Below are 281,345 nucleotides of genomic sequence, written 5' to 3' on the forward strand. Positions count from 1 at the left end.
AATAGGCACCTCTGTTGCCAAAATGCCACCCAGGGCATGGAGACCCCAGCCCATCTTGTCAGGGCCCAAAGCAGCAGCATGGCAGAGCCTCACGGAGTCCGAGGGCACCAACCCAGCCCCACCCCAGCAGAATATTTACTCCCATCCCTGCATTTGCACAACTTCCAGAATATATAAGACATAGGACATCCAGGTAATGTTGGGTCCTCCCCCTCCTGGACATCTCCCTCCCCTGTGATGGGACAGCAGAGGAGCCAAGGTCTACCTGAGGCCCCTGAGCTCGGGCCAGGCACTTCCCGCGTTCTTCCCGGCAGCATACGGCAGTACCCGACCCCCAAGGCCCCGCCCAGATCCCCATACTGGGCTGGTCACTCCCACACCCCGAGCCCCCAGGTTCCCACCCAGACCTGCTCAGGGGCAATGCAGCTGCCAGGCAGTGACCCATGACCACCGCCAAGACCCCCAAGGGGCCCCACTCACAACCGTCAGTAGTCCACCCCCGAGGCAACCCAAGCACCTCCAGAGGGGGGCAACAGCCCCCCAGTCCCAGACACCCCCCAGTGAACCCACCTCCAGGGAACGTACGTCCAGATACTCCAAACTCAGACCCTCCACCCCATCACCCACATCATCCCGCAGGACAATATCAATGGTCCCCCATCATCGCTATGTGATGGAACCGGTTAAAGGAGCCCAGAGAGATTGATTTGAAGTGGAAGCAGAGGCTGTATCAAGTGTAATATGATCTAACAATATATATATATATATATATATATATATATATATATATATATATATATATATATATATATATATATATAGATATATAGATATATAGATATAGATAGATATATTCTATATAGATATATACTATATAGATTGAATCAACCTGTGTTTGTGCGTCTCTTCCTCTCGTTTTATGCGTCTCTTCCTCTCGTCCAGCAGGGGACGGAATAACACAAACAAACACACTGGTAGCCAGCTGCTAGCTAACAGCTAAAGGTCATAACTTCACATATAAACACACATTAAATTTGAAATTCGGATCGTTCCGACCCAGTTGGAGATTGTGGGCCGGGTCGGTGTTCATATGTTGAGACTATTTGTGCTCCACTAAGAAGAGACGAACCGCGGAGCTTCCATCGAGACAGTAAGGAGCTGCAGTTTGGTTCTTCTCAGGTTTTTTCAGAACCGGACTGGGTTCTTGTTTATAATCCGGATCAGATTGGACTCCGGTCTGTTCAGGAGACGTAGCCAGAATCTGAATGGATATTTTGCTCTTTATTGTGGATTTTTTTTTAGCTCAAACAGGTCGGGAATGATGATTGGGGTCAGACTGCAATCCTGCTAAAATCCGACAGGGGGCGGCAAAGTTCTCAACTGTGTGTGTCTCCATCAGGGGTGACCAGTTTTTAAGACATGGGCCAAAACATCAGGGTAAACGGCCTTCTATGTCAGATTAAAAAAAAAAAAAAAAAAAAAAACTAAATAACCTATTTAAAAAAATGGCTCCTCAAAAATAGGTGTCAAATAAGTAAGAATGAAGCTGCTGGAAAGACCAAATCCTACCATTCTAGGAATGCAGTTAGGGCTGGAAATGGCCCCAGACTCAATGACTGAATACGTTTGTTTGAGTTTGAATAAGTTACTACTGCATATAATTTTCCTGTGGGATTAATAAAGTGTTGTAATAAAAATGAACTGAGGTGAATCTCAGCTGACTAAAAATGATAAAAAGCTGCTTTTGCTATCTGGTGATGGAGCAGATTGATGAAGCTGCTGCTCGTGTCTGTGACAGGTGCTGAACATGGAGCTGACCTCAGGATACTACTCTGGTTACCATCAGTGATGTCTATCCACACCCTCCTGAGATGCTCCATCAGGTAACACACCTGATGCATAGAAGTACAGTAGAACCCTGCAATGGGTTTGGGAGCGTTTTAGTTGGTGTATGTGTTGGGAGGTGAGAGCTAGATAAAAACAATAGCCACATGCATGCAGAGTTAGAGTGATGATAGCTTTGTTCTTTCAACTCAGTCTTAGATTCAATGCTATCATCATCATGGTATCTGAGGACCTCCTGCTATCATCCTTCATCTTGCATGATAAACATTAAGGTGGATGTGTGTTTCCTCTACAGGGCTCGGAGGAGACCGCTGGTCACATCTTTGTCCAATCACAGGGCTTTATCTGGGGCTGAGGCTGTTAACGCTCTACGACCTTTTTACTTTGCTGTCCATCCAGACTTCTTTGGTCAGCATCCCAGAGAGCGGGTGAGTCCTGAACATTAAACCATTTAGTGGTTACACAATAAAGACGTTTGCCTTTAGTAGAGTGTGCATAAAAAAACCCTTCTCCTGCTCTGATGCCATCTGTACTTTACTCAGTGGGACTCAAGTGGATTAGGTCTTGATGGATGGCGTTTCCATCCATAACGGGTCGGTGTTTGCTGCCACTTTTTTAAAGAGGCAGTGGGTAGTTTTTACCGTTAAACTCTGAAAACATCCATTGAAATGTTAGGAAAACAAATAAATGATGCCCGGTTGTTGAAAAAAAAATTGTCAGCTTCGTAACACATAACCATAAAAATCTGGTTTAAAATACACAAGAGCAGGTCTTAGTCTCTGGGTGGCGCCATGTTTCCTTCTACGGGAGCCCGTGAGGACAAACCACATTTACTGATTTGTAACAAACGGTCACAAAATTTTCGCCATTTATAAACGTTGTCTTACACGTTTACCTCTTCACTTGTTGCCGGTGATGAAAGGGAGTCTGACGTGCTCGTCATGTTGCTGAAAGTCGTGCTCTTAGGGAGTTTTGATTTAATACCTTCTTCTATGTGGTTCCAAGTTGGCTGAAGCTTGGCTGAAAATGCAACATCAGCAATTGTCGGTAACTGGTTGGCTAATGGGAGGAGTCACTGGTTGCTCCAGAGCTTTTTGGCCGCTGCCGTTTCCTGGTTCAGAGCCTGACAAAAGCCACAGACTGAACAGAGTTCAACATCACCGTGTGTTTCAGTGCAGCACACTGATCACCTCACAAGCGCAGACGGCACAGGAAGAAGGATGCAATAAAAAGACTCCTTTACCTTGTCTTTACCGGTGAACCTGGTTTATTTGGCAGGAAGTGAATGAGAACTCCTTGAAGAGGCTGAACAGTTATCTGGAGAAGCTGCAGAAGCCGGGCTCCGATGGCGTCCGGCCAACAAAACTCACCTTTTATGTCCGTGACACAAAGACCATGAGTGATGATCAAGCAGACCTTCTGTCTTCAGGTAGAGTTTTACTGATTTGACTTGAGAGGGGCTCTGATCTGATAGGTGGTATACCATCTACCTGATTCTCAGGTTTCAGACCAGTGAGCTTCACCCTGCACACCAAGGATGTGCTGAGCACGGTGATAAACGTGCTGGCGTCCTGCAGCCTGCCCATAGAGCACATGAAGAGGCTGCTGGAACGATCTGAGGCATCTAAAGGTCCAGCTGAGGTTCTGTTCTACAGACCCATCAGGTGGGATAAAAGCTACTACACCTTCACTGGCTTCAGAGACCCTGAGCAGGAGCTGGAGCAGGCCCGCAGAGTGGAGCCCACACTGGGGTCAGTACCAGCACAACTTATCTACTACATCTGTAGGTCTAGTTCTGATAAAAGCAGCAATAATAATTCTAGAGCTCAACACGGGTCTGGTTTACATTTTGATAAAGTGAAATCCTGCGTATGATTGTTCTACCTGCCATGTTGTTTTTTTATTTCCAGTCTTTGGCTGAGGAACAACGAGCCAGATGCAGCGAAGAAGCACAGCGCCAGCCTTCCACGAAGAGAAGAGCTGAGCAGACTGAGGAGGGAACTCTGCCAGAGCTTTAACTTGGCAGACATCAGGTAGGAGAAATTAGCCATCACAACCTTTTTTCTGGATCATCCCTCCTGTCTGTGAAAGCTAGTGGGTTAGCCAGACCTCTTCACACAGGAGGACAACTATGGCTGCATTTGCACTCAGGCAGGCTCAGACTGGCCCTGGTGGGGTCATTGCATCTACATTAGCATTATCCGTACGGAGCCGACCATTTTATCAGCCCTGCTTCCCTGCGGTTCGTTTCATGCGGACCTGACCGTACACACCCACCTATGGACTGATTGGCCAGCTGAAGTGATGTTACTCTCACACCTACCTACTAGTGGCAGTGTCTGATTGGTGCACAACACATGAACGATTCAATCTAGATGCAGTGGAGTAAACATCTTCTCTGACTGCTGCTCAGACCGAAGATGCAGCACGACGACTGACCATCTGCTGTGAGTGCTAGTGGACGGGAGGAGATCATGGTAGCACCACTGCTCAGTGTTAGAGTAGGAAGCTGTGTGCTTCATGTCAGAGTCTCCAAAAGCACCACTGCTCACTCCCGCTTTTGTTTACTAACTTGCGTCACTTAGGAAGGACACCACAGACGTCTCTGTGCCACTTTAGTGGAGTCTGCCCATGTACTTGCTCACAGCTGCATTCCTGAGGAAGCTATGTAAACATAAGCGAGCTGAGCTGACCAGTGTGGAAATGTGCCACATGACCCCATCACACTGTAGCATCTGCTAGCTCCTAGCTGTGTCCTCACTCAGGGGCAGGGAGGTGGTCTGTGGAGCAGGCTGCTGATGGATACATGCTAGACAGTGATCCGACCGGTGGTGATGTCATTTGTGTGGTGCAGGTGGCAGCGTAGCTGGGGAGTGGCTCATAAATGCTGCCAACTTCAGAGTCTCAGCCGACTGTCCTACCAGAACCCAGAAGCTCTCATCAACCTGCAAGGTACTGGTGCTGTGTATGTGTGTGTGTCTCCGTCTCCATCCTGGTGCAGCAGGTAGAGATAGTGTGGATGTCTGAGTGTATCAAACAAAACTTACTAAACAAACTTCCCACCAGGACACACTGTTGTGTTCGCTGACCAGTCAGGAATGAACGCCTCGGGACACGTCATGCTGGGAAGCATGGACGTTCATCACCAGTGGGCAGAAGTAAGCAGCTGCAGTCATCTATGGTTGCACCGGCCGTCTAGATTCTGGTTTCTGACCTCGTCTCCATGTGTCTGCAGCTGTTTCAGCAGCTTCCTGGCTATCATAGCCTTCAGCAGCAGACCGACTGGCTAAAGGAGAGGATCAGTGACCTTCTGGGAGGAACTCAGGTGGTCCACATGGATAAGCTGGGACTGGTCCAGAACATGGCTGAACACTACATCACAGTCAGCACATTTCACAAACGCCTGATGTCCCACCGCCTGCACCTACACCCCAGGAGCCTGGATGGCCTGACCATGGTGCTGGAGAAGTAAGCCATCAGTTTACCTTAGGAACACACACACACACACTGGTACGGGTCAGACGGGTGGACCCAGCAGCTACTTTGTACTGGGACTGAATCAGTGGGCAATTGTGTGTGGTGGTGGTAGAGAAGCTGAACCTCTTGACCATAACCTCTGGAACACCAGCACTGATTGCCACGGCAACAAGCCAATGCCCAGCAGTGACCTAAAGCTGCACCTGGATCAGAAGAGGGTCCATCAGCAGCCCATCTGGACCAGTGCTCTGGCCTCCAGGCTCTTTCCTGTATGCTGACTGGTTTGTTTGTGTCTACCAGCGACCGTGCCACTCCACGTCTTCATGAAATGGGGCACTTCATTATTCCCACCACCTGTGACCCCCCCAAGCTGCAGGTGTTCCTCCAGAGCCACGCGGCTGAGGCCAGACGGAGGACCCTGCTACGAAACCAGTGAGTGGAGCGTAGCTGGTCGGAGGACGGTCCAGCCGCTTCTACAAAAATCACATTTCATGTCACTAACCAGCCTTTTATAATCTAATCAGATTAGATCACACCTAGATTGAACTATTTATGTGCCTCTGTGTGTGTAGGTTGCAGGTGGAGGAGGAGGCTGTGCTGAGGTCTTGTCTCCAGACTCTGTCTCTGAGGAGCCTGTCCAAGGAGCCCAGTGTGAGCCCCACCCAGATGATCCAGTGCTGCACCCGGCTGGTGCAGCTGCACCCCCCCCTCCTCCAAGGCCTCCACATCTGCGTATCTCACTTCTACTCAGTCCTGCAGGATGGAGACCTGTGTGTCCCCTGGGACTGGAAGAACTGAACCAAAGCACTTTATTTTAATACATCTAATTTTTTTTCTCTAAGACAATTTTTATGATTAAAAATTAAAGTTCTGAAGCCAAATGGAACCAGAACCATTGATTGCACTAGAGCTTTTTTTCCCACAGAGAATAACTCACAAAGCATCATTTATACTAGAGACATGTTTAAAAAAAAACGAGTGAACTTGGTCTTTCATACTGGAGGGAAAAAGCACACAAAAGGCTGCATTCCATACAGTAAATATTTATTTCACTCGTATTGATCAAACTGAAATGAAAAGCCAGCTGCTGTCCGTCTTTAGGTGGAGTGAAGATGCAGAAACATGGAGGCTCATTTACGCTGCACCTGTGTGAACGACGAGGGCATCTGGATGGGCTGGATGGGGTGGAAGGACGGGGGGGCTGTCTTACGAGAGTCTGGGGAGATCATGTGGATAGTTGAGGGCAGTAGTTGGTTCCGTTTGATGATCTGCAGAGCCAGCTGAGTGTTTCCTGAAAACAGGACAATGAATCGTGGATGAGTTGGACTGAATGACCAGACCTTTTGTGTGTTTGTACCAAACATGTCTCCATAATGTTTATCTTTGTTTAATATCAGATCGCTATGGGAACAGCCCCATGTCTCTTGTTTCCTCATTAGCCAGGCTCTGACAGCACTGAGGTGTTACAGGACCAGAGCTGGAGGCAGGCTCAAGGAGACCAACAACCAATCAAAATGTTGTTGAAAGCTACAACAGCACCACCTAGAGGGTAAAAATGTACCACAAATCAAGGCGTTCCCACATCTCTATTTAGGGCCGAAAGCAACGCCTCTCGTTCATGAATGTGCACCCCTAGTGTGTGGGTTCAACAAGGAGCTAACCGTTCTGAAGCTCCAGATAGACTCCCAGCAGGATGGCCTCAGGTGGGATTTCCTTGGTGTTCATCATAGATGCAGCCTGATGAGAGACAAAGAAAATCAGATGCTGTCTTTTTAACGTGTCCACCAGAACCAGAGTGCTGTCTCTTTAAGCTCTCTAGGGCTGCACTTGAGTCAGAGCTTATGACTGCCCTCATGGTCAGGTTCCTCTACCCACCATTTTCCCTGTGTACATTCCCAGAGTTACACACTTCGCATCTGCGGCATCATCACTTATCTCCAGCAGGCACTCCCACATTTCCGCCTGCATGCCTCCGTGCTTGACACTCAGCATTAAAAGGGTTAGATTGGGGGGTTAAGCCACCAAATGGTTTCCGAGCGCGGCTGTGTCTGCAGCTCACCGCTCCCCCAGGGGATGGGTCAAATGCGGGGACAGTGTGTGTGACAGCTAATTGAACTTTAACTTTAGCATAGCTGCTACTGAGATCGTTCACAGAGCCCCAGTGCAGAGTCCCAAAGCGTGACTCTGGACCACTGAGCTTTTGTAGTTCAGTCTTGGCCACCACGTCAGACTCAATGCACCCATAATCAAGCACCGCCCAACATCTTCATTCCGATCTACCCCCCCCCCATCCATCCTCACCAGGCACCTCTTAACATTCAACACCATACCTTTACCACCTTCTAAATGTGCACCCCCACCTCCCCTTCACTTCAACCACACCCCTAGGAACTTGAATCGTTTAACCTATTCCAGTTCTTGTCCAAATAATTTCAATTAACCCCTCCCCCACCCTCTTTCTAGTTACATCACCATTTTTTTCTCTACTGAAAATTGGACTCCCCACCTAACCGCCCACTTTTCCATTCGCCCTATGGCTTCCTGCACCCTCACTGTGACAAACTTCAAATTCCTGCCCTTCAGCCACAATTCATAGATGTCACTGAATACCGCTTTGATACCATGGCAACAGCCCTTTACTTTCAACAACAACAAAAAAACTCTGTCATTTATCATGTTTTCCATCAGTTTACACAATGTAATGTCAGCCCTACTGGCCTGTAACGCCCCAGGTCAGTCTTCCTTCCCTACTTTGCGGCTAACCTTCCAGCTCTTTGGGAATTTTCTACTCTCCCATACCTGATTATACAACTCTAGCACCACCTCTTTAGCCCCATGACTGAGCCTCACCATTGTCAGTGCGCCCTAGAGCAGCTGTAGCTACATCGTAGCTCATCCCCACCAGCGTGTGAATGGGTGAATGATTGTGTTGTGAAGCGCCTTGGGGGGTTGTAGAACCCTAAGAAGGCGCTATACAATTACAGACCATTAACCATTTATGACCCAGCATAACACAACAGATCTGATCCAATCCTGGTGCCGTCATCTTTATGGGTCCCATTCAGTTCTACCATTAAAAAGTTCACAATCAAAACCTCATTCTCATCACTCTCTTCTCTCTACCAAGCTACATCCTCTTCCAAAGTCATCTCTTTCCCCCTCCTCCCATTCAGTCTCTAAGCTGTGTACCCCAGCTAATGTAGACACTAACAGTCTAGCCTTCCTCTAATCATCCAACGCAGTCATCACCCCATCACTCAGGACCGGACAAGCATACTCCCTCTTCACTACATTCATCTTATTGACGATATCCCACACTCGAGCAACATCCATCCGTCTCCTCACCGACTCACAGAACCCCTTCCACTTTTCCCTCTTAGCCACTCTAATCGTCCTCCTCACTTCCTCTTGCCCCTCTTGTATTTCCTTTTCAATTTTCAAGAAACTCCTGAAGACCCTGCTCTTCAGAGAGCATCTTCTTAACTAGCACCTTGCCTGCACCCGTCCCCCCTCTCTACTGTCCACTCCTTGTTCCCTACTCTCCATGACTGATGTCAATGTTGTTGTTATTGTTGTTGTTAGCCTCAAGGGAAATATGCCGATTATCACTTGTAAGTCGCTTTGGACAAAAGCGTCTGCTAAATACATAAACATAAACATAATCAATCATATTTTACATGGTGCGGTTACTCCTCAACCTCCTGAACGCCCTGTCATGCTCCCTGATTGCCTCATTGCACTCTTGATGTCCACCAGTTGCCCAGCTGTTTCTGCAACTGTGATTGATCAAATGACACCCTGTGACAAGCTATAACGAAGAGTTTGTGAACAAAACGACCCCCCCTCATTTCTCTGACAAGTGATTGTCATAAAACGTGACTGAAACCCGACCAAAGACACCTCTTCAGATCTATATGATTTACAAGAACGCCGTATGTGGCTTCAAAAACAGGTTTTTGCAGAAAACCGACAATTGCAGGTATGATGGATGCTTTGCGTTGGACCAATAGTGAGGCTGAGACAGAGCCCTTCAGACACACATGCTACTGCAGCTCTAGCCTTTTACTGCAGGTACAGGTTGGGTTTTCTGCATCACTGTTTTTGGATGAAGAACAAATATTTCAGTTTAAAACATAATTTAACGCAGGTGTTAAAAATCCTAATTCAGATAGAACCTGCCTGAAGTGCTTCTTAGTGTGTTGCTCCTCTGCACAACGTTAGATACCAGAACAGGAAGGTTACCTGATGCAGACACTTGCGAGCTTTGTCGTACTCGCTCCTTAAGCAGTAGGCACTGCCAAGGTTGAAGAGCATCATGGCCCGAGCTGAGGTCACACTGCTGGGGTAACACAACGGCGTCTTCTTCCCTGCTGCAAAGGCAACCACAACTTCAGAGTTTAACCTGTGCGTTTACAGCTTTAAGCATTTCGAACGTAGCCTGAGTAGACTCACATGGTTCCACAGGGTCCTCTCCCTTGTCAGGTCCTGGTAACAAACACAAGAGTATTCAGGAAACCAGACTCAAGCTTTAGTTTGGTTTACTGATGTAAAAGCCACCAACCCTGGTCCTGCTCACTGGGCACAACGCCCACGGACACATCATTCACATTCTCTGGGTTGAGATGAGCGATGGCATCAGATATCTTGTCCAATGAAATAAGAGCTTCAGCAGCGTAAAGATGGCCCAGGAACCTGAATGCAAAAGGCAGCAGGATGAAAACGCTGCTAAAATGAACATTATGAACTTAGCAAGACCCGTAGCCCTTAACCTGTCTGGTCAACTAACTGGTAGAGCATATCGTAAATCCCTCCATCTCACTGAACATTAAAATTACTAAGAATTAAGAAAAAACAAAACTAATAGAAAAAATGTGTACATTATTACATTGCATTATCATTACCATAATATTACAATTATTGTTTTATTACTATTATTAATTTACATTATACCAATTATCGCCTCAACAAAAAAATTAAAAACAGGAGATTTTCCATTGCTTTTTTCTTGGTAAGGAAGTTAAAGGGTTAAATGGATCCAATTATGACATCATGCCGTATCTGTCTGTAATACTCTAGTATACTCAAGTATATTTAGATTTCATGGGAAAAGAAGTTAACCAACTTGACCACAAAGTGAAAGTAAAGACCAGCTTAACGGTGACATCATCAGGATGTCTACCAGGTGCATTTAGAGAAAACAACAGCAACACTTTTGGACTTTTCCTCTCACAGCCTGATCTTCTACTCATCACAGAGCCATGGCTAAGGCCTAGGCTATCAGAGCTAACACCTTACACAAACAGAAGCTCAAACTTGTTCATCTGGTTTCATGAAGAACTCAAAGAGTTTTATGAATCAACAATGTTAGCATCTTTGGTATGTTCTTGCTGTGTTGAGTTTCAAATTCCTATTACATGTATTTTACTTGTCAGCTTGATGATGTTTGCAGCCGCAAACGAAACGTTGAAGGTAAATAAACCTTTTCTGTGTTTTAAAAAGAACTGAAAGAAGAATTTTAGCATTTGAAAGACTTCATACCGCAGCCAACAAGTCAAAGGCCTTGCTCATGGGCATGGTGATACTTTAATATGGCGTTTAAAGCGTGCCACAACCCGTGCACGCGCATTGGGTCCACAGCGCGCGTGTGAACGGGACTCGCGAGCGCAAATATACATGGCAAGAGGTCATTTGTGCACTGAGAGGGAGCAAACTGTGTCTGTGAGCGCACAAGGATGTGCACAAGTGACAAACCTGCGTGCGCTCGTTGTCAACGAGCACACGGCAGAGGAAAACGTGCGCGCGCGGCAGCCTCTGTGCGCGCTCGGCAGCCTCTCTGCGCGCTCGGTTTCTGACTCCTGCTCGCTCGGCTGTAAGGGCTTTTGGCACTCTGGAGGCGTGGCCTGTGGCAGATCTTGTCTGTTTAGTTCACCCCGCACTTTACCCTCTATATATATAAAAAAGTCTGATGTTCAGTAGTGGCTGGCATAGCTCAGCTGGGAGAGCGGGTGACTCTCGCCCCGGAGGATCCAGGTTCGAGTCCGGGCAAGGAAAATGTAGTAGACGTCATGTTAATTTTTCTTAATTTCAGGTATTTTACAGTTGTGACCGTTCAACTGTCATTAAACGTCCGAATGTTTGCTGGGCAGTGTTTTAAAAAGTGCACATAAGCTAGATGGTTTTAACCATATAAAATTACATTTTTTGTGATACTGGAAAAATACATACTGAAATAAAACTACTGATTGAAAACTTTATGACTGTGGTTGTACAATATATGACTCACTAATACACTGCAAACTCCCTGAGAGAGAGAGAGAGAGCGAGAGCGAGAGCGAGAGAGAGAGAGAGAGAAGTTCTTGCCTCATTAATGAATTGTTTATTTTTTTCAGTATTTAATTGACAAATTATCCTTTCAAATAATTAATTGATGAGTTACATAATTGTCCATTTAGAATTGTTGAATGGACTGAGTCAAGTTTGGTGCACTTTATATATTTCAAAACATGTTTTTTTTTATTTTAATGATGCATATAAATAATTTAAATGTTAATTTAATGAAATATTTCTATTTTTTCATTACCTCACCCTTGTTTTGACAAAAACGGGACCTTGCTGGATAATATCATGGAGAAACTATTTGTTCACAGTACATGGCTCAGTGAGGATCTGTGTAAAGGAGGAGATACTCAGAAATCTGTCTGCAGATTGTTACAACCCAGACTGGAAGTGGTGGGCTGTAATAAGAAAGGAGACCAAACAGAGGAGTGGGGGTTCAACAACTGATTTATTTAACAAAAGTAAGGATTTACTAAAGCAAGTTAGTGAACAGAAAATGGCCATCTCAAGGTTTTACTCGGATGTTCCTCAGCAGGGTGCAGCACTGTTGAAGGTCATCTGAATGAAAGCTTGATATGCAGTTTCTTTATGAAATGGACAATTATGTAACTCATCAATTAATTATTTGAAAGGATAATTTGTCAATTAAATACTGAAAAAAATAAACAATTCATTAATGAGGCAAGAACTTCTCTCTCTCTCTCTCTCTCTCTGGAAGCCCCACTCTAAGGGAGTTTGCAGTGTATTAGTGAGTCATATATTGTACAACCACAGTCATAAAGTTTTCAATCAGTAGTTTTATTTCAGTATGTATTTTTCCAGTATCACAAAAAATGTAATTTTATATGGTTAAAACCATCTAGCTTATGTGCACTTTTTAAAACACTGCCCAGCAAACATTCGGACGTTTAATGACAGTTGAACGGTCACAACTGTAAAATACCTGAAATTAAGAAAAATTAACATGACATCTACTACATTTTCCTTGCCCGGACTCAAACCTGGATCCTCCGGGGCGAGAGTCACCCGCTCTCCCAGCTGAGCTATGCCAGCAACTACTGAACATCAGACTTTTTTATATATATAGAGGGTAAAGTGCGGGGTGAACTAACCAATCAGAGGACAGACAAGATCTGCCACAGGCCACGCCTCCAGAGTGCCAAAAGCCCTTACAGCCGAGCGAGCAGGAGTCAGAAACCGAGCGCGCAGAGAGGCTGCCGAGCGCGCACAGAGGCTGCCGCGCGCGCACGTTTTCCTCTGCCGTGTGCTCGTTGACAACGCGCGCACGCAGGTTTGTCACTTGTGCACATCCTTGTGCGCTCACAGACACAGTTTGCTCCCTCTCTGTGCACAAATGACCTCTCGCCATGTATATTTTCGCTCGCGAGTCCCGTTCACACGCGCGCTGTGGACCCAATGCGCGTGCACGGGTTGTGACACGGGTATGACGCGATACTTTAACTTCGGTTTTGGCTGATGGCCTGATAATATGATCTTATCCTGATTACATGACTATAGGTCCTTCTCAAAAAATTAGCATTTTGTGATAAAGTTCATTATTGTCTGTAATGTACTGATAAACATTAGACTTTCATATATATTAGATTCATTACACACAACTGAAGTAGTTCAAGCCTTTTATTGTTTCTAATATTGATTATTTTGGCTATACTATATGTTATAGTTGTACTATGTTAGAATGTTGGTAAATGACGTGTTTGACATAGTGTCTTTAAGGATTCTACAACCCCCCGAGGCGCTTTACAACACAATCATCCACTCATTCACACACACTGATGGTGATGAGCTACAATGTAGCCACAGCTGTCCTGGGGCGCGCTGACAGAAGTGAGGCTGCCGACCAGTGGCGCCACCAGTTCCTCCAACCACCACCAGCAGGCAAGAAGCATGAAGTGTCTTGCCCAAGGACACAACGACTGCAAAAGATGGGGCTCAAGCTTGCAACCCTCTGGTTATGGGTCGAGCATGTAAAGTGTTTTAAGCTAGCTTGTTTAGCAGATTTGCCATTGTAGCTTTAACAGACAGGGCCTTTGCCAAGCTCAAATGCAGAAACGATCTGAAATAATCTGTAAAAGAGCTCAAGGTGTTAAAAGAAATGCTGTCCATCAAACAGATGCTGCACTTACTTGAAGGATCCTGAAGCCTTGGTCTGATGGAGGAGTTTCTCTGCGTGGTTCAGAGCCATCAGGTTGTCTCCCAGAGCCAGAGCCACATAGGCACTACAGGCCAGGATGGAGCACCTACACACACACACACACACACACACACACGCACGCACGCACGCACGCACACACACACACACACGCCACCCTTCATCACACTGATGTTGCACAAATACATGAAGCACATGAAGAGATCTCTTTTACCTGAGGTTTTCAACCTCCTGTTTCCTGAGAGGAGACGATGGAGCAGCAGAAAAAAATTTATCGGCTTCCAGACTTTTTCCACTGCAACACACCAACATAGACCAGAGCCCACGTAAACCTTCTCTGGGCTACAGTCAGACCGTACATATATACATACACATGTTGAATCAAACAGTAACGGCCACCCGTAACATTCTGCTACCAGGAGACATATTTTTAACAGCTGACTGTTTTTCACAGAGAGAAAGGTTAGAGCATTCCTCTGGCTCTCCTACATGACCACGGAACATCAGCGGCGTTTCATTAACATGATTTAAACCAAAGAATGATGGTAATGACTGGCACACCCAAACCCAGCCCACCCCTCATCCCTCCATCTGGGCCAGTAGGAAGTGAGACTCACCTGCAGACATCACTGTTCTCACTGCCGCTCTCTGTGCTTCCTGACTGACTGGAGCTTTTGGAGCCATTCTCTGGTTTGGGTTCCTGCTGCTGGTGTTCAGGCAGCAGGAGCAGGGCGTTCCTCAGGCAGATGGCTGCAAACTCCAAACTGGCTACAGGAATGGCTGCTGACTGGCCGTCACTGTGCAAAGATGAGTCAGAACCACCTCCATCAGTCAGCGTGCAGCACAACAGGTTCACAAACAATAAATACAAAATGTACAGACGTAGCTGCAAGACAAAAATACACACATGCTATATTAGCATAGCTGATTAGCCACTGACATGTTCATACAGACACATTAAGTACATCTAGAGCACCGCTGGGCTAATCCGTGTTATTGCTTCATAACCTGGAATTTACATGGCTCTTCTATTAATAATGAAGCTAATAGGTCACATTACTAATAAATCTTAAACTTGGGCATGCATGTGCGTTCAGCCACTTAAAACTGAAAGCCCTCCAGTTGGCTGAGAATGAAATTAGTTCCAATGTAATCTTCCTTTCAACAAGATTGAGACATCGGACGGTTTGGTGATCATTTCACTGTAAAGTTTATTTATTGTACCTTTAAATAAAACAGGATTAGAGCTCCATGCCGACCTGCAGCATTCTCGTCTTTTGCCGGTTCAGAAAAGCTAATAATCTAAATGTTTAGGCTCTGATTTCAGGCTGAGCGCTGGAGAATCAGCCTAACCTACCTGTAGGCGGTGTTCTGTGAAGACTGTGATGCCAGAACAATCTTGCGATGGTAGCCCTGTCCGATGACACTCTGGACTATTCCTTTTTTACAGGGTAAACCTTTACTTTCCTGCTCTGACCCCTGGAGATAGACACAAAGTACAAATGCATCAGTCAGAACCTTATGGCTCCTTTATCCAGGCTGTTTATGAGCCAATGATGATGATGATAGAAGACCTCCACATGTATGGTGCCTTTTTAAGTCAGAGGACTCCAAAGTGCTTTACACTACAGTCGTTCACCCAATCACACCACAGGAGGGGAAGTGTCTTGCCCAAGGACACAATGTCTTTCATGGGAGCAGAGTGGCTTTAAACTGGCAATCCTCCGGTTACACTGCAAACTCCTAACCCCTGAACCACCATCGCCCCAAACTTGAGGTTTTGTAGAAAGTGACTTTTCTAACAAAACAACATTTAAACCAACTATTGCAGAACGAGGTGGATAAAGAGCATCATACCCCTTTGTTAGCTGAGATGCAGCATTCAGCTAGCCGAAGCCACAGGCGAGGGTTGGAGTGATAAACCTGCACAGCCTCCATCAGACACTCAAACGCCGCCAGAGGCCTGCCGATGTGCAGCAGCTGAATACCACAGTTATACAACAGCTCATAGCGTTTGTTGGCTAGTAAAGCACACATGGGGACACCAGTGAACCTCTTAGCTACAGAAAGCAGAGGAAACATCACAGCTTTAGTGGTTGGACTCAAAACTCATCTGATCATGACGGAAAACAAACATTCCGTCTCAAATGCATCCACCTGATACTCACATTGCTCACTGCTGCCATCTCCCAGCTGTGCACAGGTGTGGTCGTTCTCCTGTAGGGCTTTCTTGAAGTAGAAAATGCCCAAGTTGTGTTTTCCCATCGCAAAGTGGATGCATCCCAGATTGTTCCAGAACATACAGCGGACACATTCACCTGAACAACACGAGTATGGTTAGAGACCAGCTCGGTGAAGGACACGTCCAGCAGCTGCTGAAAGCACTAGCAGGACAAACTACAGCTGTTTGACAGCAGGACACCAGAGACAACATCTGATAGAACATCAGAGGACATTAGAGAGGTCATTAGAGACAACACCAGGGGACACTGGAGATAACATTAGAAGAAAAAAAAATAGAGGACATCCGAAGACACTGAGAGAACACCAGAGAGCATCAGAGACAACATCAGAGGGGTCAATAGAGACAACATCAGAGGACAGTGAGAGAACATCAGAGACAACATCAGGACATCAGAGCAGTCACCTGTCTTGATGGGTCCAGGGTGTTCTGCTATATTAGAGCTGTTTAGCAGCTTGACTGCTTTCCGGTAGTTTCCTCTCAGATATTCAAAATTACTCTTTAGGAAGAGCGACGGTGCAGACTGAAAGACAGGACAGACGGGTCAGACAACCAAGAGAGGAGTGGACAGGGCTGATGCCACACGGACCACCAGACAGACCATGGTCTGGGTGGTTTGATGCGTGTAGCTTCAGCATCTGGATCGTCTAACACAGAAACATCAGCAGCTTTAAAAGATCCAGTACGACTTCCTCAGTCCAGATGTTTCCAGACACTTACATTCCCAGCTGTGTTCATCACTGATTTGATCTCTCGTTTACAGGCCTTGGAGGACTTCATCTGAATGTAGGCTCTGACTTTGTACTGGAACAGGAACGGTTCAGACCATCAGACACAGAGACAGCACCAGCTGATGTCCAACCACACAAAGAGTTCCTACCTGGTGGATTTTAGATTTAGCCGCTTCAAGCATAGCTGTGAACTCTAGTCTCTGGTTTGCTGCTTCTTTGTTAGAACTGTTGTTCTGGAAGGAAACAGAACCAGGTCAACTGCAATCTGCCTCTTTTTCCTTTCACCATTTCATCAGGATGTTGTTGGTTTGTGGCGTTACTCGGATAGTGTACCAAGGCCCGTGATGAAATTAGGTATGAAAACATCTGTGGTAGAGACTTTAATCTAGTTCACATAAACAAAGTGGAACCATAAGAAGTGTCTGCCGTCACCTGACGCTGACGCCCTGATCCATGGTGGTGTGGAAGTGAACCAGCCTACCTCTCCCTTTCCATTCTTGTTGTTCCCTTGAGCAGAGATTTTGTCCAGCAAGGCTAGCAGGTGAAGAGCCTTCTCTGGCTGGAAGGTGAGCAGGTAGAGATCCACCAACAGAAAGCACACCGCCTGGGCAAATTTCTCTTCTAGGGCAAATAATCACTTCAGATTACACTCGAAACAAACTCGTGCACATATGAACAACTGGAGTAAACACTAGAAAACCCAGGTAGACTGGGTAAGATGCTAACCAGGTTCCTGGGGTCATACCAGACATGAGGTGGCCCAGCAAGAGTGACCATTGTTACTAAATGGGTGTTTCAAAGCAAATAAATCATAAATCGTCTTTTCTCCACATTCATTCCTCAAGGTGTTAACAACAACAACAACAACAACAAAACGTAAACTGTAAAAAAAACCTACAAGTGAACTTCTTTAATTTTCACCAGAGAACAAAGTGGCTAAGGCTCGTTCTAAACTAAACAAGATTTATAATATAGTAAAAATCACTATCACAGATCACTATCAGATGTCGGAGTCACAGCTGCCTTCGTTTACAAACTTAAGGAGGACACCACAGACTTCTCCGCGCATCTTTTGCTATCCACGTGCTTTGAGATTTTGGTAATCCTGAGAAGTGTGTGTGTGAACAAAACGGTGTGTGATCCAGACTGACGCCACCCAGCCTGGACAGGGCCTGATGTGAAAGCAGCATTGGCAACCAACCTTCACACAACAGGAAAACTTACCAAATGGTTCAAGGAACTGGTAGAGCTTCTCTCCTATGGAGATGGCCTCCGAGTACTGTCGCATATGATAGAGGATGATGGCTTGGTTATAATACAACAAACAGTTCTCTACATCATCCAACCCATCACTATCATCAGCTGATGTGTGGAGCTGAAAGATAAAGAGTCCAGGAAAACGTCAAGGCAAACATGAAAGTGTTCAAAGCAAAAATCTAAAACCAGATCTGCACCTACCCGGTTTTTCATCGCCATCAGGGTTTGCTTGAGTGTCCCTGAAGTGGTCTGACCACTTCTGAAGAACTCTACCACAGCTTTATTCATGGCGATCTTGTAGTCCTCTTTATTTACATCCTGCAGAGCTTCAAGGTGTTTGAGAGACTCATCATATTTCCCAGCCTGAGGAGCACAGAAGTTCATTTCACAAATCTGTAGCACACACAAAGTATTTCAAGCAACACTTGAGGGTTTATAACAGCTTAAAGCTATTGTTTTCAAACTGGTTTCAATGCTTCTTGAGCCAGAAACTTGAGGAACTTCACATTGGACAGCACTCTGTAGACCTCTGCTAACCAAAAACAGTTTTGTGGCTAAAGCTAGTGGTCTCCACATGCACTATGGCAGCAGCTGTTTGCTGAGTCGGTAGCTAATATTAAAGCTAGCTGTTAGCTTTGAAGACCAATATAGAGACCAAAAATTATTTTTCTTCGTTTGTTGGCATCATGATGGAGCCTGGGAGTTAAGGAAGAGCTTTGGAGGTGAAGCAAAGAGCTACACTCATTTGAAGGAGCTATAGGGCCTTACGAAACCACAAACCAATGATGACCTGGCTTTGTTGCTACTGGACTGGTATGTAATAAAATTTTATGGTCCAACAGTGTGAACCTTTTTACTTTGTTGCTTATTTTAGTATCAGTTGGCTCATGTTAGCATTAGCTAGTTGTTAGCAGGTTGCAGCAGGGTTGTTTACGACAGTTGTAATTCTTATGTCAACCAGTAGGGGAATGCAGGAAACTTATTAAGTGTTGTTTTAAGTTTCCTTTTATTCCTCTTAAAATTATTCTTTAAAATACACAAATCAAAAATGTAAAGTATTAAAAAAATCGACCCAGCTACAAGAGAAGCACAAACCAGCTGGTGACTGCAACCTGCAGATACTCAGTGTGATCAGTTATCCATAGCTCTTTGGGAAAATCAGTATTGGCAGATGTCTGTGGATCACAGCAGCACATGAATCAGAAATCATTATCAGCCCTAAAAACCAGAACGGGTGCATCTCTAGTGGTAACTTCTAAGCTATACCTGCACTTGCACTGCACCTGTACTTTGAACAGCCTCAATGTGGAGAAACAGGAATTGGTTCTGATCAGATTCACAAGCTAACACCTGGTCTCTAGATTACAGCTACAAAGTCATTTCAAACCTTTCGGATCCAACATTTCAGAGCAGTGTAAGAGAAAGTTATTTATAACCTTTATAGTCAAAAAGTTCAGTAAGCCATCAGGTGAGATCATTGCTCACAGAGAGAGAGAGTGTGTGTGTATGTAAACAGTTACCACAAAAGCTTCATATGCACTTGCTGCGATTTCCTTCTCTCGGTTTGTCATCCCGCTGGAAGGCGAGCTCTCATACTCCGTTTGTTCTGATCAGAATGAGAAGACGAGGATTAAGTCAAACTGTGCAGTCTGCAGGCTCCTGCATCCCTGCTACTGTTCATCAGCTGGACTCCCCGTTACTCTGGTAGTTATGATGTTTACATGTCCTTTACTGGTCAAAACAAGAGCGCCTACAAACAGCCGCGGCTGACTTGGCGAGGATACAGAACCCAAAAACCTAAAACAGTTTTTTTTTATTCTGGAATAATTCTGATGACGTTTTAAACTCGGAGGCTGTGAGTAGTGACAGCCTGGCATCAGGCTGACAAGGTTATGTGGTCACCTGGCATTTTCAGAGGACTACGTGTTCAAAATCAGAAACTTTATTTAAGTTTTAATAAGAAAACGGGCCTATCGTCTCTGCAGCTCAGTCACAACATAAAGATCACTTCAATCTGCCTCCAACAAACCCGTCTCAACGAGTCAAAAATGCTACATTTAGCCTCACGTCGCTATTTAGCTAGCAAAATCTCTAAAACTTACCAGTATTTTCTGACATTTGTGATGATTTTAGGAACGAGAACTTTCGTTTCTCCTAAAGCAGATTCCGATTAAACTGCGCTGGGTAGAGAAGCGAGAATTAAATAATGAGAAAATACTCGATAACTGACATTAAACATACAAAATGGCTAGCCGATATGTCTGTTACGCTCCAGTAAATTCTTCGCTGGCTATATTTAAGCAGCTGATGGGAGCTCAGTAGCGCCCCCTTTTACCCGGGAGGACTCATGGGTTTTGAACCCAGACTGACATTTCAAATACCATAATTAAATGACATGTATTTCAACTCTTTCTCGGATTTTACTCGGTCAAATATTTCCTCGAAAAGTAAAAATAAATAAATGTTAACGTAAACTGCATCTTTTGCTCTGTAGGTCTTGAAACTGCCCCTTATCTCTTCAGCCATTCTGTTGGAGCATTAAGCATTGGAAGGGTGTTTCCTAATTCATTGTTATTATTTCATTGTTTTTTTGAGCATATTCTAGGTTATAACATATTAGATTAAAGTATAACCGATGGCTAAAATATTTGCACACAGTTGTAACAGCTATTGACAAAGTACTGTCTTTTATAAAGATCTAAAGCTGGTGTACGTACTTTAAAAATGTTAAATAAACTTAAAAATGCTTAAAGGGATACTTTATAATTATTTCATATTTCCTTGAGCCACTGTGTGCTAAAATGACCATTTACAAAGTTAATTAAAAGTCACTTAGACCCCTACCGCCCTCTGTGGCCAGAATACAGCATTTGCAACTTCAGAGTGCCTGTTGGAAAAGAAAATTGAGCTGACATACCTGGTGCTGCAGTCTAGTTTCAGCAAGTTTCCTGCATGTTTACGTCATGAACACAGCTGATTTGTTTAATTTAGTGATGAATCACCCCTTTAGACACTAAGGAAGACTGGAGAGGCATTTCAGCTGTTAGATTAAGGTGTTAAAAAGATGAACACACAGTGAGGAGATAGATTTTGCTTTCAGTTCTACAAATGGACACTAGGCAGTGCTAAAAGCATGTCAAAACTGCCTATTATTAACGGTCTGACCCTATTCTATGTAATACAGTTGGTCATGTTTCAGAATTTATATTTCCACTAAGTCCCTCCCCTGGCTTCTACAGCTAAGTAAATACTTTATACAAACTTAGAGCTTTGACTTATAGAGCTCCAGGAGTTGACGTCACTTCTCCCGGCATGCAACGGTTCAAATCGAACGGCGCCATCTTGGCAGGCAGAAGCCCGCAGCTAGGCTATTTGTTATTGTCAGGAAACTCAATGAAACTGGAAATATGGTAGATTCCTGTTGTGCCCCAGGATGCCAGAACAGACGTGGACAAGATAAGGGATGAGCCTTCTACAGGATTCCCCAAGATCCAGAACGCCACAAACGTTGGATCATCGCAATGAAATGCGCTAGTGACCGGGCTAAAATGAAATTGTGAGATCCTGAGAGTAAAGGTTTTTGCGTATGCAGCGACCACTTCATATCAGGTACTTAAACCAATGTTTCCTCAACTGTATATGGTGTTTATTTTAAATGCTTTTATTACGATTCTTAGTGGGCTTCTTAAACTTATTTTGGCGTGGCTTTTTCTGTCTTATCACTCATAGCAACAAGTAAACATCATGTAAAACGTTGCCTTCTGATTTCTGCGCGCTGCCGTTTACGTGTTTTATGATCACAGCAATTAACCGGCTAACAAGGAACAAAAAAGCACCTCAGTCCTTGCATGCACTACAAGGTGATGTAAGAAGAAAGTTTGCAATGTAGCAAGCAAGTTATTAGTAAAGTTTGGGAGGCCGGTGGCTACATGGAGTGGTAGAGCAGAAGAATGTTTGACTGATGACTTTGTCTTTTGCTTCTCTAAAAAGCGGTCTGAGTATGTTACCACTTCTATAAGCTAGCTATGCTTTCAATACCCCAGAGCTTCAGAGAGGAAGTGTGGGTGGAGACTATGGTGGTGGTGGTGGTGGTGGTGGGGGGGGGGGGGTGACTTGCTTTTTAACTGCTTAGTTCTTTGACATCGGTGCCTCACTCCTCCTGGCAGTCACCGGATAAGAGGTGGGGCACACCCTGGACAGGTTTCCAGTCCTTTACAGGAACACAAAGAAACGATGAACCTAGCAGATGTGCACACCTAAAGATGATTCATAGACAGCAATGGTTCTCGATTTCCTTCTGTCATCTCCCCCTTAAGAGCGCAAGATTGTTCATGTGTGACGCCCCCTCCCCCCAAAAAATAAATAAATAAAACTACAGTTGAGAACCTTATTGTATTTAATTACGCATCTGTACAAACCACTTTATGAGTTTATGGCAGTGGCATTCTCTATACTGTCAGCTGGTTAAGTAAACAGATGAAAGAAAATGATCTTCAATAACTTAAAACAATTTTCTAGCTCAGTTTATTAACTCACTTTGTAACATTAAATGAACACTGCTCAGTCTGTGTGATTTTCAAGGAAGAAAAAGTACACTGGAATTGCCATTTTTTTTACACAGTAACGTTAAAACATTTGTGAAACAAAAACATTCCCACATGGTAAAATTGATGAAGCGAAGTGCTGCCCACACAGTACACTTACATGCAGCTGACATATTGACACATATGACCTTTGGTTGGCCCAATTCTGGTTTGCCAAAGGTGGTCCACTCCTGGGCCAGCATGGCCATGCTGGGCTGGTTCAGAACAGATGTCAGCCAGGTGTGAACCTAAAAAGATGTGGCTTGCTTGTATAATCTATACATTTGCAGTGGTCTCTAGTAGAAATGAATGTCCTGTAAGTGGTACTCTGGGGAAAAAGCACCGGTGCACCTGTTCCAGGAACTAGAAGTAAGCCCCATCAGAGCTGAGCTTCAGATGGCAGGATTTGGGATCTTATGTCCTGATATTTGGACATCTCTCGTCCTACTGGATAACAGTAACATGACTCTACTCCTGACTCAGTTTGCTCTGCAACATTGATGTTTTATCTCCACAAATAACTCAAGCCTGAAGAAGTTCTGCTGTGTGGTGCAGTTGCTAATGCTAACAGTTAGCGTCTACTAGCGGAAATGTTCTCTGCTGTTTCCCAGATGCTAAACCAACAACAGTCATGTCAGAAAAAGTGTTTGCATTAAGGTTGGACAAATTCATTGATAAAAATTTAATTTTAAATCATGAACAGTATGGCTTTAGGGCCAAACATTCAGCAGCAATGGCAGTTATGTATTTAGTAGATAAAATTTCATCAGCAATTGACAATAAAAACTATTTCATTAGTTGTTTTATTGACTTAAAGAAGGCATTTGATGTCATTGATCATAAAAGGTTACTTCTTAAATTACACCGGTATGGAATAAGAGGGGTGGCTCATCAGTGGGTTAATAGTTATTTACGCAATAGAAAACAGTTTGTTCAAATAAATAATGCTAAATCTGAATTAAAAGATATTTATTATGGTGTGCCACAAGGGTCAGTCCTCGGACCTAAACTGTTCATATTGTTTATTAATGACCTGGTAAATGTATCTAATTTACTTGGCACAGTTTTATTTGCAGATGATACCACATTGTTTTATTCAGAATTAAATATACAAATAACTCAAGTGATAAACAGTGAATTGATTGAAGTTAAAAAATGGTTTGATATAAATAGACTGTCACTGAACCTGAACAAAACAAACTTTATACTGTTTAATAACAGAAGAAACTGTGATGCATCTTTAATGATAGATAGAATCGAAATTCAAAGAGTAAAAGAAACCAAATTTCTTGGAGTCATGTTCGATGAGAGCCTCACGTGGAAATCACATGTAGGTTATATAAAGGGGAAAATCGCCAAAGCCATAGGTGTATTATATAGAGTCAAGTTTCTACTAAATTTGTCGGGGTTATTAACATTGTATCACTCACTGATTGAACCCTATTTATTTTATTGTTTAGAAATTTGGGGAGCCACTTGCAAAACCTTTACACAACCATTGTTCATTTTGCAAAAGAGCATTGAGAATCATTAATAACAGTAGAGTTATCAGTGGGTTAATAGAAAAGGATATAAACTATAGAGATCACACTAATCAATTATTCATTAGATACAAAATACTGAAATTTCCTGACTTGGTAGAGTGGAAAATATTGCAAATAATGTACAGAGCGAACATGAGTAATCTACCAACTAATATTCAGAAAATGTTTCATAAGAGAGTAAGTGGGTACATGTTAAAAGGAACTGATGTCTTTAAGAAACCTAGATTCAGAACCAAAGTTAGGGAATGTAACATTTCTGTAAATGGTGTAAGATTGTGGAATGCCACTAACAAGGAATTTAAAGAATCAACTTCACTTGCTATATTTAAAACATGTATAAAATCTAATGTATTTAGTAATTATGAAAAGGTGAATTATAATGTCAAAGATCAGACATGAAAATATTAGAAAGTGACTGAGGTCATATTGTGTTTGTTTGACGGATAATTTTATTTTGTAAAAAAGGGCAGAAATTATAAGATTTTTTTCTTCTATCTGCTCCCTTTCATTCAAATGTTTTTTTTCAATATGTTAATGTATGTTGTATTTGTTTGTGTTTATTTTATACATTTTGAATGAAATAAAAGATTATTAAAAAAAAAACAAACAAAAAAACAGCCTTCCCCGTTGTGGGTAAAGGTGTGAGTCCATTATGTCCAAAGTCCTGCTCTTTTTCAAAAATTAAAAATAAAGATCGGAAGAGTCAAACCAAAGTTGTCTAAATACCTTTGACAAAAACTAAACTGAAATAAATGCATAAAACAGAACAAAAATTTCACACCATTGGCTTCAATGATGCTTGTAGACATTAACTCCTATTTAACTCTTAAAACTTCAATACAATTGCTCACACCTTAAAAGAAGTAAAATATTTTTCTCCACAATTTACAGTTTAGAAATGCAAATGTCCAACCTCTTTCTTCAGGCTTCCCCCTAGAGTCACAGAAGCTGATGGCTGCAGAACGTGGTTCAACACTACCTGGAAACAAGGCCATCATCAAAGCTCTGTCTCTGATGTTCACATTGATGCCTCCTTATCCTCTCCAGCAGGTCGGACAGACAGGGGTTACAGTAGTATTTATTCAGAGAAAAGTCTCTAATGAGGATAACTACAGTGACAGACCAGCAGGGGGATTATAATTTCATTTAATATAAATCAAAGATTGCCAAACTGTCAGGCAAAAAGGATAAAATAATTGCTAAATACAATTAGACTACACAAGAAACCCACATGTTAAAGTAACCTATGACAAGTCTGAGACCGTAAAATAACGGCACGGATCTCTCCTGGTTTTCATTTAATGAAAAAGAATGCTGTTTAGTTTAATCCGGATCCTCGTTGGACCTCAGTCTCAGGAAGCTTGTATGGTGGCAGTCATGCACTGTTGATAACATTTTGAGATTGCGAGTTAAAAATAAAAATAAGAACAATTTTGAATCTGTTTGAGAGGACCCCTCAATACTTGTGTTTTTATTAACTTTCTGTCAGTCTTTAGGACAAATACACACCTAACTAAACGGCTTGTTTCATTTCTGGAACGTGAGTGAGGAAGTGACATTTGACTCTAATGTGAAACTAGAGAACCACGAGGAGAAAACAGGTAAAAACAAGCCCGCTGTTTACCGTCCACAGACCACAGAAAGAAGTTTCAGCAACCTTGGCCGTCACTACTTAAGGGAAGTGAGAGCGTGAACTCAGCAGGCAGATATAGAGGGTAGAAGTGAAACCGTGGCCTTCGGTTCAGCAGCTACTGTGTCAGTCAGCCGTTAGAAATGGAAAAGTTTAAGACGGTGCTGAACATTGCTAGCAAACAGACCAATTTCGGCTTTGGTTTGGTTGCCCTGACAACTGCTGGGGGGGAGCAGATCTTTTCCTCTGTGGCGTTCAAGTGTCCGTGTAATAAGCTGAATTTCTTCTATGGCATGGTGTTCCTGCTGGTGCCAGCCTTGGCTCTGCTGCTGCTGGGTTACATTCTGAGCAAGAAGACATGGAAGCTGTTTACAGGTCTGTGGAACCACAAGGAAAGGCTGTGCAAATGGAGACACCTGGTTGCCACCAGCTTGGCCTTCTTCCAGATCAGTGTCACTGCAATGGTGGCACCATCCAGTTGGATTGCTGTGGCTCTGCTCAACGGAAAGTACTACGAGTGTGCAATGACCGGGACCAACTTAAGCGCTTTCAACCTGCATGTGTGCAAAGACGTTGATGCTGAGATGGACTGTTTAAAGATGTTCCACAGGATTCCATGTGATGGAGGCAATGAAGAGGTTCTGCAAACACTGAGAGCGCAGTCGCAGGTAAGGGATCTGCTAAGGTGCATCTTCTTCACTCCTAAAAAAAGTGTTGAATTAACTTAACCAAGTGATGTCAAATGGTTCCAGTAAGCCTAGTTGCCTAAATGTAAAGAGTAATATACATAACATAACAATATATATTACTCTTAAGCAGTTGGGTTTAGGGATGGGTACCTTTGACATTTGAATCGATCCGGTACTAATTACCGGTACCTACGAATCGATACCGGTACTTAACGGTACCAATTTTCGATACTTTTGAGTGTTTTTTATTTTAATTCTCTTTTAAAATTAAATATATATTTTTCTCAATATATAACAATATTTGATAAATATCACGATAAATAACATACAACTGTTTGTATTTTAACATTGCCCTTGTAGTTTTATAAGCTGATAATTAAACTGAAGCAAACATCTTTACTGTGAACTAAATTTACTGTGTATCTTCATTCCTTTTGCCATCTTTTTTCATTTGATTTTTCCTACTGGGAAGTTAGAATTTCCGAGGAGAAAGCGAACGCACCATTAGCTTATAACAATGGTAGCAATGGAAGCTAACATATCAAGCTAACGATATCTTAAACAGTTTATTTAGCTGCTGGAGCAGATTAAAACGATGCCTCACACTTAGATCGTCACTGGTTTCGTCTTCACCCGTCACATTTAGTAAAGTGAGGCCAAACTTTAGAGCGCGTTCATGTTGTTCTAGTCGGAATTTCGGAGTTCCGAGGAGAACGCGAACGCACCATTAGCGAAACGGAAGCTAACATATCAAGCGAATTATATTTACCTACCGGAGCAGATTAAGATGAGGATGTCTCACTTAGATAGTTGTCGCTGGTTTCATCATCCAGTTACCCATCACATTTAGTGAAGTGGACCCAAGCTTTAGCCTGCGTTCTCTCTACCATGCTGCTCTGTTTACAACTGGCTCGCAGGGAGCGACGACAAAACGCTCTTGCGCATGCGCAGCTTCTTGGCAAGCTCTCGTTATGATGGACGGGTACCGAAACGAGGCACCGTTTGAAATGACGTGAATCGGTGCTCGGTCGGTACTGTGGAATTCGGTCGGTACCTTAAAAAGTACCGAATTCGGTACCCATCCCTAGTTGGGTTTAATGTAACCTGTTGACATAACTTGGTTAAGTTAATTTAACATTTTATTTTTTACAGTGAAAGCAAGGGGTCTTCTTGTTAACAAAGTTCTTTACTATGTAAACAATTTCATGAACAAAATAAAAAATGAAGATGGACCACTGGAATAGCTGTAGAAACAGAATTAGTCAAACATAATTCCATCGTTTTCAAAATAGTGTCCAAGAACGGAGGTCCCAGCGGTGATACAACCACTGATGGTCTCATGTAAGTCTTCAGGGCCATGCGTAGCAGTGAAATGTTAAAAGTCAGCTAATTTGGCACAGATCAGTCTTTAACTTCTCATTAGGTCTTCGACAAACTTTAAAATTCACAAACCAATTTTTCAGCACAAGTGAGTCTGGTGTGATAAAAGGCTTTACAGCATGTGACAATCATCTAACAAAATTTAAGTTCTGTATCTTGATAAACGACACCGTTTCCTCTCTGGGCAACCATTTCATCCAATGGATTTTTATTTGTTTTGTAAACTTTTGTTGTAGAAACTCAAAATGTTGTCAGCAGGAGGTTTTTGTTCTCGAACTTGTGAGGTTGCTGCTCTCAGCGCGTTAGCGACCCCATTTCCTCTGAAGAAACTTTTCCTTTCAGTTTCTGCATTTTCTGCTGTTAGCTTCTAGTCCCAGTTAATTTATTTTTTGGTTTTCGACATTTCCAATGTAACTTATGATTTCCAGTGATCCAACACTCAAAATGAAACGTCAACGTTTTCTATCTTTGTAACCCCTTCATACCTGACATATAAAGCAATAAAATGCTTCTAACGAAATGATTAACTTTCTAATATTAATATATCAGAACTAACAGCAGCGGTAGAATAGTGCTGCACACGGTTTACCATAAATCAGAGAGCAACAGGGACTTCTCCAGGCTCAGTAGCTTTTATCTAAGAGCCTGGTGTGTGGGGATTAACCCCAGTTAGAAATGAGGTGGAGGAAGGGAGAAAAGAACAAAGACTCAGTACATTGACTATTCAGAGACAGTGGTTCATCTCCCCAAAACATATACAGATATGTGATGAGCTCTGTTTCCTGTGATGATTCAGAGATATGGAACTGGACAGCATCACTGCATCATGCTCAAACCTATTTAGGAACCATAAGAATGACCTCACTGGCTCATTCATAAACCAAACGTGGCACTTAAAGAAAATCAAAGGTTTGCATGAAACATTCAGACATCTAGAATGAATCTGCAACAAAAAAAGTCTGTTGTTCCATTTTTGGAGATCAAATGGACTCAGAAGTGGGTAGTAATCTGTTACATTTTCAGGTATGAATTGTAATTATTTTCACAACATAGAGAAATGACCAGCAGCATGCCCACCAAATGTCACCCACAACAGTAGAAACATGCAAATGTCAGCCATTATGTTGCATGGCAGAGAACATTTCCAGCATACTGTCACGTTACGTGGTTTGTAGGACCCAAAATGCAGTACCCAGGATGACACGAGGCAGGAGATGATGTAAAGTAAAATCCTTTATTTTTGAAGGATGAAACAAAGAATAAATCCAGGGCAGGGAGCCAAAGTCCAAAAATGTCCAAAATCCAAAATAAACTAGAGATCCAACTGAGAAACACTAGAGACTAGGAACGGGAGACTGACAGAATTACCACAATGGACCGACACCAGACAGAGACAAGACAGGGCTTAAATAACAGGGAGGATTCATTAGGGAAATTGGCAGCAGGAGTGTGGAGTGAGGGCTGGAGGGAAGGCAGGTGAATATAATTATCAAAATGGGAAAACAGAATCTGAGGCCCTGTCCACACGTAGCTGGGGATCTGCCAAAACGTAGATATTTTTCTACGTTTTGGCCTGTCATCCACACGAAAACGGAGTTTTTTTCACACAAAATGGATCTTTTTAAAAACTCCGGCCAAAGTGAAGATCTGCGTTTTCTCCGTTTTGGGTGTCTGCGTGTGGACAGACAAAACCGGAGTTTTAAGGTCTGCAACGTCACTTTCCGCGACAAAAAATGCTGACATCACGTGTGCGACCTGTGTTTACACTAGCCGACAGCATGGATGCCCTCAGAGCTGCGCTTGCATTATCAATTGTCCAAGCGCTTTTTGCTTGTTTGTTTTTGCAAGCGGAATTACTGCTCCTTGCGTAAGACCACAGATGAAGGATGAGTTTAAGGACGGGGGAAGTACTGCCGCCTACAGGTCTGGCATGTCCTTAACGACGTATTTATCTGGGTACGTGTGGACAGAGTTTCTTTTTAAAACGAGGTGGTGTGGATGCAAGTTTTTGGAGGGGCGGATATTTGTTTTTAAAAAACCCCGGCTACGTGTGGACTAGGCCTGAGGAGGGCCGAATAACCTAAAAACTCTAAAACACAAAACTAAACCTAAAGACTGCGGGAAGGACTAACACACACACACACCATCACACACAAATGCACGAATCTAAACAGAACTGAGGAATGGACAAGCACACACACACACACACACTCTGACCCATATAAACAGAACTGGGGAATGGACAAGCACACACACACACACACACACACACACTCTGACCCATATAAACAGAACTGGGGAATGGACAAGCACACACACACACACACACACACACACACACACACACACACACACACACACACACACACACACACACACACACACACACACACACACACACAGAACTGGAGAAGGACACTTACACACGCACTTCGAGCTCTCTCCAAGTGGTGCTCGCTGCAGAACCACAAAGGCGGAGCTGCACCAGAGGGTGGAGCTGCACCAGAGTCTTCCCCGCCCGTTCATGTAATGTTAAGGTGGAGCTGCTATTTCACTCTAGTGCAGCTCCACCCTCTGGTGCAGCTCCGCCTTTGTGGTTCCGCAGCGAGCGCCCTCTCTTCGAGCTGAGGACAAAGAGGCTGGGGCTACAAGGACACAGAATGTGAATGAAGACCTGGAGGGGCTGGGGATTAACAATATGACACGGGACAAGGGAGGAATGATTTTAAAGCCTACAACATAAGACACCTGAGATGCAGACAAAGGACACATGAGGGCGCTAAGAGACACAAAAGGGAATCTAGAGAGGGATGGAGAACACCAGGAGGCACATGAAGGAAGGGGCTGACGCAGACCATGACACATACTCATCTGGAGTTTTGCATTAAAAAGTGTGATACCAAGATTTTGTGTTTTTGCATCACAAATGCTGATCTGAGTGAATGTCATCTTTCAGTAGAAAATCCACACAGATCTTTGTACCTGAGCCCCTGAGTCATGGAACCAGGATTGGGACAATATTACATTTAACTTGTACCACGTTTTGTAACTGTGACTTGTTTTGTAACACATAACTTTCGTTTTGTAGCATGTAAGTCTCATTTTATGACATGTAACTTCGGTACATAACATGAAACTTTTATTTTGTAACTTGCAGAAAAATTAGTGTACAAGTTTCAAATCACAACTCTCAAAACACAAATCTCAGTCTACAGTTACAAAAGTTTACAGATACAAAACATTTTGTCCCAATTCTAGCTTTTCAAAGATATTCAAAGATTTGCTGGTTCACATGTTAAACAATCAAGATCATCCAACCACCTCCCACCTCAGCACCACACTCTCCCTCACTCCCCACTCTCAGTTATATTGGACCAGGTGAGGAGAAAACTGGGCAGAAAAGCAGCAGGTCCTGACAGGATCAGCCCCAGACTGCTCCAAGACTGTGCTGACCAGCTTTGTGAAGCGGTCACACATGTTCAACCTGAGCCTTCAATTGCAGCAGGACCCCATCCTGTGAAAGACCTCCTGTGTGGTTCCAGTTCCCAAAACATCACATCCCAGGTGTAGCGGTGAGGATTAGCTACATTTATTAAATGATCAAACAGATGTGATATTCCATATAAATTTGAATTATCAATCTGATTCAAAATGAGTCAAGTATATAGTTTTATCAAAATGAATTTAATTCTGTTTTTCTAAACTAATGATTATACATGTAAAAGTATGGTTGTACAGGATGACAGATAATGAATGAAATGGTGGAATGTAAGCTAGATGTTTATAGCAAAACCTGGTTAAGGATCTGGGAGGTCTTGTGATGTCTAGGTTGCGAAATCAGTTTGGCTGTAGGGTTTGATAAGCTAGAGATTATTCATAAAACCATCCGACATAATCGTGAGGAGTCTACGATACCCTTGTGTGACGGTCGCTCTCGGCAGTCCGGAGGAAAGGCAGCACAAGTGGTGAGTTCACCGGATGCTGTAGCTACAGGAATCTCAAAGAGTCATAGTTCCATTTGAATTCAGATATCACCTGCCATGAGATGCCACCGGGGTCTGATAGTTAGACGTTCCACGTCGGAGGTGCTGTAGTGTCTGTTATCACTCGCAAGCGTTACAGAGAGGCTTTGACCTTGGGGTCAAAAGACAGGATGGTTCAGAATGCTTGCTTACCGGTCGGCCGAACCAGGAGGCAGCTAGAGAACTTACTAGATCAGGAAGTGATCCTTGTATTTATTAAAGGTTGTTGACAAATTTTAGACAAATCAGAATTTGACAAGGTTAAAGGCGTTACCAAAGACCTCAGAGAATCAGTTCCTCACTCAGATACTTAGAGGTTAACTCTTAGTGTGGAGCAAAAATGTTAAACATTAACAATAATATTATAATATGTGAATATACTGATAGGTTAAATTACTAGAATCAACAATTACTAATCTGCTATAATTTCTGATCTGAAATGACTCATTACAGGAGAAATATTCATTTTATAAGACACATTATTCAAACACACTGGATTTAAACAAATTGTTCATTCAACAAGAGATGATTACATGACACTTATGAAATTATAAAGCTTTAAAGTCATTTGTGACAAGAAAGATAGACTTAATTCAGAGAGTAAAAGTCTTGTCGTCTGCATGAGACCTTGGCTTTCCAGCTAAGATAAAGAGAGTCAAAAGAAGGACTTATTATGGCTCCCTTATTTGGTAACATGGTCAACGAGCAGTGATTTTCTAGTTTGAAGACCAGACAGATAGGATGTGTCACACAAGTTCATCTCATCCTATCTGCACCATGCCAGATTGACCTGTATGGAGAATTAGTTCGGGCCTGCAAGTTAACCCTCTCAGGATCAAAATAAGTTTTGATAAAAGGACGAACAACTAAGTCCTTCAGGGGTAGAAGAAGAAGAAGAAGAAGAAGAAGAAGAAGAAGAAGAAGAAGAAGAAGAAAATATCATTTCTATAGTGCTTCTCAAGATAAAAATCATGAGGTGCTTCACAAAAACAAAAAAATGTAAAAATATAAAAAAGCATTTAGAAAATATTTAAAAATATATTTAAAATGTGCAAAAATAGACAATTGTGATTAAAAAAAATGTTAAGAAAGAGAGAGATAATTGGAAATAGGGAAATTAGTGGATCCTGAGGAAGGTGGAATAGGTGGGGAGAGCAGAATAAAGAGAGAGTGGTGGAGAAGGTCATACAAAAGCCAGCTTGAATAAGTGAGTCTTCAGCTGCTTTTTAAAGGAGTTCACTGAGTCCACTGATCTCAGGCTCAGGGGGAGAGAGGTCCAGAGTCTGGGGGCCACAACAGCAAATGATCTGTCACCTTTGGTCTTTAGCCTGGTGTGCTGCACAACCAGTAGGCTTTGATCACTGGACCTCAGGGACCTGCTGGGGGTGTAGGGACTAAGAAGATCACCAATGTAAGATGGTGCTTGTCCATGTAAGGCCCTATAGACCAGAACCAGGATCTTGAAATGAACCTTGAAGTTGACTGGCAGCCAGTGAAGCTGGAGGAGAAGCGGGGTGATGTGGGTGTGTTTGGAGGACTTGGTCAGAAGCCGAGCACAGGCATTCTGAACCACCTGTAGACGGTTCAGGGAGGTTCTGCTCAGACACGTGAAAAGAGAGTTACAGTAGTCTAAGCGTGAGGAGATGAAGGAGTGGATAACTGTCTCAAGTTCAGAGCGAGACAGAATGGGACTCAGCTTAGCAATGTTCCTGAGATGGAAGAAGGAAGAGCGAACAAGAGAACTGACATGAGAATCCAGGGTGAGAGCTGGGTCAACGGTCACGCCAAGATTCCTGATGGAAGGTTTGGTGTGATAAGCAAGCTGACCAAGAGAGTCTCTGACTTTGGGAACCAGCCTGTCTGGGTCACAGATGAGGATCTCAGTCTTATCTTAATTCAGCTGAAGAAAGCTCCCAGCCATCCAGGTTTTGATAGAGTCTAAGCAGGTGTGTAACAGCTGCAGCTTAGACTTCTCATGGGGCTTAAAGGAGATGTACAGTTGGATGTCATCTGCATAAAGATGTACTTCTGAGTTAAAAAATGCTCATGAAATATGTATGTGGAGTAACCAGGTAGGTAGGTTTTAACGTTGCAAATCTGCAACGCCTGCTTCCAGAAGGTTAAAGGTTAACTTCTGGTCATTTTTGATTAAATACTTGGCCTTTTGGTACGCTACACAGGGAACCAGACCACTACATACCTGTCGTCATGACGTCCCATCTGATGAAGACTATGGAGAGACATCCTCTCCCATCTACGTTCAGTGATGACCCCTGAAATAGACCCACTTCAATTTGAATATAAACCAAACGTAGGAGTGGAGGACGCGCTCATCTACTTGCAGCACCAGGCGTTGACTCACCTCGAAATGCAAAACAGCCTTGTGAGAATCATGTTCTTCAACTTCTCTAGTGCGTTAAACAGCATACAGCCATGTTTACTGCCGCAGAAGATGAGGGGTGCAGGTTTGGACAAACATCTGACTACATGGACCATCAACTAACTCACCAACAGGCCACAGTATGTGAGGCTACACAACTGTACATCTGAAGTGGTTGTGTGCAGTACTGGAGCTCCACAGGGTACAGTGCTATCACCCTTTCAATTCACCTTCTGCACCTCAGACTTCAGCTACAACACCAGCAGCTGTCATCTCCAGAAATTCTCTGATGACTCGGTCGTTGTCGGCTGTATGTCTGAGGGATATGACCTGGAGTACAGGTCAGTCATCATGGACATTGTTGACTGGTGTGAGCATAACCACCTTCGCTTGAACACGAGTAAGACAAAGGAAATGGTGACTGACTTCCAGAGAAACACTCCTCCTCCCTCATCAGCAAACATTCAGGCTGCAGTCATTGAGGTGAAGAATACCAAGTACCTCGGTGTTCACCTAAACAGTAAACTGAACTGGTCCAACAACACAGATGTTCTGTATAAGAAGGGCCAAAGCCACCTCCACCTCCTGAGGAGGCTGAGGTCCTTCAGAGTTAATTCCCAGCTAATATCCTTTTATCACTCTGTTGTTGGATCTGTTGGGGTGCAAGCAGCTCTGACCGAGACAGGAAGAGACTGAACAAGCTAGTTCACAAAGCTAGCTTGGTTCTGAGCTGCCCACTGGATTCAGTTGAGGAGACCTGTGAAAGGAGGATGCTGGGGAAGATGACCACCATCTTAAAAAACCCTCCATGACAGCTCCTTCGGAGGCCGACTGATACATCCCAGATATAAAACAGAACGCTATCGTAGATCTTTCATTCCCCCTGCAGTAAGAGTGTAGAACTCCTTAGTTTAAGCTGCACTGGCATTATCCTGTTACACAATAACATCAATGCAATATTCAGAATGTGCTCAATACTAGTGCAATACCGGATTTACCTTGCATGTCTGTGTCTCTTGCAGTATGCTGCATAGTGTTGCAACCCAAGTTTTTTCATTTTTTATTCGTGGTTTTTAGTGATCGAAGACTACAATACTAGATTACCACCTATACATGTACCTTTGTTATTATTTATCTTTAAATTATTCTCTTAAGTGTTGGTGCTGCTGTAACAAGTGAATTTCCCCACTGCGGGATCAATAAAGTCACCAAGTAACATTAATAAAGGGACCCTTATTGTGGAGTGTTACCACACATTCATAACATAGTATAATTTTTTATGTAAATTAAAATATTTTCTAATTGTTTTGGAGAGTTTTCTAAAGCAGGTGTATTTGCAAAACTTTCAATCCCTTTTAAGGGTAGAAGTCATTTTCCAAATTCGGTTGACAAAAGCATCAGCATTAACTCTGGGATTCTGACCTCGTATCTCGTTTCTAATCTTATCCAGGTGTGGGTAGTGGGGGCAACAACATCTTTACCAGCTTCTCTGGTGGGATCACATGGTGTTCCCAGGCCTCCCTGGAGACAAAATCCCTGCAGCATGTCCTAGGTCTGCCCTGGGGTCTCAGTCAGAAAAGTCCAACCACCTCTGCTGACTCTTCTTGTTATGGAGGAGCTGCAGTTCTTCTTTGAATCTCCCCCAGACGTTTGAGTTCTTTGGATAGGAGAGTCTTAGGGCTGAACCCTGAAGGAGATTCATGACGGCTGCCAGTGCTCTTGTTTTTTCAGCACCTACCCAAAGCTCTCGTTCATAGGTCATTTAGCTCCATGGTGCACAGTTAAATTTTTAAGACACAAATTTAATTGTTGATTACAAAAACATGTAAAATGGCCAAAACACCTTAAGTTTTGACTGTTTATTGATGTGTCAAACCTCTGAGTGTTGTTGCTGCCTGCAGATCCTGGGCTGGTTGGTCATCGTCTCCATCATGTTGTCAAGCCTGCAGTTCATCTGTGTGGCCCGCTGCTTCTCCCCCATCAGTTACCTGCAGCTCAAGTTCTGGAGAGCCTATGCTCAAGAGGAAAGTGATCTGATGGATTCACACATCGTCAAACACGCCACAGAGCTAGCTGAGAGGAACCTAAAGAGCTTTTTCAACCAAATGCCACCTAAAGAAATCCCCACACCCTCCAACAACGACTGGGAGAAGATCTCTTCTCTTTATAAGTTCAGCACCAGAGACCACTACTACAGCACGTTGCATCGGTACGTGGAGACAAAATCTGATACTGAGTCTGGGATGATGAGGATGATGTCTATTAGGTCTAATGAGACAGGAGACAACCCGGCTGTCCTTGACTTTGTGGATGGTGGAATAGTGCCAATCTGTTGAGGATTTTTCATCACTGAAGAGCATCTCAGGGTAAGACCCAAGTCAGTGTTAAACTTGGTTATTAAATGTGTTTCTAAACCTTTCAGAATGTATAATGTTTGATCAGGATTGTGGTCCTCATGAGTCTCTAGACATTTAAATGTGCCTCTGTTTATCACCGTTCAGTTGTCTCATGATTACATTATAAAGCCACCAGGCCGAGTGCGGTTCCACTACTGATGCATCACCTCCCCACCCCCCACTGGCCAGGCTCCCATGTGAAAGTTAATGTGTCTGTTCATCCTACAGGAAATGTGCAGCCTTCCATTAGCAGGAATAAGCAATGACCACTTCCCGAACACTACCGACTCATCTCACTTTCATAAAGGCAACTCTGTGTGAACGCAACTGGAAGAACCAGATTGTTACGAAATGTTTGGAGCATGCAACACGGCCACAGGGGTGGCCACAAAACTGATTCTGTTTTTAAATGCATGATGATCATGATGATGTATTTTTCACTTTATTCCTTGCAACTGGCGTATCAGTAAAATCAGGTCAGCTGGCGTGACAAAATTCATCATTCTAAAAATTCCGTTGGGCGCTGCACCACATTCATCTGGTTTAGAAGCATGCGTCTCACAAAGAGGACGTGAAATGTGGAATGGAGCAGGTGAGGGGGTCATTCCTGTGGGACTGGAACAGAAAAGCGGACGTGAACACTTCCCCAGCAGCTCTCCTGCCTGCGGCGCTTTGTTTTACATGTTTGATCATGTTCTTTTCTGTAACAGACGTCTGCAGGTCCAGTAATGTGGATTAAGTAGCGGCCTTGAGTGTTTTCCACATTACATATCTAACTAATGACAGATGATTGTGATAAGCACATAAACTAGACCAGTGAGATATTTCCTGAACAAAAACACATCTGGAGAAGGAATGTTGGAGGACAGAGAAGCGAGTTTGGACTGAAGTGAAAGGAGAATAAAGCACAGCGTGGCTCTGATTGAAGGAGGAGTCTGGAACTAAAGCAGAAAGCAGACAGCCAAAGGGAGTGGCACAAAGCAGACGAGCTTGTCTTTCGGTTGAGACGAAGAGGAAAAGCTGCAGTTGTTCCTCTTTCTTCTTGTGTTTTTCTTGTGGAACGTTTCAGAACCTCCCGGCCGACACCATGGATAACTTTCAGACCGTTCTGCGCTTTTTCATGAACCAGAAAGCCACTATTGGATACAGCTTCATGGCACTCCTGACTATTGGAGGGGAGCGACTTTTCACATTGGTATCGTTCCAGTGCCCATGCAACCACGACCAGAACTTTGCATACGGCATGACTTTCCTGCTGGGCCCGGCTGCGGTGCTTTTGGTCCTGGGTCTCTTCGTTAATAACAGGCTATGGAGGCTCTACACTGGCTGTTGCCTGAATCCCATGAAGCTCTGTCCTCGTGGAAACTGTTTGGGCTGTTCCAGGGTGTTGATGAGCATTATCTCTGGGGCTTGTGTGGCTCCTGTTATGTGGCTTTCCGTGGCTCTGCTCAATGGGACCTTTTATGAGTGTGCCATCAGTGGTTTGGATGAAAACCTGGTGGTTAATCTGTTCTGCAAAAACAAGACCATGAACTGTCCGGAGGAACTGGCTCGAGTGCCATGTGATCGGTCCAAACTCTCGAGTGACGAGCGTATGGAGTTGCTGTTGATGCTCAGGGCTCAGTCTCAAGTAAGAAACACCACACTTGACCACGGATGAGAACGCGACATCTGTACCTCCAACACAGTTTGTGGCCCAGGACCAACACTGCAACTATCCAATCACACGTTGGCAGTGATGTCATATCTACATGACTCTGGCTAAAGTTTGGAAGGGCTTCAAAATGACACCTTTCTGAAGTATTACTGATATAAATGCTGCACAATATAATGATCACTTAGACCCAATGTGGGCGGAGACTATTAAAGTTAGGACAACTACCACAGCCATCGCCCCTGTTGGTGTTCACTCTTGTTATTGGTGGGATGAAATTTCTCTCAGATACCAGTTAACAACACATATTAGTTTATATTTATGCTTTATTCATTTTTCACTGTAAAGGTAAGAGTTGGGGTTGAAAAGGCCACAACAGCTTGACTCCTCCACCTCCTGCTCGTCATCAGCTTGACTCCTCCCACGAAGCCACATATTTCTGTGGAATAACATCCTATTCCTCAACCAGAGTGGTTGGAGTTGGTCACCCCAGCACATCCAGCAGGGCAGAGCTGTCCAAGAGCTTTCAGTCAGGAGCCAGGAGCCTGAGACTGGACCACACCTGATAGCAAAGCTCAGTGTGAGGACCAACAAGAGAACATTATAGGGAATTATACTTCACAATAAAGGCTGTTGTTGGCTTACCGTCCAGGAAACAGCAGAGAATGTCTTGGCTAGTAGAAGCTAACCTTTAGCATTAGCAACTTCACCATGCAGCAGAACTCCTCCTGGTGTGTGTTATTTGTGGACATTAAACATCCAACTTGCAAGTCAGTAGAGACACTTTGCTGTTATCCAGGGCTGGACTGGGACCAAAATTCGGCCCTGGCATTTTTACGAATCGTCGGCCCTCTCCATTGGGAGGGCAGTGGGGATGAGGGGTGTTGCCACCCTCGGACTCGTCTCTAGGCCGAATGTGAGATCTAATATGGACTGGGACTGTTAAATTACAAGCAGAGCCAGACCGCTGCGACCGGGAGCCCTGGCCTTCCAGATCAGCGGGACATTAGCTACATGCTAACGCGGTAAAACAACTCCTATGTTGTCGCTCTATCACTTGGATAAGCGGCCCACCGGGACAGTGCCAGAATGCCAGATAGACCAGTCCACCCCTGCTGTTATCCAATCTGGGGCGAGGTGTCCAAATATCAGGAAATAAGACTCCATTCATTCCTACTAGAGACTACTGCAAATGTATTGATTAAACAAGTGTCCTGCACCTTTAGTAGGTAGGTAAACTGGCACGGCCTTGTGGGAAATGTGGGAAACAGTGAATCAAGCGTAACTGTGAAGAATCTAAATCTGTTTACCCTCCAGTTTGACTGTAAACAGAATAAATAATGTTGATGAACTCAGTTATCAAAACTGTAGCCTGACGGTGATAAACAGATCTATGTTCAGGAGGACAGGACATCCATCTGGGTTTCCTCAGTGTTATTTATCATTTGCTATATCAGACACTTGAGGGTCATTTAGTGTTTACTGATTCACGATTTGATGTACATGTTGGTTTCTGAAGGTGTTCTTCAGCTCATAACACCCACTAAACTGAGTTGGTTGTTCTTGCAGATTTTGGGCTGGACCATTATCATCGTTTCTGCCGTTGTCGGCCTGGTGGGAACTTGCTTTAAAAACTGTCGTTCCAGAGTCAGCTACCTCCAGCTCACATTTTGGAAGCGTTACATGGAGAAAGAGAATGAGCGCTTTGATGCCCTTTCTGTAGAATACGCAAACAAACTGGCAGAGAGAAACCTGAAAAGCTTCTTTGAGAACAATAAACCGGCACCCATGCCATTCCCCAACCACAAGGCATGGGAGGAGATCTCAGCCTACTACACGTTTTCCAGTAGAGAACAGTACTACAGTATTCTGCAGCGCTATGTGGAGACATCAGACTTCCCACCAGAGAGAAAACCCATCCTGGAGTGTGAAACAGCGACGAGCTGAAGCACGTTATACCAGATAGACTGATGTATCTGATGCCTGTTTGGCCCGTTTTTTTTTTCCTGTCTCACTCACTTTTATTAATAAAACATACAATTTTGAACATTTTTCTGTTAAATAAAACTTCAAATATTAAACTTCAACAGAGCCAGCTGGGGTTAAGTATTTGTTGTTCTCTCTCTAGAACATCTCTAGAACATTTTCATCTGGTTAGACACCAACAGGTAACCTGTCCATCACAGGGACACATGAAGAGATGAGGCAGACACCTTGGGTCACTGTGTCACAGACCATCTGTGCTGCAGCAGATCTTGAACCACAGGAGGCGTTCAGGAAACGTTTGTAACGTGTTTAAATTCCAGAGTAATCATAATGTTCCCTTCCGTACTCCAGACACTTTTCCAAAACACTTTAAAGGTGTAGTTCACTAAAAAAACTGAATTTTTAATGAGAATTTCTGATAATAATCAGTCTTTGAGATTTTCATGCAGACTGAACATGAAAATAGTCTCCTACACCTATCTCCTGCATTAGCTTCTGATAGAAAATAGGCAGTGAAAGGCTAGGACTTGAAAAAAGTCTGACAGATCTACACTGTCACTTAACATTCATGGAATCACCCACCTTGACTCATGACGGGGAAGTTGTTGGTTTAGCGTCCAGCAGAGAACATCTCAGCTTGTGGAAGCTAACTGTTAGCATAACAACTTCACCGTACAGCAGAAGCTCCTACAGGCTTGTGTAAGTTGTGGAGATAAATTATCAACTTTACAGAGCAAACAGAGTCAGTGGTAGAGTCACCCTGCTGTTATCCAATCCAGGGTGAGATGTCCAATTATCAGGAAATAAGACTCCAAAACCTGCCTTCTGAAGCTTTTTTTTAAAACAAGTTTTATTTAACCAATGAAGCTTACAGGCTTACATAAGAATCAATATTTACAGTTGAATTCTGAGCATGACATATATATATATATATTACATCAAACAACATTATTAGGAGTAAAGGAAACATTCACCAAATTGTTATAGAGCCAAATGGCTTTCTTGGAACTACATGGAATCCATAAAGGATGCAAGTTCTTTAAATAAAAACAATAAAGATCGGTTTGATATTGCCAAATTTACATTTGTGTATAAAGAATTTGGCGAAAATAATCAAATTATTGACAGTGAATTGCTGCATTTTATTCTCCAAACTAATACCATACTTGATGTCAGAAAAAGATAAGGAGCGTATAATGAAATTATTATGCGTTAACCACGAGTGAAAACTATCCCAGAAAATTTTGGTAAAGATGCATGTGAAAAATAAATGTATCTCAGTTTCTATATTAGAAGTGCAAAAGGCACAATCGTTCTCTCCAATAGCCTTCTGAAGCTCAGTTGTGATGTGAGCAACTTTAGGTCCAGGAAATGGTGCACCAGATTTAAAAAATAATGCTGTAAACAAATAGTCTTTTCAGAAACATAAATAATTATTTTTTAAATGTTTTTTTTTAATTTACAAAAGATAAAAGTAAGTGACCCAAAACATCCAGCCAAAGTCATTAAGAACTGTCTTCAGCGTGAAGAACCAGAAGTCCTGGATGGTCTGGCCCCCCACAGAGCCCTGATCTCAACATTACATGGAGACAGAATGATGTGAGGAAGCCTACATCCACAGAAGATCTGTAGTTAGTTCTCCAAGATGTTTGGAACAACCTACAAGCCCAGTTCCTGCGACAACGGTGTGCACGTGTAGGTAGAAGAAAGTGGTCACAATAATTACTGATTTTTCTTTTGTTCACTCATTCCTTTTTTAATTGGTTTTTGAATAAGCTATCTTGTTTTATCATTTTCTGCTTTCTATTCTTTATTATTACTACAATATACTACTTTATTTATAATACAATCACACTGCAGTGCTTCATTGTTAGATGCTAAATAGAAATGATACCGTTGATTCTGTTTTAAGCTCAGAGAGAACAATCTGGTTCCACTCTTGTCCAGCAGGTGGCAGTAACGCGCCTTACGTAGGCCACAGTTTGTCAGACCAAATGTTCGATCCTTGATATCATCGATTGATAGTGAGTGGGTCCCTCGCGGTAGCGTTTTTGTGCCTGTCATGGTTCTATTGAAGACCAGATAACCTTCAGATACTCAAAAATGACGGACTACCTTGAAGAGCAAAGAAATGAACTTGAAGCTATAGAATCCATCTATCCTGACTCGTTTACAGGTTCGATCTTCGTCACGTTTTAATTTCTAGCTTCCAGCTAGCAGGCGTCAGCTAACCGATTAGAACAGCATTTTCCCGGTGTGTTCCCAGATATGAAGGCTAGGCTGACATAGGGGTTGTCCAGTTCCTGGGACTACAGTCGGGTTTAACCTACTGAACCCAAGACCGATTCCGTTTTTACTTCTGGAGTGTGTTTGAACATGCTAGTAGCTAAAGAACATCTGGAAGTTCCATGGTGGAACACAGAGTTAAAGCATCTATGTAGCTGCAATGTTGGAACGTTTAATTGTGGAGTGAATTTCAAACTTTAGTGTTTATCTGAACCTGTTGGTATGAGTTCATAGAGATTATTTCCTCTGATGTGCTCTCAGTGCTGTCTGAAGACCCCACCAGTTTCACCATCAATGTGACGTCAGATGCTGGGGAACACGGCGAGAGTGAGTACACCTCATACTCTCCTCCCACGCCCCCTAGCCTTCTATACCTCCAACACCTTTTACATCTAGCACACTTTTCACCATCACATCAAAACTCAGCTTTTGGATCACCTCTGCCAGTGTGCTGTGGCTACGATGCAGCTCATCACCACCAGAGTGAATGGATGAATAACTGTAGTGTAAAGCACTTTGGACTCATCTGGCTCAGACTGGCACTGTACAAGTGCAGGTCATTCATCACGTGTGATTGGGAGGTTTTGTTTCAAACGCCAGTCATTGAGTTTCTGTGTAAGGTGTCATAACAAACAGCTTTCTGTTTGTTACAGCGGTGGAAGCAACGCTAAGGTTTACATATGTAGCCAAATACCCTGATGAGCCTCCGTTGTGGGAGATCTACTCCCAGGAGAACCTGGAGGACCAGGATGCGGAGGACATCCTCACCTTACTGCAGCAGCAGGTCTGTCAGTACATGTCGCCTTCACTCTCTGTAAACGTTGGGTGTCTTCAGGAATGAGCTCAGACTGTCTTGGGGTGAATGGTAACTCTGCATATGAAAGGCTCAAACTGTTTCAGGTCATTTTTAGGTGTTTTAACATCCGGTTGTTGGTCTGATTTCATGTGATTCGTGTCACTCTTCAGGCTGAGGAGAACTTGGGGATGGTGATGATTTTTACCCTGGTGACAGCTGTCCAGGAAAAACTAAATGAAATAGTGGATGCAATGAAAAACAGGCAAGAAGAGGAACGACGTCAGAAAGAGAAGGAAGCAGAGGAAGCAGAGAAGGTAATGGTGATTAGTCTTATTTTAGATTAAGCAACAGGCACTGAGGATTTTCCTGTTCGACTTAAGGCATGACCAGATTTTTCATCCATCTCCCTGGGCTCAGTGCTGCTTTGATTTTCTGTTAATGGTTTCTCCCTGTTTGGTAGGTGGCGTTCCAGGGCACAGTGGTGACCATTGAAAACTTCCTGGCATGGAAAGCCAAGTTTGAGCTGGAGATGACGGAACTTAGAAGAAAAAGACAGAAAGAGGAGGAGCAGGCTGGAAAACCCAAACTGACTGGTAAGCCTGTTGGTCCAGATTCCCAGGATGGGGCTGATCAGGAGTCTCATTGATCAAACATTGTGTAGAATACTTACTAAAACCGTACTTAAGCTCAGCAAAAAAATGTATTTATGCCAAGTAGGTTTGTGATCTATCAAACTTGGAGTACACACAGCTGCACGCAATCTCCGCTTAATAAATCAGAGACTAACGAGAAAGGTTCTCAGCTGTTTCTGAGTCACATCCCGCCCTCAACACACCCACTTACTGCCTTAAATGGTCAATGCAAAGTGCCTTGTGGATCTCATGCATATACATAAGCCGGCTGTTGCAGCGCTCCGCCAATGACGATGGCGACCGTAGATCAAGGAAGCGCTATTTCACAGAAGCAGAAATTGAGGTACTTGTAGGTGAGGTGGAGAAATGAAAGGAAGTGCTTTTGCAAAACAAATAAGAGAAAATCCACGGAGTGGCACAGCGTTGCTGAAGCCGTCAATGTTGTGAATTTTTCAGAGAGATCTGTGGTGGAGATTAAAAAAAAGTGGTCCGATTGGGACTCGATCCCCAGACTCCTGCGTGAAAGTCACGCGCTAACCAGTTAGCCAAAGGGACATCCCCTTGTCCAAGTAGCCAGGGCGCATGATCAATCAGGTCACAGTGACAAGACACTCACACCGTCACAGACGCATGACATTCTGTCTCAATCTGTCCCCCTGCTGATATTCAGCATTCCGTATTCTGCGCTTCAAGCTGTGTGTGTGTGCGGGGGGGGGGGGGGGGTCTTGTTCTGTGTGAAAACGAAGCAGTACAAGTGATAATGCTGCAGGATTTCATAATTGTATCCTTCTCAGCAGCAGCACTGCAGGTGCTCTCCATGTCCAAAATGTGCGTAAGCCAGGTCCTTAGTCAACTTAAAGTTGCGCACATTTTTCCGCTAAGTTTTCTTTTATAAATCCTAGTTTGCGTGGAAAGTTGCTTACGCAGTTTTCCGACCCCGTTTTGTGCGTAAGCAAGCTTGATAAATGAGACCCCTGCTCCTCAGAGAAGTTTTCTCACTTCAGACCTGACATGTGAGCAGTTTCACGGCTGTAGTGAGTTCTCCATTTAAAAAGGTAACACATGTAGAGTGCTTGAAACTGTAACTGAAATTGATTGTAGCACAATGGTGTTTCCACACTTGCAGCATTTAGTCAATTTAAATTTACCTCCATGGTTCAGTTCTTCTGAACAAAGTTGTTTTACCAGGATGCAGAACAAAAGAACCAAACCAAGACCTGCTGGAGGATGTGGGCTGGGCTTGTGGGATCGTGATGTGACCTTGATGTGAAACAATGACGAGGTTTAAGCTGTCGTTTGAGCCAAATGAACTCCCGTAGCCAGGTTTGTGTTGCGTTCTAGGATGCAGGAAGCCACTTGCGCATCAGCAGCTATGAGTAGCTCCTAGCTAACTGGAGAAGAAATGGGGGCTAGCATGGACAAGCAACAAAATCCATCATCCTGACTGATATTTGAGCTGATTTATCAGTTCTGACTCAGAAAACACTGAAGAGTTAAAATATGGAGGAGGGGTGAGAGTGCGTCGTCCGTTAGTTCAGGATCTGAACACTCAACCTTCTTCCGGTATTTATTCATAGTAGCCCCGCCCCTAGAATCTAATCTGACCAATCAGCAGATTCTCATATTTCCAGTTCTGATAATGCAGCATTGAAACTGGTTTGACACCTTCATGTGTCGCCTTTCTTCACGCCCTAAACATCTCAGATGTGGACCAGGTTGACCTTCAGAGGGTGATGTGAGCTGGCACTCCAGCTCATCACAGTGAAAGCTCGGTTCTCTGCACTTCCCACTGTGACAACTCTAATCGAACGTCTTCTAAAAACAACAATCCAGTTGTCTTTTCCACAAACCAGTGAAAACACACCAGAGCTGACTACAGAAACACCGACACCAGAATCTGTTTGTCTTCAGGTAAACAGCTCTTTGAGAGGGATCACAACCTCGACACGTCGGATATTCAGTTTCTTGAAGATGGTAAGTTCTTCTTTAATTATTCACGTGCTGCAGCTGTTCAGCCCTTTTAAACAAGAAGGAACGGTTTTTAAATCCATTAAAATGATCTTTGCACAAACTCCAGCTCTCCACTTTAACCAGAATAAATATGTAATCTGCTAATAAAGTGCTGAGGGAATCAGCTTAGATCTGTTCCTGCACAAAGACCGGAGCTTGTCTTGTATCTTAATCTGAATTTGGCATAAAACTGTACGTTTAGGTTTGAGATAAGAAGGTGAAATAAATCATTTGGGTGGTGACTCTTCAGTATGAATGGAAGCTGTGTGGCGCTGGACTGAGACGGCAGCTGTTCTTTCAACACTTTTGTCTCCTGAACACATCACCTGTTCTTTTGCAGGAGGAAACAACGTAGAAGTAGATGAGTCCCTTTTCCAGGACATCGAGGACTTGGATTTGGACGAGGACGACCCAGACTTTGACCCGTTAGAGATGGGCAGCGATGAAGACTGAAGTAGCACAACAACGGACCTTTGAACGTTTCTTTAACACATCCTTTATTACTCCGCATGTTTCTAAGGACTCTTATAATAAACGAGGGAGATCACCTTTAACTCACTCAGACACAACTGTTCATTTCAATTCCTGAAACATGAAAATAGTCCAACCTTCTTTTGACGCGTGCTGTACGACATGCAGGTTGTCATTAAAGATGCAGCAAGACATCGAACACCGTGACGGGAGGAGGCTGCTTCCCTTCATCATCGGTGACAGGAGGCTGCAGCCTTACACTAAAAGCTTTCTCAGTTATCGAATATTGTAGGTGACAAATTCCTTCATTAGAACAAATTAGTCAAATTTAACCCTTAAATTACGTTCAGATCCTTTAAGAGCAGCTTCCTCAATCACCGGTTTCTCTCCTCCCACTTGCTGACACAGCTCTGCAGCAGATGGTGACAATGTGGGTCTAAATATTTATATTTGACCTCCTCCATTAGTGGTGTCACCTCACTTCCAGGGGAATTTTCATCTTAAATGTTTGCCTTTTTAAGTCTGTCATTTGTCCAACTCTGAGAAGATGGGTCATTTGTTGTTGACACAAGCAGGACCACCACTGATGCACCGTTTCTTCTACTCTATTTACAGTTTGTCTTGATTTGTGTTCGTCTTCACACTCTACAGCTTTGGAAATAACAAAAACATGTAAATTGTGTGTCAATACTTGCAGCTCAGTCAGGAATGACTGATGACTACAGATTTCCGCATAAACAGCAAAGCTTCATTTGGAGCTCAGTTGTTTAAACAGATCACAGGAAGTTGGACTTCACATGTTTTTTATATCACCACAGTGAACATCAGATGATGCTGATCCCATTATTCTGGTCCTCTGGGACAGAAATTGTCTCTAAAAGCCTTTTGGCTGTAGAGATCCTGAGGATCCAACTTAAAATCCGTATCATTTACACTTTGCACAGTTCCCGCTGCTCATATCTTCCACATCTACAACATATTTGCATCGGTTGGATCTACATTTAACTGGATCAGAGGTGAAAAGCTTCTGGATTCTGGAACTTCAGCATTTTATGAACTTAGTGGTTTTAAAAATGTGTTTACTGCTCAGAAGAAGTTTTACAGGGTTCATCTCCTCCAGGTTAGATGACTAACAACCTACTGGTTGTACAGCGCACCAGGCTAAAGTTTCTTCTTCTAACTAGTCTGTTGACCCGCCTTCAGCTGGACTCCAAACTGGTTCCAGAAAGAGAGACAATAAAGCTGGAAAAGCCTTTTCTGATATCTGAGCATCTCTTGTAGTGTTCCAAGATAGTCTGTAGGGGACAGAGTTGGGCCGGTCTGTAGAGGAAGATACGTTCAGGTTTGTAGGGGACAGAGGTCTGGTCAGTCAGTAGGAGAGGAGACTGTCGGGCCGGTGTGTAGGGGACCTTGTTTTATTTCCACGTATGAAACCAAGACTCAGACACGGATTGAACATAAGAACTAGTGAGTGAGTCTAAACATTTATTAAACAACTCGACTAAAAACAGACAAAAACTCAGACTGAATAAAAACAGAAGTTTGTGTTCATGGGATCCGTTCAGCTCTTAAAATCTTCGAGTTAAAGATCTGAGCCTGTAAAAAGACAGAGGGGCTTTACTTACACGCTGCACACTTAGAGAAACTTCATCGTTGGAACAACAAAGCACTTCTGTAGAAATCAACTAGAGAGCTTCTGGTATCTGAAGAGCAGAATAAGGTGAAGCTGCTCACCTGCTTCTCTTCAGCAGACAGCACACCCTGTGCTGCTACCAGCTGGTACTGATGGTGCTTCAGGTTTCTGGGGAACCTTCTGATGAGACGCACCGCTGTGGAGATGAAATCCCTGCTCAGCAGCTTCCTGATGCCTTCTGCTGAAGATCCAGGATCCAGCAACAGGAGACACACTTCTCCGTTCTTCCTCTGCTCCAAACCCACTATAGAGCGGCTGTGACCTGAAGAACCACAACAAACATCTCTAAACACAAGATTAGGAGAGTTTTGGTTTGCTTTGGGATTGACGCAGTGTGTTATGGCCTGGAATGAAGAGCTGTTGCTATCAAACATGACAAAATCACGACCAAGCATTTAGGAACTGAGCAAAGTCATATTTTTCACATTTTCTGGTTCAGTATTTGTAATGTTTCCATGGTTACTGAAGAAGAGTTTCATAGACTAAAAATGACATGAAGTTCTCTGTAGTTCACTCTAACCTGCTACCAACCAGCTCCTGGTCCTGACTGATGGGAGATCATTCTTCATCATCTATGTTTAGAGTTTGTCACAACTAGAGGGGTTTTGTTTAGCGTCCTGCCTCTCATGGACTCCAGGATTTGGACTCAACATGTTGATGTTCTGTTCCTGATCCATAACCTTCTGGTCCGGTGCTGGAGAAGACCTTGTTCATCAGCAAGCTGTTGTTGGATGGTAGCAGGAGTTCCTCTGGGAAGATGTTTATTCTTCATTCATGGCTGTTCTGAGTCTAAATTTGGTGATCTCACACTGGATCAGCTACAGGAGACTGACCTGCTGCTGCTCTATGATGGTCGTAAGTAAATTTTTTTCATGTCAAAGAAGGACTTTGTGTCTAACTGGGGTCCATCTGATGCTCCTGAGAACATTCTGGCATTGCTGCAAACTTACATCATAAAACCTGAGGCAGAAAAAGTTCTAATTTTTAACATTTGTCTTTTTCTAGATGTTTAGTAACTGCTGTAGCTTTTTATGACATTTTAAAAAGGTTTTTAAATGTAGCACATTTCCACAAACAACTTCATATCTGGGCTATTTTTAGTAATTGTTTGGTAATAAGTGATGTGTGATTAAGAGCAACTGAATGTCTCTGATAGAAGAGACTAGTTTAAAAGGGTGAAGAGGTTGGACAGGTTGGACGTACAGAACTAAGACTCTGACTCTGGGACGGGAGTACCTTGGTGTTGTAGGTAAAGCGGAGGCAGGTTGGTCTGGATGAGTCGGGGGAGCAGTCTGCCGCTCTGGCTGGACTGACAGAAGTATTGCTTGACCCAGTCAAACAGCTTAGGATGGGTTCCATCAGCACCAGTGGACTGGTGGAAGTCAATGATGTGTCCACTGAAGACAAACAGATATTACCCGTTACAGGTTTGATCACTTAGCTCACACGCTTATGTCCACTTTTGTATGTAACAATAATGTATAATCTTGTTTCCAAAAAACTGGGATTCTTTGGCAAAAAAGGATTTCTATTGATTATATATATAGATCTATATATATATATATATATATATACACTCAACAAAAATATAAACGCAACACCTTTGTTTCTGCTCCGATTTTTCATGAGATGGACTTAAAGATCTAAAATTCATTCCAGATACACAATATTACCATTTCTCTCAAACATTGTTCACAAATCAGTCTAAATGTGTGATAGTATGCATTGTTGATGTGTTGCAGTTCTCATCATACGAAGAGTTAAACGTTACTCATAGCAGATAATCTTCTAGCAGATTGCAGCAGCGGCAGAAAAGTTAAGTGCCCGATCCCGTAACCGGAGGGTTGCAGGGTTGAGTCTGTTGCAGTTGTGTCTTTGGGCAACACAGTTGCCTGCTGGTGGTGGTCGGACAGTTCCGTGGTGCCAGCGTTCGACAGCCTTGCTTCTGTCAGTGCGCCCCAGGGGAGCTGTGGCTACAGTGTAGTTCATCAACACCAGTGTGTGAATGTGTGTTGGTGAATGACAGAATGTGTTGTAAAGTACCTTGGGTAGTTGTAAAAGCCTTCAAGGTGCTATAAAAATACAAGTTATTTATACCAACAGAGAGCCTACCTGACTCCCAGAGAGGTGAGGAGGACATAAATCTCTGTGGCTCCAATCCATGCCCGTGTTCCCTTCAGACGCTGGTTAAAATGGGACGCACCCTGAGGGTCAAGACCTTCCCTCCAAGCCTCCTCAATCATACCCTGAATCCGGGGGATACAAGGCACAGTCCTATCTGGTAAACAAAAAAAGCACATAGGAATTAAAAGAATGGATGGATGAATGAGTGAATAGACGGATGGATGGATAGATCTTGGTGTGACAACCTTGTAGAATGGAAGCATAGGTGTCTATCCTTTGTAGGGAGGAGAGGAGCATCTGGAAATTTCTGTATCCACAGCCCCAACCTTTGTCACCCACAGAGGAGCTGTAGTGGTCTGTGTCGGCACTCAGCCACACGTGGGCACAGTCCTTGCCTCCAGTCTGGTAGTAGTCACACAAGGCTCTGGTGATACCTGGACACAGGGGAACCCAAAGGAATGATCAGAACAGACGGACAGCTCAGAAATCCAAAATGACCACTAACATGTCTTATAGGAAGAGAAAAACAAAGAGGAATTCTGTACAGATTCAGAAGATGGACATCTAAAACATTTGAAACCTCAATGTCCACAAACAGCACATGTACTTCCGAATCAAAGCCGGGTTCCCCTGCTCTTTCTGCTTTTAGTTTTCTCTTCTGACAGAATCCTTCAAACAGATTAAAAGCAAAAAAAGCAGAAAATAAGTAAAATAGAAATACCCGAAAAGTAGCCGACTAGTTGCACTTTCTCATGCTGACCAAGGTGTTCACATAACAAAATATTATTTTTCAGCTAAATCTGATCTCAATGGTGAGACAAAGTCTACTCAGTGTTACAAAAATCCTAAATTTGCCAGATTCTAATCTGACTAAGAACGCCTACATTCCCATCATACACAATATCACGCATCACTTCAACCCACTCTACCCCGTAAGGATCCCTGTCTTTAGCCAGATTTCAGTAATGATTGTAATGAGCTACAAGATCCTTAACATTGTGTGCTAGGCCCCCTGCTGTTCACCATCTACACCCATGACTGCATTCCTATTCATCGCTCTAATAAGATCATTAAGTTTGCAGATGACACCACTCTTGTAGGTCTTATCCATAACAATGATGACGCAGCATACAGAGATGAGGTTTGCCATTTATCAGAATGGTGTGAAGATCATAACCTCTCTCTTAACAACAAGAAGACCAAGGAGATGGTTATTGACTTCCGAAGGAGTAAGGATGCCCCCCGCCCTCTCTGCATTAAAGGAGCTGAGGTGGAGAGAGTTCCCTCCTTTAAGTTTCTCGGGATTTACATCTCTGAGGATATGTCATGGACAATCAATACAACTGCCTTGGTCAAAAAAGCACAACAGTGGCTGCACTTCCTGAGGGTCCTGAAGTGGAACAGGCTGCAGACCAACCTCTTGGTGTCTTTTTATCGAGCAGTTGTAACCGGATTACAGGATACAATAAGATAATTAAAAGAAAAAATAAACAAATGGGCCAATAATTAGGTTCGGGGAGAATTGGAGGTTGTTTAAGAATGACTGGAGTCACGGGTATAGCATGAAACGGTTTATATACTAAATTTTAATAATAATGGGAAATATAACACATAAAGATAACACACAAAAACAGATGAAAACAATCGACAATAGTAAAATGGTCGGTATGAGATTTGATCATATGAGTCACAAGTCAGCCGGCGTCAAGTCAAATCCCCACGCTTGGGGTGAAAGTCAGAGTCCGGTGGTGCGATTTTTTCCTACCACACCGTTGAGATTGTTCACTGAAGAGAGCAGTCTGCTCTTCAGTTACTTGAGATGTCCTGGTTCGTTCAGTGGTTAAGGCTCGCCATCTCCCTCGTCAGGAAGAAATCCAGTTCTCGTTCCAAGTGAGTGATCATAGGAGTCGGGATCAAACCCAAGGAAAAAAAAAAAACCAGCCTGTAAACAACAGGACTGTTAGCGAGTTGGCATCGACCCTTCTCGTCACATCACAGCATAAAGTCTTACAGACTTAAACAAATGCTTCACTCTATTGGCATAGCCAATCATGTTTGGGTTCACAGTTCAACTAACATAACATCAATTTGATTGTCTATTAAAATAATTCTCAGTAGCTCTGGAAATATAATTACATATGACAACAATTGTTCAGCTCAATAGGCTCAGTTAGATTCTATTACTCTACACTATTCAACAAGAAATACATTCATGACAACAAGGATACATTTAATTGTGTTTCTATACAGCATTGTGACACCTTGTATATCTGTAACACAATAAATAAATAAATAAATAAATAAATAAATAAATAAATAAAATGTTCTATAACAAAATTCAACAAAATATAAATTCTGGTCCTTTGGTCCACCTTTGTAAAATAATTCCTCCCTAATCAGTTAGCTTTTATTTATTTTTATTTATCTATTTTTTTTATTATTAAATGTTTGGTTAAGGGACGCATTGCTAATTCTATGGCGTTAGCTATAACGCCCCTGAGGACCTTGTACATCTAGGCCGTACCACCATTAACTGGCGGTTTGAGCCGTTAACTCCTGGGAATCCCATATGCCCTACCGCCGTTAACTGGCGGTTTGAGCCGTTAACTCCTATATGCCCTACCACCGTTAACTGGTAGTTTGAGATGTTAACTCCTGGGATCTAACGTCTAGCAGCCCACTGCTGTCACCTCGGTTGCTGTAATTAGCTTTTTGAATTTAATAATTTACTGAATTTAATCTCATTCACTCACCAACGCGCTCCAACGGTTCCCTCCTACAGAGGATTGGTTCACTCTGTCGTCTCCACACAAATCTATAAGAATGGAATTAATTTGATAAGCTATTTAAGTTTCCTTTTTTTTTTAAGTTGCATCGTTAGCTTTTTCTCTTCTTTTTTCTTTACTCACCGCGTTGGTTCCAAGTTCCTAGCTCTTATTAGAAGGAGTCAAGTCCGCCTCTCCCTCTATCTATGCGGCACCCAAATCAGGGTTCTTCACGGCCTCGACCGTTGTTTTTTTCTCTCTCTCTCTCTCTCTAACCGCTCAGTCTTTGCTTTCTGTATCTGCGTGCTGCACAGCCGTTTGTCTCTCCTCTCGCTCAGCTGCGTCGCACGGTTTTATTTCGCGGAGGCGGGACTTATTTCTCTCAGCCAATGAAATTTCAGATTCCCACCTGGACCAATAGTATACAGCTTTCCTCTTCTGTTTCTGTTAGGGATGTTCAAGATTCTTGTTTTAACCGATGTTTAATATTAAACTCGTTATTTTAGTTATTCACCCTTCCAATAATTCATTATGAAATTATCTATTAGTTAATTAGATATCTATTAATTAGTATTGTTAATTTCCTTAATTTATATTTTATATTTTATCTAAATTGAGGATGGATCATATTAGTAAGCCAATTAGTTAATACCTCATTAAGGTTCTAGCTTCTGGGTTACATCCTCCCCCATTAAATATCATGCACGTCCCTGTGCATTGTTTCTACGGGGTACACAACTTCTTGAGTAAGAGAGTCAATAAAAGCTTTATTAAGTCCTTGGAAAAGGGACCTAACTACGGTCACTAGTGGATTGCCCAATTGAGAGTAAGTTAGTCTTTGAGGAGGCTGACTACTTCGTTCAGATCTCCTGACATACATCTCTGGTTGCACAGTATCATGCTCATCCGTTTCGGTTTGATTCTCAACTGAGACAGGACGAAGTGAGCTCTCTGTTTCCGACAGAGCTGATGAGCTATTCTCTAAGACTTTGGTCTTTTCAGATGTATGTGTCTGATCGTGTATGATGGGTTCAAAACTTACATCACGTTGCTGCGACTTTAGGACACCATCCAATTGAGGTAGGTTTGTGTTAGTTTCATCCCCCGTTTCTACGTCAGGTAAGTATACTTCGTTTTTTTTCGTTTTTTCAGGTAAGTATGTTGCTGCTTCTTTCACTCTTTCAGGTAAGAATGTCGCAGTTTCACTCATTCTGTCAGGTAAGAATGTTTCGGTGTTGATGCCTTTGTCAAGTAAGGACAATTCAGCATTTTCATTACCAGCTAAGGTTGGTTCCTTGCGATCCCCTGTGTGTAAGGATAGTGTGTTTTGTTGTTGAATATTATTTACCGGTCCTGAATCTGCTATGAGTTCCCTATTTGGCAAGGTGACCGCTATTTGATAGGATGGTCGGTTTAGCACTTGTGGAAGATCAGAGTAATAAAACTCATCTACCTCTTCGTCAAGTGGCTCATCTGGGTCAGGTTCTAAGGCTGAACTCTGTCTTGTATGAGGTCTGCTAGGTTTCGTAACGCGTTCTGTTTCATTTTCTAATGAAGAGAGAAAACCACAAGGCAGTAAAAGATCTCTGTGGAGTGTTCTGTTGGGTCCTTCTCTGTTCTCTGGTTTTACAGTGTATACTGGCAAGTTTTCCATCTGTTTGAGAACTATATACACTGTTTGCTCCCATTTGTCTGCTAATTTATACTTTTCTCTTAAGCGAAGATTTCGGACTAAAACACGATCTCCCACACCTAGTGTGGACTCACGAATGTTTCTGTCGAACCGTTCTTTGTTCTTCCTCGCTGTTTTTTGAGAGTTTTTTATGACAATGTCATAACTCTGTTCCAGATGACTCTTCAGTTCTTTAACATACTGAGAATGAGTTATAGAGGGCTTGTTCAAATGCGGTAACCCAAAGGCAATATCTATAGGCAACCGAGGCTGCCTACCGAACATTAGCTCGTAGGGAGAGTATCCCGTCACGTCATTTTTTGTACAATTGTACGAGTGAGTAAGTGGTTTTACAAAATCGCGCCAGTGATGTTTCTCAGTGGCTTGTAAAGTTCCCAACATGCTGAGTAATGTACGATTGTACCGTTCAACGGGGTTGCCACGAGGGTGATAAGGGCTCGTTCTGACTTTACGGATACCAAGTAAAGAACAAAGTTCCTTGATTGTACGTGATTCGAAATCCCGTCCCTGATCACTATGAAGACGCTCAGGAAACCCGTAGTGGACTAAAAAATGTTCCCACAGGTTCTTCGCGACGGTGGTGGCTTTCTGATCTTTTGTTGGGATGGACACTGCATACTTTGTAAAATGGTCTGTAATCACTAAGACATCTTTAGTGTTCTTACTGTCTGGTTCTATGGAGAGAAAATCCATGCAAACTAACTCCATAGGTCTGGTGGTGGTAATACTCACCATTGGAGCAGCTTTGTCAGGGAGGGCCTTCCGACGGATACATCTTTCGCAAGTTTTAACTTTGATTTCGATATCACTAGCCATTCTTGGCCAGTAAAAACGGGACCGAATGAGATCTGTCGTACGTTCAACCCCAAGATGCCCCATATCATCATGTAGGCTTTGCATGACTGTTGAACGTAATGAATCAGGCAAGACTAACTGCAATGATGTCTCTGGTCCTAATTGGCGTCTCCGGTACAGTAAATCATTTTGAAACTCAAACCGTTTCCACTCTCTCAAAAGGTTAAGAACCACCGGGGGTTCTGCAATAGTATCAGTTGGCGGTTTATTGTCAGTCATAAGCAGCTGAATGACTCGGCCAATGGTTGGATCTTTCCTCTGCAAAGAGACAAGGTCAGCATGGTTATACTTGGGCACAGCAAAGAAACTGTCACTATTGTCTTCCAACTGGAATAGGTCTGGAATGGCCGCTGCAGACATGGCAAGTGACTGAACTAAACCACAAGGAGAATCAGTCTCATCCAAGACCATGTGCTTTTGGCATGTTGCCTTCACTGCTTCGGCTTGAAGTTGAAGCTCGACTTCTTTGACAGAGGATAAAAGATGAGATCGGAACTCATCTAGTCGTTGGCATTCCTCAGTGAATTTTGAGTTGTCTTCAGGTTTATCATGCAGCCTCCTAGACAGGCCATCCGCGTCAACGTTCTGTGTACCTGCACGGTATCTGATGTCAAAATTATAGGTGGACAACGCAGCTAGCCAACGATAGCTCGTTGCATCGAGTTTTGCCGTTGTTAAGAGGTAAGTTAACGGATTATTATCAGTAATGACAGTGAATGTGTTCCCATACAAATAGTCATGAAACTTATCTGTTATGGCCCACTTTAAGGCTAGAAACTCCAACTTGTGCGCAGGGTACCTAGTTTCACTAGAGCTTAAACCGCGACTTGCATAAGCGATTACCTGTGTGACACCGTTTTGCACTTGGTATAGCGCTGCACCGAGTCCGGTCGTACTAGCATCTGTGTGTACTAGATATGGGAGTTTTGCGTCAGCGTAGCCAAGAACTGGCGAAGTGGTAAGTTTTTCAATAATAGTTTGAAAGGACTTCTCACAGTCTTGGCTCCAACGATTCCCAAAGGGTTCTTTGGGGTTCAAGTACTTTGATCTACATGGTGGTGTTTTAAAGTTTTTCCGTTTGGGTGGATAACCAGCCGTGAGAGATGTTAGTGGCTTGACAATATTTGAGTAATCTTTAACGAAGCGTCGGTAATAACCGGTAAATCCTAAGAAAGATTGGAGTTCCTTCAAAGTCTGAGGCTTCGGCCATGTTTTGAGTGCTTCCACCTTATCTGGATCGGTTTTTATGCCATCTCGAGATACTATATGTCCAAGATAACGCACAGATGTCTGGAAAAAACGACACTTATCTGGTGATAGCTTGAGTCCGTATTCTCTAAGCCGTTCAAGAACGTGAGAAAGTCTGGTTTCGTGTTCTTCCAAGGAGTTGGAAAAGACGATCAAGTCGTCTAGGAAAACTAACACTTCCTTCAGATTAATGTCCTTCATACACTTTTCCATAACCCGTTGGAAAGTGCTTGGAGCATTTGTTATTCCTTGTGGCATACGGTTAAATTCATAAAACCCAAACGGGCAAACAAAAGCAGTTTTAGGTTTATCCTTTTCACACATCTCTATTTGATAGTAACCTGACTTGAGGTCCATCACAGAAAACCACTGTGATCCAGCGAGAGCAGAAAAGGACTCCTCCAAGTTAGGCAGGGCATATGCGTCGCGAATGGTTTGCAGATTAAGCTTTCTATAGTCTATACATAGACGTACCTCACCATTCTTTTTCCGAACTACCACTATTGGTGAGGCAAATGGAGACTCCGACTCTCTTATTATACCGGTTTCCAAGAGGGCTTCCAAATGTTTTCTCACGGCTTCATAATCATGTGGATGGATCGGCCGAGATTTCTGTTTGAATGGGGTCTCGTCTTTTAAGTTGATGTGATGTCTTATCTGTTGTGTATGACCAAAATCAAGATCGTGGTGCGAAAACACATCGGAGTAAGTGTTAAGTTTGTTGGTGATCCTCCCTTTCCATTCTTCGGACAAGGGCGAAGTACCGAAGTCAAAACTGAGAGGAGGGTTTGAAGGTGAAGTCTGTTGCTGCGAACTACACGCCGCAAGTACTTTCTGATCACTTTTGTCAGGTTCTGGATATGGCATAACACGATCGGCTTTAACTAACTCAGCGATCACACAGTTTGTGGGTAATGTGATGTCATGGTTAGTTTCGTTTCTTAGTACAACAGGTACTTTGTATGGACCATGTGAAGGTAAGGAAATGAGGCAACAGTCTACAATTATACCCCCTGGTAGAGAACCATTGGTGGGTTGTTCAATGAGTGCATAAGGCTCATGCTTGTTTTGGCTGGGTTGCATAAACCCTTCTAGTAACAGTTTTTTATTTGCAGGGAGAACTTCTTGGGTTCTCCCTCGAAGCTTCACCACACCAACTCGTCCATCTTTGCTTTGTTTTTTTCTGACTGCTAAGGCTTTTAGCACGTGTTGGTACCCATAAGAGAGTGCCTTGGAATCAGGTAAGTTATTGGCAGACAATTGCTCATACAAAGGATCGAGTGTGTTTGTGCCAATGAGTAGTGGTGTATCAGAGTTTGAGCTTATATCCGGAACCACTAACGCAAGGGTAGGTAACTCAAGTCCAGACTGATCGAGCTCTTTTGGAAATGTGACACTTATCTCTATGTATCCTAAATAAGGAACTGCTTGACCGTTTGCGCCCTCGACTTCTAACAGATTACTGATGGGTTTAATTGAGAGGTCAGGTAAGTGTTCTTGGTAAAAAGAATTGGCAATGGTGGTTACCTGGGACCCTGAATCCAGTAAACAATTACATTCAACACTGTTAACTGAGACTGTAGCTGTGCATCGCCCACCCACTAATCTTTTGGGAAGTTTTGGCACTGAATGAGCATGAACTGGCTTGCAAAAAAGTCTCTCTGTCCTTTCCTTAGAGGGACTTGGTTCTACTTTAGCACCTATCTGTCCCACGATAGGAGCTTCTACCGGTTTAAAGGAGGAGACTGAGCAATTGGCTTTGACATCTCCCACTCGCGCTGCTTCTGTCTAAGAGCAAGTCTTTTAGTTGCAACTAGTGCTGGATTTGGCTCGTTGCTACAGCTAGAAGCTATGTGCCCATCTTCTCCGCACTTAAAACAGTATCCAGGCTTTGGTCTGGGCACCACTGCTGTTATCTGCTGAATCTGTTTGGGCTCATCTGGAATTTTAGTCCCCACACGGGGTTTTGACTCTTTTTGAGTTTTCTTTGCCTTTTTATCTGTGTTGTTAACCTTAAGCTGTGCAATTTGGCTCCTGAGCTCAGCGATTTGTTTGCGTAAGTCATCACAGTTATCATCTATTTCCAGTTCACAAGTGTTTTTACTCTGAGAGCATGTTGTTTGCACATTTGAATACACTCTAGTTCGTTGTGCCCCTAAGTGTTGTTTCATGCGTGCTGCTTTAGTAGCCTGTTTGTCTTCTTCAGTGCGCAGTTTGAGGAGAAGTGCTGTAAAATGAGGCGGGTTGTCTTTCTTTTGTTCGAGTTGCAGGTTTGAAATCAGCGAGCTGTCCCAACAGCCTCTGCAAAACTGCTTGAGCAGCTGCTGGTCGGCGTCACTGGAGGAAATTCCATTCCTCTGAATAACTAGGTTTAACAAGGTGTATAACCTCTGAAAGTAATCGGAAGGTTTTTCACCACTGTCCTGGTTTGTGTTTAAGAAGCGAGCAAAGAGCTCGTCGCCGTCTTCGACAGCTGCGTAAGCTGAATCGAGATGTTCAAGGTACGTTTCCGGGTCGGATTTTGGACTAAGAGCTTTAACGATGCTCGCTGCTGGGGCTGACAGACTCTCCACGATTCTTCGTACAATTTGGGACTTGGTGAGTGAAGGATCATTTATGCATAACACTACACTACTACGCCAAGTATCATAGTCAGTTTCAAAAGAAGGGTGTGGAACTCGCCCTGAGAACGGTTTTAGTCTGTATTGTGAAGTAGGCGGAGGGATAACCTCACTGCTTTTAACAATGTGTTCCACAATAACTCGCTGAACCTCAGGTGTGTTTAAAAGATTTGGTGGAATGCAAGGGTTTTGTTTTCCAGTCTCTGTAGGTGGACAATTGTCCTTTGAGTTGTTCATATAGTTAACTTCTGGTGTTAAAGGCAGGGAATATGTAACTTGGTCACTATGGAGCATTGGCTCTGGTTCAGTGACTGGTTCAGATGCATGGGTATCCCTTCCTATAGATTCCCCAATTTTTGCCAGTTCCTCCATTAGAAGGTCTTTAAATGATTGATTGCTACGCGCAGCTATGTCCCTGAGCTCTGACAGATAGGCATCAGTGGCAGATGTGCTAGTTTCTAGACTGTACGCGCTGGCTAGGTCTTGAATATGGAAGAAAACATCTGGGTTCCTAGTACAAGGTTTGTCATAGGGTAAACATTGTTTCTTTAATTCCTTAACAGTGGCTTCATGTTGAAACTCCACAATAATCTGATCACAGTTTGGTAACTTAATGCGCCTGTTAACTGGTCCGAATCCTTCCATAAACCCAAAGACTTCGTTATCAAGGTCTGTATCAGTTAACCCACTGATTAAAACAGCATTTGAAACTTTGACCTTTTCTGTTTTCACAACTTCCATTTTAAAACACTCAAAAGTACCAATAATGCCAAAATGGCAAACCACTGTGACCTCCAGGCACTCTTATGATGTCAGTCAATGGTTAGCTAAGGTAACAACTCTACAATTCTCCTGGCTGGCTCGCCAAGTTTTATGTAACCGGATTACAGGATACAATAAGATAATTAAAAGAAAAAATAAACAAATGGGCCAATAATTAGGTTCGGGGAGAATTGGAGGTTGTTTAAGAATGACTGGAGTCACGGGTATAGCATGAAACGGTTTATATACTAAATTTTAATAATAATGGGAAATATAACACATAAAGATAACACACAAAAACAGATGAAAACAATCGACAATAGTAAAATGGTCGGTATGAGATTTGATCATATGAGTCACAAGTCAGCCGGCGTCAAGTCAAATCCCCACGCTTGGGGTGAAAGTCAGAGTCCGGTGGTGCGATTTTTTCCTACCACACCGTTGAGATTGTTCACTGAAGAGAGCAGTCTGCTCTTCAGTTACTTGAGATGTCCTGGTTCGTTCAGTGGTTAAGGCTCGCCATCTCCCTCGTCAGGAAGAAATCCAGTTCTCGTTCCAAGTGAGTGATCATAGGAGTCGGGATCAAACCCAAGGAAAAAAAAAAAACCAGCCTGTAAACAACAGGACTGTTAGCGAGTTGGCATCGACCCTTCTCGTCACATCACAGCATAAAGTCTTACAGACTTAAACAAATGCTTCACTCTATTGGCATAGCCAATCATGTTTGGGTTCACAGTTCAACTAACATAACATCAATTTGATTGTCTATTAAAATAATTCTCAGTAGCTCTGGAAATATAATTACATATGACAACAATTGTTCAGCTCAATAGGCTCAGTTAGATTCTATTACTCTACACTATTCAACAAGAAATACATTCATGACAACAAGGATACATTTAATTGTGTTTCTATACAGCATTGTGACACCTTGTATATCTGTAACACAATAAATAAATAAATAAATAAATAAATAAATAAATAAATAAAATGTTCTATAACAAAATTCAACAAAATATAAATTCTGGTCCTTTGGTCCACCTTTGTAAAATAATTCCTCCCTAATCAGTTAGCTTTTATTTATTTTTATTTATCTATTTTTTTTATTATTAAATGTTTGGTTAAGGGACGCATTGCTAATTCTATGGCGTTAGCTATAACGCCCCTGAGGACCTTGTACATCTAGGCCGTACCACCATTAACTGGCGGTTTGAGCCGTTAACTCCTGGGAATCCCATATGCCCTACCGCCGTTAACTGGCGGTTTGAGCCGTTAACTCCTATATGCCCTACCACCGTTAACTGGTAGTTTGAGATGTTAACTCCTGGGATCTAACGTCTAGCAGCCCACTGCTGTCACCTCGGTTGCTGTAATTAGCTTTTTGAATTTAATAATTTACTGAATTTAATCTCATTCACTCACCAACGCGCTCCAACGGTTCCCTCCTACAGAGGATTGGTTCACTCTGTCGTCTCCACACAAATCTATAAGAATGGAATTAATTTGATAAGCTATTTAAGTTTCCTTTTTTTTTTAAGTTGCATCGTTAGCTTTTTCTCTTCTTTTTTCTTTACTCACCGCGTTGGTTCCAAGTTCCTAGCTCTTATTAGAAGGAGTCAAGTCCGCCTCTCCCTCTATCTATGCGGCACCCAAATCAGGGTTCTTCACGGCCTCGACCGTTGTTTTTTTCTCTCTCTCTCTCTCTCTAACCGCTCAGTCTTTGCTTTCTGTATCTGCGTGCTGCACAGCCGTTTGTCTCTCCTCTCGCTCAGCTGCGTCGCACGGTTTTATTTCGCGGAGGCGGGACTTATTTCTCTCAGCCAATGAAATTTCAGATTCCCACCTGGACCAATAGTATACAGCTTTCCTCTTCTGTTTCTGTTAGGGATGTTCAAGATTCTTGTTTTAACCGATGTTTAATATTAAACTCGTTATTTTAGTTATTCACCCTTCCAATAATTCATTATGAAATTATCTATTAGTTAATTAGATATCTATTAATTAGTATTGTTAATTTCCTTAATTTATATTTTATATTTTATCTAAATTGAGGATGGATCATATTAGTAAGCCAATTAGTTAATACCTCATTAAGGTTCTAGCTTCTGGGTTACACAGTCATTGAGAGCGTGATGACTTTCGCTATTCCTGTGTGGTACGCGGGGTGCACAGTAGCTGATAAAAACAGAAACCAGAGGGTCATCAGAGAGGCGGAAAAGGTGATTGGATGCACCCTTCCCTCCTTGGACACTATCGCCCTGCAGAGGTGTCTCACTAGAGCAAGGACCATCTCCAGGGACATTTACCACCCAAACCACTACCTTTTTGCCATGCTGCCCTCTGGGAAAAGGTTCAGATCCCTCAGCTGCAGGACCGACAGACTGAGGAAGAGTTTCTTTCCCTGGGCTGTTAGAACCCTGAATGGACAGAAAAATCAACTCTATTGATATTATTTATTGTATTTTGTAATGTTTTTGTTTTTATTGCATGGTGCATATTGTACTTGTTTTAGCTATTTTTCTTAGTATTTTTAGCGGATGCCTAATGTGGAGCTCTAGGAAATTTCGTTGAATGGACAATCAATTAATGACAATAAAGGATATCTATCTATCTATCTAAACACATATTCGTCTCCTGAACACTTTAGTCTTTTGTTCCCTGTACCCATGGATCCTTCCAATACAAGTCCTCTATCGTATTGATATTTCTGTTGTGTTGGTGTAATGAAATATCTTACAATGCTATTACTGCCAAACTACACCCATGTGGTTTTATCACTGTTGCCCATGGACCTACCCACTTCTCTTCTGATGCCCTCCAGCAGCCTAGAAATCTAGACGGACCGTAGCAGAAGCAAAATGATTTTGCTTTGCAGGTTGTATATATTCACATATATACCAGGCTAGCCCTCCTGCCTTTAGCACCCAGATAGATGTATTAGCAGAAGGATAAGTGGCTTCCTTAGTAGTTTATAATATTCAGAAGTGTATCCATCTATGTTTCGCTTCAACTTTGAGAATCATGAATTTCTCCAACTGTAACTTCATGTCAGAATCCCATGTTGATCCATTCCTCAGCTGCCCTTGGCAAACTGTAAATTTAGAGGCTCTACTAACGTTTTTATCTGATCCTTATTGATTGTTTATAGGGAATATAAACCTCTCATGTGACCTGTTCTATAGGAATAAAATATTTGTTTCTGTTCCCGTTCTGAGACAAAGCCGCTCCCTTCTCAACTTTAGACCCTTCCATTGGGTTTAGTATTCAAATCCTTCCATCTTTCATCCTTTTTCCGTGTTCTATCAGTTGTGCTTTTTTCTTCCTATTTTTCATGTTTACTACTCCCCACCTACAAATGCACAACAATACAAACACAGACCCATCACAGTGAAGCAGTGATGAACAGAAGATCTTTTTGTGGGGTCAGCTACTCGCGTGTTTTCAACAGTTCCTTTCCAAAAAGCCAAACTGAGGTGCCCCTTGCTTATTTAATACACCCACCTTACTCTGTCGGCAGAGGGAATTCCTCCAGTGTGAAGTGATGCAGAGGGGAACCCTGCTTCTCACCTTGATCCTTTGGAAACACCATCCAAATAACCAAGTTTTGGGTTTTTTAGGACATCCTGCCATATTTTTCCTCTCATCATAGTCAATGCCCTTCTCCTTTTGGTATATTTTTTAGTTCTTAGCAGCTTATTGCCAGCATGATCAGGTTTAGCATTCTCATTCATCCATTACAAAAGCCTAGACTGTACCCTAAGAGGCCAAAATGTGCTTCTTCTGCACCTTTTTTCTGATTGTGTTGCACTCAGAAGCATGAACAACCATACCCTGGGTTCTGGTTGAGCCATCATCCATGCCTGAGGCCAAGGACTCCATCATGTCAGCCTTCTTACTGTGAAACTCTGCAGAGGTCAAACGGCCAGAAGCCACAGCCTTCTCCATAGACCTCTCCATCTGCTGGCGATAGCCTCCTCCTCCTCCCCCAACACCGAACCGTCTCTGAACATCAGCAAACACACAAACGGAAACTTACAGTGTCACATGCCACGTTGGATTATTAGGATAAAAACCAGACAGAAGATCTGGTTCATATAGCATGTTGGAGAGATTAACAGGCACTTATTGTTGTACACCTTTAAGTTGCTCCTTCTTTTATTCTGTTACCTGCTCCTAATAATGTCAGCATGAACACATCCATGATTTGCAGCAGGCTAGTGCAATTAGCCCTTAATAACGTCTGATTACTGATGAACACACACACACACACACACACACACACACACACACACAGGATGGGGACAGAAATCCAATGCAATGGGCCTTTTTTGTTGTGTCTGAGTGTTCTGTTCTCTGTGTTAACACCTGGCTCTAACATCTGTCTTGAGCAAAGGACCACCCACTTACCAGAAGAACCAATCACTGGAGGAGCGTAAAAGATCTCAGCAGGTAGTTCCCGTTTAATGTTGGCACGTTATCACATGAACAATTTTGAAAACCTTTTTAAAAAAATGTATCCTTATCATGTGAACGCTGACCTGCAGCTTTTTAAAGTTCTCTTTCTCCTGCCACGCCTCTTCCTGCCTCCTTTTCTGCTCCTCTTCATGTTGAAGCTGTATGGCCAGTTTCAGGTCACAATCGGTGTTTTCTGCAACAACATAGACAAAAAACTCAGGTGCTTCATTTATAAAGCTTGCTTATGCACACACAAAAGTGGTCTAAGTAGCTTTCTACGCAAACTGTCTAATCTACAGAAAAACATGACAAGAAAATGTGCGCTACTTTAAGCAAACTCTGACCCTGGCGTAAGCACATTTTGGGGATGGGGAAAGTGGCGGTGCAGCTGGTGAGATGGTAACATGGTGAATTTAAATCACGCTGTCAGACAGATAGACCCCCGTACACACACACATCCACAAAACCAACAGCTAACACCGCCCCACAGTCATCTCTGAGCACCATCATGCAGCCGTTTTGATGGCATCATTTAAATGACTGTTGCCATCTTCCTCTTTGCCTCCATCTGACTACTTCTCTTTCATGTTTTTCTTTTATGTGCACGACAGATGTCGTTGCTGTTCGTTGCTCTCAAAGCATTCACTGCTGTTACAACACTGTGCCAAACGATGGCGATAGAAAGTCACTTACTCTGGTCCGAGTGCTGATCCTGAAGATGCAGCTCCACATGCTCCTGCAGGATGAATGGGCTGCTACACACCATGGAACACATGGGACAAAAGAACTGCTCTTCTAGAAATAATACAGAAAGTTCAACTTATGTTGCTTCAAAATCCTAAATATGAAAAACATAGGTACAGTGGGGCAAGGAAGTATTTGGAAGACACTGATTGTGCAAGTTTTCCCCATTAATTTTCATCCAAGTACATACGTAGACTGAGAGAGGCAGAATGTTAAAAATTCAGGAATTCATATTGTAGGCTTTTAAAGAATTTATTTGTATATTAGTGCAGAAAATTCATTTTTAGCTCCTACAAACAAGCAACTCCTCCTTGAACCGCCACCGTATCGAGGTGGAGGAGTTCGATTGCCCTAAGGATCCTAGGAGCTATGTTGTCTGGGGCAAATTGGTCCTAGGTGAAGGGTGAGACAAAGTGCAGTTCAGAAAACTCTTCATGGAAGTGAAATCAAAGAGCCCGAGTTCGTGGCGCAGAGGATTACCGGGGTCCCACCCTGGAGCCGGGCCTGGGGTTGGGGCCCGTGAGCGAGCGCCTGGTGGCCAGGCTTTCACCCAAGGGGCCCGGCCAGACCCAGCCCGAACCAGATACATGGGCTCATCCACCTGTGGATCCACAACCTGCAGGAGGAACATGAAGAGTCCGGTGCAATGTGGATCGGGTAGCAGACCAAGGTGGGAGTTTTGGCGGTCCAATCCCCGGACACAAAAACTGGCTATTGGGACATGGAACATTACCTCTCTGGTGGGGAAGAAGCAGAAGCTTGCGGAAGAGGTTGAGCGATACTGGCTAGATATAGTCTGGCTCACCTCAACTTATAGCAATGGCTCTGGAATCCAAGTCCTTGAGAGGGGTTGGACTCTTTTTTTATGCTGGAGTTGCTCCAGGTGAGAAGCGGAGGGCTGGCATGGGCTTTCTGTTAGCCCCAAGACACTCTGCCTGTACGTTGGGGTTTTCTCCGGGGGACGAAAGGGTAGCTTCTCTGTGCCTTCAGGTCGGGAAACGAGTCCTGACTGTAGTTTGTGCTTATCCACCAAATATCAGTTCAGAGTACCCACCGTTTTTGGAGTCCCTGGGACAAGTACTAAATGGTGCTCTGACTGGGGACTCCATAGTCCTGCTGGGGGACTTCATTACTCACGCTGGCAATGACAGCGTGACCTGGAGTGGTGTGATTGGGAGGAACAGCCCGCCCAATCTGAACTTGAGTGGTGTTCTGTTATTGGACTTCTGCACAAGTCGCAGCTTGGCCATAACAAACACCATGTTCAAACAAAAGGATGCTCATCAGTAAACCTGGTACCAGGGCAGCCTATGTTACAGGTCAATGACTAACTTTGTAGTTGCATCATCTGACCTGAGACCGTATGTTTTGGACACTCGAGTAAAGAGAGGAGTGGATCTGTCAACTGTAAATGTTGAGGTGGCTATTGCTAGCAGTGGTCGCAAGGTGGCCGGTACCAGTCAAGACAGTAACCCTCGTACCCGCTGGTGGACACCAGAGGTTAGGGGAGCAGTCAAGCTGAAGAAGGAGGCCTATAGGGCGTGGCTGGTCTGTGGGTCTCTAGAGGCAGCAGACAAGTACCGGAAGGCCAAGCAGGGTGCAGCAGTAGCAGTTTCTGAGGCAAAATCTCAGGCGTGGGAAGAGTTTGGCGAGACCATGGAGAAAGACTATCGATCTGCTCCAAAATTGTTCTGGCAAACCATCCGGTGCCTCAGAGGAGGAAGGCAGCAACTTGCTCACACTGTTAACAGTGGGGATGGGGAGCTGTTGACGTCAACTGGGGCTATAGTCGGGCGGTGGAAGGAATATTTTGAGGAGCTCCTCAATCCCACTGACACATATTTTGAGGAGAAACCAGAGCTGGGAGACCTGGGGATGGACTGTACAATCTCTGGGGCGGAAGTCACTGAGGTAGTCAAACAACTATGCAGCATCAGAGCCCCTGGAGTGGATGAGATCCGACCTGGGTATCAAGGTTTTGGATGTTGTGGGACTGTCTTGGTTGACACGTCTCTGCAACATTGGGTGGTCATCGGGGGCAGTTCCTGTGGAGTGGCAAACTGGGAAGGTGATCCCAATTTAAAAAAAATGTTTAAAAGGGGGACCAGAGGGTGTGTTCCAACTATAGGGGATCACACTCAGCCTTCCGGGAAAGGTCTACTCCAGAGTACTTGAAAGGAGAGTCCGGTCGGTAGTTGAATCAGATAGAGGAGGAGCAATGTGGTTTTCATCCTGGCTGTGGAACTGTGGACCAACTCTTGCTACCCTTTACCCTTGCTAGGGTGATGGAGGGGTCATGGGAGTTTGCCCAACCAATCCACATGACCGTGTCCCCAGAGACACCCAGTGGAGGGCACTCCAGGTGTATGGGGTAGATGGTCTTTTGCTAAGGGCCTTTCAGTCCCTGTACCAGAAGAGTGCGAGTTTGGTCCACATAGCCGGCAGTAAGTTGGACCTGTTCCCAGTGAGGGCTGGACTCCGCCAGGGTTGACCTTTGTCACCGGTCCTGTTCATAAAGTTTATGGACAGGATTTTTAGGCGCAGCCGTGGTGTTGAGGGTGTGGAGTTTGGTGGAAGAAGAATCTCTTCTCTGCTTTATGAGGATGATGTGGTCCTGCTAGCTTCATCAGACTCTGACCTACAGCTCTTGCTGGGGAGGTTTGCAGCCAAGTGTGAAGCAGCTGGGATGAGGATCAGCACCTCCAAGTCTGACACCATGGTTCTCAACCAGAAAAGGGCGACTTGCCAACTCCGGGTCGGGCGATAGGTCCTGCCTCAAGTAGAGGAGTTCAAGTATCTTGGGGTCTTGTTCACGAGTGACGGAAGGAGGAAGCAGGAGATCGACAGGCGGATTGGGGCAGTGTCTGCAGTGATGCGGATGCTGAATCGGTCTGTTGTAGTGAAGAAGGAGCTGAGCCGAAAAGCAAGGCTCTCGATTTACCGGTTGATCTACTGCCCAGTCCTCACCTATCAGGGTTTCCCCCAGTGCTTTATAAGCCTGGCAGCCCGCCAGGCTTTGCTTGCCCACCCGCCAGGCTAAGCGTCATGCCCCGCACCCCTCCCCGACCCTACCGTGTCCGCTGACACGAATGGCGCAAGGAAACTAGATCCCTCCATCAGCTGATACTGGTGAGAAACAGCAGTGGAACGTGTGCAAGCACCCCACCCCCGCTCTCACGGAGGAGCGCTGTGGGACGGAGTAGAGTAGAGTAGAGCCGCTGCAGGGGTCAGTTGAGGTGGTTTGGGCATCTTGTTAGGATGCCTCCTGGATGCCTCCCCAGGGAGGTGTTTCAGGCATGTCCTGCCAGCAGGAGGTCCCCTGGTCAACCCAGGACACGCTGGAGAAAGTAAATCTTCAAGGTCCAGGAATGCCTTGGGGTCCTTCTGGAGGAGCTGGAGGAGGTGGCCGGGAAGAGGACGGTCTGGAACTCCCTAGTTGGGATGCTGCCCCCACGACCCGGATCCAGATAGACGATAGAAGACGAGACGAGACAAACAAGCAAGAGTTGTGGCCCTCAAAGACATGTTTTTATATATATATATATATATACATATAAACATATAGGACAGCTCAGAAATCCAAAGTCTAAAAAATGTGATTTCAAGGTTTCTTTTTACATTCTGTCTCTGACAGCTGAAGTGAAACATTAATGTAGATTACAGACCTCTCATCTTTTGTAAGTGGGACATTTTGCATAACAATGGCTGAAAAATACTTTTTTGCCCAACTGTAGCTCTTCCTGATACGGACGGCTGCAGCAGCTCACCTTTGGTGTGATCAGATTTGTTTCCAGTGACGGTCTCCTTACAGCAGCTGGTGGAGGGTTTAGGACACGATTCTTTTAAACGTGCCTTTAACCAAAAACTCTCAGCATGTGGTGAGTTATTCTTTCCTGTTTGTCCTGAGTCTGCATGGACTCTGCTGGTTATTGCTTCACCAGATGAATCACAGCTGTTTCCAGATGCAAAGGACTTTGATGTTTGGGCCATCCTTCTGTCACTTATAGCAACGTTTTTTGTTTTGGAGGAACCTGAAAAGCATGTGGCATTTGTGTGCTCTTCAGGATGTGCAGTTGATATGTGGAAACTGAGTTCGTTAAAGGAAACTCCAGCCAGGGAACATAGTGGACAGTGCATGTCATTTTCTAGGTGACTGAGAAGGAGATGCGTCTTCATGTCCTCCTCCAACATCAGTTCTTCTCCGCAGATTTCACAGGTCAGCATGGCCGCCACCTGCAGACAAAGGTTAGTATTAAGCTCTAATACAGCAGAAGCCTTGCAAATGCCAGATTAAAAGATTGATTTACAGTCTCTGAACGTGGTAAGCCTTGCACACAAACTGAACAGTCATTCAGGAATGGGATCTGAACATATACATGTAAATATCAGGTAAATATCTAAACTTCGGATTTAATAACTACTCTTATCCACCTATGTAACCAGAATACTTCTGGAACACCATCAGAATGCTAGTCTGCTGTTCGTCACCTGATCTCAATCTGAGATATGAGAGAAGCTGTCAACACGTGACCAGGTCAGGTTCATGAAATGAATGAAAGAGTTCAACAACACATGAAGCTTTTATGACGGTTTGAATTTGAATTTTGCAAGTTCCAGTTTGAAGTCAGATAACAAGTCAGTTGAAAGCAGGTCCAATTTCCGCTGAATGTTCTAGTAACGCTGTTTTTCTGACACACACACACACACACACGCACGCACACACACACACACACACACACACACACACACACACACACACACACACACACACACACACACACACACACACACACACACACACACACACACACACACACACACACACACACACACACCGGGTAGGATCCAGCAGCGAATGTTAGTCTCGAATAAAAACAGAAAATTTACTTACTAATAACAATACATCAACCCAAAGGAGACTGACTCCAACACAGCTTTGCTTTACGTCATTGCGCTTTAAAGGCCTTGACACTATGAACTGGTTCCGTACAAATTTTCAAAATAAATCTAAAACAATTCATGCGTCCCGATGTTAAGTCCTATAATGAAGGCACAAATCTATAGCAAGTGAGTTAAAACCATTTTTCCTATGCGCATGCGTGCAGACAGGTTTCAGATGGAAAGGCTTCACTTACTAACGGATGGTGGTTTGGTTTTATTTTTTACCCTATACAGAGAAACATTATTAGTCTAGCTTGACGCAGAACTGTTTGGCGGGCGGTTTTACAGCTGGCGGAAACGACGTCATTGTTGTTGTCGTGAGAGGGTTTCTGGGAAACTGTTTACCAGAACGCCATTTTGGTTTAAGAAGAGTGAGAACAGCTGTCCTGGTTTTTGTCTTTATGCGCTGGTGAGACCGGGACTGAGGGAGGGTGGTGGCGAGTTTTGGTCTCAGAGTTCAGCTTTCTCACGGGACGTAGCGCAAGCTGTTAACTTGCTATGAAGCTAGCGGAGCTTGTTAGTTAGGCTAAACCACCACACACGGTGGAGCGGTGTTTATAGTCTGGTGGTGTCACTAGTTCAGACTGGTTTTTCTGTTTAAATAGTTTAATTTCCGGTCTTGTTCAGTGTAATGTTTACTTTAACCATCGGGACACGTTTAGCTAGTCTGGCGCTGATCTGTAAGTTAAATGAAACGGTCACGTCTAAACAATAAAGATGTTTAGCTTCCTGTTGTGTTTCTGATATTAAACCGTTTATATTAGGTCCGTCTGATGGTCAGGACAGATTGAACGAATCCATCATGAAACAGCAGATTTGAACTGGATTCACTGGTTAGCTCTGAAACCCAGCTGATCGGACACCAGTTTCAGGGTGGGTTCATTAACTGACAGCTGGGGTTTTCTCTGAACCAGGATCAGCCATTAGAGTGGCGTTTACAGTTAACACACCAGGTGAACTGGAGGAGGGTTTTGGGTTCGTGTTTTGCAGTCAGACAACAGATTTGTGTTTCCACTTTGAGGAGGCAGCAGACTTGTCACCCAAGTTATTTATGGTTATAGTGAGGTTAGGTTGCCCCTAAAAAGTCAGCTCAAGTTGGTTCAATTTCTTTATCTCAGTAATTCTAGATGTTTGGATTTGGACAATGGCGTCCTGTTTCCTCCACTTGCTGTCAGGTTCCTCACACTGGTCCCAGATCCATTTAAAACTGATGAGTTTTACATTTACTGTTTTTAAGGCTGAATTTAGTTAGAAAACTCAGGTCAGGCGCTCCAAGACCCATCCAGTGTTTGGTGAGATCTTGTTTGGTCAGAATGAAGAAAGTAGAAACTGCTGTCACCTAGCAGTCAGAGTTTGAATTGCACCAAATCAAAGAAATGCAGCAAATCTTTCTGTAAATTCTGAAAGAATGAATACACTGCTTTTAAGTATGAATCCAGTGTTGTATCATGAAAATTATAATCTTACATCCTCAGTTTGTTCTTGTGTTGAACTCTTCAGACATGATGGCGAGCCCAAAGAAAGACAACTATAGGATGAAGAGCTACAAGAACAAAGCGTTGAATTCTCAGGAAATGCGTCGAAGGAGAGAGGAGGAAGGAATTCAGCTGCGTAAACAAAAAAGAGAAGAGCAGGTAAACACTCTGGCTCACTTACGCTTTCATGTTTAAAACTAGCTTTGGCCAATGGTACCTTGGAGCTGTGCATCATTCAGGATTATGTTAGAGAGGCTGATGAGGGTGTTTTGTGGTTTGTTGATATGCTAGAAGCTTGGTAACAAAGTTATGTGATTCATCTGAAACAGCTCTTCAAAAGGAGGAACGTGTCTGTACCTTCAGCTGATGAGTCGATGCTGGACTGTCCGATCCAGGATCCCGACATCAGCTCCACAGTACCTGTCACAGGCGTAAGTGTTGGTCAAATAAAAACATCCCACAACCACATGTCAGGTTGGTTCAGGACTCACATTTTTGTAATTTTGCCCCAAATGAAGATTTCCAGAGTGAAGTCTGGAAAATAAAATCCACCTAATTCTGTAACGGAATGAATTTATCCCATCGATCTAACGTGGCTCACATCAAACAACGGAGACACAACATGAGCGTTAATGCTGCATACATCCATGCTGGGTCTGTATCTAACATTGTGTTTGTTCAGGATGTGGTCATAACACCAGACATGATTCAGATGATCTTCTCTGAAGACCCGGATCAGCAGCTAATCGCTACGCAGAAGTTCAGGAAATTACTCTCAAAAGGTTGGTATCCCACATTTCCACCATTCCTCTCTGTGCTCCATAGATGATGCTGCTGAGGTCTGCAGCATAAGTGTGGAGACTGCTTAAAAACGCACAAACTGGGCCCATATCTACTGGAATAAAACCAGTAGATAGATTTAACATGTTATGTTGTTGTAGAATAAAGGTCCACTCTTATGCCATTAGTGCACAATTTACCTCACTGTTTCTGTTTCTTTGGCACAGAGCCCAACCCACCCATCGACGAGGTCATTTCCTCTCCTGATGTTGTTCCTCGCTTTGTTGAGTTTCTGAAGAAAAATGAGAACTCGACTCTGCAGGTGAGAACTTTACGCTCTTCTCCTGACTCGCTGTCATTCTGAAGGTCAGCATCACCCGACAAGCTCTGACGCAACAAGATAAAGATGAATTGTTTTGTTTTTAATGCTCCAGGATTGTTTCAGTTTGCAGCATTTGTTCATTTCCAAAGAGCGAGCGGAGGTCATTAAGTCCTGACCCTGAAGGGCTCTGGTCAGGTCTATTGGGTTGTTCTGAAGGGTGTTTCTGGGTTAAAGTCAGACATAATTCCCACGGCAGCACCGCTGCTCAGTGAGAGTGTAGGAAACATACAATGCCAGTGATATAGCCGTCAGGATCCGATCATTAAGAACGGGACATCCTCAATGATTGGGTGAGGTTTTTCCAGGATTGTACATTTCAGAGGTGTTTAAATTTTTGACAAAATGTTTAATTATTTGGTTGCCATCAATATTTTAAGATAATTTCAAGCAAAATAGCAAAAATGCTTTAAAAAAGCATCTCCGACTGCACCCTCGGTGAGTTGCAGATAAACATAGAGGCCTACTTCCTCTTTTTAAACGTTCTCCTGATGATGTGTCTCACAGTTTGAAGCAGCCTGGGCACTAACCAACATCGCCTCTGGAACCTTCCTGCACACCAAGGTTGTGATTGAAACAGGAGCTGTTCCCATTTTTATTCAGCTGTTGAATTCTGAGTATGAAGACGTCCAGGAGCAGGTGAGTTTTCCCAAGTCTAACAACAAAAACTGACGAGTTTGCACTGTAGGATGTTTCCAATCTTGATGATGTTGCACAACAGAGATGTGCAACGATTTGTGCAAAGATCTTCATGAACATGTTTTGTATCAACTTTAAAACTATTAAAATGTTACAAAGAGTCACAATGTATTCTTTAAACAGTGGTTGATCATCCCTGTTGAGGGAATCCTGTAGAGGATCACAGTGCTGGGAGACAGTTATCAACCACCATCGCAGGGTTTGTCTCGTTAATCTTGCAAACAAATGTCCCAACATCACTAGTCTGTTAAAAAAATGCTGTTCTGGTAAACTCGTTTCTAAAGTCTATAACCAGATGTTCTCCATGTCTTTGATGGTCTCCCTGAGCCGCCTCCAGCTCCTGATGTGGTTCTTTGCTCCGACCATAAGAGAGCCAGAACGTTCAGTGGTGAAATCAAAGATCTCGTTGTGGTTTAGTTGTTGAACTAGTTTGGTGAAGAATAGAACCAAACCAAACTCCTTCACACAAACACTCACACCAACGCTGCAGGAGATGTTCGGATCAGCAGCTTCTTTATTTTAGAGCATTTAGTTTTAATTGTTACTAAACGTGTGTGTGTGTGTGTGTGTGTGTGTGTGTGTGTGTGTGTGTGTGTGTGTGTGTGTGTGTGTGTGTGTGTGTGTGTGTGTGTGTGTGTGTGCACGCGCCAGGCTGTGTGGGCTTTAGGGAACATAGCAGGGGATAATGCTGAGTGCAGAGACTACGTGCTCAGCTGTGGCATCCTCCCGTCTCTACAGCAGTAAGTCTCCTCTCCTCTTCTCGAGTTTCTCTGGTCTTCAGAAATGGGAAGTTTTTTTTTCTTCCAGGCTTCTTGTTAAATCGAACCGACTCACAACCACCCGTAATGCGGTGTGGGCTCTCTCTAACCTGTGCAGAGGGAAGAACCCTCCACCAGATTTTGCCAAGGTGAGCCTGTTCCGGTGACATGACCTTTGTGTTTCTCCATCCAGCTGCAATTCTAAATTGTGTGTTTGTGTTGTTATTGTGTCAGGTGTGTCCTTGTCTCAGCGTTCTGTCCAGACTGCTGTTCAGCAGTGATCCAGATGTGCTGGCTGATGCGTGCTGGGCCCTCTCTTATCTCTCTGATGGGCCCAATGAAAAGATCCAGGCGGTGATTGACTCTGGAGTCTGCCGCAGGCTGGTAGAGCTGCTGATGTGAGACGCTCCTGTTTTATCGTTCGGGTCAAGGTCATTAAGATATGCAATCAGCTGATAGAAACTGTGTGAGGGTCCAGATGAAAGGGGGCATAACAGAGACCACTGGGTGGTTGTGATGTGGGTGTGGCTGCAGCAGGCTAAGGGGTCTGGAGCTTCACTGGGACAGGTGTTACACATAAGACGAGGAGAAAAGGACCCAGAATACAAAAGTATAAACACTTCAGTAAAACCAACATTTCTGCCCTCTGAAGCAGCATCTCTCTGGACGTCTTGTACTGATCCACACACCTGTTGGAGACTTTATCACTATATCTATAAAAACAATGAGTCAGTAAATCTTTCACAGAAATCCATCTTGAGCAGGATTGGGATTGAGCCAGCTGACTGATAGCATTTCTATAACTATAAGTTTCATATGAGCTAATAAATAGATATGTGCTGGCTTTTGTGAGTAACTGGTTCAAGCTGGAACACCAGGATTATTGAAACCTGGGATACAGTGCTGCTGTAGCTGCATGCCAGAACCACAGAGTGGTGCTGATGGGGTTGTTCTACAACAGCCAGCCTGACTGTAGCGTTCATCCCTCTGCTTCCTGTAGGCATGGCGACTACAAAGTGGTTTCTCCGGCTTTACGAGCTGTAGGCAACATCGTAACGGGAGATGACATCCAGACTCAGGTAAAGGCTGCTTCTCACAACGTTCTGTTTGTAAAGAGATTCTCTTCTTATTGGTGTGGGTGTCACAATCTGACGTTAAACCCAGATTAGCTAGGAAATCGCTGTCTCTCTCTGCTGTGAAAACGAAAACCAACGTGTGTTCAGGCACGCGTTAATGTTTGAAATTTTATTAAAAGTTGATGTGGGAGTCATTGTTGAGTTCTAGAACTTTTGTAGGTCATACACAGCACTGATGAAAATGGACTTGGGCAGGCGCTGTGGAGCGACACGCAGCCTTGGTCTGAGCTCCCTCGTGTCAACTCAGGAAAACTATGCTGGGTAACCTACAAATGTCTGATTCAAGCTGAGCTAAGATCAGTAAAGGAAGACATTACATCCAGATCGAGAGACGTGGATTGGCTTAGCTAAAGGAGGACAAATAGAAAATAGGTGCAGAGATGGGAGAGCAGAAGGAGAAGGTGGACACGGCTCTAATGTGAGTAGAGGAGCTCTGATGCTGACTGTGTGCTGCAGGATTTACTGAAGGAACCTAAGGATTTGTTGAAGCTGGGTGACCTGGAGGCCAGATCCAGGTGTAAAGGAAGGAAGACGCTGAATCACAGGACAACAAGGTGGCAAAGTTGATGGAGGAGTGGCTCTGTGAGGAGTTTAAGATAAACTAGGATCTGCTGATTCAGCACTCTAGCACTGAAGACAGGTCAGCTGCTTTGTTGAATCAGTCATTAACTTCCAACAATACACCATAAAAAAAGCTTGGGAGAAGAAAACGGTGATGTTTGGAACCGACAGAATTTACATTTCGATCTAAGTTCCTACCCTCACCTATAGTCGCGAGCTTTGGGCAGTGAGATGTAGATGAGATTGTGGATACAAGCGGCCGGAATTATTTTTTTCTGCAGGGTGGTTGGCTCTCCCTCAGAGATGGGGTGAGAAACTCAGTTATCCGGAGTAGACCCACTGGTCCTCCACATCGAGAGGAGCCAGTTGAGGTGGCTCGGGCATGTGGTTAGGATGCCTCCTGGACCCTGGTGAGGTTTTCTGGGCACGTCCCGAGAGAAGACCTAAAGGAAGACCCAGGACATGCTCTCGGCTGGCCAAGGAACGCCTAGGGAGAGGAAGTCTGGCCTCTCTCCTTAGACTGCTTCCCCGGCGACTCAACCCCAGATAAGCAGATGAAAATGGATAAATGGCAAAGACACTAAAGGAGCAAAATGCTTATACACATGTCCAGAAAATACTGAAGAAGAGAAGATTCTGTTTCAAACTCCCCTTCACGGGCTGATGGTGCACTGGGAAACAGAACTAGGACCCACAGCACCATGCAGGAGGCAGTCAGTGGCTTGAGGAAGCAGGCATAAAAGGTATAGGACATCCAGGGAGACGCTGTGGAGCTCCCCACCACCGAGGGAACGCGAATGACCGGGACGGTGGCATGGAAACACAATGGGCGTGTTTAATGGTAGGAGAGTCCGAAACAGACCTCGGGAGGTCCTGCACAAAGATGGCTGAAAGGACTACTACGGCCTCTGTGCAAACTAATAAAGAATGGAGAAATTAACGCTTTTCAAGAAATGAAAGACAAATGCCATTTCCGGATGTATTCATATCTACAGATCTGAGACCGTTGTAGTAATGAAATTAAGAAGGGAGAAGGAAATTAATCCGTTATTCAAGTGGTTATGTAGGCGTATAATAGGGTTTAACCTAGAACAATGTCTGCCTTGTATTAAAGTCTCTTAGAATGAAGAAATCACTCCACTCTCTGTGAAGACCAACATGGGAGAAAATTAAGACATCCCCGAGGACAAGTGGGACCACACATGGAAAGACCATCTTAATATAACTTTCCCCACAAATAGACTTCAGTCATGCTGGAGACTGGCCCGGATCACCCATTCAGTCCTTCTGGGAGGGAATCCTTTCAGCTCTTAGGATACCATCAACATGTTGTTTAGATTACATACATGTTGGTAAAAGGGGACAAATATCTGAATAGATTCCTGCTTGCTGCTGGAAAGAAAGCTGTCGTGAGGAATAGGCGTAGGGTAGGTGGAACAAAAGGCACGAGAAGTAGGATGCTCTTTTCTCTTCCAGGCATTTTTCTCTCACAGAGAAACTACTTCAAACGGTGCTGCAGTCCCTCCAACATAACGTTGAACGTAATTCTGGAGTCTTTTGTTTTCTCAGGTAATTTTGAACTCTTCAGCGCTGCCATGTTTACTCCACCTGCTCAGCAGTCCCAAGGAGTCCATAAAGAAGGAAGCCTGTTGGACCTTATCCAACATCACTGCAGGAAACCGAGCTCAGATTCAGGTACAGCTGGTGTGTGTGTGTGTGTGTGTGTGTGTGTGTGTGTGTGGGGGGGGGGTTCTGAAGAAGAGTAGCTCTTCCATCTGACTAAACTGTTCTTCTTTCACCAGAATGTTATTGATGCCAACATCTTCCCTGTCCTCATCGAGATCCTTCAAAAAGCAGAGTTCCGCACTAGAAAGGAAGCCGCGTGGGCGATTACGAACGCCACTTCTGGGGGTAACTCTGCACAGATTAGGTATGTTGGCTGCTACGGTTAAATCAAAGTCTTTTGGAAGACGTTAAAGTTCATAAACAGTTTTGGTGTTTGTGTCTCTTGTGGAGCTTCTGGCAGCAGGATGGAGCTACTGGGGCTTTGTTCTCTTCCTCTGATTAAAGAATATTTGATTATTTTGTTTTCTGAACAGGTACCTGGTGTCTCTGAATGTCATCAAACCCATGTGTGATCTGCTGACAGTCATGGACTCCAAGATTGTGCAGGTGTCGCTGAACGGTCTGGAGAACATTCTCAGACTGGGAGAACAGGAGTCCAAACAGAACCAGACGGGCATCAACCCGTACTGTGCGCTGATCGAGGAGGCTTATGGTACCACGTTCCTTTGTGCCCCCATGCCTACAACCATCCAATAACTACTCCCAATAACAAACGGGGACTTTCCGTTTATAGAGGCAGAAAAGACCCACAGGGCAGCACTAATGGATGCAATAGTTGAGATTTGCATAACATTTCCCCTTTAAGTGTTTTAGATTAGAACATGCCAGTAAAAAGGGAATCCAGTGTGGTTTTATTAGGTGTTTAGTTACATTTAAGGCTTTGTGATTATTTCCAAAGGATTTAGTGTAAGGCAACGACTGAGAGCCTGGATATCCCTTCCTGATTTTGTTTTCTTCTGGCCCTGCAGGCTTAGACAAGATTGAATTCCTGCAGAGCCACGAGAACCAGGAGATCTACCAAAAGGCCTTTGATCTGATCGAACGATACTTCGGAGTGGAGGAGGAGGATGCCAGCCTGGCTCCACAGGTGGACCAGGATCAGGGCCAGTTTGTTTTCCAGCAGCAGGAAGGACCCATGGAAGGTTTTCAGCTCTGACCCGGCCCTGCCTTCACTACCCGGTCTACTTTCTAGTCTGCAGGCAGCCAGCTGGCCTGTGGAGGGCTGCAGCTTCATCCAGAATGTCACATCTACTACTGCTCAGAAGACTGGTGAAAAGTGTGCTGCTAGCCTCCATAATCCAAACAGAGACTGTGAAAGTCTTAAGATCCTCAGGCTATGGACGGCTACCATTTGCCAAAATATAGTCGCTTTGTTTTGCCCCCGACTTCCTGCCTGATGACATTTGGTGTTGCAGATGAAGAGTTGACTTCAAATCAGCGTCCATGTCCCTTTAATGAATGTGAAACTACCTCTTAAATTTTCAGAAATGCAGAGAGAGGAGGCAAAGAAAAGCTCTGAATTAAAACACAATACCTCTTTTTTTCTTTGTAAGTGTTGGTTTCATCCAGTCTGGAGTTGGAGTTCAAGTCTGTCACAACCAGAGACTGGCTCTTCTGTTCATATTGGACCTGAATCTGGTGTGGATCTGTTTGTCTTCTCCATCCTGACCTGTGACACAACCTGATCATGGGTTAGCAGCGCTGCTGTGGTCTGCTCTTTAGGCTAATTCCAACACCACCAGTGGCCGTGGCATGTCGCTGATGGATTATGTGCAATAGACTGGATTGAAGTCATAATCCTGTTCTGATCGTGTTCTGCCTGCAGTCGTTTCCTTGATGAGACTCAGATGTTTGTGTTTAAAGCATGGCAAACGTGTGGAGCAGAAATCAGGAGTTTATCGTTCATGACGGAGCGTCTTCATGCACATAGCGCTGTGACCTCTGACCTTTTCACCTGGTGTTTCTCTGTCATCACTCGTGGTTGAAACTATACCGCTTTTAGAACTTCATGGATTAGACATCCGCAAGTGCAGAGAAGACGTCTACGCCTGTAAATAAACATCTGTGTAAATTAGACGTCTACGCGTGGATAAGTCACATGTGAAATTAGATGTCTACAGAGATAACGATGAATGAAACCATAAGAGATTACATCAGATTTGGGAGTGTGGTTTTTTTTCTCACCTGCTTTTCTGTGTCTTTGGCTCCGTGAACGCGGTGAAAACCTTCCAGGTTGTTCCTGATGGAGTTGACTAACATGAAAGATAAACTCCCGTCTTTAAACTCTGGTGTCATTTTTAGATTGAGAAAACAAGATTGGTGTTAATAGAATGTTATTAATGATTATCAGTTACTCCAAACACACCCACATCACCCCACATCTCCAGCTTCACTGGCTGCCAGTTAACTTCGTTCATTTGAAGATCCTGGTTCTGGTTTTTAGGGCCTTACATGGACAAGCACCATCATACATTGGTGATCATCTCAGTCCCTACACCTCCAGCAGCTCTTTGAGGTCCAGTGACCAAAGCCTACTGGTTGTGCAGCGCGCCAGGCTTAAGACCAAAGGCGACAGATCGTTTGCTGCTGTGGCCCCCAGACTCTGGAACTCTCTCCCCTGAGATCAGTGGACTCCTTTACAAAGCACATTTTTAATGTAACCCCCCCCCCCCCATTTATTATATTGATTGTATTTTTCATTTTGTTCTTGTGAAGTGCTTCCTGATATTTATCTTGAGATACTTTCTTCTACTAATCTGACATAGAAGTCACACAGACTAACTAGTTGTTCCTCCTGATGAACTAAAACAACCTGGTGAAGGTGTCTGTGTTGTTGCTTCCATATTAGAACAGATGGCTCCAGCTGTCTCAGGCTGCGTTTGTCTTCCCAGTTCCTACAGCTTTGAAGTTCCTGTTCCCAGATGCAGCAAAGTAGCTCCAGAACCTCCATGTTTCACTGTAGCTCTGATCTGTTCTCTGAAAGCTTCTGGTAACATGGGGCCGGTGGGATTGGTTACCGTTCCACTTGTGTCTCGTCTAAAGGAGCTCCTTCCAGAAACATCAGGGCTCATTGGCATGGTGGGTACCAGTCTGGTTCTGGTTTATTTCTGTCAGCGGTGGAGCCCTGCTGGATCTTCATTGTGGTTCAGAATGTGATGGGTGTTGATCACCTTGACCATGGAGTTTTGGACGGGTTCCTGGGCTCATTTCATACAATCAGAACCATGTCCCCTTGAGTCCAGGGTCTGCTGCAGCACCAGGAACCTTCGGCTGGGGTTAGTGGACCTTTAACATCTCTACTCTTTGTCCAGCTGTGCTGTTTGTTTCCTCTGGGTCAGGATCAGTTTGGTCCGCACCATGGTGCCTAGCACCTAGCAGCAGGTTGGGTCCGTTTGTCTTGGTGTTGACAAATGATTACTCGTGTAAGCCAAATCAATTGTTTATTTTGGAAAAACAAAAAGCATCCTTCCCCAACAACAAAACTGAACAGAATTCAACACTGTATAAAAATGGAGTAACTCAGGTGATGTCCAGACAGAACCAGGCTGAGCTCCCATAATGCCTTCTGTTCTACATGACATCTCATCAGTGCTAGGAGGGCATGCAAGAAGAGCACGCAATGTGATAAAAACCAGTTATGTTTCTTAACAAGTAACACAAACTGTTTACGATCAGACCTGGTGTGGATCAGGATTCTGCTGCCTGAAAACACACACACTCACACCCCAGAAGGCTGAGCAGTTAGACGTGTTTGTGTGAGAGCTAATGGACAAATTTACTTCTCTAAAAGCTCAGACGGGATGGTTAGTGTCACAATCTCAGATTTCACAACATTCTGGACACACAGACGAACCTTTAGCTGTTCTGTAGCGTGTTTCCGTGTAAAAGGTAAACCTGTTTGGAATTCTGGGGTTTTACTGTAAGCTTCATCAGCAGCAGCTAAACGTAGCTCCAGCCAAGGAGGACGTTCTAAGTAATAAAATAACTAAGTGACATGAAACTGGCGCTGGCGTGAAGGTTTATAAAATAACGTCACCTGAACCGCTGGGTAATTAAGGAGACTCAGACTAGCCATTAGCCCATCAGTCTGAATGCAGGCTGTTCAGGAAGTAATCTAACTGATAAAAATATGACTTATGACTTTTACACAGAAACAAGGTTAGGGTTGTAACCTCAGGGGTCTGGATCTGCTGGTGACAAACATACTGATCAGAAAAAATAAAGAAATTCAAAAATGAAAGTCTCACCCCAAATCAGCAGGCTCAAAGGTGCGGGTGCGATGAAAACATGAAAACCACATCATCCAGGCTGGACATGGATCTTAAGATTAAAACAAGCCAATCGCTGCTTGGTGATAAACCTATCATTTTAATTTATTTTAATACGAGAGAGAACATGGAGCTGTTGTCCTTCTGGGACCCATTTGGAGCTGCTGTTGCTTTGTGAGCTTCCTGCCTGACAGACAAATTAATTAAAACCAAAGAGGTGACATCTGGTTAAATATTAACCATGCTCCTGTGAAACTCCAGACCATAACAACACAAACACCAGGGAGCAATTCAGCGCTGTGCTCTGAGGGGTTCAAGAGGTATGGAGCCAGGTGTGATGTCAGCTGGGGTCAGATCAGGTCAGGTCAGGCTGCTGAGGGCTTCAGTCATTGATCAGAGCCAGAATCATGCTGCAGAAACACAGAGAGCTCTTAGACACAGTCTGGAACTCCCACTCACCCCACCTGAGCTACAGGTTACCTGTACAAGTAAATGAAGAAGCACAGCAGGTGGTAGCCCAGCTTAATCATGGCCTCCTTCATGTGGGACTTGAGCAGACCTCGGTTGTGGATCTCAGTCGGGTCAAACACACCCATGTTTCCCAGAGGAACTTTCGCATACCTGCAAGAACCCAACAGAACAACTTCATTCTGCCCCAGACTCAGGCCTGAAGGGTCAAACCATCACTTGGTAAGCCATCCTATACACAGTCAGTCCACGACCCATAGACAAAGCTCGGTCATGAAGCAGAACCTTTGGTTGTCTTTTAAACTGTCCCTACATGCTATTGGACAACGCTAGGACCAATCAGAGCAACAAACATGACTATTCATCGCTATGGAAACCAGTCAACGAGGCAGCCTGCCTTACATTTTCAAAGACGACACAAAAACATTCTTTTAGTAAATAAATGACCTAAGTGCCTCTACCTGCTCACGACTCACAGTAACCAGCTGATCGCACTCGGACTGACGTTCAAACCAGCATCATTCCTGATCGGGCGCCATGTTTGTAGTTTATATCCATTGCAGCTCTGGTGCTAAGCTCACCACACATCTCCCTACAAACAGAGTGCTGTGATTGGCCCGACCTTAAACAGTTTGGTCCAACGGTAGACCTACTGAGACTAGAATAGAGTGTGGCTAGACCGACCTGTAGAGCAAAGTCTTTGTGGTGGTTTGTCTAGATTTCTAGACTTACTCACACCAACGTAAACAATTAAAGGTGAAAACCAACAATCGGGTCAGAAGCTGTGGTCGCTGGACAATTGTCGCCTATGAAGACAAGGAGCTGAAGAAACCAACAGGCCTAAAGCTGCCACACCTCTGGCTGGGTGGAAGAAACAGACATTGTATTAGTGGTTACCATAGTAACAGCTGGGTGATTTGTGAACAGGTAGACACAGAGCAGCCCGCAGTGGCAGAAGACTGATTACACCTTCCTGGAGTGTTTTCTGAGCCTAGACCAGAAGGTCTCCAGGAGCCACCCCTCTCTCTCAGTGGATATGTGGACAAACAGATCACCTTTGTTAACTACACACACACTGGTGGCTTCCTGTCACGGTCTACCCACAGCAAACATTTCTGCACCTTCTCCTCTAAGCCTGGTCTGAAGACACCAGTATTCCTACTGGGAATGATGGGAAGCAGAAGCTGTGTGGAAATACTTTACCTATAAATGTTCCAGGCGGCTACAGGCAGGTTGAGCAGGAATATAAACCAGTGCATAGAGACCAGCATCAGCATTGCTGAGAGACACTGGCCCACCATCTCTGGAATCACCCACTATACGTGCACACACACACACACACACACTAAAGTCTCCCAACAACAACAAAAGACAAAGTAACACGTGATGAAAGAAGTTTATTAGCTAAAAATCAACAGAGACTCACTTTGTTCAGCTTGGAGCAGCAGGCTCTGGCATTGATGTAGTCACACTCTAGATCAGACAAGGTGATAATCTGAGATTGAGGTCAAGGGTCACCCACTAATGAAGCATCACCAGGACTAGATTCTTTCATCTGTGCAACAATCAGATCAGGACCCTCCTGACCCGTACATGAATTCATTTCTTCTAGATTCGACTTTTACAATTCTGTATTATCAGCGTTTTCTAAAGATTCTTTTAGAGGCCTCCAGCTGATCCACATGCTGCTGCAAGGAGGAGAGATCAGATTTCCCCAGTTTTAGCATCACTTCATTGGCACCAAAACCCGGACCTCGTAAATACAAACGGAGCCCAGACTAGTCCAGTGTATGCCTATAGCAGCATAACAAAAGGGATGAGCCAGGATAACCCAGCAGCACATTGTGACTTATCTTGAAAGGTGTTTTACATATAAAGCTAAATTCCTTTTGCTTATTCTGAATTTTCTTGACCAAAGGGGATTTCTCCAACACATTAAACGATTTCTAGAGGAAGATCACAGTAGATAAGACATGATCAAACTGGTCGAGTTTGATATTTAAAACGAAAGATGATTAGGAAGACTGAGCTGTATAGCTGCTAATGGAGCTAAAACTCTGTTTTCCTGCGTTTCCTCCAACATCTGACACAAACACGCTGTTGTAACCATTTCCTGGACAGACTTTAAGCCCCGGACTCCTTCGGCAGATCTAGAACACACAGCTCTAGGTGTGGGTTCAGTTCGGCCCAGATTAGCTTCCTGAAGCAGTAAAAGGGTTTGAGTCCACCGCCTACCTCAGCAGGAGAGAGCTGATGGGTTTTAGTAGGACCACAGAACCGTCTTCACTTCTGTTTCCGTGTCGGTGACCCAGCTCGCTACATACCATTACCAACGCCTAGATGCGGGTACAAGTGTGCTCGCTGAGGACTAAACCATCTAATGAATGACTGAGTCAAACGGCGCTGCCGCGCACAACATGCAGCAATTATGTAAAAGGATACAAAGTAAACTGAGAGGAAAATCAGTGCACAGCAGTCCACCAGCGACAGGATAAACACTGCCGCCTCCATTCTTCTTCTTTTACTTCTTCCAGTTCTTCGTCTTCGTTTTTTTTTCCCTTATTCTTTTTTTTCTTTGTCTTCACAGTCGCTTTAACGCCACCCAGTGGACTGGGGCGTTACAGCGAAAAATCGTTTTTTTTTTTTACAAATATCATTTTTCCATAAGCTTCCATTAAAATATATTAAGTTGTTTCAATACACGATTAATATGATTTTCTCGTCGGTTCCTAGACTTCCATCCAGTGGCACCCCCTCACTAGTTAGTTACCCCCCCAAGTCTCTGTGTGTGTGTTCATTCTTGTACTCACTACCAACAGAGAACCATAAGTTTTACCAACAGCGTGAGGTCGTTTTTCAAAATGAGGACATTTTTGTGGTCCTCACTTTTTTAAGCTTACCAGATGGTTTTAGAGGTATCATGTGAATAAAGTTTTAGTTAGGGTTAAGAGTAGATCAGCACTGGTAAGGGTTGGGGTATGGGTTAGGCATAGTAGTCACTAAAATGAACGGAAATCAATCAAGGTCCACACAAACATATAAATACGTGTGTGTGTTTCTGCTCCTCACCTTTTTCAAAAATAAGTATGACTAGTTTCCAGTTTGCGTAGTGTCTTCTTTTATGCCAATTTCGGTTGTACAGACGCAACAAAATGCAACACTGCCCCCTGGGGTCACAAAATCTGAAGGGTTGCAGAATTTGGTGTAACACAGCAGGTGTCTTGTGAGTTAACAATGTTAGCTGAAACTCATGTGCTAACATCACAATATTGTACAGAATACTATCATGTACCAGACAATTAAATTATTGGTCAGTTAAAGCTTCTTTCTAGAGTATTTCTCTTATCGAATGACACCATCTAGTGGCTGGCAAGTGTATCACACAAGAACGCTGTTCCTTTGTTTTTAAGATGGCGAATTCGTTTGTTTATAAATTTGCTTCTGTAGCTGACCGAGCTAAAACACGTTGATTTACGAGTATTGTTCTCATGTCATGTTTTCATATATTTCAGAGACTTTCTTGTCCGTGAAAAGTTCAATTCTGCATCAGCCGAGGTATTCCTTAAATTTTAAGCGTCTAACTACAAAAACCAATCATCTGTCAACTGTCTCATACGTTAATATTTGTTCAACGATGCAATAGAAGTTAGTCAGCGTTTTGGACCAGGGGCATTTAATTTCAGTCCTGGGGATCCAGTATCCAGCACATAGTTTCTGCTTTACACTTGTTTCAGTGGTTTAATCACCTGTTCAACAGGTCAGGGTCTGCAGAAGCCTGTTAACCTGCCAATTCAAATATTCTCTTCACAACCAGAAATAAAATACCCCCACTTTAGACCTGTAGATAACTCATTTGTGGATGTTGAGTTAGGGTAGATTATGTGGTAAGGCTGAGAAAGGAGAGCCCAGGCAGGATTTTATCCCCAGACCCAGGGTGAGAGTCATGCACGCCAGTCAGCCAAAGGAATATCACCTTGGCCAAGAGGCCAGGACATATCAGGACACTCAACTGGCACAATTAGGACTGATGTCATCAAGGGAGTCAGTTTGTTTTCAGAATTGCTGGGGACAATAACCATACACTTGAGTGGGGTTTAAAATTTTCTGGGGACAATATAGGCTAGCACAGGGGTCGGCGGCTCTCTGTGCTTGTAAAATAATGAATGGATATTTAAATAAAAAGCTTTATATTTTACTGCATTAATTTTACATCTGTAAGCTAATTCTAAATGTAAAGATTGTCTGCGTAAACCTAAACAGTTCCAACCCGGTCTTACTGTGAGACCGGGTTGACGCGTCACGCTTGTGCGTAATCATGCGCTTCCTGAGCTGGAGGATGTCAGATTCTGGGATTCTCCTCAGCTCCTGGATGTGTCGCCACATTGGAGACAGGAACAAGCACTATTCAGCCAAAGTTTCATAACCAGGGAACATTTTCTAAGTGACAAGTCTCTGAGAGACAAGTTTTGGAAAACACTCGCTTCAGTTGGAGGAACCTTCCCGCATGCGCTCTGGTTCTGAGAGCCTGGATTTGTATTCTGAACAGTCTAAACACGTTTTAAAAAGAAACGTATGACAAAAGTGGCACCTGCTCAGTAAAACCACCAACAGGGTGAAAAATATCAAAATATTGTCAGCAGAGACGGGCTACAACTTCTGGATCATCTTTATATAAATCGTTTTATTGATTATCTTCTTATGAAAGATAACTTTGACGTACACGAGCGACCAGGCGCATTGCAAGATTTTCAAAAGTGTGGGGGATGTTGTCTGTGCCTAAAATAATTTCATGTTATTCATCTTGTTAGTGTAATTTCCATAATAGCGGAGCAGGTACGAATTTTAGACGCGTCACGCATGTCTCCGTTTTAAACATGTTTAAACTGTTCAGAATACAAATCCAGGCTCTGTCTCGTTAGATTGGTGTAACTAAAGTTTGTACTGAATGAAACTTTACATTAAACCATGTTGAAAAGAAAAGGATCCGATTAAATCATTTCCCCTCATTTACAGTCACGACATACAGCGCAGTGCGCGTGGCTCTGGGGTTAATCAGGTTTAGTTTTTTCTCTTTGCAACAATCTTCACAAGAAGGCAAAACAGTTAAATGGCAGGTTACAGATATTTCCATTTGACTGTATTTTGATGGATAAACTCAAGGATGTTGGTTGTTTTTAAAGAATTACCCCGACGCACACTGATGCGCATGGATGAGCTGACATTTCAATACGCACATCGCAGAGGTAACTTGATTCCCATCAGAACATCAGAGCTTTATACTGGACATGTGTTCAGCACGGCTCGGAGCGCCCACGGTGGACAGTGGGCTGAAGATCTGAGGGGTTCGCAGCGCAGCGCAGAACCACGGTGCATACGATAAGATTTCCTCCCACTGAAGCGGTCTGGAAACCCGGTCTCTCTGAGGGATGTGTCACTTGGAAAAATGTTTTTATGAAATTATGAAACTTTGGCTGAACAGCGCTTGTTCCCGTCTCTAATATGGACACGCATGACGCAACCAGTCTGAGGCAGAATAGCAGCTCAGAAAGCACCTGTAGAGACATTTGATCACGCACAAAGTTTATGTGGAGCAGAAGCGGTCGGGCCACGGCAGGTGAAATGTTCCTAGCCTACATGAAGTGAAACTGTTTAATTGTAACATTAATATGTTACTGGACACGCTGGTCTGGTTGGTTAGACCAGTGTTGGAAGTGGAAAACACACACACCAATTAAAATAATGCTGATAGCGTGGACTAGAAGACAGGTGATGTTTACGTATTTAAATGATGATCAGGCTGCTGTAAAATATAATCTCCATCCACATCCAGACACAATTATCCTCTATTCTTTCTCTATTTGCTCTGCTCTTGTCTGGGATGGCGTAGCTAATGCTGCGCGCGGCGCACCTAACTAGCGGCTGATGCACATTTTACGCATTTGGAGAGGTGCTTTGCTTTTACTGGAAGATGGTCCACTTAACGCACGGGTGTAGACTAAATATTAATGACAAATGAATGAAAATTAAACTGGGAGTTTTTACTTCATATTTTATAAATAAAAATGACGGGGGAAAACATTTGTCTTTTTAAACGAAATTTTCTAGCGCGTCCTGCCTGCTTCACTAAGTCACTGCTTATTAAGGTCCGTCCAAAATTACCGTGGCCCATGAAAACCTGGCACCGCGCCTGTTATAAACCTCTGCAAATTGTTGTTCTTCACTTTATCAAACTCAGACTTTGTACAGCTAATGTCAAGATGTAAAATTATGAATTCAGTCGAGCTCTCCCGTCCCTCCCTCTCCTGGAAACCCGACATCGGCTGGGAGGTGAAGAAGGAGATTAGGCAAACAGAGTGAGAGTGCGACATAAAGAAACCAGACTGGTGTGGAGGTGAGCAAAACAGCTGGAAAAGTGTGGGTGTTGAATCCCCCACGGGTGCGACGCCCATGCGAGCGACCGGTACCTGCTGCTGTCACCTGGTTGTGAGCAGCGCTCTGCTGTCTGAGGATATAGGCCCTGCCCACAACGCTGCAGCTGCTGCGGTGTTTTCTTTACTGTGGGAAATGGGTAATAATGGCTCTTTGATGGGAACAGGTTGCCAACCCCCGGTATAAGATCTGAGCTGGTAAAACAAAAATCCTCATCAGCAGGCTTTTTTGAAAGTGGGGGGGACACAGCTGCCAATCACAAATTTTGCCGGGGACATGTCCCCGGTGTCCCTAGTTAAAATGACACCTATGGATGTCATGTTGGAACTTAGTCCAAAAATAAAATCTTTAGGGTTTCTATTTTAAAGTTTGCACTGACCAGTTTGAAGTGGCTGTTAAGCCCAAATTAAAGAACTCAATTTTACACAGCGACCCATTAAAGATTCAGGTCTCAAACTCAAAATGGAAGTGTTAGAAGATCCATACTAGTCAGACATCAGGTGACATTTTGTACCAGAGTAATCTTACAAGGCAATTCAGTGTGGGGGAAAAAAAGAGAGCTTTCTAAAAAGTCTTTATTGAAGAGCCAGACTTCCCAGAGCAACATTTTTAAATATTGGAGCCTCAAACATCTTCAGCAGCCTGTGACTTAAGCCTTGTGATGATGTCCTTTGCCGTGGTGGTGATGATGATATTGAGGCTCATCTTGGTAGAGCTGCGTTGGGGTGTAGCGGAACTGGTTGAACAGCAGGCGCTTAATGTTGTAATTGGACCGAGACTTGAAAGCGTACACCTCATCCTCGTCCTCCACAGGAGTGAAGACTGGCTCATCCTCACCACTGGTGTCAGATGAAGAGCTCCAGGTCTCCTCCGTCTGCTGGAGAGGTCCACTGCTGCCTGTAGCTCCTTGCTGACCAACCTGAGGGACGCCCTGCTGGACCAGATAAGGAGAAGAACCCTCACCCACAGCAGTACTGGTGCTGCCACCATAGTAAAGCCCTGGATTGCTGCTATAACCCACAGAACCACTGGATTGCTGAGGATAGCCACTGTAGCCCACGTAGCCACTAGCCTGTCCCACAGGTTTCTCATAAGCTGGTGGGGACTGAGCTTGTCCAGAAGGTGAAGCCAAATACATCCACATGGGTGGTTCACCTTCAGGGACTAAAAAGAAAGGTCAGTGTCATTTACAGCCTCACCTGTTCATCTCAGGTGCACTATGGTTCAGACTCAGCTTACCTGCTTGTTGAGGAGCACAGAAGATGCCTCCGATCAGCAGGAAAGAAATCCACAACACCCTGCAAAAAACATCCTAGGTTAAAATCTAGTTTCATATCAGACGATCCAACAATTAAACTCAAATCAACCTCATCCCATGAAACTTCACTGATCAAGGATCGGGACATAATGTACTTAAGGCTGAATGGACTCACCTCATTTTGCTGCTAATGCTGACAGACTGCACCAACACAGAGTTCAGAACCTTCTGATAGTGACTCCAACCTGCAGGAACTGGTTTTAAATGATCCTCAGGGTGGCTGGAGACAATTGTAGCTGATTGCTGAGTGGGAACAGCTGCTGCAGGAACAGCAGGTTTTTTTTATTGGTGATATTAATAATAACTCCCTGTGCATGCAGGGGTTCTCTCCAGGTGCTCCGGCTTCCTCCCACGGTCCAAAACCATGACTGTCAGGTTAATTGGTTTCTCTAAATTGTCCTTAGGTGTGAGTGTGTGTGCTTGATTGTTTGTCCTGTGTGTCTCTGTGTTGCCCTGTAATGGACTGGCAACCTGTCCAGGGTGTACCCCACCTGCATGCCCAGAGACTGCTGAAGATAGGCAGCCCCCCCCCCCCCCCCCCCCCCCCCCCCCCCGCAACCCTGCAAGGATAAGCAGATAAAGAAAAAAGATGGATGGATAGATATTGATGATGAGTCTGATGGTGTCACATCTCAGAGCAGCTTTTACAACTTTGGATCATGAATTTCTTCAAGAGAAACTTCAAAAGTAGGACAGGGTTTAGGAAACATTTAGGATTTTATTACTGGACTCAAACCCAGTTCTTTGTTTAAACATCAGCACAGATGGAGTAAATGAGCTCCATACTGATTTGACTCCTCAGTGAGTAAACATGACTAAAGGCATAAAAACAGCACAAACACAAAAATAGCTTTTAAAAATAATTTTTTATCTTAAATGAAATCACATCAATTGATCTATTGAACTTACAAACAAATGCTTGTTTCTATTAAAAAAAAACACAGATTTTAAGTTTTTTGTTCGAGTTGGATTCATGTAAATAAACAGGAGAAAACTTCACAAATTTTGTTTAATCTATTTGGACTTCTCTATCTTTGAACTCTCTGTCCATTCCTGTCTTCATTAATGGTTCATCACTGAGTTTTGATTCTTCACACCTTTGCTTTGGGTTCACTTGTGAATGCATCACAACAGAGACCATCATCCAAGATCAGCATGATGAGAAATAATGAAAGCATAGGTTCATATATGAGTCATATAACACTGTTTTATTTGCCATGTTTTACTTTTGTTGACCTTTAAGGTGAACAAAAACCAAATGCTTTTTCAGCTGCAGTTATATTGCTTCACTGCAAGCTAAGTTTATTTGAATGGGAAATGCAGCAGCTGGTGTTTCAGTTAAAATGATTTAAACACTTTCTGGTGAAATCACTTTTCAACGATAGTCCTTGCTTGGCAACAGATCACAAAGAGTTGTCTGTAGAAGGTGATGCATTTTAAGTCGCAAGAAATAAATATCTGAAAATCTTCAACCGGACTTCACTAAAAAGACAAATTGTGATCAAGGACAGTTCACGTTTGTCCCTTTTTACAAGTGAACTTTTGCATTTAAGTAAAATAGGACATTTTTTTAGTAGATAATGTCCTGGAACCCCTGTAGTTTGGGTTTAGAACCGAGACTGTTTTGTTAAAAGTCCTAAATGACATGTTTTTAGCTATTGATGCTGCGGACGCAGTGGCACCCTTACTTACGGACCTTATGGCAGCCTTTGACAAAGTCAATTACCAGATCTTGTCCTGCCTGGAGCAGTGGGAGGGGCACTCAGGAGCAGCTCTGCTGTGGATGAGGTCCTACCACACTGACAGAACCAAATGTAAATGCTGTGGGGATTAACCTTTTACCTTTATGCCCCAAGATTGTTTAACAGCCTCCCAAATAGCAACCCCTCCTAGGAATTTTTAAGCACCTGTAGCAGCACTTGAGGTATTTTGTGCTTTTAGACGACTAGGATGATAACTCATTTTTATGTTGGCTAGTTATGGAGTGGTGTGTAATTGGTATAAATTTAGGGTTCTTCAAATCCCCCAATGCAATATTACTTTTATCCTATGTCATTACAATTCTAAAGTTTGTAAGATTGATTGCAGGCAGGAGGCTTGGGGAAGACAGGTTTATACAGAATTATAAGTCGATCTTTTGTGTTTTATTCACTTTAGTGGTTTAATTTAACTCCCATAGTTTCAAGAGCTCATTAATTTCAAGGCATACCAGACAAGCAATGTGATACAGCTGCTGTGTTACAGAGGGGACTTTATTTTTTTAGGTTTTAGAGTAAGGAAGTAGCTTATACTAATTTACAGGAAAATCTTTATTCAAACCATTGAAGTAGAAACCCTAGAGCAGCATTTTTGAAAATTGGAGCCTCAAACATCTTCAGCATCCTGTGATTTAAAACCTTGTGATGATGTCCTTTGCCGTGGTCGTGATGATATTGAGGCTCGTCTTGGTAGAGCTGCGTTGGGGTGTAGCGGAACTGGTTGAACAGCAGGCGCATAAGGTTGTAATTGGACAGAGACTTGAAAGTGCACACCTGATCCTCGTCCTTCACAGGAGTGAAGACCGGCTCGTCCTCACTGCTTGTGTCAGATGAAGAGCTTCAGCTCTCCTCCGTCTGCTGGTAAGGTCCACTGCTGCCCACAGCGCCATGCTGACCAACCTGAGGGATGCCCTGCTGGACCAGATAAGGATGCATCTGGCACGTTGGAGAGGTGTTCTCTTCACGGATGAATCTCGGTTTACATTGTTCAGGGCAGATGGCAGACAGCGTGTGTGGCGTCGTGTGGGTGAGTGCTTTGCTGATGTCAATGTTGTGGATCGAGTGGCCCATGGTGGTGGTGGAGTTATGGTAAGGGCAGGCATCTGTTATGGACGAAGAACACGGGTGCATTTTATTGATGGCATTTTGAATGCACAGAGATACCGTGATGAGATCCTGAGGCCCATTGTTGTGCCGTACATCCATGAACATCACCTCATGTTTCAGCAAGATAATGCACGGCCCCATGTTGCAAGGATCTGTACACAATTCTTGGAAGCTTAAAATGTCTCAGTTCTTGCATGGCCAGCATACTCACCGGACATGTCACCCGTTAAGCATGTTTGGGATGTGCTTGACCGGCACATATGACAGCGTGTACCCGTTCCCACTAATATCCAACAACTTCGCACAGCCATTGAAGAGAAGTGGACCAACATTCCACAAGCCACAACTGACAATCTGATAAACTCTGTGCAAAGAAGATGTGTTGCACTGCATGAGGCAAATGGTGGTCACACCAGATACTGACCGTTTCTGAGACCCCAGACCCCCAATAAAGCAAACAACTGCACATTCCAGGGTGGCCTTTTATTGTGGGCAGTCTAAGGTACACCTGTGCACAACTCATGATGTCAGATCAGCATCTTGATGTGACACACCTGTGAGGTGGGATGGATTATCTCAGCAAAGCAAAGGTGCTCACTATCACACATTTAGACTGATTTGTGAACAATGTTTGAGAGAAATGGTAATAATGTGTATCTGGAATGAATTTTAGATCTTTAAGTCCATCTCATGAAAAATGGGAGTAAAAACAAAAGTGTTGCATTTATATTTTTGTTCAGTGTAAATTACCTTATCATTAGGAAATAAGGGATTAATATATGGTGTCCTAAACTTCCACAAGTACTGATTGTGCTTTTTTTAAAATTATCATCTGTGAATGACCTGGTTTGCTCCCTCGAACTGATTCTTAACTACTATCATTAATCAGTCAATATCATTAGAGATTATCCAATATCATCAGAAACATTATCTATTGGAGATAGATAGATTTCTAGGTTATCATGGTTTTATCCATTTTGTTGTTATCATATGACATTAGACATCTTACAGGTCAAAGACTACTACTCGAACCATGGGTCAAGTCCATTTATAACTTTGAAACTTTCCTAACAAATGAGTATTATAAACAAATCTCCCTATTTATGACTGAATTTACCTAAACCTTGATTTAGTGTTCATGATTTCAGTAATGTCTAATTTATGATCAGTTACTTCTATATGAGGATGTTAAATTATCTGTATAGTTACGGAATCTAGTTCTTTAAAGTTATGAAGAGTGTTATCTATCTGCCTCTGCCCTCAATTAACTGTTTATGTAATTAATATTGAACTCCTTCCTAGTTGGTTAATGAATATTTTCTGTCGTTTTGCTAAAAGAGAAAGACTTCTCTTTTGTTGCGTAAATCAGCTCTCACTTTCTTATCTCCTTCTTTATTCAACAAAGAGAGCAGCCTTAACCTTGACTCATCATTGTTTTTGATTTTATTATTTGCTAGACGAGCATTATAAGATGACACTGGTCCTACATGACCCTTAGATGTGATCAGTAGCATGATGATCTAACAAATATTCTTTGATGGTCACGTTATTTTGAGAATGACCTGATTACATGTTCATCTAGTAGTTTCTAAGTCTGTCAGTCTTTTATTTTGTTTATTTCTTGCTGTTTTCTGAATATAAATACTTTAGCTGTTCATTATCACACTTTGGTTATATTCCTCTGCTTGACCTTTAAACTAATTATGGCTCTTCCTCAGCATGCCTTTGGTTCCTGAAGTATGACCATTTTAGACAAATTACATTTTTACAAATTGCAAATTACATCTCCTGCTTAGAACGTCTTTTCCTTTCCTGAAACAATTATCTTTTCAAATACACTTAGGGTTGTGTGACCCCAAGATCACCTTCAATTGTTTTTTTGAACGCTCACTGTCGCTATGTGACAAATGACTTTGAATTTCCTTAAATAAATCTGCTGTTCAGTTTCACTTACAGAGTTTTAATTTAGCAGTATTTATCTCCTGTTGGCAAATATCAGGCATTATTAAGATGACATTGTACATTGTTGATGTACTCTGAAACACCCTTATTTTACTAAATCTATGTGAAGTTGAAAAATTAATTTTATAATTAGGACTTGTTTTGTTGTTAGTTAACTCTAGAGTTAGAAGCAAAGAGATAAAATTTAAAAAAGTCACTTGGTCTTGGACATATTCCCTAATTTAGCTCTGATGATGTAAATAAAGGTGAACGTTTCTGGCATAAGGAGAGCAAAATGCTTAGAGTCTATGACATTATTATTTTGTGATATGAGCTTGTGGATGCTGACGAGCTCCCTTTTTTCCCCCCAGATGGGTTGATTCTTTTTTGATTTCATTAGATCACAATCTTCTGCAACAGCTGTTCTACAGCAAGCAATTTTCTTTACACTGATTATGGCTTTTTTGTTAGTTTGTTTTGTCTTGTCTTGTTTTGGTTGTTTATGCACACTGTGCTGCACGACTCTGCCCCCTGCTGTAGTAAACTGGTAATTGCAAGTTCCTTGGGATGGGTATTTTTTAGCTTTTAGAGGAAAGATGTAAAGCAGGATCCATCTTTTGCATCGATGTGACGCAATGCTTGCCGGTATCGGACCTGTTTTGTTTATATCTTTTTATGACTCTTTTGCTCTGATGAGCCATGAGTTGTTTCATGCCTCAAGAGGAGGGATGGCTGATAACGATTTCCTCACATTATCACACTGCCTGGATGAAAATACTTTAAATATTGGATGATAAGAATTTTTGCTGAAAACAAGTCAAAATCAACAGGATCTCCCAGAATTTTCTTGTGCTTTTTCGCCCATAGGTTGTAAAACCAGGAAATTGGGTCCTGATGAAGGTGCTGAAACAAGACAATTGGGGCAGCCAGAGGTAAGAAGGTCCATTCGAAGTACTCCTCACCACTTCCACTGCTGTGAAAATTGCTGAAAGGCCATCTTGGATTCATCTATCCCACTGCAAGTTTATCGACGTCAACTAACTGCTTTTAGAGCACACAGAAGTCCGGCTTCAAAGGTGTGATGGTAACAATATGTACTGATGTCTCAACTCTGGTGAAGATGGAGATTTGCATCAAGCTTGCTGGTTTCACCACATTGTTGATGTTGGTGCACGTTTATGGCCCTGCACTTGGGCCGCCTCTCAGCACCTGATGGAACGACTGGGACAGCAGCATTTGAGGGGGTACTAGAACTGGAACTGAAACGACGGATTGGGGCTCCTCCCTGACCGCACACCTACATGACAACGTGACCTGCACCCACCTCGGCTGACGACGCCCTGGATGCAACTATGACAGGACACAGCGATGAAGGGACGCTGGAAAAGGAAAACTGCTTCAATCAACTGCACCCAAACTCCAACCTGGTTTCACGGTCAAAGGATCAGAAGGACTTTTTGGGGACAAGATCAGCTCCCTGACAATTGGACAACCACCTCAACACGCCACGGAAGGACCCCAACGTCTTCCTATTGAGAAGTTGAACTGTGCACTTTCACATCCCAAACTCCATTATTGCACTCCAGACCTAGACTTCAAGGTACTCATCAATGTGAGCCTGAATCATCCTGATCAACTGAAGAGGACTCTGACCTTTCAAACTATTCTCCAACCGAGACTCTCAGTCCACGAACAAGCCCTTTGATGAAGAACGCTTGATTTGCCTCAGCTTCTGCCACAGTTAGAGCTGCATAAATTAATATTACACGTTCATTTTTCCTCATTTACAGGAAGAGTCATCTGCAACTTGAAGCGTTAAATTAAATTCATCTGATGTTTCAATAAACTCTTCTGATGTTTTCTGTATATTATCTGGTTTTGCTAACCCTTCCCAGTCTCTTTACAGGAACTGCTATAAATTGTAGAACTGTTGCATTATAATAAATTCACTTAAATGTGTATGTAATACCTCTTTATAAGTTTATGATGGTGTTGATTTAACTGATTTCTATTATCCCACTTGTATCTCTGTAAACTGCTGTTTGACGTTATTGTCAGTTGTGTTAGCCTTATCGTGTTTTATTATTTTATTCGTTCTTTATTATTTTACTTATTTGTTCTTTGTTGTTTTCTTTTTGTTTGGTTATCCGATTTGGATAAACAGGAGGGATTATGTTATAGAATTGTTATGTTTTACTATTTCTTGATCATTAATTCTATTAACTGAATGTCCTGAAAGCATTCTCTCTCTCTCTCTCTCTCACACACACACACACACACACACACACACACACACACACACACACACACACACACACACACACACACACATTCTTGTTACCTTGTAACTTCCCATACACACACACACACACTCTCTCTCTCTCTCACCTCACTCCCATTCCTTTCTTATCTTTTGTAATAAATAAACTCTGTGAGCAGAACTTTGGGGCATTTGCCTTGTGCTTTTGCCACAACTTGCAATTTGGTTGTATGTCTGCATTATTGTGTCTCTCCTTTTGTCTTCAACTGCAGGAAATGGGTTTATTGATAAATATATATTGATAAAATCCCTAACAGAGTTGAAGGCAGACACATCGATGATGCTGAAGAAAAGAATCTGTGGCCACAACTGATCTTTCTTCTGCAGCTGTAGGTGCTGACAACCTACAATAGACCAAAGTACAAATATGCCTTCTGAATACTAAAAAAAGGTACATGCAGTAATAATTGTGTAAAAGCCAAGCACATACCTTGTCCAAGTTGTCAACACCTCCTTTGCAGTGGTTGTAATCTGTGATGATCACAGGTTTCTTCTTATCATCATGGACAGCTGGCCCTCTGTGTTTGCTGCTGCCCCCCCCCCCCCCCCCCCCCCCCCGTTTAGGAATCTAGCTCACTGCTGTGGTTGTCTTTGTGAAGGCAAAAGCAGAGGACAGAACAGGTCTCCCCTTCAGCTGCAGGAGTTTGGGTGGAAGTTCTGGCTTATTCTTTCTGATGGTACCAACCAGAGCCACTTTCCTCTTCAGGAGCTCCTGCACAAGTGAATATGTTGTAAAAAAAATTAATGTGACAGTGACTCCTTGGAGCTCCCCGGTCATCTCCAAAATGACACGTTTTCCCTGGCCGACCTCTGCAGCCTCACCAGCAATTTTCCCCGTGTAAACCTGACACTTCCCGGCATAGGAAGTGGCACCATCAGCAGTGACCCAGATTTTCAAACCGTACTTTGCTGGTTTACTTGGCATATACTGGCGAAACTTGCACCTGCCTCTGAAAGGGACAAGCTGCTCATGAACACACACCTAACCCAGATGGAAGGTGTAAAATAGCATGATATGGGCCTGTTAAGATAAGATAGCCTAAATTAATCTTTTCAACTTTGACAAATGATTGCTTTATTAAAACTTAAGTAAAATTTTTTATATCAGATTTTATGGTTTTTGTAGGATTCATGTAAATAAACAGGAGAGAACCCCACTACTAATCTATTTGGACTCCTCTCGGTCCATTCCTGCCTTCATTATTGAGTTCATCACTGAGTTTTGGTTCTTCACACATTTGCTTTTGGGTTCAGTTGTGAACGCATCACAACAGAGACCATCATCCAGGATCAGCATGATGACAAATAATGAAGGCATAGGGTCATATATGAGTCATATAACACCGTTTTATTTGCCGTTTTTTTTTTTTTTACTTTTGACCTTTGAAGTGAACAAGAACCAAATGCTGTTTTTTTCCAGCTGCAGTTATATTGCAATACTGCAAGCGACATTTATTTGAAGGGGAAATGCAGCAGCTGGTGTTGTAGTTAAAATCATCTAAACACCTGGTGACATCACTTTTGAACAATAGTCCTTGCTTGGCAACAGATCACATTGAGTCGTCTGTAGAAGGTGATGCATTTAAAGCCCCAATAAATAATTTGAAAAGCTTCATCTGAACATCACTAAAAAGACAAATTGTGATCAAGGACACAATCTTGCCTGAAGCAGTGGGTGGGGCAATCTGGGGCAGCTCTGCAGTGGATGAGGTCCTATCTCTTGGACAGAACCTTCAGTGTGTGCTTATTCAGATGATGCTCCACTGAAATGAGGGGTTCCTCAGGAATCTGTTCTGGGCCCTCTTTTTTCTCCATCTGCTCTCCCTGGAAATGCTCTAAGAAATCATCAGATTCCATTTGTATGCCAATGACGGCCAAATTCAGCTGCCAGTGAAACAAGGTTAGTTGCATATGCTCAGCTTTTGGATGAGGCACAGGTTAAAATGCCCCCCCCCCCCAAATAATTGTCAGATGCATGGTCTGAACCACATATTTGCTCTATTCAAGACTAGGATCGCCATTATGGGTGTCAGGTTTAGATTTTACCCTGACACTTACTCCTAGGCAAATGTAGCAGTTAGATCTTATTTATTCCAGCTGCAATGCCTCCAACTAGCCAAAGCTTTCATAGCAGAATTTTGACAAATGCTTTTGCATTGTCAAGGCTGGACTATTGCAGTTCCCTGTATGTCACACTAAATCAGTGAGTACTGTCAAGACTCCAGCTGGTGCAAAAACAAAAATTTTATTTGTAAGGTCATTTTTAACCCTTGCATATGCTGCAGTGGCTACTTTTAAAAAAGAGTTTAAAGTGCTAGTTTTAGTTTTCCAGTCACTTGATACTTTAAGTCTGCTCATGACAATTTTCCAAGTCTGGTTTTTAACTGCTCACGTTGGGAGACAAGTCTTAGTATTAAAAAAAAAATTATGCATTTGCAGCCAGTTGAAACTCCTACAGTCTGAACATAAACAGTTATTCCCAGAGTTCCGAGCTTAGAATCAGTGAGTTACAGTTAAACTAGAACGCCGGGTGATTAACATGTGGTACCCTAGAACTTCTTTATAGAAGCATAGTGAGGAACCAGCTGGCAGTTTTAATTTATGGTAGTCTTTTATTTAAACAATCGAAACAGAAACCCCAGAACAATATTTTTAAATATTGGAGCCTTAAAACATCTTCAGCAGCCTGTGACTTAAGCCTTGTGATGATGTCCTTTGCCGTGGTGGTGATGATGATATTGAGGCTCATCTTGGTAGAGCTGCGTTGGGGTGTAGCGGAACTGGTTGAACAGCAGGCGCTTAAGGTTGTAATTGGACCGAGACTTGAAAGCGTACACCTCATCCTCGTCCTCCACAGGAGTGAAGACAGGCTCATCCTCACCACTGGTGTCAGATGAAGAGCTCCAGGTCTCCTCAGTCTGCTGGTAAGGTCCACTGCTACCTGTAGCTCCTTGCTGACCAACCTGAGGGATGCCCTGCTGGACCAGATAAGGAGAAGAACCCTCACCCACAGCAGTACTGGTGCTGCCACCATAGTAAAGCCCTGGATTGCTGCTATAACCCACAGAACCACTAGATTGCTGAGGATAGCCACTGTAGCCCACGTAGCCACTAGCCTGTCCCACAGGTTTCTCATAAGCTGGTGGGGACTGAGCTTGTCCAGAAGGTGAAGCCAAATACATCCACATGGGTGGTTCACCTTCAGGGACTAAAAAGAAATGTCAGTGTCATTTACAGCCTCACCTGTTCATCTCAGGTGCACTATGGTTCAGAGTCAGCTTACCTGCTTGTTGAGGAGCACAGAAGATGCCTCCGATCAGCAGGAAAGAAATCCACAACACCCTGCAAGAACATCCTAGGTCAAAATCTAGTTTCATATCAGACGATCCAACAATTAAACTCAAATCAACCTCATCCCATGAAACTTCACTGATCAAGGATCGGGACATAATGTACTTAAGGCTGAATGGACTCACCTCATTTTGCTGCTAATGCTGACAGACTGCACCAACACAAAGTTCAGAACCTTCTGACAGTGACTCCAACCTGCAGGAACTGGTTTTAAATGATCCTCAGGGTGGCTGGAGACAATTGTAGCTGATTGCTGAGTGGGAACAGCTGCTGCAGGAACAGCAGGTTTGTTTTTATTGGTGATATTAATAATAACTCCCTGTGCATGCAGGGGTTCTCTCCAGGTGCTCCGGCTTCCTCCCACGGTCCAAAACCATGACTGTCAGGTTAACTGGTTTCTCTAAATTGTCCTTAGGTGTGAGTGTGTGTGCTTGATTGTTTGTCCTGTGTGTCTCTGTGTTGCCCTGTAATGGACTGGCAACCTGTCCAGGGTGTACCCCACCTGCATGCCCAGAGACTGCTGAAGATAGGCAGCCCCCCCCCCCCCCCCCCCGCAACCCTGCAAGGATAAGCAGATAAAGAAAAAAGATGGATGGATAGATATTAATGATGAGTCTGATGGTGTCACATCTCAGAGCAGCTTTTACAACTTTGGATCATGAATTTCTTCTAGAGAAACTTCAAAAGTAGGACAGGGTTTAGGAAACATTTAGATTTTATTACTGGACTCAAACCCAGTTCTTTGTTTAAACATCAGCACAGATGGAGTAAATGAGCTCCATGCTGATTTGACTCCTCAGTGAGTAAACATGACTAAAGGCATAAAAACAGCACAAACACAAAAATAGCTTTTAAAAATAATTTTTTATCTTAAATGAAATCACATCAATTGATCTATTGAACTTACAAATGCTTGTTTCTATTAAAAAAACACAGATTTTAAGTTTTTTGTTCGAGTTGGATTAATGTAAATAAACAGGAGAAAACTTCACTAATTTTGTTTAATCTATTTGGACTTCTCTATCTTTGAACTCTCTGTCCATTCCTGCCTTCATTAATGGTTCATCACTGAGTTTTGATTCTTCACACGTTTGCTTTGGGTTCACTTGTGAATGCATCACAACAGAGACCATCATCCAGGATCAGCATCATGAGAAATAATGAAGGCTTAGGCTTGTAAATCAGTCATATAACACTGTTTTATTTGCCATGTTTTACTTTTGTTTTCCTTTAAAGTGAACAAAAACCAAATGCTTTTTCACCTGCAGTTATCTTGCTTCACTGCAAGCTAAGTTTATTTGAATGGGAAATGCAGCAGCTGGTGTTTCAGTTAAAATGATTTAAACACTTTCTGGTGAAATCACTTTTCAACAATAGTCCTTGCTTGGCAACAGATCACAGAGATGTCTGTAGAAGGTGATGCATTTTAAGTCGCAAAAAATATCTGAAAAGCTTCAACCTTCATCTGGACATCACTAAAAAGACAAATTATGAATAAGGACAGTTAAGGTTTGTCCCTTTTTACAAGTGAACTTTTGCATTTCTTTAAGTAAAATAGAACATCTGTCATCTTTTTAGTAGATAATGTCCTGGAACCCCTGTAGTTTAGATTTAGAACTGAGACTTTTTGTTAAAAGTCCTAAATGACATGTTTTTAGCTATTGATGCTGGGGATGCAGTGGCACCCTTACTTACGGACCTTATGGCAGCCTTTGACACAATTACCAGATTTTCTCCTGCCTGGAGCAGTGGGACGGGCAATCTGGAGCAGCTCTGCAGTGGTTGAGGTCCTACCACACTGACAGAACCTTCCGAACCAAGTGTAAATGCTGTGGGGATCGAACTTTTGCCATTATGCCCCAAGATTGATACTCCTCCTTGAACCGTCACCTTATCATGGTGGAGGAGTTTGAGTGCCCTAATGATCCTAGGAGCTATGTTGTCTGCGGCACTTTGTGCCCCTGGTAGGGTCACCCATGACAAATTGGTCTTAGGTGAAGGGTGAGAGAAAGAACAGTTCAGAGGATCTTTCATGGATGTAAATTCAAAGAGTCGGAGTACGCAGCCCGGAGGATGACCGGGGTCCCACCCTGGAGCCAGGTCTGGGGTTGGGGCCCGTGAGCGAGCGCCTGGTGGCCGGGCTTTCGCCCATGGGGCCCGGCCGAACCCAGCCCAAACCGGATACATGGGCTCATTCAACTGTGGACCCACTACCCACAGGAGGAACATGAAAGGTCCGCAGGAGGAACATGAAGGGTCCGCTGCAGTGTGGATCGGGTGGCAGACCGATGTGGGAGCCTTGGCGGTCCAATCCCCAGACAAGGAAACAGATTTTTGGGACATGGAACGTCACCTCGCTGGCGGGGAAGGAGCAGGAGCTTGTGGCAGAGGTTGAGCGGTACCGGTTAGATATAGTCGGACTCACCTCGACACATAGCATTGGTTCTGGAACCCACGTCCTTGAGAGGGGTTGGACACTCTCCTTTGCTGGAGTTGCTCCGGGTGAGAGGCGGAGGGCTGGGGTTGGCTTTTTGTTAGCTCCAAGACTCTCTGCCTGTGTGTTGGGGTTTACCCCGGGGGACGAGAGGGTAGCTTCCTTGCGCCTTTGGGTCGGGGAATGGGTCCTGACTGTTGTTTGTGTTTATGGGCCAAATATCAGTTCAGAGTACCCACCCTTTTTGGAGTCCCTGGGACGAGTGCTAGATAATGCTCCATCAGGGGACTCCATTGTCCTGCTGGGGGACTTCAATGCTCACGTGGGCAATGACAGCTTGAACTGGAGGGGTGTGATTGGGAGGAACGGCCCACCTAATCTGAACTCGAGTGGTGTTTCATTATTGGACTTCTGTGCAAGCTGCAGTTCGGCCATAATGAACACCATGTTCGAACATAAGGAGGCCCATCGGTACACTTGGTACCAGGGCAGCCTAGGTCACAGGTCGATGATAGACTTTGTAGTCGTATCATCTGACCTGCGGCCGTATGTTTTGGACACCCGAGTGAAGAGAGGGAGCGGAGCTGTCATCTGATCACCACCTGGCGGTGAGTTGGATCAGATGGCAGGGGAAGATGCCGCGTAGACCTGGCAGACCCAAACGCATAGTGAGGGTCTGCTGGGAACGCCTGGCAGAAGAACCTGTCAAGACGGTCTTCAACTCCCACCTCCGGCAGAGCTTTGACCGCGTCCCGAGAGCAGTGGGGGACATTGACTCTGAGTGGGCCTTGTTCCACTCTGCGATTGTTGAGGCGGCTTTTGCTAGCTGTGGTCGCAAGGTGGCCGGTGCCAGTCGTGGTGGCAACCCCCGAACCCGCTGGTGGACACCAGAGGTTCGGGGAGCCATCAGGCTGAAGAAGGAGGCCTACAGGGCGTAGCTGGTCTGTGGGTCTCCGGAGGCACCAGACAGGTACCGGATAGCCAAGCGGGGTGCAGCAGTGGCAGTTGCCGAGGCAAAATCTCGGGCGTGGGAGGAGTTTAGTGAAGCCATGGAGAAAGACTATCGATCGGCTCCAAAGAGGTTCTGGCAAACTGTCTGGCACCTCAGAAGAGGAAGGCAGCAACTCGCTCACACTGTTTACAGTGGGGATGGGGAGCGGCTGACGTCAACTGGGGCTATAGTCGGGCGGTGGAAGGAATACTTTGAGGAGCTTCTCAATCCTACCTACGCACATTCCGAGGAGGAACTAGAGCCGGGAGACCTGGGGGTGGACTGTCCAATCTCGAGGGCAGAAGTTGCTGAAGTAGTCAAACAACTACACAGGGGCAGAGCCCCAGGAGCGGATGAGATTCGCCCTGGGTATCTCAAGGCTATGGATGTTGTAGGGCTGTCATGGTTGACACGTCTCTGCAACATTGCATGGTCATCGGGGGCAGTTCCTGTGGAGTGGCAGACCGGGGTGGTGGTCCCCTTCTTAAAGAAGGATGACCTGAGGGTCATAAGCTGGTGGGGACTGAGCTTGTTCAGAAGGTGAAGCAGAGTACATCCACATGGGTGGTCAACCTTCACGGACTAAAAAGAAAAGTCAGTGTCATTTACAGCTTCACCTGTTTCATCTCAGGTGCACTATGGTTCAGAGTCAAGCTTACCCGCTTGGTGAGGAGCACAGAAGATGCCTCCGATCAGCAGGAAAGAAATCCACAACACCCTGCAAAAACATCCCAGGTTAAAATCTTCTATCGATGCTCCAACTGTTAACCTGCACTGAGCCTCATCCCATGAAGATGAGGCTCAGTGCAGGTTAGCTGGTACATGATGTGGCTGATCCAGGATCAGCCACATCATGTACCAAGGCTGAATGGACATACCTCATTCTGCTGCTTATGCTTATGCTTATGCATACAGGCTGCACCAACACATAGTTCAGAACCTTCTGACAGTGACTCAAACCTGCAGGAGCTGGTTTTAAATGATCCTCTGTTTTCTACATCTGAAGGTAAAAGTATATTTTGACAGCAAGTAAGAAATAAATGGAAATGATGTGCCGTAAATAAGAGGGAGATATTTTAGAGTGCAAAATACAGTTAAAGTTACAAGTAGAGGGCTTAGCAAGTCATACACCATCATACATTGGTAATTTCAAGATCCTGGTCCTGGTCTTTAGGGCCTTTTATGGACAAGCACCATCATACATTGGTGATCTTCTCAGTCCCTACACCCCCAGCAGGTCCCTGAGATCCAGTGACCAAAGTCTACTGGTTGTACAGAGCACCAGGCTAAAGATAATTTGCTTCTGTGGCCCCCAGACTCTGGAACTCTCTCCCCCTGAGCCTAAGATCAGTGGACTCGGTGGTCTCCTTTAAAAAGCAGCTCAACACCCACCTGTTCAAGCTGGCTTTTCCGTGATCTTCATCACCACCCTCTTACTCTCTGCTCTTATTTTGCCTTTCCCGGTATCCATTGATTTCCCTCTTTCTTACTAATTTTTTCTCTCCCTTTCCTTGCATTTTTTTCTTTTCTCTTATTTTTAATCCTTTTTAAAATCTTTTTATACTTGAATTTTTTTAGTTTTTGTAACACCTCTTGATTTTTTTTTATCTTGAGAGGCACTATATAAAAGCTTGTTTTTGTCTTTCTTTTCTTTCAAGTGGGAGGAGGTAATTATGAATAAAATAAGAAAGGGTTGTTGTTGTTTTCTGAACCATATCTGGTTGTGTGCTGCTGTGGAAACAGTTGAACATTTGCAATGTATGTTGATCAGAAGGATGTTGGCTGTAGACGTGTGTTGTAATGGAGACTTCGGGTTTGAAAATGGGGTTGCTCAGTGTCAGTTTTGTTCAGTTTGATGTTCAGTAAAAAAGGACACTGCACGCCACATATAGTTATCAAATAGTCTGATTTCAATTTAGTAATTGACTTTGTGAATCCACTGAGAAGGGAAATACACTACTTATCAGCTGTTTGTTTGAATGCTCATTCCAGCCACCACCTGTAATCATTTTCTACAGTCACTAGTCCGGTGTCCTGTGATAATTGGTCCCTTTCGCTCGCCGTAGCTGCTGACATGTCTCTTCCTGATGAAGGGAGGAGCTAGAGGGCTTTTCCTGAGCTCAACACCTAATGATGTTGAGTTCAACATGAAATCTTTACATTTATTTTCTAACTCTTTAGTAAAATTCAAAACAAGGTAAAACGGACGAACTGCACAGGTAAATAATCCAAATGTAATCTCTACAGTCACGCAGGCTGTTGTGGAAGGTTAGTGTTATGTCGACTACTTCCTGGGACACAATGAGAACATGTAGCTGTTTGGATCTAGACGCCATGGTGGCGCTTTTATGCTCAAGTTTGTCCTCCTGAGTCTGACACTCAACACTGTGAGAATCTGCAGTTCTCACCGCTGGCGGTAAACTGAATCAAGGGCTAAAGACTGCGCTTTATGTAACTCAAAAATTCGTTTTATGATATGACAGTTGGCTAGCGACTTTGTTACAGGTTTAGAAGTCGTCACCGACTTTAGCTTCATGGAAAAACATACATTAATGTGCAAAATCAGACTCAGTCCGATATTAGATTACAATGATAGCAAAAGCTGATTGCAGTTCAAAGTCGTATTCCTGTCAACGCGCTGGTGGGTGGTCACGTGACGCGTCACCGGCTTTGCTAGCGGGCTAGCCACAACTAGCCTAGCTTAGCAAAAAAAAAAAAAAAAAACGAGCCTAGCTTAGCTTCCTACCACCTTTGTGTATGTGGAGGTGGGTTAGGGTTAGGCTGTTTTGACTAAATCTAAGTAACATCCTTCATGATGCTAAACAAATGAGGTGTTTAAGCAGCAGGTCAGGATCGTAGAACCGCTCTGGTGATAATCTGGTTTCTTTACATTGTTTTTATTCTTAGTGGCACAACCTGTAAACAGAATAGGTGCTACACACTCACTCTAGGTATATAAGTGTTATTGTCTAAAGCATGTTAATGGCTCACAGTGATTATCAAGGACGTTAAAGCAGGAAACACATTTGTTATGAGCTGCAACACTTGTTCATAACTATATGTGCTAAACTAGCTGAGGATACAGATGACAACATTCACCAGAATGTAATCCGTGACATCTGTCAATATTTCTTCTAAATGTGAACACGATGCTCATCATAACCAGCCCTTTGTATGGATATAGTTAGTCTGTTGAAGGTGAGGTTGCCCAGCCTGTCTTCTATGTGCTGCAAATGAACCAGGTATAACACTATACTATATACAGGTATATATTATACTATAACAAACACTGTTTTTCAGGTGTGGCTGAAAACACCAATTATATGTTCAACCATGAGGAGGAGGAAGGTACCAGATCTGTACAGAGCCCCCTTTCCATTGTACAGCATTAAAGTGGACCCTGCTACCGGACTGGTGATCACAGCAGGAGGGGGTGGAGCTTCAAAGACTGGCATCAAAAATGCAGTGGTAAGGACTGGATGTTGCTAGAGTGGGCCAGTATGCCTAAATTCTGGTTTGGGTCCTCAGTTTGTCACGGTTTGTTCATTTTCAGCGAGGGAAAGAAAAATGAATGAATAACATAGCAGTTTATAAAGTATTTGGGAAACTGTAACATAAATACTTGGATTCCTCAGCTGCAACTGAAACAACAAGCTGAACTTTTGATAAATCTTCTGTCTAAATTAAGCTTTTTACTTAATGCAACATTAAGAGTTCCAGCTTGTAGTTGTTCAGGTTCATTCCTTCATGTTTTCTGATAGAAATATCAATTTATCCACATTGTCTCCTGAAGGACAGATTTGTTGGCAGTTTCAACGTCTCCAGCTGTAGAAAATATTGTCTTACATGGGACAGAGTTTGGTGCTAAGTTTTAGTTTTATAATGGAAACGGGAGATCAATCTAAAGAGTTAACTAGTCTGAATTCACAGCCTTCACTTCTGGTCTTTCAGGTCAATGAAGGACCTGGTGTCCTTTTTATAAAGTATGATTTACATATAGATTTCATACCATCTGATAAAAAACATTATAACCAAAGCAACAGACCCAGAAAACTAAGAAAAAAATGCAAAAATATTTGAGAAAAGTTACACATGAGTATTATCTAGCACATTCATCTAACATATAGTCATCAGTGAGTATCATCCATTTTCGGAGATTTAACGGGGTTTACAAGAGGTAGCCATCTCTTAAAATCAGAACCTTAATATCAGAATATTCAGTGTACCTCTGAGGGAATATTTAGTATTTTCCAGTTTCGTAAAGTAACAGACATATTTGATCCATTGAGAATGAGTAGGCTCTTCTGGCCAGTAATGCAACAAAGCTACCATTTCGGCAAAGTGGGCGGGGAAGGTACAATCCATAGGTGTGATACCAAACAGGGCAGACAAAGAGATTGTGGGATTTTCACAGATGCAATAGCTGAAATCGAGCCAAAAACAGATTTCCGAAAAGATGATAATGTAGGACAGTTCAGAAACATGTTTACGGTTAGCTGGGCCAAGAATAAACAGTTTGAGTCAATATTAGCGGAAATCGGAGCCAACCTGCCCCTGGACCAGTGTGCCCCATGCACTACCTTATCATTGAAGAATGCAATGCCTGGCACAGATTGAAGAAGAGTGGATTTGTTTCAGTATAGACTGCTATTGTCCATATCCTATAGCTAGCTACACCAAGGTCTTTAGATCAAGTTAATCAAAGGTGGTCTGATGTTGCAGTGAAGCTGTTGATAAGTAAATGATAAATGCTGGAAATGACCCTTTTCATAGTGGGCTCAATTGTCACTGTTTTTTTAAACATTGCTAACAAAAAAGGAGAAAATTTGTCAACAAAAGTTTTTATAAAATTCTGACTGAAAACCATCAGGACCAGAACTCTTTCTACTCTGCAAAGACATCACTGCACTTTCAATCTCATTAATAGTGAATGGTTTATCTAATCCAGCTGCAACTCTGGATTCGATTTTGGGAATCATGAGGTGACTAAAAAAGTTTTCATAGTTGCCATCTCCGGGTGTAATTTCAGAAGCATATAAGTTAGAATAAAACTCCACACTGATCTTGAACTGACACCAGTCTATGTGGACCAGGTGGGTTGTGTCCTTTGAAGGATGCAGCTCTTGGATTTGGACAGGATTGCTCGTGTTGGTGGCTAAAAAGCAACACAGTTTGATGGTTAAGGGGCTGCTGTCAGCACCGGTACCGGCTTAGGTCAAGGACCCTCCGGCTCAGTGCTGGTCAAATGTTTTTGGAGTCTTCCTCTTTAAAGAGGGACTGCACACCATCAGAAAACGTAACTCCACCCCTAGTCAGGATTTGAAAAATGCTATAAAAGTGGGCGTTGCCAGGAGGCACGGAGTGGTATGGCCAAGTGTGGGAAATTTCCATCCCGGGAGGGAGAGGGAGTGGGAGGAGACTGTAACAATGACATGAAATTGTACCAGCCCCATTCAATCACAAATACAGTAGCCACAGTTCAACCCACAGGGGGCAGACTTTAGACCTAGATTCTAGATGTAATCAACTTTACAAAAACTTGTCAAAAAATGCACAGAAACAGAAAGATTGCATTTGTAAAGGCTCAATTATACAGTTTATAACTCTAGTTACTCTTTAAGTTGTTACCATACCAAGTTTATTTATAAAGCACATTTAAAAACAGCATGACAGCTGACCAAAGTGCTGTACAGTAGTAGTAAAAGGAAAAGGAACCCTCAGGATCTTTTAAGAAATTAGTTACAATACATTTGAAATCATTTCCCTAATGTTGTATTTTGTTATCATTTTATATCAAAGATTAGTTACCTTTTGTTAGATACATTAAACTATTCCTACTGAAAGAAAGCGATATAGTGCCTCAAGATAAAAATCAACTTTCACTCCTGCCTACAGGGGAGTATAATGACAGTATTGTGATTGTGGGTTTAACGTATAAAACACAGCTTACATATTTAAGTTGTTCTGATGAATAGTACATGCGATCTTATAGAATGAACCAGAATCTATGATGTTTTTTGTGTGTTTAAATGGGTTGGCTGAGTATCTGACGGTTGTGTTTTTCAGCTCTTCCTGGATCTGCAGCTGGCTGGAGAACACCAGTACAGTTCCAGTCTTCTCCACTCTCATGACACAGACACACGTGCCACCATGAACATGGCTGTGGGTGATGGAGTCATAGCTGCAGGACAGGACGGGACCTGCTGCCTCATGACCTTTAAACTCCTCACACAGAAAGGAGGAAGTGTTGCTCCTAAACATGGTAAAATACACATGCAGTCTTAGGTCATGTGCACACGTAGCTGGGTTTTAGTAAAATAAAACCCTCCCTCCAAGGTAATAGGGCAGGAGTAGAGCTAGAGTGTCCAGATTTACAGCTGCTCACTTCTGGACTTTGTGGTCGACGAAGGACCTGGCCTTCGAAGATGAAATGGGCCAGGTCCATAGAAGGGTGGAGCCCCTGAATTTGGACACCACTGTACTTCTGTGTTTAAATAAGTAATCCTAAGTTTCTTGTAAAGTCAGATCTTCTCCTTTCTTGTTCCTGAGGAATAATTAATTATAAATATTTAAAGCAGACTTCGCGTTTTGCACAGTTAGTGTTTTCTCGTTGGTTTTATCAAGTGAAGATGAGTTTCTCATGTGCATTAGGTAACAGCGCACAGTTGGGCAACACCCGGAGGCGAGCTGGAAAAACGGACAGTACCAAGTCTGGAGACATGTCCGACATGAAGGACGACACGGCTCATGTCACTGTGACGGCTTTAGCTGACGTACAGTCGGACCTGAACCCGCAGGACCCACTCCAGAAGGTGGTCCGCTTCAGTCCAGATATGAAGCTCCTGCTGACTGGAGGCACAGATGGACACGTCAGAGTCTGGGAGGTAAACGCTGCTTTAAAGTTTGTTTCCGTCAACATGTGGGTTTGGTTTGGTAAAAGCAGTCAGTTTGAACCTCATGTAAAGTAGGAGCTCTAATGATGACGCAAAGCACATGTGTTGGTGTGTATTTGTAAGGATGAGTTTGTGTGAGTGTGATGACCTGGGTGTGTTCTGCAGTTTCCATCCCTCAAGAAAAAGTTTGACTTCAAAGCACACGAAGGGGAGATTGAAGACTTGGATATAAGTGCAGGAAACAAGGTGAAAACACACACACACACGCACACACACACACACACACACACACACACACACACACACACACACACACACACACACACACACACAGGATTTGATATTTAATTCAGCTAGAGTGTGTAGTGGCTCATCACTAGTTGTGTTGTTCTCCTGCAGCATCTGGTGACCATTGGCCGAGACTTTGCCTGCAGTGTGTGGAGTGGGAACCAGTTGGCTATGAAGCTCCACTGGCATCAGACTGTGCCTCATATAGCTGAGAAGTCGTATCGGTATTTGGCTTGCAGGTAAATACATAATTGTGTCTTTCTTTGCATCTTCTTTTCTTCCTGGGTTAAAACCAACCCTTTTATTTCCTAGTCACAGCTGTATACTATGTTGTATTCAAGTTGCAGAGAACAAAGCTCACCTTACATAAAAGGAGTCACCTGCTCCAAGATATAACAGCAGATGCAGAGGGGAAGACATTGTACTTACCTCGGGGGGTGGGTGGGGGTGGGGGGTATATACAATGGGAGGAAGAGGAGCCGTCAGCCACATCAGTGTGTGTTTAATCCATTTCAGATTTGGAAGGGTGGAGGACCAAAAGGGCTCTCTGAGGCTTTACACGGTGCAGATTCCTCACAAACGAGACAGAAAACCTCCTCCCTGCTACCTCACCAAGTGGGACGGAAAGAGCTTTCTTCCCATGTTGACGTGTCCCTGTGGTACTGAAGTGATCTCCACCATGACTGTCTGGTAACTCCTTCACACAATCTGGATACTGGAGAAGTCATTCCTGCCTTAAAATCCCAAAAATGTTTAGGGTTGGATGAAAACCGAGACAGAAGGCAGCTCTAGGGGGGGCATTCAAACAAATAGCTGGGAGTCGTTGTTCCTGCTGATCTGACTTATTCAGGATGAAGATGGGGATTTTGTCTAAAAGAGGAGGCCCACTGAGAAACCATATTTTACTTGTTGTTTTTGAAAATGATCAGTCACTGAGCTTAACATGCAGGCTGAACGTGAAAACAGCCTCCCTCTATCTCCTGCATTAGCTTCGGATTTAAAATAGACGAAAAAATGCCCTGGTCAGAAAATCCTTACAGAGCTGCATCACACTGTCAAGTAACATTCATGGACTCACCCATCTTGGCTCACGAGGGGGAAGGCTGTTGGTGGTTTAGCATCTAGAAAATGTTACAGAATGCCTTGGCTAGGGTAAGCTTAGCATTAGCAACTCCACCACACAGCAGAACTCCTCCAGACTTGTTATTTGTGGAGATAAAATATAAATGTTGCAAAGTAGACAGTCAGTGGTAGTCCCATTGCTGTTAGCCAATCAGAGGCGAGATGTCCAATCAGGAAATAGGAGTCCAAACCTGATGTTTTCCGTCACTAGTTGTCCTCCGACTGACTTCTGCGTCTTTAAACTGGAGCTCCAGTTTTTATCCCCAGATTACGATTTACAAGGCATTCATTCTTTCCAGAGACCACTGCAAGTGTATTAAAATATGAGTACGGCTGATCTTAATCAGAATATCGTAGATTTTAATCATGGAAATCTGGATTTTTATTGGCTGCTGATCTCCTTGTAGACCTTCCAGTCTAAAACTGATTTTTTATTTCAAACTACATCCACACATTTATCTTTAGGCTGAAGTATTGCTGCTGATGGTAGGAACACGGTGGCAGGTCGGACCCAGTCTTGTTTGGTGTTGTTTGGAGCTAGATCGGCTTTCCGAGGATGCTGGTTGACACACTTGTCTTCAACAGTGACTCTGGGATGTTTCTTGGCCTTGGGACTGTGACTGGATCAGTAGCAATATACATCGCCTTCTCCCTGCAGGTAACGATGATCAGACTAACCGGCAGGTGAGCTGAGCATCTGTGTACTCGTTCTCTCTTGATCTTTGTGTGCAGAAGCTGTATTACGTTCAGGAGTCTCACGGCATTGTCGTGACGGATCTGGCCTTCTTACCAGACTCCTTCAAAGGCAAAAACATCAAGGGAAAAAATGAAGTGGCCATGCTGAGCGTAGCTGTCGACAGTCGCTGTCAAGTACATACGGTCGCTGCTCAGAGTGAGTCCTGAGTCAGTCTCAGCTCTCTGAATGTTAACATAACCACTCACTGTTGTCCCTTTGTGCTTACCGTAGGGTATCTCCCTATCTGGCTGGTGATCCTCCTCTGTGGCCTTATGATGGTGGGAGTGGCCTTCCTCTTACAGTACTGGTTTCCAGGATTACTTTAATCAGTGTGAACTTCAGCAGAGCTCAGTCCAAACATCTACGCCCCGGCCAGCAGACCATGCGTTTTAATTTATTTACTTTAATCAACATCAGTTCTTTTCCAAATGTTCTGCATTATAACGTTGAAGGCTGTTTAAAAGGTGACTGACATTTCAGTCAAACCCCTGAATGATTTCCATCTTTTAAAACCAATCTAGGTGTTTTTTAATTTTCCCAAATCATCTTTGGAGGAAAATAAACACATTTAAACAGCAGTTGGGTTGTCTCGGTCCAGTTACCAGAAGTCACCTCACAGAAACAAAAGCGACAACTTAAATTTACTGGATATGCTCCTAAAAGCCTCGATGCAAAGGTCAGAAATGAGGAGACTCCTGAGTTTCTGTAGTTTAAGACTGAACTGCAGTTTTATATTCATGTCTGTTCCTCGTGTCACCTGCTTAGAATGCTGGTCATGAACATGTCAGACAACAACTCTATATGACTATATGATTTATGTCTGTAGTTTTCACAACCCAGCGAGGTCCTGGCTCAGATGCATCTGAAGGGGCAGCATGGTGCAAATGAACTAAAACTGGTTTAATGAAGAAACTCCTTCAGCAGCAATTCTGTAAGATAAAAAAAAATGGAAAAGGGATTAAATGCGTTTGTTGAATCCGTTTTAAGACTTTAATTGCACATACAGGTGCTGGCCAGTAAATTAGAATATCATCAAAAGGTTGAAAATATTTCAGTAATTCCATTCAAAACGTGAAACTTGTACATTATATTCATGCAATGCACACAGACCAATGTATTTCCAATGTTCATTACATTTAAATTTGATATTCATAAGTGACAACTAATGAAAACTCCAAATTTGGTATCTCAAAAAATTAGAATATTCTGAAAAGGCTGAATATAGAAGACACCTGCTGCCACTCTAATCAGCTGATTTACTCAAAACACCTGCAAAGGCCTTTAAAAGGTCCCTCAGTCTTGTTTTGAAGGCACCACAATCATGGGGAAGACTTCTGACTTAACAGCTGTCCAAAAGACAATCATTGACACCTTGCACAAGGAGGGCAAGACACAAAAGGTGATTGCTAAAGAAGCTGGCTGTTCGCAGAGCTCTGTGTCCAAGCACATTAACAGACAGGCGAAGGGACGGAAAAAATGTGGTAGAAAAAAGTGTACAAGCTCTAGGGATAACCGCACCCTGCAGAGAATTGTGACGACAAACCCATTCAAAAATGTGGGGGAGATCCACAAAGAGTGGACTGCAGCTGGAGTCAGCGCTTCAAGAACCACCACAAGGACACTCATGAAAGACATGGGATTCAGGTGTCGCATTCCGTGTGTCAAGCCACTCTTGAACAAGAAACAGCGCAAGAAGCGTCTCGCCTGGGCCAAGGACAAAAAGGACTGGACTGATGCTGAGTGGTCCAAAGTTATGTTTTCTGATGAAAGCAAGTTCTGCATTTCCTTTGGAAATCAAGGACCCAGAGTCTGGAGGAAGAGCGGAGAAGCACAGAATCCACGTTGCATGAGGTCCAGTGTAAAGTTTCCACCGTCAGTGATGGTGTGGGGTGCCATGTCATCTGCCGGTGTTGGCCCACTCTGTTTCCTGAGGTCCAGGGTCAATGCAGCCGTCTACCAGGAAGTTTTAGAGCACTTCATGCTTCCTGCTGCTGACCAACTTTATGGGGATGCAGACTTCACCTTTCAACAGGACTTGGCACCTGCACACAGTGCCAAAACCACCAGCACCTGGTTCAAGGACCATGGTATCCCTGTCCTTGATTGGCCAGCAAACTCGCCTGACCTTAACCCCATAGAAAATCTATGGGGTATTGTGAAGCGGAGGATGCAATACGCTAGACCCAACAATGCAGAGGAGCTGAAGACGACTATCAGAGCAACCTGGGCTCATAACACCTGAGCAGTGCCACAGACTGATCGAGTCCATGCCACGCCGCATTACTGCAGTTATTGAGGCAAAAGGAGCCCCGACTAAGTATTGAGTGCTATACATGCACATTCTTTTCATGTTCATTCTTTTCAGTTGGCCAACATTAGAGAAACAAACATTTTTTCATTGGCCTTTAGAATATTCTAATTTTCTGAGATACCAGATTTGATGTTTTCATTGGTTGTCACCTATAAATATCAAAATTAAACGTAATAAACATCGGAAATACATTGGTCTGTGTGCATTGCATGAATATAATGTACAAGTTTCACGTTTTGAATGGAATTACTGAAATATTTTCAACCTTTTGATGATATTCTAATTTACTGGCCAGCACCTGTATGCCTCGTGCACTCAGATCACCTCTCCTGTAAGACTCATCCCACAGCACACAACCAGGCAGACTTGGTGAAAGAATCAGGGCTGTGTTGCCGGAGTGGACCCAGTCCACCTGGCAGAGACCACAAAAGACTCAAGGACTTGACTTTGGATTAATCATCCTTTTAATTAAATGAAATTCACAAAACCCAACCAGAGTTAAGAATTTTCTCTAGGAAGATGTTAATATATGAAGTTGTTTTGATGAGAATGAACAGCTTGTTGTAGGAGATAGTGCTCATGAGTCTGAGCAACACAAAGTAAATCCACCTGCACCCTAAGAACACCAGAGTCTGGAAACGGCGTCTGAAGGAGGACAGGGAACAGAAGAAACATTGTGTGTATATTTCTCTGACTGTACATCTGTAGAATAAACCAAACATTTAACCATGGAACCTCCATAAAGTCCCACTCGCTCCTCCAGCCTCATCTGTTGGCATCTTCTCTTGTTCTGAGATGCTTGGTAGGTTAGATGATGAAACCTCACTGAAACCAGACCCATATAGGCTTTGCCAGGATGTTTTGTAACAGAGCTGCAGGGGTTAGTCAACATAATCCACTACTAAAGACCTGGACACAGATGGTCAATGCATCTTACAGAACATCAAATAAACAGCTCGTGGATCCTGAAGACTGAAGAGGTCCAGATGATAATCAGAACCGCAGCTCAAACACAAAAACAAACTTGAAACATGTCTGCAGGATAAAGTTGTTTCTTTTTACCAGACCAACACTGGCCCTGGCATCAGTTCAAGTCTTTTGACCTGAGGCTCTCATGTCTGTGTGTCAGAACCGTCTCTGTCCCAGTCTTTCATGGTGGCTTCCATCATGAAGTCCTCTCTGAGGACATTCCAGGCAGGCTTCTCCTCTGAATCAGGAACCTAAACACAGATTACACCACAGCTCACACACGGGGTCCTCCCACCCACCCATCCATGGCTCTTAATTAAATCTGCAGTAAACTCACTGCGTCCTTCTGCGTCTTTCTGGAGACCTCGCTTCCATCCTCCGTTTGTCTCAGCACAGAGATGAAGTCTCTTTTTGAGAAAGAAGACAAAATCTTGCTCTTTTTCCTTTCTGAACCACCTACGTCCCTCAAGCGGTCATCAGTTGTTTTCTTGTGTTTCCTAACCGAGTTGAACAGCTGCACCACACCTCTGACGGAAAGAAAGTGAAACAGAAACTAAAATGACTTTAAGCTCTGGCACTTATAGGACCCCTGTGTGAAAGTGAGTCATCACCTTGTCGCGATCCTTTGTAGGGCTCTTTCATTCTTGTGGTCCTTCACAATGTCGGGTTTGTCTCGACACATCATCTCCCACAGTCGCTTCTTGTCCATCTGTGGAAGGAAACAACGCCAGCATTAATTCAAGTTTATTTATTGTGATACCACATTTATATAGCGCCAAATCACGACAAGAGTCATCTCAAGGCACTTCACATAATAAACATTCCAATCCAGGTCAGTTAATTAAGCCAATCAGAAAAAATGTTTCCTATATAAGGAACCCAGCAAATTGCATCAAGTCACTGACTAGTGTCAGTGACTTTACAGCAATCCTCATACTAAGCAAGCATTTAGCGACAGTGGAGAGGAAAACTCCCTTTTAACAGGAAGAAACCTCCAGAGAATCCTGGCTCAGTATAAGCAGCCATCCACCACGACTCACTGGGGATCGAAAACACGCACGCACACACACACACACACACACACACACACACACACAGTAATGTGTCTATAGTTATATTGTGATTTCTTAGTAAATATTCTATCTGGTGAGAGATAAACTTTATTGTATTTATCCTAGTGAATCTATAATTAAACGGGTAAACTAGTAGTAGCACATTCAATGTCAAAGAAAGCAAAAAGTTATCAGGAGAGAGAGAATGTTTAAGTGATTAGCAGCAGTGTGCTAGACGATGGCCCCCTCCATGAGGCCACCACAGCTCAGCAAAACATCATTGTAACTTCTTCTGGGGAGAAAAGCACTTAGAGAATAAAGTTAACAGCTGAAATTGCAGAAAATAATACAGTTAAAGAGCAGAGTGTGAAAAGTGGTCAGTGTTAGTCTTGGGCGGTATACCGGTTCATACTAAAAACCGGTATTTTTTTTTTTTTGGTGATATGAATTTTTCACATACCGCTGAATGGCCTAGACAACGTACAGAACGTTCGTAGTAGGAAAGTGTTTCAGCGGGGACTCATTTCACTGCTACACACAAACACCACAGCGTGATGAATCCAAGAATGGCGGCTGGCAGGAGCTGTCACGGCGACATCAAAACTTCGAATGCAAAAGAATTTATTCCAGAAAGAGGACCCACGTCTGTAGTTTGGAGGTTTTTTGGGTTGAAAAGTTCGGACGTGGAGCAAACAGCTTTTATATGCTAATGCTGTCGAGCAACGGTGGTAGCCGGCGGGGGTAATACCAGCAACTTACTTCATCACCTCAGCCGAAAACACGTCTTGGATTACCAAGAATGTCTCAAGCTTCGATCTGTAGCCTCCACCTCCAAGGCTAAAACGGCTAGTAGCAGTCAGAGACAGACGTCCATTAAAGACGCGTTCGCTAAAGGGACTGTTTATTAAAAAAAGCAAGCGGTGGGTCGAGATAACCAAAGCAATAACGTTGGATGTGAAATCATAAAGATGGTTAACTGCACAGACTATATGCAAAATGTGTTCAGTAAAAATAGTTCATTTTGACTGTAATATTTTATATTTCGAGTTGTTTTTTCTTAACTGCTTTCTTTTGACAAGGATACTTTGAGGGGGTTTCTGCATTTACCTACCTGTGACTGGACATGGAAAAACTGGTATTCTGCACATGAAGGTAAAACGGGGTATTTAAGGCCAATCTAGTGCAGTAATTATTTTCTTATAAAAATAATCTGAGTAAACACAGCCTTATGAAAAATACTGTCAAACCGATATAATTTTAAAAAGTACCATGATATGACATTTTTGCCATACCGCCCAGGCCTAGGCAGTGTATCCTCCAGCAGTCTAAGCCTATAGCAGCATAACTACAGAGATAACTCTGGATAATCTATCCTATTTAGATGGAGGCATGTTGAAGGCAGGGCAAGGGAGAGCCGTCTTTACCGACTGTACACTCCACCTCCCTCTACTCCCCCACTTGTCCAGATTTAGGCTAACATCAGATTTTAACCAGGCCCTATCACATAAAAATGTTTTAAGCCTAAGCTTAAAAGTAGACAAGGTGTCTGCCTCACGGACTAAACCTGGGAGCTGGTTCCACAGAGGAGCCTGATAACTAAAAGATCTGCCTCCCATCCTAATTTTAGATATTCTGGGAACCACCAGTAAACCTGCAGCCTGAGAGCGAAGTGCTCGGTTAGGAACGTATGGAACAATCAGATCACTGATGTACGATGGAGCTTGATTATTAAGAGCTTTATATGTGAGAAGGAGGATCTTAAAATCTATTCTGAATTTAACAGGTAGCCAATGTAGGGAAGCCAAGACAGGAGAGATATGATCTCTCTTTTTAATTCTCATCAGAACTCTAGCTGCAGCATTTTGGACAAGCTGAAGAGCATCATGCTAGGCTCTGAATGCAGCATGTTTGTTGGACAGGAAGGACCCGCTGGCTGGATGACAGTATCCGAACCACATCAGTCACCTTAATGAGCGGTACACCTTCTGAACCCAAGAGCATCCTTACCCTGTTTTATAAAACCTCTGTGGGTGTAAGCCACTAGCGCTACAGATGTGCACACAGCAGGCCGCGGGGTTATACAGCTGGATCTGATCTCAGATTTGTCATTAAAGTGAATAAATGAAAACTTAACAAGTCGTAGCAATTCCTATTGTCAGTAACTAGAGTTAAGCTAGTCAACAGTAAGTCCCAGAAGTACGAATGAACAAACTCTCACTCACACGCATGCACGCACACACACTCCATACCTGTTTCTTCTTTTCCAGCTCCTCCTTTCTCCGCATTTCCTTCATCTTATCCAGTTCTTTGCTCTTAACCAGGATTGTACCACTTGTAGTTTTCTTCCCCAGAATCTTTGCCATAGTATCGGCCCATCCACATTTAGCTTCCTCCTCTCCGTCGTTAACCCCTCGGCTCTCCTCTTCACTGCAGTTATCAGCATCAATGCTGTTTTCTCCTTCATCATCTGAGTTTGCGTCGGTACTTCCTCCTCCTTCTTGTTCATGACTAACCCCATCCTCTCCTGAACCACACAAACATATTAAGATTGGAGCTGAGGAGCTGATCCTTCTCCATAACACTGTAGAATCCATCAGCATCATCAGAAAAAGCCCCAAAGAAATCTCAAACAATCTTCTATAACAGTCAGATACCAGCAGGCCACACTTCAGCTTGGTAGTTTAACCGAGGACTTTTGCAGAAACCAAGCTTACATAAGCTTTGTGTTCATGAGTAACAACTTCAGCAACCATGGGTGAGATGTTCCTACTGAGGAATTAAGATGTAGGACTAAGATTTGTGTCGCTCTACATGACCATCAGAAAATCCTCAGCTCAAAATGGGCAAGGTACTGGACCAAGTGAAAATGAATGAAGGGTTTGCGATGTTACAGAAACATGGGTGGACCAGCTGACATCCTGGCTCGTGATCAGCTGACTGTGTTTACAGGTAGAGCAGTATCTGGAGATCGATCATGACAGATGGACCACAGGACTGAAATCTGTCCTTTTGTGACCAAGTCAGACAGAAGATATGTTAATGTAGGCCTGAGCAGGACCCAAGTTACTGACACCATGGTACCAATTACCATTAGGATTAGTCTGAATCAGGTCTGGATAAGTTAACGCAAATCTTAAACAAGTAAAAGGTACTGAGAAGAGGGTCGATGGTTGAAGATCAGACTGATTTGGAGTAATGAGGTTTTCATCCTGGCCATGGGACCATGGACCAGCTCTTCACTCTTGCTAGGGGGCGGGAGTTTGTCCAACCAGTCCTTAAGTGTTTGGTGGATCTGGAGAAGGATTACGACCGAGTCCCCGGGGGTCACACTGTGGGGGCTCTCAGGAGTGAGGGGTGGGTCTCTTTCAAGGACCATTCTGTCCCTGTACATAGAGCGTGAGTCTGGTCCTCGTTGCTGGACCCGTCTCCGGTGAGGGTTGGACTGCACGGGGCTGTTCATTATGGACAGAATTTCTAGGTGCAGCCTAGTCTAGTCTAGCCTTTCTAGTGTTTGCTTTAATTAGATGATGTGGTCCTCTTAGCGGATGTAGAGACATCACATTTACTGTCTTCCGCAGGACAAACAATGTCAAATACACCTGACTCGCCAGGACAAATATGCCTTTTTCTATGACAAAACGGGCTCATTTTATCAGGAGGAAAAATCACAACACAACACCAGTATTCAGGTGAATTGTCTCTCTGTTACCCCCGCGTCGCTATTCAGTCGATTCTCTTACCCGACTGCCCACCAGAACAAAAACATGGGTTTAAAGTCAGTGGCAAATATTGTTTAAACGGTGACTTCAGCAGATTACTAAATTAAAACCACCTCACCAGTATGTTGTTCCACGTGCGTACCACCTCGCGCCATCTTGAATTTCTTCTTCAAGGTTTATTGACAGGTGTCAAATCAAAAATATGCATTACCGCCACCTGCTGGACAGAAGAAGGAAACTACTACAGAATAAATTAATTAGATTTTTTTATTTACATTTGCAGACCAAGAATTTTAAAAATGTAAACAAAAACGAACAAAAAAAGTGTAACGACCCAAGTACCAGAAAGAAAAGATAATTTAAAACAATACAAAGACAAATTTAGTCAAAGTTTCAAACATAATTTTGATTGGTGGTGCTGTTCTCCGTAAAGGTTTGTTTGCCTTGGAGTTGGTGCATGAGACTTCACCAGGAGCAGCAAATGTATCTCTTTATTATCTAAACTAATAATTATCTCTTTATTAACTACTCATTTTTGGCGTCGTGTAGGTAGTGTGGAAGACACTCGGCAGGTGGCGGTATTCACCTAAAGGTTGTTTGCATACGCAAGAAGAAGAAGAAGAAGAAGAAGGCAGCTGAAAGAACAGAAGAAGAAGCGGCTGAATACTAGCTAGCATTAATGTAAGTACTAACATCCATATTAGCTAATATCTGACATACACGCGTTCAGTATTATCATTCGCCAGCTTAATAAGGTTTAGTTTGCAAGTGTTTAGTGGTTAGTTAAGGGAAAATTTCGTTTGCTGTCTGCTCCGGAGGCGGTGTAAGTACACATTTAGGGACTGTTTACTGTTTAATACAAAAATAAATAAATAAATAAATAAAATCACACGTTACTCATCCAGGCTGCGTAGTTTTAAGTCATTAAAGATCAGCTTTGTCTTGGTGTCACTTTTTCATCTTTGTATAAATGTGACCTGTGTGAGACTGGTGTATGTTATTTTCTTCCAGCATGGCGGTCAAATCTGGAGAAGAGCGTCTGAAGGAGATGGAGGCTGAGATGGCTCTGTGAGTGTTACTTACTGAATGTTTCAGCTAGTGTTTACAGGAATGTGCCCAGCTGCTTATCTGTTGTTGAAAACGTGTTCTCACTCCAGTGTGATTTGTTGTCCAGCCTTGAGCCACAGCTTCCGTTGTCACTTTCTTCTGTCACCAAATCCAAACCACCAGGTGTTTATTATAGCTTCTGTTGTCACACTGCAGACTCTTAACTGTTCTTCTTTGATTTAATGTAAAAAATATTTAGCTGACTTAATATTTATGCAATTGCATTTAAAGCTGGGGGTTTCTTTATTTCTACAATATGAACCATAATCTGACCGTCGTCCCTCCATCTCACACTTTTATCTGAACTAGAAGAAATGAACAAATAAAGAATTCTATGCAGGAAACGCTCAGAGCTTTTAGGAGGGTTATGTTTACTATAATCTCTGTTAGATTGTTTCATATCTGTATGTGTGTCTGGTACAGGGGCTGACAAACTTGACAACCCAAAAAGCCCCCCACCCCAGTTGACCCTAATAAAATGGGTTCGGAAGCTAAAGAGCCATTTTGGAAGCTCCAAAGCTACTCGTGGCAATCAGTGGATCCTGGGAAAAGCAGAATCAGCTGAAAGAGCAGAACAAAGCTAACTCAGGTGTTTGCTAACCATTAAAATTAAGTCCCGTCTGCCTCGGGGGCGGGCATCTAACCTGAGAACCCACCCAATTGGCCAAATGGGTGAAGAGCTCAAGTTGACTTGTTAAAAAAACATCATGCTTCTGTTTGATTGACAGAATGCATTATGTGTAGCAAACTTTTGAGTTGACCATTCATTGTGATATTTATCTGTTCTTTGCGATATGCATATTGCGCATGCTGATATCACGATAACGATAAATTTGCGATACATTGTGCAGCCCTACCCACTACTGTGATAGAAAAAAATGTTCTCTTTCAAATGTAATTTCCTCTGTAGTTTTGAGCAGGAGGTTCTTGGTGGTCCAGTGCCGATATCCGGAAGTCCGCCTGTCATGGACCCAGGAGCCGTAGCTCTGGCTGTCCCAGTCATTTCTCTGGTGCGACCGATTATTGGGACAAACACCTACAGACAGGTTTGTGTTGTGAATCAATCCTTTTTCTCTACCGGTGATTAATAAACTTACAGAGAAAAAATGGTCAATTTATTGATTGAGAAAAAGCTCAGAATGCTTTTGACCCCGTTCTACCTTCTCAGGTCCAGCAGACTCTAGAGGCTAGAGCGACTAGCTTTGTTGGCCCCCCACCAACGTTTGTGGGACCAGGTAATAAAATCCATGCTGTAAGATTGCCTTCTCTAAATGCTAAAGAAAAATATTGCATCACGGTTTGTCAGTGTTTTAAATGCATCGTAACTGGATAGAGTTATTTTTGATGCTCTTTAAAACGTGAGTCAAACATGCTTCTGTTTTACAATAACAAGCTAAAGTTGTTCGTGATGGCGTTCTGATGTGATGTTCTCTTTCTGCTCACCAGTTCCCTCCATTCGTTCACCTCCACCTCCCATCATGAGACCAGCCTTTGTTCCACACATCCTGCAGAGACCCAGTAAATCCATTTTCTCTTTACTCACCTAAATATCTTCAACATGAAGATAATGACCAGTGGAGCGACAGATGTTCCCACTGGGTCATTAGTCATGATGGTAGGAGGAAGCAGCCTCTGACACGACCGTGTTTTAAACATCAGACAGAAATTTGAATTGCTGGAGTCTTTTCTCTGGGCTAATCACAGATCAGGATAACAGGTGTTTGGTTTTTGATCAGCTGTGGGGACAACTGAGCTACAAAGAACGACCGACTTTTGGACTGGCTGGTCTTTGGTTAAGCTGAATTACGTAAAATAATCTGATGATGGACAACAGAGCTACCAGATTTAAATCTAACATAAAAACAGCTTATTTTATGCTGTGATGTTCATGTTTTCAGTTGTTTGGTCTTCAGGGTTGAATGTTAAGAGATAAAATGTGACATTTAGCAGAAGTTCCTGTGGAACTCTGAAACATCTGGACTCCTGGTGGTTTGTTCCTCCTCCTGTTGAGATGGGGTGTTTATGGTAGCTCTGTGTTGATAGGTGGTCAGAGGATACCGATGATGCGCAGTCCTCCAGTAGCACCTCCCCTACCACGGCCTCCTCCCCCTCCCCCCATGATGGTTCCTCCTTCCCTGCCAGGCCCGATACCTCACGGTCCCCCACAGCCCATTCAGCACATTGCAGCCTCTCCTCAGGTAAAGAGACGATATCCATCAGCACTTGGTTGCGGAGTATGCATCATTTATTTAGTTGTTCTGGTGTTGTTCTCAGGTTGGTGACATTGTCCCGATGATGCCAGGCCCTCCAAGATCGGTGGGCCCGCCCTCCCTCAAACCAACGCCATCCATCATCCAGGCAGCACCAACGGTGTACTCTGCTCCACCTGTGACGGTTGGACATAAGAGAGTTGATCCTCAGGCCCAGAGACAAGCCAGAATGGTGTCTGCACTCTGATCAACATCTAAACATGTTTATCTGAAGTATTGCATCTAAAATAACTAAACACTGCCACATGGGAAGTGACTGTGAGTGTGTGTGTGTGTGTGTGTCCATCAGGAAGAACTGGCAGCACGGGTTGCTAAGCAGCAGGCTGCAGTATTGGCGGCAGGCCTACTTGACAAGAAGGAGAGTGATGAGAGCAACTCTGTGATTGGTCCAAACAGGCCTGAGCCGGAGCCCCCTCACATTGAGGTGATTATAACATATTGTTATCTGAATTGTGTGATGAAAACATCTATCAGTGGTGACGAGATGTATTATTCACTAAAACAAAACTCTTGAGTCTGTTTCCGCCTTCAGATTCAGGCCCAGCGCGAGCGCATGCTCCTCACAGCAGACAGAGACAGAGAAACAGCTTTAGTCAGAGTCTATGTTCACTCCTCAGAATCGGGAGTGATAATGAATTGAAGCCCCCGCTGGCAGATTCTACCCGCCAATCAGCTCCCCCAATGGTAGCCGTGAATTTGAGCCGGCCAATCAGTCGGCAGTGGGTGTGTTGGACCAGTTCAGCCTGAAGCAGACCGCCTTGGGAATTGGGCCGAAGTAAACAACCGGTTGAGCACGTAAAAAAAAAAATCCAGGCTACCCAGATGTCAACACTTTATACCACACCTGGGTGGAGTAGAGCCAGCCCTTTAGTTAGCTCCAGTGGCAATGGTCATTACATTACATCTCTAGTGATTATTTCTAATGTGAAAATTTCACAACAGGCCATCAGAACTGTAAAAATGTGAGAATATGAATTCACAAAGTTTGTGTGTGTGTTTTTATTTTTATTTTTTTTTTATTGTTTATCTGTTCCAGCCTGTGGAAAGTTCTACAGAGGACAAGAAGAAAGGCAAGAACGAAAAGGTGAAGAAGTGCATCCGTACAGCAGCAGGGTCCAGCTGGGAGGATGCCAGTCTGCTGGAGTGGGAGTCAGGTAATCCCTGCTGGCAGGAACTGAACTCTATGGAAAGCTGGAGTCAATAGAATGAGAATGATTAAAGAGCAAGTCACCCCCTACTCCACCCACGCTTCCTGTTTGAAAAATGCACCTAAAGTAGGAATCGCCTGGCAAACCAAGAGTGGTGCTGAGGCAGTGACTGACAGCGTCACCCTCAACCCCCTCACCTCAGAGAAATGGGCCGATAACAAGCGCGCACACACACACACACACGACCCCTTGGTATACGTTTTTTGAGTAGGAGCTCCAGGGTGTCTGACCCAAATGAACGGTTCTGTAAAAGCTGGTGTTATTTCTCCTGTTTTTAAAGCTGTCTGAGAACTTTGGTGATTCATGTGTTTGAACTGTTTCAGATGATTTTCGTATATTTTGTGGGGATCTTGGTAATGAGGTCAACGATGACATTCTAGCCAGAACCTTCAGCAGATACCCGTCTTTCCTCAAAGCAAAGGTAAGCCTGGCTCTGTAGGTTTCGGGGTTGGTTAGTGTTTCTCACAGGACTGGTCGGTTTGGATAATCATTGTTTAATAAATCTATACGAAGTGAACGAGTAGAGCACATAAAAGTTCAGACCTTAAAAGAGCAGAGAACGTAAACAGGAATGGATCCATCAAAGAAGCTTCAGTAGGATGGGTGTGCAGCTCTCCTTTCCAGTTACAGAAAGTGACCTGAAAATTAGAATTGGAGAGCTTTATTGCAACAAAGGCAAGTTAGAAAAGAGATAAAGGGTTTAATCCTGTTTGTGGGTAAACAAATGTGATTCCATGGATTCATGAAATGATCATTTCTAGGTGGTTCGAGACAAACGGACCGGAAAGACCAAAGGCTACGGCTTTGTCAGTTTCAAAGATCCAAACGACTACGTCAGAGCCATGAGAGAGATGAACGGTGAGTCAGGTGACACCACACTAATCCCAGGAGTCCTGGGGACGTGTTCAATCTGAGTGGGTTTTTGTTTTTCTCCAGGGAAGTATGTTGGGAGTCGCCCCATCAAGCTGAGGAAGAGCATGTGGAAGGACCGAAATATTGAAGTGGTTCGCAAGAAACAGAAAGAGAAGAAGAAACTCGGCCTCAGATAATGTTCCGTGTGTGTGTGTGTGTGTGTGTGTGTGTGTGTGTGTGCGTGTTAGGGATTACTGGCCTTTTGGCAGTCCCATCAGACATGATGCTTGAGGCGTAAGTGTGATCAGAGGTTAGTTTAGGTTTCGTGTGTCATGTTGAGTTAGTTGGGACTTCCTTGTGGGTCAGAAGATTTTGAGAAAGCTAGAAACTGTTTTGACTTATTTTACATCCTGTAATAAACTAAAGGGTTAATGACACCCCTGCCTTTGTTCTTACTTCCACCATCTGCTCTCACTCACTTCTAGATTAGCTCATTGCAAAATGCTTTTACGGATAAATAAATTGGTATGTATTCAAAGCAAAAATCTGGAGTTTGTTGTCAAATCTAGAGGCAGAAAAATATATTGCAGCATAAAGCCCTCTCTCCACTTCCATGATCACAGCTGGAAGCAATGCCTCTGGTTTGTGAACGAGAACCTGTAACAGAGTTAAAACAAATTCTGTTACTATGAATAATCCACATTATGCTGTTTACTCGTGTTTTTAAAAATGTGTCCATGAGAAATTTTGCCATCTTTGCATCTGTCTAGATACTTCTGCACATGCACCCTCTGTGACAGACATCTTTATGACGCTAATGCTGAGCAGCGCTCTACTGGAGTTGCATGGGGCTCTACGGGACAAGAGGCTAAAGCTACATATCACATTCAGTTCTGAGATCATTTTAGTTTTCTTTTAAGACGAAGTTCAAATAAACATGAGGCAAATGTATTAGTTTTAATGAGAAATGATCTAAACATTCATATTTACACTGATACATTTAGCTAAAAGCTACCATGTCAAACTCCACCGCCAAACAAGTCCTCTACAGCTGTTCGTCCACTAAAGATGACGTCATTCACAGAAACTCCATCAAACGAGGAGCCAATCAGAGACAGAGACAGATTCTTCTTCTTTATGAAGCTTCGCATCGACTCTAAAACGGATAAAGAGGTTTCAAGGCCTGTTTTCCTTACACACAATCACAGTACAGACTTTGGATGAAAGAGTCGGTTCCTACCAACTGTCCGAAAGTGTCCAAGGCGATACTGAGGTATGCAGTCCTAGAGAGATGATGTCATTGTTAGAGGACGCTACATGTTTGTGTTTAGGAGTGAGGAGTCCTGCTGTACCTTGTGAAGAGCTACGTGTGTCCAGCCGGGTGCTGAAGTCACTCCCAAATGACAGCTCACCGATTCAGTAGCTCGAGCCAACAGGTGCTCTGTGGTCACCGTCTCCGGGGCTCCAAACTCTTCCTGGAACCAGGCCCCACCCATCATCACCTAGGAGACAGCCAATCAGATCACAACATCACTGTTAATTTATGACTTGGGTTTTCACAATCCGCTGAAGAGAACAACTCACTTCCTCCCGCTGTTCGTTTCAGGTTGAAAGACCCGATGACATCAGAGGATGTATTGTACACTTGATTTATTGTCAAACTACAAAATCAGAACCACAGACAGCAGCAATTGCGTGTTGGTGCTGTCACTCGTGAACATCAAGGGCTCCAATCAACATCCTCAAGGGCCACCATCCAGCATGCTTTAGTTATTTTGTCTGCTGAATCTGGTGTCTATGAGCAGGGAAACAACTAAAATATGCTGGGTGGTAGCCTTCAAGGGCCAGGGTTGGGGACCACTTAAACCAGAAATACTTAAGATTCCCATCCAATGGTTCATTTTCAACTGTTATTTTAAAGCTTGAGAGTGAACCCAATTCTTCAGTTATGTAGCTCAACAGAAAATAGTTTTTTATCTACTTCGTGGTCTGAGTTTGACAGGAAACAGGCCCAAAGATGAAGAACCTCTCAGGTCCTGGTTCAGGTCTGTGATGGTCGTTTCAGATCCCGTACCGTCAGCCTGGTCGTCTGTCCGCTGGGTCTGTTGTGTTCAGGGAAAGGAACAGAATCGTAGACCACCCCCAGCAGGCCTTTATCTTCTGATGAAGGCACAAGGTGGCCAAAACCCTGTCAGTACACAAGAACAGAGACGGTTCCTCCTTTGTGGGGTTTTTAAAAATGAATAAAAACTACAGAATATAAGATGAAACTCAACACAGCTTCAAATGGAAATTAATTGAAATGACATGTTTGATTCTTTATTGTACTGCCTGGAAAATTTGAGAAGTTGTGTAATTAGGACTTACCTTCACTGGCAGGACGGACCCCTCGTACTCTAGATTCACCACAGCAACTGTTACCGAGGAGATGTCCTGTAGCTGCTGGATTAGGGACTGACAGGTGGGGGGGAGGACACAGGAGAGGGCTGACAAGACACAGGAGTGATGACTGAAGACGGCATTTAAAATACTTAATTAGATCATAATTGTATAATGAGGACTGTATAGTGTAAGTTGTGATTGAATGTTGGTCCAGATTGTTTCAGACGAGCTGAACTTCTTCATGTGAGCCTCTGAAGCATCACACCTACCTTTAGCAGGTAGAGCAGAGATTATATGATCAGCTGATATTACTCCATCCTCCAAATGGACCTGAATACAAATATAAACAGTAAATCATACTTTCTAGCCTTGCGTTAGTGTTAGTGGGATCTTTTCTGGGGAACGAGGAGGTTAGACAACGCAGGGAGCAGCTGGAGGTCCAAGTTCCACATTCACAGTTCCACCTGTAACTTTCCTGCCAGAAAAGGGAAGTGAACCAACAACCTTTGGGCACTAAGCTGTGTCCCTAACCCCTCATATGTTTAACCACAGAACCAGCTGCTGCTAACAAGGCAGGATTTTGTATTTCCATCCTGAACTGAAACGTGAAGAAGTTTTTTTTTTTAAGCTTTTTAGTTCCAGAAGGTCAGTAAGCATTCTATAAATGATCCCAGTGGTCATTCAGCTGTAGAAAGTACCCAGCTGGGAGGTTTGTGACTTTTTTCTGTCCCATTTCTAAGTAAACTGGGCTCTAAGTAGAACTTACATAAATGGCAGCTGTGAAACTTCCTGCGTTCCAGCAGCCGTGCGTGTGTGTGTGTGTGTATGTGTGTGTGAGAGACCTCCAGGTTAATGCTGCTGCTCACCAACCTTCCAACCAGACGCTGATGGCTGAATGTGTTTAACGGCCGCCTCCTTCTGGAGCTGCGCTCTTCCGCTGCGCTGCAGGTAATCACTGAGGGATTCTGGAAGAGCCTCCACTCCCCTCTTCAGAGACCACTGTGCCCATGACTCTTTCATAGACCTCTGAGCTAAAGGTCCAGCTGAGATCTGAGGTGTTGGGCCTGAGGTTAAAGAAAGACTGAGTCACCATCACATAAAAAGCTGCCTGGTTTCACTCTAAGAGTCCTGGGGGTCAGGACTTTGGTCATTTCCAGCTGAAAGCAGATGTGACCCCATACATGACCAGCTTCTCCCAAAGAACAGGTCCTTGTTTTTTGTTTTCATCTATTCTTTTAATCTCCTTTAATAAATTGTGTTCCAGCACAACAAAAAGAGATGAACTGAAGGTGTGTGTACCTGAGCCCAGCAGAAGCCCCAAAGTCAGAGAACCTCTCTTCTGTTCGGCGTTGAAGAGCGGAGGGAAGCAGGAGCGAACACTCAGGTTCCTGCAGTCCCCCGCAAACACACCACGACAAAGACTATCCACTGCTATGTCCGCCAGCTGGCCAGATACAGAAAACAACAAACAGCAATAATTCTTGTCACGATCCTGAATTGATATTTAAAAGTCGTAGTATGTGTAAGTGGCTGGGGAGAGGGAAGTCTGGGCCTCTCGACTTAGGCTACTGACCCCGCGACCCGACCCCGGATAAGCGGATGAAAATGGATGGATGGGTGGAAGTATGTGTATATTTTTATCGAGAATTTATTTGCAAACATTTACTGTATTATTTGCCTGTGGTGACATTCAAACTCCGACTGCTAGGTGGCAGCAGCTTTTACTGCCTTCAATTTGACGGAACAATGAGATCTGGCAATAACCAATTTCCAAAATTACAAATATCGTCTAGATTTTAGTATCGCAATATGTCGTATCGTCTCCTAGTATCGTGATAAACATTGTATCACCAGATTCTTTCCAGTACACACTCCTAGTCAGTGGTGATGAGCTACACTGTAGCCACAGCTTCCCTCGGGCGCACTGACCGAGGCGAGGATGCCGTACACCAGCACCACCTGATCCTCCGACTACCGCATACAGGTAAAGAGGGCGAAGTGTCTTGCCAAAAGACACAAAGACTAACAGAAGGAGCCTGGGATCTAACTGGCAACTCACTGGTTACAGGGTGAATTCCTAATCCCTGAGCCACCATCGCTCGAGTCAGCACTGAAAGTTCGGCTTTGTACATGTAATGGATTACAATTACATTTAATTAAGGACCATAAGACGTTAAAAATCCATATCTAGTATGAACCCCATCTTACGGACACTGGGTTATTTAAATCAGAAGATTGGATCTTTTTATTACAGGGACTTTAAAATAACACTTTGCATTAACTGAGAGACAAGAAAAGAGAGAGAGACTTTCAACGTTTAAGTAAATTTATTACTTAATAATTTTAAACAATTTAACAAGACTAATTCTCTAATGATGGATGTTCTGTTGGAATGAAGTGTGAGGTGAATGGTGTGTGTGAATGATGTTAAATTCAGAACCTTCTCATCCAGAGAAGCAAAGTTTGAGTGGGAGATGATGTTTTGCTCCTAACTGATCAGAGTTTGAGACCCGTAGTCATAAACACATGAGACGCTATTTTACACTAAGGTAAATAATCACATGACACATTGCTGTACTGATCCAATCAGAACCTTCAAGTCTGAAGCGTGGCAGAGTCTCTGTGGTGTTTATTAATTCTGTCAGCTTTGATTCGTCTGGAATAAAAAACATCCAGATTAATAAAACAGTTCCAACGCCATCTTAAGTTCAGTTCTCAAGATCCCATGAAGTTCACCGCATGTTAAGTGAAGTATGGACAGGCCATCTATACTTTTCTTTCTAAGCTGAGAACCATTTAAGCTGGGAAAATTCCGTTGTTACCAACCAAGCAACGGGTCCTTCAGAATAAAAGCTGAACTCGCTGACCCAAGGAGGGTCCCCTTTTGGACGCTGTGAAACACCTGTCGCTTTTTACCTGGAGACTATCCAAAGACTGGTTTGTCGTACTGTCGACGCTGTTTCAACGGCTCCAGTACTGGAAGGAAGGTCCGAAGACCTGGGCATTCTGGATCCATCGTGGAGGTCTCACTGAGGGTATGTGGATGCGACAAAATGGCGTCTCATGTGTTTATGACTACGGGTCTCAAACTCTGATCAGTTAGGAGCAAAACATCATCTCCATACTAGATATGGATTTTTAACGTCTTATGGTCCATAATTAAATGTAATTCTAATCCATTACATACACAACAGACTAATAACGGGGGGTTTAATAAAGAACAGGAATAACAGCAACAGTCCGCAGTAACAAGCTACTAAAAGGTCTCCCCACCTCCTTTCCAAGCCTCCTAGAAACAAAAGAATAGATGGATTCGTCATCTTCTTTTCCTCTCTTCACTAGGATCTCTGAGGCCAGGCTGAACAGGAGGGGGCGGGAAAACGGTGGGACCGTACGGAGAATCTCACTGGAGAGACAGGGAGAGGAGATGATACAGGATTGGTATCGACAATCAGGAATAACAAATATATCTGTGTGCTCTCATGCTGTACACACTTTAGAGTGTAGACGTGTGTGTAGATGTGTGATGAAGGTCCAGATGGGATCAAAACACCATCTTTACATTGACTTAAACTAGTTAGGTTTTACAGCCCTGCGCCTGCACTTGTCATGTTTGCATAGCTATCTTTCTTTAATAAGTTAAAGGTGTAGTTCACTTGTGTAATCAATACATTTGCAGTGGTCTCTAGTAGGAATGAATGCCTTCTAAGTCGTAATCAGGGGGAAAAATATATACCGGTGCACAATTTCCGGGAACTAGAAGTGAGCCACATCGCAGCTGAGCTTCAGACGGCAGGTTCTGGAGTCTTATTTCCTGATATTTTTGTACATCTTGTCCCAGATTGGATAACAGCAACGTGACTCTACCACTGGCTTGTAACAATGATGTTTTAACTCCACAAATAACACAAGCCTGGAGGAGTTCTACTGTGTGGTGATGCTGCTAATGCTAACGGTTGGCTTCTACATTCTCTGCTGTTTCCATGACGCTAAACCTTGGTACATAGGAGTTCTTTGTACAAAGCTTAGAGTCAAAACTCAAAAGTATAAAAAACAATCACCATCAAAATATGGATCAAAATCAAACAAGTGTCAGGTGCAAGTTGTAGTGGTGGGCCCTAATGGCTGGTGAGTGTACCTGACGTGAGCCAAACATCCAGCTGTACCTTATTCCTGAAGGCATCCTGTGAAGTTTTCCGTTGACATACAGATATCTGTTCTTGGAGGACACATGACTGTAGGAAACAGGTAAAACCTCTGCACTCAGACCCAGATCCTCCACCTGCACACAGGTTCCACCTGTAACTTCCTCTTACAGTAACAGCAAAAACATCACTTATCTAGTTCAGTAACTAAACTAAATCTTTTTCATTCATGTGGTAAACTTCCTGTCAATGTGTATTGTTCATATTATCTTACAGGTCTAACAGCGTCTTTTCATGCTGCTGTTTCTATCAATTCAATTACTTTTTCATTTCCATTCACATTGTTTATTCCATTAACCTTTAATTAAAAAAAAATGTTTATTCTACTTCTAACATATCTGATGAGGTCAGTCACGAAAGTGTGACGTCAAAACACAATGCTCACACACACACACGCACACGCGCGCACACACACACGTCAAACCGACCATGTTGAGAGTGTTGCGTCCCACTGCTCCAGCGGGACGGACCCCTCTGGGTCCAAGTTCAAACAAGGTCCCATCGAGCCTCCTTAAAGTCCTCAGCCAACCTCCAAAACGATCACTGGACTCCAGAACAATCACCTGTTTGGACGGTTTGAGTCATTACACATATCCTGTTGATTCTTCTTCAGTCATAATTACAAAAGAAGAATTAGAAGAACAACAGCATTTCAACGATCTTCTGAGCCACAACATGGACCCACAGTCCAGAAGGATCAAACATGAGAACACCTGAACGCATTTTTGAACGAAGTTTGTGTGAAAAACAAGGAACATTCTTGTTTAATGACATCAGTCCCTGTATGGAAGACATCATGAACCCATTTGTCCTGAGATATTTCTGGACACACGCTGAAATATTTGGTTCCAAAAGATCTGAACAAGGATTTGGGCATCAGACCTTTCTAGCCTCACTAGAGGTGAGCAATAAACCCAGAACTAATGTCTGGGGACTCATCTACTGTCTGGAACTGTATCTCAACTGGATTTAGATCAGGGGACCACACAGGATGGTCCAAAAGAATGATGTTCTTCTCCTGGAGGAAGTCCCGTGTGTCCTGTAGCCTTGTACTGTTGAAAAACCCAGTGGTACCACACAGACGAGGCCCTCAGTCATGAAGAATGCTGGCTGTGTGATGCTCCTGCACCTCTTCAAGCTCCATTGCTCCACTGTAGGAGAAAGCACTCCACACCATCATGGCCCCCCTCCACTGTGATGCACAGAAAACTGCTCAGGTGGGTTCTTCTAGTCATGCAGGTAACGTTGGAAACCACCAGGACCATCAAGGTTAAATTTCTTCTCAGAGAATAAAACGTCCATCCGTGTTTCAGTGTCCTGTGTTTGGAGCTCTCTTGCAAAGTCCTAATGGTCAGTACTGCAGCGTTCAAGGAGACAATGTCTTTGAAGAAGTTTCTGTTTCTTTGAAGCCGTTCAGCTTCAGGTTTCGTCTGACGTTTGGGGCTGCAGTCAGCACCAGTAACAGCTTCCAGTTAGGTGAAGCATCCTCCAATTTCTTGGCGGACAACCAATCAGATCTTCAGGCTCACTGCTGGACTGGTGAAATATATTTGGGGTCCACTTTAAGATGTTGTTCCAGAACTCTCAGGATCATTTAAGAAAATCCAAATGACTGATGCAGTTCAACAACCCAACCACGTTTAAAAAGGGAACATTTTGCCTTTGCCATCAGAACGTCATGACAGACTAACTGACAGAAATTACAATGAATCCACAGATTCGGCCTTTTAAAGACATGCAGTCTTTAACTTTTGATCTTGACTGTTTTAACTATAAGATTTTGTAGTGATACACATACAGAACATTCAGAGTCCACCAGCAGTGTTGGGAGTAACGCAGTACAAAAGTAATTAATTACTGTAATGCATTGCTTTTTGCTGTAATGTGGTAATGTAAGGCATTACAGGGAAAGAAAATGGTAATATTTACTCGGTACAATTGTCAGTAACGCGGCAATTACAATGCATTTTTAAACCCAGAATCAAGATGTGTTTCTTAAAAATTCAAATTGCGGGAAACCCAAAAAAAGTTCCAGTATCTGCATATATTACGTCATTCATGGACTCAGCTTTGCAGGCAGAGAGGACGCAGCAGTAACGGCTCAAATACTCCAGCTGCATCCTCCACGCGGCCGCTGTAACATTCACAAAATTGCTCCACTAAAACAAAATAATTCACCTGCGATCGTTCATGTCAGTGCATGTTCTCTGGTATTCTGTACTTTTCTGACGTGCTTTGCCTCAGCTGAGTTAATCTGGGCTCCGGTGATTTCAACTCATTGCTGCTGGAACGCCGCGCATGTGAAGATCCCTTTGGCTGATTAGTTAGAAAGTAGGAAATCTAGGAAACAGTTTTTTTCTGGAAGACGGAGAGAACATGCAGCATGCAGGACGGTTAGAGAGAGAAAGGGCAGGAAATTATTCAAATAAAATCAAGAAAACAAAACAAAGTGCTTGAAAAGAAAAAATGTAGGTAGATTTATCCCCAATACACATTTTTACCAGTGAAAAGCAATAATATATAAGCATTTAATATTTATACATGTGATAGAATCAGATCACCCCAGAAGTCAGTCCCACATCCAGGGCCGTATCAAGGCATTTGGGGACCAAGGTAAATATAGGCTTGGAGCCCCCACCACCTCACTCGCCGCTCAGTTAGTCTAAGATGGCAGCGTGTTGAGAGTACAGTTTGTTGTTGCATTTATTACATAAACAATCCTTCTAAAGAACTGTTTTTAACAGCAATCCTAGCTCAGACACCACATCACCTTCCACCGGATGTGTCATGAGTTCACCAGGCATCAGATTACCAAACTCATACTGAAGTTGTTTTGTTGAAAGTAACTTAGAGTAATGCAAAAGTAGTGTAATGCCTTACATTTTAAAATCAGTAATATTGTAATGAATTACTTTAAAATGAGGGTAACAAGTAATAAATAATGCATTACAGTTTTGAAGTAACTTGCCCAACACTGTCCACCAGCTGCTGAAAATGAACAGCAGAAGATGGTGGACCAGAGGGATGGGCACCTCCATCAGGTCAGAAATCATCTATGATCATTCAAATAAAGGTCCTATGTACACAGTATATGGTACACAGTCTGGCTCCTTTCAAGGAGTTCAACCAGTGATTGTCGAGTCCTTCAGAATAACAAAAGATGTAAATAATGACTTAAAATATTTTAGTCAAACTAAAACTGGAGTGTGTGTGTGTGTTACCTTGGCAACCTGAGGGCTCTTGCACAGGTAGTAGGCTGCAGCCAAACCACTGATCCCACCCCCAAGGACAGCAACTGTTTTCATTGGCTGAGAGCAAACACAGTAAAATCCAAGAAACATTTTGCACAAACAAACAAACCATAAAAAAATGTTAATTAATATAAATAATAATAATAAATATAAAAAATCTCTATTGCAAGAGTACATGGATGTAACCAAGTCTTAAGTAGACAGTGAAGATATATTATCATATTGCTGGGTGATGTGACGGTTGGAGAAGCAATTGTAAAGGGAAAGGGGAAATTTTATTACTACTATTTGCCTGTCTCCAGCGGTCAATGGGCAGTCAGGTGGGGTACACCCTGGACAGAGAGCCAGTCCATCACAGTTTATTACTTAACTTTAATCATTATTTTTTAATTATGTTATATATATATATAGTTTTTTTTTATTTAGCACATTAGGTCACTGTATTATGTTTTATGTATCAGAGGGGGGTAGGATTTAATAAGCATCAGCTTCCTCCTACTCCTTTTCGAACAGAGTGTGACAATTACATGTTTTGTGCAATTATCGGTGCGATTTTTATTTTTAATGTCTACAATGACTTTATTATTATTACAACTTTTATATTTGAAATAAAGATTTCATTCCTTCATTCATTAAATTCCTCATTTTAGAGATATTTCGGTTATTTTAGTAAATTTGGACATGGGCATAATTCTTCAAAATAACTTAAAATGTGACATTACTTGTGTCAGACAGGAGTTGGATGTAAAATACAGGAAACAATGGAAGACGGATATTTGGAATATACCAAAATTTAGAAATTATGTACAATTTAAAAGGGATTATAATACAGAATTATATCTCAAATGTAAATTAACAGGAAGACAAAGATCTCTGTGCTCAAATAAGAACGGGCACCCTCCCTTTGGCAGTGGAAGTGGGACGATTTAAAGGAACACCTTGGGATTCTCATCTATGAGAGTTTTGTGATTCCAATGTGGTTGAGAATGAATTCCATTTTATCTTTCATTGTTCCTTGTATTGTGATTTGAGAGAGTCCTTATTTGAATTTATCCAGTCGAATAATCCTGATTTATTTTGGAGGCAGGAAGCTGAAATTATGTATTGGTTGTTTGAAAATAATATTTTTGTTTTAGCTAAATTTGTGGAAAAGGCTTGGTATAGACGCCAAAGTATTCTATACCCCATATGAGAAATATGTGGTCATAGTTATGTTTGTTTAGCAATGTTGTGTATTACTCTGTATCACGCAGCCATGTTATGATTTATTGAATGTTGTAGTGTCCAATAAGCCCGTGTGGGCTGGGCACCCTTTGTGGTGCATGACACTTAAATAAATTAAATCAATCAAAAAAATCCTCATTCACACGCTTCTCTACAGAGTAGTGGCAACTCTGACCCTGACGTGAGCAGATTATGAAGACATGGAAACTGGCACACACACACACACACACACACACACACACACACACACACACACACACACACACACACACACACACACACACACACACACACACACACACACACACACACACACACACACACACACACACACACACACACACACACACACACACACACACACACACACACACACACACACACACACACACACACACACACACACACACACACACACACACACACACACACACACACACACGTCATTTTAGAAATCGGATGGCATCAAAATCCATTGAGATTTCTCCAGGAATAATACATTAACAAAATTAAATGATACAGTTTTTTTACAGACAGGTAAACTGAATGTGTTACCATGGAGACCAAGTGGAGCTCAGCCAGAACCTCCTGATTGGTCTTTAATCTGACTCAGCTGTGCAACTCTGCAGGGTGTGTCCCTTCCACCAGACCTGCTGATAGAGAACGGTTTGTTTTATCTGGGTCTCTTTCTAACGGTCAGCCAGTCTGACCCAAACTCTGCAGGTGGTTCTGGTTCTCTACCAGCGGACTTTACTGATGATGGCGACTGGCTGCTGAGGGTGAAGTAGGGATCTCTATAATGTGCGTTTGCCATTGAGCTGTCCAATAGACCAGTGGAAAAAATAAATATAATCATAAATAAAAAGTTAACATTAAAACACCCCACCCTCTCACACATCCAGAAGATATCTCCTCACACAGACCTTTGATCCCTGATCCAGGTTGGTACCAATGTGACAGCTGCTCAGCCAGGGTCCAGAGACCAGAACCTGGTCTGTTTTAAGAACCTATGTGACTCTCCTCAGGGTACAGAAAACCACACGCGCGCGCTAACGATATTGGCCCTAACTGTGTATAATGAGATAATGAAACACTTGCAAAATCTTATCTCTGCTCTGTTGCTCATGTCTGGTGCGGGTTGTGAACTGGTTACCAGGTTACTAGCCCTTAAAGGCAGAAGATCAGAGCAGAACTGTGTAAAACTGGGTCAGAACAAACAATTTCACTTTACTTTTTACTTGTTTTTATACCTAAACACTGAAGCAACACACACACACACACAACTTTGTGAGAACTGACTTCATACGCACTCGCACACACAGCGTCGTTATGTTCACCTCAGGCATTTACACCAACTAACAAGGACGTGTTACCTTTCTGTGGCAAAGGCGATGAGCGACAAAACACTAGTTCGGTTTGGTCTGAGTTGACAGCGCTAATGTGGATACATCTGTTCTGCGCATGTGCAGAGTTCATTGCTTCTTCCTGCTCACGCCGTTCACAATAAAAGCACGACAATTAAAAATTAAAATGATCAATTTAAAATTACTGAAAAGTCACAAAACAGATTGTACAAGATCTCATTAGGTGGTAAGACTTTACAATAAGAGTCCCATTATTAACGTTACTTAGTGTATTACTAAGCAATAATAAACTAAAAAGTATTGTATAAGTTTCAGTGGGAGCACGGGCAGAATATCTTGCCCTCCAGTCAGAACCCAAAAACACCAGTAGGCAACGACTTATAAAAAGACATCCTTTATTAACATAATCAACAATAAAACACTATGGCCAAGTTCCTTCACGATAAAACCAGCTGTCCAGCATAGATACAAACAAGCAGCGGTACTTAGCTGTCCCAGTTGATGTGACCCCCTCCCCGGGGTCTGAGCTCCCGACACTGTCCAACGCTCCAGGGTGCAGCTTGCGAGGACGGCGGGTAAATCCACAACGTAAGTCCGACTGCTAGAGTCTGTGGCGGCAGATGTCGGCGTGGTCTTGGCACCCAACTTCTCCCAGCCCTCGCTACCTAAAGAAGGTGTCAAGCCTTCCCTCCTAGCGCTGGAACACTGCCCATCTGCTCAACTATCTTCGTCGCCGGCAACCCTAAATGACTGCGAACGACCCCACCCCCCAGAATCCGGTGCCACAATGACAGGTCGACCACACACACCAACTCGGTAGTTCTGTCACCCTTTTGTCCTCCCCGGCCTCATTACCCATAACAAGGACCAGCCGGTGTCCAATCACCACGCCCTCAGAATCCGGCAACTCCCGTCTTCTGTCCTTCACAGTATTAACAACTGCTAATGTTAGTATTAAGTGATGCTTAAGCAGCCCTGCTGCGTCCTAACCTAACCTCTAGGACACTTAAAAGTTTAAGACATCAGGAACAGAACTAAAGGGAATCTTTGTTTATTAATGCTTAATAATGCATTAAATAATGTTAATAAAGGGATATTTATACAGTGTTATCAATTAGTTTAGTCAGAATAACAAAGTATACTCCTGCGCCTACTCCAGCAGCAGCTCAGGAGGAAAAGCGGGTTGTCTAATAATCGGAAGGTTGTAGGATTGATCCTTGCTCTGACCAGAGAATGCTGCTGTTGTGTCCTTAGGCAAGACACTTAACCCACTTTGCCTTGGGCGGGGGTGCCTGCTCATCATCACCCCCAGCAGAAAGGGGCGAACTCTGGGAACCGGTGATGGTTGTACCCATTGTGCAGCAGTACCGGGACCAGAGTGAATAGGGTGTGTATGGGGAGCGTGAGTGGGTGTCTAGCGTTCATTTTTGTAAGTCTTAGGTTGTATGTGTATGTGGGAGCATGAGAGAGGGAGTGTGTGACTGTGTCTGTGTATGGCTGTAACGCATGTGGATCGTTAAGACGTGCCCCGTTGACTAATGACAGTTTTGCAGCGTAGCAAGTTTTATTGTTAGAGGGCAAACTGTTAAAATACACCAACATCGCTAGCCAAATAAACGCAACCACAACAAAGAAACCAGACGAAGCCGGGTCTTGTTTCTGCTAGCAAGCTGCGCGCACATCTGCTTTGTTTACAAACAAATAAGGGATCTATATGTCAGTTGGGGTCTTGGATTCCTCCCCTCTCCTCAGACTTCTTGTGCTACTATACATGTTCGTCTATATTCCCCCTGTCACATTTGGTATGGAGTGTTGCGCCTTGGTCTGCCTGAGTGTTTGTGGCTCCCAGGTCAGGGGGTTTAAGATTTTTGGAGTCTGCCTGAACGATCCCGGTGGCTGCCTGGTGGGATCTGAGTCCCTGGGCTCTGTTGGGTCCCCCGCAGGGCTGGTCGCCCCTGGGTCCCGGGTCGCTGGGTTCCGGGCTCAGCCGGCTTGGGGGTGGGAGGCTGCGGGGCGGGCCTGTGGGCTTGCCGCTGATATCTCCCGCGACTCTGCCCGCTGCTGGTTGTGACCCTCCGGGGCAATCCTCTGCACCTCTCGAGAGGGGGCTGGGGCTTTTCTGGTAACAGTCTACCTGGGGTCCCTGCGCTCTGGGACAGCCCCTGGATCTCTGGGACTTGGAGCTCCTTCCATCTCCTACACATCTTTGGGGGGCAGATCTGGGGCCCCTCACACTCTCTATTGGACACTCCTATAGAGAAACCTTACATATACAAGCATGTGTACACACACAGGTGCTCACATGGTGCTCTCTTAAGTATGGACTTGGGCATTTTCAACAGGTCTTAAGGCTGTGGTTGGCACTAAATGCACAGTGATTTATTATTGTGTGATTGTTGCATAAAACAATGTTGATTTTATATTTTCTCATCAGGTTGACACAGTGATAGCTTGCTCTAGTTGTATTGTTGTGTGTCCCCCCCTTTTTTTTTGTTTGTTTTTCTCTTTCTGCAGGTCTAGAAGCAGACCCCCCCCCCCCCCCTTCCTTTTGTCTCTTCCTTTCTCTTTCACCTCTGTCTCAGTGTCTGGTCAAAATTATAAAGCATTCAAAAAACAATAACAATAAAGTTTTAAGTATCAGGCGTGACATTAAAGCAGAAGATTTGATGCTCCACCTGAGAGTAAATCTGTAAGGCTTGTCACCAGCATTCAGACATGGATTCTGTTTGCTTCACAGCCGGACAGGGCACGGGGACAAAATAAATAAAAAATCATAAAAAAAACAATTTGCCTGCTGGTGGTGGTCGGAAGGACTGGTGGCACCAGTGTTCGGCAGGCCTCACTTCTGTTAGTGCGCCCCAGGGCAGTTCCTTTAGCATGTTAATGTGTGTGTGAGAATGGGTATATTGTGTTGTGAAGCGCCTTAGGGGGTTGTCGAACCCAAGAAGGTGCTATACAAATACAAATTGCCATGTTACAAAACATAACATCGGTTTTCAGTGTCAGAGCATTTATGAAGTGGTCTTTTTCTACAGTCACTGGTTGAACCACATCTGGCAGGGTGGGTGTGATTTAAGTGCCCATCAAGTTGATTTAAATAAATGATAATATATTTTCATTTGTCAAAGTACATGATGCTTTAGCCTGTGATGGACTAGGAACCTCAACAAGGTGTACCCCTCCTGCTTGCCCAAAAACTGCTGGAGATAGAGCACCAGTCTCCCCGCAGTCCTGCATGGATAAAGAAAATGGATGGACGGAAGATATTTTAGCTACCAACTGTTTGTAAATGTTTTGTGCTATTTCCACAAAAAAAAATTAATTCAATTCCCATCTAACCCCAAGTTCAGGTCCTCTACTAGAGGCCTGGGAGCTTGAGGGTTCTGCACGGGATCTTATACGGGACTATATATATATATATATATATATATATATATATATATATATATATATATAAACATTTCTATTAATCAGTTTTTCAGTGCAGCTCTAATTATTGTTCATGGAGAACCATTTGCTCGTTGATAGGAAACACTTTCTTACAGTTTTATTAATCCAGAAAAGAAAGAAAAATGTAGGCACTTCTATGATCATCACCATATCTCATTAGCATTTTAAGTATCACTAGCTCTTAGCTTTGAACAGCACCCTCAGGAAGGTCAAAGAAGCAGTTCTTCAGCTCAGCCAAATAAAATCGAGCAAATTCACCTTCAATCTGGGGATGTGGGCCAAATTTTTTTTTAAATCAAGGACGATGCTTCTAATCTAACACAACAATTTTTTTTTCATGTTTTGCAGTTTTTGTTTATCTGAAGAGTGCTCATATAAGGTAGCTATTGAATGATGATCATTAATATTGTCACTTTATGATCAACAACAAGCAACAAGATTAGAAACACCACCATCACCACTGTACAGCAAGGCGAACTTGTGAAATGTTTTAAAAACTTAAAAAGGATTTATATGTTTTAAATACGTCGCTGATGGAACTTGCATGTGAGTCCCAAGAGTTTTCTGCTCAAAAAACCCATATTGTATGTTTAAACATGCGCGCGCGTGTACACACACACACACACACACACACACACACACACACACACACACACACACACACACACACACACACACACGACAGGATGCTCTGCCAGCTTCGCCCACAGATGACTGGTCCATCACCTAAATGTTTCTCAGCAAGAACAGAACAAACTCTAAACAGAACATGTAAAACAACTCCTTATACGAATAAAATGCTTATAAATTGTGACTTCATTGTTACTCTTTGTGAACCTTACCCCAACACAAATGCTACAGCTTATTCACAGTTAAAGGTTTGGTTCATTTGTTTAATCAATACAGTTGCAGTGATCTCCAGGAATAAAGGCCTTGTAAGTCATACTTTGGAGAAAAAAGCTTTGATGCACCAGTTTCAGGAACCAAAAGTGAGCCATATCAGAGCTGAGTTTCAGACGACAGTATTTGGAGTTTCATTTCCTGATATTTGGACATCTCGCCTCGAACTGGCTAACAGCAACACGCCTCTACCACTGACTCTGTTTGCTTTGCAACATGGATGTTTTATCTCCACAAATAACACAAGCCTGGAAGTGTTTTGCTGTGTGGTGGAGTTGCTAATGCTAATGGTTAGTTTCTACTGGCTGAGACATTCTCTGCTGTTTCCTGGAAAAAAAACAACAACCTTCTGTGGCAGTGTGAACGTCCTGTCACTTTATCCCGATTGATCATGCGCCCTGGCTACTTTGTAATGGGGATGTCCCTTTGGCTGACTGGTTAGCACGCATGACTCTCACCCGGGAGTCTGGGGATCGAATCCCGCCTGGGCCCTCATTTCTCCACCTTGCCACACTTCTCTGTCTTGAGTCAAGATGACATGAGTCCATGAATGTTAAGTGATGGTGAGATGTCGATCTGTCAGACTTTTCAAATCCTAGAGTTTCACCGTCTATTTTTTATCAGAAGCTAAAGCAGGAGATAGGTGTAGGAGGCTATTTTCATGTTCAGCCTGCATGAAAAACTCAGAGTGATTATAACCAGAAATAATAATTAAATGGTTTATCAGGGGCTGCGCAGTGACACAGTGGTTAGAGCTGTTGCCTTGCAGCAAGAAGGTCCTGGGTTCGCTACCCGGCCTGGGATCCTTCTGCATGGAGTTTGCATGTTCTCCCTGTGCATGCGTGGGTTCTCTCCGGGTCCTCTGGCTTCCTCCCACAGTCCAAAAACATGATTGTTAGGTTAATTGGTCTGTCTAAATTGTCCTTAGGTGTGAGTGTGTGTGCGTGCATCATTATTTGTCCTGTGTGTCTCTGTGTTGCCCTGCGATAGACTGGCTCTCTGTCCAGGGTGTACCCCGCCGCTGGAGATAGGCACTAGCCCCCCCTGCGACCCCACGTGGACAAGCGGGTTCCAAAAATGGATGGATGGTTGTATGGTTTATCAGTGAACCACACCTTTAAACAAAACTGTACCAAATTTCTCTGACACCAACAGACGATTAGCTAATTTTCAGTCACTTTACCAGCTGTGATGTTATAGGTCAGCTCTGAAAGTAACACATGAAGTGAGACAAAAATGATCAATTTAGCTTCTCTGCAACACAGTTGGCAACCACTTTTGCTGTCTTTTTTCCTAATATCTGCTTCATCTAAAAAATGATAAGTTTGGAAGTTTCTTGAGGATAGAAGTGTAACAGAGTGTGACATGTGTGTTGTGTGTGTGCATTGTATAAAGTGATGTGTGAGGTTCTTTGTCTCGAAACATGTAGTACACTAGGCATTGTTAGCATGAATAGGGTTCTGTGGCAGTATAAAGGATTAGCATGAGAATGGAGTGTGAGTGCTAAAAGGCCACTGTTTGAATTTTGTTATGCTGCAACTCACAGGCTGCTCTGTGCTGCTTACAGCTCCATCTTTGTTGATGCTGGCCCGTCTTGACAGCTCATTAATGTTGTCCCGTCCATTTCCCGAAGAAGAAACTGAAGAAAACATGGAGAACAACCACACCTTTCTGTATTTTGCCTATGGTAGTAACCTTCTGAAGGAACGCCTTCACCTGAAGAACCCTTCAGCAACAGTGAACTGTGTGGCAAGGCTCAAGGTCTGACCAGAGGAGCATCACTACTCAGGTGTACATACAGCAGCTTAAACAATATTTTGTTTTGCTCTGTTTTTTAGGACTATAAATTAGTTTTTGGGAACTACAAAGGACTCGCCAGTGACCGGTGGCATGGCGGTGTGGCCACTATAGAGCACAGCCCAGGAGATGAGGTGTGGGGTGTGGTGTGGAGACTGAACATAACTGATCTAGAGTCACTTGACAGGTAAACAGTTCGTTTATGACTGTTAGGGCTGGGCAATAAATAGAAAATTTATCGTTATCGAACTTTCTGACTCTTATTGAGATAATTTTTCCCAAGACAATAAATTTGATACTAAAAAAATTAAAAGATGTTTGTAGGTTGGCAACTTTCATGGCCCTTGTACCACCTTGAGTCACGTAAAAATGTGACTCAACGTAATACATGTGACAGCCCCATCGAGTGGACAACTTTTGTTTCTGCGCGTTCCAGTAGTTATCGCCCATTTATCGTTATTGAGGTGGAATCCTTAATATATCATGATATTGATTTTAGGCCATATTGCCCAGCCCTACTGACTGTTTTCCTGTGAATCCTACAAATGCAAGTGTGTGTGTCTGTGTGTGCACATCCAAGCCAAGAGAATGTCACATTGGGTGCCTACAGTCCTGTGGAACTATCAGTGAAAACAAGAAGTCAGGAGATCAACTGTCGCACGTACATCATGAACAGCTATGTGTACGCTCCACCTTCTCCTCAGTATCTTCAGGTATGGACTTTCAAAGTTTTTCACACAACTTTTAAACCCCATTACAGCTACAGCACTTAGGGTTTGAGATGTTACTGGAGCTAGTTATATTCTTGAAACATTTAGCCTTAGCTTCAGGCCCTGTCTGTACTCTAGACGGGTTTTAAAGGGGTAGTTGACTAAAACACGTGTAATTATTATTTCTGATTATAATCGGTCACTGGCATTTTCATGCAGGCTTAACATGAAAACACACCTGTCTCCTGCATTTGCTTCTGATAGGAAATATGGTGAAAGACTAGGATTTGAAAAGCCTGACAGATCTACGTCACATTGTTACGCAACATTCATGGACTCGCCCATCTTGGCTCGCGACGGGGAAAGCTGTTGGTTTCACAAGAAACACAAGAGAACGTCTTGACTAGTAGAAGTTAACCATTAGCATTAGCAACTTCACCACATGGCAGAACTCTTTACTTGTGTTTTTGTGCTGATAAAACATCAATGTTGCAGAGCAAACAAAGGGTAGAGTTGTGTTGCTGTTAGCCAATCTTGAGTTGTCCAAATATCAGGAAATAAGACTCCAAAAGGTGCCGTCTGAAGCTCAGCCTTGATATGAGTCAGAAAACTGGAGCACCGATATATTTTTTCTCCCCATGAGAACAACTTACAAGGCATTCATTTATACTAGAGACTGCAAATGTATTGATTAAACAAGTCAGTCACTAATATTCTTTTCTCTGTTTATGCAAACATCAATAACAGATACACTTAAACACCCCAACTGCACCACTAGATGGTTAGAGCTCACATACTATACATGTGAAAGTATACATATGAATAGCTAATCTCACCTGTATATAATTATATTGCTCCAGCGTTCACGTAATCTGTGGGTGTTGAAACGCTAGGTTTTTACTTGCATCTATTTAAACTCTCGACTTGTGCTCCAGCTCCTTCCTTTCTCACTCAGTTTGATGTCTTTCAGCTGTGCAGCACCTGCTCTCAGTCCAAATATGCAGTTTTGTGACGTAATTCCAAAAATTAATCACATCCAGGAAAGACTTTCTCAGAGGGTAATTTAAATTCTTATGGCAGTTCATGAGTTTTTCTATAGCGTAGAATCTAGACCATCGGTTGCCAAAGCAAAATATTTTTGCCCTGCATGTTGGTCTAGCCACGCCCCATCGGAACCTCTGCAGCCCAGGACAGTCTGGTGCCGGTCCAATCACAGCGCTCTTATGGTTTTGTGAGCAGGAGTTTAGTGCGACTGAGTGAAACTAAGATAGCGACAGCTCATTTGAAATGGCTTTGGCATCAACTTTGGACTATTTAGATTTGGGCTTTTCTTTAAGTCAAGAGGAGATTGAGGTGCTTTATTTAGAAAAAGGATATATTTGCACTTTCTTCAACAGTGTATGGTGGACTGCCCCATTGACTGACATCTGTAGCGATGAGTACGTCACGTTGTTCATTGTCCAATATCATGCAGAGACAGTTTGAAAGAAAACCGTAGATTCCATCCCATGACTGAGAGCTATCAATGGGTCGTGGCCAGACTATATATTCAAATATATCTGATGGTTCGCCAGGCTTGAGTTTCTCTGCTGTAAAAGTGAAAATCACATTTTGTCCGTCTTTTAATAATGATAAAGTTTAAGTAAAATATACTTAGTGAATCAGGGCTAATGTTTTTTCTATCGCTTTGGCCCTTTAAACTTTGTCTTTGTGAAATGTCAAGAAAAGAGGCTAGTCTGTACACACACTTGTCACCTGATGAACAACTACCAACAGTCAGGACACCGTCATGCTGCAGGTCACACAGCTGAGAGCTTGTTGGCCACAATACCAGATTGTTCTGACTTTGTGACCACACCTCTGTGTTTTGTAGTACATTGTGCCCTCTGTAACTACACATTAGTTAATGTCTCTTTGATTTGATGTTTTATTTACCACCATCTTTATCTATTAGAGTTTACATGAATGGTTAATTTCAAACATAGCAGGGTCTACTAGTTCAGTGATGCTTTTCTTTTACAAGCTGTAAAGAACATTGTTGACATAAATCACCATAATTATGTTATACAATTGACGGGTTTGTATTCCATAAAAGAAAATAAGTCCACCTTTACCTTTAAGAAAATAACACCATTAGTAGCATTGTTTTATTGTTTATGTTGTGGAAAAATAATTAAAGGTCAGTCAAGTTGGTGAAGGAGAGAATCAAGATCTTTTAGCGATGTATTTTTGACCGTAAGAGTTCACGGATGGTTTCTGTCAAAGGAGAGATGGGAATAAGGACACACCTCGCTGGTGTAGGACTGCAGCCTCAGCCTCAAGCAGACAAGTTTAATGTTCATGACTGAGGGGGTTTGTGTCTCTGTTGGTCCATCACGAAATGAATGGGAGGGTAGGAGCAGAGAAGGGTTTAATGTTCTCTCTTAGGGTAGATGCTCTGGGCATGTTGAGGTGGGGGAGTTGGGAAGTGAATTTATAACATAGAGAATAATTTTCTGACTGAGTGTCTGGAAGATGGTAGAGGTGTTAGGCCCTTCCAACATTTACTGCTTATTGTTGATAATAATGCAACATCTTTGAAAGAAAACAGCAAAAAGAAGACTTCTTTCAAAACAAACCAGCTGTTTTTATCAACGACTGCAGGTGATTGTGATGGGCGCTGAGCAGAATGGACTGCCGAAGGACTACCAGGACAAACTTCGCTCAATCAAGACCAACATGTATAAAGGTCTGCTGCCAATGATGGCTGAACTGGAACAAGCAAGAAGATGGGCCAGAGAGAAAGTCAACCACCATTCTGATGCCTAGAAACCCAACAATAAGTTTATTTTACCCCACGAGTCTTCATAACGAGTCAAGGATTGCAGCTGGATGGTTTCATGGCTGTTTAACTTTTAATCAGGCTGTATTTGTGAAAGTCAGTCACTGACAAAACATTAATATATTTGAAGTTTCAACTTCTATTGTTATTCTGTTATCAACAGCTGTTGTGTCTGGTCATGTATGTTGTATTAGTTTGTTACTAGAACCAGTTATTATTGGCTCTACCAAAAAACAAATCCAATCAAAACAAAAACAAAGTACAAACATTTGTTTTTTTATTATTTTTATTTATTTAATCAAAATACACAGAATAATTCAACAGAAATCATATTTTGTCTACAGATTCTAAACAGAAAATAAAGGGAAGCTTTTGTACTGGTGGCAAAATAAAAAATCCAACATTAAAAAAGTAAATGATCTTTATATAGCGCCTCTCAAGATAAAAATCACGAGGCGCTTCACAAAAACAAGAAATTCAAAATTCAAATAAAATTAGAAGAAAAAAATAAAGAATTGTGGTTAAAAAATGTAAGGCAAGGGAAAGAGAAAATGAATTGGGAAGAGGGAGATCAGTGGATCCTGGGAAAGACGGAATTGGTAGAAAGAGCAGAACAAGGAGAGGGTGGTGATGAAGGTCACACCAAAGCCAGCTAGAACAAGTGAGCTTTCAGCTGCTTTTTAAAGGAGACCACGGAGTCCACTGATCTCAGGCTCAGCGGGAGAGGGTTCCAGAGTCTGGGGCTACAGCAGCAAATGATCTGTCACCTTTGGTCTTTAGACTGGTGCACTGCACAACCATTAGGCTTTGGTCACTCAGGGACCTACTGGGGGTGTAGGGACTGAGAAGATCACCAATGTATGATGGTGCTTGTCCATAAAAGGCCCTAAAGACCAGAACCAGGATCTTGAAATTAACCCTGAAGTTGACTGGCAGCCAATGAAGCTGGAGGAGAAACGGGGTGATGTGGGTGTGTTTGGAGGACTTGGTCAGAAGCCGAGCACAGGCATTCTGAACCACCTTTGCATAGACAAATGAAAAGCGAGTTGCAGTAGTCTAAGTGTGAGGAGATGAAGGTGTGGATAACAATCTCAAGTTCAGAGCGGGACAGAATGGGAATCAACTTAGCAAAGTTCCTGAGATGGAAGAAGGAAGAGCGAACAAGAGAACTGATATGAGGATCCAGGGTGAGGGCTGGGTCGAAGTTGACAGAGGGTTTGGTGTGAGAATTAACGTGACCAAGAGGACCTCTGACTTTGGGAACCAGCTTGTAGCGGAGGCAAATCAATGATTTTTATTTGTTATGACAAGGAAGATGAAATATTCTATATGATCCAGTTTTAAGGTTTAGATGTTATGATTTGCACAGCCAATCAAAGGCTGACAGCTTGGGAGATGTTGCCTAGACAACTCAGAAGCACACCATCTTTGATACCGAATGTTTTGACTGGTTAAAAGGGCAAGCTATGTGTTGGAGTTTAACTTAACCTTACTTGTTATTGTCATTGACATAATATACGGTTTTTGTGTGAGTGCAGGTGTGAGGACCTCGTCGTCAAAACACGTTGAACACATGGCAGGTTCTAGTTGACAAACATAACATCCATTCAGTGAGCACAGATTAATGAAGCATTTCATTATACTATAATTATTATAAGTAGTAATAAACAAATGTTTATTTAATGATTATCTAGATTATAAGTCATGGAAGAAGTTCAAATTGATTTAGGAAATCATTCTTGAATTTAGCAACTGATTCGAGCTGGAGTTGTTCTTCTGTGGAGGCAGACAGATGGGACCTTGGGAAAGAAAGTTATTGTTTATCTTTCAGACTTGCAGAGTCTGTGAGCTGGTATGAAGGCTGGCTCATTTAAAGGGAACACATGCAGTGTTGTGTCTCCTTTCTGACCAGATGTTGAATAGATGTTGAAAGGTCAGACTGTACCTCAACTGACCATTGCTGGACGTTACACAGCTTGTCTGGGGCACACATGAGGATCTCAGTCTTATCTTCATTCAGCTGTAGAAAGTTCCCAGCCATCCAGGTTTTAATAGAGTCTAAGCAGGTGTGCAACAGCTGCAGCTTAGACATCTCATGGGGCTTAAAGGAGATGTCATCTGCATAAAGATAGTAAGAGATTCCTTTAAAGGAGCTCAGGATGTGCTGAAGAGGAATCAGATAAAGGAGGAAGAGTAGAGTCCCCAGCACAGAACCTTGCGGGACACCATGGGTGAGGGATGTGGTGGAGAACCGAAACTTGAGCCCTTTTCAGATTGACATTCTGGAATGTGTGTGGACAATTCAGTCCGGTTTTTAACCAGAACTGTGTTTTCAGACACACCAATTTTGTACCTGAACTTGTCCTTTCAGCTGCCTTCACACAGCAGAGAAAAGTTCCAGATGTCTGAGGGGGAGGGGATAGGAAGGCTGTACCCGGATATTGCGTAAACATAGTGCAGCGGGCGTACATGCGTCATTTACCCAAACAAAGCTATTCAGTCAAACATGGCCGACGAAGAGATAGAATTCCTCTCACTGATCGGACTTATGCTAAGCATAATTCTGCCCATACAAAGACGCATAAGAGACCTGGATGATGAAGCTCAATGGTTAATAAAGGAGTCACGGAAGCGGCGTGAAGTGCTCCGTCGTGCGTCTAGGAGACGGTACCGTAGGAGGCGAGCTGCCATGGTTCGCCGCATGCTACAGGAGCGAGCTATCTAGGTGAGCACAGCGTCCCCCGGTCCCCTCCTCCTCCCTGTCCGGAACTTGACCTCACCAGTCTGAAGCAGCCACCGTGTCCGTGACAAGTCCGGTCCTATTACTAGGGGCAAAGGTTATTCGGATGTTTGTATTCAGACACAAAGGTCTTAAAAGATTAAAGATTAAAGTCCCATTTAGTCGTCACACACACACACACACACACAGGTGTGTGGTGAAATTTATTCTCCGCATTTGACCCATCCCCTGGGGGAGCAGTGAGCTGCAGACAAGCCGCGCTCGGGAACTATTTGGTGGTTTAACCCCCCAATCCAACCCCTTAATGCTGAGTGTCAAGCAGGGAGGCATTGGGTCCCATTTTCTCAAAGTCATTGGTATGACCCGACCAGGAGTCGAACCCCTGATCTCCCGATCTCAGGGCGGACACTCTACCACTAGGCCACTGAGTCGGTTACTAGGCCACTGAGTCGGTTTACAGCATCCTTAAGTAAGCAGGGACCTGAGCAGATAACAGAGAAGCATTAATTATAGAAAATTCACTGGGACCTATGGACTGTATCTGAATCTGTAAAAGAGACTTTAGCGGTTGTATGGGTTTCCGTGTGTTCACCTTCAAAATGAGTCTTTGGCTTAGCAACAACATCATGTGAGCAACACGGATATTAGCCTCTCTTTCAGCCTGAATCAAGTGCAACTACAGGGTCACAGAACCATCCATTCTAAATCATCGCAGCAGGGGACACCTTGGACAGGTCTCCAGTCCATCACACACTCACTCCTAGCATATCCTTACAATCTAGCACGCATGTTTTTAGTTTGTGGGGGTAAAGAATAGAGCCCACATGAAGTGTCTGAAAGTTGTCAATGAATAAAACCCTGTCCTCATAAATGTGGGCTGCTTTAGTCTTTACTCTAATTCAATTCAAAAATACTTTATTAATCCCAGAGGGAAATTGATTGCTGTAGAAGCTCAGAATAAAAATGATAATCAGGTCATCAAAGAGTTGTTGTATATTACAATGGCTGTTGGCAGGAAGGATCTCCAGTAGCGGTCAGTGTTGCAGCTAAACTGAAGAAGCCTCTGACTGAAGACACTCTTCCGTTGTCGGACAGTCTTGTGAAGAGAATGCTCAGGGTTGTCCCTAATTTTCTTGATTCTCTGGAGAATCCTTCTTTGCATAATCTCCTCCAGTGGTTCCACAGTCGTCCCCAGAACAGAACCAGCCTTTTTTATTAGGCTGTTGAGCCTTTTCTGGTCCCTGCTTCTGATGCTGCTACCCCAACAGACGATGGCTGAAGAGATTACACTCTCAACAACAGACTTGTAGAAGATCTGCAGCATCTTGCTACAGACACTGAAGGACCTAAGTGTCCTCAAGAAGTGCAGTCTGCTGTGTCCCTTCGCTGTTCTTTCTCCAGTCCCGTCTGTTGTCCAGGTGAACTCCAAGGTATTTGTTTTCCTCAACCACCTCCACTTCTTCTCCCATGATGGAAACACTGTTTGACTCCACCCTGTTTCTTCTGAAGTCTAAAATCATCTCCTTTGTTTTGTTCACGTTCAAGGTCAGATGATTGTTTCCACACCATGCCACAAAGCGCTCCACCAGCTCTCTGTACTCAGCTTCCGGTCCATCTCTGATACACCCAACAACTGCAGAGTCATCCGAGTATTTCTGTAGATGACAGGTCTCTGATTTGTACTAGAAGTCTGAGGTGTACAGGGTGAAAAGGAATGGTGAGAGTACAGACCCCTGTGGTGCTCCAATGTTACTGATCGCCTGGTTTGATGTGCAGTTCTCCAGCCTCACAAACTGTGGTCTGTTTGTCAGGTAGTCTTTAATCCAGGCGATAGTTGAGGCCCCCACCTGTGTATTCTGGAGTTTCTGGCAAAGTACATCAGGCTGAATTGTGTTAAATGCACTGGAGAAATCAAAGAACATGACCCTCACAGTGTTGCCTGCTTTGTCCAGATGACAGTGGATTGGTGGAAGCAGCTGGATGATGGCATCTTCAACTCCAACTCCATGGCGATAAGCAAACTGCAGCGGGTCCTGATATGTCCTAGTTTGCTTATTCAGGTGGACCAACAGGAGTCTCTCTAGGACCTTCATGATGTGGGTTGTCAGGGCAACCGGTCTGTAGTCGTCATTGACTGATGGGCGAGTTTTCTTTGGAACTGGAACAAGGCAGGATGTCTTCAACAAGACTGGAACCTTCTCCTGGGCCAGGCTGAGGTTGAAGAGGTGCTGCAGAATCCCACAGAGCTGCTCTGCACAGGCCTTCAGTACCCTGGGGCTGACACCATCTGGACCTGCAGCCTTGTTCCTGTTCAGTCTCTCCAGCTGCCTCTTCACCTGACTTCTAGAAACAGATAGGTGGGAGGGGGAGGTAAATGGGGCAGCAGCATCTCCTGACTTGGTTGAAGACAGATTTATAGAACCAGAAGAGTCCATGACTGTGTTAGAGGACAAAAGAGCTGGCGTGTGACAGGAAAATGTTGGATCAGAAGAGGATGGGATGTCTGTCTGGGGACAGGCGAGGAGGATGCTGGGTTTGTTCCTGAACTGAACCTATTGAAGAACTTGTTCAGTTCATTGGCTGTGTCCAGGCTGCCATCTGTGCAATCCTTCCTCAGCTTGAAGCCTGTGATCTTCTTTACACGACTTACTCTTTAAACGTATAAAGCAGCTAGTTAATTAGGGGTTTCTGACATTCCAATAAAGTACTTTAAAGAAGAGGTCACATTTCTGAATATGATTACATAAAGCATTCGAAAAAAGAAATAAATAATTACAGGACTTGTTGGAAATGTTTTACCCTCATAAGGATTTTTTGAATCCCACCAGTTTGAGAAACTCTCCTCTAGAAAACATTTACACAAGCAGAACAATAACCAAGAACATGATCACAGGACCACAGCCACATATAGCCCAGCAACTATACACTTCATTCCCTCAGGGAGGTTAAACATGACCTTTGACCCTTGAGCTGACCTCTGCCCCAGCTTAATATAGTATAACTTAACATGTCTTGACAGTTATTTGCCCTGAGTAACATTTTTCATTCTCCTAAATTAACATGCGGTAATGAATCTGAAGGTCTTTTCTTTGAAGTTGGTTCCAAATGGGTTCATGAAGAGAAGTTGACCTGGTTTCAGCTGCCAACTCTGACTCTGTGTTCTGGTCTCACTATAATTCAATTCAATTCAATTCAAAAATACTTCATTAATCCCAGAGGGAAATTGATTGCTGTAGTAGCTCAGAATAATAATAATAATAATCAAGTCATCAAAGAGTTATTGTATATTACAATAAGGTGCCATCGGCTAATATTGGTGTGGTAACATGCATCAGTAAGTTTTTGATAATTATTTTAATTCTCTGCCAGATGAAACTATGCTCAATTAAATTAAATAGCAACAACATTTCCAGGGAGATTATTTACAGTGTCTACTGTTTACAGGGAGTGCAGAATTATTAGGCAAATGAGTATTTTGTCCACATCATCCTCTTCATGCATGTTGTCTTACTCCAAGCTGTATAGGCTCGAAAGCCTACTACCAATTAAGCATATTAGGTGATGTGCATCTCTGTAATGAGAAGGGGTGTGGTCTAATGATATCAACATCCCAAATTAGGTGTGCATAATTATTAGGCAACTTCCTTTCCTTTGGCAAAATGGGTCAAAAGGACTTGACAGGCTCAGAAAAGTCAAAAATAGTGAGAAATCTTGCAGAGGGATGCAGCAGTCTTAAAATTGCAAAGCTTCTGAAGCGTGATCATCGAACAATCAAGCGTTTCATTCAAAATAGTCAACAGGGTCGCAAGAAGCGTGTGGACAAACCAAGGCACAAAATAACTGCCCATGAACTGAGAAAAGTCAAGCATGCAGCTGCCAAGATGCCACTTGCCACCAGTTTGGCCATATTTCAGAGCTGCAACATCACTGGAGTGCCCAAAAAGGTGTGCAATACTCAGAGACATGGCCAAGGTAAGAAAGGCTGAAAGACGACCACCACTGAACAAGATACACAAGCTGAAACGTCAAGACTGGGCCAAGAAATATCTCAAGACTGATTTTTCTAAGGTTTTATGGACTGATGAAATGAGAGTGAGTCTTGATGGGCCAGATGGATGGGCCCGTGGCTGGATTGGTAAAGGGCAGAGAGCTCCAGTCCGACTCAGACGCCAGCAAGGTGGAGGTGGAGTACTGGTTTGGGCTGGTACCATCAAAGATGAGCTTGTGGGGCCTTTTCGGGTTGAGGATGGAGTCAAGCTCAATTCCCAGTCCTACTGCCAGTTTCTGGAAGACACCTTCTTCAACCAGTGGTACAGGAAGAAGTCTGCATCCTTCAAGAAAAACATGATTTTCATGCAGGACAACGCTCCATCACACGCGTCCAAGTACTCCACAGCATGGCTGGCAAGAAAGGATATAGAAGAAGAAAAACTAATTACATGGCCTCATTGTTCACCTGATCTGAACCTCATTGAGAACCTGTGGTCCATCATCAAATGTGAGATTCACAAGGAGGGAAAACCGTACACCTCTCTGAACAGTGTCTGGGAGGCTGTGGTTGCTGCTGCACGCAATGTTGATGGTGAACAGATCAAACACTGACAGAATCCATGGATGGCAGGCTTTTGAGTGTCCTTGCAAAGAAAGGTGGCAATATTGGTCGCTGATTTGTTTTTGTATCGTTTTTGAATGTCAGAAATGTATATTTGTGAATGTGGAGATGTTATATTGGTTTCACTGGTAAAAATAATTAAAATGGGTATATATTTGTTTTTTGCTAAGTTGCCTAATAATTATGCACAGTAATAGTCACCTGCACACACAGATATCCCCCTAAATAGCTAAATCTATAAACAAACTAAAAATTACTTCCAAAAACATTCAGCTTTGATATTAATGAGTTTTTTGGATTCATTGAGAACATGGTTGTTGTTCAATAATAAAATTATTCCTCAAAAATACAACTTGCCTAATAATTCTGCACTCCCTGTATTAACCAGCTTTAAAAAACAAACCCGTGAAATACAGACGGATTTCTCACACAACAGAGAACAAAAAATAAAAACACACAAAAAAAAAAAAAAAAAAAAAAAAAACAACTATGAAGCCAGTCTCTCCTGGAAGTTTGTTTGGTCTGTGAGTTTCGAGCTAATGTATCAGATAACATGTGAAACATGCAAACTCACTCAAAGACTCAACTTGAAAGTCTGAACAAAGAAAACCTAACATCTTAAACCCACAGAAGAACCTGCAGTTCCATCTAGAGCGTTTAGGTTTAGGACTAAGGAGAGCTGAACTGGTGTCAGAGTAAAACCTTCAGATCTGTATAAATACAGAGAACCAGACCTGAACGGCTGCTGAGTATCAGTAACTAGACTAGATTACTCACAAAAGTAAAGATACAAGGAACGATGAAATGGTCGTACCAACGTACTGGGCATGGAGGATAAAAACAAGACTTTAACAGGGAAGCAGAACATTCCTTAGAAATAAGGCACAGGTTGGGTCTCCTCTCAAACCCATGGACAGACCAATGCAGTAGGTGCTGTGTGGACAGCAGCAGGCACCAGCAGAACCCAGGTCTCCCAGTCTCTGACTTCCTCACATGGAGTTGGTTCTAGTGCTCACCTCTCTCTCTGCTCCAACCAGCTTCAGTAAAGGCTCCAGGCCTGTTGTTGTTGACGCTGGGGCTGAAGTGATGGAGAGGTGGTGAGTTGGCTAGGACCTAGCTGCTTTCCACACACAAACAATCAGTCCAGCTTCTCTTTCTGGACCAGTCTGGGGGCATCTACAAAGTCTGGTCCATTAAACAGGATTAGGCCTCCAGTCAAAACGCTGGCCGTGCCCCAGAACAGAACATATGCCAGAGTTTCAGTCCAAGTGTCACCTGCCACAAATACAGAAGAGAAACGGTAAGATGAGGACTTTAAAGCCTGAAGAGGAACTTCAGTGGAGCATCATGATGGAATCTGTCTTGGTTTATTAAATTTTTTTTTTTTAATTAAAAAAAAAAAAATAATAATAATAATCAACATTACTCTCCCTTTTTTCCAGTTTTGCCTAAAACCATTACCCAGCTTCGGCTAATTACTATAGCCATCATCAGAGTTGTGCCGGCAAAAATCTGATGATGGCTATAGTAATTAGCCAAAACGTTAGCAAAACAAGGTAAAAAAAAAAACTCCTTTTCTCTGTGTTTTAAAAGAACCAAGCAATGTACTGCAGACTTTTAACCTGAAGCGGGCGCAACAGTTGAATTATTACATTTTAAATAAGAGCCACTAAAATGTCAAAATAATGACTACAAATGTCTACAGCACTATTAAACAATCAATTATACAGTTTATCAGCAAAAAAGATGATTTGGGGTGACTTGCTCTTTAAGTGGTTGTGTTGTTAGGCTTTTATAGTTTGCATACTTACTCTTTAATTTTTTTTTCAAAAATAATAAGGAAATAACAATAATAGGTAGGGCTGCACAGTAAATCATAAATATATCATTATAGCAATATCAGCACGCACAATATGCATATCGCAAAGAACAGATAAATATCGCAATGAATGGTCAGCTCAAATGTTTGCTACACATAATGCATTCTGTCAACCAAACAAAAGCATTATGTTTTTTTAACAAATCAAATAGAGCTCTTCACCCATTTGGCCAATTGGGTGGGTTCTCATAGGTTAGATGCCCGCCCCTGAGGCGGATGACACTTAATTTTGTTGGTTAGCAAACACCTGAGTTAGCTTTGTTCTGCTCTTTCAGCTGATTCTCCTTTTCTTGTTCATTTTCTTTTTCCCTTTCCTCATATCTTTTGCTTTTCTCATTTTTAGGATATTTTTTTCTTTGTTTTTGATTATTTTTGTTCCTGAGTTAAGTTTTTATTTATCGCAAGTAATATCGTCATCGCAACATTAATCATTGTTATCGAATTTTGCAGGTTTTCCTAATATTGTGCCCTAATAATAGGTTTTAGGTTGATAGGCAAAAAGACACATGCTGATGTTCAGGCAGGAACAAATATGAAGGTTAGCGCCTCCAAATTCACCGCCATGCACTGCTGGTCTTTGTAGTCGAGGAAAGACGCGATCTACGTGGACTGGGTAGAATGAGTACTCACACGAATACGACCCCTGGCTTTGGACACAGCCACATTTGCCTTCAAATCCATAATAGCTGTGTCACACCGGAGTGTAATAAGTGTGCTTATGTCATCTAATTACAATATCAGGATTTGTTATTGCACGGGCAAGGAAAATGTTCTGTATTATTATGAATGAGTTGATATGGCCCACCCCCAGCTCCAACAACTGACTTCACAACTTAAATGAGTCCAAACATAAGAGCTAAACGTTTAACTAAATGAGTGAAAAGAAATTGTAGAATCATCAAACTGAGGGTAAAATGACGCTGTTCAAGTGTAAACTTGATGAAGGTCTGAGAATAGCATCACAGTCTTACCAGCCATCACCAGGCAGATGATGCACATGGAAAAAGCTACAACCATGATGACAGGTAACTAGGAAAAGACAAAAGAAAAGACAGACATTTAAATAATTGAATTGGAGAAAAAAATACTGTAATGTGTGTCAATGGTGTGTTTTACCGTAAAAAACTTCCAGTCTTTGATGTCGTGCAGTGGGTTGACCCAATCGGTTTCATCCACAGAGTAGTTCCCCAGAAACAAGTCAATGGAGTCCTGAGTTAGAACAGACCACATCATACACCTTCTGCAGTTACAGAGTGAATATCCTGCTGAACTTCTGGGAAGCTTAAGTCCAGGGTAACAATACATGTTCAGTTTATTTCGGGCTGACTTGCTTGTTATATATGAGACTTGGGATTTATAATCTGTTATCACCTGGTGTGTTCTCATTTTAATACAGGCTGTCTTACACAATTACCGTAAATCCTCTAATACAGGCCCGGGCCTGTATTTGACTCAAGCTCATCAAGCTCCAGGCCTTTATTGGAAGGAGGACCAGAATTAGAGGCAGGCCTCAATTTCTATTTGAGCAAAATGAACTAATGGTTCGCTGGAGTTTTTGACAATTAAAATTGTGCCACATTTTCAAAGTTAAACACATTTCTTTTAACAACGGTAGTTTCTGCTTCAAACCCCCCACCCCCCACCCCCACCCCACACCACCCCCTGCGCAGCGCCGCAAACTCACTGATGCGCTTGCAGCCTCTCGGAGTTCCTGCTGCTCTAAACATTAAAATAATTATTTAATTTTCTGTTCCTCACTTCTGATTACCTTCAGTGGTGTCTGTTTGTTGCAACCACCAGGTACAAAAACTAACTTGTTTTTATTTGACCATTTTTCTGTCCTGCCTGTTTATTATCTTCCTGCATCTCCTCTCAATCCTAAAGAAAAACTGCTACCTGGGTTCATATATATTCACCTCATGAGTTACCTTTGAACTGCAGTTCTAAAAGATCTACCGACCGCAAAAACAGCGGAGTGCTCGCCGGCCACATCAGTTAGGTACGTCGCCGAGGACAAAAGGGTAATGCGCCCCGATCCACAGCAGCGAAACGCATCAGGCACAAATAAAAGCATAAAAGACAGAAAACATAAAAGGAAATGAGCCGACATGACAGATCGCGTGTTAAATTAGTTTTTGAGGTGGCGACACCTGATTTGATAATGTTACTGTGGCCGTGCTCAGGACGCAGATGTCTGGAGCGCATCAACAATCAGAGCTTTGCATGCACAAGCTGGTTAAGGTTAGGATGGGGGTGAGGGGAAGGTTAAATTGCAAGAGGGTAAACGTCACAATTTGGTTAAATGTCCGTTTTACGGCGGGTGTCAGTACCGAAGCTCTGGCACAGCGCGTTGCCTGCTGACAGCAGGCTGCTGTCTTTTCCGAGGACTGCATCTTGCCGGTCATTATCACATGACAGCGACTAGTCGATGACAGGCACAAAAAAGTCACTACAGAGCGGTGAAGTCGACTAGTGACTAGTTCATACAACCCCTGCTATTGCTCCCCAGTGTTCTGCAGCATAATCAGCATGTTCTCTTTGAACTTGATATCAAATTTTCACCTCCTCTTCATCTCCACACGGTTAAAGTTACCCTCGCGGTCTATCACTGGCAAATCAAAAGTGAGACGGATGACACAACCGCCCCCCGTACTTGCTTGTTACCACATTCCACCAGGCCACAATAAAAAACCGGCCATTATTCACCTCCGCCGACACCGGCCAAAATATGATACCCGGTACCGGCAGTTAATTAAATACAGGCTAATATTAGAGGTTTTATGGTAGATAAATGCTGGCAAAGCAGCACAACCTGACGTCCCACTAACTGATATTTGATTTGGTCTGGTTTAAAGTGTTGTCACCAAAAAGGTCAAGAGGTCATCTACAACATATATTGAGTTGAATTATGAGTCCTTAGGTTAAAAGCTTACTGAGACTGTAGGAGCCAAAAGCTGTGTTCAGTGTTTCAGTCCAACTTGTGTAAACCAGCTCCAGTAAACCTTGAGCCCTCGGATCATGTCGGGATAACAGGGCTCGTCGACCTCTGGGCTGGAGGGTGCGTTGACCATATTGAGAAGAGTAAACATCACCCCATCCTCTCTCCACTTTTATCAAAGGACTGTGGGAGTAGCCCAGGGACAAAAAGTATAAATTTAGGACTCCACATTTGGTCGAGGTCTTCTGTAGTTGGCTGTCCTGAGATGTGAGATGAATGAATAAAGAGACCCGCGCTGTCTGGCTGAGTTGCCCGTCTCCGACTCCTTCTTTAAGAATAACAGAGAAACCCCACATATTGGCACCGCAGATGGGTGAACAGAGGGGAGTTCCAACAGCGGCCCTTGGCTCCTGTCCAGTGGCTGAGGTCCGAAGGGCCCAGGTGAGCATGTTTTTGTTCATTTTTGTGGCCTCTGTCACTGGGCAGGGGTGGGGGGGCTGTCCTCCTGTTCTGATAATACTATAAATATCAGTTGGAGAGGGGATTCATGTCTGGCAGTGGTGTAAAATATTCACACCGTGTGAACAGCTGTGTCATTTTGATGACGGACAAATTTTAAGTGTCAAATTAAAAGGTGGGACAGCAAATTGGAATAGAATTTTAACAGCTGATGGTTCTGAGAGGTCGACACTCTTTAATCCAGTCTGCTGACTAGGTTGAGCAGAGACGGGGATCTTGAAGAAAAAGCGCTGAAGTTGAGAGAGATGACCTTTGCCTCTAGTTCGGCTATCCCTGGGGATTGGTAAATTTAATAAGAGTTTGTGGCAAAGTATGTAAAAAAACAGGCGCCGTGAGCTCGGGACGACCTGTACGTTGTAGTTTGCAGCAAAAAAGGCTGTAAAAATAGTTTCCGGGAGCTCGGGATTCTGTAGTTCAGTAGTCACTTGCATATTAAAGCAGACACCATTACACTGTAAGACTCCATGAAACCATTGTAGTCAAAACTGATTAGAATTGGGTTGTCCTGATTTATTTGCCCCATCAGAGAGATCCACGACACCGATAATGACCAGATAATCAAATCGTCTAGCTTCTACACCTGCTGGACCTCAACTCCTTTGAATGCAGCAGGGTGGATTCCGTTATTTGGTTACCTTTGTTTGTTTTCATTACCAGCATATTGAATCTGTTTTTCCACAGATGATGTAGGATCAGAGTCTTTCTAAAGCCCTTCTGCTTTGTGAAACCATAGAAGGAACCCTATCTCGGATCTTTGAACGTACATCAGCAGTTATGATATTAGATGTAATTTAGAAAGATTATTGAAGAATGAAGGTGAATTAGAAATGTTCTGTTGGGTACTTCATACCCTAGGACCTCCAGTCTCTTTTCTGTATTTATATCATTAGGATGGCACTGACAAAATCGTCTGTTTTACTTTGTTTTTAACTGGTAGTGAAACACATAGAACCTAGCTTGTGTGGGTTTGGTTCACTTTGTTTAGATATAATGATGTTTTTATTTATAATGCGTTAACATGTCACCATCTTAACCAGAACTCATTGGAAGAACAGATGTCGTAATGGGATCAACGGAAAAGGATAACTCCTACTTCACATTGGAGGAATTAGCAGCATGGAATGTTCCCATTATAATCTATAGGGTTGATCCAAACCAATGGAGGTGCGGAAATTTTCAGGTACATCCCAGAAGCAGCACGCCGCGCTGCTAAACATGGGATTGGGTTCTTTTTGCTGCGAGCTTCTTCTGGGACACGTTAATTTGTGCAGTTAACATAGGGCCAGACAGGAAATCACACAGTTTCTGTGTAAAACATCAGGTATATTTCAAAATAAGACTATTGCAAAGATGAGATTTCTTATCTATGTAGATTACTTCAATACATGGGGCAAAATGGCCTTTTTACTCTGGCGCACAGCGAAACATGCAAGTAAACCAACAAAATGACTCTGACTCACCTGTTTGAAGCCATCAGAGAAGTTGTTCTTGTAATAACGAATTGTGGAGTTCCAGCCATCCATAACAACACCCAGCACAGTCCTCTTCCCTGTCCTGAAAGACCATGAAAAACCAAACACAAAATCACATGACCGTGATTTACAGAAACACTGTGGATACACACATCTGAAGGCAAACACATGTTTAAATTACAGATGATCAGAAATTACAGATGATCAGAAGAGCTGGTAAGTGGTATAAAAGCAGCAATGTCTAAAGTATATTTACTTTTATTTGATTAATTTTTGATCCAGTTCAGACTAAAAATCCTCAGATAAACGAGGCTAAATCAGTTCTACAGGTTTCTTATATTTCTACAACTCTCACACAACTCTTTGTTGTTTAAAAAGAATAAATAATTATCATCATCATCATCATCATATTTATTTCTATAGCACTTTCCATCATCCAAGAGGTGAACCATAGTGCCGCACACGTACAAAATGCTAAACAACACACGGCCAACCATAAAATATACATCAAAACAAACAAAAACATGAAACAAAAGTGTCGGTAAAATGTTGATAATAAACTACTGAATAAAAGTTAGCCAATATGTCTAAAATTGTCTAAAAACGTAGCTAACTCATGTGCTGAGGGAATGCCACAGTATAAAAGTGAGTCTTCATCTGACTCTTAAAACCCGGCAGTGAGGGTGCTTGTCTGACAATGCGTGGAAGGTCATTTCACAGCTTGGGAGCCAAAACTGAGAAAGCCCTACCTCCTCCAGTCAAGCATTTTATGCTGAACGACTAGTAAGTTTTGCTGTGATGACCTACGTGCACGTGATGGGTTGTAGCAGGTGAGTAGTTCAGACAGATTGCTAAGAGTACTGCCCTGCAGAGACTTAAAAACAAAGACAAGTATCTTGAACCTGACTTGGAAAGATACTGGAAGCCAGTGCAGATTGGCCAAAACGGGTGTGATGTGTTCCTGCTTTCTAGTGCCGGTCAGGAATCTAGCAGCAGCATTTTGAGTAAACTGGAGCAGAGCAAGTGCAGCCTTGCTAACTCCAGAGTAAAGGGAGTTGCAACAATCAAGCCGTGAAGCAAGAAAAGCATGGACTACAGTCTCTAGATGGGCTTAGGACCCTAGAGGCTTCATCCTGGATGGGCAGCTAAGATGGAAAAAGCAAGAGTGTACCATAAACACATCTTTGTATGCACAACTCCTCGTTTGTGGGGACGCAACACATTTTATTTAATTTGTATTTAGAACAGACCTGATGTAAGGATGTTTATAGTGGTCTATACTGATTCTAGTGTGATAAAAGCAATTTAGATAATTTCCTCAGTTTTTATCAGCTCTAAACAAAACAGTTCTACCAGTTGCTTTTGGTAAGTTCCAACCCTCACCTCAGGTCTTGAACTTTGGGTAATGACTGAAAGCACAAGATCCTGAATACAAGCAGCCAAAATGCTGCTTATTTATTCAAATTCATCATTTTTACATAGGAAGGAGAAATAAATATGGAGATTTTCACTGCTCTGTTTTAAATAATGGTTATATATAGACAAAATGATCAGACAGACGATTTTCTCCCCCAGTATTAAGCATTCTGACCACCAACAGCTCAGACCACTCTTGGTACCCAGCGTATCACTGACACTGATGAACATTCAAAGGGTCAGTTCTCCTCACTGATTGCTGCATGACTGAAATGAATAAGTGAACTAGCCAGCATGCACTTGGCTGAACGTTATGAAAAAACTAACCTGGTGAAGTCGGTCTTTAAGGCACCAGTGCCTGCATACTGCTTGGCACAAGCATCAGCATTGTCTGCCCAGGCTACATGGAAACAAATCAGAAAAAAAAACTAACAAAGATTCTGACATTTTACACTACATCAACAAGCCAGAACATTGATAACACATGACAAGGGACCGTTGACCGGGTTAGAAGAAGTTTATCATTGAAGTTACAATTTTACAGAAGTGATGTTTGTGTTTTGAGAACAGATGAAAAGCAAAGGTGTGGTGATTACTGTATGTCATTTGACAAATGATGGTGAGATGACTGTATTTGTGTATATGAGATTGTGTTTTATTAGATCTTAACCATTCGTTGGAGGCAGAGTAGTAGAAACAGAATTATTTCAGTGCCAAATTTGTAAGAGCCCCACTTATGAAATACATTAAATCATGGTAAAATACATTCCTCAGGTTTGCACCAGCAAACAAATGACTGACTGCCAATTAGTGTTTCCATTAACGGAACTTCAAGATAAATTCACAGGAACTTCCCGATATTACTGAACGGCCATTTTCAGGAACATTCTGAGTACCTGATCAGGGGTAGGTACTTGAAATGGCCTGGTGGAGTAGCTGACCAGGGGACCTCATTTATCAAGCTTGCTTACGCACAAAACAGGGTCAGAAAACTGCGTAAGCAACTTTCCACACAAACGTTGGGATTTATAAAAGAAAACTTAGCGGAAAAATGTGCGCAGCTTTAAGTTGACTAAGGACCTTGCTTACGCACATGTTAGACATGGAGAGCACCTGCAGTGCTGCTGCTGAGAAGGATAAAATTATGAAATCCTGCAGCATTATCACTTGTACTGCTTTGTTTTCACACAGAACTAGACCCCCCCCCCACACACACACGCGCGCGCGCACACACACACACACACACAGCCTGAAGCGCAGAATATGGAATGCAGAATATCAGCAGGGGGACAGATTGAGACAGAATGTCATGCGTCTGTGACAGTGTGTGTCCTGTCCCTGTGACCCGATTGATCATGCACCCTGGCTACTTGGGCAAGGGAGATCTCCGTTTGGCTGACTGGTTAGCATGCATGACTTTCACCTGAGAGTCTGGGGATCGAATCCCGATCGGATCATTTTTTAAAAATGCGCCACAGATCTCTCTGAAGAACTCACAACATTGACGGCTTCAGCAACGCTGTGCCACTCCGTGGATTTTCACTTAAATGTTTTGCAAAAGCACTTCCATTCATTTCTCCACCTCACCCACAAGTACCTCAATTTCTGCTTCTGTGAAATTGCGCTTCCTTGATCTGCCTTGATCTACGGTCGCAATCGTCATTGGCAGAGCGCTGCAACAGTCAGCTTATGTATATGCATGAGATCCACAAGGCACTTTGCATTGACTATTTATGGCAGTAAGTGGGCGTGGTGAGGGTGGGATGTGACTAAAAAGCAGCTGAGAATGTTTCCAGATAGTTTCTGATTAATGAAGCTGAGATTGCGTGCAGCTGTGCGTACTCCATGTTTGATAGGTCACAAACCTACTTGGTGTAAGTACTTTTTTTTTGCTGAGCTTAAGTACGGTTTTAGTAAGGATTCTACGCAATGTTTGATAAATGAGACACCAGAGCTTTTAGTTAACTCATGCTGATTGGTTGTAACTCAGTAGGAAATGACATCAGCAGATGCCGTTCAAATGACATCACGCACTGCCGAAGAAGTCGCAATATGCTTACGTTGATGCAAAGTCCTGAAAGAGCTGAATTTTTTTTTGGAGACACAATAGCTGCAAGGAATGAGACATCGTATCTCCTGTTCAATTTCCCCATCCAAGACGTTACCCTGAGGTTCCAGCAATGGAAACGTGGCTATTCAGTTTTTTTTTCGTAATGTTTAACTTTTTGATACAAGACTTTGGTTTTCAGAAACTACAAACAGTAAAAAATTGGTATGTCAGTTGATTAGTCTAGGTAAAACAATGGTTGTGTACTGAGGCACCTTTTGGCTTACCCACCATTCTTATATGTCTTTTCAAAGTCTCTCTGCTCTTCAATCTTCTGGCATGAGTGGAGAACTCCCATTCTCTATGATAGAAGAGAAAAACCTAAATAGAGCAAAGATCTTAGATGTTTTTTTAATTATTACTACTGTTTCTTGAAAAACACTTGGCTTTTTGTGCATTTTTGAGGTATTAAAGGAAAATCGACAGGCAAGATGGCGGTGAGAGCTGTCGAAGCAGATTATGACTCTCTTTTTCTGTGCACTTTTCTTTTGTTTGTCTTTCTCAGTTGCTTGTCCATGATTGGTTCTAAAAACCTTCGCTGTACCCACCAGGAACCCAAAAATCTATTTTGCAGTTCTTTCACCGAACACACAATATACCAGATAAGAGACCAGCAGCTCCTCCTTGAACCGTCACCTTATCGTGGTGGAGGAGTTTGAGTGCCCTAATGATCCTAGGAGCTATGTTGTCTGGGGCACTTAGTGCCCCTGGTAGGGTCTCCCATGACAAATTGGTCTTAGGTGAAGGGTGAGACAAAGAACGGTTCGAAGGATCTTTCATGGCGGTTAAAACGAAGAGTCGGAGTACCCGGCCCGGAGGGTTACCGGGGTCCCACCCTGGAGCCAGGCCTGGGGTTGGGGCCCGTGAGCGAGCGCCTGGTGGCCGGGCTTTCGCCCATGGGGCCCGGCCGGGCCCAGCCCGAACCGGATACATGGGCTCGTCCAACTGTGGACCCACCACCCGCAGGAGGAACATGAAGGGTCCGGTGCAATGTGAATCGGGTGGCAGACCAAGGCGGGAGCCTTGGCGGTCCAATCCCCGGACAAGAAAACTAGTTTTTGGGACATGGAACGTCACCTCGCTGGCGGGGAAGGAGCCGGAGCTTGTGGCAGAGGTTGAGCGGTACCGGCTAGATATAGTCGGACTCACCTCGACACATAGCATTGGCTCTGGAACCCGAGACCTGGAGAGGGGTTGGACACTCTACTTTGCTGGAGTTGCTCCGGGTGAGAGGCGGAGGGCTGGGGTTGGCTTTTTGTTAGCCCCGAGACTCTCTGCCTGTGTGTTGGGGTTTACCCCGGGGGACAAAAGGGTAGCTTCCTTGCGCCTTCGGGTCGGGGAACGGGTCCTGACTGTTGTTTGTGCTTATGGGCCAAATATCAGTTCAGAGTACCCACCCTTTTTGGAGTCCCTGGGACGAGTGCTAGATAGTGCTCCATCAGGGGACTCCATTGTCCTGCTGGGGGACTTCAATGCTCACGTGGGCAATGACAGCTTGACCTGGAGGGGTGTGATTGGGAGGAACGGCCCACCTGATCAGAACTCGAGCGGTGTTTTGTTATTGGACTTCTGTGCAAGTCGCAGTTTGGCCATAACGAACACCATGTTCGAACATAAGGATGCCCACCGGTACACTTGGTACCAGGGCAGCCTAGGTCACAGGTCGATGATAGATTTTGTAGTCGTATCATCTGACCTGCGGCCGTATGTTTTGGACACCCGAGTGAAGAGAGGGGCGGAGCTGTCAACTGATCACCACCTGGTGGTGAGTTGGATCAGATGGCAAGGGAACATGCCGCGTAGACCTGGCAGACCCAAACGCATAGTGAGGGTCTGCTGGGAACGCCTGGCAGAAGAACCTGTCAAGACGGTCTTCAACTCCCACCTCCGGCAGAGCTTTGACCACGTCCCGAGAGCAGTGGGGGACATTGAGTCCGAGTGGGCCTTGTTCCACTCTGCGATTGTCGAGGCGGCTGTTGTTAGCTGTGGTCGTAAGGTGGCCGGTGCCAGTCGTGGTGGCAACCCCCGTACCCGCTGGTGGACACCAGAGGTTCGGGGAGCCGTCAGGCTGAAGAAGGAGGCCTACAGGGCGTGGTTGGTCTGTGGGTCTCCGGAGGCAGCAGACAGGTACCGGATAGCCAAGCGGGGTGCAGCAGTGGCAGTTGCCGAGGCAAAATCTCGGGCGTGGGAGGAGTTTGGTGAGGCCATGGAGAAAGACTATCGATCGGCTCCAAAGAGGTTCTGGCAAACTGTCCGGCGCCTCAGGAGAGGAAGGCAGCAACTCGCTCACACTGTTTACAGTGGGGATGGGGAGCTGCTGACGTCAACTGAGGCTATAGTCGGACGGTGGAAGGAATACTTTGAGGAGCTCCTCAATCCCACCAATGCGCATTCCGAGGAGGAACCAGAGCTGGGAGGCCTGGGGATGGACTGTCCGATCTCGGGGGCAGAAGTTGCTGAGGTAGTCAAACAACTACACAGCGGCGGAGCCCCGGGGGCGGATGAGGTTCGTCCTGGGTATCTCAAGGCTATGGATGTTGTAGGGCTGTCATGGTTGACACGTCTCTACAACATTGCGTGGTCATCGGGGGCAGTTCCTAGGGAGTGGCAGACCGGGGTGGTGGTCCCCATCTTTAAGAAGGGTGACCTGAGGGTGTGTTCCAACTATAGGGGGATCACACTCCTCAGCCTCCCTGGAAAGGTTTACTCCAAGGTACTGGAGAGGAGGGTCCGATCGATAGTTGAATCTCAGATAGAGGAGGAGCAATGTGGTTTTCGTCCTGGCCGTGGAACTGTGGACCAGCTCTATACCCTTGCAAGGGTGATGGAGGGGGCATGGGAGTTTGCCCAACCAATCCACATGTGCTTTGTGGATTTGGAGAAGGCTTATGACCGTGTCCCCAGGGGCACCCTGTGGGGGACGCTCCAGGAGTATGGGGTGGGTGGCTTTCTGTTAAGGGCCATTCAGTCCCTTTACCAGAGGAGCGTGAGTTTGGTCCGCATAGCCGGTAGTAAGTCGGACCTGTTCCCAGTGAGGGTTGGACTCCGCCAGGGCTGCCCTTTGTCACCGGTTCTGTTCATCACTTTTATGGACAGAATTTCTAGACGCAGCCGTGGTGTGGAGTGTGTCGAGTTTGGTGGCAGGAGAATCTCGTCTCTGCTTTTTGCGGATGATGTGGTTCTCCTAGCTTCATCCAGCTCTGACCTTCAGCTCTTGCTGGGTAGGTTCGCGGCCGAATGTGAAGCGGCTGGGATGAGGATCAGCACCTCCAAATCTGAGACCATGGTTCTCGACCGGAAAAGGGTGGCTTGCCACCTCCGGGTCGGGGGAGAGGTCCTACCTCAAGTGGAGGAGTTTAAGTATCTCGAGGTCTTGTTCACGAGTGAGGGTAGGAGGGATCGGGAGATCGACAGGCGGATTGGTTCAGCATCTGCAGTGATGCGGACGCTGAGCCGATCTGTCGTGGCGATGAGGGAGCTGAGCCATAAAGCCAGGCTCTCGATTTACCGGTCGATCTACATCCCAATCCTCACCTATGGTCATGAGCTTTGGGTAATGACCGAAAGAACGAGATCGCGGATACAAGCGGCCGAAATGAGTTTCCTCCGTAGGGTGGCCGGGCTCAGCCTTAGAGATAGGGTGAGGAGCTCGGACATTCGGGAGGGACTCGGAGTAGAACCGCTGCTCCTCCGGATCGAAAGGAGCCAGTTGAGGTGGTTTGGGCATCTGGTCAGGATGCCTCCTGGACGCCTCCCCGGGGAGGTGTTTCGGGCATGTCCTGCCGGCAGAAGGCCCCCGGGTCGACCCAGGACACGTTGGAGAGGTTACATCTCCAATCTGGTCCGGGAACGCCTTGGGGTCCTGCCGGAGGAGCTGGTGGACAAGGCCGGGGAGAGGACGGCCTGGAGCTCCCTAATTGGGATGCTGCCCCCGCGACCCGGACCCGGATAAGCGGAGGAAGACGACGACGACGACGACGACGAGACCAGCAGGTTCTCTGTGGTCTGCTGTCGGCCCTGGGAGGAGGCGGAGACGAAGGAGAGCGATGAAAGGCTGCAGGGCCGCAGTTATGCTGAGGCTAAGAAAATGACCACACAAGTCACCTCTACCAAGTCTGGATCTCTCTAACACCAGATCACTGGTGCACAATACTATCTGGAGTTACAAATGTTGGGAAACCGCCACATTCGTGAACTCTGTGTCTCCATTATCACTGAATCTTGGCTCTACCAGAGTATACTCGAGCTAGCAGGCCACACTCTGCTGTGCTGGGATAGGACAAAGGACTCTGATAAGAACTGATTCTGAACACAAGGAAGACTAAGGAGTTCATTGTTCCCTTTAGAAGGCATAGCACTGACTATATTAAAGGTAAGCATGTGGAAAAAGTCAACACCTTCTGGTACCTTGGCATCCTTATCTCCTGTGACATCACATGGACAAGGAACATAAAAGCAGTCATGAAGAAGGCTCAGGGTGACTTCACTTTAGAGTTCTGAGGAAGCACAAACTAGCTTCTATCCTGCTGCTGCTGACTTTCTACCGTTCAGCAATCAAGAGCCTGCTGTTGATAACATGCATAACAACATGGCAGACAGGAAGAAGCTTCCGAGAGTATTCAAGATGGCAAAGAAGATCATCAGGTGCTCTCTCCCATCCCTAACAAATAGTTTATACCTCCTGCTGTCTCAGCAGAGCTAACAACAACATCACAGACTCTTCCCCTCCTGGCTTTAAGCTGTTTGACCAGTTGCCCTTGGGAAGATGGTACAGGCGCATCAGATCAAAGAGCAACAGACTTCCGAATATGTTTTCTTTTCAAAAGTCATAAACATACTGAATTTCACATGAACTCACTGACTGGACTGTACATAACATATAGATATCGTCATGTGCAATAAACAGATATTCATCTATGACATTACATGCAGTTACTCGTTGAATTGTGACATCACCTTGTACACTCACTGGCCACTTTATTGGGTACATCTTGCTAGTAATGGGTAGAACCCCCTTTTGCCTTCAGAATTGCCTTAACTCTTCGTGGCATAGATTCAACAAGGTACTGGAAACATTCCTCAGAGATTGTGGTCCATATTGACATGATAGCATCACGCAGTTTCTGCAGATTTGTCAGCTGCACATCCATGATGCGAATTTCCTGTTCCACCAGATCCCAAATGTACTCTATTGAACTGAGATCTGATGACTGTGGAGGGGACCATTTGAGTACAGTTAACTCATCGTCATGTTCAAGAAACCAGTCTGAGATGATTCGAGCTTTATGACATGGAGCATTATCCTGCTGGAAGTAGCCAGCAGAAGATGGGTACACTGTGGTCATGAAGGGATGGACATGGTCAGCAACAACACTCAGGTAGGCTGTGGCGTTGCAACGATGATCAATTAGTACTACGTGTGTACAAAGTATAAAGTATGCCAAGAAAATGTCCCCCACACTATTAAACCACCACCAGCCTGAACCATCGATACAAGGCAGGATGGATCGTAAGCTGGACAATGTTCTAGCTGCAATACTGGTATTAGTGCGCAAAATAGATGTCATCTCGGAGAGAGTCACCGGACAGTATGGACAGGTTTAAAAACCCAAAATTGGCTTCACTGAAGGACTGGAAATGATCCGTTTAAAGACTGAAGGCAGAGAGGAAAATTATCTCAGCCTGACCCAAACAAATTCTTGTTATCTGAATCTGACACCCCGGTAGCCTTGAGCTGCAAGCAACTAAAAACCCCCAACAAAGGAATGTAGACAGATGCTGTGAACCCCCCCCCCCCCCCCCCCCCCCCCGCCTTCCTATTGGAGTCTCATGTTATGTTGTGTTGTCTGAAGTCTGTTGCATATCATCGGAGGTGTTTTTTTGCAGAGCAAAGCTGCCCTCCCGGTGGAGAGTAACTCTGAAGTAGCTTTTTTTCCCTCCACCTGAACCAATCCTCATGTAACCCTCTTATCTCTATTAAGGCAGCGCGGCTCGGGTTGCGAATGACCACAGTCACCAATTCTTGTCATGTGTCTTGTCCATGTGTGTCTGATCTCTGAACTGTGTGTACTGAAACTCTAATTTCCCTCTGGTATTAATAAAGTGTTGATTGATTGATTGATTGATCCGTGCTTTCATGATGCCAAATTACGACCCTGCCATCCGAATGTTGCAGCAGAAATTGAGACTCATCAGACCAGGAAACATTTTTCCAATATTCTATTGTCCAATTTTGGTGAGCCTGTGCAAATTGTAGCCTCAGTTTTCTGTTCTTGGCTGATAGGAGTGGCACCAGGTGTGGACTTCTGCTGCTGTAGCCCATCTGCAACAAGGTTCAAGTATTGTGCGTTCAGAGATGCTCTTCTGGCCAACACATCCTGTCGGCAACAAGATGGCGCCTGTGCATGGCTTAGCCGCAGTCACCGGCCACTTTACTTTTCTCCACTAACCTCCTCTTTTCCACCTTGCTCCTGTCTGCGATCCTCTTCAGTAGTGTCCCTGCTACCATCTCCTATGATCGCCAGACTCTTTTGTCCTTCCGTTCGTTCACGATCGCCCAAGACGCACCGAGGACGTACCATCCTGTTTGTTTACCTGAGTGGCGGCGCACTGGCCTGGAACCAATCGACGGTCCCGAGCTCTCAGGCTATGTTTGTCCGGTCCCGGGAAAACATTGGAGGAAAAGAGGTAAACGAGCAGGAATCCAGGTGAGAATAAGACTTCTCTTAAAGCGTGGTTTATCTAGTAAACATCGGCGCAATCTTCTAGCTTCTTGTCCTTTGTTTGGTGACCTGAGCGCCACTTCCGCATTCCCGCCAGGCCACGTTGGGATGCGGTTCATCCGTCCAAGTTTTTTCAGGTCGGTTTATCCTCATTCCTCAGTGGTTTCTCCTCCTGTTCCCTCCATAAGTGGTTTTTATAAACACCGTGGATCTAACCCTGCTAATTTACGTCCACTAACTCCAGTGGTTTCTGTAGTTTCTGATTCCTCCACCTCACTCAGCATGGCTCTATTAAGTTCCCGCTCTGTTAACAATAAGTCTTTCCTGCTCAATGATTTAATTCGCTCTAAAAACCTGGATTTTCTGTTTCTGACTGAAGTTTGGCAGCAAACATCTGATTATTCTGGTCTGATTGAACTCTGCCCGAGTGGTTATTCTTCTCTTAGCCAGCCCTGGGGTTCTGGTCGTGGTGGAGGCCTAGCTGTTGTTTTCAGAGACCATCTTCCATGTAGCTCTACAACCTCTGGTCACTTTGATTCCTTTGAACTGCAGCTGATTAAAGTCGGGCGTAAGGACCCGTTCTACTGTGCTGTGGTCTATCGTCCACCTGGTCCAAACAGTTCTTTCCTTCAGGAGTTTAGTGACTTTCTAACCTCCACCGTGAAGCTGTCCAGACTGGTGATTGTTGGTGACTTTAACATCCACGTTGATGATCCCTCTGATCACTTTGCCATGAATTTCTCCAGCCTTATGGACACCTTTGGCTTTACCCAGCATGTTTCTGGCCCCACACACACCAGGGGGCACACTCTAGACCTTGTTTTTACCCTGAGTCTAAATGCTGACAGTGTTTGTCCTGAGGATGTTTATATTTCAGATCACCATTGCATTTTCTTTAACTTGTCAGTTTCGGCGTCCCCACCTCCTGCTCGCCGTATGGTTAGTTCTCGTTTTCTTAATGAGAGCACAGCTAGCAATTGTTCTGCTGCTTTTGATCCACCCTGTTCTTCTGATAACGACCCAGATTCCTTAACTTCTCAGTTTAACGAACACTGCCTCTCCATTCTGGACAACATCTGTCCTGTCAGAACCAGATCAGTTCCTGCAGTGAACCCTACTCCCTGGTTTAATGACAGCCTTCACAGCCTGAAGCGCCAATGCAGAACAGTTGAGCGTTTGTGGAAGAAAACCCATCTCCACGTCCATCTGCTGTACCTAAAGGATCTTCTGACATCCTTTAACTCTGCAGTCGGAGATGCAAGGGTTTCCTATTTCTCCAACCTGGTGTTCCAGAGCAAAGGGAACCCCAAGGTGCTGTTTAACACCATCAGCAGCATCGTCTCTCCTGCCACTCCTACAGCCTCCATCCACTCTGTTACAGACTGTGAGAACTTTCTGTCTTTCTTTGTGGACAAAGTCAATAAGGTTAGATCTAGGGCTGTCGCGGTAACCGCAAAAATGAAATATCGCAATATGAAGAAGCCCACCGCGCTGCATCATGGGCCACCGCGATTACTGAACTTGGTTCAACTCAATGATGCATGTTGAGAAGGATGGCTGCACTGGTATCAAAACGAAACGTTACTTCGCTCCTTTGGGAGCACTTTGGTTTTCAGTACGTCAGCTGCTGCGCAGTCAGAGTCCTTGGCCGAGACAGAGCTGCCACCAGCGGCAAAAATAAATAAATAAACAAACGCTCGGAGACCTGCTGAAGTCCCGGACAAGCACTGCTTCTGCAACCATCCCGAAGAGAGTTTGAGCCGAGCTGGAGCTCACTCGCTACCTGCAGGAGGAATGCTAAAGAAAACCCCCTGACATGGTGGAGCAACAACCGGGAGAGATTCCCTTTGCTTGCCAGTCGTATGCAAGTACGTGTGCGTTCGTGCAACGAGCGCACCATCCGAGAGGGTTTTCAGTGTTGCTGGAAATGTTGCCACCCCTCTCAGATCCTCTCTCAAACCGTATATGGTTAACATGCTGGTTTTCCTTGTAGGTAACAAGGACGCGACCGAGCTATAAATCACCGTCATTCGTGTGTGTGTGAAAGTGAAATGATAGTACGCCCGCCCCCCGGCGCGCGCGCGTCCGGTACATGTAATTTTTTATGCTTGATTTTAAACAACTAAACAAAATGGGGACTTGTTTCTTATTTGTTAGATGCTGCAGCCAAATTTGCATTTAAAAGTTTAACCTTCTCCTGAATTTTGGTGTTTTTAAGTTCAGTCGGACTCTGACTGTCGGAGAAACAAACGTTACTGCGATCTGTGTTGTTACTGCCCTTTGATCTGCATTCAGTAAAGTGTTATTAAAGAAGGCACGGCAATTTTTAACCTTTTTTAAATGTGTAAACATTATGTTTAGATAGTACTGCAATCAAAAAAGGGGCTGCAATAATATCGCACACCGCAATATTAAGCCACCCTGAATCACCGTAGGGGGAATTCCTCAACCGCGACAGCCCTAGTTAGATCTAGCATCTCTCCTTCAGCCTTATCGCTGCCTCTCCCGACTCCAACCAGGCCCATCATCCTAGATAGCTTTGTTCCTGTTTCTTTGCCTGAGTTAACCAAACTAGTTAACTCTATGAAGACCTCTGCATGCCCCCTCATCTTTGTTTAAAAGTGCTTTTCAGTCCATCAGTCCCAGCGTGCTCTCTATAATTAATGCTTCTCTGGTATCTGGTCAGGTCCCTGCTTACTTTAAAAATGCTGTAATCCACCCGCTTCTTAAAAAACCGAGTCTCGGCCCCTCTCTCCATAGCAGCTTCAGACCCATCTCTAAACTTCCGTTCATCTCCAAGATCTTGGAAAAGGTTGTGGCTAAACAACTCCCAGCTACTCTCGATGAACATAACATCTATGATAGCTTCCAGTCAGGTTTTCGTAGAGCTCATTCTACTGAAACAGCTCTTCTTAGGGTCTCTAATGACCTTCTGACTCACAGTGATGCAGGGGACTGTTCTGTTCTGGTCCTGCTGGACCTGACTGCAGCCTTTGACACTGTTGACGATCACCTGCTACTGGAGAGGCTGAGAGACTGGGTAGGCCTATCAGGAACTGCTCTGGAGTGGTTCTCCTCTTATCTTTCTGAGTGCTCCTTTTCTGTGGCCGTCTCCAAGTTTAGGTCCTCCACCACCTCTCTTACCCATGGTGTCCCACAAGGTTCTGTGCTGGGGCCTCTGCTCTTCCTCCTCTATCTGCTTCCTCTTCAGAACATCCTGAGCTCCTTCAAAGGAATCTCCTACCATCATTATGCAGATGACATCCAACTGTACATCTCCTTTAAGCCCTATGAGATGTCTAAGCTGCAGCTGTTACACACCTGCTTAGACTCTATCAAAACCTGGATGGCTGGGAGCTTTCTTCAGCTGAATGAAGATAAGACTGAGATCCTCATCTGTGCCCCAGACAAGCTGGTTCCCAAAGTCAGAGACTCTCTTGGTCAGCTTGCTTCTCACACCAAACCTTCCGTCAGGAATATTGGCGTGACCTTTGACCCAGCTCTCACCCTGGATTCTCATGTCAGTTCTCTTGTTCGCTCTTCCTTCTTCCATCTCAGGAACATTGCTGAGTCCCATTGTGTCCCGCTCAGAACTTGAGACAGTTATCCACACCTTCATCTCTTCATGCTTATACTGTAACTCTCTTTTCACGTGTCTGAGCAGAACCTCCCTGAACCGTCTACAGGTGGTTCAGAAGGCCTGTGCTTGGCTTCTGACCAAGTCCTCCAAACACACCCACATCACCCCGCTTCTCCTCCAGCTTCACTGGCTGCCAGTCAACTTCAGGGTTCATTTCAAGATACTGGTTCTGGTCTATAGGGCCTTACATGGACAAGCACCATCTTACATTGGTGATCTTCTTAGTCCCTACACCCCCAGCAGGTCCCTGAGATCCAGTGATCAAAGCCTAATGGTTGTGCAACGTACCAGGCTAAAGACCAAAGGTGACAGGTCATTTGCTGCAGTTGCCCCCAGACTCTGGAACTCTCTCCCCCTGAGCCTGAGATCAGTGGACTCAGTGAACTCCTTTAAAAAGCAGCTGAAGACTCGTTCATGCTGGCTTTTGTATGACCTTCTTCACCACTCTGTCTTTATTCTGCTCTCCCCACCTATTCCACCTTCCTCAGGATCCACTGATTTCCCTCTTTCTTGTTCACTTTCTCTCTTTCTTAACATTTTTTAATCACAATTGTCTATTTTTGCTCATTTAAAATATATTTTTAAACATTTTCTAAATGCTTTTTTATATTTTTACATTTTTTGTTTTTGTGAAGCGCCTCGTGATTTTTTTTATCTTGAGAGGCGCTATAGAATGATACTTTCTTCTTCTTCTTCTGCATACCTTGGTTGTAATGAGTGGTTATTTGATTTACTGCTGCCTTTTTATCAGCTCAAACTAGTCTGTCCATTCTCCTCTGAACCTCTAGCATCAACAAGGCATTTTCGACCACAGAACTGCCACTAACTGGATGTTTTCCTTTTTTGGACCATTCTCTGTAAACCATAAAGATGGTTGTGTGTGACAATCCCAGAAGATCAGCAGTTTCTGAATAACTCAGACCAGCTCATCTGGCACCAACAACCATGCCACATTCAAAGTCAATTAAATTGCCTTTCTTCCCCATTCTGAAGCTCAGTTTTAACTGCAGCGGATCTTCTTGACCATGTCAACATGGCTAAATGCATTGAGTTGCCACCATGTGATTGGCTGATTAGAAATTTGTGTTAACGAGCAGTTGGACAGGTGTACTCAATAAAGTGGCCAGTGAGTGAATATAAACATAAAGGGAAAACAAAAATGTAAATAATATATTGTATAATTCTACTTGTTTTCTTTATCTTTCTATCTTTATTTTAAAGTAACAGTGTGTATTTTTCCTGGTGACAGGGGGCAGTAGATACCTAAATTGTTGCAAGCAAGCAGTATTTCTGTGCTGGAGTGAGACCTTACCAATGGATGCCCATTAGGGTCAAAAAGCCCAGGGGAGGGCAACCTTTAGCAAAATAAGCCCATCAGACTCCTTTTTTTCAACGGCAACGTGTGAAGAGCTAAATGTGTAAAACAACAACATTTATGAATGATGAAATTTTTGTAACTGTTTGCTGCAAATCAGTAAATTTATTTTGTCCTCACGGGCTTCCGTAGAAGGAAACATGGCATCTAATTTGGCATTGCCCAGAGACGTAGACCCGTTGCTATGTATTTTAGACCTCACTTTTATGGCTATATGTTATGAAGCCTCCTTTGTTTTTCAACAACTGGGCATCATTTAATTCATTTTCAACAACATTTTGATGGATGCTTCCAGAAATTGATGGTAAAAAATACACAGGGTCTCTTTAAGTCTATGTAATGACGCATAACCCACATAAACCATTTGGGCAAAGAAAAATGTTCCTGTAATATTCCTGACAAGTGTAAAGTCAGCATGCCTACCATTAAGGAGCCAGATGCTAAGGATTTTAGGGTAGTTGGGACCACATTAGAGGGTGCCAAGCTAGTTTAAAAGCTTCCTGCAGTAGAAATCTTGCAGTAAATGTGGTTCATTCTGAGATACTGATGGCTCTAAGCTGTGACGTTGTCATGGTTGGAGCCCCTCTTCAAAAGTGAGTTTACATGAGGGACATGGTCAAACACCTTCTCCAAATTCACAAAACACATGTAGATTAGTTGGGTGAATTCCCATGCACCCTCCAGGCTCCTGCTAAAGGTATAAAGCTGGTCCAGTGTTCCAAGGACCCAGGATAAAAACCACATTGTTCCTCCTGAATTCGAGATTTGACTATCCAGTGTACTCTCCTCTCCAGAACCCTTGAATAAACCTTAAAGCAGGGAGGCATAGGAAATTGATCCCCTTGTAATTGGAACAGGCTGCAGTGTCCCCTTTAGGGGACCACCACCTGGTCGCCAATCCGGCAGAACTGCCCATGTTCATGCAGAGCCGTGTCAACCAACACAACCCCACAACATACAGAGCCTTAAGAAACAAAATCATTTCAAAGTAACTTGCTCAGCTATATTATTTACTATCTAACCTTGCTGTCACTGATCTTACATTACAGCTTTGTTCACCATCAATGTGAGAGTGGTACATTACCTGCAGCTGTGACTGAAGTGAGCGTCGTGCCAGTAGACTTTGGATAACATTAGTCCGGTCTAGACAGTCCATGCAGTTGCTCCGAAATATTCCCTCTTGGCTCAATAGCACATTCCCATCAGGATCCACCAAGAAATATCTAATTCCACATGCCCATAGTTGGTTTGAAGAGTACGATGTATACGTCTACCTGATGAACTTACTGGCTCAAACTAAAGGTTTACTGACCCAAACTCATCTTGCATTTCTGTCACCATGTCCAGTAAGATTTGAAGGCGATGCCACCTCATCCGACTGCATTCCTTATGGAAGTCAAAAGCTATGTACCTGAAAAAAGAAATACTTTACCAACTCTTCTACAGCCTTAATTATATAACCAGAAACTGCAAAATGTAGCAAATGTGGAAGCAGCATCCAGTCAAGGCTAAGCGGTAGAATGATGGTTCTCTTACTTGATCATGCCATTTCCCAAGCTGGTGACCATCTTATCAAATATTACCTCCAGTGGCTTTTCTGAGCCTTTTTGGTTGATCTGTAAATTAAAGATGACATTATGTTACAACAGTGACATAATTTAGTCTAAATGTGTATAAAGTAGCATGCTGGAAATTGGTTTCTGGCCAGATTTTATAAGAACTATCAATTACAGATGTGCTCCAACTGGGACATTGCAGTGTACTGATCAGGTATATTAATCATTTTCTTACCAAATTCAATACGACTTGTCTCCCATAGAGAACAGCCTGTGAGTCAAAATGCCTCTGGAATCCATCTAACTGGAAAAGGATGTATATAAACTGAACAAGTACTCCACATAAAACAAACAAAATTAAACTGAATAAGAATGTAGAAAACTGACATGGTTGGCCATTTTGCTGATCTGTGGTTTTGGTTTGTACTTCAGATTGGGCCTTTGGGACCAGAAGACAGGGATGGAGCCTCTCGTCTAAAAGGAATGGAGAAAGTTCACATGTATACTTATGCTAACCTGTTCATTCCTCCATTATAAAACAGAGAACTGAGTTAAAATCTAAAAGCAGATTACAGTGAGTTCACATCCTGTTTCCTAATATTAGTCACACAAAAAAGCACTTCAAAGTTCTGTTTGTCATTGTGCATCAGGTGAAATGAACAGAAATGTGGACGATTAACACTTCTGTAGTTGATTTAAAAAAGTTGAACAAACAAAACAGAAACAAATAAGATCAGGGAAAAAATTGTGTCCTACCTGCAACAAATAAGTTTGGCAAATCTAATTTTAATATTTTGAAACAAGATACAGCCGTAATGATGGCATGAGAGAAAAGTCACTGTATTCTGAATTTTTATGTCAAAGCTAATATTAAGCTAGTGTTAGACTTTAAAGAGCAAGTCACCATCAAATTTTATTTATTCATTTATTTATTCGGGACAGTGCACATTAATAAACAATCACATGCTTTGTATCGACTGTAAATTGGCCAGATTATTGCACAATTGCTAATTTACATCTGTAGCCCCTCAAAACAAATCAACTTTTATTGCTGATGAAACTATATAAATGAGTGTCTAAACATGCTGTAGACACATGCAGTCAACAATTTGGCACTTTGGTGCATCTTCGTTAAAATTTAAATATTCTGCCTAAAACTGTCAGCGTTGCGTCTTTTTCAGGTAAAAACTACACTACATTTGAATTTAAATCTGCCATCGCTACTGGCTAAGAGGTACCCTATTCATTAGCTGGTACCATATGATGTCACAATGCCGCTGTGAGCCTGTGTGTGTATTTGTTAGAGGCTCCCCCCTCTCTGTATCCCAAGCAACACCTCCTTGGGGCGCATTTTTTCAAACAGGAAATGGGAGTGGCGTTAGTCTGATAGTGGGTGACTTGCTCTTTAACGATTCTTTATAGTTTGGCTTACCTGAACAAAGGAAGCCTTCAAGCCGCCGTACTGAACTATTTGTTCAGTTTCCACAAAATTAGCAGCATATCCTTCGGAATCAATGCCTGCAAATGGTCGGAAATGTTCAGGACGTTAAATTTCCCACTTTATAAAATTCCTAGACATTTACAATTTAGACGAGTGTATATTTTACTTATTACACTTACAAACAAAACACTCAGAAATGTGTTTTTAAGTTGTCTGAGTATTATTAGATAGTGTTGTTAATCTTTTTTCAGTGAGGAGCTACCAGATACTTCTACAGAACATGAAAATGTATCCTATTTCCAAGTTCTTTAAAGATATCCAACTAAAAAAAAGTTTATTTTGAGCCAAATGTTTCTTTCATGACCTCAGACACTTCTCACTAAATAAGGTTAATGTTTGAGTTTCTTTAATCACATTAATGCTTATTAGTTGTAAAAAATAAAACAGTTTTGTGAATAGCAGCAGTTTGATCTTGTTAGGGTTTTTTATATTTCATTTCTCTTAAATGTTCTTTTTAAGCAATCATATGTTAATCATATGTTATGATGTGAAGTAAGCCACAGGGCTTTCTCCTTTCCTCTTGGCTGCAGTATGCAGCCTGATAAGCATGGGGGTTGGGGAATACTCTGCCTGACTACAGGAAAGTTAGCAGGCTGAATGAGTCAGCGGTTTGTGGCTGCTAGCAGTCACCCCTGTAGCTTGAGACTTCCTTTTTAGAAGGTCCCGCCTTAGATAGAAGCAACAGTGTTATTGGTTAAGTCCCAAGTCCATCCATTGATGGATTGTTCTTTGTCCTTGTTTCTCTGTTTCAATAAAGCCAGCTGGAGAGAGAATGTGCCAGAGTTGATTAAAGAGGTTCTGAGCCAGTCTCTCTCTCCACTGTATCCAGCGTAAAAATAACTTTACTGACTTCTCTCCTGTGTGGTTCATTTCAGGATCTAAAAATACACAACAGAACCTACTGCCACCAAGATTTTGAAAACTTTTACTGTTTATGGTAAAAGTTCAAAACATAGTGACAACTTGTGGGTCATTAAAGTCTTGTGCAGCTCCACTCGTCACCAGGAGAACTGCCCCTTCCCTCCTAAAGGAACATAAAAGGCTCCTCCAGAGTAACAGAAGAAAAGTTTACCTCGAACATAATAGCGAGCACCTGCCCTGAAACAACTCCTCCTGGAAATGATGGTCCACTCAAACACCTTCCCGTTGACAGAGCTGGCCTCAATGGTTATGACTGGTCAACAGATGTGTTAAGAAACAACAGTACTACATGAAATAGTAACAATGATGCTATTTTTAAACAGTTTACTGCTTTTGCTTTCTTTGTGCTACAGTATAAGGACACTATTGATTTTAATATTACATGTAACCTGTACCAAGCTTTGTAACTTGTAACATGTTTTGTAACTTGAGTTTTGTAACTGTAGACTGAGGTTTGTGTTTTGAAAGTTGTAATTTGAAATTTTTTTCTGCAAGTTACAAAATAAAAGTTTCAAGTTATGTACTGAAGTTACATGATACAAAATGAGAATTACATGCTACAAAACTAAAGTTATGTGTTACAAAACATGTTTCACGTGCTACAAAACAAGTCACAGCTACAAAACATGGTACAAGTTAAATGTAATATTGTCTCAATCCTAGTTTCATACATACTTTTGGTAAAATATTTTATTTGCACTTTAATTCCAAAACATGTAAAAATCATACTTTAATAAAAATAATTGTCCTCTTTCTAACTTAACTCATTTTATATTTTGATACGACACTCTTGACTACTGAACTCCTCTTTGAGGCTGGATTGAAGGCACTAATGTTTTATTGTAGATTTTTTTTACAGATTAAAACCAAAATAGTAGTTTGTCCAAAATACAACACAGAATAATTTATGTGCAACTCACTTCAAGTCTGTTGCCAGGTGTCTGAGTTCACCAAAAAGGGGGCGGGCTGTTTGAAGAAGTAGGAAGTGATGTGGCATTGCTCTAATCTTATCTGATGGTGAAACCATAGACATCAATTTATATGTCTGTGGGTGAAACTCTTCCAAAGTGAACAGAGGCGTCGTATGAATAAACACCATTTCCTCTCTGCTCTTTCCACTTATTCCGCCTTTCCCGCGATCCACTGATTTCCCTCTTTCCTATTCATTTTCTCTCTCCCTTTCCTTACATTATTATTTTTTTAATCACAATTTTTAGTTTTCTCATTTTAAACATTCTTTTTTGCTTGTGAAGCACTTTGTGATTTTTATCTTGAGAGGCGCTATAAAAAAGGCTGTTTTCTTTCCCGCTGTCCTTCCGTCACTCTCTGAGTAACTGCAGATAATATATCCTTCTGTGTGTTTACATGTTGTTGCTGCCTGTTTTCTTACTGACATGCTAAAAGGTGAATAATCAGTGAAATACACAGAAATCAAACAAACTAAGATTTTCCAAGGGTTGTTTCATTTAAGCTTAAACCTTTGGTTTATATTAGAACATAATGGTGGCTTTTCTTACAGCTCATGGGACCGCTGAAAGGATACAGCCATGGATGACAGGAAACACAAACTGGTGTAACTGTAAATAATGAGACATTGTTATTGAGCATTTGACAGAATCTTAGCTGGCCTCAGGTCCCGATGGTAACGTTAGAAAACTAAACATTTTGTTTGTGATGTTTTAGAAAAATATTTAAATCACTGACTTTAATAACTGATAACTCCAGCTCACTTTAAAAACCTATACCTGACCTATAAATGACCTTTGCTACATATTTGGCGTCATTCTGATTCTATGGGTCAAACAATTGATATCTTTGTCCCATAGGGAGTTAGTTATAAATGGTAAAATAGTGCCTTCTAGGGTCCAACAACCCCCCAAAGTACTTTACAACACACCAGTCATTCACACACACACATTAACATTTATTATAACTGTTGGTCAGGAAAAAAAGGAACACACAAACAGTTGAATGAATCAGTGACTTGTCAGTGACCGTTGATTCAGGCATGAATACCAACCCGCTGGAACTGAGGGAACCTTTCTGAGGTGAAACAACTTTAATTACAGAGAATGAGAGTCCTGATGTTTTGAATTAATAATCTCTGTAAAGTAAAAAAATATGGCACAAAGACAAATGCATGTCTAAAATGTTTTCCTCACCTCTGGTTGTGTGATAAAATCTCTTAACAGATGGCCGTTCCAAACAAAACGTGGATCTGCCTGGAGCAAGAAGAGCAGTACAGAGTCAGACTGGCCTAGAGGCAGGTCAGATTAGCACCAAGAACAGACACTTAAACAATTTCTGTGATCCTTACAGAATTAAAAACGTCCTGTGTTTATATAGCACCTTCTAGAGGCATACAACCCCCCAACCCCCTAAAGCACATTACAACACTACAGTTACAAAACAGGCTGCTACAGATCTATGTTTTTTTTTTGGTGTATTCTGGTTAACTGTAGCCTGAACAGGAGACAGACATCCACACACCCTCTCCTGACGATGTGTTTAGTCAGGATGATGTGGCTGCCATGGTGATGAACTGCTGCCATCATTTGCTTTACTTTGCCACAGGCTGCTCAACATATGAAGCAATGTTTGGCTCTGTGTTGTCCTTCTAGTGGCATGGTGGTTTGGTAAAAACAGAAAGTATTGCCAAGGTTTGCTTAAAGGAATAAAGGCTTCTATCAGCCGACTCCTCTGTGACGTTAAGCAGCACTGTGGATGCTTTCTGTTGCTGCTAATACTTCAGGACACATAACTGAAACTATGTTAAATTATTAGGTGGTCAGTGGCGGCGGCTGGGGTGCTCCTTGGGTAGTGCCCAGGTAGTGGTGGGGGTTGCCACCCTCCCTCTCAGGGCGCCCTGGATTGGTGTCTTGGCTGGCTGCTGCCGTGGATCTACTGCTGTCGAGGCAGATGCCTAGTGTTTACTGTGGTCTTTTAATGTGTGTGTGTGTGTGTGTGTGTGTGTGTGTGCGCGCGCGCCTGGGAATGGTTTGTGGATTGGGGGGGGTGAAACTGTCATAATTGTTTTAAGTGTGGGAAAGGGAGGGAATGTGGGTTATATGGGTCATTTTAATCTGTTAAGCACTTTGTGTTGCTTACTGTGCATGAAAAGTGCTATATAAATAAAGTTTGATTTGATTTGATTCACTTAATTGTCTGTTTAAATCGACTCAGCTGCAAGAGGTACCAACAAATTCTAACAGGGGTTGTTTACCTTGGGCTTGTGGTTCTTACCCTCTCTAGAAGGTTCAGGTCCTGAAACTCTGGGCTGGTGTTCGCTAGTCGCTGCAGAGTGTGAGTAAGGTCGTAACTAGTAGCAAAGTAGAAGGCGTCAGTGTGAAGCACGTTGTTGATCATGGAGAATAATGTCTTGTTGTCTTGCATCTGCAACAAACAATTCCACAGACATGTTGTTTTTCTACTTTATGTCTCAGAGCTTGCTGGGCTTCTTCTGACCTTAAAGATGTGGATGACTGAAAACATGTTTTTTAGGCCCGAGCAGCGAAAGCGCTGCGAAGGCCTCTTGTTTTTGCTCTGTTTATTAGGCCCGAGCAGCGAAAGCGCTGCGAAGGCCTCTTGTTTTTGCTCTGATTAGGCCCGAGCAGCGAAAGCGCTGCGAAGGCCTCTTGTTTTTGCTCTGATTATTATTATTTTTTGTTATTCCGTGCCCCCTTTGAACAGCTTTTTGGGGACCTTAACATACCCCAAAACTCACAATATTTTGCACACTTGTCAGGCCTGGTGAAAAATTTGATATTTTAAAGGTCCCAAAAAAATCGCAAAGAAAATGGCTGAACAGCGCCCCCTACAAAGTGAAAAAAAACCCTCTCCATAAAGCTTAGTTTATCGTACAGTTATGAAATTTGGTACACTTGTAGTACTCAACAGTCCGCACAGAAAAGTCTCTTGCAACCATGGTCAATATCAAACAGGAAGTCGGCCATTTTGGGTTGAAATGGCGATTTTTTGCCGTTTTTGCCGTTTTTAGGGTCCGTCTCTGATTGGATTGCTCGATCATTTTTCGCACGATCGTCTCAAAAATTGTGTAAAATTGCTCAGAAGGGATGGGCGAACAAAATGAGATAAGGATTCTGAGTTTTCGTATATGTTGAAGGGGCGGAGCCAGGCCTCAAAGTTTGACTACTCGCCAAAAAAATTTAAATTGCTATAACTTCATAATTGAATGGAATAGCGTTACCAAACTTTCTGTGGTCATTTGTCATCGACCCACAAAGTAAATTGAATGGTCGGTTGATGACATCACACAAGCCCCGCCCCCTCAGGACCAAAAAGGTCAAGTTTTACTGTGAAAGGTCCCAAATTGCCCCATTTCAATTAATCACCACAAATTTGGAGCTGGTAACTCAAGACAAGTGGGGGTTGCTTGGCGTCACTTTATGGGAGTTTTCGGCAGAGGGCGGGGCTGTGGCGGCGCGGCGAAGTAAGGCGTACCGCCGTGGCCTTACGTTTGCCTCCCATTTCTTTATTTCTAAAGATGTCGTCACGAAACTTCTTGTGAGTGATCCTAGTCTGGCCCCCCAAAAAATCTGACGTGAAAATCCGGTGGGCGTGGCCAATTTTCTGAAATAGCGCCCCCTAGGACCATTAAAACTGTCAGCCCCAAGCCATGCTTTGACTGAGGATTACGAAATTTGGTACACTAATGTGGTGTCTCAGGACCTACAAAAAAGTCTCTTGGAGCCAAGTGCAAAGTCGCACAGGAAGTCGGCCATTTTGGTCCAAGTGCGCGATTTAGTTGTTTTCGCACACGTTGTTTGGAGAGTGATGCTCCGTCGCCCTTTTCACCAATCTCCTTCAAACTTCTGCTATATACTCTTAAGACATAGAGGAAAAAATTCAACCGTCGGATTTTTCAAAAGTTGAAAGGTGTGGGCGTGGCTAAGCCTCAAACTTTGAACTGTCGCCACGCCACTCTTTTTTTCACAGCTCCCTACTGGACTCCTTTTACCCAAACACCAGGATTCTGTGGCAAACAGCAGTAGACAACTTGAGGTTACTTGGTCTCCAGTACTGGCAGGTTTTGAAAAAAGGCGGGGCTTTGGGAGCATGGCGAAAATCACCATCACGCCATGGAAATACGTTTGCCTCTCATTCCTTAAGTTATCGAGATATCACCTCGAAATTTGTTGTGAGTGATCCTAGTCTGACCCCCAATAGAAATGGACAGCTAAAATTTGTGGGCGTGGCCAATTTTCTGAAATAGCGCCCTCTAGGACCATTAAAACTGCCAGCCCCTAGCCATGCTTTGACTGAGGATTACGAAATTTGGTAAACTAATGTGGAGTCTCAGGACCTACAAAAAAGTCTCTTGGAGCCAAGTCCAAAGTCGCACAGGAAGTCGGCCATTTTGGTACAAGTACGCGATTTAGTTGTTTTGGTACACGTTGTTTGGAGAGTGATGCTCCGTTGCTTTTTTCACCAATCGCTTTCACACTTCTGCTATATACTCTTAAGACGTAGGGGAAAAAATTCAACCGTCGGATTTTTCAAAAGTTGAAAGGTGTGGGCGTGGCTAAGCCTCAAACTTTGACCTGTCGCCACGCCACTCTTTTTTCACAGCTCCCTACTGGACTCCTTTTACCCAATCAGCAGGAATCTCTGGCAAATAGCAGTAGACAACGTGAGGTCACTTGGTCTCCAGTACTGGCAGGTTTCAAAAAAAGGCGGGGCTTTGGGAGCATGGCGAAAATCGCCATCACGCCATGGAAATACGTTTGCCTCTCATTTCTTCAGTTATCGTGATATCACTACGAAACTTCTGGTGAGTGATCCTAGTCTGACCCCAAGAGAAATAGACAGCTGAAGTTTGTGGGCGTGGCCTATTTCCTTAAATAGCGCCCCCTAGGACCTTTTAAACTAATAGCCCCAAGCCATGCTTTGACTGAGGATTACGAAATTTGGTACACTAATGTGTTGTCTCAGGAAAAAAAGTCTCTTGGAGCCAAGTGCAAAATCGTACAGGAAGTCGGCCATTTTGGTCCAAGTACTCAATTTAGTGGTTTTCGCAGACATTGTTTGGAGTATTATGCCCCATCGTCCTTTTCACCAATTGCCTTCAAACTCCTGCTATATCCTCTTAAGACATAGGGGAAAAAATTCAACCGTCGGATTTTTCAAAAGTTGAAAGGTGTGGGCGTGGCTAACCCTCAAACTTTGACCTTTCGCCATTACATTTCTTGGCTTAATAACTCCCATGTGCATGATCTAATCTATATCAAACTTTGTCTGTGTGATCACTGACCACATCTGAAGACAATGCCAATGTGGACAGCTGACATCCCCTAAGTCCCGCCCTCTACTACAGGAAGTCTATTGTTTTATGGTGAAATGCCCATATTTGTCATGATCTGAAAGCTTTCCAGCGGCCCTAGATAAGTTTAACCTACAATAACTTCAAACAACGTGGTCAGAAAAGCATTACAGTTGGTCTGTGTCATCAGATCCACGAGAGTCGTAAAGGTAGAGTATGCCCTAGTTGTGAGACGTGTAATATAATGGTGTCCTCAGAGGGGATGCTGAGTCAGGGTGAGGTGCGGACGAGGTGATCGTTTGCGGTTTCTGGTGTCGGGGTGGTCGACGTTTCTGTTCCGTGGACGTGCCCTATTGCCCCGGGCTGCCGGCCAGGCCGGAGCGGCGCGGAGCTGCGAGGGCCGAACGACGCTGCTTGCAGCTTTAATTAGGCCCGAGCAGCGAAAGCGCTGCGAAGGCCTCTTGTTTTTGCTCTGATTATTATTAGGCCCGAGCAGCGAAAGCGCTGCGAAGGCCTCTTGTTTTTGCTCTGATTATTATTATTTTTTGTTATTCCGTGCCCCCTTTGAACAGCTTTTTGGGGACCTTAACATACCCCAAAACTCACAATATTTTGCACACTTGTCAGGCCTGGTGAAAAATTTGATATTTTAAAGGTCCCAAAAAAATCGCAAAGAAAATGGCTGAACAGCGCCCCCTACAAAGTGAAAAAAACCCCTCTCCATAAAGCTTAGTTTATCGTACAGTTATGAAATTTGGTACACTTGTAGTACTCAACAGTCCGCACAGAAAAGTCTCTTGCAACCATGGTCAATATCAAACAGGAAGTCGGCCATTTTGGGTTGAAATGGCGATTTTTTGCCGTTTTTGCCGTTTTTAGGGTCCGTTTCTGATTGGATTGCTCGATCATTTTTCGCACGATCGTCTCAAAAATTGTGTAAAATTGCTCAGAAGGGATGGGCGAACAAAATGAGATAAGGATTCTGAGTTTTCGTATATGTTGAAGGGGCGGAGCCAGGCCTCGAAGTTTGACTACTCGCCAAAAATATTTAAATTGCTATAACTTCATAACTGAATGGAATAGAGTTACCAAACTTTCTGTGGTCATTCGTCATCCACCCACAAAGTAAATTGAAAGGTCGGATGATGACATCACACAAGCCCCGCCCCCTCAGGACCAAAAAGATCAAGTTTTACTGTGAAAGGTCCCAAATTGCCCCATTTCACTTAATCACCACAAATTTGTAGCTGGTAACTCAAGACAAGTGGGGGTTGCTTGGCGTCACTTTATGGGAGTTTTCGGCAGAGGGCGGGGCTGTGGTGGCGCGGCGAATTCAGGCGTACCGCCTTGGCCTTACGTTTGCCTCCCATTTCGTCATTTCCAAAGATATCGTCACGAAACTTCTTGTGAGTGATCCTAGTCCGGCCCCCCAAAAGATCTGATGTGAACATCTGGTGGGCGTGGCCTATTTTCTGAAATAGCGCCCCCTAGGACCATTAAAACTATTAGCCCCAAGCCATGCTTTGACTGAGGATTACGAAATTTGGTACACTAATGTGGTGTCTCAGGACCTACAAAAAAGTCTCTTGGAGTCAAGTTCAAAGTCGCACAGGAAGTCGGCCATTTTGGATCAAGTACGCGATTTAGTGGTTTTCGCACACGTTGTTTGGAGAGTGATGCTCCGTCGCCCTTTTCACCAATCTCCTTCAAACTTCTGCTATATACCCTTAAGACATAGGGGAAAAAATTCAACCGTCGGATTTTTCAAAAGTTGAAAGGTGTGGGCGTGGCTAAGCCTCAAACTTTGACCTGTCGCCACGCTACTCTTTTTTTCACAGCTCCCTACTGGACTCCTTTTACCCAATCACCAGGATTCTGTGGCAAACAGCAGTAGACAAGTTGAGGTTACTTGGTCTCCAGTACTGGCAGGTTTTGAAAAAAGGCGGGGCTTTGGGACCATGGCGAAAATCGCCATCACGCCATGGAAATACGTTTGTCTCTCATTTCTTCAGTTATCGTGATATTGCTACGAAACTTCTGGTGAGTGATCCTAGTCTGAGCTCCAAGAGAAATAGACAGCTGAATTTTGTGGGCGTGGCCTATGTTTTGAAATAGCGCCCCCTAGGACCATTTAAACTATTAGCCCCAAGCCATGCTTTGACTGAGGATTACGAAATTTGGTACACTAATGTGGTGTCTCAGGACCTACAAAAAAGTCTCTTGGAGTCAAGTTCAAAGTCGCACAGGAAGTCGGCCATTTTGGATCAAGTACGCGATTTAGTGGTTTTCGCACACGTTGTTTGGAGAGTGATGCTCCGTCGCCCTTTTCACCAATCTCCTTCAAACTTCTGCTATATACCCTTAAGACATAGGGGAAAAAATTTAACCGTCGGATTTTTCAAAAGTTGAAAGGTGTGGGCGTGGCTAAGCCTCAAACTTTGACCTGTCGCCACGCTACTCTTTTTTTCACAGCTCCCTACTGGACTCCTTTTACCCAATCACCAGGATTCTGTGGCAAACAGCAGTAGACAAGTTGAGGTTACTTGGTCTCCAGTACTGGCAGGTTTTGAAAAAAGGCGGGGCTTTGGGACCATGGCGAAAATCGCCATCACGCCATGGAAATACGTTTGTCTCATTTCTTCAGTTATCGTGATATTGCTACGAAACTTCTGGTGAGTGATCCTAGTCTGAGCTCCAAGAGAAATAGACAGCTGAAGTTTGTGGGCGTGGCCTATATTCTTAAATAGCGCCCCCTAGAGCCATTAAAACTTTCAGCCCCAAGCCATGCTTTGACTGAGGATTACGAAATTTGGTACACTAATGTGGGGTCTCAGGACCTACAAAAAAGTCTCTTGGAGCCAAGCGTAAAGTCGCACAGGAAGTCGGCCATTTTGGTGCAAGTACGTGATTTAGTGGTTTTCGCACACATTGTTTGGAGAGTGATGCTCCGTCGCCCTTTTCACCAATCACCTTCAAACTTCTGCAATACACTCTTAAGACATAGGGGAAAAAATTCAACCGTCGGATTTTTCAAAAGTTGAAAGGTGTGGGCGTGGCTAAGCCTCAAACGTTGACCTTTCGCCATTACTTTACTTGACTTAATAACTCCCATGTGCATGATCAGATCTTTTTCGAACTTTGTCTGTGTGATCATTGACCATATCTGTAAACAATGACAATGTGGACAGCTGACATCACCTAAGCCCCGCCCCCTGACTACAGGAATTTATTTTTTATGCTGAAATGCCCATATTTGTCCCCTCTAATTTAGTCAACATGACCCTAAGGTCATGCACTGTCTTCATGATGCTGTAATGACCATTCAGATCTGATAGCTTTCCAGAAAGGGAGGGGCTTTGATGCCATGGCGAATTCTGGCGTAACGCCGTAATCTTAATATTCAATTTAATGGTGAGCTCAGAGGGGATGCTGAGTCAGGGTGAGGTGCAGACTAGGAGGCCATTCGCGGTTTCTGGTGTCGGGGTGGTTGACGTTTCTGTTCTGTCAGACGTGCACTGGTGCCCCGGGCTGCCGTCCAGACCGAAGCGGCGCGGAGCTGCGAGGGCCGAACGACGCTGCTTGCAGCTTTAATTAGGCCCGAGCAGCGAAAGCGCTGCGAAGGCCTCTTGTTTTTGCTCTGATTATTATTATTTTTTGTTATTCCGTGCCCCCTTTGAACAGCTTTTTGGGGACCTTAACATACCCCAAAACTCACAATATTTTGCACACTTGTCAGGCCTGGTGAAAAATTTGATATTTTAAAGGTCCCAAAAAAATCGCAAAGAAAATGGCTGAACAGCGCCCCCTACAAAGTGAAAAAAACCCCTCTCCATAAAGCTTAGTTTATCGTACAGTTATGAAATTTGGTACACTTGTAGTACTCAACAGTCCGCACAGAAAAGTCTCTTGCAACCATGGTCAATATCAAACAGGAAGTCGGCCATTTTGGGTTGAAATGGCGATTTTTTGCCGTTTTTGCCGTTTTTAGGGTCCGTTTCTGATTGGATTGCTCGATCATTTTTCGCACGATCGTCTCAAAAATTGTGTAAAATTGCTCAGAAGGGATGGGCGAACAAAATGAGATAAGGATTCTGAGTTTTCGTATATGTTGAAGGGGCGGAGCCAGGCCTCGAAGTTTGACTACTCGCCAAAAATATTTAAATTGCTATAACTTCATAACTGAATGGAATAGAGTTACCAAACTTTCTGTGGTCATTCGTCATCCACCCACAAAGTAAATTGAAAGGTCGGATGATGACATCACACAAGCCCCGCCCCCTCAGGACCAAAAAGATCAAGTTTTACTGTGAAAGGTCCCAAATTGCCCCATTTCACTTAATCACCACAAATTTGTAGCTGGTAACTCAAGACAAGTGGGGGTTGCTTGGCGTCACTTTATGGGAGTTTTCGGCAGAGGGCGGGGCTGTGGTGGCGCGGCGAATTCAGGCGTACCGCCTTGGCCTTACGTTTGCCTCCCATTTCGTCATTTCCAAAGATATCGTCACGAAACTTCTTGTGAGTGATCCTAGTCCGGCCCCCCAAAAGATCTGATGTGAACATCTGGTGGGCGTGGCCTATTTTCTGAAATAGCGCCCCCTAGGACCATTAAAACTATTAGCCCCAAGCCATGCTTTGACTGAGGATTACGAAATTTGGTACACTAATGTGGTGTCTCAGGACCTACAAAAAAGTCTCTTGGAGTCAAGTTCAAAGTCGCACAGGAAGTCGGCCATTTTGGATCAAGTACGCGATTTAGTGGTTTTCGCACACGTTGTTTGGAGAGTGATGCTCCGTCGCCCTTTTCACCAATCTCCTTCAAACTTCTGCTATATACCCTTAAGACATAGGGGAAAAAATTCAACCGTCGGATTTTTCAAAAGTTGAAAGGTGTGGGCGTGGCTAAGCCTCAAACTTTGACCTGTCGCCACGCTACTCTTTTTTTCACAGCTCCCTACTGGACTCCTTTTACCCAATCACCAGGATTCTGTGGCAAACAGCAGTAGACAAGTTGAGGTTACTTGGTCTCCAGTACTGGCAGGTTTTGAAAAAAGGCGGGGCTTTGGGACCATGGCGAAAATCGCCATCACGCCATGGAAATACGTTTGTCTCTCATTTCTTCAGTTATCGTGATATTGCTACGAAACTTCTGGTGAGTGATCCTAGTCTGAGCTCCAAGAGAAATAGACAGCTGAATTTTGTGGGCGTGGCCTATGTTTTGAAATAGCGCCCCCTAGGACCATTTAAACTATTAGCCCCAAGCCATGCTTTGACTGAGGATTACGAAATTTGGTACACTAATGTGGTGTCTCAGGACCTACAAAAAAGTCTCTTGGAGTCAAGTTCAAAGTCGCACAGGAAGTCGGCCATTTTGGATCAAGTACGCGATTTAGTGGTTTTCGCACACGTTGTTTGGAGAGTGATGCTCCGTCGCCCTTTTCACCAATCTCCTTCAAACTTCTGCTATATACCCTTAAGACATAGGGGAAAAAATTTAACCGTCGGATTTTTCAAAAGTTGAAAGGTGTGGGCGTGGCTAAGCCTCAAACTTTGACCTGTCGCCACGCTACTCTTTTTTTCACAGCTCCCTACTGGACTCCTTTTACCCAATCACCAGGATTCTGTGGCAAACAGCAGTAGACAAGTTGAGGTTACTTGGTCTCCAGTACTGGCAGGTTTTGAAAAAAGGCGGGGCTTTGGGACCATGGCGAAAATCGCCATCACGCCAAGGAAATACGTTTGTCTCATTTCTTCAGTTATCGTGATATTGCTACGAAACTTCTGGTGAGTGATCCTAGTCTGAGCTCCAAGAGAAATAGACAGCTGAAGTTTGTGGGCGTGGCCTATATTCTTAAATAGCGCCCCCTAGAGCCATTAAAACTTTCAGCCCCAAGCCATGCTTTGACTGAGGATTACGAAATTTGGTACACTAATGTGGGGTCTCAGGACCTACAAAAAAGTCTCTTGGAGCCAAGCGTAAAGTCGCACAGGAAGTCGGCCATTTTGGTGCAAGTACGTGATTTAGTGGTTTTCGCACACATTGTTTGGAGAGTGATGCTCCGTCGCCCTTTTCACCAATCACCTTCAAACTTCTGCAATACACTCTTAAGACATAGGGGAAAAAATTCAACCGTCGGATTTTTCAAAAGTTGAAAGGTGTGGGCGTGGCTAAGCCTCAAACGTTGACCTTTCGCCATTACTTTACTTGACTTAATAACTCCCATGTGCATGATCAGATCTTTTTCGAACTTTGTCTGTGTGATCATTGACCATATCTGTAAACAATGACAATGTGGACAGCTGACATCACCTAAGCCCCGCCCCCTGACTACAGGAATTTATTTTTTATGCTGAAATGCCCATATTTGTCCCCTCTAATTTAGTCAACATGACCCTAAGGTCATGCACTGTCTTCATGATGCTGTAATGACCATTCAGATCTGATAGCTTTCCAGAAAGGGAGGGGCTTTGATGCCATGGCGAATTCTGGCGTAACGCCGTAATCTTAATATTCAATTTAATGGTGAGCTCAGAGGGGATGCTGAGTCAGGGTGAGGTGCAGACTAGGAGGCCATTCGCGGTTTCTGGTGTCGGGGTGGTTGACGTTTCTGTTCTGTCAGACGTGCACTGGTGCGACGGCAGACCGGAGCGGCGCGGAGCTGCGAGGGCCGAACGACGCTGCTTGCAGCTTTAATTATTATTATTTTTTGTTATTCCGTGCCCCCTTTGAACAGCTTTTTGGGGACCTTAACATACCCCAAAACTCACAATATTTTGCACACTTGTCAGGCCTGGTGAAAAATTTGATATTTTAAAGGTCCCAAAAAAATCGCAAAGAAAATGGCTGAACAGCGCCCCCTACAAAGTGAAAAAAAACCCTCTCCATAAAGCTTAGTTTATCGTACAGTTATGAAATTTGGTACACTTGTAGTACTCAACAGTCCGCACAGAAAAGTCTCTTGCAACCATGGTCAATATCAAACAGGAAGTCGGCCATTTTGGGTTGAAATGGCGATTTTTTGCCGTTTTTGCTGTTTTTAGGGTCCGTTTCTGATTGGATTGCTCGATCATTTTTCGCACGATCGTCTCAAAAATTGTGTAAAATTGCTCAGAAGGGATGGGCGAACAAAATGAGATAAGGATTCTGAGTTTTCGTATATGTTGAAGGGGCGGAGCCAGGCCTCGAAGTTTGACTACTCGCCAAAAATATTTAAATTGCTATAACTTCATAACTGAATGGAATAGAGTTACCAAACTTTCTGTGGTCATTCGTCATCCACCCACAAAGTAAATTGAAAGGTCGGATGATGACATCACACAAGCCCCGCCCCCTCAGGACCAAAAAGATCAAGTTTTACTGTGAAAGGTCCCAAATTGCCCCATTTCACTTAATCACCACAAATTTGTAGCTGGTAACTCAAGACAAGTGGGGGTTGCTTGGCGTCACTTTATGGGAGTTTTCGGCAGAGGGCGGGGCTGTGGCGGCGCGGCGAATTCAGGCGTACCGCCTTGGCCTTACGTTTGCCTCCCATTTCGTCATTTCCAAAGATATCGTCACGAAACTTCTTGTGAGATATCCTAGTCCGGCCCCCCAAAAGATCTGATGTGAACATCTGGTGGGCGTGGCCTATTTTCTGAAATAGCGCCCCCTAGGACCATTAAAACTGTCAGCCCCAAGCCATGCTTTGACTGAGGATTACGAAATTTGGTACACTAATGTGGTGTCTCAGGACCTACAAAAAAGTCTCTTGAAGCCAAGTGCAAAGTCGCACAGGAAGTCGGCCATTTTGGTCCAAGTGCGCGATTTAGTGGTTTTCACACACGTTGTTTGGAGAGTGATACTCCGTCGCCCTTTTCACCAATCACTTTCAAACTTCTGCTATATAGTCTTAAGACATAGAGGAAAAAATTCAACCGTCGGATTTTAAATAAGTATAAAGGTGTGGGCGTGGCTAAGCCTCAAACTTTGACCTTTCGCCACGCCACTCTTTTTTTCACAGCTCCTTATTGGACTCCTTTTACCCAATCACCAGGAATCTCTGGTAAATAGCAGCAGGCAAGTTGAGGTCACTTGGTCTCCAGTACTGGAAGGTTTTGCAAAAAGGCGGGGCTTTGGGAGCATGGCGAAATTCGCCATCACGCCATGGAAATACGTTTGCCTCTCATTTCTTCATTTATCGTGATATCACCTCGACCATTGTTGTGAGTGATCCTAGTCTGACCCCCAATAGAAAAGGTCAGCTTAAGTTTGTGGGCGTGGCCTATTTTCTGTATTAGCGCCCCCTAGGACCATTAAAACTGTCAGCCCCAAGCCATGCTTTGACTGAGGATTACGAAATTTGGTACACTAATGTGGTGTCTCAGGACCTACAAAAAAGTCTCTTGGAGCCAAGTGCAAAGTCGCACAGGAAGTCGGCCATTTTGGTCCAAGTGCGCGATTTAGTGGTTTTCACACACGTTGTTTGGAGAGTGATGCTCCGTCGCCCTTTTCACCAATCGCCTTCGAGCTTCTGCTATATACTCTTAAGACATAGAGGAAAAAATTCAACCGTCGGATTTTAAATAAGTATAAAGGTGTGGGCGTGGCTAAGCCTCAAACTTTGACCTTTCGCCACGCCACTCTTTTTTTCACAGCTCCCTATTGGACTCCTTTTACCCAATCACCTGGAATCTCTGGTAAATAGCAGCTGACAAGTTGAGGTCACTTGGTCTACAGTACTGGCAGGTTTTGAAAAAAGGCGGGGCTTTGGGAGCATGGCGAAATTCGCCATCACGCCATGGCAATACGTTTGCCTCTCATTTCTTCAATTATCGTGACATCGCCACAAAATGTCTGGTGAGTGATCCTAGTCTGACCCCCAATAGAAATGGGCATCTGAGATTTGTGGGCGTGGCCTATATTCTGAAATAGCGCCCCCTAGGACCATTAAAACTGTCAGCCCCAAGACAAGGTTTGACTGAGGATTACGAAAATTGGTACACTCATGTAGGGTCTCTGGCCCTACAAAAAAGTCTCTTGGAGCCAGGCGCAATTTCGCACAGGAGGTCGGCCATTTTGGTCCAAGTACTCGATTTAGTGGTTTTCGCACACGTTGTTTGGACATTGATGGCCCGTTGCCCTTTACACCGATCACCTTCAAACTTATGCTATGTACTTTTAAGTCAAAGGGGAAAAAATTCAACCGTCGGATTTTAAATAAGTATAAAGGTGTGGGCGTGGCTAAGCCTCAAACTTTGACCTTTCGCCATGACATTACTTGACTTAATAACGCCCATGTGCATGATCAGATCTAATTCAAACTTTGTCTGTGTGATCACTGACCACATCTCAAGACAACGACAATGTGGACAGCTGACATCACCTAAGCCCCGCCCCCTGACAACAGGAAGTCTATTGTTTTATGGTGAAATGCCCATATTTGTCCCCTCTAATTTAATGAAAATGACACTCAGGTCATACAGTGTCTTCATGATGTTTTAAAGACGATTCAGATCTGATAGCTTTCCAGAAAGGGAGGGGCTTTGATGCCATGGTGAATGCTGGCGTGACGCCATGACCTTACATTTGACTGTAACTTCCACAAACGGCCTCCGATTTGCCCGAAACTGAATATGGCAATGAACAATCATGCCCTTTAGCCAATGAGGCACAAACGGTTGGTGAATGTTATATAATGTCACCAAAGCTGACCTCAATGGGACTTTTCTGTAGTTGGTCACAGCGCCACCTAGATAACGTTATCCTTCGATAACTTTAAAAAACATGGTCAGAATAGCATTAAAGTTGGTCACTGTCATCACACCACCAGTGTGGTAAAGATAGAGGATTCCCTAGTGGTGAGACATAAAATATAATGGTGGGCTCAAAGGGGATGCTGAGTCAGGGTGAGTTGCGGACAAGGTGGCCGTTAGCAGTTTCTGGTGTTGGGGTGGTCGACGTTTGTGTTCTGCGGACGTGCCCTGGTGCCCCGGGCTGCCGGCCAGGCCGGAGCGGCGCGGAGCTGCGAGGGCCGAACGACGCTGCTTGCAGCTTTAATTAGGCCCGAGCAGCGAAAGCGCTGCGAAGGCCTCTTGTTTTTGCTCTGATTATTATTAGGCCCGAGCAGCGAAAGCGCTGCGAAGGCCTCTTGTTTTTGCTCTGATTATTATTATTTTTTGTTATTCCGTGCCCCCTTTGAACAGCTTTTTGGGGACCTTAACATACCCCAAAACTCACAATATTTTGCACACTTGTCAGGCCTGGTGAAAAATTTGATATTTTAAAGGTCCCAAAAAAATCGCAAAGAAAATGGCTGAACAGCGCCCCCTACAAAGTGAAAAAAAACCCTCTCCATAAAGCTTAGTTTATAGTACAGTTATGAAATTTGGTACACTTGTAGTACTCAACAGTCCGCACAGAAAAGTCTCTTGCAACCATGGTCAATATCAAACAGGAAGTCGGCCATTTTGGGTTGAAATGGCGATTTTTTGCCGTTTTTGCCGTTTTTAGGGTCCGTTTCTGATTGGATTGCTCGATCATTTTTCGCACGATCGTCTCAAAAATTGTGTAAAATTGCTCAGAAGGGATGGGCGAACAAAATGAGATAAGGATTCTGAGTTTTCGTATATGTTGAAGGGGCGGAGCCAGGCCTCGAAGTTTGACTACTCGCCAAAAATATTTAAATTGCTATAACTTCATAACTGAATGGAATAGAGTTACCAAACTTTCTGTGGTCATTCGTCATCCACCCACAAAGTAAATTGAATGGTCGGATGATGACATCACACAAGCCCCGCCCCCTCAGGACCAAAAAGATCAAGTTTTACTGTGAAAGGTCCCAAATTGCCCCATTTCACTTAATCACCACAAATTTGTAGCTGGTAACTCAAGACAAGTGGGGGTTGCTTGGCGTCACTTTATGGGAGTTTTCGGCAGAGGGCGGGGCTGTGGCGGCGCGGCGAATTCAGGCGTACCGCCTTGGCCTTACGTTTGCCTCCCATTTCGTCATTTCCAAAGATATCGTCACGAAACTTCTTGTGAGTGATCCTAGTCCGGCCCCCCAAAAGATCTGATGTGAACATCTGGTGGGCGTGGCCTATTTTCTGAAATAGCGCCCCCTAGGACCATTAAAACTGTCAGCCCCAAGCCATGCTTTGACTGAGGATTACGAAATTTGGTACACTAATGTGGTGTCTCAGGACCTACAAAAAAGTCTCTTGAAGCCAAGTGCAAAGTCGCACAGGAAGTCGGCCATTTTGGTCCAAGTGCGCGATTTAGTGGTTTTCACACACGTTGTTTGGAGAGTGATACTCCGTCGCCCTTTTCACCAATCACTTTCAAACTTCTGCTATATAGTCTTAAGACAGAGAGGAAAAAATTCAACCGTCGGATTTTAAATAAGTATAAAGGTGTGGGCGTGGCTAAGCCTCAAACTTTGACCTTTCGCCACGCCACTCTTTTTTTCACAGCTCCTTATTGGACTCCTTTTACCCAATCACCAGGAATCTCTGGTAAATAGCAGCAGGCAAGTTGAGGTCACTTGGTCTCCAGTACTGGAAGGTTTTGCAAAAAGGCGGGGCTTTGGGAGCATGGCGAAATTCGCCATCACGCCATGGAAATACGTTTGCCTCTCATTTCTTCATTTATCGTGATATCACCTCGACCATTGTTGTGAGTGATCCTAGTCTGACCCCCAATAGAAAAGGTCAGCTTAAGTTTGTGGGCGTGGCCTATTTTCTGTATTAGCGCCCCCTAGGACCATTAAAACTGTCAGCCCCAAGCCATGCTTTGACTGAGGATTACGAAATTTGGTACACTAATGTGGTGTCTCAGGACCTACAAAAAAGTCTCTTGGAGCCAAGTGCAAAGTCGCACAGGAAGTCGGCCATTTTGGTCCAAGTGCGCGATTTAGTGGTTTTCACACACGTTGTTTGGAGAGTGATGCTCCGTCGCCCTTTTCACCAATCGCCTTCGAGCTTCTGCTATATACTCTTAAGACATAGAGGAAAAAATTCAACCGTCGGATTTTAAATAAGTATAAAGGTGTGGGCGTGGCTAAGCCTCAAACTTTGACCTTTCGCCACGCCACTCTTTTTTTCACAGCTCCCTATTGGACTCCTTTTACCCAATCACCAGGAATCTCTGGTAAATAGCAGCAGGCAAGTTGAGGTCACTTGGTCTCCAGTACTGGAAGGTTTTGAAAAAAGGCGGGGCTTTGGGAGCATGGCGAAATTCGCCATCACGCCATGGAAATACGTTTGCCTCTCATTTCTTCATTTATCGTGATATCACCTCGACCATTGTTGTGAGTGATCCTAGTCTGACCCCCAATAGAAAAGGTCAGCTTAAGTTTGTGGGCGTGGCCTATTTTCTGTATTAGCGCCCCCTAGGACCATTAAAACTGTCAGCCCCAAGCCATGCTTTGACTGAGGATTACAAAATTTTGTACACTAATGTGGTGTCTCAGGACCTACAAAAAAGTCTCTTGGAGCCAAGTGCAAAGTCGCACAGGAAGTCGGCCATTTTGGTCCAAGTGCGCGATTTAGTGGTTTTCACACACGTTGTTTGGAGAGTGATTGTCCGTCGCCCTTTTCACCAATCACCTTCAAGCTTCTGCTATATACTCTTAAGACATAGAGGAAAAAATTCAACCGTCGGATTTTAAATAAGTATAAAGGTGTGGGCGTGGCTAAGCCTCAAACTTTGACCTTTCGCCACGCCACTCTTTTTTTCACAGCTCCCTATTGGACTCCTTTTACCCAATCACCTGGAATATCTTGTAAATAGCAGCTGACAAGTTGAGGTCACTTGGTCTACAGTACTGGCAGGTTTTGAAAAAAGGCGGGGCTTTGGGAGCATGGCGAAATTCTCCATCACGCCATGGCAATACGTTTGCCTCTCATTTCTTCAATTATCGTGACATCGCCACAAAATGTCTGGTGAGTGATCCTAGTCTGACCCCCAATAGAAATGGGCATCTGAGATTTGTGGGCGTGGCCTATATTCTGAAATAGCGCCCCCTAGGACCATTAAAACTGTCAGCCCCAAGACAAGGTTTGACTGAGGATTACGAAAATTGGTACACTCATGTAGGGTCTCCGGACCTACAAAAAAGTATCTTGGAGCCAAGCGCAATTTCGCACAGGAGGTCGGCCATTTTGGTCCAAGTTCTCGATTTAGTGGTTTTCGCACACGTTGTTTGGACATTGATGGCCCGTTGCCCTTTACATCGATCACCTTCAAACTTTTGCTATGTACTTTTAAGTCAAAGGGGAAAAAATTCAACCGTCGGATTTTAAATAAGTATAAAGGTGTGGGCGTGGCTAAGCCTCAAACTTTGACCTTTCGCCATGACATTACTTGAAATAATAACTCCCATGTGCATGATCAGATCTAATTCAAACTTTGTCTGTGTGATCACTGACCACATCTCAAGACAACGACAATGTGGACAGCTGACATCACCTAAGCCCCGCCCCCTGACAACAGGAAGTCTATTGTTTTATGGTGAAATGCCCATATTTGTCCCCTCTAATTTAGTGAAAATGACACTCAGGTCATACAGTGTCTTCATGATGTTTTAAAGACCATTCAGATCTGATAGCTTTCCAGAAAGGGAGGGGCTTTGATGCCATGGTGAATGCTGGCGTGACGCCATGACCTTACATTTGACTGTAACTTCCACAAACGGCCTCCGATTTGCCCGAAACTGAATATGGCAATGAACAATCATGCCCTTTAGCCAATGAGGCACAAACGGTTGGTGAATGTTATATAATGTCACCAAAGCTGACCTCAATGGGACTTTTCTGTAGTTGGTCACAGCGCCACCTAGATAACGGTATCCTTCGATAACTTTAAAAAGCATGGTCAGAATAGCATTAAAGTTGGTCACTGTCATCACACCACCAGTGTGGTAAAGATAGAGGATTCCCTAGTGGTGAGACATAAAATATAATGGTGGGCTCAAAGGGGATGCTGAGTCAGGGTGAGTTGCGGACAAGGTGGCCGTTAGCAGTTTCTGGTGTTGGGGTGGTCGACGTTTGTGTTCTGCGGACGTGCCCTGGTGCCCCGGGCTGCCGGCCAGGCAGGAGCGGTGCAGAGCTGCGAGGGCCGAACGACGCTGCTTGCAGCTTTAATTAGGCCCGAGCAGCGAAAGCGCTGCGAAGGCCTCTTGTTTTTGCTCTGATTATTATTATTTTTTGTTATTCCGTGCCCCCTTTGAACAGCTTTTTGGGGACCTTAACATACCCCAAAACTCACAATATTTTGCACACTTGTCAGGCCTGGTGAAAAATTTGATATTTTAAAGGTCCCAAAAAAATCGCAAAGAAAATGGCTGAACAGCGCCCCCTACAAAGTGAAAAAAACCCCTCTCCATAAAGCTTAGTTTATCGTACAGTTATGAAATTTGGTACACTTGTAGTACTCAACAGTCCGCACAGAAAAGTCTCTTGCAACCATGGTCAATATCAAACAGGAAGTCGGCCATTTTGGGTTGAAATGGCGATTTTTTGCCGTTTTTGCCGTTTTTAGGGTCCGTTTCTGATTGGATTGCTCGATCATTTTTCGCACGATCGTCTCAAAAATTGTGTAAAATTGCTCAGAAGGGATGGGCGAACAAAATGAGATAAGGATTCTGAGTTTTCGTATATGTTGAAGGGGCGGAGCCAGGCCTCGAAGTTTGACTACTCGCCAAAAATATTTAAATTGCTATAACTTCATAACTGAATGGAATAGAGTTACCAAACTTTCTGTGGTCATTCGTCATCCACCCACAAAGTAAATTGAAAGGTCGGATGATGACATCACACAAGCCCCGCCCCCTCAGGACCAAAAAGATCAAGTTTTACTGTGAAAGGTCCCAAATTGCCCCATTTCACTTAATCACCACAAATTTGTAGCTGGTAACTCAAGACAAGTGGGGGTTGCTTGGCGTCACTTTATGGGAGTTTTCGGCAGAGGGCGGGGCTGTGGTGGCGCGGCGAATTCAGGCGTACCGCCTTGGCCTTACGTTTGCCTCCCATTTCGTCATTTCCAAAGATATCGTCACGAAACTTCTTGTGAGTGATCCTAGTCCGGCCCCCCAAAAGATCTGATGTGAACATCTGGTGGGCGTGGCCTATTTTCTGAAATAGCGCCCCCTAGGACCATTAAAACTATTAGCCCCAAGCCATGCTTTGACTGAGGATTACGAAATTTGGTACACTAATGTGGTGTCTCAGGACCTACAAAAAAGTCTCTTGGAGTCAAGTTCAAAGTCGCACAGGAAGTCGGCCATTTTGGATCAAGTACGCGATTTAGTGGTTTTCGCACACGTTGTTTGGAGAGTGATGCTCCGTCGCCCTTTTCACCAATCTCCTTCAAACTTCTGCTATATACCCTTAAGACATAGGGGAAAAAATTCAACCGTCGGATTTTTCAAAAGTTGAAAGGTGTGGGCGTGGCTAAGCCTCAAACTTTGACCTGTCGCCACGCTACTCTTTTTTTCACAGCTCCCTACTGGACTCCTTTTACCCAATCACCAGGATTCTGTGGCAAACAGCAGTAGACAAGTTGAGGTTACTTGGTCTCCAGTACTGGCAGGTTTTGAAAAAAGGCGGGGCTTTGGGACCATGGCGAAAATCGCCATCACGCCATGGAAATACGTTTGTCTCTCATTTCTTCAGTTATCGTGATATTGCTACGAAACTTCTGGTGAGTGATCCTAGTCTGAGCTCCAAGAGAAATAGACAGCTGAATTTTGTGGGCGTGGCCTATGTTTTGAAATAGCGCCCCCTAGGACCATTTAAACTATTAGCCCCAAGCCATGCTTTGACTGAGGATTACGAAATTTGGTACACTAATGTGGTGTCTCAGGACCTACAAAAAAGTCTCTTGGAGTCAAGTTCAAAGTCGCACAGGAAGTCGGCCATTTTGGATCAAGTACGCGATTTAGTGGTTTTCGCACACGTTGTTTGGAGAGTGATGCTCCGTCGCCCTTTTCACCAATCTCCTTCAAACTTCTGCTATATACCCTTAAGACATAGGGGAAAAAATTTAACCGTCGGATTTTTCAAAAGTTGAAAGGTGTGGGCGTGGCTAAGCCTCAAACTTTGACCTGTCGCCACGCTACTCTTTTTTTCACAGCTCCCTACTGGACTCCTTTTACCCAATCACCAGGATTCTGTGGCAAACAGCAGTAGACAAGTTGAGGTTACTTGGTCTCCAGTACTGGCAGGTTTTGAAAAAAGGCGGGGCTTTGGGACCATGGCGAAAATCGCCATCACGCCATGGAAATACGTTTGTCTCATTTCTTCAGTTATCGTGATATTGCTACGAAACTTCTGGTGAGTGATCCTAGTCTGAGCTCCAAGAGAAATAGACAGCTGAAGTTTGTGGGCGTGGCCTATATTCTTAAATAGCGCCCCCTAGAGCCATTAAAACTTTCAGCCCCAAGCCATGCTTTGACTGAGGATTACGAAATTTGGTACACTAATGTGGGGTCTCAGGACCTACAAAAAAGTCTCTTGGAGCCAAGCGTAAAGTCGCACAGGAAGTCGGCCATTTTGGTGCAAGTACGTGATTTAGTGGTTTTCGCACACATTGTTTGGAGAGTGATGCTCCGTCGCCCTTTTCACCAATCACCTTCAAACTTCTGCAATACACTCTTAAGACATAGGGGAAAAAATTCAACCGTCGGATTTTTCAAAAGTTGAAAGGTGTGGGCGTGGCTAAGCCTCAAACGTTGACCTTTCGCCATTACTTTACTTGACTTAATAACTCCCATGTGCATGATCAGATCTTTTTCGAACTTTGTCTGTGTGATCATTGACCATATCTGTAAACAATGACAATGTGGACAGCTGACATCACCTAAGCCCCGCCCCCTGACTACAGGAATTTATTTTTTATGCTGAAATGCCCATATTTGTCCCCTCTAATTTAGTCAACATGACCCTAAGGTCATGCACTGTCTTCATGATGCTGTAATGACCATTCAGATCTGATAGCTTTCCAGAAAGGGAGGGGCTTTGATGCCATGGCGAATTCTGGCGTAACGCCGTAATCTTAATATTCAATTTAATGGTGAGCTCAGAGGGGATGCTGAGTCAGGGTGAGGTGCAGACTAGGAGGCCATTCGCGGTTTCTGGTGTCGGGGTGGTTGACGTTTCTGTTCTGTCAGACGTGCACTGGTGCGACGGCAGACCGGAGCGGCGCGGAGCTGCGAGGGCCGAACGACGCTGCTTGCAGCTTTAATTATTTTTTGTTATTCCGTGCCCCCTTTGAACAGCTTTTTGGGGACCTTAACATACCCCAAAACTCACAATATTTTGCACACTTGTCAGGCCTGGTGAAAAATTTGATATTTTAAAGGTCCCAAAAAAATCGCAAAGAAAATGGCTGAACAGCGCCCCCTACAAAGTGAAAAAAAACCCTCTCCATAAAGCTTAGTTTATCGTACAGTTATGAAATTTGGTACACTTGTAGTACTCAACAGTCCGCACAGAAAAGTCTCTTGCAACCATGGTCAATATCAAACAGGAAGTCGGCCATTTTGGGTTGAAATGGCGATTTTTTGCCGTTTTTGCCGTTTTTAGGGTCCGTTTCTGATTGGATTGCTCGATCATTTTTCGCACGATCGTCTCAAAAATTGTGTGAAATTGCTCAGAAGGGATGGGCGAACAAAATGAGATAAGGATTCTGAGTTTTCGTATATGTTGAAGGGGCGGAGCCAGGCCTCGAAGTTTGACTACTCGCCAAAAATATTTAAATTGCTATAACTTCATAACTGAATGGAATAGAGTTACCAAACTTTCTGTGGTCATTCGTCATCCACCCACAAAGTAAATTGAAAGGTCGGATGATGACATCACACAAGCCCCGCCCCCTCAGGACCAAAAAGATCAAGTTTTACTGTGAAAGGTCCCAAATTGCCCCATTTCACTTAATCACCACAAATTTGTAGCTGGTAACTCAAGACAAGTGGGGGTTGCTTGGCGTCACTTTATGGGAGTTTTCGGCAGAGGGCGGGGCTGTGGTGGCGCGGCGAATTCAGGCGTACCGCCTTGGCCTTACGTTTGCCTCCCATTTCGTCATTTCCAAAGATATCGTCACAAAACTTCTTGTGAGTGATCCTAGTCCGGCCCCCCAAAAGATCTGATGTGAACATCTGGTGGGCGTGGCCTATTTTCTGAAATAGCGCCCCCTAGGACCATTAAAACTATTAGCCCCAAGCCATGCTTTGACTGAGGATTACGAAATTTGGTACACTAATGTGGTGTCTCAGGACCTACAAAAAAGTCTCTTGGAGTCAAGTTCAAAGTCGCACAGGAAGTCGGCCATTTTGGATCAAGTACGCGATTTAGTGGTTTTCGCACACGTTGTTTGGAGAGTGATGCTCCGTCGCCCTTTTCACCAATCTCCTTCAAACTTCTGCTATATACCCTTAAGACATAGGGGAAAAAATTCAACCGTCGGATTTTTCAAAAGTTGAAAGGTGTGGGCGTGGCTAAGCCTCAAACTTTGACCTGTCGCCACGCTACTCTTTTTTTCACAGCTCCCTACTGGACTCCTTTTACCCAATCACCAGGATTCTGTGGCAAACATCAGTAGACAAGTTGAGGTTACTTGGTCTCCAGTACTGGCAGGTTTTGAAAAAAGGCGGGGCTTTGGGACCATGGCGAAAATCGCCATCACGCCATGGAAATACGTTTGTCTCTCATTTCTTCAGTTATCGTGATATTGCTACGAAACTTCTGGTGAGTGATCCTAGTCTGAGCTCCAAGAGAAATAGACAGCTGAATTTTGTGGGCGTGGCCTATGTTTTGAAATAGCGCCCCCTAGGACCATTTAAACTATTAGCCCCAAGCCATGCTTTGACTGAGGATTACGAAATTTGGTACACTAATGTGGTGTCTCAGGACCTACAAAAAAGTCTCTTGGAGTCAAGTTCAAAGTCGCACAGGAAGTCGGCCATTTTGGATCAAGTACGCGATTTAGTGGTTTTCGCACACGTTGTTTGGAGAGTGATGCTCCGTCGCCCTTTTCACCAATCTCCTTCAAACTTCTGCTATATACCCTTAAGACATAGGGGAAAAAATTTAACCGTCGGATTTTTCAAAAGTTGAAAGGTGTGGGCGTGGCTAAGCCTCAAACTTTGACCTGTCGCCACGCTACTCTTTTTTTCACAGCTCCCTACTGGACTCCTTTTACCCAATCACCAGGATTCTGTGGCAAACAGCAGTAGACAAGTTGAGGTTACTTGGTCTCCAGTACTGGCAGGTTTTGAAAAAAGGCGGGGCTTTGGGACCATGGCGAAAATCGCCATCACGCCATGGAAATACGTTTGTCTCATTTCTTCAGTTATCGTGATATTGCTACGAAACTTCTGGTGAGTGATCCTAGTCTGAGCTCCAAGAGAAATAGACAGCTGAAGTTTGTGGGCGTGGCCTATATTCTTAAATAGCGCCCCCTAGAGCCATTAAAACTTTCAGCCCCAAGCCATGCTTTGACTGAGGATTACGAAATTTGGTACACTAATGTGGGGTCTCAGGACCTACAAAAAAGTCTCTTGGAGCCAAGCGTAAAGTCGCACAGGAAGTCGGCCATTTTGGTGCAAGTACGTGATTTAGTGGTTTTCGCACACATTGTTTGGAGAGTGATGCTCCGTCGCCCTTTTCACCAATCACCTTCAAACTTCTGCAATACACTCTTAAGACATAGGGGAAAAAATTCAACCGTCGGATTTTTCAAAAGTTGAAAGGTGTGGGCGTGGCTAAGCCTCAAACGTTGACCTTTCGCCATTACTTTACTTGACTTAATAACTCCCATGTGCATGATCAGATCTTTTTCGAACTTTGTCTGTGTGATCATTGACCATATCTGTAAACAATGACAATGTGGACAGCTGACATCACCTAAGCCCCGCCCCCTGACTACAGGAATTTATTTTTTATGCTGAAATGCCCATATTTGTCCCCTCTAATTTAGTCAACATGACCCTAAGGTCATGCACTGTCTTCATGATGCTGTAATGACCATTCAGATCTGATAGCTTTCCAGAAAGGGAGGGGCTTTGATGCCATGGCGAATTCTGGCGTAACGCCGTAATCTTAATATTCAATTTAATGGTGAGCTCAGAGGGGATGCTGAGTCAGGGTGAGGTGCAGACTAGGAGGCCATTCGCGGTTTCTGGTGTCGGGGTGGTTGACGTTTCTGTTCTGTCAGACGTGCACTGGTGCGACGGCAGACCGGAGCGGCGCGGAGCTGCGAGGGCCGAACGACGCTGCTTGCAGCTTTAATTATTTTTTGTTATTCCGTGCCCCCTTTGAACGGCTTTTTGGGGACCTTAACATACCCCAAAACTCACAATATTTTGCAAACTCCTCAGGCCTGGTGAAAAATTTGATATTTTAAAGGTCCCAAAAAAATCGCAAAGAAAATGGCTGAACAGCGCCCCCTACAAAATGAAAAAAAACCCTCTCCATAAAGCTTAGTTTATCGTACAGTTATGAAATTTGGTACACTTGTAGAACTCAACAGTCCGCACAGAAAAGTCTCTTGCAAGCATGGTCAATATCAAACAGGAAGTCGGCCATTTTGGGTTGAAATGGCGATTTTTAGCCGTTTTTGCCGTTTTTAGGGTCCGTTTCTGATTGGATTGCTCGATCATTTTTCGCACGATCGTCTCAAAACTTGTGTAAAATTGCTCAGAAGGAATGGGCGAACAAAATGAGACAAGGATTCTGAGTTTTCGTATATGTTGAAGGGGCGGGGCCAGGCCTCGAAGTTTGACTACTCGCCAAAAAATTTAAAATTGCTATAACTTAATAACTGAAAGGAATAGAATTACCAAACTTTCTGTGGTCATTCGTCATCCAGCCACAAAGTAAAGTGAATGGTCGGATGATGACATCACACAAGCCCCGCCCCCTCAGGACCAAAAAGGTCAAGTTTTACTGTGAAAGGTCCCAAATTGCCCCATTTCACTTAATCGCCACAAACTTGTAGCTGGTAACTCAAGACAAGTGGAGGTTGCTTGGCGTCACTTTATGGGAGTTTTCGGCAGAAGGCGGGGCTGTGGCGGCGCGGCGAAGTCAGGCGTACCGCCATGGCCTTACGTTTGCCTTCCATTTCGTCATTTCTAAAGATATCGTCACGAAACTTGTTGTGAGTGATCCTAGTCCGGCCCCTCAAAAGATCTGATGTGAACATCCGGTGGGCGTGGCCTATTTTCTGAAATAGCGCCCCCTAGGACCATTAAAACTGTCAGCCCCAAGCCATGCTTTGACTGAGGATTACGAAATTTGGTACACTAATGTGGTGTCTCAGGACCTACAAAAAAGTCTCTTGGAGCCAAGTGCAAAGTTGCACAGGAAGTCGGCCATTTTGGTCCAAGTACGCAATTTAGTGGTTTTCGCACACGTTGTTTGGAGAGTGATGCTCCGTCGCCATTTTCACCAATCGCCTTCAAACTTCTGCTATATACTCTTAAGGCATAGGGGAAAAAATTCAACCGTCGGATTTTTCAAAAGTTGAAAGGTGTGGGCGTGGCTAAGCCTCAAACTTTGACCTGTCGCCGCGCCACTCTTTTTTTCACAGCTCCCTACTGGACTCCTTTTACCCAATCGGCAGGAGTCTCTGGCAAATAGCAGTAGACAACTTGAGGTCACTTGGTATCCAGTACTGGAAGGTTTCAAAAAAAGGCGTGGCTTTGGGAGCATGTCGAAAATCGCCATCACGCCATGGAAATACGTTTGCCTCTCATTTCTTCATTTATCGTGATATTGTTACGAAACTTCTGGTGAGTGATCCTAGTCTGACCCCAAAGAGACATAGACACCTGAAATATGTGGGCGTGGCCTAATTTCTGAAATAGCGCCCCCTAGGACCATTTAAACTATTAGCCCCAAGCCATGCTTTCACTGAGGATTACGAAATTTGGTACACTAATGTGGTGTCCCAGGACCTACAAAAAAGTCTCTTGGAGCCAAGCACAAAATTGCACAGGAAGTCGGCCATTTTGGTCCAAGTACGCGATTTAGTGGTTTTCGCACACGTTGTTTGGAGAGTGATGCTCCTTCGCCCTTTTCACCAATCGCCTTCAAACTTCTGCTATATACTCTTAAGACAAAGAGGAAAAGATTCAACCGTCGGATTTTAAATAAGTATAAAGGTGTGGGCGTGGCTAAGCCTCAAACTTTGACCTTTCGCCATAACACTCTTTTTTTCACAGCTCCCTATTGGACTCCTTTTACCCAATCACCAGGAATCTCTGGTAAATAGCAGCAGACAAGTTGAGGTCACTTGGTCTCCAGTACTGGAAGGTTTTGAAAAAAGGCGGGGCTTTGGGAGCATGGCGAAATTCGCCATCACGCCATGGAAATACGTTTGCCTCTCATTTCTTCATTTATCGCGAGATCGCCTCAAAATTTGTTGTGAGTGATCCTAGTCTGACCCCCAATAGAAATGGTCAGTTTAAGTTTGTGGGAGTGGCCTATTTTCTGAATTAGCGCCCCCTAGGACCATTAAAACTGTCAGCCCCAAGCCATGCTTTGACTGAGGATTACGAAATTTGGTCCACTAATGTGGTGTCTCAGGACCTACAAAAAAGTCTCTTGGAGCCAAGTGCAAAGTCGCACAGGAAGTCGGCCATTTTGGTCCAAGTACTCGATTTAGTGGTTTTCGCACACGTTGTTTGGAGAGTGATGCTCCATCGCCCTTTTCACCAATCGCCTTCAAACTTCTGCTATATCCTCTTAAGACATAGAGGAAAAAATTCAACCGTCGGATTTTAAATAAGTATAAAGGTGTGGGCGTGGCTAAGCCTCAAACTTTGACCTTTCGCCATTACATTACTTGACTTAATAACTCCCATGTGCACGATCAGATCTATATCAAACTTTGTCTGTGTGATCACTGACCACATCTCAAGGCAACGTCATTGTGGACAGCTGACAACACCTAAGCCCCGCCCCCTGACAACAGGAAGTCTATTGTTTTATGGTGAAATGCCCATATTTGTCCCCCCTAATCTAGTCAACATGACACTAAGGTCATGCACTGTCTTCATGATGTTGTAATGACCATTCTGATCTGATAACTTTCCAGAAAGGGAGGGGCTTTGATGCCATAGCGAATTCTGGCATGACGCCGTGACCTTACGTTTGATCGTAATTTCCACAAACAGCCTCCCATCTGCACGAGACTGAACATGACAATCAACAATGATGCCCTTTATCGAATGAGACACAAACAGTTGGTCAGATTTGTATGTTGTCACCACAGCGCCCCCTACACACCATTGAAACTGTAATAACTCCTACAGACCAGGTCGTTACTGCACCAAACTTGCTATGTGTCATCACACAAAGGCACCCAACACAATCCTGTGGTAATTGGTTGATATCCCTTTAGCTCCGCCCCCTGATAGATATTAGGCCCTGAATAACACATGCATGATGCAATTCACACCAAACTGCACACAAATGACTGTTATCAACCTATAAACTTCTTCATTGATTAATTCCTAAATTTGAGACAGCGCCCCCTAGATACATAAAACCTTTGTAACTTCTGCAAAAACGCTCCAAACTATATCAAACTTTGTGGGAGTCATCACACAACTGCAATAAACACATGTATGTGCTCACTTGTTCAATTCACTTTAACTCCACCCACTTACAGCTTTTTGTCTCTAGATGACCCATGCAACGTTTGATTGATGCCAAATTAACAGAAAACCATCTTTGATGACCAAAGATGACCTCTATGGCATTTTGTTGTAAATGGTCACAGCGCCTCCTAGATGGGTTCAAACTTTATTAACTTCTAAAGACAAGGTCAGAATGGCATTATACTTGGCTTGTGACATCACGTGACTGCACCAAACACATTGATTGAGTTGTTGGTTCAAATCCCTGTAGCTCCGCCCCTTTCACTCACTGGCTTTAGATAACGCACACAACGTCCGATTGATGCCAAAATAACAGAAAACCATCTTTGTCAACCAACGCTGACCTCAATGGGACTTTTCTGTAGTTGGTCACAGCGCCCCCTAGATATCTTTAACCTTCGATGACTTAAAAAAACATGGTCAGAATAGCATTAAAGTTGGTCACTGTCATCACACCATCAGTGTGGTAAAGATAGAGTATGCCCTAGTGGTGAGACGTGTAATTCAATGGTAAGCTCAGAGGGGATGCTGAGTCATGGTGAGGTGCGGACAAGGTGACCGTTAGCGGTTTCTGGTGTCGGGGTGGTGGACTTTCTGTTCCGGGGACGTGCCCTGGTGCCCCGGGCTGCCGGCCAGGCCGGAGCGGCGCGGAGCTGCGAGGGCCGAACGACGCTGCTTGCAGCTTTAATTAGGCCCGAGCAGTGAAGCTGCGAAGGCCTATTGTATCTGCTCCGTTTCTTCTTATTATTATTCTTTTTTCTTCCGCGTCTTTGAATGGCCTTTAGGGGGTCTTAGCATATCCAAAAAGTCACCAAATTCTGGCCCAATATAGAAAGTGCGTGAAATTTACGTATTTCACTGGCGATGTGAAAGTTCGTCAAAAAGTGACTGAACAGCGCCCCCTAGAAAGTGAAAAATACCCCTCTCCATAAAGCTTAGTTTATCGTACAGTTATGAAATTTGGTATACTTGTAGTACTCAACAGTCCGCACAGAAAAGTCTCTTGCAACCATGGTCAATATCAAACAGGAAGTCGGCCATTTTGGAGTAAAGTGGCCATTTTGACCCCGTTTTGGCCATTTCTAGGGTCTATATTTGGTTGAACAGTTTGGTCATTTTTCGCACCATCGTCTCAAAAATTGTGCGAGATCGAACAGAATCGATGGACGATTCAAATGAGACAATAAAATTGACTTTTCGTAAATACTGAAGGGGCGGGGCCAGGCCTCAAAGTTCGAACACTCGCCAAAAAAATTCAAATTGCTATAATTTCATAAATGAAAGAATTACGGTTAAAGAAATGTTCTGTGGACAATTGTCATCGCCCTCCGAAGACAAATGAATGGTCGATTGATGATGTCACATAAGCCCCGCCCCCTCAGGACTTAAAAGGTCAAGTTTTACTGGGAAATTTTCCAAAATTCGCCCTTTCCAATAATCACCCCAAATTTGTAGCGGGTAACTGAAGACAAGTTGGGGTTGCTTGGCTTCACTTTATGGGAGTTTTCTGCAGAAGGCGGGGCTGTGGCGGCGCGGCGAATTCAGGCGTACCACTTAGGCCTTACGTTTGCCTCCCATTTCGTCATTTCTAGAGATATCGCCACGAAGCTTCTTGTGAGTGATCCTAGTCTGGCCCCCCAAAAGATCTGATGTGAAATTCCGGTGGGCGTGGTCTATTTTCTGAAATAGCGCCCCCTAGGACCATTAAAACTGACAGCCCCAAGCCATGCTTTGACTGAGGATTACGAAATTTGGTACACTAATGTGGTGTCTCAGGACCTACAAAAAAGTCTCTTGGAGCCAAGTGCATTGTCGCACAGGAAGTCGGCCATTTTGGTCCAAGTGCGCAATTTAGTGGTTTTCGCACACGTTGTTTGGAGAGTGATGCTCCGTCGCCCTTTTCACCAATTGCCTTCACACTTCGGCTACATACTCTTAACACATAGATGAAAAAATTCAACCGTCGGATTTTAAATAAGTATAAAGGTGTGGGCGTGGCTAAGCCTCAAACTTTGACCTGTCGCCACGCCACTCTTTTTTTTCACAGCTCCCTATTGGACTCCTTTTAACCAATCACCACCAAACAGTGGCGAATAGCAGCAGACAAGTTGAGGTCACTTGGTCTATAGTACTGGCAGGTTTCGAATAAAGGCGGGGCTTTGGAAGAATGGCGAAATTCGCCATCACGACATGGAAATACGTTTGTCTCTCATTTCTTCAGTCATTGTGACATCGCCATACAAGTTCTGATGAGTGATCCTACTCTGACCCCTAATAGAATTGGACAGCTGAAGTTTGTGGGCGTGGCCTATTTTCTGAAACAGCGCCCCCTAGGACCATTAAAACAGTCAGCCCCAAGCCATGCTTTGACTGAGGATCACAAAATTTGGCACACTAATGTAGTGTACCAGGACCTACAAAAAAGTCTCTTGGAGCCAAGCACAATGTCGCACAGGAGGTCGGCCATTTTGGTCCAAGTACTCAATTTAGTGGTTTTCGCACACGTTATTAGGAGAATGATATCTCCTCGCCCTTTCCACCGATCACCTTCAAACCTCTGCTATATACTCTTAAGACATAGAGGAAAAAATTCAACCGTCGGATTTTAAATAAGTATAAAGGTGTGGGCGTGGCTAAGCCTCAAACTTTGACCAGTCGCCATTACCTTATTTGACTTAACAACTCCCATGTGCATGATCAGATCAATTTCATACTTTGTCTGTGTGATCACTGACCACATCTGAAGACAGTGACAATGTGGACAGCTGACATCACCTAAGCCCCGCCCCCTGACTACAGGAAGTCAACTGTTTTATGGTGAAATGCCCATATTTGTTCCCTCTAATTTAGTCAAGATGACACTAAGGTCATGCACTGTCTTCATGATGTTGTAATGACCATTCAGATCTGATAGCTTTTCAGAAAGGCAGGGGCTTTGATGCCATGGCGATTTCTGACGTGACACTGTGACCTTACGTTTGACTGTAACTTCCACAAACAGCCTCCGACTTGCCCGAGACTGAACATCGCATCACCAGTGTGGTAAAGATAGAGTATCTCCTAGTGGTGAGACGTGTAATGGTGGGCTCAGAGGGGATGCTGAGTCAGGGTAAGGTGTGGACGAGGAGGCCGTTCACGGTTTCTGGTGTCGGGGTGGTTGACTTTCTGTTCCGCCAGACGTTCCCTGGTGCCCCCGGCTGCCGGCCAGGACGGAGAAGCGCGGAGCTGGGTTTGGAGAGCGTCGGGGATGGAGCGGAGGGGGTGCGGAAGGAGGGCGAGCAGCTTCGCTGCGAGGGCCGAACGACGCTGCTTGCAGCTTTAATTAGGCCCGAGCAGTGAAAGCGCTGCGAAGGCCTCTTGTTTTTGCTCTGATTATTATTATTTTTTGTTATTCCGTGCCCCCTTTGAACGGCTTTTTGGGGACCTTAACATACCCCAAAACTCACAATATTTTGCAAACTTCTCAGGCCTGGTGAAAAATTTGATATTTTAAAGGTCCCAAAAAAATCGCAAAGAAAATGGCTGAACAGCGCCCCCTACAAAGTGAAAAAAAACCCTCTCCATAAAGCTTAGTTTATCGTACAGTTATGAAATTTGGTACACTTGTAGAACTCAACAGTCCGCACAGAAAAGTCTCTTGCAAGCATGGTCAATATCAAACAGGAAGTCGGCCATTTTGGGTTGAAATGGCGATTTTTAGCCGTTTTTGCCGTTTTTAGGGTCCGTTTCTGATTGGATTGCTCGATCATTTTTCGCACGATCGTCTCAAAACTTGTGTAAAATTGCTCAGAAGGAATGGGCGAACAAAATGAGACAAGGATTCTGAGTTTTCGTATATGTTGAAGGGGCGGGGCCAGGCCTCGAAGTTTGACTACTCGCCAAAAAATTTAAAATTGCTATAACTTAATAACTGAAAGGAATAGAATTACCAAACTTTCTGTGGTCATTCGTCATCCAGCCACAAAGTAAATTGAATGGTCGGATGATGACATCACACAAGCCCCGCCCCCTCAGGACCAAAAAGGTCAAGTTTTACTGTGAAAGGTCCCAAATTGCCCCATTTCACTTAATCACCACAAACTTGTAGCTGGTAACTCAAGACAAGTGGAGGTTGCTTGGCGTCACTTTATGGGAGTTTTCGGCAGAAGGCGGGGCTGTGGCGGCGCGGCGAAGTCAGGCGTACCGCCATGGCCTTACGTTTGCCTTCCATTTCGTCATTTCTAAAGATATCGTCACGAAACTTGTTGTGAGTGATCCTAGTCCGGCCCCTCAAAAGATCTGATGTGAACATCCGGTGGGCGTGGCCTATTTTCTGAAATAGCGCCCCCTAGGACCATTTAAACTAATAGCCCCAAGCCATGCTTTGACTGAGGATTACGAAATTTGGTACACTAATGTGGTGTCCCAGGACCTACAAAAAAGTCTCTTGGAGCCAATCACAAAATTGCACAGGAAGTCGGCCATTTTGGTCCAAGTACGCGATTTAGTGGTTTTCGCACACGTTGTTTGGAGAGTGATGCTCCGTCGCCCTTTTCACCAATCGCCTTCAAACTTCTGCTATATATTCTTAAGGCATAGGGGAAAAAATTCAACCGTCGGATTTTTCAAAAGTTGAAAGGTGTGGGCGTGGCTAAGCCTCAAACTTTGACCTGTCGCCGCGCCACTCTTTTTTTCACAGCTCCCTACTGGACTCCTTTTACCCAATCGGCAGGAGTCTCTGGCAAATAGCAGTAGACAACTTGAGGTCACTTGGTATCCAGTACTGGAAGGTTTCAAAAAAAGGCGGGGCTTTGGGAGCATGTCGAAAATCGCCATCACGCCATGGAAATACGTTTGCCTCTCATTTCTTCATTTATCGTGATATTGTTACGAAACTTCTGGTGAGTGATCCTAGTCTGACCCCAAAGAGACATAGACACCTGAAATATGTGGGCGTGGCCTAATTTCTGAAATAGCGCCCCCTAGGACCATTTAAACTATTAGCCCCAAGCCATGCTTTCACTGAGGATTACGAAATTTGGTACACTAATGTGGTGTCCCAGGACCTACAAAAAAGTCTCTTGGAGCCAAGCACAAAATTGCACAGGAAGTCGGCCATTTTGGTCCAAGTACGCGATTTAGTGGTTTTCGCACACGTTGTTTGGAGAGTGATGCTCCTTCGCCCTTTTCACCAATCGCCTTCAAACTTCTGCTATATACTCTTAAGGCATAGGGGAAAAAAGTCAACCGTCGGATTTTTCAAAAGTTGAAAGGTGTAGGCGTGGCTAAGCCTCAAACTTTGACCTTTCGCCATTACTTGACTTAATAACTCCCATGTGCATGATCAGATCTTTTTCGAACTTTGTCTGTGTGATCATTGACCATATCTGTAAACAATGACAATGTGGACAGCTGACATCATCTAAGCCCCGCCCCCTGACTAAAGGAAGTTATTATTTTATGCTGAAATGCCCATATTTGTCCCCTCTAATTTAGTCAACATGACACCTAGGTCATGCACTGTCTTCATGATGCTGTAATGGCCATTCAAATCTGATAGCTTTCGAGAAAGGGAGGGGCTTTGATGCCATGGCGAATTCTGGCGTAACGCCGTAACCTTACAATTCAATTTAATGGTGAGCTCAGAGGGGATGCTTAGTCAGGGTGAGGTGCGGACTAGGAGGCCATTTGCTGTTTCCGGTGACGGGATGATTGACGTTTCTGTTCTGCCAGACATGCCCTGGTGCCCCGGGCTGCCGGCCAGGCCGGAGCGGCGCGGAGCTGCGAGGGCCGAACGACGCTGCTTGCAGCTTTAATTAGGCCCGAGCAGCGAAAGCGCTGCGAAGGCCTCTTGTTTTTGCTCTGATTATTATTATTTTTTGTTATTCCGTGCCCCCTTTGAACAGCTTTTTGGGGACCTTAACATACCCCAAAACTCACAATATTTTGCACACTTGTCAGGCCTGGTGAAAAATTTGATATTTTAAAGGTCCCAAAAAAATCGCAAAGAAAATGGCTGAACAGCGCCCCCTACAAAGTGAAAAAAACCCCTCTCCATAAAGCTTAGTTTATCGTACAGTTATGAAATTTGGTACACTTGTAGTACTCAACAGTCCGCACAGAAAAGTCTCTTGCAACCATGGTCAATATCAAACAGGAAGTCGGCCATTTTGGGTTGAAATGGCGATTTTTTGCCGTTTTTGCCGTTTTTAGGGTCCGTTTCTGATTGGATTGCTCGATCATTTTTCGCACGATCGTCTCAAAAATTGTGTAAAATTGCTCAGAAGGGATGGGCGAACAAAATGAGATAAGGATTCTGAGTTTTCGTATATGTTGAAGGGGCGGAGCCAGGCCTCGAAGTTTGACTACTCGCCAAAAATATTTAAATTGCTATAACTTCATAACTGAATGGAATAGAGTTACCAAACTTTCTGTGGTCATTCGTCATCCACCCACAAAGTAAATTGAAAGGTCGGATGATGACATCACACAAGCCCCGCCCCCTCAGGACCAAAAAGATCAAGTTTTACTGTGAAAGGTCCCAAATTGCCCCATTTCACTTAATCACCACAAATTTGTAGCTGGTAACTCAAGACAAGTGGGGGTTGCTTGGCGTCACTTTATGGGAGTTTTCGGCAGAGGGCGGGGCTGTGGTGGCGCGGCGAATTCAGGCGTACCGCCTTGGCCTTACGTTTGCCTCCCATTTCGTCATTTCCAAAGATATCGTCACGAAACTTCTTGTGAGTGATCCTAGTCCGGCCCCCCAAAAGATCTGATGTGAACATCTGGTGGGCGTGGCCTATTTTCTGAAATAGCGCCCCCTAGGACCATTAAAACTATTAGCCCCAAGCCATGCTTTGACTGAGGATTACGAAATTTGGTACACTAATGTGGTGTCTCAGGACCTACAAAAAAGTCTCTTGGAGTCAAGTTCAAAGTCGCACAGGAAGTCGGCCATTTTGGATCAAGTACGCGATTTAGTGGTTTTCGCACACGTTGTTTGGAGAGTGATGCTCCGTCGCCCTTTTCACCAATCTCCTTCAAACTTCTGCTATATACCCTTAAGACATAGGGGAAAAAATTCAACCGTCGGATTTTTCAAAAGTTGAAAGGTGTGGGCGTGGCTAAGCCTCAAACTTTGACCTGTCGCCACGCTACTCTTTTTTTCACAGCTCCCTACTGGACTCCTTTTACCCAATCACCAGGATTCTGTGGCAAACAGCAGTAGACAAGTTGAGGTTACTTGGTCTCCAGTACTGGCAGGTTTTGAAAAAAGGCGGGGCTTTGGGACCATGGCGAAAATCGCCATCACGCCATGGAAATACGTTTGTCTCTCATTTCTTCAGTTATCGTGATATTGCTACGAAACTTCTGGTGAGTGATCCTAGTCTGAGCTCCAAGAGAAATAGATAGCTGAATTTTGTGGGCGTGGCCTATGTTTTGAAATAGCGCCCCCTAGGACCATTTAAACTATTAGCCCCAAGCCATGCTTTGACTGAGGATTACGAAATTTGGTACACTAATGTGGTGTCTCAGGACCTACAAAAAAGTCTCTTGGAGTCAAGTTCAAAGTCGCACAGGAAGTCGGCCATTTTGGATCAAGTACGCGATTTAGTGGTTTTCGCACACGTTGTTTGGAGAGTGATGCTCCGTCGCCCTTTTCACCAATCTCCTTCAAACTTCTGCTATATACCCTTAAGACATAGGGGAAAAAATTTAACCGTCGGATTTTTCAAAAGTTGAAAGGTGTGGGCGTGGCTAAGCCTCAAACTTTGACCTGTCGCCACGCTACTCTTTTTTTCACAGCTCCCTACTGGACTCCTTTTACCCAATCACCAGGATTCTGTGGCAAACAGCAGTAGACAAGTTGAGGTTACTTGGTCTCCAGTACTGGCAGGTTTTGAAAAAAGGCGGGGCTTTGGGACCATGGCGAAAATCGCCATCACGCCATGGAAATACGTTTGTCTCATTTCTTCAGTTATCGTGATATTGCTACGAAACTTCTGGTGAGTGATCCTAGTCTGAGCTCCAAGAGAAATAGACAGCTGAAGTTTGTGGGCGTGGCCTATATTCTTAAATAGCGCCCCCTAGAGCCATTAAAACTTTCAGCCCCAAGCCATGCTTTGACTGAGGATTACGAAATTTGGTACACTAATGTGGGGTCTCAGGACCTACAAAAAAGTCTCTTGGAGCCAAGCGTAAAGTCGCACAGGAAGTCGGCCATTTTGGTGCAAGTACGTGATTTAGTGGTTTTCGCACACATTGTTTGGAGAGTGATGCTCCGTCGCCCTTTTCACCAATCACCTTCAAACTTCTGCAATACACTCTTAAGACATAGGGGAAAAAATTCAACCGTCGGATTTTTCAAAAGTTGAAAGGTGTGGGCGTGGCTAAGCCTCAAACGTTGACCTTTCGCCATTACTTTACTTGACTTAATAACTCCCATGTGCATGATCAGATCTTTTTCGAACTTTGTCTGTGTGATCATTGACCATATCTGTAAACAATGACAATGTGGACAGCTGACATCACCTAAGCCCCGCCCCCTGACTACAGGAATTTATTTTTTATGCTGAAATGCCCATATTTGTCCCCTCTAATTTAGTCAACATGACCCTAAGGTCATGCACTGTCTTCATGATGCTGTAATGACCATTCAGATCTGATAGCTTTCCAGAAAGGGAGGGGCTTTGATGCCATGGCGAATTCTGGCGTAACGCCGTAATCTTAATATTCAATTTAATGGTGAGCTCAGAGGGGATGCTGAGTCAGGGTGAGGTGCAGACTAGGAGGCCATTCGCGGTTTCTGGTGTCGGGGTGGTTGACGTTTCTGTTCTGTCAGACGTGCACTGGTGCCCCGGGCTGCCGTCCAGACCGGAGCGGCGCGGAGCTGCGAGGGCCGAACGACGCTGCTTGCAGCTTTAATTATTATTATTTTTTGTTATTCCGTGCCCCCTTTGAACAGCTTTTTGGGGACCTTAACATACCCCAAAACTCACAATATTTTGCACACTTGTCAGGCCTGGTGAAAAATTTGATATTTTAAAGGTCCCAAAAAAATCGCAAAGAAAATGGCTGAACAGCGCCCCCTACAAAGTGAAAAAAACCCCTCTCCATAAAGCTTAGTTTATCGTACAGTTATGAAATTTGGTACACTTGTAGTACTCAACAGTCCGCACAGAAAAGTCTCTTGCAACCATGGTCAATATCAAACAGGAAGTCGGCCATTTTGGGTTGAAATGGCGATTTTTTGCCGTTTTTGCCGTTTTTAGGGTCCGTTTCTGATTGGATTGCTCGATCATTTTTCGCACGATCGTCTCAAAAATTGTGTAAAATTGCTCAGAAGGGATGGGCGAACAAAATGAGATAAGGATTCTGAGTTTTCGTATATGTTGAAGGGGCGGAGCCAGGCCTCGAAGTTTGACTACTCGCCAAAAATATTTAAATTGCTATAACTTCATAACTGAATGGAATAGAGTTACCAAACTTTCTGTGGTCATTCGTCATCCACCCACAAAGTAAATTGAAAGGTCGGATGATGACATCACACAAGCCCCGCCCCCTCAGGACCAAAAAGATCAAGTTTTACTGTGAAAGGTCCCAAATTGCCCCATTTCACTTAATCACCACAAATTTGTAGCTGGTAACTCAAGACAAGTGGGGGTTGCTTGGCGTCACTTTATGGGAGTTTTCGGCAGAGGGCGGGGCTGTGGTGGCGCGGCGAATTCAGGCGTACCGCCTTGGCCTTACGTTTGCCTCCCATTTCGTCATTTCCAAAGATATCGTCACGAAACTTCTTGTGAGTGATCCTAGTCCGGCCCCCCAAAAGATCTGATGTGAACATCTGGTGGGCGTGGCCTATTTTCTGAAATAGCGCCCCCTAGGACCATTAAAACTATTAGCCCCAAGCCATGCTTTGACTGAGGATTACGAAATTTGGTACACTAATGTGGTGTCTCAGGACCTACAAAAAAGTCTCTTGGAGTCAAGTTCAAAGTCGCACAGGAAGTCGGCCATTTTGGATCAAGTACGCGATTTAGTGGTTTTCGCACACGTTGTTTGGAGAGTGATGCTCCGTCGCCCTTTTCACCAATCTCCTTCAAACTTCTGCTATATACCCTTAAGACATAGGGGAAAAAATTCAACCGTCGGATTTTTCAAAAGTTGAAAGGTGTGGGCGTGGCTAAGCCTCAAACTTTGACCTGTCGCCACGCTACTCTTTTTTTCACAGCTCCCTACTGGACTCCTTTTACCCAATCACCAGGATTCTGTGGCAAACAGCAGTAGACAAGTTGAGGTTACTTGGTCTCCAGTACTGGCAGGTTTTGAAAAAAGGCGGGGCTTTGGGACCATGGCGAAAATCGCCATCACGCCATGGAAATACGTTTGTCTCTCATTTCTTCAGTTATCGTGATATTGCTACGAAACTTCTGGTGAGTGATCCTAGTCTGAGCTCCAAGAGAAATAGACAGCTGAATTTTGTGGGCGTGGCCTATGTTTTGAAATAGCGCCCCCTAGGACCATTTAAACTATTAGCCCCAAGCCATGCTTTGACTGAGGATTACGAAATTTGGTACACTAATGTGGTGTCTCAGGACCTACAAAAAAGTCTCTTGGAGTCAAGTTCAAAGTCGCACAGGAAGTCGGCCATTTTGGATCAAGTACGCGATTTAGTGGTTTTCGCACACGTTGTTTGGAGAGTGATGCTCCGTCGCCCTTTTCACCAATCTCCTTCAAACTTCTGCTATATACCCTTAAGACATAGGGGAAAAAATTTAACCGTCGGATTTTTCAAAAGTTGAAAGGTGTGGGCGTGGCTAAGCCTCAAACTTTGACCTGTCGCCACGCTACTCTTTTTTTCACAGCTCCCTACTGGACTCCTTTTACCCAATCACCAGGATTCTGTGGCAAACAGCAGTAGACAAGTTGAGGTTACTTGGTCTCCAGTACTGGCAGGTTTTGAAAAAAGGCGGGGCTTTGGGACCATGGCGAAAATCGCCATCACGCCATGGAAATACGTTTGTCTCATTTCTTCAGTTATCGTGATATTGCTACGAAACTTCTGGTGAGTGATCCTAGTCTGAGCTCCAAGAGAAATAGACAGCTGAAGTTTGTGGGCGTGGCCTATATTCTTAAATAGCGCCCCCTAGAGCCATTAAAACTTTCAGCCCCAAGCCATGCTTTGACTGAGGATTACGAAATTTGGTACACTAATGTGGGGTCTCAGGACCTACAAAAAAGTCTCTTGGAGCCAAGCGTAAAGTCGCACAGGAAGTCGGCCATTTTGGTGCAAGTACGTGATTTAGTGGTTTTCGCACACATTGTTTGGAGAGTGATGCTCCGTCGCCCTTTTCACCAATCACCTTCAAACTTCTGCAATACACTCTTAAGACATAGGGGAAAAAATTCAACCGTCGGATTTTTCAAAAGTTGAAAGGTGTGGGCGTGGCTAAGCCTCAAACGTTGACCTTTCGCCATTACTTTACTTGACTTAATAACTCCCATGTGCATGATCAGATCTTTTTCGAACTTTGTCTGTGTGATCATTGACCATATCTGTAAACAATGACAATGTGGACAGCTGACATCACCTAAGCCCCGCCCCCTGACTACAGGAATTTATTTTTTATGCTGAAATGCCCATATTTGTCCCCTCTAATTTAGTCAACATGACCCTAAGGTCATGCACTGTCTTCATGATGCTGTAATGACCATTCAGATCTGATAGCTTTCCAGAAAGGGAGGGGCTTTGATGCCATGGCGAATTCTGGCGTAACGCCGTAATCTTAATATTCAATTTAATGGTGAGCTCAGAGGGGATGCTGAGTCAGGGTGAGGTGCAGACTAGGAGGCCATTCGCGGTTTCTGGTGTCGGGGTGGTTGACGTTTCTGTTCTGTCAGACGTGCACTGGTGCCCCGGGCTGCCGTCCAGACCGGAGCGGCGCGGAGCTGCGAGGGCCGAACGACGCTGCTTGCAGCTTTAATTATTCTTTCTTTCTTTATTATTCTTAGCCCGCTTTGAACGGCTTTATGGGGACCTTAACATACCCCAAAACTCACAATATTTTGCAAACTTGTCAGGCCTGGTGAAAAATTTGATATTTTAAAGGTCCCAAAAAAATCGCAAAGAAAATGGCTGAACAGCGCCCCCTACAAAGTGAAAAAAAAACCCTCCCCATAAAGCTTAGTTTATCGTACAGTTATGAAATTTGGTACACTTGTAGTACTCAACAGTCCGCACAGAAAAGTCTCTTGCAAGCATGGTCAATATGAAACAGGAAGTCGGCCATTTTGGGTTGAAATGGCGATTTTTTGCCGTTTTTGCCGTTTTTAGGGTCCGTTTCTGATTGGATTGCTCGATCATTTTTCGCACGATCGTCTCAAAAATTGTGTAAAATTGCTCAGAAGGGATGGGCGAACAAAATGAGACAAGGATTCTGACTTTTCGTATATGTTGAAGGGGCGGGGCCAGGCCTCGAAGTTTGACTACTCGCCAAAAAATTTTAAATTGCTATAACTTAATAACTGAAAGGAATAGAATTACCAAACTTTCTGTGGTCATTCGTCATCCTGCCACAAAGTAATTTGAATGGTCGGATGATGACATCACACTAGCCCCGCCCCCTCAGGACCAAAAAGGTCAAGTTTTACTGTGAAAGGTCCCAAATTGCCCCATTTCACTTAATCACCATAAACTTGTAGCTGGTAACTCAAGACAAGTGGAGGTTGCTTGGCGTCACTTTATGGGAGTTTTCGGCAGAAGGCGGGGCTGTGGCGGCGCGGCGAAGTCAGGCGTACCGCCGTGGCCTTACGTTTGCCTTCCATTTCGTCATTTCTAAAGATATCGTCACGAAACTTGTTGTGAGTGATCCTAGTCCGGCCCCTCAAAAGATCTGATGTGAACATCCGGTGGGCGTGGCCTATTTTCTGAAATAGCGCCCCCTAGGACCATTAAAACTGTCAGCCCCAAGCCATGCTTTGACTGAGGAGTACGAAATTTGGTACACTAATGTGGTGTCTCAGGACCTACAAAAAAGTCTCTTGGAGCCAAGTGCAAAGTTGCACAGGAAGTCGGCCATTTTGGTCCAAGTACGCAATTTAGTGGTTTTTGCACACGTTGTTTGGAGAGTGATGCTCCGTCGCCATTTTCACCAATCTCCTTCAAACTTCTGCCATCTGCTCTTAAGACATAGAGGAAAAAATTCAACCGTCGGATTTTTCAAAAGTTGAAAGGTGTGGGCGTGGCTAAGCCTCAAACTTTGACCTGTCGCCGCACCACTCTTTTTTTCACAGCTCCCTACTGGACTCCTTTTACCCAATCAGCAGGAGTCTCTGGCAAATAGCAGTAGACAACTTGAGGTCACTTGGTATCCAGTACTGGAAGGTTTCAAAAAAAGGCAGGGCTTTGGGAGCATGGCGAAAATCGCCATCACGCCATGGAAATACGTTTGCCTCTCATTTCTTCATTTATCGTGATATCGTTACGAAACTTCTTGTGAGTGATCCTAAACTGACCACAAAGAGACATAGACAGCTGAAATATGTGGGCGTGGCCTAATTTCTGAAATAGCGCCCCCTAGGACCATTAAAACAGTCAGCCCCAAGCCATGCTTTGACTGAGGTTCACAAAATTTGGCACACTAATGTAGTGTATCAGGACCTACAAAAAAGTCTCTTGGAGCCAATCACAAAATTGCACAGGAAGTCGGCCAGTTTGGTCCAAGTACGCGATTTAGTGGTTTTCGCACACGTTGTTTGGAGAGTGATGCTCCGTCGCCCTTTTCACCAATCGCCTTCAAACTTCTGCTATATACTCTTAAGGCATAGGGGAAAAAATTCAACCGTCGGATTTTTCAAAAGTTGAAAGGTGTGGGCGTGGCTAAGCCTCAAACTTTGACCTTTCGCCATTACTTGACTTAATAACTCCCATGTGCATGATCAGATCTTTTTCGAACTTTGTCTGTGTGATCATTGACCATATCTGTAAACAATGACAATGTGGACAGCTGACATCATCTAAGCCCCGCCCCCTGACTAAAGGAAGTTATTATTTTATGCTGAAATGCCCATATTTGTCCCCTCTAATTTAGTCAACATGACACCTAGGTCATGCACTGTCTTCATGATGCTGTAATGGCCATTCAAATCTGATAGCTTTCCAGAAAGGGAGGGGCTTTGATGCCATGGCGAATTCTGGCGTAACGCCGTAACCTTACAATTCAATTTAATGGTGAGCTCAGAGGGGTTGCTTAGTCAGGGTGAGGTGCGGACTAGGAGGCCATTTGCTGTTTCCGGTGACGGGATGATTGACGTTTCTGTTCTGCCAGACATGCCCTGGTGCCCCGGGCTGCCGGCCAGGCCGGAGCGGCGCGGAGCTGCGAGGGCCGAACGACGCTGCTTGCAGCTTTAATTTTAATTATTTCTGATTATAAAAATCGGTTAAGTTGAGTTTTTCATGCAGGCTGAACATGAAAATAATCTTCTACACCTATCTCCTTCATTAGCCTCTGATAGAAAATAGACAGTGAAATGCTAGGATTAGAAAATTCTCACATAACTATGTCACACTGTGAATTTGCATTAATGGCCTCGCCCATCTTGGCTCGCGTCGGCCCATAGGAATGCTTTTTAAAAATTATTTTTGCAGCGAGGAGAGAAAGTGGAATGTCTTGGTGATAGTGACTTTGCAACGTGGCTAAACGCGATTTGTTAGCCAATCAGAAGCTAGGTGTGTGCATATGTAATGAGTAATCCTGCTGTTCTCAGCCCACCTCTGCACCAGCAAACTCCTGCATCTCAGAACAGGAGCATCATAATTTTTTTTAAATAACTTATAAATAATTGATCTACACTAAAGAACACAGAAAATGTATTGAATAAATGAGTAAACCACACCTTTAAAGCTGTTGTAACAAATCTACGGAGCAAGCTAGTTTTTGAGCACAAACACGGAACATTCACCCCTCCCCTCAGGTATCTCCTGAGATGGTTCTGCCAAAACCGGAAACGCGCAATACTGGAGAAAATGAAAGAGCATCAAACACCAGTCACCCTTTTCTATGTCCAAACATCTTTTATAGTCTTTGACTTCAAATGGTGGGCTTTTTTTTTGGGGGGGGGGGGGTCTCTGGTGGTTCGTCCTAAAGCTGAAGTGGTAGCAGCCGGCTGTTTCTCCTTCCCTGATATTTTTGAGTGGAGAACCTCTCACATCAGTGGTGTTCTGCTGTAATGAATGTGTAATGAATGGAGGACCCAGGGAAGTGTGGAGGTTTGGTGAGACCAACCACTGGATAGTCCAATAGTTAGTTTTGCTCCAAAATGTGTTATTGGCAGAGGTTTTTAGACAAATGCAAGATAATTTATATTTTTTATGTATTTTTTTAATCTTTGAAAAAAGTTTATATTAATATTAATACATTAATAAATAAATAATTTTTTATAGCTACACTATGCTAGAGCGTTGTTACAAGGTAAGAAAAAACAGTTTTAAGCTAATTTGATTTTCAAATTTGCTATAGCGGCTTTAATGCCTTTTTTGGGTCTTTTTCAACAAACTGCTTGAATTATAGAGGCCCCATGTTAAAGTGGTCGTTCTGGTGCAGTGTAAGGTCCTGTCCTCATGGGTAAGTAAGGAGTAGGGCTGCAACAAACGATTATTTGGATAATCGATTAATCGGATGGGGTCTCGACACGATTAATCGATTAATCGGATTACATGGGGAAATTTTTAAAAACTGCTAGGGAAACGTTATTTCTCTCCTTCCTTCACTTTATTTAACACAACATTATTAGAAAACAGTTCAATAGCAGAAAAACAACATGCCATCACCTAAATTGTCTTATAAGGTGTATAGACAGAGACCCTAAGCTACATCTATCTGTGATCTAAAATGCTTGGTCCAAGTTAAACAGCTTAAGGGCAATTCTCATCTGTTTTGTTTGATCTCATCTGTTAATATTTATTTTAAATGTAATTAAACATAGGCTGTGAATTAATCAAAATTGATCACTATTTCCAAAACTGACTGAAAAAATACCAAATAAAACAAAAGTAAATGAATGCCATCCTCCTTGCGATGATGCCCTGGGCAACTGCCATAAAGTCACATCAAGAAATGCTGCTGATCATTCCAATGATCCCAAATAGACTCACATTAGGCCACATGAAAGCAACTGAACCCAAAAATATATTAACCAGTATATAACTGCACTCTCACACAACACGCCTGCAGCAACAGTTAGGACTCCTCCCTCCCTTTTAAAAGCGTTTTTGCTTCTGAGGACATTATGGTTGTAAAACCACATGCTAGTAGTCTGGCCCCGGTGTGATCAACCAGTTTCTGCGGGAATGTGACGGCAGAACCAGGGCCAGATTAACACTTTGTTGTACCCTGGGCAACAATATTCAAGGGCTCCATCATCACGACCCAAGGATCACCATAATGTGGTCACATACAGAATATTTTACTGTAATATGCAGTAAATATACCAATACTTGAATGCCTGACAACACGTAACCCGCCCAGAGTAACCTTTGACCCACCTCGTGTGGACTGACCAATGAGGAGGGGGTCTTAACTTGAGGCCCTCTCTTCATTGGTCAGTCTGCATGAGACTGACTCTCAACTGACGTTCAGTCGTAGGCAGCGAAGCGTCTCTGTGCAGTGCAAAAGCCCGGTTGGACAGTTTGTTTAATGTAGGGTGATCATATTTCCATTTCCAAACAAGAGGACAGGTGATCTGTGCCTATGACATCACACTATGGCAACGCCACACAAACCATGTTGGGACCCATTTTTTGTAAGAACTAAATTAATATCAGATTCTGCCAATTAAAGGGCTCTAAAACTATTCATATGTAAATATTTTGCATATTTAATGCAAAATCTAATTTTTCTGCTTTAGTGCTGCAACAAGGTTTTATTAATAATAAATTATTATACCTTTTGTTTTACTACAGCATCGGTAAGCTTCCTGTGCACAGATTATTAAGGATGCTTGTTTCAGCTGTGAGATTAGACGATAGGATCAATGAAAAAATAAGTTGTCCCACACTCCATGGAAACTTTCAGAGAATCCACAAATAGTGGCTTTCAAATGGTTTTGTTACTTTTTGCAAGTTTTTAAAAGAAGCAGATGAGACAGCATGTCTGATAATTTAGTTTTTCATCTGATAATATTAGAACATGTCAGTAATGTCTGAGGGGCTTTTATAAACACCATATAACTAACACTACTGGAGAGGGCATGAATTACACAGAGGCTTCTGGGGAGCCCAGTTATGGGGGGGGGGGGGGGGGGCATTTTGCCTTGGCCCCCAAAATGTCTTGAAACGGCCCTGGGTGTGTGACTGAGTTTTGAAGGTGATCTGAATTGTATCAGATGTATAAATATGACATGTGTATAACTTATTGTTTTTTACTGGTAAAAACGTGTCGTGGAGATAAATCTACCTACATTTGACTTTTCAACACTTTGTTTTGTTTTCTTGTTTTTATTTAACTATTTTCCTGTCCTGTCTGTCTCTCATCTTCCTGCATCTCCTCATAATTCTCCAGAAAAATCTGTTGCCTGGATTCTTACCTTTTCACCTCATCAGTTACTTTTGAGCAGATCAAAGGGATCTCCTGACCGAAAAGCGCAGAGCGCGTTTTCGATGCTGCGTGAGGTGACATCACCACAGCACAGGTGATGAGCTCCGCAGTAGCGAGCTTCAGGCACAAATAAGACAGAAAATAGAGAACATGTGCGGACATGAACGATCGAGTGCTAATTATAGTTTTTTGGTTGCGCCACTTTGAGAATGGACCGTGCGCTGGAAGCAGCTGCCTGGATCGCTGCGCGACAATGCGGAACCGGTTCGCAGCAGCGCAAGTCTGCCGGCTCTCCCTGCGCTGATCTGCCGGTACCGGCTCTCCCTCACGCTGATCTGCGGCTCTCCCTCTCGCTGATCTGCCGGCTCTCCCTCGCGCTGATCTGACTTGCTCTGGTCTGCGCGCAACGGCGGGCGGGAAGGGGGGGGGGGGGGGGGGGCGCTTTTGGAAGAGTTGTGCGACACAACGAATCGATGACGCAATTCGTTGCCAACGCTTTTAGTAATCGATTTTCATCGAATTTATCGATTCGTTGTTGCAGCCCTAGTAAGGAGACATGTTTGTTTCAAAGTAATCCCTAAAGGAACAACTTTATGGATTAATTGGCTAGTGCCGGGTGCTATAAAACATAGGAAAATAATTTAAATGATTACATAGTACCTTGTAATTTTAATCTAGAGAGGCGCTAAATAAAAAATCCTTTCTTCCTCCTGCAGCAGGGTAAGTGAGAGGACTGTTGCATTAAAACAGTCCTTTAACACATTCTGTGTTGAAACAGTCAGGAAGAAAGACTGGTTTCCATGTATTAAACAAAAACCACCACTTTAATTGTCTTTATTCTAAAACTGGAAGTGCAGATTAAAGTTACATCAACGGACTTTGGTTCAGGTAATAGCATCTCGGTCTCTTCATGGCTGGTGCCACAGAGAAGTTTGATTTTTTACACATGCGACCAAATCCATGTTGAACAGCTCACTACGCTTAGAGGTTTGGGTTTTAACAACAGTCTGATTAGGACAGGCTGATGTGAATCGATGAATATCTTTCAAACTTGATCCGAACAGAGGCTCATCATCCATGAGCTGATGTGGTGCTACGACAGCTGACACCCCCCCCCTCCCCCCCGAGCACCATACATATTCTCCATGAGGTTTAAAATAAATGTCCTGCTGCAACAATGCTAAATACTTTTTTTCTGTTCCTGTGGTTTCCACAGCGACTCAAGGACTGGAGCTCCCTTAATGTCATGTCAAGGTGAAGCTAGTCAGATTATATAGAGCAAAATAAAATCGGCTGTTCTGGCCTCTGGAGTTTCCCTGTTCATACTGGTAGACTCGATGTGTCCTAGTAAACCCTCTTTCAACTGGTTAAAAAAAAGCATCGCTATGCCAAACTCCAGTGAGATTTACAGCGGGTCAGATATGATGCATGAATGGACTGAGATGTATAATCATTCCCTCATTTACTATTGATTTTTAACAAGAGGTCAAATAAATCCCTGTTTCCTTTACTATCTGGACTTGTGTAAAACTCTGAAGCATCACTGTGTTTGTAACAAATTGTGCATCCTGCATAACACAGAGGTTAAAACCACTTTGTGCCATCTAGAGAAGAGACGCTGATTAGCTCCTTCCCTTTAACCCCCGACTGTCATGAACTCTTACCAGTTCCTGCCTGACTCAAACAACTCAGTCTAACCTTTAACCAGAATGACTAGCTGTTTAGCAAAAATGTTATTAGAAGAAAACCAACCTGGTCATCGTTTAGGTGCAGAATTGTCTTCTTGTAAGAGATTATGTCAAACTCAGAGGCTTTCCAAACAGCATGGCCCAGCAAATCTCCCACTTTTGTCCTCTTTGTGATGACTACCAAATACAATCCTGGAATAAACAGGAATTTGGACATGACCTGGGCAAGCAAAGTCTGAATTTCTGGGTTTTATCCCCACAATGTTGATTCAAACATGATGAATTTACCTGCCAGCAAACGTATGGTTCCCATGATTCCACATATTGGTCGAGTCTCAGCTGACCCAGGAAGGTCCCGCCTCCCTAAGGACAACAACAGGTCAGTACCAGTTAGAGATGGTTTATTTCCTTGATTTTAAAATAATCCACAATGTTTTATTGACTATATAGTTATAACCTCAGACTATTTCACATACAGATTTATGACAAGCAACAAGCTCCTCATTTGAAGCTGGCTGATGTAGCAAGCAGATGCACATGAATCCTTTGTTTCAATCCTGTAACTGTTTATTTCATTTTTATTATTTTTTCTTAAACTTTCACTTTGCTTTCAATTAGTCTCTGGTCGGACGTCTGATGTTTTAAGCTTAAGTTGTAGGTATTTTTGCCTGTTGTTTTAGGGGCTTTTAGTTCTAAGGTTTTCGTGTGCAGCACTTTGATCAGTTGACATGTTGTTTTTAAATTTGCTCTACAAATAAATTGGATTGAAATCATGTTTCCCTGGAATAACGTTCTGTTGCAAGCAATTTAGAAGGACAGTACTCATCATGTGAATGTTAAATCATCATAGACTGCTATTCTTCCGGCTCTCGGAGGGTGCAGACGCTTTTCTTCTCTCCACCATATCTTATTCTCAAGGCCTTTGTCTGTCTCTGTGTGCTGGGTGCACGGCTGCTTCTGCATTTTTTCTGGAAATTGGAGACTGAAATCACTAAAATGGACCTCGTCAGTTGGTCACTCAATGCGATTGATAAAATGTTTTCAACGATGAGAACGGGAGAAGGGGCTCCCGGATGCCCCTCCGGGACAGACCCACATGACACATCATGGACTCCTGGAAACAGTGGAACTTGATTTGTTTATCTCCACTGTCTGGAGGACTCTGAAGACGTGTTCCTGCTCATTGGCCTTGGAGGCTACCTGGCTTACCGAAAAATTAACAAGCTGTCGAGGAATATTGGCCTGCTCCCGGAACTCAGAGATGGTTTGCACCGTGCTGTGAATTCACAGACTCACATAATTGTTGAGATGAATCGTAAGCTTGAGAATTTGGCCGAGATTCATTCATTGGCACAAAAGATGGATGCCATCAAGGATAGAGTGGACGAATCAGCACGGATTGGGATAGATTCATGTCCATTATTGGGATTTTGAGAGGTTGAGGACCAAGGAACTTGAAGACAGAGAGGAAATTATCTCTGTCAGGCCCCAAAACAGTTTCTAATCGGAATCTGGTGCCCTTGAGCCTGCAAGGCTCCAACGAAAACTCCCCCCTCAGAAGATATGTGGAATATGCCATCGCTATGGCAACTCAACTCCGTCTCCTTTCCCAGCCTGGGCAGGACTGCGGGAAGGCCGCCGAATCGTTCCAGGGTCACTGCAACCCTCCAACCCTTAATGCTCCTCCCCCTGTTCAGACTGAGGTGACATGCGCTGCTTGTAGTGGCTGCAGGAACCGAATTGTGGATAGTCCCAAACCCACCACCCCACCTAGTGGACACCAGTGTTTCCCTTACATAGGCGTAGCCGTGGCGGCCCGCCACGGCTGAAATCCCGGAGCCACGCCTACAAGATCCCAAGTTTTATTGATTTTTTTTTTTGGGTGCCATTTCCCGAAGAAGCAGCGGGAACTACTCTGTTGTTGCTTGTGATCACAACCGGCAGGCAGCAAGGAGGAGGAGGCAGGGCAGGGTGGTTACAGCTAGGGATGAGCCGGATACTCATTTCAGACTAGTATCCGGTACGGATAAAACATTTTTGACGAATACGAGCATGAAACGAGTAAAACTTGAAAATATCTGTAATCGTGCTGAAGGACAATCCTCATTGGGTAACTGACTGTCTTCAAGCTCTGTGATTGGCAAGTCACATAGAGCGCCCGCCCTTCCCGACATACAAAACTGCAGCCGGGAGCTCAGTCTGTCCGGCCCATCCACGCACACGTACGCACACACGCACGCACGCACACACGCACACACACACACACACACACACACACACACACACACACACACACACACACACACGCACACACACACACACAAACGGATCTCTCTGTGCTTGCTTCACTGTTGCTCACATTTCTTCAGTGCTCCCTACGTTTTCTTCAGCTCACCTCTTTTTCGGTTGAATATTTAAAAGTTACTTTTTTCGTAACGTACGTGGTGCATTTGACAAGACAGAGCTGAAAACGGCTCGTGCATGCGTCGGTCACTGCCTCCTCTCCGGTCAGTTTTTTTTTTATATTATTTTAACTCTCTCTCCCTCTCTCTTTCACACACACACACCTCAATCAACAGTTTGTTTAACTGTGTGTGGGAAAAATGCCAACAACATTAGGAAAAAATCAGTTTAATCAAATTAAAATAAAATGGTTCTAGTATTTCATATTTCCTAGTTCCTACTGCATGAGTTCAGATGCATTAATTCTAAATAAATATTAATGTTCTGATTTTACAGAAACTTGTTCTGTAACAGTTTCTTTACTATTGTGATCAGAAATATTTAATCTCAATTCTGAGTCTGCTCTGTAAATAGTTTTCAAATAAACAATAAACATAGCAACTTCTGATCAATCCATATCAATTTCAGATTTAAAATAATGTATTGATGTAAACCACACCCACTACTTTCCAAATAATAAATAAGGTGCATTCATCTGTGTATCTCCTTTGATCTGCATTAGTGATATTTTCAGCACCAGAACAATGAAGCAAAGAAACAGATTCCTGAGTTTATGTTAGTAATTTTATTTATTAGGTGCATCTGACCTGTTCTATTTTTCTCTGAAATGAGATCAAATCAGTGCTTCTATGGGTTGTCTCCTCTCTGCACTAGAAAAATTTACTTTATCATAATGTTCACTGTAATACATCTTGATGTTCTTAACAAATAAATTAAATCAAAGATATTGGTCAATAATGCCAAATATGTAAATTTGTGTTTCAGTCATTTTATACTGGCTTAAATATACTTCATTAAGTCTGCTAAGCAGGGGTGTAGAATGTTTTTAATAGGGCCAGCCCATTAATGAGCTTGGACCAAAATAAAGGGGGCAGAAAGTCAAATAAAGGGGGCAGAAGGAGATGTTTTTCCAGACACCAAGAAAAATTAAATGCCAAATCCCCCCTGCAAAGTGTGTCACTGAGAGTTTAAAACAAAAATTATTTTTGTGCAAATATTGGTTTATTCACCTTAAATACTAGTTTTTAAAATGCAGCAGTTGCTGGATTGGTGCAGTTCAAAGTGGAGTGCATCAGATAAACCAATATTAAATTCAAATCCCAGGTTTCACAAGTTTGTCGGATTTCCTTTTTCCACCTTCGGAATATTGCTAAGATTAGAAGCATCCTTTCCAGGAGTGATGCTGAAAAACTAGTTCATGCATTTATTACATCAAGACTGGATTGCTGTAATTCATTACTCTCAGGAAGTCCACAGAATGCAGTTAAAAGTCTTCAGCTTGTCCAAAATGCTGCAGCTAGAGTTCTGATGAGAATTAAAAAGAGAGATCATATCTCTCCTGTCTTAGCTTCCCTACATTGGCTACCTGTTAAATTCAGAATAGATTTTAAGATCCTTCTTCTCACATATAAAGCTCTTAATAATCAAGGTCCATCATACATCAGTAATCTGATTGTTCCATATGTTCGTAACCGAGCACTTCGCTCTCAGACTGCAGGTCTACTGGTGGTTCCAAGAATATCTAAACTTAGGATGGGAGGCAGATCTTTTAGTTATCAGATAGTTGGGGACGGGGGCTGGGATGGGAATGTGGGATCTATGGGGCCATTTTAATCTGTAAAGCACTTTGAGTTGCATTTTTTTTTGTATGAAAAGTGTTATATAAATAAAGTTGATTTGATTTGAGTTGATTTGATCAGGCTCCTCTCCTGTGGAACCAGCTCCCAGCTTTAGTCCGTGAGGCAGACACTTTGTCTACTTTTAAGACTAGGCTTAAAACATTTTTATTTGATAGGGCCTATGGTTAAAATCTGATGTTAGCCTAAATCTGGACAAGTGGGGGAGTAGAGGGAGGTGGAGTGTACAGTCGGTAAAGACGGCTCTCCCTTACCCTGCCTCCAACATGCCTACATCTAAATAGGATAGATTATCCAGAGTTATCTCTGTAGTTATGCTGCTATAGGCTTAGACTGCTGGAGGACACACTGACCACTTTTCACACTCTACTGCTTTATTCTACAGTCTGCTCTTTAACTGTACTATTTTGTGCAATTTCAGCTGTTAACTTTATTTTCTCTGTAAGTGTTTTTCTCCCCAGAAGAAGCTACAACGATGTTCTGCTGAGCTGTGGTGGCCTCATGGAGGGAGCCATCGACTAGCACACTGCTGCTAACCACTAATACATTCTCTCTCTCCTGATAATAACTTTTTGTTTTCATTGACTTTTGATGTGCTAATACTAGTTTATCGGTTTAATTACAGATCCACTAGGATAAATACAATAAAGTTTATCTTTCACCAAATACAATATTTACTAAGACATCACAATATAACTATAGACACATTTAGGGCTGCAACTAACGATTATTTTCATAATCGATTAATCTGTCGATTATTTTTTCGATTAATCGATTAATCGGTTTGTTATTGTTTAGCTATTTAACCTATACAAGTGATGGATGCATTTCAGTTAAGAAAAAAAAACATAAGAGAATTGTGCAGTTGACTGCAATCTATTTTATTGCACATGAACACAGTCAGCAGTATAAAATGAGCTAAACAGTGCAAAATATCAGTCCAGAATAATTTTTTAGCATTAGCTGGAAGCCTGCTCCTTCCACCATGGACAGTGGCCTCATGTCTTTTACCAGCATGTTTAGAATAGAGTTTGTAAGTGGTATGAATTGCTGGGGGGTGAGTGTCTCTTTCCCCATGTAGTTGTCCATCGTTGCTTGTTTTTTTTCTGCATAAGAAACACAAATAGACTGAAATAAGTACACATATAAAATAAAGCAGCACACACACTACAACACTAAATCAATATTATATTATTTGAATTAATTAACAATATACAGTGATCATTTATTTTGAGGGTTACGTTCTACAAAATAGCCCGCAACAGGAGATATTCAGAAAAAAAGTCTAATTTTTTTACTATTAAAAAGCTCTAAGTAAGAAGCTCATGAGGTTTTTACTTTGAGTCGGGAGTGTTTAAATTAGCTAGAAAAATGTGAAAAATGATTATTTTGTGTAATACTGTTTAAGAAACATGATAAAAATGTGTTGTGAGGCGTTTTACAGCGTTAGATAGTAAAACAGCCTTTTAATAGTAAAAAAAATGACTTTTTCTGAATTTCTCCTGTATTTAAAAATTGAAAGCGTACAACTATGCCGCGTTATATTCACCTGGACACAGCTCGTCTGTATATTTTTCACCGCGGAGTTGTCCTTTTTTGAATGAGGAACATAGTTATGGGTTTGTGCCGTTTTTCTCTTAACTAGAACATGCTTATAAACAGACGTGCTAAATTTGGCAAGCGCATGATTCACAACACGGAGGAGATTCACGATTGCATCTAGTCAATCAGAAGTAGAACACCGTAGACTGACGCGGCAAAAAAACATGTTTAACATCCACTATAACGAACTCAGCTAAAACACTAAGTCCAGCTTGTTTATTTTCTGTTACTTACCGGGCTGGCTCTTCCAAATGACGGCTCACTTGACCGCGGTGCTCTTCCTCAGCCCCCACGTTTTCGTCTCAAATGTTCACTTAGGGACGTCGTGCTTCCGTGCCATGCTAATGGTTTTTGCATATTTTGCCTTTTCAATGCATCTAGTGAAGTGCTCCCATACTCGTGAGGTTTTTGTCCGGGGTTTCTCTAAAATTTTGTCGCTTCTATTTTTCTTCCGTATTTCCTCTTGTTCCGCCATCTCTCACAGCAAGATGAGCGTCAGTAACGTGATACGTCATGAAAACCGAGGGCACTCATTGGCTCATTTCTTCTTCTACGGCTCCACTGGTAGATCAGTGGCTCATTACTGCCACACACTGGCGGCAAATTTAACAGCTTGTAACCGATGTCAGATTGTGGTAAAAATAGACTTTATGCGGTAAAATATGATTATTAAACAACTAATCGATGACTAAAAAAGTTGTTAACTATTTTAATAATCGATTATAATCGATTAAATCGATTAGTTGTTTCAGCTCTAGACACATTACTTGTGTGTGTGTGTGTGTGTGTGTGTGCGCGCGCGCGCCTGCTCTGTCTTCTCGATCCCCAGTGAGTCGTGGAGGATGGCTGCTTATACTGAGCCAGGATTCTCTGGAGGTTTCTTTCTGTTAAAAGGGAGTTTTCCTCTCCACTGTCGCTGCATGCTTGCTTAGTATGAGGATTGCTGTATAGTCACTGACACTAGTCAGTGACTTGATGCAATTTGCTGGGTTCCTTATATAGGAAACATTATTTCTGATTGGCTTAATGAACTGTGAAATGGAATGTTTATTATGTGAAGTGCCTTGAGACGACTCTTGTCGTGATTTGGCGCAATACAAATAAACTTGAATTGAAAACTTGAATATTAAATTAAATTCCTAGGGGAAACACTGGGACACTTATGTTGTGTGATGTCTTATGTCTGTTGCATATCTGTCTGAGGTGTTGTTTTTCAAATTCAAATTCAAAAATACTTTATTAATCCCAGAGGGAAATTGATTAATTAATTGATTTGCAGAGCAAAGCTGCCCTCCCGGTGGAGGGTAAAGGCTGATTCATGATTCTCCGTCTGCGTCAGCGCAGAGACATGCAACGTCCTTGCGGGCCTGCCGGAGAGCTCCGCAAGGACGGACGGAGTCGAACTCTCTTTTCTAAACATCCGTCAGTCGAGATGGACAACGCAAGCTTGTGATTGGTTAGGATGCCGCTGTTGTCTACACCGCCGAGGATAACAAGCAGCAGACACGGACAAGCTTGAAGAATACCTCGCGAAAAAACTCTAAAAACATGAATGTTTAATTCTCCCGTGACTGGAGGAGTGAAAAGATGCGCAGCAAGCTTTTTATTTGTGGACGGAAATGACAGGAAATGTGGGTTTAGAGGTGGTGAGTGCATGAAGAGGTGGAGGAGGATGAGAGTCAAATTTGTCTGTGTAAAAAAGTCTCTTATATACACAAAAACACAATATAAACACACTATCTTGGACCGATACATGACAGGATACCACAGAACCGCGCTACGCCCTCTGTTGTCCTGCCGGGCAATTGCTTTGCAACACTCTCCAGGAGACGGAGAAGTGTGAGAGCAAAACGCTTCCGTCAATCCGTGCGTGTCTGTCCCTTGCGGAGCTGAAGGAGAAGCATGAACCAGGCTTAACTCTGAAGTGCCTTTTTTTCCCTCCACCTGAACCAATCCTCATGTAACCCTCTGATCTCTATTAAGGTAGCGCGACTCAGGATTGCGAATGACCACAGTCACCAATTCTTGCCATGTGTCTTGCCCATGTATGTCTGATCTCTGAATTGTGTGTACTGAAACTCTAATTTCCCTTTGGGATTAATAAAGTATCTTTGAATTGAATTGAATTGTTTTCTTCTTTTACTTTTAGATCTCCAGATGCTGTTTCAGTCTGCTAATGTGGACCACTGCTGATGCTTTCCAGAAAACATACCAAAGGTTAATATGAGCTCCAATTACTCACTTACTTTTGAAGTATAAACACTTGAGATACATATGTACCAGTAGGAAGGTACACAGGTCATGTGTAATCTTCAGCATGTGAGATGCATTCATTAGGAGGGATGACTTTTGAATTTTGAAGAACGAAAGTCAGATTTAGAAACCTAATTCCAACTTTGTCCATGCATGCCCCACACCTGGTGTTTCTGATAGTGTGAACAGAACAAACCAGCGTTCATAAAATCAGGTCACAGTCTTTTTTATATGTGATCCTAAATCAGATCATTATCCGACATCTATCCTCAGTCTCAACGGTTATGGTTGCATTGGAGGAGGTGAAAGCTCCAAGATCGAACGTAAACAACAACAAAAGCAGCATGGATGCATGGGGTACCCATGCCCAGCTCATTAAACTTTAGAGCCCACTCCACTAAAGTTTAAGGGTTAGAATAAATATCTGCACTCCAGTCACACTGAAGGCTGCATTTAGCACCACGTGACTGCTGCCACGTCCTTACCGGCGAGGGTCATCTCCGCTGACACCCGGTCAATAACCAGAACACTAACGGAACCGTCTTCAGCATCACACGCCTCTATGTGGAACTTCTCCGGTGTGACGTGTCTGCAACGGGAAACAGCGGGTTAAACCCACAACCAGTCAATGTAACCTCACACAGTCAAAGCCGGTTTACACTGTTTAACGGGTCGCTGTTTACCTTAATGCCATTCCCAATGAAAAACAATTACTCAAATAAAATGTACAATTATCTGTGCTATAAAAATAAAGCTAGCAATTTCAAACACATCCGGGTCGTCTTAAATACCAATTAAAACTCTAAAGATGCCTAAAAGTTTTATTTTAATACTTACAGGACGAAATCCTCGTAAGTACTACTCATGTTTGGTCGAGCTTTTTCTTCTGTGATCAAATATCGGCAGAAAACCAGGCCATCGAGTGTGTTTTTCGCCACCTACTGGTGGAAGAGAGGGGTAGCAGGTAAACAGCGACTTTTTTTTTTTTAGAAGCCATACAATGTCCAGCAAAAAATAAATACCACCTGGATGTAACTAAGGAAATGGGAAGAGCCTCCTATTGGATAATTACATGCATGGGTCATTAGCTTTCAGCTGGCAACAAGTTAAATCCCAACCAGCTGAGTGGCCAAGTGGTGTGAGTGTTTTCCCTGAGACTGGGAGATGGGTTCAAATCCACTGTCTAGTCATACCGAAGACTTTAAAAATGGGACCCAGTGCCCTTCCACTGACACTCAGCATAAGAGATTTGATTGGAGGGTACACCACCAAATAGTTCCCAAGTGCAGCTCTACAGTTTACCGCTCCCCCAGGGGACGGGTCAAATTGCAGCACAAAAGTGTGTCATGACTATCTGCTGCAATGAATTGCTTTTCATTTCTTAAACAACCATGTCGAGAGAAATATCTGGTGGTCGTGAAAAGATGTTTATCTGTTTGAGAAGGGTCAGATCATTAATGATGAATTGGCACAGCAGAGAAAACGTCTAAGGAGATTGCAGAAACACTAAAATTAGGAACTGTCCAACACACTAATAAAAAATAGGAAGAATAGTGGGGACCCATCACTTTCAAGGAAGAAATAATATAATGATTATTATTATACCAAAGAAAAAAAATCCTGAATGATCGAGATTGGCGATCACTTAAACATTTGGTGAAATCAGATAGAAGAAAAACAACAGTAGAACTCAGGGATATGTTTAATAGTGAAAGTAAGAGCGTTTCCACACGCACAGTACAAAGGGAACTCAATGGATTGGGACAATCAATTTCCCTCTGGGATTAATAAAGCATTTTTGAATTTGAATTTGAATTGAATTGACCGAACAGCTATGTAGCCATAAAAGAACACTAATCAGTGAGACAAACCATGAAAAAAAGGCTTCAGTTTGCTAGAGAGCATAAAGAATGGACTTTGGAGCAATGGAAGAAGGTCATGTGGTCTGATGAGTCCAGATCATCGACATATATATGTATGGGGCAGTGCTATGGTATGCGGTTGCTGCAGTTAGTCAGGTCTCAGCAACAGGATGTGCTCTAAGAATGAGGTCAACTGACAACCTGAATATACTGAATGACCAGGTTATTATATCTTCCCTGATGGCACGGGCATATTCCAAGATGACAATACGAGGATTCATTGGGCTCAAACTGTGAAAGACCGGTTCAGGGAGCATGAGACATCAATTTCACAAATGGATTGGCCACTACAGAGTCTAAACATTTGGGATGTACTGGAGACAGCTTTGTGCAGCGGTCAGACTCTACCAATGTAAGATTGGTGAGGAATTAATGCAGTGCTGGATGGAAATAAATCTTGTTATATTGCAGAAGGTTATAGAAACAATGCCACAGCAAATGCATGCCATAATCAATGCTAAAAGTGGTTCAAGAAAACACGTGACCTTTGTTTTTGGTGGCGACACTGGTTCAGAATGATTATTGCTGACATGAAATAGAATAAAATCCACCAAGACATGAATTTTCTTTATTCAAGAACAGCTAATTTTATATGTTGGATGTAGTGAATTCACTGGCCTCCAGCTGTTCCGAATTTTTGGTCCTCAACCAAGTTTAGTTGTGTGCAGCCATGAAGAAGTTCCGCTTCGCGGCCTAAGCGCCTCGTGATTTTTATCTTGAGATATTTTCTTCTTCTTTCTTCCTTCCGGAGGGTGGCGGTAAACACGCGCTGAGAAGATATTGGGCGCTGTCTAAGTTTCCTCAGAAGAAGAAAATTAGACGACGGACACGGGGGGTGATTACTGGAATACCAGTGGAGGAAGATCTGGAAAAACTTAAGCTGAGTATTCGTGGTGGTGAAGTGAGCAGGGTGAAAAGACTGTTAAGAACAATAGATGGAGGGAAGGTTGAAAGTTTATCCATACTTTGAGTTTCAGGAGGATGTCCTTCCGGAGAGAGTTAGAATAGGGTGCATGAGCTTCCCTGTCAGAGCTTATATCCCTCCACCCCTCAGATGTTATAAATGCCAGAGGTATGGACATATTGCAGCAGTTTGCAAAGGGAAACAGAGGTGCCCTAAGTGTGGAGGTGAACATAGATATGAGGAATGTGGAGAACATGTACAAGACAAATGCTGCAACTGTGGGGGGCAGCACAGGGTGAGTTATGGGGGGCTGTGAAGTCAGAAAGAAGGCAGTGCAGGTTGAACAAATAAAAGTGGTTCATAACATCAGCTACGCAGAGGCTCTAAAAAGGGCACAGAATGGAAAGGATGAGGCAAGAAAAGTTCAAACAAAGTTGCCATCAGATTTTGTGCATACACAAGAAACTCACACAGGATTGACAGTGGAGAAGAGGATTTTGTTTATGGCGTATGTCATAAACTGTACAGATCAAGAGAAACACAGAACAGAGAAAATAAAAATAATTGTGAAAGGAGCAGAGAGATTTTTTGGCATTAAAGACATTTCATGGGAACATATCAATAAAAGACTTGGGGAGGAAGGGAAAGCAGGTGGTCCTGGTGACAGGACAGCATGATTATATTACAATGGAATGCCAGAAGTTTGATTGCAAGTGGACAGGAATTTAAGGGATTTATCAATAAATGCAAAATAAAACCAGAAATAGTATGTATTCAGGAGACATGGCTAAAACCTAATTTAGATTTTGTTGTTACAAGTTATGATGGTATCTGTAGAGACAGAAAGGAAGGTAATGGAGAAGGATGTATGACATTTGTGAAACGAGGAACTCAGTATAGAACTGTAAATATAGGATCACAGTTAGAATACGTAGTAATTGAAATCTGGTCAAGAAATTGTACTATTAAAGTAATCAATTTTTATAATCCAGGCAACAGATTATTAAATTTAGATGAACTAGATACACATTTAGAGGGAAAAGTAATTTGGTGTGGGGACTTCAATGCACACAGTTCCTTATGGGGCAATAGCAATGATAGGAATGGGGCAGTTATTGAGGAACTGATGGAAACAAAAAAATATGTATGTTTGAATGATGGAAGTGGTACAAGAATAAATATTAGAGCTGGTACAGCATCAGCAGTTGACCTCACATTAGTGTCAGATTCATCAGCAGGTTTTTGTTCGTGGCAGGTACTTAAAGAAACAACTATTGCTAGTGACCATTATCCCATAATGACTGAACTTGAGATGACTATGGAACAATATGATACAGGGAAAGTACAAAATTGGTGTTTTAGTAAGGCGGATTGGGAAAAATTCAAAATTATTTGTGACCAGGAAATGGAAAAAATAGATATGAATGTTGATGTTGATGCATTAAATTTTTCTGTTTGTAATGCAGTTTTGCAGGCAGTAAACCAGGCAATAAGGAAAAAAAGTAGGTAAGGGAAAAAAGAAGATAGTACCCTGGTGGACAAAGGATTGTGATGAAATCATTAAGGATCAAAATAAAGCTCTTAAAATTTTAAAGAGGAATCAAAGTTTTGTTAATTAATATAAGAAATTACAGGCTAAGGTAAGAAGAACTGTTAAAAATGCAAAGAAGGAGTATTGGAGGGGCTTTTGTAATTCAGTGGGGTGGGAGACAAAAATACAAAATGTTTGGTCAATGATTAAGAGAATGAATGGCATAAGAAAAGAGTATGGATATCCAATATTAAATGGTGGTGAAGTAACAGCAGTAAAAGATGAAGAGAAGGCAAATTTGTTAGCTAAGACATTTGTTAAAATTCATAGTTTAGATAATGTTAGTGAAGAAGTCAAAGAGGCAGAGAAAATAAATTTCTGGAATATATAGAGTTTTTGGAACAGGGTGAAGATAATGATACCTTGTTAAATATTTTATTTACAAAAACAGAATTAAATCAAGTTTTACAAAAATCCAAGGTATCAGCACCAGGTAAAGATCAGATTTGTTATATTATGATAAACCATTTTAGTGATAAAGCTAAAGAAATTTTATTCGATTTATATAATAGAGTTTGGGAAGGTGGGTTATTGCCACAAAGCTGGAAGGAAGCGGTGGTTGTACCCATAAGAAGACCAGGAAAAGATAATACCAATCCAGGAAACTATAGACCTATAGCGTTAACATCTCATATTTGTAAGATAATGGAGTGCATGATGAATGAAAGATTAATGTCCTACATTGAAAGTAAAGGATACATATCTAACTGTCAAAGTGGTTTTAGAAGAGGAAGGAATACGATGGACCCTGTTATGTTTAGCACATGGAGTTAGCGAAGCTCAAATAAACAAAGAGATGTAGTTGTTGTATTTTTGATATTGAAAAAGCTTATGATACGATGTGGAGGGAGGGCCTTTTAATTGAAATCAGAAAGATGGGTATTAATCATATTAATGGACGAATGTTTCATTGGCTCAAGAACTTTTTAATGGGAAGACAAATTCAAGCGAGGATTGGGAAGATTTTGTCTGAAAAGTTTCCTGTGGAAAATGGTACACCACAAGGTCGGTGGGCATTATTATTTTCTCTAATGATAAATAATGTTTTTAAAGGTATACGAGATGGGGTGGGGTTTTCACTTTTTGCAGACGATGGGGCAATATGGGAAAGAGGGAAAAATGTAGAGTTTATTGTAAAGAAACTTCAAGAAGCAATAGGCAAAGTGGAGGAATGGTCGTACAAATGGGGTTTTAAATTCTCTGTGGATAAAACTAAGACAATGTTCTTTACAAGGAAAAAAGTCAGAGAGGATCTTAGACTTAAATTATATAGTCAAGAGTTAGAAAGGGTAAATAAATTTAAATTCTTAGGCGTATGGTTTGATGAAAGGTTAACTTGGGGTGTTCATATTTAGAGTATAATGGATAAGTGTAAGAAGGTTCTAAATATAATGAGGTGTTCAGTTGGGAGTGAATGGGGTGCAAACAGGAAGTCTATGAAGGCCATATATAATGGATTGATCAGGTATTCGATTATGGGTGTGTAGCATATAATTCAGCAGCAAAAACTACTCTTTTAAACTTGAATTCTATCCAGAATCAGGCACTGAGACTCTGTACAGGAGCATTTAAAACAACCCCTATAGCCGCTTAACAGGTAGAGATGGGTGAGATGCCAATAGCAATCAGACGAGAACAAATAGCTTTAAATTATTGGCCAAATCTTCGGAGTCAGAAAGAAGATCATCCAACACATGACGTACTAAAACCTTGCTGGGAGAAAGAAAAGAAGGAAACAAAAAGTTTTGGATGGATGATGATCAAGGAACCTGTAGAACTTAAATTAAAGCTGCAAGCAGCGTCGTTCGGCCCTCGCAGCTCTGCGCCGCTCCGGCCTGGCCGGCAGCCCGGGGCACCAGGCTACGTCTGCGAAACAGAAATGTCAACCACCCCGACACCAGAAACTGCTAAAGGTCACCTAATCCGCACCTCACCCTGACTCAGCATCCCCTTTGAGCCCACCATTATATTACACGTCTCACCACTAGGGCATACTCTATCTTTACCACACTGGTGGTGTGATGACAGAGACAAACTTTAATGCTTTTCTGACCAGGTTTTTTAAGTTATTGTAGGTTAAATTTATCTAGAGGGCGTTGTGACCAACCACAGAAAAATCCCGTTGAGGTCAGCTTTGGTTGACAAAGATGGTTTTCTGTTATTTTGGCATCAATCAGACACTGTGTGTTCTTTCTAGAACCAGTGAGCTGAAAGGGGCAGAGCTACAGGGATTAAAACCAACAACCACATCAATGTGTTTGGTGCAGTCACGTGATGCCACAAGCCAAGTATATTGCCATTCTGACTTTGTCTTTAGAAGTTAATAAAGTTTGAACCTATCTAGGGGTGCTGTGACCATTTACAACTAAATCCCATAGCGGTATCTTTGCTCATCAAAGATGGTTTCCTGTTAATTTGGCATCAATTAATTGTTGCATGTGTCATCTAGAGACAAAAGGCTGTAAGTGGGCAGAGTTAAAGTGATTTGAACAAGTGAGCACATACATGTGTTGATTGCAGTTGTGTGATGACTCCCATCAAGTTTAATATAGTTTGGAGCTTTTTTACAGAAGTAACAAAGGTTTTATGGTATCTAGGGGGTGCTGTTCCAAATTTAGGAAATATTCCATGAAGAAGTTTGTAGGTTGATAACAGTCATTTGTGTGCAGTTTGGTGTGAATTGCATCATGCATGTGTTATTCAGGGCCTAATATCTGTCAAGGGGCGGAGCTAAAGCTATATCTACCAATTACCACATGATTGTGTTGGGTTCCTTTGTGTGATGACATATGGCAAGTTTGATGCAATTACGACCTCTTCTGTAGGAGTTGTTACAGTGTTAAAGATATGTAGGGGGCGCTGTGGTGATATTACCCAACGTTCACCAACTGTTTGTGCCTCGTTGGCTAAAGGGCATGATTGTTCATTGCCATGTTCAGTCTCGGGCAGATCGGAGGCTGTTTGTGGAAGTTACAGTCAAACGTAAGGTCATGGCGTCACGCCAGAATTCGCCATGGCATCAAAGTCCCTCCCTATCTGGAAAGCTATCAGATCTGAATGGTCATTACAACATCATGAAGACAGTGCATGACCTTAGTGTCATGTTGACTAAATTAAAGGGGACAAATATGGGCATTTCACCATAAAACAATAGACTTCCAATAGTCAGGGGGCGGGGCTTAGGTGATGTCAGCTGTCCACATTATCATTGTCTTCAGATGTGGTCAGTGATCACACAGACAACGTTTGATATACGATCTGATCATGCACATGGGAGTTAAGTCAGGTAATGTAATGGCGAAAGGTCAAAGTTTGAGGCTTAGCCACGCCCACACCTTGATACTTATTTAAAATCCGACGGTTGAATTTTTTCCCCTTTGTCTTAAGAGTACATAGCAGATGTTTGAAGGTGATCGGTGAAAAGGGCGACGGGGCTTCAAGGTCCAAACAACATGTGCGAAAACCACTAAAGCAAGTACTTGGACCAAAATGGCCGACCTCCTATGCGACTTTGCGCTTGGCTCCAAGAGACTTTTTTGTAGGTCCTGAGACACTACATTAGTGTACCAAATTTCGTGATCCTCAGTCAAAGCTTGGCTTGGGGCTGACAGTTTTAATGGTCCTAGGGGGTGCTATTTCAGAAAATAGGCCACACCCACAAACTTCACCTGTCCAGTTCTATTGGGGGTCAGACTCGGATCACTCACCAGACATTTTGTGGCGATGTCACGATAATTGAAGAAATGAGAGGCAAACGTATTGCCATGGCGTGATGGCGAATTTCGCCATGCTCCCAAAGCCCTGCCTTTTTTCGAAACCTGCTAGTACTGGAGACCAAGTGACCTCAACTTGTCAGCTGCTATTTGCCAGAGATTGTTGGTGATTGGGTAAAAGGAGTCCAATAGGGAGCTGTGAAAAAAAGAGTGGTGTGGCGACAGGTCAAAGTTTGAGGCTTAGCCACGCCCAATCCTTTATACTTATTTAAAATCCGACGGTTGAATTTTTTCCACTATGTCTTAAGAGTATATAGCAGAAGTTTGAAGGCAATTGGTGAAAAGGGCGACGGAGCATCACTCTCCAAACAACGTGTGCGAAAACCACTAAATCGAGTACTTGGACCAACATGGCCGACTTCCTGTGCGACTTTGCACTTGGCTCCAAGAGACTTTTTTGTAGGGCCTGAGACACCACATTAGTGTACCAAATTTCGTACTCCTCAGTCAAAGCATGGCTTGGGGCTGGCAGTTTTAATGGTCCTAGGGGGCGCTATTTCAGAAAATAGGCCACGCCCACCGGATGTTCACATCAAATTTTTTAGGGGGCCGGACTAGGATCACTCACAAGAGGTTTTGTGGCAATATCTCTAGAAATGACGAAATGGGAGCCAAACGTAAGGCCACGTCGGTACGCCTGACTTCGCCGCGCCGCCACAGCCCCGCCTTCTGGAGAAAACTCCCATAAAGTGACGCCAAGCAACCCGAACTTGTCTTCAGTTACCTGCTACAAATATGGGGTGATTAGTTGAAAGGGCGAATTTTGGACAATTTCCCAGTAAAACTTGACCTTTTAAGGCCTGAGGGGGCGGGGCTTATGTGACATCATCAATCAACCATTCATTTGTCTTCGGGGGCGGATGACGATTGTCCATAGAAAATTACTTTAACTGTAATTCTTTCATTTATGAAATTATAGCAATTTGAATTTTTTTGGCGAGTGCTCGAACTTTGAGGCCTGGCCCCGCCCCTTCAGTATTTACGAAAAGTCAATTTTATTTGCTCATTTGATTCGTCCATCGCTTCTGTTCGATCACACACTATTTTTGAGACGATCGTGCGTAAAATGATCAAATTGTTCAACCAAATGTAGACCCTAGAAATGGCCAAAACGGGGTCAAAATGGCCACTTTAGTCCAAAATGGCCGACTTCCTGTTTGATATTGACCATGGGTGCAAGAGGCTTTTCTGTGCGTATTGTTGAGTTCTACAAGTGTACCAAATTTCATAACTCTACTATGAAAAAAGGTCAAAGCGGAGGGGTATTTTTAATTTTCCAGGGGGCGCTGTTGAAACATTTTTTTACCAAATTTCACGTTGCCAGTGAAATACGTAAATTTCACGCACTTTCTATATTGGGCCAGAATTTGGTGAGTTTTTGGATATGCTAAGACCCCCTAAAGGCCACCCAAAGACGCGGAAGAAAAAAAAAGAAAAAAGAAAAAGAAACGGAGCAGATACAATAGGCCTTCGCAGCGCTTCGCTGCTCGGGCCTAATTAGATCAGTTTAAAATCAGTCAAAGAGTTCCATTACCTGCTGTTCCACCATGGATTCTTCCTGAGGCGTCTGTTGATTTAACTTTGTTGGAGAGAAAAAATAAGGATAAGTCATTCATACTAAACTCACATACAGCACAGGATTATGTCGGTCACTATTATAACTATGTAAAAATATATACAGATGCATCAAAGAATACTGCAGATCATATTGGGATAGCTTTTATTGCTCCTGAGTTTCATGTTAGAGTACAAAAGAGGGTGAGTGATGGATTATCAGTATACACAGGTGAAATGCTCGCAATACTGTTAGCTGTTCAATGGGTGGAAGAAAACAAACCATTATTCTCAGTTATTTGTTCAGACTCCAGCTCATCATTAACCAGTTTAAAGTGCAGCCATTCAGAAAGCAGACCAGACATATTACTAGAGAATCAGCTAACACTTTATAGAATAAGCATGATGGGACTTAAAATACATTTTTTATGGATTCCAGCTCATTGTGGAATCAGAGGTAATGAAGGAGTCGATAAGTTGGCTAAGGAAGCAACAATAAATGCATCGGTTCAGTTAGATATTCACTTTTGTCAAAAAGAGATCAAGAGCATAATAAGGCAAGGAATGAAGAAGAAATGGCAAAAACAATGGGAGGAGAAAAGGAGGGGAAGATGGTTGTATAAAATTCAAAGAAGAGTAGGAGAAATTAAAGCTGCAAGCAGCGTCGTTCGGCCCTCGCAGCTCCGCGCCGCTCCGGTCTGCCGTCGCACCAGTGCACGTCTGACAGAACAGAAACGTCAACCACCCCGACACCAGAAACCGCGAATGGCCTCCTAGTCTGCACCTCACCCTGACTCAGCATCCCCTCTGAGCTCACCATTAAATTGAATATTAAGATTACGGCGTTACGCCAGAATTCGCCATGGCATCAAAGCCCCTCCCTTTCTGGAAAGCTATCAGATCTGAATGGTCATTACAGCATCATGAAGACAGTGCATGACCTTAGGGTCATGTTGACTAAATTAGAGGGGACAAATATGGGCATTTCAGCATAAAAAATAAATTCCTGTAGTCAGGGGGCGGGGCTTAGGTGATGTCAGCTGTCCACATTGTCATTGTTTACAGATATGGTCAATGATCACACAGACAAAGTTCGAAAAAGATCTGATCATGCACATGGGAGTTATTAAGTCAAGTAAAGTAATGGCGAAAGGTCAACGTTTGAGGCTTAGCCACGCCCACACCTTTCAACTTTTGAAAAATCCGACGGTTGAATTTTTTCCCCTATGTCTTAAGAGTGTATTGCAGAAGTTTGAAGGTGATTGGTGAAAAGGGCGACGGAGCATCACTCTCCAAACAATGTGTGCGAAAACCACTAAATCACGTACTTGCACCAAAATGGCCGACTTCCTGTGCGACTTTACGCTTGGCTCCAAGAGACTTTTTTGTAGGTCCTGAGACCCCACATTAGTGTACCAAATTTCGTAATCCTCAGTCAAAGCATGGCTTGGGGCTGAAAGTTTTAATGGCTCTAGGGGGCGCTATTTAAGAATATAGGCCACGCCCACAAACTTCAGCTGTCTATTTCTCTTGGAGCTCAGACTAGGATCACTCACCAGAAGTTTCGTAGCAATATCACGATAACTGAAGAAATGAGACAAACGTATTTCCATGGCGTGATGGCGATTTTCGCCATGGTCCCAAAGCCCCGCCTTTTTTCAAAACCTGCCAGTACTGGAGACCAAGTAACCTCAACTTGTCTACTGCTGTTTGCCACAGAATCCTGGTGATTGGGTAAAAGGAGTCCAGTAGGGAGCTGTGAAAAAAAGAGTAGCGTGGCGACAGGTCAAAGTTTGAGGCTTAGCCACGCCCACACCTTTCAACTTTTGAAAAATCCGACGGTTAAATTTTTTCCCCTATGTCTTAAGGGTATATAGCAGAAGTTTGAAGGAGATTGGTGAAAAGGGCGACGGAGCATCACTCTCCAAACAACGTGTGCGAAAACCACTAAATCGCGTACTTGATCCAAAATGGCCGACTTCCTGTGCGACTTTGAACTTGACTCCAAGAGACTTTTTTGTAGGTCCTGAGACACCACATTAGTGTACCAAATTTCGTAATCCTCAGTCAAAGCATGGCTTGGGGCTAATAGTTTAAATGGTCCTAGGGGGCGCTATTTCAAAACATAGGCCACGCCCACAAAATTCAGCTGTCTATTTCTCTTGGAGCTCAGACTAGGATCACTCACCAGAAGTTTCGTAGCAATATCACGATAACTGAAGAAATGAGAGACAAACGTATTTCCATGGCGTGATGGCGATTTTCGCCATGGTCCCAAAGCCCCGCCTTTTTTCAAAACCTGCCAGTACTGGAGACCAAGTAACCTCAACTTGTCTACTGCTGTTTGCCACAGAATCCTGGTGATTGGGTAAAAGGAGTCCAGTAGGGAGCTGTGAAAAAAAGAGTAGCGTGGCGACAGGTCAAAGTTTGAGGCTTAGCCACGCCCACACCTTTCAACTTTTGAAAAATCCGACGGTTGAATTTTTTCCCCTATGTCTTAAGGGTATATAGCAGAAGTTTGAAGGAGATTGGTGAAAAGGGCGACGGAGCATCACTCTCCAAACAACGTGTGCGAAAACCACTAAATCGCGTACTTGATCCAAAATGGCCGACTTCCTGTGCGACTTTGAACTTGACTCCAAGAGACTTTTTTGTAGGTCCTGAGACACCACATTAGTGTACCAAATTTCGTAATCCTCAGTCAAAGCATGGCTTGGGGCTAATAGTTTTAATGGTCCTAGGGGGCGCTATTTCAGAAAATAGGCCACGCCCACCAGATGTTCACATCAGATCTTTTGGGGGGCCGGACTAGGATCACTCACAAGAAGTTTCGTGACGATATCTTTGGAAATGACGAAATGGGAGGCAAACGTAAGGCCAAGGCGGTACGCCTGAATTCGCCGCGCCACCACAGCCCCGCCCTCTGCCGAAAACTCCCATAAAGTGACGCCAAGCAACCCCCACTTGTCTTGAGTTACCAGCTACAAATTTGTGGTGATTAAGTGAAATGGGGCAATTTGGGACCTTTCACAGTAAAACTTGATCTTTTTGGTCCTGAGGGGGCGGGGCTTGTGTGATGTCATCATCCGACCTTTCAATTTACTTTGTGGGTGGATGACGAATGACCACAGAAAGTTTGGTAACTCTATTCCATTCAGTTATGAAGTTATAGCAATTTAAATATTTTTGGCGAGTAGTCAAACTTCGAGGCCTGGCTCCGCCCCTTCAACATATACGAAAACTCAGAATCCTTATCTCATTTTGTTCGCCCATCCCTTCTGAGCAATTTTACACAATTTTTGAGACGATCGTGCGAAAAATGATCGAGCAATCCAATCAGAAACGGACCCTAAAAACGGCAAAAACGGCAAAAAATCGCCATTTCAACCCAAAATGGCCGACTTCCTGTTTGATATTGACCATGGTTGCAAGAGACTTTTCTGTGCGGACTGTTGAGTACTACAAGTGTACCAAATTTCATAACTGTACGATAAACTAAGCTTTATGGAGAGGGGTTTTTTTCACTTTGTAGGGGGCGCTGTTCAGCCATTTTCTTTGCGATTTTTTTGGGACCTTTAAAATATCAAATTTTTCACCAGGCCTGACAAGTGTGCAAAATATTGTGAGTTTTGGGGTATGTTAAGGTCCCCAAAAAGCTGTTCAAAGGGGGCACGGAATAACAAAAAATAATTAAAGCTGCAAGCAGCGTCGTTCGGCCCTCGCAGCTCCGCACCGCTCCGGCCTGGCCGGCAGCCCGGGGCACTAGGGCACGTCCGCGGAACAGAAACGTCGACCACCCCGACACCAGAAACCGCAAACGATCACCTCGTCCGCACCTCACCCTGACTCAGCATCCCCTCTGAGGACACCATTATATTACACGTCTCACAACTAGGGCATACTCTACCTTTACGACTCTCGTGGATCTGATGACACAGACCAACTGTAATGCTTTTCTGACCACGTTGTTTGAAGTTATTGTAGGTTAAACTTATCTAGGGCCGCTGGAAAGCTTTCAGATCATGACAAATATGGGCATTTCACCATAAAACAATAGACTTCCTGTAGTAGAGGGCGGGACTTCGGGGATGTCAGCTGTCCACATTGGCATTGTCTTCAGATGTGGTCAGTGATCACACAGACAAAGTTTGATATAGATTAGATCATGCACATGGGAGTTATTAAGCCAAGAAATGTAATGGCGAAAGGTCAAAGTTTGAGGGTTAGCCACGCCCACACCTTTCAACTTTTGAAAAATCCGACGGTTGAATTTTTTCCCCTATGTCTTAAGAGGATATAGCAGGAGTTTGAAGGCAATTGGTGAAAAGGACGATGGGGCATAATACTCCAAACAATGTCTGCGAAAACCACTAAATTGAGTACTTGGACCAAAATGGCCGACTTCCTGTACGACTTTGCACTTGGCTCCAAGAGACTTTTTTTCCTGAGACAACACATTAGTGTACCAAATTTCGTAATCCTCAGTCAAAGCATGGCTTGGGGCTATTAGTTTAAAAGGTCCTAGGGGGCGCTATTTACGGAAATAGGCCACGCCCACAAACTTCAGCTGTCTATTTCTCTTGGGGTCAGACTAGGATCACTCACCAGACGTTTCGTAGTGATATCACGATAACTGAAGAAATGAGAGGCAAACGTATTTCCATGGCGTGATGGCGATTTTCGCCATGCTCCCAAAGCCCCGCCTTTTTTTGAAACCTGCCAGTACTGGAGACCAAGTGACCTCACGTTTTCTACTGCTATTTGCCAGAGATTCCTGCTGATTGGGTAAAAGGAGTCCAGTAGGGAGCTGTGAAAAAAAGAGTGGCGTGGCGACAGGTCAAAGTTTGAGGCTTAGCCACGCCCACACCTTTCAACTTTTGAAAAATCCGACGGTTGAATTTTTTCCCTACGTCTTAAGAGTATATAGCAGAAGTGTGAAAGCGATTGGTGAAAAGAGCAACGGAGCATCACTCTCCAAACAACGTGTACCAAAACAACTAAATCGCGTACTTGGACCAAAATGGCCGACTTCCTGTGCGACTTTGGACTTGGCTCCAAGAGACTTTTTTGTAGGTCCTGAGACTCCACATTAGTGTACCAAATTTCGTAATCCTCAGTCAAAGCATGGCTTGGGGCTATTAGTTTAAATGGTCCTAGGGGGCGCTATTTCAGAAATTAGGCCACGCCCACATATTTCAGCTGTCTATGTCTCTTTGGGGTCAGACTAGGATCACTCACCAGAAGTTTCGTAACGATATCACGATAAATGAAGAAATGAGAGGCAAACGTATTACCATGGCGTGATGGCGATTTTCGCCATGCTCCCAAAGCCCTGCCTTTTTTTGAAACCTTCCAGTACTGGATACCAAGTGACCTCAAGTTGTCTACTGCTATTTGCCAGAGACTCCTGCTGATTGGGTAAAAGGAGTCCAGTAGGGAGCTGTGAAAAAAAGAGTGGCGCGGCGACAGGTCAAAGTTTGAGGCTTAGCCACGCCCACACCTTTCAACTTTTGAAAAATCCAACGGTTGAATTTTTTCCCCTATGCCTTAAGAGTATATAGCAGAAGTTTGAAGGCGATTGGTGAAAAGGGCGACGGAGCATCACTCTCCAAACAACATGTGCGAAAACAACTAAATCGCGTACTTGGACCAAAATGGCCGACTTCCTGTGCGACTTTGGACTTGGCTCCAAGAGACTTTTTTCTAGGTCCTGAGACTCCACATTAGTGTACCAAATTTCGTAATCCTCAGTCAAAGCATGGCTTGGGGCTATTAGTTTAAATGGTCCTAGGGGGCGCTATTTCAGAAATTAGGCCACGCCCACATATTTCAGCTGTCTATGTCTCTTTGGGGTCAGACTAGGATCACTCACCAGAAGTTTCGTAACGATATCACGATAAATGAAGAAATGAGAGGCAAACGTATTACCATGGCGTGATGGCGATTTTCGCCATGCTCCCAAAGCCCTGCCTTTTTTTGAAACCTTCCAGTACTGGATACCAAGTGACCTCAAGTTGTCTACTGCTATTTGCCAGAGACTCCTGCTGATTGGGTAAAAGGAGTCCAGTAGGGAGCTGTGAAAAAAAGAGTGGCGCGGCGACAGGTCAAAGTTTGAGGCTTAGCCACGCCCACACCTTTCAACTTTTGAAAAATCCGACGGTTGAATTTTTTCCCCTATGCCTTAAGAGTATATAGCAGAAGTTTGAAGGCGATTGGTGAAAAGGGCGACGGAGCATCACTCTCCAAACAACGTGTGCGAAAACCACTAAATCGCGTACTTGGACCAAAATGGCCGACTTCCTGTGCAATTTTGTGCTTGGCTCCAAGAGACTTTTTTGTAGGCCCTGGGACACCACATTAGTGTACCAAATTTCGTAATCCTCAGTCAAAGCATGGCTTGGGGCTATTAGTTTAAATGGTCCTAGGGGGCGCTATTTCAGAAATTAGGCCACGCCCACATATTTCAGCTGTCTATGTCTCTTTGGGGTCAGACTAGGATCACTCACCAGAAGTTTCGTAATGATATCACGATAAATGAAGAAATGAGAGGCAAACGTATTTCCATAGCGTGATGGCGATTTTCGCCATGCTCCCAAAGCCCTGCCTTTTTTTGAAACCTTCCAGTACTGGAGACCAAGTGACCTCAAGTTGTCTACTGCTATTTGCCAGAGACTCCTGCTGATTGGGTAAAAGGAGTCCAGTAGGGAGCTGTGAAAAAAAGAGTGGCGCGGCGACAGGTCAAAGTTTGAGGCTTAGCCACGCCCACACCTTTCAACTTTTGAAAAATCCGACGGTTGAATTTTTTCCTCTATGTCTTAAGAGCAGATGGCAGAAGTTTGAAGGAGATTGGTGAAAATGGCGACGGAGCATCACTCTCCAAACAACGTGTGCGAAAACCACTAAATTGCGTACTTGGACCAAAATGGCCGACTTCCTGTGCAACTTTGCACTTGGCTCCAAGAGACTTTTTTGTAGGTCCTGAGACACCACATTAGTGTACCAAATTTCGTAATCCTCAGTCAAAGCATGGCTTGGGGCTGACAGTTTTAATGGTCCTAGGGGGCGCTATTTCAGAAAATAGGCCACGCCCACCAGATGTTCACATCAGATCTTTTGGGGGGCCGGACTAGGATCACTCACAAGAAGTTTCGTGACGATATCTTTGGAAATGACGAAATGGGAGGCAAACGTAAGGCCAAGGCGGTACGCCTGAATTCGCCGCGCCGCCACAGCCCCGCCCTCTGCCGAAAACTCCCATAAAGTGACGCCAAGCAACCCCCACTTGTCTTGAGTTACCAGCTACAAATTTGTGGTGATTAAGTGAAATGGGGCAATTTGGGACCTTTCACAGTAAAACTTGATCTTTTTGGTCCTGAGGGGGCGGGGCTTGTGTGATGTCATCATCCGACCATTCAATTTACTTTGTGGGTGGATGACGAATGACCACAGAAAGTTTGGTAACTCTATTCCATTCAGTTATGAAGTTATAGCATTTTAAATATTTTTGGCGAGTAGTCAAACTTCGAGGCCTGGCTCCGCCCCTTCAACATATACGAAAACTCAGAATCCTTATCTCATTTTGTTCGCCCATCCCTTCTGAGCAATTTTACACAATTTTTGAGACGATCGTGCGAAAAATGATCGAGCAATCCAATCAGAAACGGACCCTAAAAACGGCAAAAACGGCAAAAAATCGCCATTTCAACCCAAAATGGCCGACTTCCTGTTTGATATTGACCATGGTTGCAAGAGACTTTTCTGTGCGGACTGTTGAGTACTACAAGTGTACCAAATTTCATAACTGTACGATAAACTAAGCTTTATGGAGAGGGGGTTTTTTCACTTTGTAGGGGGCGCTGTTCAGCCATTTTCTTTGCGATTTTTTTGGGACCTTTAAAATATCAAATTTTTCACCAGGCCTGACAAGTGTGCAAAATATTGTGAGTTTTGGGGTATGTTAAGGTCCCCAAAAAGCTGTTCAAAGGGGGCACGGAATAACAAAAAATAATTAAAGCTGCAAGCAGCGTCGTTCGGCCCTCGCAGCTCCGCGCCGCTCCGGCCTGGCCGGCAGCCCGGGGCACCAGGGCATGTCTGGCAGAACAGAAACGTCAATCATCCCGTCACCGGAAACAGCAAATGGCCTCCTAGTCCGCACCTCACCCTGACTAAGCATCCCCTCTGAGCTCACCATTAAATTGAATTGTAAGGTTACGGCGTTACGCCAGAATTCGCCATGGCATCAAAGCCCCTCCCTTTCTGGAAAGCTATCAGATTTGAATGGCCATTACAGCATCATGAAGACAGTGCATGACCTAGGTGTCATGTTGACTAAATTAGAGGGGACAAATATGGGCATTTCAGCATAAAATAATAACTTCCTTTAGTCAGGGGGCGGGGCTTGGATGATGTCAGCTGTCCACATTGTCATTGTTTACAGATATGGTCAATGATCACACAGACAAAGTTCGAAAAAGATCTGATCATGCACATGGGAGTTATTAAGTCAAGTAATGGCGAAAGGTCAAAGTTTGAGGCTTAGCCACGCCTACACCTTTCAACTTTTGAAAAATCCGACGGTTGACTTTTTTCCCCTATGCCTTAAGAGTATATAGCAGAAGTTTGAAGGCGATTGGTGAAAAGGGCGAAGGAGCATCACTCTCCAAACAACGTGTGCGAAAACCACTAAATCGCGTACTTGGACCAAAATGGCCGACTTCCTGTGCAATTTTGTGCTTGGCTCCAAGAGACTTTTTTGTAGGTCCTGGGACACCACATTAGTGTACCAAATTTCGTAATCCTCAGTGAAAGCATGGCTTGGGGCTAATAGTTTAAATGGTCCTAGGGGGCGCTATTTCAGAAATTAGGCCACGCCCACATATTTCAGGTGTCTATGTCTCTTTGGGGTCAGACTAGGATCACTCACCAGAAGTTTCGTAACAATATCACGATAAATGAAGAAATGAGAGGCAAACGTATTTCCATGGCGTGATGGCGATTTTCGACATGCTCCCAAAGCCCCGCCTTTTTTTGAAACCTTCCAGTACTGGATACCAAGTGACCTCAAGTTGTCTACTGCTATTTGCCAGAGACTCCTGCCGATTGGGTAAAAGGAGTCCAGTAGGGAGCTGTGAAAAAAAGAGTGGCGCGGCGACAGGTCAAAGTTTGAGGCTTAGCCACGCCCACACCTTTCAACTTTTGAAAAATCCGACGGTTGAATTTTTTCCCCTATGCCTTAAGAGTATATAGCAGAAGTTTGAAGGCGATTGGTGAAAAGGGCGACGGAGCATCACTCTCCAAACAACGTGTGCGAAAACCACTAAATCGCGTACTTGGACCAAAATGGCCGACTTCCTGTGCAATTTTGTGATTGGCTCCAAGAGACTTTTTTGTAGGTCCTGGGACACCACATTAGTGTACCAAATTTCGTAATCCTCAGTCAAAGCATGGCTTGGGGCTATTAGTTTAAATGGTCCTAGGGGGCGCTATTTCAGAAATTAGGTCACGCCCACATATTTCAGCTGTCTATGTCTCTTTGTGGTCAGACTAGGATCACTCACCAGAAGTTTCGTAACGATATCACGATAAATGAAGAAATGAGAGGCAAACGTATTTCCATGGCGTGATGGCGATTTTCGCCATGCTCCCAAAGCCCTGCCTTTTTTTGAAACCTTCCAGTACTGGATACCAAGTGACCTCAAGTTGTCTACTGCTATTTGCCAGAGACTCCTGCTGATTGGGTAAAAGGAGTCCAGTAGGGAGCTGTGAAAAAAAGAGTGGTGCGGCGACAGGTCAAAGTTTGAGGCTTAGCCACGCCCACACCTTTCAACTTTTGAAAAATCCGACGGTTGATTTTTTTCCTCTATGTCTTAAGAGCAGATGGCAGAAGTTTGAAGCAGATTGGTGAAAATGGCGACGGAGCATCACTCTCCAAACAACGTGTGCGAAAACCACTAAATTGCGTACTTGGACCAAAATGGCCGACTTCCTGTGCAACTTTGCACTTGGCTCCAAGAGACTTTTTTGTAGGTCCTGAGACACCACATTAGTGTACCAAATTTCGTACTCCTCAGTCAAAGCATGGCTTGGGGCTGACAGTTTTAATGGTCCTAGGGGGCGCTATTTCAGAAAATAGGCCACGCCCACCGGATGTTCACATCAGATCTTTTGAGGGGCCGGACTAGGATCACTCACAACAAGTTTCGTGACGATATCTTTAGAAATGACGAAATGGAAGGCAAACGTAAGGCCATGGCGGTACGCCTGACTTCGCCGCGCCGCCACAGCCCCGCCTTCTGCCGAAAACTCCCATAAAGTGACGCCAAGCAACCTCCACTTGTCTTGAGTTACCAGCTACAAGTTTGTGGTGATTAAGTGAAATGGGGCAATTTGGGACCTTTCACAGTAAAACTTGACCTTTTTGGTCCTGAGGGGGCGGGGCTTGTGTGATGTCATCATCCGACCATTCAATTTACTTTGTGGCTGGATGACGAATGACCACAGAAAGTTTGGTAATTCTATTCCTTTCAGTTATTAAGTTATAGCAATTTTAAATTTTTTGGCGAGTAGTCAAACTTCGAGGCCTGGCCCCACCCCTTCAACATATACGAAAACTCAGAATCCTTGTCTCATTTTGTTCGCCCATTCCTTCTGAGCAATTTTACACAAGTTTTGAGACGATCGTGCGAAAAATGATCGAGCAATCCAATCAGAAACGGACCCTAAAAACGGCAAAAACGGCTAAAAATCGCCATTTCAACCCAAAATGGCCAACTTCCTGTTTGATATTGACCATGCTTGCAAGAGACTTTTCTGTGCGGACTGTTGAGTTCTACAAATGTACCAAATTTCATAACTGTACGATAAACTAAGCTTTATGGAGAGGGTTTTTTTTCACTTTGTAGGGGGCGCTGTTCAGCCATTTTCTTTGCGATTTTTTTGGGACCTTTAAAATATCAAATTTTTCACCAGGCCTGAGAAGTTTGCAAAATATTGTGAGTTTTGGGGTATGTTAAGGTCCCCAAAAAGCCGTTCAAAGGGGGCACGGAATAACAAAAAATAATTAAAGCTGCAAGCAGCGTCGTTCGGCCCTCGCAGTTCCGCGCCGCTCCGGTCTGGACGGCAGCCCGGGGCACCAGTGCACGTCTGACAGAACAGAAACGTCAACCACCCCGACACCAGAAACCGCGAATGGCCTCCTAGTCTGCACCTCACCCTGACTCAGCATCCCCTCTGAGCTCACCATTAAATTGAATATTAAGATTACGGCGTTACGCCAGAATTCGCCATGGCATCAAAGCCCCTCCCTTTCTGGAAAGCTATCAGATCTGAATGGTCATTACAGCATCATGAAGACAGTGCATGACCTTAGGGTCATGTTGACTAAATTAGAGGGGACAAATATGGGCATTTCAGCATAAAAAATAAATTCCTGTAGTCAGGGGGCGGGGCTTAGGTGATGTCAGCTGTCCACATTGTCATTGTTTACAGATATGGTCAATGATCACACAGACAAAGTTCGAAAAAGATCTGATCATGCACATGGGAGTTATTAAGTCAAGTAAAGTAATGGCGAAAGGTCAACGTTTGAGGCTTAGCCACGCCCACACCTTTCAACTTTTGAAAAATCCGACGGTTGAATTTTTTCCCCTATGTCTTAAGAGTGTATTGCAGAAGTTTGAAGGTGATTGGTGAAAAGGGCGACGGAGCATCACTCTCCAAACAATGTGTGCGAAAACCACTAAATCACGTACTTGCACCAAAATGGCCGACTTCCTGTGCGACTTTACGCTTGGCTCCAAGAGACTTTTTTGTAGGTCCTGAGACCCCACATTAGTGTACCAAATTTCGTAATCCTCAGTCAAAGCATGGCTTGGGGCTGAAAGTTTTAATGGCTCTAGGGGGCGCTATTTAAGAATATAGGCCACGCCCACAAACTTCAGCTGTCTATTTCTCTTGGAGCTCAGACTAGGATCACTCACCAGAAGTTTCGTAGCAATATCACGATAACTGAAGAAATGAGACAAACGTATTTCCATGGCGTGATGGCGATTTTCGCCATGGTCCCAAAGCCCCGCCTTTTTTCAAAACCTGCCAGTACTGGAGACCAAGTAACCTCAACTTGTCTACTGCTGTTTGCCACAGAATCCTGGTGATTGGGTAAAAGGAGTCCAGTAGGGAGCTGTGAAAAAAAGAGTAGCGTGGCGACAGGTCAAAGTTTGAGGCTTAGCCACGCCCACACCTTTCAACTTTTGAAAAATCCGACGGTTAAATTTTTTCCCCTATGTCTTAAGGGTATATAGCAGAAGTTTGAAGGAGATTGGTGAAAAGGGCGACGGAGCATCACTCTCCAAACAACGTGTGCGAAAACCACTAAATCGCGTACTTGATCCAAAATGGCCGACTTCCTGTGCGACTTTGAACTTGACTCCAAGAGACTTTTTTGTAGGTCCTGAGACACCACATTAGTGTACCAAATTTCGTAATCCTCAGTCAAAGCATGGCTTGGGGCTAATAGTTTAAATGGTCCTAGGGGGCGCTATTTCAAAACATAGGCCACGCCCACAAAATTCAGCTGTCTATTTCTCTTGGAGCTCAGACTAGGATCACTCACCAGAAGTTTCGTAGCAATATCACGATAACTGAAGAAATGAGAGACAAACGTATTTCCATGGCGTGATGGCGATTTTCGCCATGGTCCCAAAGCCCCACCTTTTTTCAAAACCTGCCAGTACTGGAGACCAAGTAACCTCAACTTGTCTACTGCTGTTTGCCACAGAATCCTGGTGATTGGGTAAAAGGAGTCCAGTAGGGAGCTGTGAAAAAAAGAGTAGCGTGGCGACAGGTCAAAGTTTGAGGCTTAGCCACGCCCACACCTTTCAACTTTTGAAAAATCCGACGGTTGAATTTTTTCCCCTATGTCTTAAGGGTATATAGCAGAAGTTTGAAGGAGATTGGTGAAAAGGGCGACGGAGCATCACTCTCCAAACAACGTGTGCGAAAACCACTAAATCGCGTACTTGATCCAAAATGGCCGACTTCCTGTGCGACTTTGAACTTGACTCCAAGAGACTTTTTTGTAGGTCCTGAGACACCACATTAGTGTACCAAATTTCGTAATCCTCAGTCAAAGCATGGCTTGGGGCTAATAGTTTTAATGGTCCTAGGGGGCGCTATTTCAGAAAATAGGCCACGCCCACCAGATGTTCACATCAGATCTTTTGGGGGGCCGGACTAGGATCACTCACAAGAAGTTTCGTGACGATATCTTTGGAAATGACGAAATGGGAGGCAAACGTAAGGCCAAGGCGGTACGCCTGAATTCGCCGCGCCACCACAGCCCCGCCCTCTGCCGAAAACTCCCATAAAGTGACGCCAAGCAACCCCCACTTGTCTTGAGTTACCAGCTACAAATTTGTGGTGATTAAGTGAAATGGGGCAATTTGGGACCTTTCACAGTAAAACTTGATCTTTTTGGTCCTGAGGGGGCGGGGCTTGTGTGATGTCATCATCCGACCTTTCAATTTACTTTGTGGGTGGATGACGAATGACCACAGAAAGTTTGGTAACTCTATTCCATTCAGTTATGAAGTTATAGCAATTTAAATATTTTTGGCGAGTAGTCAAACTTCGAGGCCTGGCTCCGCCCCTTCAACATATACGAAAACTCAGAATCCTTATCTCATTTTGTTCGCCCATCCCTTCTGAGCAATTTTACACAATTTTTGAGACGATCGTGCGAAAAATGATCGAGCAATCCAATCAGAAACGGACCCTAAAAACGGCAAAAACGGCAAAAAATCGCCATTTCAACCCAAAATGGCCGACTTCCTGTTTGATATTGACCATGGTTGCAAGAGACTTTTCTGTGCGGACTGTTGAGTACTACAAGTGTACCAAATTTCATAACTGTACGATAAACTAAGCTTTATGGAGAGGGGTTTTTTTCACTTTGTAGGGGGCGCTGTTCAGCCATTTTCTTTGCGATTTTTTTGGGACCTTTAAAATATCAAATTTTTCACCAGGCCTGACAAGTGTGCAAAATATTGTGAGTTTTGGGGTATGTTAAGGTCCCCAAAAAGCTGTTCAAAGGGGGCACGGAATAACAAAAAATAATAATAAATCAGAGCAAAAACAAGAGGCCTTCGCAGCGCTTTCGCTGCTCGGGCCTAATTAAAGCTGCAAGCAGCGTCGTTCGGCCCTCGCAGCGAAGCTGCTCGCCCTCCTTCCGCACCCCCTCCGCTCCATCCCCGACGCTCTCCAAACCCAGCTCCGCGCTTGTCCATCCTGGCCGGCAGCCGGGGGCACCAGGGCACGTCTGGCCGAACAGAAAGTCAACCACCCCGACACCAGAAACCGTGAACGGCCTCCTCGTCCACACCTCACCCTGATTCAGCATCCCCTCTGAGCCCAGCATTACACGTCTCACCACTAGGAGATACTCTATCTTTACCACACTGGTGATGTGATGTTCAGTCTCTGGCAAATCGGAGGCTGTTTGTGGAAGTTACAGTCAAACGTAAGGTCACAGCGTCACGCCAGAAATCGCCATGGCATCAAAGCTCCTCCCTTTCTGAAAAGCTATCAGATCTGAATAGTCATTACAACATCATGAAGACAGTGCATGACCTTAGTGTCATGTTGACTAAATTAGAGGGGACAAATATGGGCATTTCACCATAAAACAGAAGACTTCCTGTAGTCAGGGGGCGGGGCTTAGGTGATGCCAGCTGTCCACATTGTCACTGTCTTCAGATGTGGTCAGTGATCACACGGACAAAGTTTGAAATTGATCTGATCATGCACAAGGGAGTTATTGAGTCAAGTAACGTAATGGCGACTGGTCAGAGTTTGAGGCTTAGCCACGCCCACACCTTTATACTTATTTAAAATCCGACGGTTGAATCTTTTCCTCTATGTCTTAAGAGTATATAGCAAGAGTTTGAAGGTGATCGGTGGAAAGGGCGACGAGACATCATTCTCCTAATAACGTGTGCGAAAACCACTAAATCGAGTACTTGGACCAAAATGGCCGACCTCCTGTGCGACATTGCGCTTGGCTCCAAGAGACTTTTTTGTAGGTCCTGAGACACTACATTAGAGTGCCAAATTTCGTGATCCTCAGTCAAAGCACGGCTTGGGGCTGACAGTTTTAATGGTCCTAGGGGGCGCTATTTCAGAAAATAGGCCACGCCCACAAACTTCAGCTGTCCAATTCTATTAGGGGTCAGAGTAGGATCACTCATCAGAAATTGTGTGGCGATGTCACAATGATTGAAGAAATGAGAGACAAACGTATTTCCATGGCGTGATGGCGAATTTCGCCATGCTCCCAAAGCCCCGCCTTTATTCAAAACCTGCCAGTACTATAGACCAAGTGACCTCAACTTGTCTGCTGCTATTTGCCAGTGATTGCTGGTGATTGGTTAAAAGGAGTCCAATAGGGAGCTGTGAAAAAAAGAGTGGCGTGGCGACAGGTCAAAGTTTGAGGCTTAGCCACGCCCACACCTTTATACTTATTTAAAATCCGTAGGTTGAATTTTTTCCCCTTTGTCTTAAGAGTCTATAGCAGAAGTTTGAAGGTGATTGGTGAAAAGGGCAATGGTGTAACACTCTCCAAACAACGTGTGCGAAAACCACTAAATCGACTACTTGGACCAAAATGGCTGACTTCCTGTGCGACTTTGCACTTGGCTCCAAGAGACTTTTTTGTAGGACCGGAGACACCACATTAGTGTACCAGATTTCGTACTCCTCAGTCAAAGCATGGCTAGGGGCTGACAGTTTTAATGGTCCTAGAGGGCGCCATTTCAGAAAATAGGCCACGCCCATAAACTACAGCTGTCCAAATCTATTGGGGGTCAGACTAGGAACACTCACCAGACATTTTGTGGTGATGGCACGATAATTGAAGAAATGAGAGGCAAACGTATTGCCATGGCGTGATGGTGAATTTTGCCATGCTCCCAAAGCCCCGCCTTTTTTCAAAACCTGCCAGTACTGGAGACTAAGTGACCTCAACTTGTCAGCTGCTATTCGCCAGAGATTGCTGGCGGTTGGGTAAAAGGAGTCCAATAGGTAGCTGTGAAAAAAAGAGTGGCGTGGTGACAGGTCAAAGTTTGAGGCTTAGCCACGCCCACACCTTTATACTTATTTAAAATCCGACGGTTGAATTTTTTCCTTTATGTCTTAAGAGTCTATAGCAGAAGTTTGAAGGCGATTGGTGAAAAGGGCGATGGAGCATCACTCTCCAAACAACGTGTGCGAAAACCACTAAATCGAGTACTTGGACCAAAATGGCCGACTTCCTGTGCGACTTTGCACTTGGCTCCAAGAGACTTTTTTGTAGGTCCTGAGACACCACATTAGTGTGCCAAATTTCATAATGCTCAGTCAAAGCATGACTTGGGGCTGACAGTTTTAATGGTCCTAGGGGGCGCTATTTCAGAAAATAGGCCACGCCCACCGGATGTTCACATCACATTTTGTGGGGGGCTGAACTAGGATCACTCCCAAGAGTTTTTGTGGCGATATCTCTAGAAATGACGAAATGGGAGGCAAACGTAAGGCCTAAGCGGTATGCCTGACTTCGCCGCGCCGCCACAGCCCCGCCTTCTGGAGAAAACTCCCATAAAGTGACGCCAAGCAACCCCAACTTGTCTTCAGTTACCCGCTACAAATTTGGGGTGATTATTGGAAAGGGCAAATTTTGGAAAATTTCCCAGTAAATCTTGACCTTTTAAGTCCTGAGGGGGCGGGGCTTATGTGACATCATCAATCGACCATTCATTTGTCTTCGGAGGGCGACGACGATTGTCCTTAGAACATTTCTTTAACTGTAATTCTTTCATTTATGAATCTATAGCAATTTGAATTTTTTTGGCGAGTGCTCGAACTTTGAGGCCTGGTTCCGCCCCTTCAGTATTTACGAAAAGTCAATTTTATTGTCTCATTTTAATCGTCCATCGCTTCTGTTCGATCGCACACTATTTTTGAGACGATCGTGCGAAAAATGACCAAACTGTTAAACCAAATATAGACCCTAGAAATGGCCAAAACGGGGTCAAAATGGCCACTTTAGTCCAAAATGGCCGACTTCCTGTTTGATATTGACCATGGGTGCAAGAGGCTTTTCTGTGCGTATTGTTGAGTTCTACAAGTGTACCAAATTTCATCACTCTACTATGAAAAAAGGTCAAAGCGGAGGGGTATTTTTAATTTTCCAGGGGGCGCTGTTGACACATTTTTTTACCAACTTTCACGTTGCCAGTGAAATACGTAAATTTCACGCACTTTCTATATTGGGCCAGAATTTGGTGACTTTTTGGATATGCTAAGACCCCCTAAAGGCCATCCAAAGACGCGGAAGAAAAAAAAAGAAAGAAAGAAAAAAAAAAAAAATAATAAACGGAGCAGATACAATAGGCCTTCGCAGCTTCACTGCTCGGGCCTAATAATAATCAGAGCAAAAACAAGAGGCCTTCGCAGCGCTTTCGCTGCTCGGGCCTAATAATAATCAGAGCAAAAACAAGAGGCCTTCGCAGCGCTTTCGCTGCTCGGGCCTAATTAAAGCTGCAAGCAGCGTCGTTCGGCCCTCGCAGCGAAGATGCTCACCCTCCTTCCGCACCCCCTCCGTTCCATCCCCGACGCTCTCCAAACCCAGCTGCCCGCCGCTCCATCCTGGTCGGCAGCCCGGGGCACCAGGGCACGTCCACGGACTGAAACGTCCACCACCCCGACACCAAGAAAAGCTAACAGTCACCTCGTCCACACCGCACCCTGAATCAGCATCCCCTCCGAGCCTACCATTATATTACATGTCTCACCACTAGGGCATACTTTATCTTAAGCACACTGTTGGTGTGATGACACAGACCAACTTTAGTGCTTTTCTGCCCATATTTATTAAAGTTATTGAAAGTTAAAATTATCTAGGGGGCGCTGTGATCAACTACAGAAAAATCCCTTTGAGGTCAGCTTTGGTTGACAAAGACAGTTTTCTGTTATTTTGGCATCAAACGGACATTGTGTGTGTTATCTAAAGCCAGTGAGCTGAAAGGGGCGGAGCTACAGGGATTTGAACCAACAACCACATCAATGTGTTTGGTGCAGTCACGTGATGTCACAAGCCAAGTATAATGCCATTCTGACTTTGACTTTAGAAGTTAATAAAGTTTGAACCCATCTAGGGGGCGTTGTGACCATTTACAAGTAAATGCCATAGAGGTCATCTTTGGTAATCAAAGACGGTTTTCTGTTAATTTGGAATCAATCAAACGTTGCATGGGTCATCTAGAGACACAAAGCTGTAAGTGGGTGGAGTTAAAGTGAATTGAACAAGTGATCACATACATGTGTTGATTGCAGATGTGTGATGACTCCCACAATGTTTGATGTAGTTTGGAGCTTTTTTGCAGAAGTTACAAAGGTTTTTTGTATCTAGGGGGTGCTGTCCCAAATTTAAGAATTATTCCATGAAGAAGTTTGTAGGTTGATGACAGTCATTTGTGTGCAGTTTGGTGTGAATTGCATCATGCATGTGTTATTCAGGGCCTAATATCTGTCAGGGGGCGGAGCTAAAGCAATATCAACAACTTACCACAGGATTGTGGTGGGTGCCATTGTGTGAGTACACATAGCAAGTTTGGTGCAGTTACGACCTCGTCTGTAGGAGTTATTACAGTTTTAATGGTGTGTAGGGGGCGCTGTGGTGACATTACACAACGTTCACCAACCGTGTGTGCCTCGTTGAATAAAGGGCATGATTGTTGATTGCCATGTTCAGTCTCGGGCAGATCGGAGGTTGTTAGTGGAAGTTACAGTCAAACGTAAGGTCACGGCGTCACGCCAGAATTCGCCGTGGCATCAAAGCCCTTCCCTTTCTGAAAAGCTATCAGATCTGAATGGTCATTACAACATCATGAAGACAGTGGATGACCTTAGTGTCATGTTGACTAAAGTAGAGGGGACAAATATGGGCATTTCACCATAAAAAAATAGACTTCCTGTAGTCAGGGGGCGGGGCATAGGTGATGTCAGCTGTCCACATTGTCTTTGTCTTGAGATGTGGTCAGTGATCACACAGACAAAGTTTGAATTAGATCTGATCATGCACATGGGAGTTATTAAGTCAAGTAATGTCATGGCGAAAGGTCAAAGTTTGAGGCTTAGCCACGCCCACACCTTTATACTTATTTAAAATCCGACGGTTGAATTTTTTCCCCTTTGACTTAAAAGTACATAGCATAAGTTTGAAGGTGATCGGTGTAAAGGGCAACGGGCCATCAATGTCCAAACAACGTGTGCGAAAACCACTAAATCGAGTACTTGGACCAAAATGGCCGACCTCCTGTGCGAAATTGCGCTTGGCTCCAAGAGACTTTTTTGTAGGGCCAGAGACCCTACATGAGTGTACCAATTTTCGTAATCCTCAGTCAAACCTTGTCTTGGGGCTGACAGTTTTAATGGTCCTAGGGGGCGCTATTTCAGAATATAGGCCACGCCCACAAATCTCAGATGCCCATTTCTATTGGGGGTCAGACTAGGATCACTCACCAGACATTTTGTGGCGATGTCACGATAATTGAAGAAATGAGAGGCAAACGTATTGCCATGGCGTGATGGCGAATTTCGCCATGCTCCCAAAGCCCCGCCTTTTTTCAAAACCTGCCAGTACTGTAGACCAAGTGACCTCAACTTGTCAGCTGCTATTTACCAGAGATTCCAGGTGATTGGGTAAAAGGAGTCCAATAGGGAGCTGTGAAAAAAAGAGTGGCGTGGCGAAAGGTCAAAGTTTGAGGCTTAGCCACGCCCACACCTTTCAACTTTTGAAAAATCCGACGGTTGAATTTTTTCCCCTATGTCTTAACAGTATAAAGCAGAAGTTTGAAGGAGATCGGTGAAAAGGGCGACGGAGCATCACTCTCCAAACAACGTGTGCGAAAACCACTAAATCGCGTACTTGGACCAAAATGGCCGACTTCCTGTGCGACTTTGCACTTGGCTCCAAGAGACTTTTTTGTAGGTCCTGAGACACCACATTAGTGTACCAAATTTCGTAATCCTCAGTCAAAGCATGGCTTGGGGCTGACAGTTTTAATGGTCCTAGGGGGCGCTATTTCAGAAAATTGGCCACGCCCACCGGATGTTCACGTCAGATTTTTTGGGGGGCCAGACTAGGATCACTCACAAGAAGTTTCGTGACGACATCTTTAGAAATAAAGAAATGGGAGGCAAACGTAATGCCACGGCGGTACGCCTTACTTCGCCGCGCCGCCACAGCCCCGCCCTCTGCCGAAAACTCCCATAAAGTGACGCCAAGCAACCCCCACTTGCCTTGAGTTACCAGCTCCAAATTTGTGGTGATTAAGTGAAATGGGGCAATTTGGGACCTTTCACAGTAAAACTTGACCTTTTTGGTCCTGAGGGGGCGGGGCTTGTGTGATGTCATCAACCGACCATTCAATTTACTTTGTGGGTCGATGACAAATGACCACAGAAAGTTTGGTAACTCTATTCCATTCAATTATGAAGTTATAGCAATTTAAATTTTTTTGGCGAGTAGTCAAACTTTGAGGCCTGGCTCCGCCCCTTCAACATATACGAAAACTCAGAATCCTTATCTCATTTTGTTCGCCCATCCCTTCTGAGCAATTTTACACAATTTTTGAGACGATCGTGCGAAAAATGATCGAGCAATCCAATCAGAGACGGACCCTAAAAACGGCAAAAACGGCAAAAAATCGCCATTTCAACCCAAAATGGCCGACTTCCTGTTTGATATTGACCATGGTTGCAAGAGACTTTTCTGTGCGGACTGTTGAGTACTACAAGTGTACCAAATTTCATAACTGTACGATAAACTAAGCTTTATGGAGAGGGTTTTTTTTCACTTTGTAGGGGGCGCTCTTCAGCCATTTTCTTTGCGATTTTTTTGGGACCTTTAAAATATCAAAATTTTCACCAGGCCTGACAAGTGTGCAAAATATTGTGAGTTTTGGGGTATGTTAAGGTCCCCAAAAAGCTGTTCAAAGGGGGCACGGAATAACAAAAAATAATAATAATTAAAGCTGCAAGCAGCGTCGTTCGGCCCTCGCAGCTCCGCGCCGCTCCGGCCTGGCCGGCAGCCCGGGGCACCAGGGCACGTCTGGCAGAACAGAAACGTCAACCACCCCGACACCAGAAACCGCAAATGGCCTCCTCGTCCGCACCTCACCCTGACTCAGCATCCCCTCTGAGCTCACCATTAAATTGAATTGTAAGGTTACGGCGTTACGCCAGAATTCGCCATGGCATCAAAGCCCCTCCCTATCTGGAAAGCTATCAGATCTGAATGGTCATTACAGCATCATGAAGACCGTGCATGACCTTAGTGTCATGTTGACTAAATTAGAGGGGACAAATATGGGCATTTCAGCATAAAACAATAGACTTCCTGTATTCAGGGGGCGGGGCTTAGGTGATGTCAGCTGTCCACATTGTCATTGTTTAAAGATATGGTCAATGATCACACAGACAAAGTTCGAAAAAGATCTGATCATGCACATGGGAGTTATTAAGTCAAGTAAAGTAATGGCGAAAGGTCAAAGTTTGAGACTTAGCCACGCCCACACCTTTCAACTTTTGAAAAATCCGACGGTTGAATTTTTTCTCCTATGTCTTAAGAGTAAATAGCAGAAGTTTGAAGGCGATTGGTGAAAAGGGCAACGGAGCATCACTCTCCAAACAACGTGTGCCAAAACAACTAAATCGCGTACTTGGACCAAAATGCCCGACTTCCTGTGCGACTTTGCACTTGGCTCCAAGAGACTTTTTTGTAGGTCCGGAGACACCTCATTAGTGTACCAAATTTCGTAATCCTCAGTCAAAGAATGGCTAGGGGCTGACAGTTTTAATGGTCCTAGGGGGCGCTATTTCAGAAAAATGGCCACGCCCACAAATTTTAGCTGTCCATTTCTATTGGGGGTCAGACTAGGATCACTCACAACAAATTTCGAGGTGATATCTCGATAACTTAAGAAATGAGAGGCAAACGTATTTCCATGGCGTGATGGCGATTTTCGCCATGCTCCCAAAGCCCCGCCTTTTTTCAAAACCTGCCAGTACTGGAGACAAAGTAACCTCAACTTGTCTACTGCTGTTTGCCACAGAATCCTGGTGTTTGGGTAAAAGGAGTCCAGTAGGGAGCTGTGAAAAAAAGAGTGGCGTGGCGACAGGTCAAAGTTTGAGGCTTAGCCACGCCCACATCTTTCAACTTTTGAAAAATCCGACGGTTGAATTTTTTCCCCTATGTCTTAAGATTATATAGCAGAAGTTTGAAGGAGATTGGTGAAAAGGGCGACGGAGCATCACTCTCCAAACAACGTGTGCGAAAACCACTAAATCGCGCACTTGGACCAAAATGGCCGACTTCCTGTGCGACTTTGCGCTTGGCTCCAAGAGACTTTTTTGTAGGTCCTGAGACACCACATTAGTGTACCAAATTTCGTAATCCTCAGTCAAAGCATAGCTTGGGGCTATTAGTTTAAATGGTCCTAGGGGGCGCTATTTAAGAAAATAGGCCACGCCCACTAAATTCAGATATCTATGTCGCTTGGGGGTCAGACTAGGATCACGCACCAGAAGTTTCGTAGCAATATCACGATAACTGAAGAAATGAGAGGCAAACATACTTCCATGGCGTGATGGCGATTTTCGCCATGCTCCTGAAGCCCCGCCTTTTTTTGAAACCTGCCAGTACTGGATACCAAGTGACCTCAAGTTGTCTACTGCTGTTTGCCAGAGATTCCTGCTGATTGGGTAAAAGGAGTCCAGTAGGGAGCTGTGAAAAAATGAGTGGCGTGGCGACAGGTCAAAGTTTGAGGCTTAGCCACGCCCACACCGTTAAACTTTTGAAAAATCCGACGGTTGAATTTTTTCCTCTTTGTCTTAAGAGTATATAGCAGACGTTTCAAGGAGATTGGTGAAAAGGGCGACGGAGCATCACTCTCCAAACAAGGTGTGCGAAAACCACTAAATCGCGCACTTGGACCAAAATGGCCGACTTCCTGTGCGACTTTGCACTTGGCTTCAAGAGACTTTTTTGTAGGTCCTGAGACACCACATTAGTGTACCAAATTTCGTAATCCTCAGTCAAAGCATGGCTTGGGGCTGACAGTTTTAATGGTCCTAGGGGGCGCTATTTCAGAAAATAGGCCACGCCCACCAGATGTTCACATCAGATCTTTTGGGGGGCCGGACTAGGATCACTCACAAGAAGTTTCGTGACGATATCTTTGGAAATGACGAAATGGGAGGCAAACGTAAGGCCAAGGCGGTACGCCTGAATTCGCCGCGCCGCCACAGCCCCGCCCTCTGCCGAAAACTCCCATAAAGTGACGCCAAGCAACCCCCACTTGTCTTGAGTTACCAGCTACAAATTTGTGGTGATTAAGTGAAATGGGGCAATTTGGGACCTTTCACAGTAAAACTTGATCTTTTTGGTCCTGAGGGGGCGGGGCTTGTGTGATGTCATCATCCGACCTTTCAATTTACTTTGTGGGTGGATGACGAATGACCACAGAAAGTTTGGTAACTCTATTCCATTCAGTTATGAAGTTATAGCAATTTAAATATTTTTGGCGAGTAGTCAAACTTCGAGGCCTGGCTCCGCCCCTTCAACATATACGAAAACTCAGAATCCTTATCTCATTTTGTTCGCCCATCCCTTCTGAGCAATTTTACACAATTTTTGAGACGATCGTGCGAAAAATGATCGAGCAATCCAATCAGAAACGGACCCTAAAAACGGCAAAAACGGCAAAAAATCGCCATTTCAACCCAAAATGGCCGACTTCCTGTTTGATATTGACCATGGTTGCAAGAGACTTTTCTGTGCGGACTGTTGAGTACTACAAGTGTACCAAATTTCATAACTGTACGATAAACTAAGCTTTATGGAGAGGGGTTTTTTTCACTTTGTAGGGGGCGCTGTTCAGCCACTTTCTTTGCGATTTTTTTGGGACCTTTAAAATATCAAATTTTTCACCAGGCCTGACAAGTGTGCAAAATATTGTGAGTTTTGGGGTATGTTAAGGTCCCCAAAAAGCTGTTCAAAGGGGGCACGGAATAACAAAAAATAATAATAATCAGAGCAAAAACAAGAGGCCTTCGCAGCGCTTTCGCTGCTCGGGCCTAATCAGAGCAAAAACAAGAGGCCTTCGCAGCGCTTTCGCTGCTCGGGCCTAATTAAAGCTGCAAGCAGCGTCGTTCGGCCCTCGCAGCTCCGCGCCGCTCCGGCCTGGCCGGCAGCCCGGGGCACCAGGGCACGTCTGGCAGAACAGAAACGTCAACCACCCCGACACCAGAAACCGCAAATGGCCTCCTCGTCCGCACCTCACCCTGACTCAGCATCCCCTCTGAGCTCACCATTAAATTGAATTGTAAGGTTACGGCGTTACGCCAGAATTCGCCATGGCATCAAAGCCCCTCCCTATCTGGAAAGCTATCAGATCTGAATGGTCATTACAGCATCATGAAGACCGTGCATGACCTTAGTGTCATGTTGACTAAATTAGAGGGGACAAATATGGGCATTTCAGCATAAAACAATAGACTTCCTGTATTCAGGGGGCGGGGCTTAGGTGATGTCAGCTGTCCACATTGTCATTGTTTAAAGATATGGTCAATGATCACACAGACAAAGTTCGAAAAAGATCTGATCATGCACATGGGAGTTATTAAGTCAAGTAAAGTAATGGCGAAAGGTAAAAGTTTGAGACTTAGCCACGCCCACACCTTTCAACTTTTGAAAAATCCGACGGTTGAATTTTTTCTCCTATGTCTTAAGAGTAAATAGCAGAAGTTTGAAGGCGATTGGTGAAAAGGGCAACGGAGCATCACTCTCCAAACAACGTGTGCCAAAACAACTAAATCGCGTACTTGGACCAAAATGCCCGACTTCCTGTGCGACTTTGCACTTGGCTCCAAGAGACTTTTTTGTAGGTCCGGAGACACCTCATTAGTGTACCAAATTTCGTAATCCTCAGTCAAAGAATGGCTAGGGGCTGACAGTTTTAATGGTCCTAGGGGGCGCTATTTCAGAAAAATGGCCACGCCCACAAATTTTAGCTGTCCATTTCTATTGGGGGTCAGACTAGGATCACTCACAACAAATTTCGAGGTGATATCTCGATAACTTAAGAAATGAGAGGCAAACGTATTTCCATGGCGTGATGGCGATTTTCGCCATGCTCCCAAAGCCCCGCCTTTTTTCAAAACCTGCCAGTACTGGAGACAAAGTAACCTCAACTTGTCTACTGCTGTTTGCCACAGAATCCTGGTGTTTGGGTAAAAGGAGTCCAGTAGGGAGCTGTGAAAAAAAGAGTGGAGTGGCGACAGGTCAAAGTTTGAGGCTTAGCCACGCCCACATCTTTCAACTTTTGAAAAATCCGACGGTTGAATTTTTTCCCCTATGTCTTAAGAGTATATAGCAGAAGTTTGAAGGAGATTGGTGAAAAGGGCGACGGAGCATCACTCTCCAAACAACGTGTGCGAAAACCACTAAATCGCGTACTTGGACCAAAATGGCCGACTTCCTGTGCGACTTTGCGCTTGGCTCCAAGAGACTTTTTTGTAGGTCCTGAGACAACACATTAGGTTACCAAATTTCGTAATCCTCAGTCAAAGCATGGCTTGGGGCTGTTAGTTTTAATAGTCCTAGGGGGCGCTATTTCAGAAAATAGGCCCCGCCCACAAACTGCATCTCTCAATTTCTATTGGGGGTCAGACTAGGATCACTCACCAGAAGTTTCGTAGCGATGTCACGATAACTGAAGAAATGAGAGGCAAACGTATTTCCATGGCGTGATGGCGAATTTCGCCATGCTCTCAAAGCCCCACCTTTTTTCAAAACCTAACAGGACTGGATACCAAGTGACCTCAAGTTGTCTACTCGTATTTGCCAGAGATTCCTGGTAATTGGGTAAAAGGAGTCCAATAGGGAGCTGTGAAAAAAAGAGTGGCGTGGCGACAGGTCAAAGTTTGAGGCTTAGCTACGCCCACACCTTTCAACTTTTGAAAAATCCGACGGTTGAATTTTTTCCCCTATGTCTTAACAGTATAAAGCAGAAGTTTGAAGGAGATCGGTGAAAAGGGCGACGGAGCATCACTCTCCAAACAACGTGTGCGAAAACCACTAAATCGCGTACTTGGACCAAAATGGCCGACTTCCTGTGCGACTTTGCACTTGGCTCCAAGAGACTTTTTTGTAGGTCCTGAGACACCACATTAGTGTACCAAATTTCGTAATCCTCAGTCAAAGCATGGCTTGGGGCTGACAGTTTTAATGGTCCTAGGGGGCGCTATTTCAGAAAATTGGCCACGCCCACCGGATGTTCACGTCAGATTTTTTGGGGGGCCAGACTAGGATCACTCACAAGAAGTTTCGTGACGACATCTTTAGAAATAAAGAAATGGGAGGCAAACGTAAGGCCACGGCAGTACGCCTTACTTCGCCGCGCCGCCACAGCCCCGCCCTCTGCCGAAAACTCCCATAAAGTGACGCCAAGCAACCCCCACTTGCCTTGAGTTACCAGCTCCAAATTTGTGGTGATTAAGTGAAATGGGGCAATTTGGGACCTTTCACAGTAAAACTTGACCTTTTTGGTCCTGAGGGGGCGGGGCTTGTGTGATGTCATCAACCGACCATTCAATTTACTTTGTGGGTCAATGACAAATTACCACAGAAAGTTTGGTAACTCTATTCCGTTCAATTATGAAGTTATAGCAATTTAAATTTTTTTGGCGAGTAGTCAAACTTTGAGGCCTGGCTCCGCCCCTTCAACATATACGAAAACTCAGAATCCTTATCTCATTTTGTTCGCCCATCCCTTCTGAGCAATTTTACACAATTTTTGAGACGATCGTGCGAAAAATGATCGAGCAATCCAATCAGAGACGGACCCTAAAAACGGCAAAAAAGGCAAAAAAATCGCCATTTCAACCCAAAATGGCCGACTTCCTGTTTGATATTGACCATGGTTGCAAGAGACTTTTCTGTGCGGACTGTTGAGTACTACAAGTGTACCAAATTTCATAACTGTACGATAAACTAAGCTTTATGGAGAGGGGTTTTTTTCACTTTGTAGGGGGCGCTGTTCAGCCATTTTCTTTGCGATTTTTTTGGGACCTTTAAAATATCAAATTTTTCACCAGGCCTGACAAGTGTGCAAAATATTGTGAGTTTTGGGGTATGTTAAGGTCCCCAAAAAGCTGTTCAAAGGGGGCACGGAATAACAAAAAATAATAATAATCAGAGCAAAAACAAGAGGCCTTCGCAGCGCTTTCGCTGCTCGGGCCTAATAATAATCAGAGCAAAAACAAGAGGCCTTCGCAGCGCTTTCGCTGCTCGGGCCTAATGAGAAACACTGGAAAGAGTAGGAGAGAGGAGGTGATCATTGCTAGACTAAGGTTTGGACATACTGGGTTAAACAATACATTATTCATGATAGGGAAACATAATACAGGGAAATGTGATTATTGTGGAGAAGACGAAACTATAGATCATGTTATATTACACTGTCACTAAGTTCACACTCTTAGTCAGATGAAAGTGAAACTGGATCTTGTTGATTTATTGAGACAGAATTCAAAAAGTGACTGTTATCAGATTTTATTTCGGTTTTTGAAAGAGATAAGGGTGTTTGGGAGACTTTGAGTCTTAACCCCCTGTTTGGTTTGGTTATGTGAGCGCTGTTCCAGACCACACTCCACACTAGTTGGTGGCGGTAATGCACCATTCATTGTTTGCCAACCACCAATAAAACACCAAAAGAAGAAGAAGAACTTAGACGGCGCGAAGCCGGATGTAAACAGACAGTTCGGTCTGGTCCAAAACAAGACGGAACCGTGGAGACGTGAATGTTCCTCAGGTTCTAACGAGATGAATTGTCGCTTTAGAGGCGAGACGACGCTTAGTGACCCCTAAAACGGAACGATCCCGGAAGAGCCGTCGCTGGACCGTGTCAGACAAAGCCAACCGGGTCACCGAGAGCTACTCGTCGTTTTGATGAACTGCGTGGGGGCGTGTATTCTCAGCCGGGTGAGATAATCTGGAGCAGAACCTATTGAAGGTCCAGTCTAGTTCAGGACCAGCCCAATGACCAGAACCCTGGCGTTCTGTATTGGTTCTGTTTGTATGGTATTATTGGACCTGGGGATTCTGGAGAGGTTAAAGGATCAATTATATAGAAAAGCTGTTATGAATCTTTGGTTTTCTCCGATAGGGGGCCATGTTGACCCAGACAACAGGAACAAGCTGGACACCAAGCTCTACCAGAACTATTGGTGGTCCGGAATGAAAGACGCTGGCTTCAAGTAGGAAGAGAATCCAACGGACGGAAGTCTGGACAAGGACTTTCTTTAGTAGGTTTCAGTTTAGCATCCTCCTCCTGCTCCAGACTTCCTGTCACACATCAGCTAACATCTCTTCGATCTCAGACGTGCATCCTCTCCATGATGCTCCACAACCTTCATCACATTTGGTCACTTGTCTCCACATCTCTGCTAACATTCAGCCTTCTTGTTCTGTCAGAATCCAGATTCAGCACCACGTCTGACCGGGCTGCAGAGGGTCTTCTTCATTGGATCTGGCAGGCTAGATGCTGATGGGTCAGCACCTATTCCCACTCACAGTCTGCCCTTACACCCCTACGACAGTCCGTCATCACCAACAAAGTCCTCAAACTGAAAACAGACACACCAAGGGCCCCCAAGAGAGGACCACTCTCTCCTGCATATCGCCAGCAATGCTGAAGAACATATCTCACACTCTCCAACTCTCCACAGTCACAGTTACCATCCGGGTGCTCCCCTAATAAAAAACAACCCACCCCGCAGACAACTGTGGCCCAGCGTTAACCGGGTCAAGACCAAAGGGTCCCTCCTCTCACAAGCGAGGGCCAGCCTATGACCACTCACCACCACTACAGGTCATAAAAATCCCTACCCACATCCGCCACAGAGGGTCCGTTCATGTTCTGGTTCTGGTCTGCTTTAGAGAGGCAATAGAGATGGCAGGTCGTGGGCGTGGCCACAGGATGATGAGTTTCAGTGTGGATGCAGTCGGCATCAGAGAATCTCTTCCTCCAACTATTCACCAGCCTACACCTGTGTTTCCAGTAAGCTCCACCCCACTACACCTGAACCCAGTCACACCTGGAGTTTAGGTCACGTGTGGCTTTATTTTGAGCAGACATTGTGTATTTATTTTTTTTGGCATCAAGTGCATTCTGGGATTTGCAGTTTAATGTTTTCCAGGTGATGGAGCAGAAGCCCCTGCCTCTAACAGGTGGAGAAGAGGCAGAGTATTTGTTGGCTCTGAAACAGGACTGCAGGGGAGCCATGAGGAGTCTTCCATGCTTTATCCAACCAGCAGTGGCACAAAGAGGTGAGACCAACAATCACCACTTAACTGCTTATCAGATGTAACTGCTCTCTTATTGTGAAGTTCTCCTCTGCACTTCCTGTCAGATGTGGAGCGATACTCAGATAAATATCACATCAGTGAACAGACTGACAGGCTGAAGGACTGGGTTGTAGGTGAGACCATGAATGCTAATATCTGTAACCACAGTAACCAAGAGAACCCAATGTGATGTGTTGATCAGGAGTAATGCTGATTAGTCGTTTCAGATTGGAAGAGATTCCCCAGAGAACTGCGAGTCCACGTCAGGAAAGCACCCGGTGATGGTCAGTAATCTGATTACTCTCAGTAATTTGAGCCAGGTTGTGTTAGCTGCTGGTAAAATGTGTTTTTGTTAAGGTGCGCTGCTCAGCTGCCGGGACAGCGGTCAGCAGATACAGAAGAAGAAGAAGAAGGTCAGAGAGGAGATCCTTCTGAAGCTGGAGGTGAGTTGGACTGGTCTGGGAAACAGGTCACAGGTAAAATAACGTATTCCAGATCTGTCAGACTCACCTGTGGAGCAGGTGTCTCAGCCACCTGCTGTCCTACCATACCGATGACGTGACCTGTGTGTGTCATACTTGCAGACGCTGGAGAAGAAGGAGGAGCAGGAGAGCTCTGAGGGGGAAGGAGAGATGGAGAAGAAGCAGGATGAGGGTGCTGAGGCTGAGGAGGATTACGATGAGGAAGAGTTTGAAGAGGTGAGGTGACACCCGGTGTGGGTGTGGCAGGGATTAAAGTTCTCCGTCGGGGTGACGGAAATCCGTCAGTTGGAATAGTCAGAAAAAAGTGCTGTCAAAATCCTCTCTCTCTCTCTCTCTCTCTCTCTCTCTCTCTCTCTCTCTCTCTCGCTCTCTCTCTCTCTCTCTCTCTCTCTCTCTCTCTCTCTCTCTCTCTCTCTCTCTCTCTGGAATGTGGTAACAAGCAAGTACGGGGGCGGTTGTGTCATCCGTCTCACTTTTGATTTGCCAGTGATAGACCGCGAGGGTAACTTTAACCGGTTTGCTGGCAGCAAGGTAAAAATAAACCTTTTCCGTGTTTTCAAGAAGAACCAACAATGCAGTTAGAAAAGCAACACAGCAAGAACATACCAAAGAGGAGCGTTTATAGACCCTTTTACTGTTTGTAAACAATATGACGTCAGCGAGAATGCTCGCGCAGCTTGGCAACAGAGAATGGCGTTGTGTCAGGCTTTATCAAGCTACGCTGCGGGGTTATCACCGGCAAATCTTGAATGTTATATTATTAAACTCACTTTAACGAATGGCAACAGACTCCCGGATCCCTGTGGCATTACGGAATGGGTGGAAGATGTAGGTGCGTGGCCAGATATCCAGTGGCCCGATATATATACGTTTTTAGTGGAGAGGCCCAGTAAGTACACACGTGAGAAGCTACGGGCATACAAATCGTTAGATGCATACAACTATGTTGTCTGTGGCCACGTACAGAAAGTAAAATATCACGACATAGACTCTGAGTTTTGCGTCTTGAAGGCAGAAGTCCTTCCTAGCCAAAGACAAGGACACAAGACTGCTATGTACGAGGCTTGGGTCATAGTAAACAAACGAGAGAACTACGTCTTCACAGCCAACTGTACCTGCATGGCAGGGTGAGTATAGCTTAGGTTTCTTTTTTTTTAGCGTGCTCAGAGTACAATCGTGTTAATTTTAGAGAAATACAGTTTATACTAATATGCAGTGGGAAAATACAGATGAATTAGAATGAAATGTTAATTAAAAAATAAATAGACTGCTTAAAAGCAAACCAGCAAGCGCAACTTACTTTATTTAATAGAACACACGTTAACCAGCTTTCTGGTGTAATCTTAGTACATAATTACCTTACCTGATATAAAATGGGCGCTACAAACTCGAGCATTTCGGATCGTGTTTTCAGTCCAGTTTTCATCAACCCTTTTGATGGCCTGCAGCCACAGACACCTCCGATTTTGTTGAAATGGATGTGCTCCCTTCGGAATTCTGTAAAGTTTCAGTCCACTACTTGGAGAGAAGCGATTCTGGCATCCATACACGCAACAACCCGACATTTTATGTGCTCAGAACTTCAAAACAAAGGGTTTAAAACACTGCTTTAGTATCGAGTGTGAATGAGGAAGCCTTCACTCTCGTTGCCAGGCTGCGCTCGCAACTTTTGATGACGTAGGTAGTAAAAGGGTCTATTGGGTACAGAATTCTGACCCGTTCTGGCTGAACAGGGCGGGGACATAGCTGGGTAGCAGGTTTAAAAAGTAACTGGTCTCACTGTGAGTACTGGTCTCTAACTGATCGGTTTGTCCTGCAGGAGACGGATTACATCATGTCCTACTTTGAGAATGGAGAGGACTTTGGAGGAGACAGTGATGACAACATGGACGAGGCTATTTACTGAAATTTCGTCCTGCTACTGGACTGCTGGTTCTGGATCTTAGGAGACCAGTCAGACATGGTGTTTAACTAGTTCTCAGGTTTTGGTTACTACTCTCCTCCACCCCCAGGCCTGGGGTCTCCATTTGGTCCTGGGCTGACCTGGACCTGCAAGTCTGATGTAGAACTGTATGACCTCCCAGCTGCAAAAGGTCATCAGCGCATCATCAGCTGAACTTTGACCTCCTGGTTACTGCGACCTGAAAATGTCTCACAGAACAAGTTCATCTGAAACCCTCATTCCACTCTGACCTGAATGGGAACGTCAGGAATATGTTTTACTTCCTTTGACTTATTCACTGAAGCTTTTTATTCTGAAGAATGTGTGGAGGTTCTGGTCCTTTTTTAAGAACCCTGGACC

The 281,345-nt window shown here is 43.8% G+C and overlaps 17 protein-coding genes and 1 long non-coding RNA gene across 37 annotated transcripts; 10 read left to right on the plus strand and 8 right to left on the minus strand.

Moving 5' to 3' along the window:
• The first annotated feature begins 961 nt into the window (after positions 1–961).
• Positions 962–6,214, plus strand: tcaim (T cell activation inhibitor, mitochondrial). Its single transcript, XM_015949525.3, has 11 exons — positions 962–1,150; positions 1,799–1,883; positions 2,141–2,273; positions 3,124–3,274; positions 3,347–3,596; positions 3,756–3,878; positions 4,700–4,797; positions 4,912–5,003; positions 5,081–5,313; positions 5,623–5,754; positions 5,895–6,214. Exons 2-11 carry the CDS (start codon positions 1,849–1,851, stop codon positions 6,118–6,120), a joined length of 1,473 nt encoding a protein of 490 aa, XP_015805011.1. The 5' UTR covers positions 962–1,150; positions 1,799–1,848; the 3' UTR covers positions 6,121–6,214.
• A 131-nt stretch (positions 6,215–6,345) lies between these two features.
• On the minus strand, positions 6,346–20,345 carry cnot10 (CCR4-NOT transcription complex, subunit 10). Of its 2 annotated transcripts, none has more exons than XM_015949524.3 (19): positions 20,164–20,345; positions 19,582–19,667; positions 18,263–18,424; positions 18,029–18,179; positions 17,286–17,422; positions 16,954–17,037; positions 16,794–16,877; positions 16,479–16,596; positions 16,000–16,149; positions 15,689–15,891; positions 15,189–15,310; positions 14,449–14,628; positions 14,046–14,126; positions 13,806–13,919; positions 9,884–10,014; positions 9,775–9,807; positions 9,565–9,692; positions 6,984–7,059; positions 6,346–6,613 (listed from the first exon to the last, which is right to left on the minus strand). In XM_015949524.3, the coding sequence occupies exons 1-19, from the start codon at positions 20,177–20,179 to the stop codon at positions 6,453–6,455; spliced, it is 2,217 nt and encodes a 738-aa protein (XP_015805010.1). In that variant the 5' UTR covers positions 20,180–20,345; the 3' UTR covers positions 6,346–6,452. The 2 variants fall into 2 exon arrangements, with proteins under 2 accessions (XP_015805010.1, XP_015805009.1); XM_015949523.3 differs by having other exon boundaries at positions 17,286–17,425.
• Positions 20,346–25,860: 5,515 nt separating this feature from the next.
• On the plus strand, positions 25,861–40,040 carry calhm6 (calcium homeostasis modulator family member 6). Its single transcript, XM_015949527.3, has 3 exons — positions 25,861–26,486; positions 36,191–36,655; positions 39,909–40,040. Exons 1-2 carry the CDS (start codon positions 25,962–25,964, stop codon positions 36,623–36,625), a joined length of 960 nt encoding a protein of 319 aa, XP_015805013.1. The 5' UTR covers positions 25,861–25,961; the 3' UTR covers positions 36,626–36,655; positions 39,909–40,040.
• LOC129152193 (calcium homeostasis modulator protein 5) lies at positions 37,613–40,434 on the plus strand. Its single transcript, XM_054740676.2, has 2 exons — positions 37,613–38,315; positions 39,909–40,434. The coding sequence occupies exons 1-2, from the start codon at positions 37,773–37,775 to the stop codon at positions 40,284–40,286; spliced, it is 921 nt and encodes a 306-aa protein (XP_054596651.1). The 5' UTR covers positions 37,613–37,772; the 3' UTR covers positions 40,287–40,434.
• Positions 40,435–42,308: 1,874 nt separating this feature from the next.
• Positions 42,309–46,607, plus strand: rwdd1 (RWD domain containing 1). The gene is made up of 7 exons (XM_015949533.3): positions 42,309–42,501; positions 42,873–42,938; positions 43,265–43,395; positions 43,578–43,721; positions 43,868–44,000; positions 45,951–46,013; positions 46,390–46,607. The coding sequence occupies exons 1-7, from the start codon at positions 42,429–42,431 to the stop codon at positions 46,500–46,502; spliced, it is 723 nt and encodes a 240-aa protein (XP_015805019.1). The 5' UTR covers positions 42,309–42,428; the 3' UTR covers positions 46,503–46,607.
• A 1,378-nt stretch (positions 46,608–47,985) lies between these two features.
• Positions 47,986–72,014, minus strand: zufsp (zinc finger containing ubiquitin peptidase 1). Of its 5 annotated transcripts, none has more exons than XM_054740672.2 (10): positions 71,889–72,014; positions 69,248–69,713; positions 65,430–65,531; positions 64,820–64,929; positions 64,112–64,283; positions 50,583–50,771; positions 50,326–50,491; positions 49,450–49,610; positions 48,255–48,475; positions 47,986–48,116 (listed from the first exon to the last, which is right to left on the minus strand). In XM_054740672.2, the coding sequence occupies exons 2-10, from the start codon at positions 69,702–69,704 to the stop codon at positions 48,069–48,071; spliced, it is 1,626 nt and encodes a 541-aa protein (XP_054596647.2). In that variant the 5' UTR covers positions 69,705–69,713; positions 71,889–72,014; the 3' UTR covers positions 47,986–48,068. The 5 variants fall into 5 exon arrangements, with proteins under 5 accessions (XP_054596647.2, XP_054596650.2, XP_070407057.1 ...); XM_054740675.2 differs by lacking the exon at positions 71,889–72,014 and adding an exon at positions 70,616–70,700; XM_070550956.1 differs by lacking the exon at positions 71,889–72,014 and adding an exon at positions 70,372–70,476 and having other exon boundaries at positions 64,178–64,283.
• kpna5 (karyopherin alpha 5 (importin alpha 6)) lies at positions 70,696–79,375 on the plus strand. Of its 4 annotated transcripts, XM_070550953.1 has the most exons (15): positions 71,001–71,101; positions 71,186–71,294; positions 71,922–72,055; positions 72,226–72,327; positions 72,579–72,678; positions 72,904–72,998; positions 73,563–73,694; positions 74,406–74,494; positions 74,562–74,661; positions 74,747–74,910; positions 75,513–75,591; positions 77,779–77,904; positions 78,012–78,139; positions 78,309–78,487; positions 78,804–79,375. In XM_070550953.1, exons 3-15 carry the CDS (start codon positions 71,924–71,926, stop codon positions 78,989–78,991), a joined length of 1,614 nt encoding a protein of 537 aa, XP_070407054.1. In that variant the 5' UTR covers positions 71,001–71,101; positions 71,186–71,294; positions 71,922–71,923; the 3' UTR covers positions 78,992–79,375. The 4 variants fall into 4 exon arrangements, with proteins under 4 accessions (XP_015805017.1, XP_070407053.1, XP_070407054.1 ...); XM_015949531.3 differs by lacking the exons at positions 71,001–71,101; positions 71,186–71,294 and adding an exon at positions 70,696–70,830; XM_070550952.1 differs by lacking the exon at positions 71,186–71,294 and having other exon boundaries at positions 70,849–71,101.
• A 2,805-nt stretch (positions 79,376–82,180) lies between these two features.
• cnih4 (cornichon family member 4) lies at positions 82,181–85,731 on the minus strand. Of its 4 annotated transcripts, XM_070550959.1 has the most exons (6): positions 85,641–85,687; positions 85,014–85,181; positions 83,998–84,066; positions 83,775–83,887; positions 82,584–82,724; positions 82,181–82,513 (listed from the first exon to the last, which is right to left on the minus strand). In XM_070550959.1, the coding sequence occupies exons 2-6, from the start codon at positions 85,080–85,082 to the stop codon at positions 82,486–82,488; spliced, it is 420 nt and encodes a 139-aa protein (XP_070407060.1). In that variant the 5' UTR covers positions 85,083–85,181; positions 85,641–85,687; the 3' UTR covers positions 82,181–82,485. The 4 variants fall into 4 exon arrangements, with proteins under 4 accessions (XP_070407060.1, XP_054596653.1, XP_015805020.1 ...); XM_054740678.2 differs by lacking the exon at positions 85,014–85,181 and having other exon boundaries at positions 83,998–84,044; positions 85,641–85,731; XM_015949534.3 differs by lacking the exon at positions 85,641–85,687 and having other exon boundaries at positions 85,014–85,269.
• A 3,826-nt stretch (positions 85,732–89,557) lies between these two features.
• LOC129163485 (uncharacterized) lies at positions 89,558–90,579 on the minus strand. The gene is made up of 3 exons (XM_070551300.1): positions 90,434–90,579; positions 90,240–90,298; positions 89,558–90,164 (listed from the first exon to the last, which is right to left on the minus strand). Exons 1-3 carry the CDS (start codon positions 90,436–90,438, stop codon positions 89,650–89,652), a joined length of 579 nt encoding a protein of 192 aa, XP_070407401.1. The 5' UTR covers positions 90,439–90,579; the 3' UTR covers positions 89,558–89,649.
• A 9,456-nt stretch (positions 90,580–100,035) lies between these two features.
• LOC129163486 (uncharacterized) lies at positions 100,036–101,175 on the minus strand. The gene is made up of 3 exons (XM_054741244.2): positions 100,920–101,175; positions 100,727–100,785; positions 100,036–100,651 (listed from the first exon to the last, which is right to left on the minus strand). The coding sequence occupies exons 1-3, from the start codon at positions 100,922–100,924 to the stop codon at positions 100,137–100,139; spliced, it is 579 nt and encodes a 192-aa protein (XP_054597219.2). The 5' UTR covers positions 100,925–101,175; the 3' UTR covers positions 100,036–100,136.
• Positions 101,176–106,288: 5,113 nt separating this feature from the next.
• On the plus strand, positions 106,289–113,836 carry preb (prolactin regulatory element binding). Its single transcript, XM_015949535.3, has 10 exons — positions 106,289–106,438; positions 107,520–107,687; positions 110,286–110,481; positions 110,871–111,103; positions 111,278–111,358; positions 111,512–111,639; positions 111,917–112,090; positions 113,108–113,180; positions 113,255–113,414; positions 113,490–113,836. Exons 2-10 carry the CDS (start codon positions 107,553–107,555, stop codon positions 113,582–113,584), a joined length of 1,275 nt encoding a protein of 424 aa, XP_015805021.1. The 5' UTR covers positions 106,289–106,438; positions 107,520–107,552; the 3' UTR covers positions 113,585–113,836.
• A 2,179-nt stretch (positions 113,837–116,015) lies between these two features.
• On the minus strand, positions 116,016–121,519 carry rrp15 (ribosomal RNA processing 15 homolog). The gene is made up of 5 exons (XM_015949546.3): positions 121,428–121,519; positions 119,840–120,114; positions 117,150–117,247; positions 116,876–117,065; positions 116,016–116,789 (listed from the first exon to the last, which is right to left on the minus strand). Exons 1-5 carry the CDS (start codon positions 121,462–121,464, stop codon positions 116,682–116,684), a joined length of 708 nt encoding a protein of 235 aa, XP_015805032.1. The 5' UTR covers positions 121,465–121,519; the 3' UTR covers positions 116,016–116,681.
• Positions 121,520–121,811: 292 nt separating this feature from the next.
• rbm42 (RNA binding motif protein 42) lies at positions 121,812–127,183 on the plus strand. 2 transcript variants are annotated; one of them, XM_015949544.3, is made up of 12 exons: positions 121,812–121,990; positions 122,321–122,377; positions 123,327–123,462; positions 123,585–123,651; positions 123,863–123,934; positions 124,460–124,614; positions 124,691–124,858; positions 124,976–125,110; positions 125,723–125,840; positions 126,218–126,315; positions 126,656–126,752; positions 126,831–127,183. In XM_015949544.3, the coding sequence occupies exons 2-12, from the start codon at positions 122,322–122,324 to the stop codon at positions 126,941–126,943; spliced, it is 1,215 nt and encodes a 404-aa protein (XP_015805030.1). In that variant the 5' UTR covers positions 121,812–121,990; position 122,321; the 3' UTR covers positions 126,944–127,183. The 2 variants fall into 2 exon arrangements, with proteins under 2 accessions (XP_015805030.1, XP_015805031.1); XM_015949545.3 differs by lacking the exon at positions 121,812–121,990 and adding an exon at positions 121,991–122,132.
• ppox (protoporphyrinogen oxidase) lies at positions 124,644–139,313 on the minus strand. Of its 6 annotated transcripts, none has more exons than XR_011520512.1 (16): positions 139,182–139,269; positions 138,364–138,458; positions 136,555–136,641; positions 133,762–133,896; positions 133,295–133,410; positions 132,402–132,534; positions 130,428–130,572; positions 129,999–130,192; positions 129,398–129,458; positions 129,114–129,232; positions 128,821–128,934; positions 128,099–128,248; positions 127,987–128,029; positions 127,762–127,902; positions 126,438–126,532; positions 124,644–124,802 (listed from the first exon to the last, which is right to left on the minus strand). XR_011520512.1 is itself a non-coding variant. In XM_054740681.2 (15 exons), the coding sequence occupies exons 2-14, from the start codon at positions 138,364–138,366 to the stop codon at positions 127,766–127,768; spliced, it is 1,437 nt and encodes a 478-aa protein (XP_054596656.2). In that variant the 5' UTR covers positions 138,367–138,461; positions 139,182–139,268; the 3' UTR covers positions 124,644–124,802; positions 127,762–127,765. The 6 variants fall into 6 exon arrangements, 2 of the variants coding, with proteins under 2 accessions (XP_054596656.2, XP_070407058.1); XR_008563257.2 differs by having other exon boundaries at positions 138,364–138,461; positions 139,182–139,268; XR_001572161.3 differs by lacking the exon at positions 124,644–124,802 and adding an exon at positions 125,671–125,877 and having other exon boundaries at positions 138,364–138,461; positions 139,182–139,268.
• A 5,762-nt stretch (positions 139,314–145,075) lies between these two features.
• Positions 145,076–148,986, plus strand: ggctb (gamma-glutamylcyclotransferase b). The gene is made up of 4 exons (XM_015949547.3): positions 145,076–145,283; positions 145,361–145,506; positions 145,900–146,032; positions 148,673–148,986. Exons 1-4 carry the CDS (start codon positions 145,104–145,106, stop codon positions 148,835–148,837), a joined length of 624 nt encoding a protein of 207 aa, XP_015805033.2. The 5' UTR covers positions 145,076–145,103; the 3' UTR covers positions 148,838–148,986.
• An 8,127-nt stretch (positions 148,987–157,113) lies between these two features.
• sacm1lb (SAC1 like phosphatidylinositide phosphatase b) lies at positions 157,114–240,298 on the minus strand. Of its 2 annotated transcripts, XM_070550950.1 has the most exons (20): positions 240,215–240,298; positions 239,863–239,966; positions 231,711–231,785; positions 231,487–231,614; positions 185,492–185,641; positions 184,411–184,470; positions 183,792–183,825; positions 182,400–182,501; positions 181,259–181,344; positions 180,214–180,300; positions 180,062–180,130; positions 179,807–179,886; positions 179,583–179,681; positions 179,355–179,493; positions 166,765–166,834; positions 164,754–164,826; positions 162,999–163,092; positions 159,198–159,290; positions 159,053–159,110; positions 157,114–157,477 (listed from the first exon to the last, which is right to left on the minus strand). In XM_070550950.1, the coding sequence occupies exons 1-20, from the start codon at positions 240,241–240,243 to the stop codon at positions 157,341–157,343; spliced, it is 1,767 nt and encodes a 588-aa protein (XP_070407051.1). In that variant the 5' UTR covers positions 240,244–240,298; the 3' UTR covers positions 157,114–157,340. The 2 variants fall into 2 exon arrangements, with proteins under 2 accessions (XP_070407051.1, XP_070407052.1); XM_070550951.1 differs by lacking the exon at positions 185,492–185,641.
• A 36,680-nt stretch (positions 240,299–276,978) lies between these two features.
• On the plus strand, positions 276,979–277,869 carry LOC139069847 (uncharacterized). The gene is made up of 3 exons (XR_011520514.1): positions 276,979–277,196; positions 277,381–277,519; positions 277,689–277,869. It is a non-coding gene; the product is annotated as an uncharacterized lncRNA (long non-coding RNA).
• Positions 277,870–277,976: 107 nt separating this feature from the next.
• Positions 277,977–281,218, plus strand: polr3glb (RNA polymerase III subunit GL b). 2 transcript variants are annotated; one of them, XM_070550958.1, is made up of 7 exons: positions 277,977–278,274; positions 278,414–278,543; positions 278,627–278,695; positions 278,780–278,845; positions 278,919–279,004; positions 279,146–279,259; positions 280,863–281,182. In XM_070550958.1, the coding sequence occupies exons 1-7, from the start codon at positions 278,167–278,169 to the stop codon at positions 280,947–280,949; spliced, it is 660 nt and encodes a 219-aa protein (XP_070407059.1). In that variant the 5' UTR covers positions 277,977–278,166; the 3' UTR covers positions 280,950–281,182. The 2 variants fall into 2 exon arrangements, with proteins under 2 accessions (XP_070407059.1, XP_015796982.3); XM_015941496.3 differs by having other exon boundaries at positions 278,034–278,274; positions 278,789–278,845; positions 280,863–281,218.
• Positions 281,219–281,345: the final 127 nt, after the last annotated feature.

The sequence above is a fragment of the Nothobranchius furzeri genome, chromosome 5 (genome assembly GCF_043380555.1).
Source record: "Nothobranchius furzeri strain GRZ-AD chromosome 5, NfurGRZ-RIMD1, whole genome shotgun sequence".
NCBI classification, from domain to species: Eukaryota; Metazoa; Chordata; class Actinopteri; order Cyprinodontiformes; family Nothobranchiidae; genus Nothobranchius; species Nothobranchius furzeri.

Coding starts and splice junctions, on each gene's coding strand:
- tcaim (XM_015949525.3), top strand. CDS start 1,849: ATGTCTATCCACACCCTCCTGAGATGCTCCATCAG. Junction 1,884..2,140: donor CTCCTGAGATGCTCCATCAG/GTAACACACCTG, acceptor TTTCCTCTACAG/GGCTCGGAGGAGACCGCTGG. Junction 3,879..4,699: donor TTTAACTTGGCAGACATCAG/GTAGGAGAAATT, acceptor TGTGTGGTGCAG/GTGGCAGCGTAGCTGGGGAG.
- cnot10 (XM_015949523.3), bottom strand. Junction 13,920..14,045: donor CAGGAGGTTGAAAACCTCAG/GTAAAAGAGATC, acceptor GTGTGTGTGTAG/GTGCTCCATCCTGGCCTGTA. Junction 9,693..9,774: donor AGAGGACCCTGTGGAACCAT/GTGAGTCTACTC, acceptor TTGCCTTTGCAG/CAGGGAAGAAGACGCCGTTG.
- calhm6 (XM_015949527.3), top strand. CDS start 25,962: ATGGAAAAGTTTAAGACGGTGCTGAACATTGCTAGCAAACAGACCAAT. Junction 26,487..36,190: donor CACTGAGAGCGCAGTCGCAG/GTAAGGGATCTG, acceptor TGCTGCCTGCAG/ATCCTGGGCTGGTTGGTCAT.
- LOC129152193 (XM_054740676.2), top strand. CDS start 37,773: ATGGATAACTTTCAGACCGTTCTGCGCTTTTTCATGAACCAGAAAGCC. Junction 38,316..39,908: donor TGCTCAGGGCTCAGTCTCAA/GTAAGAAACACC, acceptor TTGTTCTTGCAG/ATTTTGGGCTGGACCATTAT.
- rwdd1 (XM_015949533.3), top strand. CDS start 42,429: ATGACGGACTACCTTGAAGAGCAAAGAAATGAACTTGAAGCTATAGAA. Junction 42,502..42,872: donor CTATCCTGACTCGTTTACAG/GTTCGATCTTCG, acceptor ATGTGCTCTCAG/TGCTGTCTGAAGACCCCACC. Junction 44,001..45,950: donor TGGAAAACCCAAACTGACTG/GTAAGCCTGTTG, acceptor GTTTGTCTTCAG/GTAAACAGCTCTTTGAGAGG.
- zufsp (XM_054740672.2), bottom strand. CDS start 69,704: ATGCTGACCTGTGAAATCTGCGGAGAAGAACTGATGTTGGAGGAGGAC. Junction 65,532..69,247: donor CAAATCTGATCACACCAAAG/GTGAGCTGCTGC, acceptor TATTATTTCTAG/AAGAGCAGTTCTTTTGTCCC. Junction 49,611..50,325: donor CTCACCTCTCTGGGAGTCAG/GTAGGCTCTCTG, acceptor GTTTGTCTTCAG/TGGACACATCATTGACTTCC.
- kpna5 (XM_070550952.1), top strand. CDS start 71,053: ATGTTTACTTTAACCATCGGGACACGTTTAGCTAGTCTGGCGCTGATC. Junction 72,999..73,562: donor ATGAGAACTCGACTCTGCAG/GTGAGAACTTTA, acceptor TGTGTCTCACAG/TTTGAAGCAGCCTGGGCACT. Junction 77,905..78,011: donor GAAACCGAGCTCAGATTCAG/GTACAGCTGGTG, acceptor TTCTTTCACCAG/AATGTTATTGATGCCAACAT.
- cnih4 (XM_070550959.1), bottom strand. CDS start 85,082: ATGGAGGCGGCAGTGTTTATCCTGTCGCTGGTGGACTGCTGTGCACTG. Junction 83,888..83,997: donor GCTGCTCCAAGCTGAACAAA/GTGAGTCTCTGT, acceptor GTGCACGTATAG/TGGGTGATTCCAGAGATGGT. Junction 82,514..82,583: donor TTCTTCATTTACTTGTACAG/GTAACCTGTAGC, acceptor GTGTTTCTGCAG/CATGATTCTGGCTCTGATCA.
- LOC129163485 (XM_070551300.1), bottom strand. Junction 90,165..90,239: donor CTGTGCTCCTCAACAAGCAG/GTAAGCTGAGTC, acceptor CTTTCTTTTTAG/TCCCTGAAGGTGAACCACCC.
- LOC129163486 (XM_054741244.2), bottom strand. Junction 100,652..100,726: donor CTGTGCTCCTCAACAAGCAG/GTAAGCTGACTC, acceptor ATTTCTTTTTAG/TCCCTGAAGGTGAACCACCC.
- preb (XM_015949535.3), top strand. CDS start 107,553: ATGAGGAGGAGGAAGGTACCAGATCTGTACAGAGCCCCCTTTCCATTG. Junction 111,104..111,277: donor GACACGTCAGAGTCTGGGAG/GTAAACGCTGCT, acceptor TGTGTTCTGCAG/TTTCCATCCCTCAAGAAAAA. Junction 111,359..111,511: donor ATATAAGTGCAGGAAACAAG/GTGAAAACACAC, acceptor GTTCTCCTGCAG/CATCTGGTGACCATTGGCCG.
- rrp15 (XM_015949546.3), bottom strand. CDS start 121,464: ATGGCGCGAGGTGGTACGCACGTGGAACAACATACTG. Junction 117,066..117,149: donor CTACAAAGGATCGCGACAAG/GTGATGACTCAC, acceptor TCTTTCCGTCAG/AGGTGTGGTGCAGCTGTTCA. Junction 116,790..116,875: donor GAAAGACGCAGAAGGACGCA/GTGAGTTTACTG, acceptor ATCTGTGTTTAG/GTTCCTGATTCAGAGGAGAA.
- rbm42 (XM_015949544.3), top strand. CDS start 122,322: ATGGCGGTCAAATCTGGAGAAGAGCGTCTGAAGGAGATGGAGGCTGAG. Junction 124,615..124,690: donor ACATTGCAGCCTCTCCTCAG/GTAAAGAGACGA, acceptor TGTTGTTCTCAG/GTTGGTGACATTGTCCCGAT. Junction 125,841..126,217: donor TCTGCTGGAGTGGGAGTCAG/GTAATCCCTGCT, acceptor GAACTGTTTCAG/ATGATTTTCGTATATTTTGT.
- ppox (XM_054740681.2), bottom strand. Junction 128,935..129,113: donor GGTCCGTCCTGCCAGTGAAG/GTAAGTCCTAAT, acceptor GTGTACTGACAG/GGTTTTGGCCACCTTGTGCC. Junction 128,249..128,820: donor GACAGACGACCAGGCTGACG/GTACGGGATCTG, acceptor GCTGTCTCCTAG/GTGATGATGGGTGGGGCCTG.
- ggctb (XM_015949547.3), top strand. CDS start 145,104: ATGCTGGCCCGTCTTGACAGCTCATTAATGTTGTCCCGTCCATTTCCC. Junction 145,507..145,899: donor GATCTAGAGTCACTTGACAG/GTAAACAGTTCG, acceptor TGCACATCCAAG/CCAAGAGAATGTCACATTGG. Junction 146,033..148,672: donor CTTCTCCTCAGTATCTTCAG/GTATGGACTTTC, acceptor CAACGACTGCAG/GTGATTGTGATGGGCGCTGA.
- sacm1lb (XM_070550950.1), bottom strand. CDS start 240,243: ATGAGTAGTACTTACGAGGATTTCGTCCT. Junction 231,615..231,710: donor AACCATACGTTTGCTGGCAG/GTAAATTCATCA, acceptor TGTTTATTCCAG/GATTGTATTTGGTAGTCATC. Junction 180,301..181,258: donor TGAAGGCTTCCTTTGTTCAG/GTAAGCCAAACT, acceptor CATTCCTTTTAG/ACGAGAGGCTCCATCCCTGT.
- polr3glb (XM_070550958.1), top strand. CDS start 278,167: ATGGCAGGTCGTGGGCGTGGCCACAGGATGATGAGTTTCAGTGTGGAT. Junction 278,696..278,779: donor GCTGAAGGACTGGGTTGTAG/GTGAGACCATGA, acceptor AATGCTGATTAG/TCGTTTCAGATTGGAAGAGA. Junction 279,260..280,862: donor ATGAGGAAGAGTTTGAAGAG/GTGAGGTGACAC, acceptor TTTGTCCTGCAG/GAGACGGATTACATCATGTC.